Source organism: Cervus elaphus, chromosome 1, assembly GCF_910594005.1.
Source record: "Cervus elaphus chromosome 1, mCerEla1.1, whole genome shotgun sequence".
NCBI classification, from domain to species: domain Eukaryota; kingdom Metazoa; phylum Chordata; class Mammalia; order Artiodactyla; family Cervidae; genus Cervus; species Cervus elaphus.
Window position 1 is genome coordinate 92352196 of NC_057815.1, and position 288358 is coordinate 92640553.

The following is a 288358-nucleotide window of genomic DNA, read 5'->3' on the forward strand; positions in this document are numbered from 1 at the left end:
GTAAAATGTGCACTACATAGGATGTGGAAAAAATCATGCAACCTTTTTTATTAACATGCAATACAATTTCTATAAACTGGTTATGGACTCTAAATTTTGTTCTATGTGCCTCCAAATTAAGTAGTGAGTATAAATATGTTCAACAATTATTTATAGATTATAATATATATACTAGGCACTTTCAATTGCTGCAAAGAGATTAATGAAAAAAAATAGTAAAAAAAAAATACCTTGAGCACAAAAGACCAATTTTGTACATAAATTAAGTAAATGTTAGGAGACTGTGTTAGGTGGATATAGACAAAGAAATGACTGTCCAGGTTTCTGAATGTTTTCTCATCTTTTGGAATAAAATTACAACATACTGTGTGTCTGTGAGTTTTTTATTTTCTTTTGTTTTTGCCTTCATACTTTTCCCCAATATGTTTCATCTGTGTATTTGAAGTTATCAATCACATTTATTTTCTCAAATACCCTTATTCTTTACACTGAGATCCCACATTTTTTATCATCAATTCCTCTTATTCCTTATAAGAATCTATTCACCTATTAACTGAAAATATGTTGCAATTCAGCAATTCATAGGTCCAACTGCAGCCTGATTTTGTCTCAATCCATATATTTTGTTGAAATCAGAGGACATTTAAATCAAGATAAACTTTGGGATCCCTCAGTAGCTCCCAGATTGGTACTTCTTGTTCTCTCAAGTAGTAATTCTTTCTTTATAACTGGTAGTTTGATTGAAGGGGTAGTAAAATAATTTTGTCTTTTTGAATAAAAATATTTATCCATGTTTAAAAGTAATGTTCTACTTTTTTTGCATTCTTGAGTAAGGGAAGTACTGATGAATTAATTGTGTTGGCTCTCTTTCCTTGGGTTGATGCTTCCAATTTTTATCAACACTGTTTATGCAGTAAGTTTTAGTTGACTTTCAGTATTTAACTGCACAATTCACTATTCTGCTTGTGGGAAGCAAAGGGAACCAATCTCATTGTTGGCACTTTGCCATATTTCTAAGGCCTGATACATGGCAGGGATACAGCTATCTTGCTTTTTATAAATGACTTCTACATTTTCCCGTGTGCTACCTTTAACTCTACTTAATAATTCTGCAACTTTACTGAGGCTATTAGTCTACAATATATGCTTTGTTCAGTATCTTGCAATAAAATTATTTGTTTATCCTATGAAGTTTAATAAAAAACCTTCACTTGAATACAATTTTTAAACAACATGACACAAAACAACCAATATCTCCTTTAATACATGTATATATATATATATATATATATATATATATATATATATATATATGGATAAAAAAGATGGTATATCCAGAAAATGGATGATAGTCTTTTAAAAATGGTAATGATAACCCTGTATGTGAGACAGCAAAAGAGACACAGATGTATAGAACAGTCTTTTGGACTCTGTGGGAGAGGGCGAGGGTGGGATGATTTGGGAGAATGGCATTGAAACATGCATATTATCATATGTGAAATAGATCGCCAGTCCAGGTTTGATGCATGAGACAGGGTGCTTGGGGCTGATGCACTGGGATGACCCAGAAGGATGGGATGAGGAGGGAGGTGGGAGGGGGGTTCAGGATGGGGAACACATGTACACCTGTGGCAGATTCATGTCAGTGTATGGCAAAACCAATACAATATTGTAATCAGCCTCCAATTAAAATAAATAAATAAATAAAAACATGTGCTGACGTTATTGGGAGTACAGAGGCAAAAACAAACAAATAAATAATGCTGACCTGAACCTTATAAAAATGCACTCAAAATGAAAAAAAAAAAAAAAAAACTTCAGTGTAAAATGCTAAAGCATAAAACATTCAGATAAAGCAATAAGAGAAAATCTATAACCAAGACCAAGGGCTAGTGAAAAGTTTGTATGACATCAAAACAATATAGATAATCCAATCAAAATGATCGGAAGACCTAGTCATTTCTCAAAATAAGGCAAACAGATGGTCAAGAGACATATGAAAATATGTTCAGTGTTGCTGATTATTAGAAAAATGCAAATCAAAACTTCAATGAGATATTACCTCACATCAGCCAGAATGGCTATCTTCAAAATATCCACAAAGAGTAAATGTTGGAAAGGGTGTGAAGAGAAAGGAACCCTCCTAAAATATTGGTGGGAATATAAATTGGTACAGAAACTATGGAGGACAGTATGGAGGTTACATGAAAGATAAAAATAGAGCTACCATATGACCCTGGAATCCCACTCCTGGGCATATACATGGAGAAAAATATGATTCAAAATATATACACAACCAAATGTCATTGCAGCACTGTTTACAGTAGTCAAGACATAGAAGCAACATAAATGTCCAAAAACAGAGGAATGAATAGATATACACATATATACAATGGAATATTACTCAGTCATTAAAAGATCAAATAAAGCCATTTGCAGGAACATGAATGGACCTAGAGATTTTTCAGTTCAGTTCAGTCACTCAGTCGTGTCCAGCTCTTTGTGACCCCATGGATTGCAGCACGCCAGTCTTCCCTGTCCATCACCAACACCTGGAGCTTACTCAAACTTAGTCCATCGAGTCAATGATGCCATCCAACCATCTCTTTTTCTGCTGTCTCCTTCTCCTCCTGCCTTCACTCTTTCCCAGCATCACAGTCTTCTCCAGTGAGTCAGTACTTCGTATCAGGTGGCCAAAGTATTGGAGTTTTAGCTTCAGCATCAGTCCTTCCAATGAATATTCAAGATTGATTTCCTTTAGGATTGGCTGGTTTGATCTCCTTGCAGTCCAAAGGACTCTCAAGAGTCTTCTCCAATACCACAGTTCAAAAGCATCAATTCTTTGGTGCTCAGCTTTCTTTATAGTCCAACTGTCACATCCATATTTGACTACTGGAAAAACCATAGCTTTGACTAGACGGACCTTTGTTGGCAAAGTAATGTGTCTGATTTTTAATATGCTGTCTAGGTTGGTCATAACTTTCCTTCCAAAGAGCAAGCGTCTTTTAATTTCATGGCTGCAATCACTATCTGCAGTGATTTTGGAGCCCCACAAAATAAAGTCAGTCACTGTGCCCCCATCTTTTTGCCAATAAAACTACTAGAGTAAGTAGAAAAATACATTGAAATTTTATATGTGAATATTAACATAAATATGAGCAATATGTTAAAGGAATGTAAAGACAAGATAGGAAATGTTAACAGATAATTGTTTTCAGTTGTAAACTAGCCCCCATACATGGAGGGCAAATAGAGACAGCAGAAAGAGTCTGACCACTCCAGATGGAAGGTGGCAGGTTTAATAAACAAGGGAACTTAACAAATGAGCTTGTCTTGGGAGACCAATTTTTTTGTAAATCGCCACCCCTGCCTGCCTGCTAGAATCTTGAAATTTTGTGGAGAGACCTTAACTGGATTCAGTCATATATTCAGTCCAGATTATTCAACAGCACCTTCCTCTCTCAGTGTTGTGTCCCTAAACAATGCTTGGTATAGGAATGCTGGGCAGAACATATATTCCAAGGATGAGGAGGCAGTGAGGAACATCCACTGTCTGGGTCCAGCTCACCATCAATGCACAATTATATCCTCTGGAATAACTCCTCAAACAAGCTGGAACCTATTGGAATTTCTACTTTTGTATACATAAAGATAAGTTAAAGTAGAAAGGTAGAAAATGCTAAATTGCTGTGGGGCAATGGTCCAACTAACAAACTTTAATGCTACATAATTTTTAGAATTCTAATTTAAGGCTTCAGTGACTGTAAAAATACTTATTTTTATATGAACTCTAATTTCAACTGGAGATTTTTTTCAAAACAATTGAGAAATTCCAGTCATTCCCCGCCCCCCCGGGAGGGGGGGTATTTACCTAATCTGACATATATTACTGGGTCAATGTATCCAGATAGGGAATCTCTGATGAGAAAATGAAAACCTGTAAAGAATATGTTGACCAACACTAATATGAAAAATAGGAAATTAAAAGAAATTCAAAATTGTGTCAAGTTCTTTCCATGAAGCATTTTTGATACTGTAAATGGTTTACAGACATAGACTAAACCTGTGAAAGACAAAGTTAAGTGTATTTTAGTTGTATCTGTGCATTAGAAATAAAAGAATTCCATCAATATGCATCAATTATAAAACTTATATGAAAAGTATAAGGAGTCAGTCAAGAATAGCTAAATCCTTCTGAAAAAGAAGACCAAGGGACATGTCCCAGTTCACGCACATACTAAGACACAGTGGCTAGAGTGTTTGATAAACTGCAATATTGGCACAGGAATAGATCAATAGAACACTGGAGCAACATTGAATGGGAATTGTTTTCCAGATACATATGAATCCCTAAATTAGGAAGAATTGATACATAACAAAAAATAGCTGCTCTTTTTGATAAATGGTGCTTATATATTTGTGTATTTGTATATAAAAGCAAAGGAAAATATAACCTTTTTAGATGATAATATATCTCATTAGACTCAGGTTAGAAAATACGAACTGTAAAGAAAAATATATATCTAATTTTATCCTATGCTGAAATTCTACACGTTTTTGTTGTCAAAATGGGCTTCCCTCATAGCTCAGTTGGTAAAGAATCCTCTTGCAATGCAAGAGACCCTGGTTCCACTCCTTGGTCAGAAAGATCCCCCGGAGAAGGGAAAGCCTACCCACTGCAGTATTCTGGCCTGGAGAATTCCATGGACTGTATAATCCATGGAACCGCAAAGAGTCGGACATGACTGAGCGATTGTGCAACTTTCACTTGTCAGAAGAAGAAATAAAGATAAGACAAACCTTGATGGGAGAATATATTTCTGATACATGCAACTAACAAGAAGTTGGAATCCGGTCACATCACTCTGTGTCAAATAGATTTGGGAAAAGGAGAAACAGTGACAGTGAAAGGTTGTTGCTGAACGATAAGACGCCGGGATTCTTGGCCTCCGGAGGAAACGAATTCAATCCGGGGCCAGAGACGAGGCTGGATCGCTCAGAGCTTTTGTGTAATAAAGTTTTATTAAAGTATAAAGGAGAGAGAGAAAGCTTCTGACATAGGCATCAGAAGGGGGAAAAAGAGTACCCCCTTCCTAGTCTTCAGCTGTATGTTATAGAGTCACTCACCGTCTGTTAATGAAAAGAAAGGAATGTCATAAAATTTAGAATGGCACCAGATAATTCATCCCTGGCCATAAAACGATTGACTTGAATCTTGTAGAAGGGCAGAATACCAGCAAATAGTTTCATTTACATAGATTAGGGGAACAATACCTGAGTAAGTAGGTTGGGCCATTTGGCAGAACAAACTTGAAGATAGAGTCCGGGGTACATTAACATAGCTTAAGGCAACATTTCCATAAGAAAAAGAAATGTATTGGTTAACTCAAGGTTTGAGAGTAGTTAGCTTCAGGTGAAACCAGATGTCATGGCAACCCAGCATTTTAAGAGAAACCTCCTTTTAAATTTGTATAGAGAAGAAAAAATATGGCTGGTTTGTTTCTTCCTGCCGCTTAAGAGAGATAAAAATGTCTGGCACTTGCAGCCTCTTTCCTCCATTTGGAGACCCCTGGCCTTCCTGCATGTTATCCTCTCAACCCTCTCAATTTTTCTTGGGCTCCAAAATCACTGCGGTATGGGACTGCAGCCACCAAATTAAAAAATACTTGACCCTTGAAAGAAAATCTGTGACAAACCTCGGCAGCATATGAAAAAGCAGAGACATTAATTTGTTGACAAAGATCAAGTTATAGTTTTTCCAGTAATCATGTAGAGATGTGAGAGTTGGACCATAAAGAAGGCTGGGCGCTGAATAATTGATCCTCTTGAATTGTGGTGCTGGAGAAGACTCTTGAGAGTTCCTTGGATAGCAAGGAGATCACACCAGTTAATCCTAAAGGAAATCAGTCCAGATGTGAAATGTTGCGGTCCTTTAAGGGACCAGAACCTGGTGGTCTGGAGTCGACGATAAGAAAGTGAAAGAAGGAAAGAGGCTAGTATTCCCTGGGTTACGCAGAAAACCAATAAAGCCCTAGGACAGGGCTTGTACCGCTCATGTAGGCACAGGGTGCCCTCCCGAAGAGGTCTTGAAAGCCTGGGCAGGAAAATGAGCTCGACAGGCTTCCACACTCCAGAGAATCAGCCAGAAACACACACACACACACACACAGAGACGGAGACAGAGAGAGAGAGAGAAGGACACGGGGACCCAAGTCTCTAGTGGAACAGGGATGCTTTATTGAACTCTGTGTGAGTATATATACCATATTACAAGGTAGCTTCTTCAGATAAAGATCAAAAGACCAGACTTTACAAGTTATCAAGGAAACAAGGAGTAATAGAGGCCTTAAAGCCAAAAGACAATCTATATCAAAAGAGGGTCAGAAATAATCACTTCCTCCATATGGAAAAGCAAATGAAGGGAATCCTATGTGTGCATTCCATCTCTTGATCTCAGTCCTGGGATGCCTGCCGCTGAGCTCATTCCTGACAGGAACTGATGAGGAAGAGAGGACTCAGGAGAGACAGGAAACAGCACCCAGGAATCCTACTTGTTAAACATTCCCTGACAGTGAAGAGCTGACTCATTTTAAAAGACCCTGATATTGGAAGGACGGCATGCCCCCTGGCAAAATGTATGTGCAAAGACAACTACTTTTACAATATTTTGTTATTATTTTTCATAGGAAAGGTAAAAATTGCTTTTCCTGCTTTAAATCCTGTCATCCTTGCTAGCATATTGACTATGTCTTCATTGTGAAGTATGAACTAGTGAATGTAAGCTTGTTTAACTATTTTAAACATTCCTCATTTGTTTTAAAAAATCCCAATCTGTATATTTCTGATATCAGTAGTTAATAACGACTCTAAAAATACAGAAAACTGTCCATAGTATATCTAATTTTTATATTCAAAATTTATTGCAATATTATTCACAGGACCTTTGGTAATAGATAATCATTTCTAAAATGATGGTGAGTTTTGAAGTTATATAATCAAGTAAACCATCATTACAGAATAGAAACTCTTATCCAGCAGTAACACCCATCATGTGATTTAAAGATTGCTAGAGTTTTTTCTTTCTTTCTTTCTTTTTTAATCTTAAAAGAATATGAAATAGATTCTGAAAATCAGAGATGAATGGGAAGGGTGCTGAAAGGGTGCTGAATTATACCTACTCTCAAATTCCAAATATGTATCTATCTTTATACTAGGGTTTTTTTAGGAAGAGAACACTACTGCAAATTGAAAATTACAATGGTGTCATTTTCCAACAACCCATCTTTTTTGTTGAGGTCATGGATGTCCAAGAACAGGAAGAAAAGTAAGAAAATCACTATTAGTTAGAAAATCTCATTTGGAATCAAATTATCCTTTTTAGCTAATATAGGGATTTACCAATATTTAAAATTTTAATACAAGCTTTAAAAGGAAAATAAAATGCCATGTATAAAATTATTTTAATTTTCTGAATCAATACATTTAAGTATTTTATAAAAATATTTAATTCCTTATATCTCCAAAATATACACATATTCACAAACTTTGTTTTCCAAATTTCAGAAAAGATGCATGTAATTCTATGAATTGATAAAATAAATTTATCAAAATCATTTTATTAAAAGCCATTAGTGCAGATATTAATAACCTTAGTATAGGCTTTTTAAAAATTCATTTATGCATAAAATCACTCTTAATTTCTAGTCTCATTTTCTTATATGAAAAGGACTATATAGAATGAAATAATTTGTCCTATACTTAGAAACTCTAGAATTCATTGTATTCACGTGGATGTTGGTGAAGGAAGAATTGATTGACTGCTATAGGCGAAATAACATGAAATTAGCATGACAAATGTTTTATTTCTACGACCCTTCTCACAGCACCCTTTACCTCTTTGTTTCTCAGACTGTAAATCAGCGGGTTTAACATGGGAATCACTAGTGTATAGAACACGGAAACCACCTTCTCTTGTTCTACAGAATACTGGGAACTTGGCTGAATGTAATTAAAACTCAAGGTGCCATAGAATATGGTCACAGCGGTCAGGTGAGAGGCACAGGTGGAGAAGGCTTTCTGTCTGCCTGCTGCTGAGCGGATCCTCAGGATAGCAACAGCAATGAAGGCGTAGGAAATGATCACAATCAGGAAGGTGGCCATGGCGATGACTCCAGAGAAGGTGAGGAGCAAGTGCTCGTTCATGGAGGTATCAGAACACGACAGCTTCAGCAGTGGGGGAACATCACAGGAGAATTGACTGAGGACATTGGACCTGCAGAAAGACAGTCTCCCAAAGCTAATGGTGTGTGTCAGTGAGTTAATCAGTCCACCAATGAGTGATCCAGTGACCAGTCCTACACACTTCCTCTTAGACATGGCTACAGTGTAAAGCAAAGGGTTGACAATGGCCACATAACGGTCATAAGCCATCACAGACAGCAGGAAGCCTTCTGTGGTGATGAACACCCCAAAAAGCAAATGCTGCCCTATGCAGGCAGAGAAGGAGATGGTTTGCCTCACAGCTAGGAAGCTGATCAGCATTTTTGGTGCAATAACAGAAGAATAGCAGGCAGCCACAAATGAAAGGCAGCTGAGGAAAAAGTACATGGGTGTGTGCAGCTGGGGGGTGATTTGGATTAAGAAGATCATGCCCAGATTCCCCACCAAAGTAATAGCATAAATCACCAGAAACAATACAAAAAGAACAACTTTCCGTTCAGCATTGTCTGTCAGTCCCAAAAGAATAAATTCAGTAACAACCGTAAAATTCTTTGCAGCCATTTGTTAATTCCTTATCTTGAAATCTGTAAGTAAAAATGATGTGGGGATTAGAATGTACACAGGAGTATCTGGTGTTTAATATATTAAAGACTCAGAGAAATCTATATAGGCTTCTGTCCTTGGAAAAATAAATTATTTGGCCAAACCAAGCTTGATTAGACTGTTTTATTTATTTATTTTTTCGTTTAGTGCTAGTTATAATTCTACTCCATAAGCAAGTATAAGAAAATTCATTTTGGCTCTCAAAAATCTAATTCTGTCTCCAATTATGAGAAAGTGATACTGGCTTGAGAGATACTGATGGAAAATATAAAGAATTCACAAAATTAAACTTAATCCTTCTTTAAAACTCTTCATTTTTAAAAAAGGAGTAAATTATAAGAAGATCTTTAGTCATCTGTACTATTAGCTCCAGTGTTAGTCTATAAAAGCACCATGATATCGCCAGATAAAAGCAAAGCTGTGAGACGGAGTCCTGACCTCCAAAGATGCCATGATGCTCTTGAAGGTGCATACATCTCTGGCCTCTTATGAGGCTTCATTATAAGCATCACAGAGAGAGACCCTCAGTGAAATCACAGGAGTGAGACTCAGAGCATAGAAAATGAGGTCTTGTCTAAACAGAGCAGTTAAAAGATGTGATATATTACATGGGGCTTTTTAGCTATATCTGTTGTTATATAAATTTCTAATATAATAATTATAAAAACTAATATAATTATAAACTCACAAATAAACATATATATATGTATATATATACACACACATATACATAGAAAAGATAAAATGTAAAATGTGGAATAACACAATCATTTATTGTTCTGGAAGTTTTTGTAGCCTTTATATAATTCTATATATAAAATTGAAGTGAAGTGAAGTGAAGTGAACTTGCTCAGTTGTGTCTGACTCTGTGACCCCATGGACTGTAGCCTACCATGTTCTTCCGTCCATGGGATTCTCCAGGCAGGAGTACTGGAGTGGGTTGCCATTTTCTTCTCAAGAGGAACTTCCCGACCCAGGGATCAAACCTGGGTCTCCCACATTGTAGGCAGATGTATGTATTTATATATGTGTATGCTGTGCTGTGCTTAGTCTTTCATTTGTGCCCGACTCTGTGAGCTCAGGGAATGTATCCTGCCAGGCTCCTCTGTCCTTGGAATTCTCCAGGCAAGGATACTGAAGCGGGTAGGCCTTTTCTTCTTGTGGTGATGAACACCCCAAAAAACAAATGCTGCACTATGCATTGGATCCAGGGATTGGATCCGGGTCTCCTGCATTGCAGGCAGATTCTTCACAGTCTGAGGCACCAGGGACCACTGTGGTTTTCTAAATCCAGTTTCTATTCTTTAGGTAGTTTGGTTACTTAGGCTTTTTAGTCTATTGTACCAGGCTTCTAACCTACCTGAGGGTTCTATCATTTCTGACACTTTTCAACCCCATGGACTATAGCCCACCAGATTCCTCTGTCCATGGAAATTTCCAGACTAGAATACTGGAGGGAGTTGTCATTTCCTCCTCCAAGGACTCTTCTGGATTCAGGGATGGAACCTGTGTTTCTTTTGCCTTCTACATTGACAGGCAGATTCTTTACCATCATACCACCTAGGAAGATCCACTATGCTTATATAAGAATCAATATATCCATAAGAGGATAGGGCTCTCCATATATTTTTAGATACAAAGAAATAAACACAATGATAAAATTTGACTTATCTATGTCAATTCTATTAATTTATTTTAATAAATATTTCAACTGCCACAAAAGCAAAATAGTTGGCATCAGCCCAACTTATGATTAAAATATGTTGCTATCATTTATTGATTTATTGACTTTGGGAAAGTCATTTATCTTCTTTCATACTAGTATAATCACACCTACATCACATAATTACTGAAAATAATAGATACTATGGGAAAAATGCTAGGTTTTGCTTTGAGTTAATAATAAGTGCACACATTATAAGATAGATAAATAGGAAGGTGGGGATATAAGTAAGTAGATAAGCAATATATTGATAGAGAATCACAATGTGAACAAATTTAATGGGCATGCAGATGAGTATAAATCACGAAAAAAGGTACAACACAACAGTAAATCTATTAACATTTCCCAAATTTGAAATCTTTAGTTCATTCTGTTTAAAAATACAATGAAATGGAAATGGATGTTTTAATATTTTCTTTCATAAATTTGTAGCCTAGAAGTTTTCACAATTGCTAATATGTTACTCAGAAACTATCAAACATTTGCCAAAATGCACGAGTTTTTCAAACTGTAATGTTAAATCTAGACATTTCAAAACAAACTGTGGCATTAGTTCATCACATCTGAGCTATCTAATTCAGTAGTTAGTAACTTTATGTGAATGTTTAAATAGAAATTAAACATAATAAAAATAGGTAAAATTCTACGGTCTGATTTAGTCTCAAGTGCTCAATAGTCATACATGACTGTATAGCCACTATACTGAACAGTGCTAATTAGAGAACTTTTCAGTCACTTCAGAAAGACTTGTACTGATTAGAGCTCTCATCTAACTCTCTAACTCATCTTTCTAAAGTATGAATTAAATAGCATTGTCTCAAGGAAAGATACTTTACAGATAGTTTTCAGTGTAAGCATAATTAAAAAGGATTTCCAAGTGAAATTTAGAAATTAAATTATATTACTCATCAGGCAGGCCTATCCCTGTAAAACATAAGACAATATTGTGAATAAAACTAGATGATACAGGTGGAGTGGATAGAGTGAGGTTGGTTTAAATGACCTCTAATATTTTTAACACTCATGATTTTATCAGATTTAAAATGATCTTTCTAAGTGATCTATTAAAATATGGGAAAAAAATTAAAAACCAAAGAAGGAAGTTAATTATTGTAAAATAAATTTAACTTACCAAAAGAAAATATTTTAAAATTTCAGCTTTAGAAACTTCATGTTGTTTTCCATGTTTTCTTTTTTTTTTAACAGTATTAAAAACAATAACTGAATATATATAGAAGATATCTCCAAGTAAAACAACTGAAGGCAAATCATTATTAATACACAATAAATGGAATAACAAAGTAACACATTTTCAACGTTTTTTATTTTTGCTCTAAAAGAACAAATTTGAATAGCAGGTACAACTAAATACATATACACGGGCACTTTTTACATCAGCTTCTAATGAGTTCCACTACAGCTTAAATGTTACAAAGCTAACAAATGAAACCTTGGGGAACACAGTTCTTGAGGGAGTTTACATTTTCCCCTGATTAACTGAAGTTCCTAAAGTGTGTAATTAACTAAAACACTATAAAAAATTTTTAAACCCATTAAGCTTGGGGGATTCTTGAATTCAGTAAAATTTAAAAAGAAAAATAATTGAAAAAAATTTGCTCCACAGAACAGAGATTTACTAAATGACAAATGGTCAGGTGTCACTAGGCTTGTTATGCAGATATGCAAGATAAGGAAACCAAAAACTCAGTTAATTTTAAAGATTCTTTAAAAGCATCATACACAGAGAGAGAATAAAAAAGTGAATTTCTGGTGGTTAGATTGCTGATCTCTATTTTCAGTTTAACTTAGAAAATGAGTTCAAAAAAATCCTTCTAGAACTCTGGTGAAAATTCAAGGCTTACATTCATCAAACTAATATTTACTGAAGAACAACATATTCTAGGCATCATTTAGAGATAAACAGGTTATCATAAATGGTTCAATCTTCATTTTTAGAAAGACTGGAGAATAAATATACTCCCGAAGACACTTAGATTATCTAGAAATCTATAATTAAAATAGAATGTTGAGTTTAAAATTGATAATTTAAATTAAAAAATGGATAATCACCATGGGGAACAATGAGAGAATGCTCAATTTAGACAAGTAGGAAAATTGGTCACATGCATTTTCCAAGGGCTTTTGTCAATCTCTGTAATCAGAATCTTGGAATTTAATAACTCTGCTGCTAAAAATAACTGGAAAATTAGAGACAGACATGTAACAAATGTTTTCAGATATTTGATAATTGGTGGCCCATGACAGAAAGATCATGATTACTGGCCCCTGATATGGAATGATGGTGGGGCACAGGAAGAACATGATAGTCATGTAGAGATGAAGACACTGAGTCAGATCAGGAAGGGCTACAGTGCCTGGAATATGCAGGGCTAAGCACTCGAGTGGAGACACCTAAGCAAAGTGATTTCATATCAGCATGAAGTTGGCTTGAGACATTTCCGATGGTTTCTAAATTGCAGCTAATGAGATTGTATAAAGCCAAATCAAGAACGGGCATCCCTCATAGATCAGTTGGTAAAGAATCTGCCTACAATGCAGGAGACCTGGGTTCGATTCCTGAGTTGGGAAGATCCCCTGAAGGAAACAGCAATCCACTCCAGTTTTCTTGCCTGGAGAATCCTATGGACAGAGGAGCCTGGTGGGCTACAGTCCATGGGGTCACAAGAGTCAGACACAATTTAGTGACTAAAGAGAAAGTCAAGAACAGCTACTAGGAAAGGAGGAACTGCCAGGAATTTGTACCTTGAAAACTAGCAGTTCCATAGGGTTGGGTCAAATTTGTCAAATCTTATTGAAGAATGTCATTGAACATCTAGAGCTTTCAATAAAGACACCTGAAGAGAGAACTTGCCCCAGAGGAAATAATCCACTGTACTCCATCTAACAGAACTCTCAAAAGGATTAAGCAGATTAGTAAGCAAATAAAACTGCCTGGTAAAACAAAACTCAAGAATTTGCTGAAAGAGAGGAAAAAAAAAAAAAAAAAAAAAACCTATGGATTCAACTGAAAAATTTTCTCAATGTCCAGCATCCAAAGAAACATTTGCATGTTGAAGAAGCAGAAAAAATATTATCCATAACCATGAGAAAAATAAATCATCGTTTCTGGATCCAGGAATAACAGAGATGATAGAATAGGTAGTGAAAGTGTTAGTCACTCAGTTGTGTCTAACCCTTTGTGACCCCAAGGACTGCAGCCCGCCAGGCTCCTTTGTCCTTGGAATTTTCCAGGTAAGAATACTAGAGTAGGTTGCCATGTCCTTCTCCGGGGTATCTTTCCAACCCAGGGATTGAACCTGCGTCTCCTGCTTTGCAGGCAGATTCTTTACCATCTGAGCCACCAGGAAAGCCACAGAATAGGTAGACAGGAACTTTAAAAGCAGTGATAAATATTTCTAAGAATCCAAAGGCAAATATGAATATGAAAATTGGAACTAAGAATTATAATAGAAAACCAAATTGAGTTACTAGGATTCAGTAGACTAAGTATGAACATTTTGCTGTGTATTTGTTTAAAGTAGATTAGACACTGAAGAAATAACAGTGAATAAGACACAAAACAATAGAACTGTTTGCACTTAAGTACCAAGAGATTAAATAGAAATGACTAAAAATTTAGACATTTAACAAGACTAAGAAAAATACTTATATACAGAGAAAAAAAGAATAATAAACACAGACTTTGTGAAAATGCACACAAAGAAAATGGACAAACATACTTAAAAACACTGGAAACATAGCAAACAATAATTTTATGCCAGACATAAGCATAATTTAGAAACTTAAAGAAATATACATTTTCTTTATCTGCTTCTGGTAATGACCAGGTAAGTTTTGATAAGCCATCACATCACAGTTAAAAATTTTGAGAAAAAAAGAAATAGCCAACTTTGAAAGTACTGAAGGCAGAAAATTAAGCAGATTCTGAAATGCATTAGACATTCATTAATGGAACAAGTGATTTTCTCATTTTACAAATTCTATTTTGAGAAGGGCTTGATCTTGAAACAAATGAATACCTTGTAAATAGCCCACAGTCTTTCTGAGCTGAACAACAAAAAAGGCAGAAGTGAGACAAACATAGTCAAAGGGGGACAAAAAAGAGAGAGAGAGAAATGAATTCTAGGAAGTTCTAGGAAGGAGAAAGCCAGGGAAGGTGAGATTACTATCCTGTGTACACAAGTTGTCAAGTTCACTGATCTTGAACCATGAAAGTGTGATGCAGACTCCATATGCTAGACAGAGATAAAAATATGAAGCTGTATTTGTATTACAACGCATGAGACAGAGTTTGAGTCAAAGCATGTTAGTTTTCTGCTAAAAAGAAAAAACAAGTAAAATCAACTCTCTTGATTTTATTTGTGAGGTGGAGGTGAGGGAGGTGGGAGGGGGTTCTGGATGGGGACCCATGTACACTCATGACTAATTCATGTCAATGTATGCAAAACCACCACACTATTGTAAAGTAATTAGCTTCCAATTAAAATAAATTAATTTTAAAAAAGAAAAAAATAAATTCACTTAAGAAAAATACAACAATATTCAGACATAGCATGATATTACAATATCCAAGATAAAATCCAAAATTTCTTGACATGCAAATGTACAGGAAAATTCGAACAAGCCTTGAAAGGGCAATAGAAGTGGATTCTTTCTTCTTTTTCTCCCTTCTCAGTCTTCAGAGAGTTCTGCATACTTTGAGTTGTGGCTTTAACTTTTCAGTCTCCCTTTTCCACTTCATCCCCAAGTCTCCTTTATATTCAAGTGGCTTCCCTGGTGACTCAGTGGTAAAGAATCTCTGAAACGCAGAAGACACAGGAAATGCGGGTTTGATCCTTGGGTTGGGAAGATCCCCTGGAGGAGGGCATGGCAGTCCACTCCAGTATTCTTGCCTGGGGAATCCCATGGACTAAGGAGCCTGGCCACTACAATCCATGGGATCACAGAGTCTGACAGGACTGAAGCCCCTGATCACACAGGAGCAAACATGAGAAAGGGTTTTCTGCCCTCCCTAGAGGCAGGACAATTCTTCTTTGTACCATCAGGATCTTGGGTCAAATGACTAAAACAGTCAAATGTATAGAGGAAAATCTGAATAAATAGTTTTATCTAGCACAGACATAAAATCTCAAAAACATATTTATCAAAAAGAAAAACAACCAAATTAAAATGAACCAAAACATAGGTGTCTTAAAAGAAGATATACGAAAGACCGACAGGTTATACAGAAAAGTGTTTATTATTGTTAGTCATCAAGCAAAAAAAAATCACAATGAAATAATTTTTCACCAATTTCTATTTCAAAATTTTAAAAATTCTAATCAAATATTGGCACAGATATGCAGAAAATGGAACTCTCATGGATATTTGTTGGTAATTTAAAAGACTACAATAAGTTTTTGGAAGGTTTCAAATTTCTTATAAACTTAAACATGCATTTATCTTGTGATCCAGTAATTTCACTCAGATCTGACCATGAGAAATCATCTCATCTGTCCAAAAACTAGTTGAATGGAAATGTTTATACTAGACTTTTTATAATAGCCCAAAACACAAATATCCATCAGTAGTTAAAGAATGGTGGCGCATGTATGTATTAGAATACAATGTAGCTATAAAAATCACAATGTAGATAAATTTCAAAATCCCTGTACTAAGTGAAAGATACCAGAATGACAGTACATATTGCCTTATTTTACTTACATGAAATTCAGAAACAGGGATAATAAGTTTATGGAAAGAAACCAGAGCAGCAGTTGCTGGAGGTGGAAGGATTCTGTTTGAGGTGTTAAGGGGTGAGGAAAATTTTCCTATGATGGAAATGGTCTAGGTAGGGTGTATAAAGCATCAGAGAAATTTCTTTGGTGTTGAAAGTGTTCTATCTATTGATTTAGGTATTAAGAAGAAATAAAACATTTTCCAGCACTTATCCATTTGTACAATTTAGATCCATCTTTAACTGTATATGAATTTCCCTCAATTATTGTATATATAAAAATCATAGAGGAAGAGGGCATGGATACAATTTATGAGAGGGAATATAATATTTTATATTAGATTTTATTCTTGATGAGGTTGTACTGAACATTATCCAAGCATGGTTGAATCTCAGCTCAGGCCACACTACAGTTGAGACGATCATCACAGTAAGATACTGCATCTCAGTGACTGTTATGGTTGGTCATATGGAAGGACAAGACAAGGATATATCATCCATTTAAAGATGAGGGTTTAATTTCAAAGCATCTGGTTATCAATTATATGGCTTTGGTCAAATTATCTGGTTCTCCTAAACTTGATGTCCTCTGAATATGGAAACAATACCTATCTCACATAAATTAAATGATATGTTTTTAACCCAGTGTTCACTACATATTTTTACTTGACAAACACACTTAAAGAAAAAAAAAGTATGTGATGATGATAATGTCATTTAAAACATATCATGGGTTTTGTAATCGTTCCAGTTTTACTGGAATAAAGCTGATTGAAGAATTTTCATTGCTACTTCAATCCCTGCCTCTGTGTGAGGGGATATGTACTTTTACAGAGCTCTCCATGAGCTGTACAGATCATTTATGCTGTTTGGTTTCTTTCCTTGCACTTTTTTTTTTTTTTTTTTTTCCAATTGGGAATATGTAGAACATCCTGAATAATTAGCAGTCACCACAGGCAATTTTTAATAAATGCTCAGATGATTTAGGTGTAATCATCTGAATAAATGATACTACTTCCTCTGGGATCATCACAGAGGAAGAGAAAAGGCATATATTCTCCTTATCCAAACAAAAAGTAATTTTGGAGAAGAAAATCCAATTCTTCATTAAAGGTGAGTGGATAGAAGTTGTCAATTTTGATTATCACCTGGGTGTTGGTCATTTCCTAAATTTTCTGGCCTCTGACCATGGACTCTTATGACTATTAATGGTCACTGAGAGCTAATTCCTTACTTGAGAAAAACATTATCATCTCTCTTTTTATCTGGAGTAGTATGAAATTTTTAGAGTATTAGATCTTGACTAGAAGTAATATATTCACTTGATTTCTAAAATGTGAAAGTACATTTGGATATTTCATGGGATGAAAAAGTTAGAAATATCTGAAAAAATCATCACTGGTCTCATCTATTAGAATCTATTAACATTAAGATTCATCTAGATAAAATATAGGATGCCCAGTTATATCTGAATATTATATAAAATAATTTTTAGTAGATGTCTTTTGTACTGTTTGGTAATTATTATTCATATAAACATATCCAATGTAATATTTTACAATAATACATTAAATTATGTATTATATATTATAATATTTTTAAAACATTTGCAATATTTTAAATGAAAACAATTTTAATAATGTATAATAATGATATAAGTCTTTATGGCATTTCCCTGGTGGCTCATATGATAAAGAATATGCCTACAATGCAGGAGGGTTTGATCTCGGAATTAGGAAGATCCTCTGGAGAAGGGAATGGCTACCCACTCCAGTATTCTTGCCTGGAGAATTCCACAGACAAAGGAGCCTGGCAGCCTATAGACCTTGGGCTCACAAAAAGTCGGTCACAACTAAGTGACTAAGAGTTTCAAGTCCTTATATATAAAGATAAACCATATGTATGAACTTTTACGTTTTTTAGTTGTCTGCTTTTTTCCCCTACTGGTTGCTTACTACTTGATTTGTGTTTTTTTGTTTGCTTGCTTGTATTCAGGAAAGGTTTTACAAACTGAATAAGTAGACTGGCAAATAAATAGAATGATTTAAGAGTTACCGAGAAAGCCCCGTCCCTCAGATAATTCCTAACTGCTATCATCATGTCTGAAGATTGAAAAGTCAGTCATTCTTTTGCATAATTTTTGCATTTTGTACGCCTCAATTCCTTAAATGGAAGTGCATAAAATGCTACACCAAAATGACTTTAGATATTCTTTCCTGAAATAGAAGAATGGACAGGATATCAATACCTCTTTAAGATTCTAGCAGCTGCTAGTTCTAGTAGAACTAGAAGTGAGGTTGTTGGATCATATGGGGAACTTTTAATCAGCAGGTATAAAATTACAGCTTTGCAAGATGAATAAGATAAAGATACGCTGTACACCATTGTGTACATAGTTAATAATACTGTACTGTACACTTCAAAGTATTTTAATGGGGTAAATTCTCATACTAGAATGAGCAGGGTAAAAGAATCAAGACATCTTCAGTGGGAGGTAATCACTGACACTGAAAATGGAGATTAACTCAGTAAACACTAAAATAATTCTTAGCAAACACTGAAGACTTCAAAGGGTGCTGGAATTTTGGATTGCCTTAACTCAGTTATGACCAACCTAGGCAGCATATTAAAAATCAGAGACATTAAAAAACAAAACAAAAAAAAACAAAACAAAAAAAAATAAAATAAAAATCAGAGACATTACTTTGCCAACAAAAGTCCGTGTAGTCAAGGCTATGGTTTTTTCAGTGGTCATGTATGGATGTGAGAGTTGGACTATAAAGAAAGCTGAGTGCCGAAGAATTGACGATTTGAACTGTGGTGTTGGAGAAGACTCTCGAGAGTTCCTTGGACTGCAAGGAGATCCAGCCAGTCCATCCTGAAGGAGATCGGTCCTGGGTGTTCACTGGAAGGACTGATGCTGAAGCTGAACCTCCAATCCTTTGGCCACCTCATGCAAAAAGCTGTCTCATTGGAAAAGACCCTGATGCTGGGAAAGATTGAGGGCGTGAGGAGAAGGGGATGATGGAGGATGAGATGGTTGGATGGCATCACTGACTCAATGGACATGGGTTTGGGTCGACTCCGAGAGCTGGTGATGGACAGGGCGGCCTGGCAAGCTTCGGTCCTGGGGTCGCAAAGAGTCGGACACGACTGAGTGACTGAACTGAACTGAACTCAGTGTGTTTCCCATTCTGTAGGAAAACCTTGAGAATAGAGTCTGAAACATTGGGGTCTTATTTATAAAATGGGAAGGGGCCTGAAAGCAGAATGGGATTCAATGGGGAATCTGCAGACAACATCAGCTAGGAGAAAGGGGTAGAAATGGCTCTGCAATCTCCAGTATTGCATCCCTAGTCTTTGAATCAAACTGGCTAAATCAATACTAAAAATTAGAAAGTGCCACTGAGTGGCTTCTTACTCCAGCTAACCTTCCGATTGGCTTTGTAAGGGAGCAATATTTGACCCCCAGCCCCCCAAAATGTCTCTTTGGCATGGATTATTTCCAGCTGAAATCAATCAAGATCCAGAAGACTCCAGAAGAAATTTTGATCTTCCCCCCGATTGTCTAAAAAATACTAGATGAAGGGCTTGTTGATATGTGCAGAGAAAGTCAGCTACATGTAGTCAGAGAAATGCAGGCAGTGCCTAGAGATCCAAGTCCACTCTGTACCACTGTCTCTACTGGACCCAGCAGATATCAGTTTATCAAGCATTTGTTTTTCCATCTCTATGTGAATTCCCTCCTGCTCCTTTGAAGTCCCAAACCACTACCTTCAACATCCTCTTTTGTCTTTAGCTGAAGACAGTATTTAAGGTAAAGACTTTGGCCATTTTGATGAGCTACTCAGTTTTCCTGAGTTGCTTCTATATATACACGTTATACAACTTTTATTTGATTTCTTCCTGCAAATCTGTCTCATGGCAATTTAATTCTCAGAGTCACCAACCAGCCTAAAGAACTTAGGAAGATGGTAGAAGATAATTCCTTCCTCTCCGACAGCTCTGATGAAATAAAAATGCAGTGTAAAGCAAGTCAGAGAATTGTGTGCATAATTGTTGTTTCTCTTCCTTTGGCATCCTCTCTCCCCTCTACTGTGCACTGTGTATCTCTATTATGCCTCAACCAAACTTCCCATCAGCAGAAATATCTACTCAATAACAAAGAGACACATTCTCCTAGTACCAGCAAGATAAATCCTTAGGAAATGACCTTCCTTCTTGTAAGGGGCTCACCATGATGCCCCCTTGTCCACCGCTATCTATACATGTAGATCTGGTTTGTTTACACTGTCAATAATACATCAATCAATGAACAGCTCTTAGTCTCAGAAAATTATTTGACTACACTTTGATCTTTAAAAGATAGAACAATTCCAGAACTTTCTGAGAGGTTATTTCAGGGTTATAATCCTTTCAGTTCAGTTCAGTTCAGTTCAATTGCTCAGTCATGTCTGACTCTTTGCAACCCCATGAATTGCAGCACACCAGGCCACCCTGTCCAACACCAACTCCCGGAGTCTACACAAACCCATGTCAATCGAGTCGATAATGCCATCCAGCCATCTCATCCTCTGTTGTCCCCTTCTCTTCCTGCCCCCAATCCTTCCCAGCATCAGGGTCTTTTCCAATGAGTCAACTCTTCGCATGAGGTGGCCAAAGTATTGGAGTTTCAGCTTCAACATCAGTCCTACCAATGAACACCCAGGACTGATCTCCTGTAAGATGGACTGGTTGGATCTTCTTGCAGTCCAAGGGACTCTCAAGAGTCTTCTCCAACACCACAGCTCAAAAGCATCAATTCTTCGGTGCTCAGCTTTCTTCACCATCCAACTCTCACATCCTTACATGACCACTGGAAAAACCATAGCCTTGACTACACGGACCTTTGTTGGCAAAGTACTGTCTCTGCTTCTAAATATGCTGTCTTTTTTGGTCATAACTTTCCTTCCAAGGAGTAAGCGTCTTTTAATTTCATGGATGCAATCACCATCTGCAGTGATTTTGGAGCTCCCAAAATAAAATCAGCCACTGTTTCCCCTGTTGCCCCATCTATTTGCCATGAAGTGATGGGACCAGATGCCATGATCTTAGTTTTCTGAATGCTGAGCTTTAAGCTAACTTTTTCACTTTCCTCCTTCACTTTCATCAAGAGACTTTTTAGTTCTTCTTCACTTTCTGCCATTTTGGTGGTGTCATCTGCATATCTGAGGTTATTAATATTTCTCCCAGCAATATTGATTCAAGGTTGTGCTTCTTCCAGCCCAGCGTTTCTCATGATGTACTCTGCATATAAATTAAAAGAGCAGGGTGACAATATACAGCCTTGACGTACTCCTCTTCTTATTTGGAACCAGTCTTTTGTTCCATGTCCACTTCTAACTATTGCTTCTTGACCTGCATACAGGTTTCTTAAGAGACAAGTCAGATGGTCTGGTATTCCTATCTCTTTAAGAATCTTCCACAGTTTATTGTGATCCACACAATCAAAGGCTTTGGCATAGTCAATAAAGCAGAAATAGGTGTTTTTCTGGAACTCTTTTGCTTTTTCAATGTCCCAGTGGATGTTGGCAATTTGATCTCTGGTTCCTCTGCCTTTTCTAAAACCAACTTGAACATCTCGAAGTTCTCGGTTCTTGTATTGCTGTAGCCTGGCTTGGAGAATTTTGAGCATTTCTTTACTAGTGTGTGAGATGAGCGCAATTGTGCGGTAGTTTGAGCATTCTTTGGGATTGCCTTTCTTAGGGACTGGAATGAAAACTGACCTTTTCCAGTCCTGTGGCCACTGCTGAGTTTTCCAAATTTGCTGGCATATTGAGTGCAGCACTTTCACAGCATCAGCTTTCAGGATTTGAATTAGCTCAACTGGAATTCCACATAATCCTTAGTCTGGTTCACATAAGATTTTCTATTCTTAGATCAACTGATTAATTTTTTCATTTACAGAATCCAGAAGTTTCACCTGATAGAAGTTTCTGCCTTTGCCCATTTGGATGTCTCAGACTAAAGTTGAGCATTCTATTACATTATAATAATTTTATCCTATATTTTATCTGATTGAGATTTTTGAACTTGAATTACTCCTCCAATTGAAAGTCATGCTTACAGTGTTCCAGATTTTGCTTAAGAAGAAACTGAGAGAAAGGGAATCCAGATGGATTAAGCTAAGAGAAGTTCTAATTGTTTTTATTGATTGGTGATTTAGTCACTAAGTATCTGACTCTTTGCAATCCCATGGACTATAGCCTACGAGGCTCCTCTGTCCATGGGATTTTCCAGGCTAGAATACTGGAGTGGGTTGCCATTTCCTTCTCCAGAGCATCTTCCCCACCCAGGGATCGAACCTGGGTCTTCTGCATTGCAGGCAGATTCTTTGCTAATTGAACCAACAGGGAAGCCCATGTAAATTTTACGAAATGCAGAAGGCAGCACTTAACACAAACATTTTAAAAATTATGGTGTTATGCTTTGTATTGTACAATTGTACAATATATACTACATTGTGCAATTTGAGAAGTCCAAAAGAATTCTCAGATGAAAGTGGAACTGTACTAAATAAAAATGTGATATCCTTGTATAGATGAAATAAAGTCTATATTTCTATGTTAATACCTAAATGATAATTTTTTTTAATAAACAGATATTTTCCATGTATCACTGATTCTATTTAATCTGTAGTAACAGTACATGTGATTTCCCATGATTTCCTCTTTTTGGAAAGTAGAAGATTCTGTCATTTATTTTAGTTTCAAAATAAGATATGGAAATTACTTTTCTATCTCTTATCATGAAATAAAATATCTACTCTCTCTAAAAGTATTATACTTAATTAAATGACATCATGGGGAAACTAACCTATTTCTTTCCAGAAAAGCTAACTGGATTAAATGGACCAACAGAATCGATCATCACTGACTGAATTCATTCTGATGGGGGTCACAAAGCAGGCTGAACTTCAGGCTCCCCTTTTTGGGGTCTTCCTCATCATCTACACAATCACAGTGGTGGGAAATCTGGGCATGATCATCTTACCTCAAGTGGATTCCCGGCTACACACACCTATGTACTTTTTTATCAAACACTTGGCTTTCATTGATCTTGGTAATTCTACTGTCATTTGTCCCAAGATGCTGGTGAACTTTGTTGTGGATCAAAATACTATTTCCTATTATGCATGTGCCACACAATTGGCTTTCTTCCTTATGTTCATCATCAGTGAATTTTTTATCTTGTCGGCCATGGCCTATGATCGCTACTTGGCTATCTGCAACCCTCTGCTGTACAATGTTATCATGTCCCAGAGACTTTGTTATATGCTGGTAGGCATTCCATATCTCTACAGTACCTTTCAGGCACTCATGTTTACTATTAAGATTTTTACACTGACTTTTTGCGGCTCTAATATCATCAGTCATTTCTACTGTGATGACATTCCCTTGTTACTTATGCTCTGCTCAAATGCACAAGAAATAGAATTGTTGATCGTACTATTTTCAGCATTTAATTTGATCTCTTCCCTCTTGGTCATCCTAATGTCCTACATACTGACCCTGATAGCAGTATTTCAAATGTGTTCTGCAGAGAGCAGGAAAAAAGCTTTCTCCACATGCGGTTCTCATCTGATGGTGGTGGTTGTGTTCTATGGGTCTCTACTATTTGTGTATATGCAGCCCAACTCCACTCACTCCTTTGGTACAGATAAAACGGCCTCTGTGTTTTATACTTAGTGATTCCCATGCTTCACCCCTTGATCTACAGCTTAAGGAACAAAGAAGTGAAAAATGCCTTCCGAAGGGTCTTAAAGAATAAGTGCAAACTTAGTATCTAATATCCAATAATCCAATAAGAATTATTATTTTAACAAACTATGATTGAGGTATATGTCACTTGATGACATTTCTAAAAAAAAATATAATACCATTCTTCTTGGCTCCAGAGCAAAGGTTCATTAAAATGCACAGAGAAATAGATTGTTTTCCTTGTCCAGTTAATTTTCATACTTTAAATCTCAGTGGAATCTCACTGTTCCCCACATTCCTTGCTGTTGATTCAATGTCTCCTTTAATGATTCCACAGAACCCCGAATAGATCCCAAAGGAAGCTCTCATCAAACTCTACTTAGTAAACGATGTGTTTGTTTCTGCCAAGCTTTTTGTTTGTTTTCTACGAAGGTGTCCTTTCAATCATTTTGCACTGTATTTCCTGAATATAAACAACTGTGTGTAGACAGAGTGAGTCTCTTACATACAGCAGACATTTGGATCATAATTTTTTTAAAAAATCATTCTACTCATCTCAACCTTTGGGGAATTTAATCTATTTTCATTTAAAGTAATTACATTACAAGATTTTCTTGAGTTTGTGACTGAAACTAATTTGGGCATGCCTTACAGTGAAAGACCACAAGTCTGTTAAAATAATGATCACGGAATTGTGAGGTAAACAATCCCAGAGATCACACAGAACAAGAAGACATCAGTGTTCCAAACAGCCAGAGAGTGAAATCCTTGTTCCATATCTGGGCATCCAGTTGAGATCTCAGAGGTATTATGAAAATTACTTTGGACTCAGTTAGAAAACAAGACTCAAAAGGAGCTAGTTGATTCTTGTTTAAAACATTTAACATTCTTTTAGGAAGACAACAGAAAATTGCAGCACTCATTATTCTGTATTTCTTCACAGTATTTAGAATCTAGTCACAAATACTAGACAAATGTGAAAGGCAGGAACGTGTGACCCCCAACCAGATCCTGAAATGTCAGTGAAGATATAATTAACAGGCAAGGACTTTAAAACATATTATAAATATGTTACAAATACTGACTCATTTAATAAAAACACTAAACTTAGGAACAAAATATTTATTGAATGAACACAATAGCATATTGTGTACTGAAAAAGAAATGATAGCTATACTTAAACACATCACAATAATGGTACTCAAAGAGAAAAGCTAAAATTCTGAATAAACACCACGGAAATAGTTTCAGTGATCTGTAGAACAATAGCAACCTAAATACTGTATATTTAAGTGTAGGAAAGTGGAAAGAAAAGATTATATATGATTGGAAAACCAATGAGAGAAATATTGGCCAGAATTTTTTCCAAACTTTATAAAAGATAATCCTAAGATATAAAGAGCTAAAATAATTCTAAGCAGGATAAACAGAAAGGAAATTACACCAAGGCATGCCATGTCAAGTTTCTGAAAACTGAAGATAAAAGCATTAATGACATAGAAATGAGAGATATAAATGAAGATGAACACATAAATAAAAGAGTTATCACTGATCTTTTTGCAGAAACAATATGTCATAAAACATTGTTTTGTGTCAACCTACAATTATATATCCATCAAAAAATTCTTGATTAATGAATGCTATGTTATCAAATATTGCATAATCTTTTTCTTCAAAGTCATTTTTCACTTACTCATATACTGTGTGCATATGCAACATACCTAATATGTGCATTAAATTGTGTAACTGAGATGCTGACAAAAGTATATTTATGTTTTCCAATGTTTAGTGATACTGCATAGTTTGTTCAATTAGACCAGGGAATGAAATACTTTTGCCTTTTCCTAATGAGACATTTGGAGAATAACTAACAGATATCCAAGGCACTCTCCCTAAGGTAATTATGTTCAATGTTTTCTTTTTTTTTTAATCTTTGAATGAGATCAAAATTTTAACAAAATGAGTCTCAAAGGGATAGAAAAACACTTAAAAACATTCTGCAATAGACAATGAGGATTAAAACAGAAAGTCAATGCAAATTCTCCAGTAGGGTAAGTAGAAAACACTGGCCTGCAAATTTCTCAGGGCATACAGATTAAACCCAGTTCATCACCAAAGATCTTGAAGGCATTATGCTCTGCAAAACTGTTTCTTCCCTTTCAGTATACTTTTCTGATCAACAAGATTAATGATGTATGGGACAGACCTTTTGTATGGACTCTGATGCAATGCATTTAGACTATCTTAGTTTTCCAAATGAACTTAAAGTTCTACCATCTATTTTAACAAGGATCTTTTTCTATCCTTGCTTACCGGGTGCCTCCCCTTCTCCATTTTTCATTGCCTGTGTACTCAGGATGACCATGATAGAACAGAAGAATGCCATGTTTGTGAGAATATCTCCTGAAGAAAGTTAATTTTATTTGAATCCTAATTCTGCCAGTTATTGTCTGGGTGATCTTGCTTAAGTTATTTTATTCTTGACATGTAAATGGATTATGCTCATATAGTTGACCCTTGAACAACATGTTTTGGACTATATGGGTCCACTTCTATGCAGATTTTTTTTTTTTTTTAAATTTTCTCAGCATCTACACCACTATGTTTACCAGTGATGGTTGGCCAAATCTATAGATAGAGAACCTCCAGTGGATAAGGAAGGTGGTCTGTGGGACTGTAGCATCTGTAGATTTTGCTATCTTCAGTGGATGCTGGAACCAGTTCCCCACAAGTACCAGGAATGACTGTGCTATTTATTTTCTAGAGTTGTTGTATGGATCGTGTGACTTAATACATGCAAAGTCCCTGGCAAATTATCAGTTCCCTATCAGTGCTTGGTATTCATTTGCATTCTTCTTTCCAGTGGATCTATTTACATGGATCTCCATAAATAACAAGATTCATAAATAATCAGAATGATCAAGCCCTTTTTTTTCAGAAGAGGGATGTGTGATTGGAAGACCTTTAAAGATGATTCAATTGTCAGAAACAATCAATAAGGCAAATGAGGATTAAGATATTAACAGCAAAATTTGAAAATTAAAACATTATAGCATTGGATTTTATATTGGATAAACAAACTGAGGTTATAGTAAGTGAAAAACATTGAAATTTATGTTTAATTGTCAGGTTTTCTACTCACCACATAATTCATCAGTCTACCAACAGAGAGTCTTATTATTATGCCTTGCAACTTTGAACAGATAAGACTATTGTCAATAATATAAGGTTTATGTTTGAGTGTAGATGTTTGTTTTAAAAGTTATCTGAACATTTTAAAAAAGTTCAAATATAATAGATCTTTTGATAAATTTTAAAAGACCATGTAAAAACAAGTAGGTCATAGAGACTATCAAAGCAATCATTTCAAAATTGCCGGGCCAGCCGGAAGATTTCAGCGAGCAACACGACGCGTTCCTTTAGGCTAAGAAAAAAGGAGACAGAACAGATGGGGTCGAGAGGATCGCTGCAGTCAACGATGATTCTTTATTTCTCAGGGTTACATATATACTAAACCAAGAAGAGAGGCATCCCAAAGAAAATTCTTCCCCATGTACATCATCTTTAAGATAACAATCACCAGAGCTCTCTCCTGGCGCCAAAGGCATCCTACTTATCTTAAGGGCAGTCGTGCAAAGCCATCTATCTGCACCTTGTGTGCATTCAAGGCTCACTAATGGTCTGTTAGGAGTTAACTTGGATAGTAAATTTCAGAGGGGTGGCGGGACAGAGAGCTATGTCTGCGAACAGACCCTCGACAATCAATCAAGGCAGCTCCCAGAGTCAGCTCTTTCAAGCCGCTCCCCGCAGCTCCCCCTCTTTTATTTAATAAAATGGCACGCCTGATTCTTTTGGCGTAAATAATTACTGTGTAGGACAGCCTTGATGTCCCACAGCTCTTTGACAAATTTCTTTATGATACAAGGAGTAATGCACACAAAAAGCGCTAATACCAGAAGCATGGCCACGACCCCTGAAAAAAGATGCCAAAGTGAGGTTATCGAAGGAAAATTGGAAAACAAAGTGTTAACAAACTCTTCAGCATTTTCTGCCAAATCCATACTAGTCCGAGGAGCATTTTCTATATCAAGAATTTCCTGATGAAGTTGTAATAGATCTAAGGAAATGTTTTCATTACGCCAAATACCATCTAAATGTGATTTCACTCTGTCCCAAGGAGTTTCAGTATCATTATAAATTTTTGGTGTAACACAAATCCAACGATAGTTAGCATGACATCTAATTTTTGTTCTTAGCTTTAACCCTTGCACTTCTTCTCCCAAAAATCTTACTGCATCATAAAGCGCATTTAGTCTATCCTCTAATTTTCTATCTATATCTTCTTGAATCCCTAAAGCTTTGGAAGTGTTTTTTGCCAAATCATCTACAATGCTAGCAGTATGCACAGATTGAGCTAAAGATACAGAAGCAGTAACAGCAGAAGCAATTAAAGTTATAAGCGTTACTACTCCTAGAATTATTAATCCTATCCCCCTTCGTGGCCTAGCAAGGGCTGTGCGCACTCTTTCCCATAGTTCAAGCCCAGACTCTTCATACCAGGGCTCAGTAAGATTTACAGGCAACATAACAAAGGGTGGTTGTTTAACTATTAAGACTCCAGAATTATTTCTTATTCCTCGAATGCAATTGGTTAGGGTACAATTAAAACAATGAATATAATATTGACTATTATTCTTAGTAAGATTTACAGAACCAGCAATAATCATAAATGGATAAGGCACACAAGCCCGAGGATATCTCCAGGTTGCATTCCAAAAAAGTCCACCTTTAACCTTTTCTCCAGTCTGCATGAAGGATCCGCTTGTTTCAAAAGCGGCCAGCAACTTCCAGACCTCAGTTTGATAAACAAGGGTGCCGCCAAGATTCCAAATTCTCGCTGCAAACTGTCTGTTACTTTCCTTTCCGGGGTTTCTCTCTGAGTCTGGCGACCAGTCCCACAGTGAGTGCGTGTCATTAGTAATAGAATATACAGTAGCAGTCTCATCTCTACAAAGTTTCCATGGCACCGCTATATGTGTCCCTTTATGCCCCAGGCCACAGAATGGGATATCCTGGGGTCCCGTCCCGCTGCGTCTCTGTGCATGCCCTGTGAGCTTGGTCACACCAGGAATATCCACACTCCAGCCAGTGCTGTAATCAGAATATCCAACATCTGTAACAGTGAGACAACCTGAAACATTATGATTTCGGAAAAAACACATTGGTAATTGTGAAGAGGATCCCGTATAAGAAATACTGGCATTCTGTGGAAAAATATGCTTATCAGAAAACCCCCCCAAAAGTATTGTGTCATTCACATACACAGGAACAGAACTCATTTCCCATCCAACGGGCTGTAAAAGAGGGGGATCAGGAACATACGCCCAGAAGATACTGGCTTCCATGGAACTTATCTGGTTTAAAAGAAGTAATAATGAAATTAATATACTAGTAGGAGAGGCAGGGGAAGGGTTGGAAGCATTCTCACACGCCATCTGTAACAGTGCCTGTATCTGCTGAGTTGTCGGCAGCAGGACCGTCTCCTGGATTGTGAGCTGTCTCATTCGCTCCTCCAGTGCTCTCCTCTGCCGTGCGTACCAACCTTTCTGGGAGCCAGCGCGGCGCTTCGGCATTCTGCGGGAAAACACAAACATGACCTCTCCCCCATATTAGAACTGGATCCGGCCCATGCCATCTGCCTTCTAGCGGGTCTTTCCACCTGACTAATGGCCGTGCCTTTTTATTATCATAGTGCCAAAAACGTTGAGCTGCTGATTTTCCATTTTTATCAAGGCTCAGAAAATTTAAAACAAACAAAGCATGACTAAGAAGATTGTTAGGCGTAATAGCATACAAACTCCCCCTTTTTAATTTTTTCAGTTGGTGCTGAAGGGTTTGATGTGCCCGCTCAACAATTCCTTGGCCCTGTGGATTATATGGGATTCCAGTCTTGTGTACGATGCGCAGCTGGGCACAAAAGGTTTGAAAATTGTGGCCAACATATCCAGGGCCATTGTCTGTTTTGATGCATTTAGGTAGGCCCATAGCAGAAAAACTCCGTAAGCAATGCTGCTGCAACAAACTTCTGGCACAAGGTGGGGCTATTGGCCATACCCTGTGGCAAAACTTTCTAATGATACCTGCGCATTGGTTGGGAAAAATTAACAGATGGAACACTAAAAGCAAATCGAGGGCAATCTTGAGGTGCTAAAGGAATAGTATAAAAGCAGTCTTTTAAATCTAAGATTATTATGTGGGCATTTCTAGGAATAGCCATGGGAGAAGGCAATCCTGGTTGTAATGCTCCCATGACTTCCATAGTTTCATTAACCTTTCGCAGATCCTGCAAAAGCCTCCATTTCCCAGATTTTTTCTTAATAACAAAAATGGGCTAATTCCAAGGTGAATTAGACTGTTCAATATGTCCCAATTCTAACTGTTCCTGCACCAGTTGTTGGGCAGCGTCAATTTTCTCTTTGGAAAGGGGCCACTGATCAACCCACACAGGCTCCTCAGACTTCCAAGTAATAGGATCTGCGTGAATTACAGGAGGATCAGAGGTCCCTTCTAAAAATACCCAAGTCCACTTCTTTTTGGTAACCTTTTTGTCTGAACAGGCGCAACAGTTCCCTGATTATTTCTTCCAAGTCCCGAGGTGGGAAGAAGCCCTTGATCTAAAAGCTGATTGCTAACCTGATCACTGGGGCTGTATAAATATACTCCCATATGAGTCATAACATCTCGTCCCCACAAATTTACAGGGAGGTTTGGGAGGACATAAGGTCTAATGTCTCCTTCGTGACCCTCATGGTCAGTCCAATGTAACAGCTCTGTACTTTGTTCAGGGTTATTAGTTTGACCAATTCCTTGCAATGTTGATATAGCTATCTGTTTAGGCCATTCTCGGGGCCAGTGTCTCTCAGCAATAACAGAAACATCAGCTCCTGTGTCCAGAATGCCTGTAAAGAACTTTCCATTTATTCTTAATGTGAACTCAGGACGATTATTAGTTATTGCCTGGACCCAGTAGGCGTCAGAGGATCCAAAGGCACCTTCCCCTCTCCTGGAAGCCAATGCTTTTCCTGTTTGCACTGCAGGGACCAATATCAATTGAGCTATACGCTGTCCACTAGCTATGGTGGTAATGCATTGTGGGGAATGGGCCATAATTTTGATTTCTCCTGTATAATCAGCATCAATTACTCCAGGAGCTATGAGCAGTCCTTTTATGGTGGAGCTACTACGTCCGAGCAAAAGTCCAACGGTTCCATCAGGCAAAGGGCCGTATACCCCAGTGGGCAGAGCCTGCATTCCCATTTCGGGAGTCAGTACTGTGTAGGAGGAGGAACAGAGGTCCAAGCCTGCGCTCCCTGAGGTGGCTCTGAACAAGTCTGTAACTCGCCTTCTACCATCTGATTTCCCTGCATTGCCCCATAACATTGTTTCGGGGCCAGGGGCTGGCCCCTCACCCAGTTTCCCGACTGCGAGGGAAGTGGGTTGCCCTGGACATCAATTTTAGATTTACAATCTTTTGCCCAATGTCTTCCTTTTTTACACCTAGGGCATAAATTAGGAGTTTTAATATTCCCTGAATTGGCTCGTTGGGGGCAAAAGGCAGCACGATGTCCAGGCTGGCCACAAACAAAACAGCCAGCATTTCCCCTACTAGGTAATCCTCGTTTATTTTTCATTTGCTGTTGATATAATACTTCTTTTATACTTTTACCTTGTAAAGCTGCAGCCAGGGTAATACCCTGCATATAGGAAGGTCCGATATCAGCACATATACGAATGTAATCTGATAGACCTCCCTTTTTTCTGTACGGTCTAAGTGCAGCCTGACAGGCAGAATTTGCATTTTCATAGGCTAATTGTTTAGTAAGCACTATTCCAGCCTGCTCATCAGCTATAATCTTACCTACTGCTTCAAGAAGACGAGCCACAAAATCTTGATATGGTTCATCAGGCCCCTGACGAATTTTTGAAAGATCCTCAGTCTTATTACTAGAGCAAGGGAGCTTTTTCCAAGCCTGCTGAGCAGCATTAGAAATTTGAGCATATGCTCCAGGCAAATAGTTCAATTGAGCATTGGTATTCTGGTAGGCCCCTTCCCCTACCAACATTTCATATGTAGTATTGATCCCTTGTCGCTGGTTTAGTTCAGCTATATGGCCACATTGTTCTGTAAATTCTGATTTCCATAATAAATAGTCCCCTCCTGATAAGCAAGCTCTTGCAATTTGTTTCCAATCACTAGGTGGCAAATTTTGACCTCCTAGACTCTCTATCATGGTCTGGGTAAAAGGAGCCGTAGGTCCATATTGACCACAGGCAATTTTTAATTCCTTTAGTTGTTTGAAAGGTAAAGCTTCATAATACCTTTGGTTTTCATGCTCGAATACCGGGAAAGTAGCGGAGAATCCCTGAACAGTTTCTCCAGCTCTTTGGGCCTGTTGCATAGCCTTTTGCAAGGGGGACAAACTGTGTGATTCACGAGTTATATTCAACAAATTTTCAGGTTTGGAAATAGGTGGAGGATCTAATCCAGTAATAGTTGAGGGTGCATAAGCAGGAGGCGCAGTAGAGATTGCACCAGCGCCTTCATCCCTACCTTCCCTTTTTATTTCTTCCTTTATTGTTATTAATAATTTCTGCATGAGTGCCTCCAGACCCTTTGTCGGAGGGGCAGCTGCTGCCTGCACATTCGAATTGTCAGTTACAAGTAATTCCCAATGATCATCCTTATGGTAAGCAGCTGCCTGTTCCTCTAAACTTTCCTCATCCTCTGGAGTCAGCGTTCCCTCATTTTCCTTCAAAGGTTTTGCAGATTCTAATTCAAAGTTTGTGGGTCCTTTCCCTTTAGGAGTAGCATAAACTTTAGGAGTAGCATAAATTGGTTCTTCGGGTGGGAGCATGTGTTTTAATTTACTCCCTTCCTCATGTTCAAAATCAAGGCAGTCTCTTATTAAAGACCATAATGAAAATGTTTCCACAGGAACCTTATTAGGTCCGTGGAGAGTATAATATGTTTGAATCTGTTTCCCTATCTTTTTCCATATCTCTAAACTCATAGTCCCTTCCTGTGGAAACCAGGGACATACTTCCTCAACAAAACTAAGAAAAGTCTGCAATTTCATTTTAGTAACCTGCATTCCCCGATCCTTCAACATTATCTGTAACATATGCACAAACATATGACGACTATTATCTTGTCCCATGGTTTATACTCTCGACAATATTCCTTCCTGCCCCTCAATATACAAATACACACACTCTTACTTACCTTAATAGTTTCAACGGGCAGCGGCCGCAAGGAACTTTCGTCGAGCTCCACGCTGTTGGGCGCCACTTGCCGGGCCAGCCGGAAGATTTCAGCGAGCAACACGACGCGTTCCTTTAGGCTAAGAAAAAAGGAGACAGAACAGATGGGGTCGAGAGGATCGCTGCAGTCAACGATGATTCTTTATTTCTCAGGGTTACATATATACTAAACCAAGAAGAGAGGCATCCCAAAGAAAATTCTTCCCCATGTACATCATCTTTAAGATAACAATCACCAGAGCTCTCTCCTGGCGCCAAAGGCATCCTACTTATCTTAAGGGCAGTCGTGCAAAGCCATCTATCTGCACCTTGTGTGCATTCAAGGCTCACTAATGGTCTGTTAGGAGTTAACTTGGATAGTAAATTTCAGAGGGGTGGCGGGACAGAGAGCTATGTCTGCGAACAGACCCTCGACAATCAATCAAGGCAGCTCCCAGAGTCAGCTCTTTCAAGCCGCTCCCCGCACAAAATGTCTTGTCTCTTTAAAGCAAAATTTCCCAAAGTTTCAATGAATGTGTTTTGTGTTGATCTCAGCCTGTTGACAGTGATTCTATCAACCAGGACTGCCTGTGGGCACTCAAGTGGGCCCTATTATTTGTGTTGAGCTGCACAGACATTTCCCTGGTCAGAGCTAGTGCTGTGGCTGGACCAGCACTTGTGACTCTTTTATGATTGCAAGATGCATCTCAGTATCAGGTAACTTTGAAAATCAAGTCTTGTTACTCACATTCTGGAGGGTACATGACACACCCAAGGCCACACAGAGAGGTTGAGGGGAGGAAGAGATAAAGAATGAGCGTAAGGGAGGACAGCATGGTTCTGCCTTTATTGTGATCAAGGGCGGGGAGCTTACAGTAAATTATTCTTGGTTAATTTAAAACATAAGAGCAGGAATTATTAAATTCAGAAAGGGAGAAGTAGGGTCAATCAAGCTTGCAGTTACTTATATCATTCAGGGCTTTCTCAAAGGGGAATTTCATGGATAGGACAGCCCAGCTACTTATATAATTGTTTAGGTAGAAATATGTTTATTTGAGACGTGTATCTTTGAAATCTATTGTCTCAGCAATGAAAAGGTTAATATCAGAACTTACATAACAATTTAAAAAGCTGATCATTATGCACTTACATTACAATGTGAATATAGGTAGGTGTGGTCTTGACCTGATGGGAAGATGAATCTGTATTTATAATTTTAGACAAAGAAAATGACTCACATATCATGTATTAAATTCTCCTAGATGATAGCATTGCAAATACAAAGTATTGATTTTATACCCAGGTAGCCAAGATGGACCCCATGGAGAAACACAATCACACTGCCAAGCACAAGGTGACTGAATTTGTTCTCACGGGGATCACAGACAGTCCTGAGCTTCAGGCGCCTCTCTTTGGAATCTTCCTGGTCATCTACTTGGTCACAGTGACAGGCAATCTGGGCATGATTATCCTGACCCATTTGGACTCCAAGCTACACACTCCTATGTACTTTTTCCTTAGACATTTGTCAATTACTGATCTTGGTTACGCCACTGTTATTGGCCCAAAAATGATGGTCAACTTTGTGGTGCACAAAAATACGATATCCTACAATTGGTGTGCTACCCAACTGGCGTTCTTTGAGATTTTTATTATCACTGAACTCTTCATTCTATCAGCAATGGCCTATGACCGCTATGTAGCCATCTGCAAACCTCTTCTCTACGTGGTCATCATGGCGCAGAAAGTGCGTTGGGGGCTGGTGCTGCCTCCCTACCTCTACAGCATCTTCGTGGCACTACTTCTCACCATTAAGTTATTTAAATTGTCCTTCTGTGGCTCTAATGTCATCAGTTATTTTTACTGTGACTCTGTCCCTCTGATATCTCTGCTCTGCTCTGACACACATGAGTTAGAACTGATCATCTTGATCTTTTCAGGCTGCAATTTGCTCTGTTCCCTCTTGATTGTTCTTGTGTCCTACATGTTCATTCTTGTGGCCATTCTCAGAATGAACTCAATTAAGGGGAGGTACAAAGCCCTCTCTACCTGCAGCTCCCATCTGACGGTGGTGGTCATGTTCTATGGAACGTTACTGTTCATGTACCTGCAGCCCGAGTCTGGCCATACTTTTGCTGTTGATAAGATGGCCTCTGTGTTTTACACTCTGGTGATCCCCATGCTCCATCCGCTGATCTATGGCCTAAGGAACAAAGAAGTGAAAGATGCTCTGAGGAGAACTTTTACTAATCGATGCAAAATTCCCAACTAATATCTTAATACAAGTTGAAAATGGAGGCCCAAAATCATTGTATAATGCTCTGTCAGTCCAATGAAAGCATCAAAAATAAAAATGTTTACCATATTGTTTCATCTTTTCCAGGATAAAATGCTTCCTTTCATATATCCCGTACTCTTCTCCACTTCACTTGAATAAACATGGTAGTCAGATGATTAAGTCTCAAGTGATTTTCAAGATCATATTGGAATCTATGTTATCTAGAAATAAGGAAAATCATACCAAATTTTTGGTCAAATTCAGACTTGAAGAGGTTAAAAAAGTATTTATTAGTAAAAATGGAGTACAATGGACCAAAAATTAGTGATATATATGTTCAAGCAGGCATTGTACTAAAGGTAAAGAATACTAAACTGTGAATAATGTGCAGATTAGACAAGAGGAAAGAAAGTGAATAAGCTTATGATTATAACAGAACGAGTTATTTCAAGAACATATGCAATATAGAAAATAAAGTGTGCCTCTCAGAATTAAATCAGTCAGATTGAGTTAATATTTTCTATCTCAAGGATACAGTGTGGATTTTGGAAGATATTTAAATTAAAAACTATGAGAAGACTACTGGCTAACTCTGAGTCTCCCCCGACAGAGTCACACACTATAGTTAGTTTTGGTTTATGTTGGCCTCCTGATAAAAGTTTATTTAGGATTAGCAGAGTCAAGAAAACTGAGTTATTTGGTCATATTCTTGTTGTTGCTGTTTCTCAGTCACTAAGTTGTGTCTGACTCTTTGACACTCCAGGGGCTGCAACACACCATACCTCCCTATCCCTCACCATCTGCCAGAGTTTGCCCAAGTTCATGTCCATTGAGTCAGTAATGCTATCCTACCCTCACATCCTCTGCTACCCTCTCCTCTTTTTGCCCTCAATCGTTCCCAGCATCAGGGTCTTTTCCATTGAGTCTGCTCTTCACATCAGGTGGCCAAAGTATTGGAGCTTCAGCCTCAGCATCAGCCCTTCCACTGAATATTCAGGGTTGATTTCCTTTAGGATGGACTGGTTTGATCTCCTTGCAGACCAAGGGACACGCAAAAGTCTTTTCCAGTATCGCAATCTGAAAGAATCAATTCTTTGGCGCTCAGCTTTCTTTATGGTCCAACTCTCACATCCATACATGACTACTGGAAAAACCACAGCTTGACTATATGAACCTTTGTCAGTAAAGTGCCATCTTTGCTTTTTAACACACTATCTAGGTTTGTCATAGCTTTTCTTCCAAGGAGCAAACATCTTTTAATTTCATGGCTGAAGTCACTGTCTGCAGTGATTTTGGAGCCCAAGAAGAGAAAATCTGTCACTGTTTCTACTTATTCTTCTAGTTGCCATGAAATGATGGGACTGGATGCCATGATCTTTGCTTTTGGAATGTTGAGTTTTAAACCAGCTTTTTCACTCTCCTTTTTCACCCTCATCAAGAGACTTTTTAGTTCTTTGCTTTCTGCCATTAGAGTGGTATCATCCGCTTATTATCTGAGGTTGTTGATATGTCTCCCAGCAATCTTGATTCCAGCTTGTAACATCCAGCTTGGCATTTCACGTGATGTGCTCTGCATATAAGGTAAATAAAGAGGATGGTAATATGCAGCCTTGTTGTACTTCTTCCCCAACATTGATCCAATCAGTTGTTCCATGTAAGGTTCTAACTGTTGCTTGTTAAATTCCATACAGGTTTCTAAGGAGACTGGTCAGGTGGTCTGGCACTATCATCTCTTTAAAAATTTTCCACATTTTGTTGTGATCCACATAGGCAAAGGCTTTCAGTTAATCAATGAAGCAGAAATAGATGTGTTTTTTTTTTTTTTTCCTGGAATTTCCCTTGGCAATTTGATCTTTTGTTTCTCTGCCTTTTCTAAACCCAGCTTATAATCTGAATGTTCTTGATTCAAGTACTGCTGAAGCCTAGCTTGAAGGATTGTGTGTATACAGTCATTTACTAAAGTGACATAAATATTTTGAAAATTCATAGCAATGATAACCTATGTTAGAGATGACTGATACACTCTCAGTTAACTGACCTTTCATCATGTATATTTTGCTTTCTTCATCAGCTTGTATACATAGATCCAGTATTTTGCATGAACTGTGCTAACAAAATGCTTCATCTTTTGTACTTACTCAGGGCTTCTCTGGTAGCTCATGATAGAGAATCTGCCTGCAATGTGGGAGAACTGGGTTCAATCCCTGGGTGGGGAAAATCCCCTGGAGAAGGGAATGGCTATCCACTCCAGTATTCCTGCCTGGAGATTTCCATGGACAGAGGAGTCTGGTGGGCTACAGTCCATGGGTTTGCAAAGAGTCAGACATGACTGAGCGACTAACACACAACAAATGAACAGATTCCTTACACATTAGAGCTACCCTAGTTGTTTGAGCAGACAATTTTTAAAAGGTTATAAACACTACCCCAGTTATTTTGATTCATTCTAGCATTCAAAGTGAGAATTTGGGGGAATTAAATCAAAATGTGAACCAGAGTCTCTTATCTTAGACCCATGTATTTTATTTGTTTGTCCTTTCTTTAATGTACTGTTATTTACTTTATTAAGAAAGTGTTACCACAAGAGGAAAAAAAAAAAAAAAGATCCCTGTGAGATGATGGATATGTTAACTAGGTGATTATGATAATATTTCACCTTTATACATGTATATCAGAATATCATTTTTGCACACTGGAAATATATACAAATTTTATTAATTTTAACATTATAAAGATAGAAAAAAATTAACTTTTTAAAATAAATCCATGAAATAAAATATTAAAAAAATTAAATTAAAAAGCACATGATTGCATCCTCTAAGAACATTAATTTTACTTGCTACAGTACCTTTGGACCCTGTCTGCAAGTATATTTATTGTCATGAATAAATTTTATTTTCTAGAGCAACACTCTATATTGTACTGTAGACATTTTTGGTCACATATTTTCCCCAAATTATATCATTTCCTTTACTTTTCATAATCCATAAGTGAAACTAAATAATATTAAAAGCATCTTTAGTTTCATCCACATAGGAAAGCCTTAAAAAAACCTTGATACATCATATTCCCAACAATTTACTTTCCTTGTAATTTTAGAATGCATCACATTATCCTTCTTAGTTAATAAAGTTTCTTTTAAATTTACTTTCCTTTTAATTTGAGAATGCATCACATTATCCTTCTTAGTTAATAAAAGTTTCTTTTAAAATTTTTATTTAAAATTAATATAGTAATGCATGGCAATTAATAAAGTGATACATGGTACAATACTATTATGATGATATTAAGTTAATACCTTGAATTGAGTTCAGCAGGACAGATTTCAAGAAGCAAGATTTCTACAGCAAGACCCTTAGAATAATTATGTTTGTCAGATTGTGACACTTTATCACAGCATGCAGCTGTGGAGTATACATTGATCTCTTTTTGTTTGGATATTCTTCAACTGATGGACCTAGTTTGCAGATTTTTATTTCTTTGCCACTATAAAAAGTGCTGTAATAAATAGCTTTGTACTTATAACATGATACACTGTTGCTTTTTGTTTATAAAATAGATGCATAAGGGTTCTTCCACATTCTAACTGTGTCATTGGTAAATTACCCATTTGTATAATAATTTAAAATAAAAAATAAAATAAAATAAAAAGTACTAATAAAAAGTACTATGCTTTGTGACAGAATGTGGACCAATTCCCTGTAAAGAGACATTGAGGAACATTTGAGGATGGTGGAAATTGTCTTTTGGGAGCAGTAGTAGCAAGTCATCATTTTTCAAGGTCAGACATACATACTTCACATTTTTTTATATTCTATCGTGCCTAAAATATACCCTATTAATGTCTTTAAAATGCAATATGACCTTTTCAAAACTATTTTTACTTTTTTTAGACACTTTTCTAGAATTTTTGTATAATCCATATAGACAAAGATTTAAAGGATATATAAAAGTATATTAAATATTTATCTATAACTCATTGCATAAACTTTCAAACTGTATACATAGTTTGCAGTATTTCTCTATACTGATAATACTCTCATGACAATATTAACTTAATACCTTGAATTGACTTTATCAGAACAGACTTCAAGAAGCAAGGTTTCTACAGCAAGACCCACAGAGTAATTATGTTTTTCAGATTGAGACACTGTCATTATTGGGCCAGGCAGAACCTCTTTTCTTTATTTATTTTTTCTTCCAAGTTGTTCTGGGCAGAACTGTGTCCCACTAAAATGTGTATGTTGAAGGCTCAATCCACAGTATCTCAGAATCTAAGTGTATTCAGAGATAGGCTTTTTAAAGAAGTAGTTAGTTAAAACAAGTTATTAAAGTGAGCCCTAATCCAATATCATAGTTGTCCTTATAAGAAGAGGCTAAAACGCATAGAGAGACATCAGACACTTCGATGTACCCAAACCGAGTGACAATCACATGAAGCTACAGCAAGAAGGGGACCATCTATATGCAAGCCAAGGAGAGAGGCCCCAGAAGAAATCAGATCTGCTAACCTCCTACTCGTAGACTTTATTTATTAATTTTATTTTAAGATTTTTTGATATGTGTGCTTATTTGCTCAGTTGTGTCTGACTCTTTGTGACCCTTTGGACTGTAGCCCTCCAGGCTCCTCTGTTCGTGGGATGTTTTAGGCGAGAATTCTGGAATGGATTGCCCGTTTTCCTCCTCCAGGAATATTCTGACCCAGAGATTGAACTCGTACTTCCTGTATTGGCAAGAGATTCGTTGCCTACTGAGCCATCAGGGAAGCCATTTTTTATATGAACTGCTTTTAAAGTCTTCATTGAATCCATTACAACATTGCTTCCATTTTATGTTTTGCTTTTTTTGGCCCATAGGCATGTGGGATCTTAACTCCTTGACCATGGATAAAACCCACACCTCCTGTGTGTGAAGTCTTAACCAGTGGACCTCTAGGGAAGTCCCTTGATCATGGGCTTTTAGACTCCAGAACTGAGAACACATATTTCTTTTATTTAAAGAAACCTGTTTTTGGTATTTTTGTTATAGCTGCTTAAGCAAATGAATACATTTTTCATCTTTATTTATTTACCCCATGAGGTGGGCTTCCCAGTGGCTCAACTGTAAAGAGTCTGCCTTTAATACAGGAGACACAAGTTTGATCCCTGGATCAGGAAGTTCCCCTGGAGAAGGAAAGGGAAACCCACTCCAGTATTCTTTCTTGGGAAATCCCATGGACAGAGGATCCTGGCAGGTTACAGTCTATAGGGTCACAAAAGATTTGGACATGACTTAGTAACTAGACAACAATAAAACCTTACTAGATAACCATCCCAATGTATTTAGTGTGAATCTTTTCTTGTGTTCTTACAAAATATACATGACTGTTCCGTGTGCATGTATCTATACTTTATATAAATCACATTTTGTCATTTACGCCAACTTCCAGCTTTAAATTTAAGGCCTAAAGGGGAAAATAATATGACACACACACACAAAAGAAGTGTTGTTGCAAAGAGAACTTAAGCCCCAAAGCTGATAACTTCTCCTGGGCATTTTTCTTTCTACATGATTCTCTTAGTTTTTAAATGCATGAAAATATATGGCTAAAGTATTTAGTGTTTAAAACAATTGTGTGATAGGAAATTTATAGACTAAATAAAGGCTTTAGTTTCAAATATTGTATTTGATCCTTGCCTAGAATTTATCGTCTACATTTTTTCACTGGAAATACAATTATAAAGAAAGGATTAAAATAATATTTTTAGTATAGAATATTTTTTGGAGGAGATAGCCTCACTTTTAATATCCAATTTATCCTATTCTTGAAATAATGACTGTGCTAAATTGCATTCTTTGTAGTAAAAGTAAGAAGCAAACAGAAATAGTGTCATATGAAAACAAAATGTGTAGATGGAGTTTGTTTTTATTTCATTGTTAGTCCATTGATTTCTAGCTCTTTGGTCTGCATTTTTGCGGTAATGAGTCGCTGAATACAACGAAGTTACTTTGATAGGTACACGTTAATCAGACGTCATGGAGTTGAACTCATATCAATAATATAGGTCATACTGCCACCAAGAAAAAAAAAAGAAGAAGACTTAAGAATGTCTGGTTGAACTCCTCGGGGGAGATCTTATGAAAGAGCAAATCCCAAATGGCATCTTCCCAAAGGATGCAAAAGACAAATTGTGGATATCAGAATCACCTGTGTTTTAGTTAGGTTCTCGAAGGTTCATAGAGCGCCACCAACTCTCACCGACACAGTCACGTAGACATTCTCACTGAGAGGCTGAAACAGATGCGCCTTAGAGGTGGGTAGAAAATATTTATCTTATTTTGGTATAATGGCCTTCAAAAGATTGAAATCTACACCTTAAAGTGCATGACTTCACTTTCATTTTGGAAGGCATCAGACATTACGTATGGTCAAATAATACAATACTAAGTAAAGCTTATTTCTAAGATTTATAACATTTTTGGAGAAAATAGGTTATTAAAAATGATCTAGCTGTTTATATTTCAAACTTATAACTGGTAACATTAGATATTGTATACTTATACCACCATTGAAAAATGGATTTTTGCTCACTGAGATTATATCATAGTTTTGTTTCTGCAATATTAAGTAAAATGAAAAATTCATCTTTCACACACATACACAAAAAAACGTGAAGGAAAACTGAGTACAGAATCACCCAAACTTTAAATGATGATTCTTTTTTGAGAATACAGTGATATACCACCAATTTTCTCAAGAAAATTTCCATTAACTCTGGCAATATATTCAATACAGTAGAGGTGAATATATATATATATATATATATATATATATATTCCAATGCTATAATAATATATATTTAGATAAATCATCTATGTACAATAAAATTAATCTGACACCATTTTACTCAAGAAGTTTTCAGAAAGAAGACTTCAGTTTGAAGAGACAGTGCATAAACAGGATCAAAACATTAAGAACTTCAGACCCCTAAATTTCTGGTTTGATAGGACAAGGCTTTCTGTAACATTCTCAAGGAGAAAACGAAACCCAGGAAGAAAGAGAATGTTCATTTACTGGGATGCCTTTAGTTCAAGTAACCAAAAATAAAATATCTGAAATAAATTTACTTAAAAAAAAAAGCCTTATAATTTTATAAGATAAATTTCTAAGTACATGGAGAAAATTACTACATATATATGTATATGTGTGTGTGTGTGTATATATATATATATATATATATATATATATATATATATATATATATATATATATAATTACTCCTCCTTAGTCATAAACATTGTTGCTAATTTAAAGATAATTTCCCTCTCTTTTAGCCTTCCTATTACTAATTAGTGCTCATAAGAAGACTGAAAATGCCTAGAGTATGATCAGGAATGACATTTTTCAATACCACAAGTTCAAGTTTTATAGCCTTATTTGAGGTAGCATTCATTTGCAGTTTCTGGTAGCATGGGGTAACTACTGCAAATGATGAGCAATCTTTTTTTCAGATAATAAGGTACCTCTCACCAATCTATGTATTTGAAGAATCAATATGAATATGGATACAAAAGGCCAGAGATCCTAATAAAATCCAAATTTCCTACTTTGGCACATTATCTTCTGCCAGAAATACTGTAACACTGCTTAACTTATTCTTAAAATTTTACTCCTCCCTTCCAATTTCTACCCCTTCCAACCATACAATTTCTATCCTTTCCAATTATATAATTCATTACCTTTATAGCAGCAAGAATAATCTTTTTTTTTTTAATTTAAATCTGACCTTATTATTCACCTACATTAAAACCTATCAGTTTTACAATTTACTAGAAAAAAATTCTAATATTATTGTGAATTAAATTATCTGATTTTATGGATTTTATTTTCAGATTTTCAATGTATCCTGATATAAGGTAGTAAGATAAGAAAAATAATATGAACCTGATTGTGGAATGTATTGAAAATGAAGCTAAAGATACTTCAATTATTCTAAAAAGCAAAGCTTAGAATGCATGAATTAATAAATCAAAAGGTTGTGATCCTGCCATTTGCCTACCAGCTAATCTGAGAATCATGGCACAGTGACCATTAAGGATAACAGTCAATGACTGTGTTAATGACCCAGGGAAGTCTAGACTTAAGAAAGAAAAAGGGGGTGCTTAGGATGGCAAAGTATTACAGAAATTGCCAAATACTTCAATGTGGAACCTTGAATAAGAAAATTAGAGGATGAATAGAATGTTTGTGATCTAAAATAGTTGTTTTTTGAAATGTAATTTTACAATTTAAGATAAAGTATATAGCTAGTGAAGCATTAGACTTCAGCAGAAATACAGGAGCTGATATAACTTGGAAGTTTTTGTTTGGGTTGATAGTTCATATGTTTGCCAAGGGAGACAATGGAAAGACTGACAATTGCAGACAAAACATTAAAAATTGTAAACATGGAGAAAACAAGACAAAAAAAAAAAAAGGCATGGTGGGGACAGGGGGAACACAGAAGCAATATTTTGTAGCTCAGTGTCTGAGGGCAAAAAAAAGCTAGAATATCAAAATAGTGGGTTGTCCTCAGTGTAAAAGGATGGAGGTTGATTAAGGAACATATTAGAAATTTTTCTTAGAACCTTTAACAAATAATTTTGAAATAAATGAAAAAATATAGTATACCTATCAAGGTTGATATTTTCTTAAGTACCTGTAAGACTAATCACATCAAATGTGTCCCAGACTTAAATATTAATACACCTGAATGTTTTATAAATGTCTCATAAGTACCTAAAACTTAATATGTTCAAAATATCACTTTGATCACTTCATTTTAAATCATATCTTTTAATATTTGAAAAATGTCATGGGCAATGACCTAACTGTGAAAAGATCACAAAAGTCTTTCCTGTTCCTTCAGTTCAGTTCAGTTCAGTCACTAAGTCATATCCGACTCTTTGTGACCCCATGGACTGCAGCTTGTCAGGCCTCCCTGTCCATCACCAACTCCCGGAGTTTACTCAAACTCATGTCCATTGAGTCAGTGATACCATCCAATGATCTCATCCTCTGCTGTCCCCTACTCCTCCTGCCTTCAATCTTTCCCAGCATCAGGGTCTTTTCCAATGAGTCAATTCTTCCCATCAGGTGGCCAAAATATTGGCGCTTCAGTTTCAGCACTAGTCCTTCCAATTCAGGACTGATTTCCTTTAGGATGGACTGGTTGGATCTCCTTACAGTCCAAGGAACTCACAAGAGTCTTCTCCAACACCACAGTTCAAAAACATCAATTCTTTGGCACTCAGCTTTCTTTATAGTCCAACTCTCACATCCATACATGACTACTGGAAAAACCGTAGCCTTGACTTTTGTTGGACCTTTGTTGGCAAAGTAATGTCCCTGCTTTTTAATATGCTGTCTAGGTCAGTCATAACTTTCCTTCCAAGGAGTAACCATTGTTCAGTTTCATGGCTGCTGTCACCATCTGCAGTGATTTTGTAACTCAAAAAAATAAAGTCAACCACTGTTTCCACTGTTTCCCCATCTATTTGCCATGAAGTGATGGGACCAGATGCCATGATCTTCTCTGAATGTTGAGCTTTAAGCCAACTTTTTCACTCTTCTCCTTCACTTTCATCAAGAGGCTTTTTAGTTCTTCTTCACTTTCTGCCATTAGGGTGTTGTCATCTGCATATCTGAGGCCATTGATATTTCTCCTGGCAATCTTGGTTCCAGCTTTATCCAGCTCAGCGTTTCTCATGATGTACTCTGCACATAAGTTAAATAAGCAGGGTGACAATATACAGCCTTGACGTACTCCTTTTCCTATTTGGAATCAGTCTGTTGTTCCATGTCCGGTTCTAACTGTTGCTTTCTGACCTGCATACAGATTTCTCAAGAGGCAGGTCAGGTGGTCTGGTATTCGGATTTCTTGAAGAATTTTCCACAGTTTATTGTGATTCACACAGTAAAAGGCTTTGGCACAGGCAATAAAGCAGAAGTAAATATTTTTCTGGAACTCTCTTGTTTTTTCGATGAGCCAGGGGATTTAAGCAATTTGATCTCTGGTTTCTGTCTTTACTAAAACTGGCTTGAACATCTGGAAGCTCACAGTTCAGGTACTGTTGAACTTTTCAGCTGCAGCACTGGAGCAGCAGTTGCATAGCATGGAGCAGCTGTGAGGACATACCCCACATCCAAGGTCAGAGAAACTCCAGCAAGATGGTAGAAGGGGCAAATTCACGTTTAGAATTGAACCCCATTACCTCCAGAGACACTCAGAGGGCTCAAACAAACCTTGTGTGCACAAGGACCCAGAGACCCCACAGAGACTGACAGAACTGTGTTTGAGTATCTCCTGCGGAGGTCCAGGTCAGCAGTGGTCTGCCGTGGGGGCAGGGGCTCTGGGTGCAGCAGACTTGGGTATGGCACAAGCCCTCTTGGAAGAGGTCACCAGTAACCCTATCAGAAAGCTGCCAGAACTTACACAGGGCTGGGAAAAGGATTCTTGGAGGCACAAACAGAACCTTGTGCACAAGGACCCAGGAGAAAGGAGCAGTGACCCCACAAGAGACTGACCCAGACTTGCCCGTGAGTGTCCAGGAGTCTCCAGCAGAGGCGTGGGCCGGCGGTGGCCGGCTGCAGGGTTGGGGACACTGAGCGTAGCAGTGTGTGCATGGGGCCTTTTGAAGGAGGTCGCCATTATCTTCTTTACCTCCACCACAGTTTGGCTCCGGATAAATAGCAGTGAGGGAACACAGCTCTACCCACCAACAGAAAATTGGATTAAAGATTTGCTGAGCACGGCCCCGCCCATCAGAACAAGACCCAGTTTACCCCTCAGTCATTCTCTCCCATCAGGAAGCTTCCATAAGCTTCTTATCCTTCCCATCAGAGGGCAGACAGGCTCAAAACCACAATCACAGAAAACTAACCAATCTAATAACACACATAACAGCCTTGCCTAACTCAATGAAAATATGAGCCATGCCCTGTAGGGCCACCCAAGACGGATGGGTCATGGTGGAGAGTTCTGACAAAATGTGGTCCACTGGAGAAGGGAATGGCAGACTGCTTCAGAATTCTTGCCTTGAGAACCCCATGAACAGTATGAAAAGGCAAAAATATGGGACATTGAAAGATGAACTCCCCAAGTTGGTAGGTGCCCAATATACTACTGGGGATCAGTGGAGAGATAACTCTAGAAAGAGTGAAAAGATGGAGCCAAAGCAAAAACAATATCCAATTGTGGATGTGACAGGTGGTGGAAGAAAAGCCTGATGATGTAAAGAGTAATACTGCATAGGAACCTGGAATGCTACGTCCATGAATCAAGGCAAATTGGAAGTGGTCAAACAGGGAATGGCAAGAGTGAACATTGACATTTTAGGAATCAGTGAACTAAAATGGTCTGGAATGGGGGAATTTAACTCAGATGACCATTATATCTTCTACTGTGGGCAAGAATCCCTAGGAGAAATGGAGTAGCCATCATAGTCAACAAAAGAGTCCGAAATGCAGTACCTGGATGCAATCTCAAAAACGACAGAATGATCTCTGTTCATTTCTAAGGCAAACCACTCAATATCAAGGAGTCCAAATCTATGCGTTCTATGAAGACCTACAAGAGCTTTTATAACTAACATGAAAAAAAGATGTTCTTTTCATTATAGGGGACTGGAATGCAAAAGTGGGAAGTCAAGAAACACCTGGAGTAACAGGCAGATTTGGCCTTGGAGTACAGAATGAAGCAGGGCAAAGGCTAATAATGTTTTTCCAAGAGAATGCACTGGTCATAGCAAACATCCTCTTCCAACAACCCAAGAGAAGACTCTACACATGGACATCACCAGATGGTCAACAACAAAATCAGGCTGATTATATTCTTTTCAGCCAAAGATGGAGAAGCTCTATAGAGTCAGCAAAAGCAAGACCGGGAGCTGACTGTGGCTTAGATCGTTAACTCCTTACTGCCAAATTCAGACTTAAATTGAAGAAAGCAGGGAATACCACTAGACTGTTCATGTATGACTTAAATCAAATCCCTTTCCTGTTCCTAATGTAACACAAATTATGTCACAGATATTATCCTTTTTCTTCTTTCAATTGTTCAGTTTGCCTCTTCTCTCTATTTCCAAGTTTTCTACTTTGGTTCCCTTGTTACCCACCTACCCAACATCCTATCAGTGTTTTACAATTTACTTAGAAAAAAATCCAAATATTTATTGTGACTTACATTATCTGACTTTACTAATACTCACTATTAATCAGTCATTCTGGCCTTAAAGGAAACACTAGCCTCTATTAAGTTCCCATGAAACAAACAAACAAAAACAAAAGAAGATTTTCTATCTCAGGACAGCATCTTTAGGAAATACACTCTTTCTTATAATCCTGAATGTATTTCTTAAAGATTTCTGGAATCCTGCGATATTCTTCCTGTGATTTATTCAGTACTTGATTGCTTCTTGTTTTTTAGGTTTTAGTTGAAATTTCACCCTCAGAATGGAATTCTCTTAACAACATCTAAGAAGTAATTCTCCCAGGTTATCTTGATACATCATTTTTGTGTAATTTACTTATGGTATTTACAGCAATCTACAGTTATCTTGTTTAAGTGTTTTATTCTAGCCCTTTGTTTCTTTCTCATTATTGGAATAGTAGGTCCAGAGGTAAGGGGCAAAAAAAGTAACTGAAACTTTAATATCTCGTGGAGCAAGTAGGAAACAGATAAGATTATATTATTGCTGTTCAGTCGCTAAGTTGTGTCCAGCTCTTTGTGACCCCATGAACCGCAGCATGCCAGGCTTCCCTCTCCTTCACCATCTCCCAGAATTTGCTTAAACTCATGTCCATTGAGTCGGTGATGCCCTCCAACTATCTCATCCTCTGTCACTCCCTCCTCCTCCTTCCCTCAGTCTTTCCCAGCATCGGGTTCTTTACCAATGAGTCAGCTCTTTGCATCAGGTGGCCAAAGTATTGGAGTTTCAGCATCAGCCCTTCCAATGAATATTCAGAGTTGATTTCTTTTAAGATCAACTGGTTTGATCTCCTTGCTGTCCAAGGGACTCTTACAAGTCTTCTCCAGCACCACAGTTTGAAAGTGTCAATTCTTGGACGCTCAGCCTTCTCATATGACTCAAAGTAGTTAAGAGGAAGAATGATTTGGAGTCAGAAATAACTAATATCAAATACTCAAAACTGTTTGGTGTTATTACCACCTTATTTCTTCAATTGTTTTTATATCACTGCTTCATTTTTTATTTCATTGCAGAATTTTTTTTTTTTTTAATCTTCTTTAGGAGAAGAGTTATCAATAACTCTGGTCTTTTACTGGTCAGGCATTTATGATACATATCTTTTAAAAATCACTTTACTGAGTTATGCTTGAGATAGAAGAGCTGTATGTGGTTAATGTATAAAATTTGATGAATTTGAAGATAAGTATATATTAGTGATGCAGTTACCAAAAATCTATGCCATAAACATATCCACCATTCCCAAAAGTATCATCCTGCCCATTTTATTATTATGATTATTTTATACATATGCAAAAAGATAATTAACTTTTTGTTAAAGGGTAGATCTTATATTAAATGATGAAATAGTGTTGATTCTCTGGATCTAAATTTTACCTTTTCATATAAGAGACTGTGATAGAATACTTAAGGCCACAGACCATTACTGAGATCAATTAAAAGTGAGAAGGGACTATAATTGGCTTAGTTAGTAACAGGGAGCCATCCTTCAAGCAGATATTTCTAGGAAAATATTGTATTATAATTCCATGCTGACTCTTTGGCAACTATAGGCAATGTAATTTTCAGAGAAGCCTAATGAAAATAAAATGTTTAGCATTATTACAGCAATGAAAATTATCAAAAGTGTAAAAATGACAGAATTCGCAATCTCAGTCTACACTGAATAAATGTTAGTACAAGGATGGAATAAAGAAAAGAGGGCAGAATAGTGATTGGATAAATGGTACAGTGGTGAAGAATCCACCTGCCAATGCAGGAGACATTGGTTTGATTCATGGATCAGAAAGATCCTCTGGAGGAGGAAATAGCAACCCACTCTAGTATTCTTGCCTGGAAAACTGCAGGGAGAGAGGAGCCTGACAATTTACAGTACATGGGGTCACAAAAAAAGAGTTGGACAGGATTTAGCAACTAAATAATATTTTAAAATGACTAGATCAGGCATTATTCAGAAGAAGCAAATATTTTCAAATTAGAGATCACAAGGAATGTTCAGTTCAGTTCAGTTCAGTTGCTCAGTCGTGTCCGACTCTTTGCGACCCCATGAACCACAGCATGCCAGGCCTCCCTGTCCATCACCAACTCCTGGAGTTTACTCAAACTCATGTCCACTGAGTCGGTGATGCCATCCAGCCATCTCATCCTCTGTCGTCCCCTTCTCCTCCTGCCCCCAATCTCTCCCAGCATCATGGACTTTTCCAATGAGTCAACTCGTCACATGAGGTGGCCAAAGTACTGGAGTTTCAGCTTCAGCATCAGTCCTTCCAAGGAATACCCAGGACTGATCTCCTTTAGGATGGACTGGTTGGATCTCCTTGCAGTCCAAGGGACTCTCAAGAGTCTTCTCTAACACCACAGTTCAAAAGCATCAATTTTTCGGCGCTCAGATTTCTTTATAGTCCAACTCTCACATCCATACATGACCACTGGAAAAACCATAGCCTTGACTAAATGGACCTTTGTTGGCAATGTAATGTCTCTGCTTTTTAATATGCTATCTAGGTTGGTCATAACTTTCCTTCCAGGGAATAAGCGTCTTTTAATGTCATGGCTGCAGTCACCATCTGCAGTGATTTTGGAGCCCCCCAAAATAAAGTCTGACACTGTTTCCACTGTTTCCCCATCTGTTTACCATGAAGGGATGGGGCCAGATGCCATGATGTAGTTTTCTGAATGTTGAGCTTTAAGCCAACTTTTTCACTCTCCTCTTCCACTTTCATCAAGAGGCTCTTTAGTTCCTCTTCACTTTCTGCCATAAGGGTGGTGTCCTCTGCGTACCTGAGGTGATCGATACGTCTCCCAGCCATCTTGATTCCAGCTTGCGCTTCCTCCAGAACACCGGAAGCACACAAGTACTCAGGAGTTTCTCACACTCAGTGCAGAAGATATCAATATGATGCCATCATATGAATCATGGATTTAAATATTTTCAAGCTAATAAGATACCCATAACTTAATAAAATTCATTGGATTGGATCTTTGGAATATTCATAATGTTGGATCAGCTATTCAATTTGCCACACTCAAATATTCTCTTTAATGGATGATTTCAAATTTGATTTAATAGACCTAGAAACATGAGTTCAATAAATTCTTTGAGGAAATCTCATCCAAGGGGTGCTTTTGCCATCTATTGACAGTCCTAGAAAATAATTCCTTTATTTCTAACCAAGTCTCTTTTTCTTCCATATAGATGACTTTCCAAACAGTTACATGACTCATGGAAATTTCACCCGAGTCACTGAGTTTATTCTCACAGGAGTCTCAGAACGTCCAGACCTCCAGATCCCACTCTTCTTTGTCTTCCTGGTCATCTATGGACTGACTGTGACAGGCAACCTAAGCATCATCACCCTCACCAGTGTGGACTCTCGACTTCAGACCCCCATGTATTTCTTCCTCAGGCACTTGGCCATCATCAATCTTGGCAATTCAACTGTCATTGCTCCTAAAATGCTGATTAACTTTTTAGTAAAAAAGCATACCACCTCCTTCTATGAATGTGCTGCCCAACTAGGAGGGTTCTTGTTTTTCATTGTAGCTGAAATTTTCATGTTAGCAGTGATGGCCTATGACTGCTATGTGGCCATTTGTAACCCCCTGCTCTACATGGCGGTGGTATCTCGACAGGTCTGCTTTCTGCTAGTTTCCCTCACATACCTCTATGGCTTTTCCACAGCTATTGTAGTTTCATGTTGTGTATTTTCTATGTCTTATTGTTCTTGCAATGTAATCAATCATTTTTACTGTGACACTGTCCCTCTCTTAGCCCTGTCCTGCTCTGATACTTCATTACCAGAAACAGTAGTGTTCGTATCTGCATCTACAAACTTGACGTTTTCCATAACTGTAGTTGTAGCATCTTATTTCAACATCATTTTGTCCATTCTAAGGATACGTTCATCAGAAGGAAGGAAAAGAGCCTTCTCCACATGCGCTTCACATATGACCGCTGTGTCAGTCTTCTATGGAACTCTGCTTTTCATGTATTTGCAGCCTCGAAATAACCACTCACTGGATATTGACAAAATGGCCTCCGTGTTTTATACACTGGTGATTCCCATGCTGAACCCCGTGATCTACAGCCTGAGGAACAAGGACGTGAAGGCTGCCTTGAGGAAATTTCTGACCAATTAGTAATGTAGTGTTAGAACTCTATAGGTCACTGAAGAGATGGTTAAGATAGGCTGCCACTTTGTGGAATATAGTCTGAACAACATTAGAAGCTAAAGGAATGGATGATTTTACCATTTTGCAATTTCTGTTTTGAGAAAAGGTTCTAGTCCACACCTTTCAAACAGAACTCTTGAATTCAAGCCCTTTTTTCTAATCTAAAAAGTGGAAAATTTGAGACAACAGCCACAGAAATTTTGGGGATGGACTGGAAAAAGAGCTAGTGAAAGTCAGATTCATATTATTTGTACAAAATCTGTGCAATTCACTGGTCTCGAGGCACATAGGTGTGGAGATTTCAGTATCCCAGGAAAGATTGTGTGTGTGTGTGTGTGTGTGTGTGTGCTCAGTCATGTCTGACACTTTGAGACCCCATGGACTGTAACCTGCCAGGCTCCTCTGTCCAGTGAATTTTCCAGGCAAGAATATTTAAATGGGTTGCTATTTCTTCCTCCAGGAGATCTTCCTGACCCAGGGATAAAACACACGTCTCTTGTGTCTCCTGCAGGTGGACTCTTTACCACTGAACCACCCGGGAATCCCAGAGAAGGCTAAATGTACAAAGAAATATTTATGTAACCACTCATGAGACAGAGTTTGTAGTTTGACACACCTTGTAAATTTTTTCTAAAATTAAAAAAAAAAAAAAAAAAAAAGAACAAATAAAATCAACTCTCTTAAGATTATAACAATATTTAGAAGTCTTCACAGTACGATGTTCCCATGTCTAACATAGACTCCAAGACCTCTGAACATCAATGTTTTCAAGAAAATGAGTGTAATCCTCGAAGTGACAACAGAGAGTGATTCCGTGTTCTCCTGCTCGCTTCTCAGTCTTCAGTGTCAGTCTGTGCTCCTTAGGTTGGGATTTTTTCAGCTTTATGTCCTCTCCTACCCACTTCGTCTTCTTCATCCCAATCTGTTTTGTACACATGGAACTGTTTGGTGGGAGAGACTGTTCTGCCCTCTTTAGTGGTAGCAAAACTCTTCTTTGTAAAACTGCAAGTCATGGGTCAAAGTGCTAAACAGAAAAATAGAAAAAAAATAAAACTTCTCAAATTAAATTTGAAAAAGTAATTTTATCTATCACACTTATAAAAATTCTAAAAATCAACGAAAAGAAAAATCTCAATTAAAATGAACAAAATTTAGACATTTAAGATGGAGATATATGAATGAACAACAAGTATATAGAAAAGTATTCAGTATTATTAATCATCAAGTAAATGAAATACAAACTCACAATACTATTTTTTCTCCCGGTTTCAATTTATAAATCTTTTTTTTTTTTTTATTTTGACTTCAAATATTGGCAAGTATGTGAGGATAGTATGGATTCTCATACATGGTTTTAAGTAATGAAAATGCAACAGTTAGTTTAGAAATCTGCAGTTTGTTATAAAGTTAAATATATAGTTATCTATGTTCCAGTAATTTCCCTCATAGATCTATTACTAGGGAAATAAATACATCTATACACATGCATGCTAAGTCACTTTAGTTGTACCCAAGTCTTTGCGACACTATGGACTCCTCTCTTCATTGAATTCTCCAGGGAAGAATACTGGAGCGGGTTGCATGCCCTCTTCCAGAGGATCTTTCCAACCCAGGGATGGAAACTGCATCTTATCTCTTATGTTTCCTTCATTGGCAGGCAAGTTCTTTATCCCCTGGGAAGCCCCACATATATGCACATACACAGTTATACAGGAGTGTTAACACTAGACTTATTACAATAAGCCAAAATTCAAATACCCATCAACAAGAGGATGGTTAAAGGTGGGATATACGCACATAGTCAATTATTGAACCTAGGTCTCCCGCATTGCAGGCGGATTCTCTACCCTCTGAGCCACCAGGGAAGCCCCTTGTATAAATGCAGCACAGATAAATTTCAATATTGCTTCCCTGATGGCTCAGAGGTTAAAGCGTCTGCCTGCAATGCGGGAGACCTGGGTTTGATCCCTGGGTCGGGAAGATCCCCTGGAGAAGGAAATGGCAACCCACTCCAGTAATCTTGGCTGAAGAATCCCATGGACAGAGGAGCCTGGCAGGCTACAGTCCATGGGGTCGCAAAGAGTCAGACATGACCGAGCGACTTCAGTTTCAGTTTATGCTGAGTGAAAGACTGCTTATTTGAGACTGTTTATTGTGTGATTCCACTTATATGAAATTCAGAAACAGGGAAGATAAGCTTATAGCTGCAGTAAGTGGAAGTTGGAGGATGTTGTTCAGCATTATAATGGGGATAGCCTAGGGTGTAGGGATATTTTGGGGGCATTTAAAATATCAGGGATCATTTTTGGTGTTGATAATGTTCTATATCTTGATTTAGGTATTAGGAACAAATGACACAATGGCACATTTACTAAAGCATACCCGTTTGTACATTTTAGATCCATCTTTAACTATATATGAATTCCCCTCAATTCTACATGAGGAAGTAATAGAGGAAGAGAGCATGGGTAAATGTTATGAGAGGGAATATATTATCTTCTGTTATATTTTAATGTCTATGAAGTTGTGCTGAACATTATGCAAGAATGATGAGATAGCTCAGAAAACACTACCAGTTAGATTACTATTATTGTAACACATTGCACTGCAAGAATTATGTGTTTGTCATATTAAAAGCCAATGTATGTATATCACTCAAAGATGAGGTTTTAATTTCAAATCTTCTAGTCACCAATTAAATGTTTTTGATCAAATGATAGAGTTTGTCTTAGATTTGTGTCCTCTGAATGTGGGGATAGTAATATCTGTACCATATAGGTCAAATAATATATGTTTAATCCAGGGCCTACTACTTATTTTACTGCAAAAAAATAAAATAAAATAAAAAACAGCTCTATGCAGTGATGATGATTCATTTACACTTTTATCATGACTTTTCAAACTGTTCCAGTTTTGCTGAAATAGAACTCATACAGTAATGCTTTTAATGTTATTTAAATCACTGACTCTGTGAGTAAGTACTTTATGGCATGTAGGTCTCCATGGAACTCTACAGATCATTTATGCTGCTTTCTTCTTTTCCTTAAATTATCCCTTACAATTTTTCCACTAGAGAATATGCAAAATATCCTGGAGAATTAGCAGGCACCACAGGCAATTTCTTTTTTAAATCTCTCAGATGATTTAAATTCCTTACTACTTCCTCAGGGACATTACAAAGAAAGAGGAAGGCATATATTCTCCCTACCCAAAGAAATATCAGGAGAACATAAGAGCAGAAAACCCAGTTCTTCATAAAGGTGAGCATATAAAAAATATTGATTTTGATAACAACTCGGGTGTTGGTAATTTCCCTTGATTCTTAGATTCTGACTAAGGACACTTTGAAGGTCACTGACTGCTTATTCTTTACACCACAAAAATTTCATTATTTCCTTTGCTAAATGGTTTCCCTGGAATAAGATGATAGTTTGAAAGGCATTAATCATATGACTTGACTATATGTCATATATTGTTTGATTTGTGAAAGCCAAAGTGGTATTTGGATATTACAAGTGAAGAAGAAGTTACAGGTACCTGAAAATAATCATCACCAATTTAATCTAAGAGAATCCATTTATGTTAGGATTTCCAGATAAAATACAGGAAATTTAAATTTAAATTTCATATCAATAGCAAATACTTTTTAGTATTTGTTTAATATAATATTTATTTTTTTATAAATATACCCAATGTAATATTTGAAAAATAATAATTTAAACTATGTATTATTCATGAAAAATTATTATTACATAAAATAATTTTATTTATATTAAAATTGACTCTGAAGAGAAGTGAAGTGAAAGTTGTTCAGTCATGTCCAACTCTTTGTGACCCCATGGACTATACAGTCCATGGAGTTCTTCAGGACAGAATATTGTGGGTATAACAGAGCGGGTAGCTGTTCCCTTCTCCAGGGATCTTCCCAACCCAGGGATTGAACCCAAGTCTCCCACACTGCAGGGGAATTCTCTACCACTGAACCACCAGGGAAGCCCCAAAATAATTTTAATATATGGATATGCATATTCTTCAGTATGAAAATAACTCCCATGCATAAACTTCAATAATTTTTACTTGTTTGTTTTTCTTGCTGGTTTCTTAGCACTTGTTTGTTTGTTTTTCAGGAAAGATTTTACAAACTTAGTGATTATACTGGTCAAAAAGTATAATGATTTGTTAAGAGTTATGAGAAAGTCATGAACCCCACAGAACTCCTCACGGCTATCACCAAGACTGAAGGGTGAAAAATCAGTCTTCCCACTGCATACTTTTTGTATTCTGTCTACTCTAAATATTAGTCCTCAATGGAAGGATATAAAATGTTGCACTAGGATATTAAAAAATGACTAGAGATACTTTTTTCCCAAATAATAAGAATAGGAAGGGTATCCCTATCTATTTAAGATACTGAAGCAGTTTTTTTGGATAAATAACCAGAAGCTGTAAGTTGAATCACATGGGGAATTGCTAATCAACAAATATAGTTTCATTTACATAAGATTGAATGAGACATAGAGATCCACTCTACAATATAGTAACTCTAATTAACAATACTGTACAGTTGACCCATTAATCATTTAATGGGGCAGGTCACATGCAATATATTCTTAAAGCAGAAAATTAAAATCAAAATTAAAAAAGAATGGGCAAGGTAAAAGAACCTGGAATTTCAGAAAGAGATAATTACTGACACTGAAAATGAATATACCATCAGTAAGCGTTAGAATAATCCTAGCACAGCTGAAGACTTCAGAGTTGTAAGACTGATACTAGTAATCTGAATCCCTTTGCTTAATCCAATGTGTCTCTCTTTGTACAATGAAACCCATGACAACAGACGAGGCAACACCTGGTCCTTATCTGTGCGTGAGGAAGGAGCCTGAAAGCGGAGTGGGACTCAGTAGAGAAACAGCCATTTCCTTCTCCAGGGGATCTTCCAGGGATCGAAACTGGGTCTCCTGCATTGCACGCAGATTCTTTACCACCTGGGCCACCACAGAAGAAACAGCAGAAAATACTGTCTAGGAAAGAGGAATAGAACTGGCTCAGCAACCTTCACTATTGCCTTTCTTTCTCAACACCACTCCTTGGATTGGACTAGATTCCTGGTTTGATAAATCAGAACCTCTGCAGAGAAAATAACAGCTAAGAATAAAAGGTTTACATTCTAGGTTGTGTGCTCTTAGTTCAACTGGTACTTTTGAATGTCAGTAGGGAAACAGAAAGATTGAGATGAAAATTTAGAGTTCAAAAAGCCTGGTCCAATGTGATATGAATAGAAAAAATGATATGTATCTGATTGTGGAATGCATTGAAAACAAGGCTAAAGCTTTTATCAATTATTCTAAAAATATCTCAGATTACATGTTACCTAAAAGTTTTAATGACTGCTATCTGCCTATCAGCTAATATGAATCACAATGTGGAGACCAGAAGGATACAATAGTCTATGACAGTGTTAATACAGGCTTGATCTCAGGAGGTAGGTGAGGGGATGCTTAGGATGGCAAATATCATGAAAATTGGCAAAAAAAAAAAAAAAAATACAATGTGGAACTCTGACAGAGAAAATTAGAGGATGGATACAATGTGCTTTACAGTGGCTGCTTTTTAACATTTCATTTTTTCCATCTAGGAAAACTATATGGGCGTCCCTCAAAGCTCATTCGGTAGAGAATCTGCCTGCAATGCAGGAGACCTGGGTTCAATTCCTCGGTCGGGAAGATTCCCTGGAGAAGGAAATGGCAATCCACTCTAGTGTTCTTGCCTGGAAAATCCCATGGACAGAGGAGTCTGGGGGGCTACAGTCCACGGGGTCATAAGAGTCAGATACAACTTAGTGACTAAACCACCACATAAGCTGGAGTATACTAGATTTCAGCATAAGTAGAGGAGCTGATGCAGTTTGGAAACATGATTTCAGGAAACCCCACCCCAGGAATTGCCCTTGTCATCTAATGACAATCCAAGAAAATAATTACTTGGAAGTTTGTAACCACATTTTCTTTTCTTCCCCAAATAGATTAATTTCCAAACAGTTATATGGCTCATGGAAATTTCACCCAAGTCACTGAGTTTATTCTCACAGGAGTCTCAGAACGTCCAGACCTCCAGATCCCACTCTTCTTTGTCTTCCTGGTCATCTATGGACTGACTGTGACAGGCAACCTAAGCATCATCACCCTCACCAGTGTGGACTCTCGACTTCAGACCCCCATGTATTTCTTCCTCAGGCACTTGGCCATCATCAATCTTGGCAATTCAACTGTCATTGCTCCTAAAATGCTGATCAACTTCTTAGGAAAGAAACACACCACCTCCTACTATGAATGTGCCATTCAGCTAGGAGGGTTCTTGTTTTTCATTGTAGCTGAGGTGCTCATGTTAGCAGTGATGGCCTATGACCGCTACGTGGCTATTTGTAAGCCCCTGCTCTACATGGCAGTGGTATCTCGACAGGTCTGCTTTCTGCTAGTTTCCCTCACATACCTCTATGGCTTTTCCACATCGATTGTGACTTCCTTTTCTGTATTCTCAATGGCTTACTGCTCTCTCAATGTGATCAATCACTTTTACTGTGACACTGTCCCTCTCTTAGCCCTGTCCTGCTCTGATACGTCCTTCCCGGAAACAGCAGTGTTCGTATCTGCATCTACAAACTTGACGTTTTCCATAACTGTAGTTGTAGCATCTTATTTCAACATCATTCTGTCCATTCTAAAGATACACTCATCAGAAGGAAGGAAAAGAGCCTTCTCCACATGCGCTTCACATATGACCGCTGTGTCAGTCTTCTATGGAACTCTGCTTTTCATGTATTTACAGCCTCGAAATAACCATTCATTAGAAACTGATAAAATGGCTTCAGTGTTTTATACGCTGGTGATTCCCATGCTGAACCCCATGATCTACAGCCTGAGGAACAAGGACGTGAAGGCTGCCTTGAAGAGATTTCTGACAAATTCGTGCTGTTGATGTCTTTTTGAACTCTACAGATCAATGAAGAGATGCTTAAGATAAGCTGCTATTCCCCTTCCATGGCTGATTCATGACAATGTATGATAAAAACCACTACAATATTGTAAAGTAATTAGCCTCCAACTAATAAAAATAAATGGAAAAAAAAAAAAAAGATAGGCTGCCATTGTGTGGAGGAGATTCTTACAGCATTAGAAGCCAAAAGAATGGGTTATTTTCTCATTTTGCAATTTCTCTTTTGAGGAAGTTCCTAGTTTGCACCATTCCAATAGAAATCTTGAATACAACCCAGGTTTTCTGATCTAAAGAGTAAAAATGTTTGAGTCAATAGTCACAGAATTTGGGGGCTAAATTGAAGGGGAAAAAAGAGCCAATGAAAGTCAGATCCTTATTCTTTGTATGAATTTTCCAGTTCACTTATCCTGATGCATGTGGCTGTGGGAGACAATTCTAGTACCCCAGACAAGGCTAAAATATGAACTAGTATTTATGAAATCACCCATGAGGTAGAGTCTGTAGTTTAACACAAACCTTGTTAATTCTGAAAAAGAAAAAGAACAAATAAAATCAACTCACTTAAGAAGATGACAATATTCAGATATCTTCAGAGCAGAGTGTCACCATGTCCAAAATAGACTCCAGATTTCCTAACACACCAGTATATTCAATGCAACAAAATGAGAGTAATGCTTGAAGTGATAGGGCTTCCCTGGTGGCTCAGATGGTAAAGAATCTGCCTGCAATGTGAGAGATCTGAGTTTGATTCCTGGGCTGGGAAGATCCCCTGGAGGAGGGCAGAGCAATCGACTCCAGTATTCTTGGGGCTTCCCTCGTGTCTCAGAGGGTAAAGCGTCTGCCTGCATTGAGGGAGACCTGAATTCGATCTCTGGGTTGGGAAGATCCCCTGGAGAAGGAAATGGCAACCCACTCCAGTCCTCTTGCCTGGAGAATCCCATGGACTGAGGAGCCTGTTGGGCATTAGTCCACGGGGTCGCAAAGAGTCGGACACGACTGAGCTTCTTCACTTTCTTTTCTTTCTTTCTTTTGAAGTGATAACAGAGAGAGATTTTCAGTTTTCCTTCTTCCTTTCCTGTCTTCAGAATGTTCCTCTACTTGCCTCAGCTTGCAGTTTTATCAGTTTTATGGCTTCTGCTACCCACTTCATCTCCTGTCTCCTGTATCCCAAACTGCTTTGATTGGAACTTTTTGGCGGGAGAGGGTTTTCTGCCCTTCCTACTGGTCGCACAACTCTGCTTTGTATCACTGTAGCAACTTGAGACAGAACTTAACAGAAACATCAGAAGCAAGAGAGTCTAGGGGGAAAAAAAAATCTGAAAAAGTAGTTTTATCTAGCAAACTTTTAGTATTCAAACAATCAATAAAAAGAAGAAAACAATTAAAATGGGCAAATTTTAGAACTGTAAGATGTGGGTATATGAATAGCAAAGTGCATAGAAAAGTGTCCACTTTCACTAGCCACCAAGTAAATGAAAATTCAACTCACAATGAGATTATTTTATCCCAATTCCATTTATAAGTTATTTTTAAAATGTTTGCATCAAATATTGCCAAGGAGATGGGGCAAATCGAATCCACACATGGCTTTTGGTGATGTAAAATGTTACCGTAAGTTCAGAAAGTTAGGTTCTTATAAAGTTAAAAATGCAGCTGCTTATGTTACAGTAATTGCCTCTTAGATCTATAACTAGTAAAAATAATACATATATACACACATATGCTTTTATAAGGGTGTTTATACAAGATATTTTATAATAAACCAAAACTCAAATATCTATTGGTAGGAGAACTAGTAAGATGGGATATATGTATGCAGAGGACTGTTATGCATCCATATAAACTCAGCACAGCTGAATTTCAAAACAATTGAGCTGAGTGCAAGATGGAGCTAAGAATATTTATTGTGTGGTTTCACTTATGTGAAATTCAGAAACAGGGAAAATGAGAGTAGGGATAGAAACCAGAGCAGCATTTGCTCTAGGTGAGAGCGAGCTGTTTGGGAAGTTAAGGTCTGAGGGAAATTGCCTTTATGATGGGAGGAGCCAAGAAGCGGGGGTTACAAAGTACCAGGGAAATGTCTGTGGTGTTGAAATGTATTAGGTATTAGGAACAAATGGCACATTTTCCAAACTTACCCATCTGTACAATTTAACACCATCTTTTACTGTATGCAAATTTTCCTCAATTCTAAAGCAAAAGGAATTCATAGAAGAAGAGAACATAGGTTAAATGTTATGAGAGGGAATGTATTTCCTTATATTAGATTTTATCTTCTATGAGGCTATGTGAACATTATGCAAAAGTGGTAAATTTCAGCTCAGGAAACACTATGGTTTAGACAACTATTATTGCAACACATTGCATTACAATAATTGTTATGTGTTTGTCATATGAAAAGAAAATGCCTGTGTATCACTCATTTAAAGACAAGGCTTTAATTTCAAATCTTCTAGTCATCAATTACACACCTTTGGTCAAATCACATGGTTTATCTGAGTGCAGCGTCCTCTGAACCTGGGAATAGTGATATTCACCTCATATAGGTTAAATGGTATATTTTTAATGCAGCACCCATGACATATTTTTACTGGAATAATAAATAGGAAAAATATATGCAATGGTAGTGATTAATTTTCAATTTTATCATGACTATTGAAACTTCCAATTTTGCAGCAATAAAGCACTTTAGTCTTTTTCATTGTCGTTCTGACCATTGACTCTGTGTCAGTAATTGAGTATTTTTATGTCATGCGGGTCTCCATGGAACTGTAAAGATCATTATGCTGTTTCCTTCCTTTCTTTACATTATTCCTTACAACTTTTCACTAAAGAATAGGCAGGATATCCTGGAGGATAGGCAGGCACCCAAGCAATCTTTTTTAAATCTCTCAGAAGATTTAAGCAAAATCATTTGAATAAGTCGCATGCTATTGATACTTCCTCAGGAAACATCACAAAGAGAGAGGAAAAGCATAAATTCTCTCTACTCAAAGAAAAGTCAGAGAAATATAAGAAGAGAAAATCCAGTTCTTCATTAACGTGAGTAGACAGAAATTGTTGATTTTGATTATCACCTTGACATTGGTAATTTCCTTTGTTTCTTAGATTCTGACTATGAACACTTTTATGGACACTGACAGATATTCTTTAACCACAAAAATTCCATTATTATTATTTTTTGTTGTTGTTAACTTGTTTCCCTGGAATACTGTGGTAGTGTCAGGGCATTACCTATGAACTGACTAGATGTCATATATCTATTTTATTTATGAAAACTGAAAGTTAGATTTGGATATTATAAGTGCAGAGGGAGTTAGATATATCTGAAAAAATCATGAGAAATCTAGTCTATTAAAATCCAGTAAGGTTAGAATGTCCAGATAAAACATAAGATGTTCAGTTGCATTTAAATTTCAGATCAATGACAAATACTTTTTAGTGCCTGTCTCATAAAATATTTGAATTTTCTATAAATATATCCAATGCAATATTTGAAAAAATACTTTAAGATATGTATTACCCATGAAGCATTTTATAAACTGAAAATAATCTTAATATAAGGATATGTATATTCTTCTATATGAGAATCAATTCCCACACATGAACTTGGAGAATTTTTAGTTGTTTGTTTTCCCTAACGGTTGCTTGCTACTTGGTTTTTTGTTGTTCTTGTTTTTGTTTTCAGGTAAGACTTTACTAACTGATTGAGTAAACTAGTAAATGCATAGAATACTTTTTTAAGAGTTAAGGAGAAAGCCATGGACCTCAAGTAGTTCCTAACTCTTATCACCAGGTTTGAAGATTGAAATATCAGTTACATCTTTGCATACTTTTTGTATCCTGTGTGTTCTAATGGTTGGCCCTAAATAGAAGCATATAAATGTTGCATCAGAATGGTCAAAAATGACCAAAGATATCCTTCGTAAAATAAGAAGAATGGGCAGAGTATCACTATCTCTTTAAGATCCTTATAGCAATTCTTTTTTATAAGTACCCAGAAGTTGTAATTTGGACCATATGAAGAACTGCTAATCAACAGATATCAAATTTCAGTAATGGAAGATGAATAAGTTCTAGAGAGGAGCAGCATTGTGCCTATAATTAAGAATGCTAGTCTATTCAGCCATAAATCTTTTAATGGAACAGATCTCATGTTATATATTCTTAAGGAGAAAATTAAAATTAAAAATGAATGGGTAGGGTAAAATAATCTGGAAATTTAAAAGAAAATAATAAAAGACACTGAAAATGAAGATACACTCAATAAATGTTAGACTAATCCTTAGCAGAACTGAAGACTTCAAAATGGTGATTGGTAGCAGATGTTTGAATTCCTTTGCCTAATTCAGCGTGTCTCACATTCTACAAGAAAACCCATGAAAGCAGATCAGGCAACACTTGGTTCTTCTCTGTGAAAGAGGAAAGGGCCTGAAAGCTGAATGGGACACAGTAGAGAAACAGCAGACAATGTCATCTAGGAAAAAGCAATAGAACTGGCTCCACAAAGTGCAGTATTGCCTTCCATCCTTAAACCCATTTTTGAATCAGACTAGTTTCTTGGTTTAACAGGACAGAAACTCTGTAGTATCTTAATAAGAAAATAGAACCTAGGAAGAAATGTTTATTTTTTAGGTTGTTGTTAGTTCAACTGGTAATTTTGAATATCAGCAGGGACACAGACGGCAAGAGGAAGAAAAAAAAAATGTTGGGCTGAGTGTATGCTGAGTGAGGTGATGTTAAAGTAGAAAGGTGATGCAGACCTGAATGTGGAATGCATTGAATATGAGGCTAAATCTTTTTTTTTTTTTTCAATTATTCTAAAAAATATATCACAGATTACAAATTTGACTACTAAAAAAATATTAGAGACTGTTATTTGTCTATCAGCCAAAGACATGGAGATCAAAATGATATAGTCATCAATGACAGTGTTAATGAAAGCTTGACCTAAGGAAGTAGGAGTGTGTAGAATGGCAAAGTATTATTGAAACTGGCAAATAATAAAATGTGGAATTTTGAAAGAGAAATTTAGAGGATGGATATAATATTAGTGATTTAAAGTGGTTCATTTATTTTTTTTTTTTTTTTTTTTTTGTCATTTAAAAAGTGTATGTAGCCAGCAACACATTAAATTTCAGCAGAAATAGAGGAGCTGGTATAATTTAGAAACATGATTCTTGGAAATCTCACCCTAGGCATTGCCCATGCCATCTACTGGCACTCCTAGGAAATACAATTTTTAAAAACTGTAACAATTTCTCCTTTCTTGCTCAAACAGATGACTCTCCAAACTTTACCATGGCTCATGGAAATTTCACCTGAGTCACTGAGTTTATTCTCACAGGAGTCTCAGAACGTCCAGACCTCCAGATCCCACTCTTCTTTGTCTTCCTGGTCATCTATGGACTGACCGTGACAGGCAACCTAAACATCATCACCCTCACCAGTGTGGACCCTCGACTTCAGACCCCCATGTATTTCTTCCTCAGGCACTTGGCCATCGTCAATCTTGGCAATTCAACTGTCATTGCTCCTAAAATGCTGATCAACTTCTTAGTAAAGAAACACACCACCTCTTTCTATGAGTGTGCCACCCAACTAGGCATGTTCTTGGTTTTCATCATAGCTGAAATTTTCATTTTAGCAGTGATGGCCTATGACCGCTATCTGGCCATTTGTAACCCCTTGCTCTACATGGTGGTGGTGTCTCGGAGGATCTGCTTTCTGCTAGTTTTCCTAACATACCTCTATAGCTTTTCCACAGCTATTGTGGCTTCATTTTCTGTATTCTCTATGACTTATTGCTCTTCCAACATAATCAATCATTTTTACTGTGATATCGTCCCTCTGGTAGCATTGTCTTGCTCTGATACTTCCTTTCCAGAAACAGTAGTATTTGTATCTGCATCTACAAATTTGGTGTTTTCCATAATGACCGTTGTAGCACCTTATTTCAACATTGTTCTGTCCATTCTAAGGATACACTCATCAGAAGGAAGAAAAAGAGCCTTCTCCACATGTGCTTCACATATGATGGCAGTGTCAGTCTTCTATGGAACTCTACTTTTTATGTATTTGCAGCCTCAGACTTACCATTCTATGAGTGCTGATAAAATGGCTTCAGTGTTCTATACACTGGTGATTCCCATGCTGAACCCCATGATCTACAGCCTGAGGAACAAGGACGTGAAGGCTGCCTTAAAGAGATTTCTGACAAATTCATGCTGTTCTTTTAAGCTGATGTAATTTTTAACTCTAAGGTAAATGAGGAGATGGTTAAGAAAGGCACATTGTGTGGAGGAGATTCTGAACAGCATTAGAAGCTAACGGAATGGGTGTTTTTCCCATTTTATTTATTTTGAGGCAAGGCTCTAGTCTGCATCATTCAAATAGAAATATTAAAAATAACCTGGTTTTTTCTGATCTAAAGAACAAAAAGTCAGAATTTGAGACAATAGTCTCAGAAATGTTGGCAATGAATTGCATAAAGGAAACAATCTATGAAAATGAGATCCTTATTCTTTGTAAAAGCTGTCCAGTTCACTTATCCTGAGCCAAGTTCATTTATTCTACTGAGCCATGTTGGTTACTGGAAGATTTCAGTTGTCCCAGACCAAAAAAAAAAAAAAGAACTAATATTTATGAAATCACCCATGAGACAGACTGTAGTTTGCCAAAAACCTTGTTAATTTCCTGCTCTAGTTAAAAAAGAACAAATAAATCAACCCTCTTAAGAAGAAGATAACAATATTCACATGTCTTCACAGCACAATGTAACCATGCTCGAGACAGATTCTAAGTTCCCGACAAACCAATATAGTCAATACAAGAAAATTAGAGTAATCCTTGAAGTGACAGCAGAGAGTCGCTCCCAGTTCTCCTGCTCCATTCTCAGCCTTCAGACCTTCAGAGTGTTAGTCTGTACCTTGGTTTGGGACTTTGTCAACTTCATGTCCTCTTCTACCCACTTCATCTCCCGGGTTCCAATCTGTTTTGTGCTTGTGAACTTTTTCTGGCAGGAGATAGCTTTTTGTTCTCCCTGCTGCTAAGCCACTTTAGTCATGTCCGACTCTGTGCGACTCTATAGACAGGCAGCCCACCAGGCTCCCCCGTCCCTGGGATTCTCCAGGCAAGAACACTGGAGTGGGTTGCCATTTCCTTCTCCAATGCATGAAAGTGAAAAGTGAAAGTGAAGTCACTCAGTCATGTCCAACTCTTCACGACCCCATGGACTACAGCCTACCAGGCCCCTCCGTCCATGGGATTTTCCAGGCAAGAGTACTGGAGTGGGTTGCCATTGCTTTCTGCTTTGCTCTCCCTAGTGATAGCAAAAATCTCTTTGGTAATACAATAAGATATTGGGTCACAGAACGAAACAGAAATATCAAAATATAAAACATCAGGGAGAAAATATGCAAAAATTGTTTTATCTAGCATGTGGAAATATTCAAAAAATCAAGTAAAAATTAAATGTCGACAGGTAAAATTTAGACAACATAAGATGTAGATTTGAACACAGACTGGCTCCAAATAGGGAAAGGAGTACTGCAAAGCTTTATATTGGCACCCTGCTTATTTAACTTACATGCAGAGCACATCGTGAGAAATGCTGGGCTGGATGAAGCACAAGCTGGAATCAAGATCGCTGGGAGAAATATCAATAATATCAGATATGCAGATGGCACCACCCTTATGGCAGAAAGTGAAGAGGAACTAAAGAACCTCTTGATGAAAGTGAAAAAGGAGAGTGAAAAAGTTGGCTTAAAGCTCAACATTCAGAAAACTAAGATCATGGCATCCGGTCCCATCACTGCATGGCAAATAGATGGGGAAACAGTGGAAACAGTGGCTGACTTTATTTTTCTGGGCTCCAAAATCACTGCAGATAGTGACTGCAGCCATGAAATTAAAATATGCTTGCTCCTTGGATTGAACCCAGATCTCCCACATTGCAGGCAGATTCTTTACTGTCTGAGCCACCAGGGAATAGGATTATCTTATCCCAATGTCCATTTATATATGTGTGTGTATTAATTTTTACATCAAATATTAGCAAGAACATGGTGAAAATGAAATTCCCATTCACGGCTTTTGCTAATGTAAAATACTACAGTAAGTTTGATTATCTTGAAGTTTCTTGTAAAGTTAATTATACAGTGACCTACATCCCAGTTATTCTAAGATCCTTAACTAAGAGAAAGTAATGTATATATACTCACATATTCATTTACATAGGACTGTTTATACTAGACATCTTAATAAGCACATCACAAACACAATATCCATCAATATTTGAAGAGCTGTGGTACACACATGCAGTGGGATGTCATATAGTTATAAAATCACGCATGGATAAATTTCAAAATCACTATGCTGAGTGAAAGATACCAGACTGAGATTATTTATTGTGTGATTCCACTTACATGGAATTCGAAAACAGGATAATAAGTTTAGGGATAGAAAACAGAGTAGTATTGCTAGAGTTGGGAGAATGTTTGTGGAGTTAAATGAGGGAAATTTCCATCATTCCAGGAGGGGTGAAGGGTGTGAAAGGTTGTGGCTGAAAGATAAGACGATGGATTCTTGGCCTCCGGAGGAGAGAAGACGAATTCAATCCGGGGCCAGAGACGAGGCTGGATCACTCAGAGCTTTTGTGTAATAAAGTTTTATTAAAGTATAAAGGAGATAGAGGAAGCTTCTGACATAGGCATCAGAAGGGGGCAAAAGAGTACCCCCTCCTAGTCTTCAGCTCTGTGGTATAGAGTCACTCACAGTCTGTTAGGAAAAGAAAGGAATGTCTTAAAGCTCAGAATGGCACCAGATAATCCATCCCTGGCCATAAAACGATTGACCTGAATCTTGTAGAAGGGCAGAATACCAGCAAATAGTTTTATTTACATAGATTAGGGGAACAATACCTGAGTAAGTAGGTTGGGCCATTTGGCGGAACCAACTTGAAGATAGAGTCTGGGGTACATTAACACAGCTTAAGACAACATTTCCATAAGAAAAAGAAATGTATTGGTTAACTCAAGGTTTGAGAGTAGTTAGCTTCAGGTGAAACCAGATGTCACGGCAACCCAGCATTTTAAGAGAAACCTCCTTTTAAATTTGTATAGAGAAGAAAAAATATCGCTGGTTTGTTTCTTCCTGCCGCTTAAGAGAGATAAAAATGTCTGGCACTTGCAGCCTCTTTCCTCCATTTGGAGACCCCTGGCCTTCCTGCCTGTTACCCTCTCAGGTGGAGGGGTTATAAAGCATTGGAGAAGTTTCTGTGGTGCTGGAAATATTCTATATCTTGATTTAGGTATTAGGAATGAAGAAGGAATTCATAGGGCCTGGACTCCATCTCAGGCCTGCTGATCATGCGAGGCCGCCTCTCCAATGGACTCTGAACTCTGTGCTTAGCGCCTGTGGGAATGACAATGGAAGGATAAGACCCCCTCTGGGCAGGGGAATCTTGAAGATCACATCCAGGTTACTCATTGCCTAAGAGAAAACAGACACTAATCACCCCTGCCTCTGGACAGTATCTATCAGAATGTAACCACAGGCTTATTGATTATTAACTGTTTGAACACATAACCGAGGGAATGATGGGGTTATTGTGATTGTATTTACCCTTCTTTTGTAAGCCTCAAGGGATTTGGGCTGGTGGGTTTGGACACGTACACATGGGGTATAAAAGATTTTCACAAATGCTGGTCGGGGCCCTTGGCTAAGAGGAGACTCTGCCTTGGGCCCGCCGGTGTAATAAACTGCACTCCACTATCTGCATTGCCCTTCTGAGTGAGTTTGTTTCCCGGAAAGCATGGCCATAACAGGAACAAATGACACATTTTCCAAAACTTACCCATCTATGCAATTTAGATCCATCTTTAACTGTTTATGATTTTTCCTTAATTCTAATACATAAGGATGAGGGTATAGGTAAAATGTTATGAGAGAGCATGTACTGTCTTATATTAAATTTTACCTTCCATGAGGTTGTACTGAACATTATCCAAGAGTGTTGGTGTCTCAGCTCAGGAAGCACTATAGTTTAAACACACACTGCATTTCAATAACTGTTATGGATTTTTCATATTAAAGGTCAGGGTATGTATACCACTCACTTAAAGATAAGGCTTTAATTTCATCATGGCTTTGGTCAAATTACATAGTTTATCTGAGCTTGGTTTTCCTCTGTATATTGTTATAGCCCATATTTATCTCATGTATGTTAAATGATATATTTTCACCTCAGTGCCAACTACATATTTTTTTACTGGAATTATAAATTCAAAAAATGTCATGCAATGATGATGATGATTCATTTTCAATTATATAATGACTTTTGGAACTGTTACAGTTTTGCTGAGTTAAAGCCCAAATACAGTAACATTTTCACTGTTACTATAATCATTGAGTCTGTGTAAATGAATGAACACGTAAAAATGGCTGTAGGTCTCCATGGAACTGTACAGATCATTTTTGTTGTTTTCTTCCTTTCCTTAAACTGCCCTTACACTTTTTCACTAGGGAATATGCAGAATATCTTGGATAATTAGCAGAAACTACAGACAATTTTTTAATCTCTCAGATGATTTAAACAAAAATATCTCAATAAATACCATGCTACTTCCTCAAGGAACATTAGAAAGAGAAAAGAAAAGCATAAATTCTCCTAACTCTGAGAAAAGTCAGAGAAACTTGAGAGCAGAAAATGCAATTATTCTTTAAATGTGAGTAGATAAACATTGCTGTTGATTTTGATTATCACCTAATGTTGGTAATTCACCTTAATTCTTAGATTCTGACTAAAGACAATTTTATGGTCACTGACAGATCATTCTTTATGTCATAGGAATTTCATTATTTCCTTTTTTAACTGGTTTCCCTGAAATAGTATGGTATTTAAGGCATTAAAATCCCATGAATTGACTACATGTCCTATATCTATCTGACTTGTGAAAGTTGAAAGCTGCATTTGGATATTGCAAGTGCAGAGGGAGTACACAGATCATCACCAATCTAACTATTAGAATCCAGTAAGGTAAGAATTTGCAGATAAAATACAGGATATTCAGCTACATTTAAATTTCAGGTCAATAACAAATACTTTTTAGTATTTAGCCTCATGCAGCATTTGGCTTTTTTATTAATGTACCCAATTCAATATTTTAAAATATGTGTCACCCATGAACTATTTTATAAATTGAAAATAATTTAATTTAAAGATATGCATGTTATATATAAGAATCAACTCCCATGCATAAATTTGAAGATTTTTATTCGTTTGTTTTCTCTACCAGGTGCTAACAACATAGGCCATTTTCTTCTTTTTCTATTTTTTTTTTAGAAAAGATTTTACAAATTGAGCAAGTAGCCTGGTAAATATAGGATGATTTTTTAAGAGTTTTGGAGAATGACTTTAACCTCAAATAATTTCTAACTACCATCAGCAATTCTGAAGATTCAAAACGCCGTCATCCCTTTGCATCCATTTTGTATCTTGTCTGCTTTCATGCACACATACATGCTCAGTTGTGTCCGACTCTTTGGGACCCCATGAACTGTAGCCCCCATGGGATTTTCCGGGCCAGAAGGCTGGAGTGGGTTGTTATTTCCTCCTCCAGGGTATCTTTCTGACCCTGCAGGAATAGAACCTGCATCTATAAGCAGACATATCTTTTCCTAAAAATAAAATAAAATAAAATAAAACTTGGCAGGGTATCACCACCTCTTTAATATCCTGATTGAAATTATTTTCAATAAATGCCCAGAAGTTGGAAGTTGGACCATACAGGGAGTTGCTAGTCCACAGGTATATAAAGTTTCAGTTAAGGAAGGTGAATAAAATCTAGAGATCTACTCTATAGCATTTAACTATAATTTACAATACTGTACTGTTTGTTCATTAATTATTTAATGGGGTAGATCTCATATTACATATTTTATCACATGAAATCAAAATTTAAAAAATAGACAAGGTCCATGGAATTTTCCACACAAAAATACTGGAGTGGGTTGCCATTTCCTACTCCAGGGGATCTCCCCAATCCAGAGATCAAATACAAGTTTCCCTCATTGGTAGGCAAATTCTTTACCGCTCTGCCACCTGGGAAGTCCAAATCAACTATACTTCAATAAAAACATTTTTTTCTTCAGAAAAATAAGAGGCATGAGAGACACAGAAAGAAGATCCTGTAGTGCAGTGTTACAGGACAAAAGAAAAGCTAGAATCTCAAAAGAGAGGGTTGTCCTCAGTGGAAAAGGATGCAGGAAGATTGAGAAACCTATTGGGAAGTTATGCTACAATTAAAGTAAAAAAACTTGAAGCAGATGAAAAAATCTTGAAATAGATGAAAAAATATCATATGATCATTAGGGCTCATTTCCTAAATTGGGAAGTTATGCTACAATTAAAGTAAAAAAACTTGAAGCAGATGAAAAAATCTTGAAATAGATGAAAAAATATCATATGATCATTAGGGCTCATTTCCTAAATATCTACAAGTCTAATTAATATTTAAATGTCTCATAAACACCTAAAGTTTAATAAGTTCATGATATCACTTTCATCACTCCATCTTAAATCATAACCCCAAATATTTGAAAAACCATATTTGATCCAGTCACAAAAAAATTGCAAAAGTATTCTTTGTCCCTAATCTCAGTGTCATTCCCTCATCTCTTTCTCACAGAGCACACACAATGAATTACGTTGCTAATACTTTCTTGTTTCTGCTCTCAGCTGTTAATGTACCATCTTCTATTTCCATTTCTCTACTTTGGCGCATTATCTTCCACCAGGAATCCTATAGCAACTGCTTACTCACTTTTAAATTTTTACTCATGATTTCTAACTCCTTTCAATTATGTAATTATTTTCATAACAGCAAGAGTTATCTTTTTAAAGTTTAAAACCGGCCAAGTTCCCTAACTACCTTCAAACTTATCAATGCCTTAGAATTCACTTAAAATAAAATCCAACTATTTACTGTGACCTATATTATATGATTCTACTGTCCCCTTTTCCTCATTATTATTTAGTCGCACTGGCTCCATTAAGTTTTGCTATAAAAACAGACAGGAAAAAAAAAATAGTTATTTTCTACCCCAAAACAACATCTTCAAGAAATTGGAATCCTGGAATGTTCTTCCAGTGATTCATTCAAAAGTTGGTTCCTCCTCATCGTTTAGTTTTAGTTCAAATGTCATGTTTCAAAAAGGTCTTCTCTTGACATCTTGTGTGAAATAATTCTCTCAGGTTATCCTAATGTATATTTTGTTACTTCTTCTTATTAAAATGAATATATTCTACAGTTTTCTTGTTTATATATTTTGTTACCAGCCCTTTCTCTCTTCCTTATTATTGGAATAGAATGTCCATGAGGTAAGGGACAAGTAATTCAACTGAAGCTTAGCTATTTTCTGACAAAAGTAGAAAATCAACAAATACATGGTAATTAAATAAGAAAATGATTCAAGGAACCAAAGAGAATGTTTGGTGTCAGAAATAAACTAGTATAAAATATTCAACAATATTAGAAATAATCTTGGTCTTATATCTCTGATTCTTTTTCATTGTCACAACTTTTTTTTTTCTTACTGTAGAGTTTTTGTTTTAATTTTGTTAAGAAGAGAAAATGTCAACAGTCTGGTCTTTTTAAAGTCACATATTAAAAAAAATAAAGTCACATATTTATGATATATAGATTTAAAAAACACTATTGAATTATGATTGACATGCAAAAAACTATACATGTTTAATGTATGCAACTTGATGAGACTGGAGATATGTGTGTATCAGTGAAATCATCACCACAATCTATGCCATAAACATATTCACCATCTACAAAAGTTTCCTCCTGCTACTTTATTAATTATTAGTAATATATTGCATATGTATATAGACATACATATATATGTTAATTGTTGCTAAAAGGTAAATCTTATGTTAATTGATCATGTAGCTTTGACCCTCTACAAATTCTCTCCAAGTCCTCAGATCAGAGACTATGAACAGACTTCTTTGTGTCAGGTGCCCCCAGCTAGATATCAATTGTTATTGAGAAAAAGCTCAACTTAGTGAGGTCAAATATCACCTTTCAAATATCTCTAGCAAAACATTCAGTTGTATTATAGTCTCATGTAGATCCTTTAGAAAATATATGTAATGAAATTACCATAGAAATTCTATAAAAGAATGTTTATTATTATTGCACTGAAGAAAAAATATCAAAAATCTGATAAAATATCAGTAAAGTGATGAACTAAAATTGAGTTCAGAAGTATTACATAATTCAAAAAATAACATTATGAAATTGTATAAATAAAAAATAATGGTTAAAAATAAAAGCACATTGAAATAATATGAGGAATTGCGTCAACTTGTGGGCAAGAAGGAAAAGAGCTAGATAGGGAGGAAAACATTTTCAAGGAGAAAAAAATTTTTAAAGCTGACAAGAGAATAGTTGATGTAAAGAATGGATCTGAGAACACGTCTCCATTTTTTTTTTTTTGTAATAAAGTGAAAAATGAGCAAAGAGGTTAACAGAAATAGTCAAAATTGCAAGTTCAATATACACCAAATAGAAGCTATAGAAAGACAATGTAAATGAAAAGGGGTAGAGTACTGGCTAAATTATCTATTCTTAAGAAAAAGCAAGAAATCTCAGATTAAGAAATTAAGAATAGATGACAAATTATTTGTGTGCTTAGTCGCTCAGTCATGTCTGACTCTGTGACCCCCACCAGGACTGTCGCCCACCAGGGTCTTCTGTCCATGGAATTTTCCTGGCAAGAATCTTGGAACAGGTTGCCATTTCCTATTCCCAGGGATCTTCCCAACCCAGGGATAGAACCTCTGTCTCTTGCGTATCCTGCATTGGCAGGCAGATTCTTTACCATTAAGCCACCTGGGAAATCTTGAATTATTAGGGAACTTGCAATTCATCATATCTTCCTCACACTCTGTTCAAGAGGCATCAGATTGGCATCTCTGTTCTAATTTTTAAGCTACTAAAACAGTCATAATTTAATAAGATTACAAGAAAATAAATTCTCAAAATATACATTACACTGCATCATCTGTTTAATTTGCCATACCCGTTTCTTCTCTTCAGTAAATGATTGCAAAATTGGTTTACTAGACCTAGAACTTTGAGTTTAATAACTGAAATGAATAGGAAATCTCATCAAAGGATTGCTTTTGTCATCTAATAACAGTCCTGGAAAACAGTTTCATAAAGTTTGTGATTACTTCTTTTTTTCTTCAAACAGATGACTATCCAAACTCTTACATGGCTCATGGAAATTTCACCCGAGTCACTGAGTTTATTCTCACAGGAGTCTCAGAATGTCCAGACCTCCAGATCCCACTCTTCTTTGTCTTCCTGGTCATCTATGGACTGACCGTGACAGGCAACCTAAGCATCATCACCCTCACCAGTGTGGACTCTCGACTTCAGACCCCCATGTATTTCTTCCTCAGGCACTTGGCCATCATCAATCTTGGCAATTCAACTGTCATTGCTCCTAAAATGCTGATCAACTTCTTAGGAAAGAAACACACCACCTCCTACTATGAATGTGCCATTCAGCTAGGAGGGTTCTTGTTTTTCATTGTAGCTGAGTGCTCATGTTAGCTGTGATGGCCTATGACCGCTATGTGGCCATTTGTAACCCCCTGCTGTACATGGCGGTGGTGTCTCGGAGGATCTGCCTTCTGCTGGTTTCCCTCACATACCTCTATAGCTTTTGCACATCAATCGTGACTTCATCTTCTGTATTCTCTATGACTTATTGTTCTTCCAATGTAATCAATCATTTTTACTGTGATACCGTCCCTCTGTTAGCATTGTCTTGCTCTGATACTTCAGTTCCAGAAGCAGTAATATTTATATCTGCATCTACAAATTTGATGTTTTCCATAATTACCGTTGTAGCATCTTATTTCAACATTGTTCTATCCATTCTAAAGATACACTCATCAGAAGGAAGGAAAAAAGCCTTCTCCACATGTGCTTCACATATGACAGCAGTCTCAGTCTTCTATGGAACTCTACTTTTTATGTATTTGCAGCCTCAGACTAACCATTCTATGGGTGCTGATAAAATGGCTTCAGTGTTCTATACACTGGTGATTCCCATGCTGAACACCATGATCTACAGCCTGAGGAACAATGATGTGAAAGCTGCACTGAAGATGTTTATTAGAAATACATGCTGTTCTTTAAATCATTCTAGCTTTAAAACTCTATAGATAAACAAAGATAGGCTGCCATTGGTTGTAGAAAGCTGAGATTAGATGAGTGATTTGTAGGTTCTCAACTAATCCTGTAAATTAAATAGGATTCTCTTTCTAGGAAATGGTGATTTAAAAAATAAACGGAGATTCCTGGAATTCTGAGATAAATATAGAAATGAAGCATATTCACTAACTTTGCTAAGTGCTCAGTTATCTAGATCAAAAGAAATGTTTCCAGGAGTCAGGAGAGATATGTTAAGAAATAATTAAACTTGAACAGAGCAATATCTATAAATGAAAGAAGCAAGTTGATCTTTCTTATTGTTTGGTTTCCTTTTCTTTTTACCCTGGGTATATATGGGCATAGTAGATAAATACATCTTGAAGAATTGCAATTAGAGATGGCTAAATTAATTTTTACACTTTTTAATAAAGTTATACCAATTATCTTTAAAATAAAACTCCCTTCTCTGTCTTAATATTGTTTGATTGAAAGATATATGGTAGAAATGAATTTATATTATGAATGCTAAACAAAATATGATTGATACTTTTATTCAAATTAATATACTTTGTTTTGAATTTATTATAAGCATGCAATTTTGATATTAACATGAAAGCATAGTCAGTTTTTGAATATGCTCTCATTTTATTCATGAACTTAATGGATTCCATTAAGATTTTTCATCTCGTTACTCAAAGTAATACATGGACTTTATTGTGAGACAATGGACATTCAATGAACAATCTTTTTCAGAGTTCTTTATACCACTACAAAAACAGTCTGTTTTCCAAACAAATTCTGTTATGTTTTCTGATAGTTTTTGATCAGCGAGCTTACACTAAAATCTGTTCTCTGACTCTGAATGGATAGAGGTGTGACCAGAGTCTATCTCAGACGTATAAAATCAGAATCACCAGCTAAAGATCACTAAACCCATATTTTAAGAAAAGTTGAATGAGGTTGGGATTATGAAAATATTCATATATAAGATTGTAAATATTCACATTTAAATGAAGACTTTCAAATATAATCCACCATTTATTTTTAAAGCAATATACAATGGGTTTTATGTCCAAATATCAAAGGTTTATGTTTTGGAAGGACTGAAAACCAATTGAGAGGAAGTGAAATCAGGAAAATAAGGGACATTTGGATATGCTTGCTTTTTCATGAAGTGTTATTGATTTACAATTTTATATAGGTTTTAGGAGTTCAGTTAAGTTCAGTCACTTAGTCATGTCGGACTCTACCACCCCATGGACTGCAACATGTTGTTCCCTGTCCATTACCAACTCCCAGAGTTTACTGAAACTCCTGTCCATTGAGTCGGTGATGCCATTCGACAACCTCATCCTCTGTCGTCCCCTTCTCTTTCCACCTTCAATCTTTCTCAGCATCAGGGTCTTTTCCAATGAGTCAACTCTTCACATGAGGTGGTCAAAGTATTGGAGTTTCAGCTTCAGCATCAGTCCTTCCAATGAATATTCAGGACCTATTTCTTTTAGGATCTCCTTGCTGTTCAAGGGACTCTCAAGAGTCTTCTCCAACACCACAGTTCAAAAGCACCAATTCTTCAGTGCTCAGCTTTCTTTATGGTACAACTCTCACATCCATAGATGACTACTGGAAAAATCATAGCTTTGACTAGATGGACCTTTGTTGGTAAAGAATGTCTCTGTTTTTGGTATGCTCTCTAGTTGGCTCATAGCCTTTCTTCCAAGGAGCAAATGTCTTTTAATTTTATGGCTGCAGTCACCATCTGTGGTGATTTTGGAGCCCAGAAAATTAGTCTCTCATTGTTTCCATTGTTTCTCCATCTATTTGTCATGAAGTGATGGGACTGGATGCCATGATCTTTGTTTTCTGAAAGTTAAATTTTAAGCTAACTTTTTCATTCTCCTCTTTCACTTTCATCAAGAGGCTCTTTAGTTCTTCACTTTCTGCCATAGGTGTGGTGTCATCTGCATATCTGAGGGTACTGATATTTCTCCCAGCAATCTTGACTCCAGCTTGTGCTTCATCCAGCCTGGAGGTTCACTCCATTCCGATTAGGAACCAGTCTGTTGTTCCATGTCCATTTCTTCTTGACCTGCACACAGATTTCTCAGGAGGCAGGTAAGGTGGTCTGGTTTTCCCATCTCTTGAAGAATTTTACACAGTTTGTTGGGATCCACACAGTCAAAGTTTTGGCATAGTCAATAAAGCAGAAGTAGATAGTTTTCTGGAACTCTCTTGCTTTTTTGATGATTCAACAGATGTTGGCAATTTCATCTCTGGTACCCCTGCCTTTTCTGAATCCAGCTTTAACATCTTGAAGTTCATGGTTCATGTACTGTTGAAGCCTGGCTTGGAGAACTTTGAGCATTGCTTTGCTAGCATGTGAAATGAGTGCAACTGTGCAGTTGTTTAAACATTCTTTGGCATTGTCTTATGAACCTTCTTTGGAATTGTAATGAAAACTGACCTTTTCCAGTCCTGTGGCCACTGCTGAGTTTTCCAAATTTCCTGGCATGTTAAGTTCAGCACTTTCACAGCATCATCATTTAGGATTTGAAATAGCTCAACTGGAATTCCATCACCTCCACTAGCTTTGTTCATAGTGATGCTTCCTAAGGCCCACTTGACTTCACCTTCCAGGATATCTGCTCTAGGTGGGTGATCACACCATCATGATTATCTGGGTCATGAAGATCTTTTTTGTACAGTTCTTCTGGATATTCTTGCCATCTCTTCTTAATATCTTCTGCTTCTGTTAGGTCCCTACCATTTCTTTTATTGAGGCCGTCTTTGCATGAAATAGTCCCTTGGTATCTCTAATTTTCTTGAAGAGATCTCTAGTCTTTCCCATTCTATTGTTTTCCTCTATTTCTTTGCACTGATCACTGAGGAACCCTTTATCTCTCCTTGGTATCCTTTGGAAGTCTGGATTCAAATGGGTATATCTTTTAGTTTTACCTGTAGTTGTACACTACATATTTGGAAAAATAAAGCTAGTGAATATAACAAAATAGAAACCGATTCACAGGTATAAAGATCAGACTAGTGATTACCTATGGAGAGAGGGAAGGCAAAAGGGGCAAGATAGGGGTAGAAAGAGGCAGAACCGACTGTATTTAATATAACTGTAAAATTGGAGAACAAAGAGGACGCACAGACAATTAGTGTTTTCAGGTATCTTATGATTGACAGCACAGGACTGTGATGTGAGTAAAGGGGTACAGTTAACAGTCCTTCACATGGGATGACGGTGGGCACATGGAGACCACAATAGTCAGGTAACGATGAAGACACCAGGTCAGACCAGGCAGGGCCGAAGTGCCTGGAATATGTGGAGCTGGGAACTGGAGTGGAGACAGGTAAGCAGACACAGTGAGTGCACAGCAGCCTGAATGCTGCTTGAGAGGTCCAGTGACTTCTAAACCGTGCTATTAAGGTGAGGTTCCATAAGGCCAGGCGAAGAACAGCCTCCAGGGAATGAGAAATGGCTGGGGGTCTGGATGATGAACACTCCCACTTCACACAGGATTGAAACACATCACAGTTCTGTCAAACTCTGATGAGAAAATTCACTGAATGTCTAGGGCTCTGTCCAACTGAAACCTGAGCTATGTAGGTGGGGGGAAGGTTGAAGTACCCCCAGACAAAACTATGTCAATGAACATTTATATAACCATCCCTGAGGCAGAGTTTGCACTTTGACACAAATTTTGTTAATTTCCTGCAAAAATAAGCAACTAAAAGAACAAACAAAATCTGCCCTTTTAAGAAGAATATAGCAATATTTAGTTAGATATTGTCACAGGATCATATCACAATTTCCAGGTTAGACTCCAAAGTTCTCTAATACAGCACAGTCCTTGCAGTGATAACAGAGAGTGGTTCCAAGTTTTCCCTCTCCCTTCTCAGTCTTGAGTGTTATTCTATGTACCTTGAGAAAGGACTTTATCAGGTTTATGGCCTCTCCTACCCACTTCGTCTCCTGCATCCCAATCTGTTCTGTACATGAGAAGTTGTCAGAGGGGAGAGAGTTTTCTGCCTTCCCTACTGGTACACAATTCTGCTTTGTTTGTATCACTGCAGGATCTTGAGCCAAAGAACTAAACAGAGACATCAAAATAATAAAACCTCTGAGTGTTTATTGGCCATCTGGATGTCTTCTTTGGACAAATATCTGTTTAAATCTTCTTCTCATTTTCTTGATTAGGTTGTTTGCTTTCCTGATATTGAACTATACTAGCTGCTTATATATTTTGGAGATGAACCCTTTGTCAGCTGTTTCACTTGCAACTATTTTCTCCCATTCTGAAGTTGTCTTTTAATCTTTTTTACTGTTTTCCTTGCTGTGCAAAACTTTTAAAATTTAATTAGGTTCCATTTGTCTGTTTTTGTTTTTATTTCCATTCCTCTAGGAGGTGGGCCAAAGAGGACCTTGCTGTGACTTATGTCAGAGTGTTCTGTATAAATTTCCTTCCAGAATTTTGTAGTTTCTGGTCTTTTACATTTAGGTTTTTAAATTCACTTTGAGTTCATCTTTGTATATTGTGTTAGGAACTCTTCTAATTTCATTCTTTTACACTTAACTGTCCAGTTTTCTCAGTACCACAAATTGAAGAAACTATCTTTTCCCCATTGTATATTATTGCCTCCTTTGTCAAAGATAAAGTGTCCATAGGCATGCAGGTTTATCTCTGGACTTTCTATATTATCCCATTGGTCTACATTTCTGATTTTGTCCTGAACCCAAAAATGGGCAGAAGACTTAAAAAGACATTTCTCCAAAGACATATAGATCGCTAATAAACACATGAAAAAATGGTTAGCATTGCTAATTGCTAGAGAAATGCAAATCAAAACCACAATGAGGTATCACCTCACACAGGTCAGAATGGCCATCAAAAAAATCTACAAACAATAAATGCTGGAGAGGATGTGGGAGAAAAGGGAAACCTTTTGCACCGTTGAGAAGCCACTATGGAGAACAGTACAGAGACTCCTTAAAAAACTAGTCATAAAACCACCACACGACCCAGTGAGCCCACTACTGGGCATACACCCCGGGGAAACCATAATTGGAAAAGTCACATGTACCCCAATGTTTGTAGCAGCAATATGTGCAAAAGCTAGGACATTGAAGCAACTTAGATGTCCATTGACAGATGAATGGATAAAGAAAATGTGGTACAAATATACAATGGAATATTACTCAGACACACACACACAAAATGAATTTGAGTCAATTCTAGGAAGGTGGGTGAAATTAAAATCTGTTAAATAGAGCAAAGTAAGTCATAAAGAGAAAAAAACAAATATTGTGTATTAACACACACACACACACACACACACACACATACATAAAATCTTAAAAAATGGTATTGATGAGCCTATTTGTGGAAAAGGAGTGGAAACTCAGACATAGAGAATGACTTGTGGATACAGTGGAGGAACGAGAGAACAGGATGAATGGAGAAAGTAGCGCTGACATAAATGCACCACCATATGTACAACAGATAGCTGGTGAGAAGTTGCTATATAACACCGGGACCCAGACGGGCACTCTGTCATGACCTAGAGGGGTGAGTAGGGAGAGGGGAGGGAGACTTAAGTGGGGTGTGATAAATGTATAATTATGGCTGATTTGCATTGTTATATTGCAGAAAACAACACAACTCTGTAAAACAATTTTCCCTCAAAATGGGATAAATTAAGAAATAAGAAAACTTCTAGAAAAAAATCTCCAAAAGCAGTTTCATCTAACACACTTATAAAAAGTGAAAAAAATCAATAAAAGATTGATTGAAATGGACAAAATTTAGACACTTAAAATGTATATATATATATGAATGACCAGCAAGTACACTGACAAGTGTCCAATATCATTGGTCACCAAATAAATGAAAACTAAACTCACAATGAGATTATTTCATCCCAATTTCCACTTATAAATTACACTTTTAAAACTCTTATCCAATGATGATGATTTGTTTACCATTTTATCATGACTTCTGGAACAGTTGCAGTTTTACTGTGAGAAAGCATATCCATCTTTTTCATTGTTATTGTAGTAATTGTCTTGAAGTAAGTACCTTTATGTCATGTAGGTCTCCATGGAACTGTACTGATAATTTATACTGTTTTCTTCCTTTCCTTAAATTGCTCCTTACAATTTTTTCACTAGAGAATATGCAGGATATCCTAGGTAATTTGAAGCCATTAAAGGCAATTAAAAAAAAAAAAAAAACTCTCATATAATTTGGGCAGAATCATCTGAATAAATTCATGCTACTTCCTCAAGGAATATCACAAGGAGAGAGGGGAAGTATAAATTGCCCCTACCCAAAGACAAGTCAGAGTAATTTGGGAGCAGAAAATTGAATTCTTCATTAAAGGTGAGCAAATAGGAATTGTAGATATTGATTAACACCACAGTGTTTATAATTTCCTTTAATTCTTGGTTCCAACTATGGACTCTCTTACAGTCACTGACAGTTTATTCTTTACATCACAAAAATTTCATTATGTCTTTTGTTAACTGGTTTCCCTGGAAGATGATGGTAGTTTTAGGACATTAAAGCCTATGAATTGATTAGAGGTCATGTATTCATTTGATTTGTGAAAATTGAAAGTGGTATTTGGATATTGCAAGTTCAGAAAGGGTTAGGAATGCCTGAAAATCATCAACAAATTAATCTATTAGAATTAGTAAAGTTAAGGTTTCCAGATAAAATATAGGATGCTCAGTTGAATTTAAATTTCAAATAAATAATAAATATTTTTTAATATCTGGCTCATGTAATATTTTTTTTTCTATAAATATGGCCAACACAGGTCTTTCCTTGTGGGTCAGTGGTAAAGAGTCCCCCTGCCAATGCAGGAGACTTATATTTGATACCTTGTCCAGAAAGATACCCTGGAGAAGGAAATGGCAACCCAATCCAGTATTCTTGCCTGGAAAACCCTATGGATGGAGGAGCCTGGTGGTCTATAGTCCCATGAGCTCTCCTCTAATGGTTAGTTCTAAGTGAAAGCATATAAAATGTTTCATCAGGATATTAGAAAATGACCAGAGATATCATTTCCCAAATTAGCAGAATGGGCAGGGTTTCACTTTCTCATAAACATGCTGATAATAATTCCTTTTGATAAATATCCAGAAGTTGTAAGCTGGACCATAAAGAGAGTTGCTAATCGACAAGTATAAAGTTTCAGTTACATGAGATGAATAAGATCTAGAGATCTGCTGTACCTGTGCCTGTAATTAACAATACTGTATGTTCAGCCATAAATCTCTTAATGGGGAAGATTTCAAGTTATGTATTCTAACCACGTTTTAAAAGATTTAAATTTAAAAGAAGAATGGGCAAGGTACAAGAAGATGGAAATTTAGAAGGGTGTAATAACTGACACTGAAAATGAAGAGACCTTTAATAAACACAAGAATGATTCTCAGCAGAACTGAAGACTTCAAAGTGGTAAAACTGATGCTACAAATCTGAATTCCATTGCTTAATCCAATTTTGTCTATCTTTCTATAAGAAAACCCATGATAGCAGGCCATGTTACCCCTGGTTCTACTAATCTGTGCATGAAAAAGGAGGCTGAAAGCAGAGTGGGACTCAGTAGAGAAACAGCAGACAGCACCATCTGAAAAAAAGGAATAGATCTGGCTCAGCAATCTCCAGCATTGTCTGTCCTTCTCAGCTCTACTCCATGGATCAGAATAGATTCCTGGTTTGATAAGTCAGAACCTCTGTAGTGTTTTAAAGGGAAAATAAAATCTGAGGTGAAAAAATGTTTATTTTCTAGATTGCTTATTTTAGTTCAACTGGTACTTTTGAATATCAATAGGGAAACAGAGGGACTAGGGTTGAGAGTATGTCTGGTGAAATGATATGACTAGACAAGTGATACAGACCTGAGTGTGGGATGCACTGAATATGAGAACAAGGTTTTTTTCAATTATTTCAGAAGATATCTCAGATAATATATTTGATTGATAAAAAATGACTCTTATTTGCTTATCAACAAATCTGAGAAAATGGTAATATGAAGATGAGAAGTCCATGACAGTGTTAATGACAGCTTGACCTAAGGAAGGAGGGGTTGCTTAGGATGCCAAAGTATTATGGAAATTGGCAAACGATACAATAAAGAGCTTTAAAGGAAAAACTTAGAGGAAGAAGATAATGTGTGTGATTTAATTGGTTGCTTTTCAACATTTAGTTTTGCAATTTAAGAAGAGTATATAACCAGCCTTTTTGTTCTCAGTTGCTCAGTCATGTCCGACTTTTTGATGCCCCATGGACTGTAGCCCACCAGGTTCCTCTGTCCATGGGACTCTCCAGGTAAGAACACTGGAGTAGGTAGCCATTCCCTCCCCTAGGGGAATCTTCCTGACCCAGGGATTGAACCCATGTCTCCTGCATTGGCAGATAGACCCTTTACTACTGCACCCCCTGGGAAGTTATAAACCATCAGCATGCTTGATTTCAGCAGAATTAAGGGAACTAATGAGTTTCCCTGGTGGCTCAAATGGTAAAGAATCTGTCTGCAACACAGGAGACCTGAGTTTGATCCCTGGGTTGGGAAGATCCCCTGGAGAAGGGAATGGCTACCCACTCCAGTATTCTGACCTGGAGAATTCCATGGACTGTAAAGTCCATGGGGTCACAAAGAGTCAGACACAACTGAGTGACTTTCACTTTCTCAAGGGAACTGATATATTTTCAAAGTATGATTTTAGGAAATCTTACCCCAGGAATTACCCTTGCCATATAACAACAGTCTTAGAAAATACAATTTTTAAATTGTAATTTAATTTTAAAAACTGACCACTTCTCCTTTCTTTCCCAGATGACTTTCCAAACTCTTACATGGCTCATGGAAATGTCACCTGAGTCACTGAGTTTACTCTCACAGGAGTCTCAGAACGTCCAGACCTCCAGATCCCACTCTTCTTTGTCTTCCTGGTCATCTATGGACTGACCGTGACAGGCAACCTAAGCATCATCACCCTCACCAGTGTGGACCCTCGACTTCAGACCCCCATGTATTTCTTCCTCAGGCACTTGGCCATCATCAATCTTGGCAATTCAACTGTCATTGCTCCTAAAATGCTGATCAACTTCTTAGTAAAGAAACACACCACCTCCTACTATGAATGTGCCATTCAGCTAGGAGGGTTCTTGGTTTTCATTGTAGCTGAGGTGCTCATGTTAGCTGTGATGGCCTATGACCGCTACGTGGCCATTTGTAACCCCCTGCTCTACATGGCGGTGGTGTCTCGGCGGATCTGCCTTCTGCTGGCTTCCCTCACATACCTCTATAGCTTTTCCACAGCTGTTGTGGCCTCATCTTCTGTATTCTCTGTGACTTACTGCTCTTGCAATATCATCAATCATTTTTATTGTGATATTGCCCCTCTGCTAGCATTGTCCTGCTCTGATACTTCCTTTCCAGAAACATTTGTGTTCATATCTGCAGCTACAAATCTGGTGTTTTCCATAATTGTAGTTCTTGTATCTTATTTCAACATTGTTTTGTCCATTCTTAAAATACGTTCATCAGAAGGAAGGAAAAAGGCCTTTTCCACGTGTGTGTCACATATGATGGCGGTGTCTGTCTTCTATGGGAAGATGATATTCATGTATGCGCAGCCTCAAACTAACCATTCTATGGATACTGATAAAGTGGCCTCTGTGTTTTATACTCTGGTGATTCCCATGCTGAACCCCATGACCTACAGCCTGAGGAACAAGGATGTGAAGGCTGCCTTAAAGAGATTTCTGACAAATCCGTGCCTGTCTTTTAAATTGATGTAATATTAGAAATCTATAAATAAATAGAGAGTTAAGATAGAATGCCACTGTGTCGGAAAAAGCAACAGTTATATGATTGATTAATAGGTATGCAGGCTACTCTGTGAATTAAAAGGTGCTAGAATTTGGGATGTACTGATTTAAAAAATCATCTGAAGTTCTTGGATGTATGAATTTAATACAGAAACAAAGCATTATTCACTTCTTTTCTCAAGGGTTATGCAGGCATCTACATTGAAATAAATATTGCCAGGAGTCAGGAGAGATATGAGTTTGCAAGTTTTAAGTAAGTTAAAACAGAAGAAGGAAAATAATGGCTGAGAGAAGTAAGTGGATTTTTCTTATTCTTTGGCTTCCTTTTACTTTCTGTGCATATTTGCATGTAGCGGATCACTGCCTCTGGAATTGCAGATGGCCTAAATCCTTTTCATCACTAAGTAGCAAAATTAAACTGACAAATTTGTTTAAAACAATACCTAGCTCTTTTTTAGTGTCATTTGAAGGAAAAGCTGCACACTCCTGATAACACTTGCATTTTGAATGCTAACCAAAATGCAGATGAAATTATTTTTACAGTAATGAATATAGCTCATACAACTTTTTAATGAAGGACACAAGGCCCCATCACTGATTACTTCCACTCTGAATACTGCTGCATGATAATCTTAGTGGCATCTATAGGAGTTTTCTCTTCTACCTTCTAGTGGGGGTAGCTAGTGGAGTTTTCTCTTCTCCTTACTCTAAGCATCAGTCTTCTGTAGTATGTGTAATAAATGTACTGTGTTTTGATATTAGTAAGCACTCAATGAACCATGGTTTTTGAAAGTTCTTTACATCATTAAGGGGAAATTTTAATTGCTTTTGTATTTTTTTTATTTCTGATAGTTTTTGAGTGTACATCAAAATGTATGATACAACTTGCACATATGCAATGACCAGACTATATCTCAGATTTATCAGATGAGAATGGAGTTAAGCAGTGTGATGATAAACTAATGGGATGTTATTTATATAGTGCATGTAACCACGCTGGTCTTTCTAGCAAAGAAGAGCAGTAGGCATTCTTTGAAACTAATTTACTGAAAATGTCTGTATTTCTAGACTAGCCATGTACCTGATAAACAAACAGTATCCTTGAAAATACTTAGTTTCATTTGGATCCTCAAATAGTGAATATTAAAATGCTCAGTGTTTGATGATAAAATATATCGTCTATTTTATTTATTTATTTATTTTTAAATTTCTTGATGTACAAACTAACAGTGCTATGGGTATAATTTCATTTGGAAGGAAATCTCTGAATATATTTCTTTAATTTCAGAAGTTTCTTCCTAAAGCCATTTGGTAAATATTTCCCAATTGTGTCTCTTTTATACCTGTCTTCTGTGGACCAGAATAAATTGGTTTTGTCAGATACTTTCATTTCTCATTTGCCTTTAAAAGGATGTCACACACACAAAAAGGAAATTGCACAGTGAATTTATTATATCAGTAAATGTGTGATACTACTATTAATACGATCACTGTAAACAGAAAAGTGTGATCTTATAAGAAACTGTCTTTTGCTAAAGAAAATGAAACAGAGTAGCTCCTAACAGGGCAATCAAAACTGACATTTGGGGATTTCCCTGGCAGACCCAGCTTCACCCTCAGTCAGCCTCTCCCATCATGAAGCTTCCATAAGCCTCTAAACCTTCTCCATCAAAGGGCAGACAGACTGAAAACCACAATCATAGAAAACTAACAAATCTGATCACATGGACCACAGCCTGGTCTAAATCAATGAAACTATGAGCTATGCCGTGTGGGGCCACCCAAGATGGATGGGTCATTGTGGAGAGTTCTGACAAAATGTGGTCCACTGGAAAGGGAATGGTGAACCACTTCATTAATCTTGCCTTGAGAAACCCATGAACAGTATGAAAAGGCAAAAAGATAGCACACTGAAAGATGAACTCCCCAGGTAGGTAGGTGCCCAATATGCTACTGGAGATCAGTGGAGAAATAACTCCAGAAAGAATGAAGGGATGGAGCCAAAGCAAAAACAACACCCAGTTGTGGATGTGACTGGTGATGGAAGCAAGGTCTGATGCTGTAAAGAGCAATAATTCATAGGAACCTGGAATGCTAGGTCCATGAATCAAGGCAAATTGAAAGTGATCGAACAAGAGATGGCAGAGTGAACATCAACATTTTAGGAATCAGTGAAGTAAAATGGACTGGAAAGGGTGAATTTTTCTCAAATGTCCATTATATCTACTACTGTGGGCAAGATTCACTTAGAAGAAATGGAGTAGCCATCATAGTCAACAAGAGTCTGAAATGCAGTACTTGGATGTTATCTCAAAAATGACAGAATGATCTCTGTTCACTTCCAAGTCAAATCATTCAATATCACAGCAATCCAAGTCTATGCCCCGACCAATAATTCTGAAGAAGCTGAAGTTAAATGGTTCTATGAAGACCTATAAGACCTTTCAGAACAAACATCCAAAAAAGATATTATTTTCATTATAGGGGATTGGAATGCAAAAGTAAGAAGTCAAGAAACACCTGGAGTAACAGCAAATTTGGCCTTGGAGTACAGAATGAAGCAGGGCAAATGCTAATAGAGTTTTGCCAAAAGAATGCACTGGTAATAGCAAAGACCCTATTCCAACAACAAAAGAGGCGACTCTACACATGGATATCACCAGATGGCCAACACTGAAATCAGATTGATTATATTCTTTGCAACTAAAGATGGAAAAGCTCTATACAGTCAGCAAAAACAAGACTGAGAGCTGACTGTGGCTCAGATCATGAACTCTTTATTGCCAAATTCAGACTTAAACTGAAGAAAATAGGGAAAACCAATAGACTATTTAGGTATGACCTAAATCAAATCTCTTACAATTATACAGTAGAAGTGAGATATAGATTTAAGGGACTAGATCTAATAGAGTGCCTGATGATCTATGAATGGAGGTTCGTGACATGGCACAGTAGACAGGGATCAAGACCATCCCCCCTCCCCCGCAAAAGAAAAGCAAAAAAGTAAAATGGCTGTCTGAGGAGGCCTTACAAATATCTGTGAAAAAAAAGAGAAGAAAAAGCAAACGAGAAAAGGGAAGATATACCCATTTAAATGCAGAGTTCCAAAGAATAGCAAGGAGAGATGAGAAAACCTTCCTCAGTGATCAGTACAAAGACACAGGAAAACAATAGAATGGGAAAGACTAGAGATCTCTTCAAGAAAACTAGAGATACCAAGGGAACATTTCATGCAAACATGGACTCAATAAAGGACAGAAATGGTATGAACCTAACAGAAGTAGAAGATATTAAGAAGAGCTGGCAAGAATACACAGAAGAACTGTACAAAAAAGATCTTCATGACCCAGATAATCACGATGGTGTTGTCACTCACCTAGAGCCAGACATCCTGGAATGTGAATCAAGTGGGCCTTAGAAAGCATCACTACGAACAAAGCTAGTGGAGGTGATGGAATTCCAGTTGAGCTATTTCAAATTCTAAATGATGATGCTGTGAAAGTGCTGCCCTCAATGTGCCAGCAAATTTGGAAAACTCAGCAATGGCCACAGGACTGAAAAAGGTCAGTTTTCATTCCAATCCCAAAGAAAGGCAATGCCAAATAATGTTCAAACTACTACACAATTGCTCTCATCTCACACACTAGTAAAGTAATGCTAAAAATTCTCCAAGCCAGGCTTCAGCAATACTTGGACCGTGAACTACCAGATGTTCAAACTGGTTTTAGAAAAGGCAGAGGAACCAGAGATCAAATTGCCAACATCCACTGGATCACTGAAAAAGCAAGAGAGTTCCAGAAAGACATCTATTTCTGCTTTATTGACTATGCCAAAGCCTTTGACTGTGTGGATCACAATAAACTATGGAAAATTCTGAAGGAGATGGGAATACCAGATCACCTGACCTGCTTCTTGAGAAATCTGTATGCGGGTCAGGTAGCAACAGTTAGAACTGGACATGGAATAGCAGAATGGTTCCAAATAGGAAAAGGAGTACATCAAGGCTGTATATTGTCACCCTTCTTACTTAAGTTATATGCAGAGCACATCATGAGAAACACTGGGCTCCAGGAAGCACAAGCTGGAATCAAGATTGCCAGAAGAAATATCAGTAACCTCATATATGCAGATGACACCACCCTTATGGCAGAAAGTGAAGAAGAACTAAGGAGCCTCTTGATGAAAGTGAAAGAGGACATTGGATATGTTGGCTTAAAGCTCAGCATTCAGAAAACTAAGATCATGGCATCCAGTCCCATCACTTCATGGAAAATAGATGGGGAAACAGTGTTAACAGTGACAGACTTCATTTTGGGGGGCTCCAAAATCACTGCAGATGGTGACTGCAGCCATGAAATTAAAAGATACTTACTCCTTGGAAGGAAAATTATGACCAATCTAGATAGCATATTAAATAGCGGAGATATTATTTTGCCAACAAAGTCCAGGTAGTCAAGGCTATGGTTTTTCCAGTAGTCGGGTATGGATGTGAGAGTTGAACTATAAAGAAAGCTGAGCACCAAAGAAGTGATGCTTTTGAACTGTGGTGTTGGAGAAGACTCTTGCGAGAACCTTGGACTGCGAGGAGATTCAACCGATCCATCCTAAAGAAGATCAGTCCTGGGTGTTCATTGGAAGGACTGATGCTGAAGCTGAAACTCCAATACTTTGGCCACCTGATGCAGAGCTGGCCTATTTGAAAAGACCCTGATGCTGGGAAAGATTGGAGAGGGGAGAAGAAGGAGACGACAGAGGATGAGATGGTTGGATGGCATCACCGATTCAATGGACATGAGTTTTGGTAAATCCTGGGAGTTAGTGATGGACAGGGAGGCCTCACGTCCATGGGGTCACAAAGAGTCAGACATGACTGAGCAAGTGAAGTGAGCTGAACTGGTTGTCCAGTGGTTGAGACACTACACTTCCAATGCAGGGGGTGCAAGTTTAATCCCTGGTCCAAGAATTAAGATCCCTTGTCACACAGCACAGGCTAAAAAAAAAAAAAAAAGTACTGATATTGTTTCAGGTCAAACAGTGTGATTTGAGAGCCAAAAGCAGAAACAATGATAAAGATGTCAGGTACCAAAATGAATCTTGTAAGACAAAAGATCAAAACAGAACGAGGAAGCGAACACAGGTGGAGTGTAAGAAGACATTATGGTATAGTATGTTCTATATTATATGCATTCACAACCTACAGGGGAAATATTGTGTATATTCAGAGCCTAAACATTCTTAGGAGAAGGAAATGGCAACCTACTCCAGTATTCTTGTCTGGAGAATCCCAAGGGCAGAGGAGCCTGGTGGACCACAGCCCATGGTTTCCCAAAGAGTCGGACACGACTGAGCAAGTAACACACACAAACATTTTTAAGGACTGTATATAATTACAAAGATGTAATGCAAGAGCAACATATTACAAGGGCATGCAGTATGGTGCAAGAAGACTGTGTGGTATTTCTGAGCGGTGAATTGAGCATATTAACCACTTGTCGTTTAGTAGCTAAGTCATTCCCAACTCTGCGACCCCATGGACGGCAGCATGCCAGGTTTCCTGTCCTTCACAATCTCCCAGACTTTGCTCAAACTCATGTCCATTGAGTTGGTGATGCTTATCCAACCATCTCATCCTCTGTCACCCCATTCTTCTACTGCCTTCAGTCTTTCTCAGGGTCAGAGTCTTTATTATAATAATCATAGCTGTAAGCAAAAAGTCAGAAACCAACATATCCTGACTTAAAAATCTTCCCTACAGCCCGATAGCTTCTGATATTCACTGGAGACTGACACTGTTCACCATGACTTATTTGTGACAATACAGATAAACCACAAAGACCTTTAGCATACAAGAATAAGATTACCATCCATGAAAAAGCAAAGTTGAACCAAGTCCTGGACAAAGAACAAGTGTCATCACAATCCCTAAAATAGGAAGACATAAGAAAAGATAATTAAACATTTTATGTCATCTATTATGACCATAATTTTGAGACAAAAAATCCATTTCTGTTTGTGAATTAATTTATGTGAAAATAATGAAAAGAAATAACAAAAATGGGAATATTAATTTGGGGTTGCTATAGTTTTGTGAAGTACGCTATTACTGACAGTGTGTTAAGCAATCTATAGACATGTCCGACTATTGCGACCCCACGGACTGTAGCCCCCCAGGTTCCCCCGTCCATGGGAGTTCTCCAGGCAAGAATCCTGGAGTGGGTTGCCATTTCCTTCTCCATCTATAGACATTATTTACTGCTAAATAGTTACACTAAATCCATTTTTTTTTTAACTCAAAACGAACAGCACTTAATTTGAAAAATATTTTCAGTAAGATGACTATGACTTTGAGAAGAGTATTCGCCAAAAACTTCCAGCTAATAAATGATAAAAGTTGGGATTCAAAACAGAAATTTGATCAAAAGCTCACACTCCCAAGAGCTAAACAAAATTGCATAGCATCAAATCATGTTTAGTTCATATTTTCATTACACAAAATTCAACTAAATTTAAATGTTTATAGTGCATACATAATTGATCATACAGGTTGTATAATGACTGAATAAATTGGGACTTAGCCACAAGATAAAAAAAAAATCCCCTACATTGAATTTGATGATGTTTTAACAGCTTAATTAAAGTAGGCATATACAACATAAAGTGCACCTATTGTGAGGAAATAAATAGTAAGTGAATTAGTAGTTTATTTTAGTAAATTTATAGTAGTTGTGCAACCATATCATTATCCAAGCCATTCCAGGCCATTTCAAAGTTCCAAGTTTATACAGTATATGTTTATAAAGAGTTGAGCATATACAATCATGTTCTAGTTCTAAATATTTATTTTGCCACCTAATAAAGTTCCTTTGTGCCCATTTCCAGATAATTTTCATGTTCATCCATACCCCCAGGCAGCTTGTGATCTATATTCTATCTCATATATTTTCCATTTTAGGAATTTTCATTTAAATGAAATCATACAATGTACAGACTTCTGTGTCTGACTTCTTACACTAATAAAAGATTTTATGTTTTGTTCATGTTGTAGCACCTATTAGAAATAATATTATTTTGTTTCTGAATCACATTTGCTTGTATGAATATGACATATTTGTTTGTTCATTTATTGATTGACAGACATTTGGATTATTTTATTTGTTGCTTGTTATGAATATTGTTGCTATGTATATTTGTGTAACAGTCTCATGTTCATATTTTTATTTTTGTTGGATTGCTTCTTTGGAGCAGAATTGCTAGGGTGATTGGAGAGTCTCTGTTACCTTTTATAAAAATACCAGAAAGTTTTCCAAAGTTTTTATTCTTACAGAAATTAAAAAAAAAAAAAAAAAGAAATATAAGAGCTCAGCTTCTTTGTACCTTAACACTTGCTATTGACCCCAAGCTGGGGTTTTAATTTGCTTTTCCTTAATGGCTGATGATTTTGAGCTTGATCTCACTATTAAATCTGCAGCTGAGCCGCTAGTCTATTGATTTTACCAACCAGTACTGTGACCTCACATTATCTACAATTTTAGTGTTTCTAAGAAAAGTCACTGAGATCACATTTGCTTTGAAATTCATCTCTAGAAATAGATTTTTTCAAACTCCACATCAAATCAAATCAGCCGCAGCAAAACTAGCAGCAAAACTGTATCTAGCAAAACTGTATCTAGCAGCAAAACTGTAGATCCTCATGATGCTTCCAAAGTGACATTTCTAAATAGCCAATAGATTTGATTTATTCAAGCTATAATTTTATTTATTGTAGCCATATTTATAATTGATAGTGAAAACGACCAAGTATCCTTTAATAGGTGAATGGATAAACAAATTGTAATACATCCATACAGTGGAATACTATTCATAAATAAAGGGGATTGAGATATCAAGGTACAAGCAGAGATGGGACATTTGTTTAATTGTAGACCCACTTGTAAATTTAAGTATTGAAATAAAAGAGGCATTGTATATTCTTAGAATATTTAATATTTCCAATATACAGTTTCTGCCTACATAATTCCTATCCTGATCATCACCTATAGAATATAATAAAGCTGCTGTTTTTAAGTATTTACTGCCTTGATTGGAAGGACTGGTGCTGAAGCTGAAGCTCCAACACTTTGGCCACCTGGTGTGAACAGCCAGCTCATTGGAAAAGTCCTGGATGCTGGGAAGATTGAAGGCAAGAGGAGAAGGGGACGACAGAGGATGAGATGGTTGGATGGCATCACCAACTCAATGGGCATGAGTTTGAGCAAGCTCCAGGAGATGGTGAAGGACAGGGAAGCCTGACATGCTGCAGTTCATGGAGTCACAAAGAGTTGGGTATGACTGAGTGAGTGAACAACACCTTAGATATTTCAGTGAAATTTTTAGCTGTAGATATGCACTTCTTCAAAAATAGGGACTTTTGTTAATAAATCTTCAGTTAGCCTTCGCATGCCAGTAGAGCAAGACTGTAATTTTTCTGATGATCTCACTTACATTATGCTCTGAGGTAAACTCCTTTGGGACAGAGATACTGACAAAAGCATGCAGTCATCTGTTACCCAAACCATTAGGAAGAGAAACTGGTGTGGCCTCCACTCAGATAGGTTTAGAAGAATGCATTTGAAAATGTCGAGCTACGACTCATAGATGTGTAATAGTTCACATCTCAAGATAACAATCTTAAAAATTAAAGAGCATGATATTAACACACTAGGCTATAATAAAATAATTTGAAATACATTTTGTAACCTAAAGATAATGCTTTATCTGTATTTATATTAGTTTTGGTGAAAGTATCAAAAACATCTAGTTTTCAGGTGAACAGTTAAAGAACTAGAAGGAAGTGAAGAGATAACTTAGTTTAGTGCCTTTTAAAATATATATTGTGGTTGTGAGTTGTTCACTCACTAAGTGGTGAATGACTCTTTGTGACCCCACGACTGCAGCATGTCAGGCCCCCCTATCCTTCACTATCTCCTGGAGTTTGCTCAAACTATGTCCACTGAGTTGGTGATGCTATCTAAACATCTCATCTACTCCTGCCTTCAATCTTTCCCAGCATCAGGGTTTTTTCCAAGTCAGCTCTTCACATCAGGCTGCCAAAATATCAGAGCTTTAGCTTCAGCATCAGTCCTTCTAGTGAATATTCAGGGTTGATTTCCTTTAAAATTGACTGGTTCAACATTTATACATGAATAAATTAAACTTCAAAATGTTTAAGTGAGTTTCCCAAGCTCATGTAGCTAATTAAAGACAGAACCAAGTCTAGAAGGTAAGGTTGAATAAGCATGATGTATGTATATGTCTAGAATTAGTAGAAATTATGCATGTACTTAACTAGTTGCTGAGCGCCTAAGCTTAACTAGAAGCTGAACGCAGAAGAATTTGAACTGTGGTGTTGGAGAAGACTCTTGTTGTCCCTTATACTATAAGGAGATCCAACCAGTTCATCCTAAAGGAAATCGGTCCTGAATGTTCATTGGAAGGACTGATGTTGAAGCTGAAACTCCAATACTTTGTCTACCTGATGCAAAGAACTGACTCATTTGAAAAGACCCTGAGGCTGGGAAAGATTGAAAGGCAGAAGGGGATGACAGAGGATGAGTTGGTTGGATGGTATCACCAACTCAATGGACATGAGTCTGAGTAAACTCTGGGTGTTGGTGATGGACAGGGAGGCCTTGCGTGTTGCAGTCCATTGGGTCGCAAAGAGTCAGACACGACTGAGCGACTGAACTGAACTGAATATTAGTTGCTTTTTTACATATTCTCTGCTTGAAACTTCCCTTGTCTTAAATCCTTCCATGTTAATTTTGACATGCATATCCAGGGAAATCATCCCTTAACCTTCCCCTCCTCAAATCTTCTAGGTTTCAGGCCTCCTCTCATATATGTTTCTGGTGTACCACACTGAGCTCCATTAGGTTATTACACAGTAGCTCACTATTCTGAATAGGCTTGATTGTTCTCTTCCTGTCTTTACACCCTGATGTCTGAACTCTGACTTTTATTTGATGTCACCTCAAAACACAGAAATATATTTAATAATATGGAGTCAGTAAATATGTTTTAATGCATTCAAATTGCAAATTAATGACTTATGTTGCTCTTATATATGTGTATATATTTATTATTAAAAAATAAAAATTACAGTTTAGACTCTATGAGGAGATTTGTAAAAAGCAGGCATGTGATTGACCATATTGCCATCTATGTCAAAACTATGTTTTCTACGTTGGGAGGATTTTATCAGATAAATGTCATCATTATGTGCTTAGAGATATCCTCCAAAATGAAGAATCTAGCTTAAGAATAAGGGGAAGAAAAAAAAAAAAAGAATAAGGGGAAGAAATGGTTAAATACAATTAGCATGATATGAATCTTTAATTAATCCAGATAAGATTTAATTTCCTGTTACCCTGGTGGCTCAGTGGTAAAAGAATTGGCCTGCCAATGCAGGAGACCTGAGTTTGATTGATCCCTTGGTCAGGAAGTTCCTCTGGAGGAGGAAATGGCCCTCCACACCAGTATCCGTGCCTGGGAAATCCCATGAACAGAGGAATCTGGCAGGCTACAGTCCATGGGGTCGCAAAGCGTCAGACACAACTACTAACAATTTATCTAACATTTAGAACAGACTTCACTGAAAAATAATTTTATTTTATTTTATTTTATTTGAAAAATAATTTTAAAAAAATAACAAAAACAAAAGCACAGAGAACAAGGTTGTCAAACATAAAGTATCAAAACTCTATCAATGAAAATGTTATAGAAACGTTTTGGTTTTATAAATGCAAGAGAAAATATAAATAGAGTATGTCTGAATGGATTTTACAACACAAATATGAAATATATTAACTAAACTTGGGAAGCAACTTCAAAGAAGAGGTGATAATTAAACAGTTTTCCCTTTATATAGTTTTCCTGTGGGGAGGTGTACTAGGAATGGCAAAGACAATGGAAAAGAAGCATGGCAAGTCATGTTTTTATTGAAAAGAGGCCAGGGGGCATCCCTTATTGGTTGGGAGAGTTGAATGGAATCAGAACAATAAGACTATTCTGGGACAAGATTATGAAACGTCACATATGTTTTAAAATATAATTCACACCTTATTTTTGATAGACAGCAACATGATATCTATGTATAAATGTCACAAAGTTTTGTGTTTTGGAAGTGGGGAAAGACGAGTGAGAGGAAGAGACCAGAAGAATAAAGAAAATGTGAATAAGGCTTTTTTTTTTTTTTTTTCCTTCTGGTCTAGTCTACTGTCTTTTCTTTCAGAATCTAAGTAGTATTTGGAAATTAATAATTCTCAACATATATTCTTGAATGAGGGAATGAGTGAACTGAAATAGGCTCCTAAAGAAGCAGCAGTTAGACATAATCAAGACAAATGTTAAGGGTAGGATGTGCACAGTCTTGGCTATAGATCAGGGTGGGAGGTGTAGCCTAGACCTGTTTATCGATAAGTTGCTTATCTGTGTTTGTGAAAATGGTGATGGTGGGGGATAGGCTAGATTATAGTTTTCGATATTGTGCTTGTAACAGCCTCATATAATGAACTCAGTTTTTAGACTCTTGGCCTGTATAATTTGGACAAAATAAAATAGAACAGATTACAGTACAACACAAAGGACCATGGAAGGCAAGCAATGCCAGGCAATGAGTATTATTCTAGATGTAGTTATTAGCTCTACATCATCATGTAAAGGGTATTTATTTCTGTGATTTGTAGTCAAAAAGTTTAAGTCTGAAAGCTAGTAGTCTAGAGAAGTGGCTTGGTCTGGGCAGTTCTATGAACAAAAACATTATTTTGTCTCTTTTCCTTTCCTTTTTTTATTTACTAAAAAATTACATTTGTTTTTTAAAATGCAAATTATTTTCATTTCTTTTGATCATGTAAATTCCTGCTTTAGAGATAAAAATGTGCAATATTATAGCAAAAATATCTGGAAATAATTTGCTTCTTACAATAGATCTAATAAGATATGCTATTGATAACATAATAATAAGGTGTAGACTCAAGTCAGAAACACACAGATTTGAAGCACAACTAATCATAGTCAGACCGGCCTGCTGATTTTGTTTGGGAAGCTTGTTTTGATCTACTCTTCTTCATATGCAGAGTGAGCATAATGATATGATTTTAGGTTTAAAGTTTTGGTAAAACAAATGAAGTAAATAAACTCTTCATTGTAGCTTCCATACTTACCTATTTTCAGTATTGGCATTATTAACCTAACTACAAAGATAGTCTGTAATTGATAGTGACCTTTTAGTGATAAATTATTAAAGGAAAACATAATGCAGAACTATGTTTCTGCCAGCCTTGGAATAACATGGAGTTCTGTCTGCACAGGTACAATGACAGATACATCAAAGACAAGTACCACTGCAGAATATTTCCTTTATGCTATTAATGCTAACAGTTTCTCAATAAAAAAAATAATAGCTATGGACTTCCAGTGGTTAAGACTCTGCCTCTCAATGCAGGGAGTATGGGAAACCCAGATGGCACTAGTGGTAAGGAATCTACCTGCCAATGAAGGAGACTCAAGAGAAGCGGGTTCTGTCCCTGGGTTGGGAAGATCCCCTGGAGGAGGAAATAGCAATCCCCTCCAGTATTCTCGCTGGGAGAATCACATGGATAGAGGAGACTGGCAGGCTACAGATAGTCCACTGGATCACAAAGATTCAGACATGACTGAGAGTCTGAGCAATAACTGGATACAATGAAATAGAACAGATTAATCAGGTAAGATACCACTTGACTCGAGGCCAAATAAATAAATAAATAAATAAAGCAGAAGCAATACTGTAGTGAATTCACCAAAGACTTTAAAGAATGGCTGAACATTTTAAAAAGTCAGATTAAAGTTGCAGATAGCTTAATGTTCAGGAACTTTCAACAGAAACCAGGCTGTTCCACAGCTCCCATTTCTGTATAAACAATGAATCCAGAAGAAGAGAGCTATGCCTTTCCCACATTTATCTGCTTCTACTCTCCATCCCATGCAAAGAGTTGACTCATTGGAAAAGACCCTGAAGCTGGGAGGGACTGGGGGCAGGAGGAGAAGGGGATGACAGAGGATGAGATGGCTGGATGGCATCACCGACTTGATGGACACGAGTTTGAGTAAACTCCTGGAGTTGGTGATGGACAGGGAGGCCTGGCATGCTGCAATTCATAGGGTCGCAAAGAGTCGGACAGGACTGAGTGACTGAACTGAACTGAACTGAGCTTTCTATCCCATTCCCAGAATCCCTGTATGGCAACTACATGTTAGCATTACATCTCCTTCAGTTCAGTTCAGTTCAGTTCAGTTCAGTCGCTCAGTCGTGTCCGACTCTTTGCGACCCCATGAATCGCAGCATGCCAGGCCTCCCTGTCCATCACAAACTCTCGGAGTTCACTCAAACTCGTGTCCATTGAGTCAGTGATGCCATCCAGCCATCTCATCCTCTATCGTCCCCTTCTCCTCCTGCCCCCAATACCTCCCAGCATCAGGGTCTTTTCCAATGAGTCAACTCTTCTCATGAGGTAGCCAAAGATCTGGAGTTTCAGCTTCAGCATCAGTCCTTCCAAGGAACACCCAGGACTGATCTCCTTTAGGATGGACTGGATCTCTTTGCAGTCCAAGGGACTCTCAAGAGTCTTCTCCAACACCACAGTTCAAAAGCATCAATTCTTCGGTGCTCAGCTTTCTTCACAGTCCAACTCTCACATCCATATATGACCACTGGAAAAACCATAGCCTTGACCAGACGGACCTTTGTTGGCAAAGTAATGTCTCTGCTTTTTAATATGCTATCTAGGTTGGTCATACTTTCCTTCCAAGGAGTAAATGTCTTCTAATTTCATGGCTGCAGTCATTATCCACAGTGATTTTGGAGCCCAAAAAAATAAAGTCTGACAATGCTTCCACTGTTTCCCCATCTATTTTCCATGAGGTGATGGGACCAGATGCCATGACCTTAGTTTTCTGAATGCTAATCTTTAAGCCAGCTTTTTCACTCTCCTCTTTCACTTTCATCAAGAGGCTTTTTAGTTCCTCTTCACTCTCTGCCATAAAGGTGGTGTCATCTGCATATAGGAGGTTATTGATATTTCTCCCGGCAATTTTGATTCCAGCTTGTGCTTCCTCCAGCCCAGCGTTTCTCATGATGTACTCTGCATATAAGTTAAATAAGCAGGGTGACAGTATACAGCCTTGATGTACTCCTTTTCCTATTTGGAGCCAGTCTGTTGTTCCATATCCAGTTCTAACTGTTGCTTCCTGACCTGCATACAGATTTCTCAAGAGGCAGGTCAGGTGGTTTTGTATTCCCATCTTTTTCAGAATTTTCCATCGATAGTGATCCACACAGTCAACGGCTTTGGCGTAGTCCATAAAACAGAAATAGATGTTTTTCTGGAACTCTCTTGCTTTTTTGATGATCCAGTGGATATTGACAATTTGAAATCTGGTTCCTCTGCCTTTTCTAAAACCAGCTTGAACATCTGGAAGTTCTCGGTTCACGTATTGCTAAAGCCTGTCTTGGAGAATTTTGAGCATTATATCTCCTTACAAGATATCAAAGCATAAAAATACCACTTATAAATGGCAACTTGAATTTAACTCTTTTTTTCCTACTTCCTCATGCAGATGTCTGAAAGAGATATGGCACAGATCAACTGCACTCAGGTAAAGGAGTTTATTCTCGTGGGCCTCACGGATCAAGAGGAGTTGAAGATGCCCCTCTTTGTCCTGTTCTTATCCATCTACCTCTTCACAGTAGCAGGCAACCTGGGTCTGATCCTAGTCATCAGAACAGATTCAAGACTCCACACGCCAATGTACTTCTTCCTTAGTAACCTGGCCTTTGTTGATTTCTGTTATGCTTCTGTCGTTACACCCAAAATGCTTGGAAATTTCTTGTACAAGCCAAATGTTATTTCTTTCAACTCAGGTGCTGCCCAGCTAGGCTGTTTCCTCACCTTCATGGTATCCGAGTGCTTACTGCTGACTTCCATGGCCTACGATCGATACGTAGCCACTTGTAGCCCTCTCCTCTATGTGGCCTCAATGTCCCGAGGCGTCTGTACTCAGCTCGTAGCCGTCCCCTACAGCTACGGCTTTCTAATGGCGCTGTTTCATACCATCTTCACTTTTCGTCTCGCCTATTGCCACTCGAATACCATCAACCATTTCTACTGCGATGACGTGCCTCTGCTCAGACTCGCTCACTCAGATACACGTTCCAAACAGCGATGGATTTTGGCCTGTGCTGGTGTTACTTTCATCTCCTCTGTTCTGATTGTCTTCATCTCCTACATGTTTATTATTTCTACCATCCTGAGAATGCGCTCAGCTGAGGGAAGACGCAAAGCCTTCTCCACACGTAGCTCCCACATGTTTGCGGTCACCATATTCTATGGGACCCTCATCTTTATGTACTTACAACCAAGTTCTCAGCATTCTCTTGACACAGATAAGATGGCCTCTGTCTTCTATACAGTGATCATTCCCATGTTGAACCCTTTAATTTACAGCCTCAGAAATAAGGATGTAAAAAATGCCCTGAAAAAAGTCATCACCAATAGAAACCAGGCTGTGTGTTCACAACATCTAAAACATGATTTGAATAAATAAAAGTGGACTTTCTCTCATGGTACATTTTTTTTTTAGTTAACTATGAAAAACTAGTCAAATGACGACATTATTTGGTGTTTAATAAAGATTTCTTCAAACTAAAATAAATTCATTCTCTGAATTCTTTGTAATCAAATGACTTAAAATCATAATTTATATGTAGAAAGTATCATAGAAACTTACATGCCATTTCTCAAATTTTATATATGCATATATATATATTTACACATAAAAGTATATGTATTTATATATTTATAAAAATTCATTTCATCTGATATCAGCATAACTAGATATAGGCCAAAGATAGACAAAACTGAGTTCCCTTTAATACTCAGTTTACAATTATAAGAATGCTTTAATAATGTATCTTAGAATGCTTTTGCAATATATTCCAAATTAAACACTAATTAGAGACAACTGTATTTCAGTGATTTCAATCTGAATTGATTTTTTCCCCAGGGGCTATTTGACAATGCCTGGAAATATTATTGATTTTCACCATGACAAGGTGGTGTAAACGAGTAGCCTTGCTATGTAGACAGCCAAGGGTGTGGATGTGTTAGTCACTCAGTCGAGTCTGACTCTTTGTGACCCCATGGACCATAACCTCCCAGGCTTCTCCATCCATGGAATTCTCCAGGCAAGAATATTGAAGTGGATTGCCATCTCCTTCTCCAAGGGCGTGGATGCTGGTACTAGAGTGGACATGAAAAATCCGTCACAAGCAGAGCAATTACACTAAGTTTCAGTGCTTCAGTTATGCTAAGGTTCAATGCTGAGAAAGTCTGCCCTCAACAATTGTTTCCTAAGAACTGTAGACTTCATCCTGGTCAGACTGGTGAATGGTGTTACTAAAGCCTCCTACGTGCTTGGCCACTCAGTCGTGTCTGACTCCCTGTGGCCCCATGGACTGTAGCCCACCAGGTTCCTCTGTCTGTGGAATTTTCCAGGCAAGAATACTGGAGTGGGTTACCATTTCCTTCTCTTGTGTCTCCTGCCTTAGCAGGCAGAATCTTTACCACTAGTCACCTGAAAAGTCTCATATAGACTTGCTGATTTTCCTTTTTTTTTTTTCATCAACTATTAAGTGCCATTAAACCCCCAATTGAATTATGCTTTTCTGTTCACATCTGTCACTTTCTATTCCATAAATCTTGAGCTGACTGTGTCACTTGTTCATGAATTTATAATTGCTAAGTTTACTGTGTTTTCCTGTTATTATTATTAAAAATCCATCTTTGTTTACTGTAGTCCTATTTTTCTATGACTTTAACATAAAATTTCAGCTCTCTTATAGCTACTATTTGCATGGAATCATTTTCTATCATTTTACTTTAAAAATATATATTTATGATTTTATTTTTGCTGCACTGGTCTTCATTGCTGTGAGCTGGTTCTCTCTGGCTGTGGTGAGTGGTGCTCCTCTCTAGCTACAGTATCCAGGCTTCTCACTGTGTGACTTCCCTTGTTACAGAGTTCTGGTTCCTAGGTGCAGTATCAGTAGCTATAATGCACAGACATAGTTGCCTTGAGGCATATGGAATCTTCCTGGAACAGAGACTGAACCCATGTCTCCTGCATTCGCAGTGGCAAAAACTGAGTGAAAATTGTGTTTCTTTTAGACAGCCAATAGTTGGATTTTGCCGTTTTTAAGTAACTAAATATATGTGCCTTTTGATTGGTGTAATTAGTACCTTTCTCCTTAATGACATCTGGAGGGGTTGTTAGAACACATATTGCTGGATCAGCGTTTATAAGTCAGTAGGTCTGATACAGAGCAAGAAAAAAAAATTGCATTTTCAACAGTTACTTATAGTTTCCAAGTGTTGAATGAGGTCACTGGGAGGATGTGACCTTTGGTTGACTCTTGATCTGGACCTGGACAATCGGAGGGTCCTCACTATCAATCCCTCCCTCCATGCCTTTGACTTTTCTGCCTGTCGCTTCCATGGCAGGAGCCATTGTCAAGGATGCAGCCTGGAGAGCCTGAGGTGTTGAAACCACATGGATGGTCTGCATGAGTGAACCCGTGAGTCTTCTATATGAACTTTTAAGAGTCCAGGGGGTCTTTGTAGAGATTTACTCATTTTATAGCCACCCAAACTAAGACTTAGGTATATTCCCTTGCTATTTAAAATCACCACTGACCAATATGGGATGATCTGCTTCTTTCGTTTCACCCCACCCTCCATGTATGCTTGTCTAGTTTCAGATTTCACCCGGGGAAACTCTCATGTTTGCAAACCAATACCAAGTTATCTTGATGTTGCTTGTCCAGAGCTCCACTCGGATAGCCATTGCCTCAAACGATCTCTTTACCATATCTGTATTCAGCTGTTGGCTTTTCTCTCTTAAGAGTAAGTGCCTACATATCTTTATTGGAGAACTGCAACAGGTTTCTTGAAGCTGTTATACCTCCTTTCCAGATAAGACAGAAGCAACTGGAAATTTACATCCCATGGGGAATAGCCCTTAGCCAGTGATTGATATGGGCACAGGAGTATACACGTGGCCCTTGGACATTGCAAGTTTCAACTGCACAGGTCTACCTACATGAGAATAATTTTCCGTTAGTAAAAATATCACAGTACTATAAGTCTCTGATTGTTTTAATCCAATGATGAGGGGAGGAATCATTGATACAGAAGGCCAATGCTAAGTTATACACAGATTAATCCATACATTTATAAGTTACAGGTTGTTCAGGGTCAGCTGTATATATTCAAGCTCCTTTGCCCACTCAGATCAACTTGAGCTATCTCTCTCCAGAATTCTTCCCTAGAATCTAACCAAAATTCTTATCATGGGGACTTTGATACTATATCCTTGCTTGGCTTACTTTCTTACCAGGTGCCACTTCCCATTCAATCCAATAGCTATTCTTGGGAAAAATTCTTAACAAATCACGTTTACACCAGTCATTGATTCAGTGTCTCATTTTGGGGAAACCCAAATTAAGATGGTATTATAAATTTTTGCAATATATTATTTGTGTAATTCTCCAGAAAGAAAAGTCCTCTTGATAGTCATATATGTTGAAACATTAAAATTGTTTGACATTCATTAACTTTTTCAGCCCACTTAATATGAAGTACTTCTAGCACCTCTTCTTATCACAAAAAGGGCTCAGAAGTTTAAAAACAAAGCTTTGAAAAAGCAAAAGTCTAAAGAATTATTTAGGCTATGTTGTCAAATCTAGTTTGCTCTTAGCCATGAAATTCGGGGTCCTTTTTCTTCTGGTGCCTTCCTTGCCAGCTCAGATGGTAAAGAATTTGCAATACAGGAGACACAGGTTTGATCCCTGGGTCAGGAAGATCCCCTGGAGAAGGGGATGGCAACCCACTTTAGTGTTCTTGTCTGGAGAATCCCAAGGATATGGGAACTTGGCAGGCTATAGTCAATGGGGTCTCAAAGACAGACTGAGACGTCATGACTCTCTGTTGACTGAGTAACTTCATTTTCTTTCTTTTCCTCTGGAAAAAGAAAGCTAACTGAATGGATATGGATATCAAGAGGCATGCATTTGACTCCTGATAGAACCACTAACTTTATTTCCTATTTAAGATGTGAACTTTCTCATTGGTAAATGATTGGGTTGTGTTAGATACATGATTTTTTTGTTTTTCTGTAGAATTATTTTGGTTAGAGCTTTTTTATGTTATTAATAATAATATCAATGTGTGCATGGGTGCTAAGTCGTGTCTGACTCTTTGCGACCCTGTGGACTGGAGCCAACCAGGTTCCTCTGTCCTTGGGATTCTCCAGGCAAGAATACTGGAGTGGGTTGCCATGCCCTCCTCCAGGGGATCTTCCCCACCCTGAGATCAAACCAGCATCTCTGCATCTTCTGCATTGGCAGGTGGGTTCTTTACCACTAGCGCCACCTGGGAAGCCCCAGTAAACAATAATAACTAAAATTAGTCTGGTGGAGTGGGGTGATAGAACCAAAGCTCTGACCAATTGTTCCTCTTAATACATTTTCCAGAGATCTTCCTTCAGGTCACTCAGAAACAACTTGAGTCATTGCCACAAGACCAAGTTGCTTTCACAGCACTATCTGAAAACTGTGAGCCTAAATATAATCTATGGTCCCATGCTGCTTGCTAGCTCTTTGATTTTCAATCTTTTTATAAGCATCATAGGAATTCTATTTTGACAAGGGAAATCTCTCTAACCAGTGCTGTTTCTGACCTGTTCCTAAATCTCCTCCAATCCTCACAATATTAATGTTGAGTTGTTTTTCCAATTATAAACTTTCTTAAATGTAGTATCATTCATAAGGGTGTAAATTCTACCAGGACTCCCACCAGCCTGAAAATTGCAAAACATAAATTTGAAAAAGAAACTTTTTTTTTTTTTTGCTTGTTTGTTGGCTTTTGGCCACATGGCTTGTGAGATTTTAGTTCCCTGAACAAGGATGGAACCCAGGTGCTCAGCAGTGAGCGGCCAGAGCCCTAGCCACTGGACCACCAGGGAATATCAGAAAAACCTCATCTCTTGAAACTTTGAGATCTAGGTGACTAGCACTGCTTGGAAAACAGTTGTGATTTTCAAATTGTTAAGTATAATTTGCTTTAGTAATGATGTTAAGGAAAACATGAAATTGTGAAAATTGCTGTGGGTCTGATTTAAAATGTGTTATTGAAATGAGGTTAACTTTATTGATGTGTTTTGGGGATTCAAGGTTTCAATGAGCACCATCTGTCATAATTTTTGTCGTGGTCTATTCCACAAAGAAGTTTCTAAATAACTGTAGTGACACATTTGCTTTATTTACAGAGGCTCAATTCCCAAGTTCTCACAGATCAGTCTCTTGTGACAACTCAGAAAAGAATGTGAGATAAATGAGTCCCAATGGTACTTTCTCATGGAGATGGTATGAAATCTTTTTTCAGGTTCTAATGGGCTTTCAAATGAAGATCTGGGGAGAAAAAAAAAAAAAATCAAAAATCTCCCAAACTTTCTCTATACAAGTGAAAATCCCATTGATGAGGACTGTTTTCCAGGGAACAGTTGCTAAGAGCACTGTCTAATTGCATGTTTATCTGTAAAACTCTTGCCTCAATGGCATGCTTTACTCATTTGCAAGCTTATTTGTCAAGTTTCTTTCCAGCAGTGAGAAATCTTGTTTTACTACTTAAAAGCCATTTAATTACTGTTCAATTCCAACATGCATGTACAGCACTTTCAGAATTAACTTGAACCACCATGAGAAACAGATTTATAAACCATAATGCAAAGTTTATATCCAGTTCCTTTTGTTTGTAATTTTACAGTGTCTAATCAAAGAATCATTTTCCAAAGTTACTCATAACAATAAATCCCCCATCTTGACTGTGATTAAGGCATACATTTATAATGCAGCTAAATATATTTGTGTGCATTTCTTCCTGGCATTGGCTGACAATCTCATTAACTTTTTATTAATTTGCATATCATTTAGTTTTTGCAATATACAGTTCTATGAATTTATGGTAATTGCATAGAATCAAGTAACAACTCCCTAGGTAACATGCAAAACAGTTCCTTCACCTTAAAAATTCCCTAATGCATCTCCTAGTCATATACTCTCCCCTTCCCAAAACTTTGATCAACTGAGCTGAACTGTTTCTCCTAAAGTTTATGAAATGGAAAGATAAATCTTTCCCTCAGAAGAGTCTTTGATGATATATATATATATATATATATATATACACACACACATATAGATATATACATAACTAATATTGAAATAGCACTATAAAAACCCAATACTAACAAGCTGTGGTTAATAACTCCTCTTTATTGTCATTTGAAGTCAATCTAATATATTTGCATGCAGAGATTTATACAGATTTCTACTTAGTTAATTTTCCAACATCCCTATACCAAGATAAAGTCAAGTACAGTAAAACATAAATGAAACCAGAACATTTTTTCAACTGTATTAAGTATGTTTGTCACTTAAATAAAATTAAGTATGGCATAGTTACAGAATACTTATGCAATTTACTAAGCATAATTCATGATAATTCATATAATCCTGATTGATGCTGACAAATCGTGATCATGTCAAGCTGTAAAATGCAAGGATTTGCTGCTTTTCCTGTTCACTGAACTACATATGTTAATGCAGTGTGTACAAACAATGTTAGACACTAACACTGCCACTCCCCAGCAGCCATTTTATTAAAGTCCATAGTTATCACTGGAAATTTATTTCATAGAAAACTACATGGTAAAATTTATATACAAAATCACTATACAAAGCAGACTAATCCCTCCCTGTGTCCTCACAAACCATATGCAGGATAATCTGGTTATCCAACATTAATCCAGAATCCTTAGGGATGTAAATTTTCCTTGCTTTGGAGATCACCTTTTGCATCAAATGTCTTACTGATCCTCTCATTTATGTCCTTTAGGTTCACTATGCATAACAGAAGTTTTGTTTTTCACCTCCTATCTATTTGAAACCTCTGGAAGATATAATTAAATTATCTGGTGCATCCTCAGTTAAATGCTGGACATCATAAATTACTGAGAAGGCAACAGAAATTGCACTATATTGGAAAAATAAATATAATTCCATAATTCCTTTCTCTTTCATCACCCCATCCCACCAACCCAACAAAAACTTTTTCAATGTAGAGAATTATTGTTCCCATAAACATGCTGTCTTTGTCCATTCAAGCTACCATAACAAAATACTATAAAAATGAGTGTTTGTTTTTTTTTTAACAATAGAACGTTATTTTCTCATAATTTTGGAGGCTGGTAAATCCAAGACCAAGGTCCTCACCAATTTAGTTCTTTGTAGGAACTCTCTTCCTGGATTGTATGTGGTTGCTGTCTAACTGTGCTCACGTGGCCTCTTCTGTGTGTATGAAAGAGTGTGATGTTTGTGTGTGTTTATGTGTAAGGAGAGAGAAAGCAGGCTAGAGTCTCTCCTTATAAGGCCACTAATTCTATCATGAAAACACCGTTCTCATTATCATGCAACCCTGCCTCCCTAAGGACCATCTGCAAACACCATCACCCTGGGTTTGGGGCCTCAATCTATGAACTCAGCTTATAGCAGACACACTGTTTCCAAATAAATGTTAAAACCATTTTCCATCTGTACACTTTGTTATTGACACAGAAGAGCTAAGAAAGCTCTCTGGGAGAGTGCTCTTAGACTAGGTCACCAAGGAAATCAAGTAATGATGGACAGAGACAACCTAAAGAGGAAATGAACACTTCATGAACATTTCAAAGAATAGGACAATGATGTTCAGAAATAGATTCTTGAGGGAGTTCTCCAAATTCTTTGAAAGAGATGTAGTTAGAAAGTTCACAAGGTAATTTTTATCTTTCTTCCAAGGATAGATTTAAATCCTTTTGTTGAACAAAAACAACAATGTAACAATTAAAACAACAAATAAGAGCAATTTAAAAGCTAGAAAATCTTAGGGCAATAATATCATAGGTGGAACTGTAGGCCTGAAGTTCTTCAAAACAGGATAATAATGCTAATTGATCTCCAGCCTGCCTTGGGATTCATTTCAGGAGTTGGCTCTAAGCTTTCCGATTATTTTACTTGCATCATACTCTAAGTAAGAAAGATCCCTTGGGATACATCAGTGACAAAACCTTGCAGTTTGCTGATGCCCAGACCTATGTGGAGAAGAAATAGGAACACGATCTACCCAGGTATAGTTTAGAAGAGTATATTTAAAAATTGGCATAAAAATGAACAGTTTTAAAATGAGTTAGAATAGAATCAATTTTAGAATAAAATATTTTGGATGGTATTTTGGAAATAAGGGAAAATAATGTTTCCTCTAATCTCATTTCAGTTATGCAGACATGTGGTCTTATATAAAATGTATTTTTAGTAGTTTGGAATGAAAAAAATATTTAAAATCTTTGAGATAGAATCTATTCAAACATTTAGATGTTAGGCACTTAACTGATTAGATTGTAAACTATGTCAAAACTCTCCTTTCCATTTTAGCAAATCTAGTCATTTTACCCAGAATGAGAGATGAGGACTTTAAAATTAAATCATCATTGTGACCCTTAATATATTTGATACAAATACAAATATAAATTATGAATGGGATCATAAATTGAAATAGTATGACAAAAATTAATATTTAATTCATTATCACCAAGCATGTAGAAGGGGCTACATTAAGAAATGAATAAAAAATTCATGGCTCACACCCAAAGAATTTACAATCTATCAAAAGAAGAAATATGGAAACAGAAATTTGAAATGATATGAAAATAAATTATGTATAAAATGTTTCCAGAACACAAAAATGAAAACTGGTAAGTAGCAGAGGAACTGAAATTTAAAGAGATCTCTTTTTAGGAAAGGTTGAGTTTTGATAGGCTTTGAAGAATAAATAGGAGTTTTTCTTCCAACCCTTTAATACCATTCACCTTGTAGAGATAAGCATAGGATAAAACACATAGAAAGTAGGGAATAATGGAAATTCATATTGCAACTGAGGATTGCAAAATAATTATTCTAATTATTGTGTGGTGACTGCAGCATAAGAGATGTGAGTGGAATCTGAATATAAAATATCATGAGTTGGATCATAAAAGATCATATATAATATACTTTCAAATGTATTGTCAACTATATACATGTGCTACATTTAAGATAAGGTAAAATGTCATACTGAAGCACTTCTAGCTGCTAAACAGTGAAGTCTTAGCTGCTGTCTTGGAACTACTAAAGCAAACTTCCAATCAAAAACTTGCTTAATTAATTCAAAGTGGAATTCATCTATCTGTGGGTCCACTAAGTAGGCTTTTAGACACTCCGATGACTTGCTTCATGTATTGATCAATACTGTTAAAAATCATCTTCTTCCCATAGAAAGTTGTAGAAACATCCATACATGTGCACTTAAAAATTATTTTTGACTTTGATAAAATAGGTACCACTTGAAATTAGGAATATGAGGAACAAACTGAATTTTTGACTTGCTAAAACTAATGTATTTTGAGGGTGACAGAGCATTCAAATAAAGACCTCCCAATTTCATTCAGGGTTCTTTCTGCTGTGCCCTTCTTGGCATAAATCTCAGTGAAATGGCATTTTTCAACATTTATCTGTTATTAGAAAATCAACTGTTCATTACTGAGACTCTATTGTATTTTTTTTCTCATAGGTATAATAGAATAACTGAAATCAAATAGAAATTTTACATTTACTTTTTAATTTTTATTGGAATATAATGTTTATTAATTTATGATATTGTAATTTCTGGTAAACAGCAAAGTGACTCAGTTATACATGTACATATATTCAGTCTTCTGTAGATTCTTTCCATAGAGGCCATTCTGGAGTACTGGGTAGACTACCCTGCATTATGAGGCAGGTCCCTGTAGTCATCTAGCAGTGGGTGGGCTCCTGCCTCAGTAAAACACGTTTGAAACCCGCTGTGCTCCAGACAGCCTGGCCGAGCTTACCTCAGTTGCTTTACCTCTCAACGTCCCTTCCTTGTCTATACGATGGGAATGTAAGAAGCAAATAGGACTTCCCTCATGGTCCAGTGGTTAAGAATCCCCCTGCCAATGCAGAGGACATGGGTTTGATACCTGGTCCAGGAAGATCCCACATGCCCTGGGACAACGGAGCCCATGTGTCACAACTGCGGAGCCTGTGTCTGCAACAAGAAAAGCCGCCAGACGGGAGGCCCGGGCGCCGCAGAGGGGGGCCCTGCTCACCGCTCACCAGGCAGACGGGAGGCCCGGGCGCCGCAGAGGGGGGCCCTGCTCACCGCTTGCCGGCCAGACGGGGGGCCCGGGCCCCGCAGAGGGGGGCCCTGCTCACTGCGAGCTGAGAAAGCCTGAGTGCACCGAGGAAGACCAGGGCAGCCAAAATTTAAAAATATTATATATATATATATATATATATATATATATATTATATTTTTTAAAAATAACAAACAATCCATGAGATAACTGAAGTTTTTCATGAATTTTCCCATTTTCAGCATTTGCATTATTAACACATTTGTGAAGATTATGTAGCAATCCATGGTGGCCTCCCTGCAATAAGTCATGAGTATAGAATAGATGGCTAGAGCATGCTGTTCATTGCTCTATCAACACTGCAATGATGTGGGGTTTGTATCATATGCAAGTCTGTCAGAGTGATGTCACTGCAGGGGCTTCATTTTCCTTTATATTATTAATGTTAGGATATCTTTGATAAAAGCAATAGCTTTAATGTTTTTAAAAAATAATGTTAAATTTTAAACAACATAAGAGCTTTGAGCAAAGAGTCAGTGTGGACTAAATTCTATCTTCATCTGTTAATTTCATAAAATGCACTTGATTTGGGGGAGATAAACATGTCTCTCCTATAAAACATCTTCATTTACTGTTTGTTTTTTTATTTTTTATTTATTTATTTTTTCATTTACTCTTTGTCCCATTGCCAGACTCAAGGATGCTAGCACTTTTACTGTTAGCATTTTCATGTTGATAATAACAATTGTTTTAAAGGGTATTCAGACTTGAATTTAATTAAGTTGGATTTCATTATCCTCTCTTCACCCAGACATACTGAAGACACATGATCCAGATAAATTGCACCCAGGTGACAGAATTTATTCTCGTGGGCCTCACAGACCGTCAGGAGTTGAAGATGCCCCTCTTTGTCCTGTTCTTATCCATCTACCTCTTCACAGTAGCAGGCAACCTGGGTCTGATCCTAGTCATCAGAACAGACTCGAGACTCAACACACCAATGTACTTCTTCCTTAGTAACTTGGCTTTTGTTGATTTCTGTTATTCTTCTGTCATTACACCCAAAATGCTGGGGAATTTCTTGTACAAACAGAATGTTATCTCTTTCAATGGATGTGCTGCCCAGCTGGGCTGTTTCCTGGCCTTCATGACTGCCGAGTGTTTGCTCTGGCTTCCATGGCCTATGACCGGTGTGTGGCCGTCTGTAACCCTCTCCTCTATACGGTCGTAATGTCCCCTGGCATCTGCGTTCAGCTTGTGGCTGCCCCCTACGGCTACAGCTTCCGGGTTGCCCTATTTCACACCGTCCTCACCTTTCGCCTTTCCTACTGCCATTCCAATGTCATCAATCATTTCTATTGTGATGACATGCCTCTTCTCAGGCTCACTTGCTCAGACACCCACTCCAAGCAGCTATGGATTTTTGCCTGCGCTGGTCTCATGTTCATTTCTTCCCTCCTGGTTGTCTCTGTCTCCTACATGTACATTATTTCTGCCATCCTGAAGATGCGCTCTGCTGAAGGCAGACGCAAGGCTTTTTCCACCTGTGGCTCCCACATGCTGGCAGTCACCATATTCTATGGGACCCTCATCTTTATGTACTTACAGCCAAGTTCTAATCATTCCCTTGACACAGATAAGATGGCCTCTGTCTTCTATACAGTGATCATTCCCATGTTGAACCCTTTAATCTACAGCCTTAGGAATAAGGAGGTGAAAGATGCCCTGAAAAAAGTCATCATGAGTAGAAACCAGGCTTTTACATTCATGAAATTAAGAAAATGACTTGAATAAATAAAAACAGAATTTTCCTCACAGTCTGATATTTTTCTCTTAAGCTACCAAAATGTCTATTCATAATACTGGATTTCTACATGTCTGTTCATTGTGTAATAAAATTTTCTAAAGGCTTTCACTTAGAATGAGATTTCAGATATAAAAGTGTCCATTAGAAATTTTTGCCAATTCTCTCATTTTCAAATGAAATTATATTAAAAAAAATAATTATTTGTTCCATAGGAATTTATACCAATCTTTTTTATTTCTCAAATGAATAATTGCATAACAAACTGTTATCAGGATATATAACTAGTTATAGCACAAAGGTTTCCCCTTTCCATCACTTTAAAATCCCTGGTTCAGGATTCTCCAGTTCCATTAATCATATACCATATAAAGAGCAAAGATGCACATTGTACTTCTTTCTCTGATTTGCTAGTTTCTTAGAAAAATATAACATTATAAAACTGTTCCATAAATCAAGTATACTTCAATAAAAATAATTTTAAATTAATGAATAAATTAATAAAACTGGTCCATATTTATACATTTGAGAAATTGTCTTTATTTATTTTTTTCAAATTGTCTTTGTTGAGAAGAATAATACTACATCCTAAGTTTACCTGAGTCATTGATTTAACATGGCCTGGCATCTGCTCTGATCTCTGAAGACTAATTTTTAAGTGAACTCCTTTTTTTAAAGCTATGAGATCTTGTTATATTTTTTCAAGGTATCAAAAAAGGTGTAACTCAAGAATGGAATCCCAGGGGTATCATATATTCTAAATTAATATACACAAAATAATTGAAACATTATAGATCATTTTCCAGTAGCAAGGATCCTATGCAGTTATACCGGGCAGATCTTAGGTAAGTTGGTCATTAATGGGTAAGGTATAGTTTATAATATGATGAGTACATTAGGCAATGCAGCTTAGTTCTGAAAAGAACACATTCCTTGTAGTCAAAGGATGGACTTGAACTGTGTGTGGGCTTCCTGTAGCTTATTTGTCAATTAAATAAGGACAGCATTACAAAATTTGGAGTCTTCTAAATATTGAATACACAAAAGAGTAATAATAAATCATAAGCATTTGCACATCATCTCTCTTGCTAAAGAACCTGAATTCTAGTCCCAACTATACTATACTTGAGAGGCCAATTTATGGCCTCTCAATGTACAAAACAGAAAACTGTGATATAGATAGATAGATACATATAGATATACAGGTATGCATATATAATTTCAGATAAGTGTAATGATAATTTAACAGTTTGCAATTACACAGAAAATGGTTTTGAGTTTGTAATTTGCATATCATTTTAATATATGTTAATGAATGTGTGTGTGTGTGTGTGTGTGCGCGCGCTCATTTGCTCAGTTGTCTGACTCTTTGTAAGCCAGTGGACAGTAGACCACCAGACTGCTCTGTCCATGGACTTGTCCCGGCAAGAGTACTGGAATGGGTTGTCATTTCCTATTCCAGTGGATCTTCCTGACCAGACAATCAAATCTGTTTCTCCTGCATCTCCTGAGTTGGCAGACAGATTCTTTATCACTAGCACCACCTGTGAAGACCATATGTGTGAGTGTGTGTGTGTGTGTGTGTGTGTGTGTGTGCCATTTGAATGTTTAATGAAACATAACCAGAGAAAGTAAATACAGTATATATTTTGGTGAATCATAGAGATACAGGGTTGACTTAATCTACAGTTCTCAAAAGTTTCTTTTTTTGTCTTTTCTTTAGACTCATTTACCCACTATTTGAACATTTCAGTGGTTCCTGCAGCAAATTATGAGTCTCTATTCTATATACTCAAAGCCTGTCATTAACGTCTTTGAATTCATACTGTCCTGTCTTGGCAAGATGGAGCTTTTACCATAACACAGCTATTCAATTAAAGAGCATAATCCTTGGTGTCTGAAAGCCCGAATCTGAATGCTAGGCCTGAACTTTGAGGAATCAAAACATCTCAGACACTTGTGTATGCCTCCATCTTTTCAACAGTGTGAAGATGAAACTAATAACAAACACTAAATCTATTGTCATGAGATCAAGACTATAGATGAATTTCTTTTCTAAATGTCATTCTACCAAAAATAATGTGAAACTATGAATTTATTTGACTGAAATTTAAATCACATGAATATATAAGAAGAATATAGCAGTTTAATATTGCTAAGCTCAGTATTAAATTAAGCTTTATGTTTAGATGTTTTGTTTATCATATGAAGTAGAATTCTGAAAACTATGTTTTCACTTTTCTTTGAAGTTTCACATTTTTGTGAAAATTATGTTATAATTTTCATTACATAGCATTGTAATAGAAGACATTGTCACAATCATAAAAAAATCCAATATTATCTTCTCACTAAACATTTTTAGATACACTTTCATACATGATAATGTTGTTTCAGTCCTGTCTGACTCTTTGCGACCCCATGGACTGTAGCCCACTAGGCTCCTCTGCCCAAGGAATCCTCCAGGCAAGAAGACTGGAGTGAGTTCCATTCCCTTCTCCTGTGGATCTTCCTGACACAGGGATGGAGCCAATCTCCAACATTGCTGGAAGATTCTTTACCATCTGAGCCACCAAGGGAAAGTTAATATTAATACAGAAGATACATTTATTTTCTAATTTTATTATTTTGTAAATTATAACTTCTGATAATGCTGAATATGCATTGGAAAGACTGATGCTGAAGCTTAAGCTCCAATATTTTGGCCAACTGATGTGAAGAGCTGATTCACTGGAAAAGACCCTGATGCTGGTAAAGATTGAAGGCAGTAAGACAAGAGAACAACAGAAGATGAGATGGTTGGATGGCATCGACTCAATGGACGTGAGTCTGAGCAAACTCCAGGAGATAATGAAGGACAAGGAAGCCTGGGGTGCTCTAGTCTATAGGGTTGCAAAGGGTTGGACATGGTTAGTGACTGAACTACAACAGCAATATTGAAAGATACGAGGCTGAAATAAGTTCAGTTGCAAATAGTGGATTAAATTTTCTTTTGTAAATCTCTCTCTTTTTTTCCTAGTGGAATTTTGACTTGAGTGCTTCAATTCATAAATCTTACATGATAAAAAACCCTATCATCTTCAGATTGCTAAAACAGCTTTCAATTATTAGTATAGCATAAAATATACTCATGCACACACACATACACAACACACACAGAGTTAGAAGAATCTGAAAAGAACTGTTGATTCTAAAACTCTAACATGGACACTGATATCAACACTGACAGAAAATCTCACTTAAAAAGACTGAAACAGTAACTTGAATTTTAACAAAGGAAGCATGTCCTTCTGCACAGGGTAAGGTCTATAGATCCAATAATATAGTTAATTTACTGATTTTTACTGAAGTTATTTGGTCTTTGAAGAATGTCCTTGCTTTGAGTAACTTATACCTATGACTATAAGAAAACAATTACACTGAATATATAAACTACCTTGGAGAATATAGTTATTTTAACAAGACTAATGAGCAGAATATATCTTTCCATTTATTTTGTCTTTAATTTTACTCACAAATGTCATTGATTTCTGAGAAAAGTCTTTGGATAGATTTATTCCCAGATATTTTGTTCTTTTTATTCAATTGTTAATGATACTGTTTTCTTAATTCTTCTGATGGTTCATTATCACCATATAGAAATATAACAGATTTTTATTTATTAAATTTGTGTCCAACAACTTTATTCATTGATGAGTTCTAACAGTTTTTTGGTGACCTCTTGGGATGTTTGGTATAGAATATCATATCATCTGCAAACAGTGGCAGTTTTACTTCTTCCTTTTAAAAGGAAGGTGTTTTGTTGAAGGTTTTTGCATCTACGTCCATCATGGATGTTAACCTATAATTATCTCTTTTAGTAGTGTCTTTACCTGGTTTTGGTATCAAGGCAATACCTGCCTTGTAAAATGAGATTGCAGGGAAATGCAAATCAAAACCACAATGAGATATTACCTCACATCTGTCAGAATGACTATTACCAAAATGTAACAAATAACAAATGCTGCCAATAAAATAGAGAGAAGGAAACCTTTGTGCACTGCTGATAGGAATGTAAATTGATACAGCAACTACTGAAAAGAGTAGGAGACACCTCAAAAAATTAATGGTAGATATATGATCAGAACTCCATTTCTGGGTATCTTCCTAAGGGAAACAAACAGTAATTTGAAAAGATATATTCACCTTTATGTTCACTGCAGAATTATTTACAATAACCAGTTTATGAAAGCATCATAAATATCCACCAAAGAAAAAGGAATTTTACTCAGCCATAAAAAAAAAAAAAAGAAATCCTGTCATTTGTGATAACATGGATAAACCTAGGGGGTATTATGCTAAGTGAAATGTCCGATAGAAAGAGACAAATACCATACAATTCAACTGACATGTGAAATCTAAAAATCAAATTAACATAATAAAACAGAGAATAAGTAGTTTCTTGAGGAAAGTAGAGTGGGGAGATGTGTGAACGAGGTGAGAGACCTTAAGAAGGGCAAACTTCCCGTTACAAAATAAATGAGTCACTGTATGAAATGCAGCCAGCATGGGGAATAAAATCAATTACATTGCAAGACATGTGCATAGTAACAGACAGTAACTGGACAAATCACGGTGACTGTTTTGTAACGTATAAGGGTATTCAGTCACTGCCGGGGTCCAGCCTCGGCAGGATCCAGGGGGTACCCTCAGGATGAACAGCGTTGGAGAGAGAGACGTGACACTTGAGACCAGCCTTGATAGGGCCAAGTCTGCGAGGGAGAGAGAGAGACAGAGAGAGAGAGAGACGGAGAGACGGAGAGACAGACAGAGAGAGACCAGACTGGGGGTGTGCAGCAGAGTCTGGCAAATCTTTATTTTTTTTACCGTAGCTTTTATATTCTAAGTTCGTACATTTTTAAGGGGAAGATAGTTTAATATTACATCGGCTTATCCTTCACGAAACCAGGGTGTTTTCTGCATACTTCTTTGTGAGAGTCTTGTACATTATCTTCTGGCCTCGGGGCCTACTGACATTTTATGACCTAGGTGAATGCAAAGCTGTTTTCCGTAATGTATTCTTTAATGAGCACAAAGGTCAGTCCTTTTGCAGAAGTTATCAGTTCAATTTATCTAAAAGGTTTACCACACAAAGACTCTGCAGCTCTGGTGAGGCAGCCCCTGTTTAGCATTTCTGGTTAAAATGAACAATTCTAAACTCTTATTTTTCTAAATCTTTAACTATAACCACTTTTAGAATAATATTTTTGTGTTCTCTAATAGGGCTTCCTCACCCCCGAAGGGCTCTGAGCCTATTAGGGCCTTTATGTGATCAGGTTCTTTATGCTGTTTATGATTAAGGTGTTGTGAGCAGTCATGTGCCTTAGTACGCATTTGCCAAGCAGGCTAGAATGCCAGCAAAGGGGTCTAAGTTGAAACACTCCTTTCATCCTGGATAATCTTATAGGATACCACCGTCCAGGGGACATACTGATTAAAGTTCTAAGTTGATTCTGTTTGGAGAGAGATCGGGGAAGGCCTTCTGTCTATGTCACAGAAATTAGGGAGTAGTCTAATACAGCAAGCATCAGAAAGACAGAGATCATCTTTAAGGTGAGTGCCGGGGCAGCTTTTTGAAATCCATGAAGTCCTGATCTGCCTTGCTTGTCGGGTCTTCTCCTCACGACCTTGTCATGGGTGGGATCTCGCGTGCTGGCTCCCGGCAAGTCACCATGTTGTGCAGATGGAACCAACCTAATGTTGCAAGTCAGTTATTTTGTTATTATTGTCCAGTCACCCAGTTGTGTCCGACTCTTTGAGATCCCCTTGACTGCAGCATCCCAGGGCTCCCTGTCCCTCACCATCTCCCAAGTTCAAGTCCATTGCATCAGTGATGCCATCCAGTCATCTCATCCTCTGATGCCCTCTTCTCCTTCTTCCTTCATCCTTCAATCTTCACCCAAATCAGTGACTTTTCCAATGAGTCAACTATTTGCATCAGTTCAGTTCAGTTCAGTTGCTGTCGTGTCTGACTCTTTGTGACCCCATGGACTGCAGCACGCCAGGCCTCCCTGTCTATCACCAACTCCGGGAGTTTACCCAAACTCATGTCCATTGAGTTGGTAATGCCATCCAACTATCTGATCCTCTGTCACCCCCTTCTCCTCCTGCCTTCAATCTTTCCCAGAATCAGGGTCTTTTCCAATGAGTCAGTTCTTTGCATCAGGTGGCTAAATTATTGAAGCTTCAGCTTCAGTATCAATCCCTCCAGTGAATATTCAGGACTGATTTCCTTTAGGATGGATTGGTTTTATCTCCTTGCAGTCCAACAGACTCTCAAGAGTCTTCTCCAACACCACAGTTTCAAAGCATCAATCCTTCAGCGCTCAGCTTTCTTTATGGTCCAGCTCTCACATCAGATGACCAAAACACTGGAGCTTCAGCTTCAGCATCACTCCTTTTAATGAGTATTCTATAATTCAACTTAAAAAAAAAAAAAAGAAAGAAAAAGTAGGTACTGGGGTAAAAGCAAATGAAGGTGATCTCTGAGAATGGAGATTATAGGCGACGGTTAATTTTTACTTTAGGTTTTTCTGTGTTTCTATTTGTGTGCAATGAAAAATATTGTTTGTATAATTAGAGAGAAGACAATAAATATTATAAAAATAAAGAGGTATCATGTCTTTGACAATCAAAGAGGTCAAAGAAAAAAATGTGTTAAAATCGTTAACATTTAAGGAATATGGGCGAAGGTTGTACCAGAATTCTTTGCAATGTATTAGCACCTTTCCTTGAAACTCTGAATTTATGTTAAAATAAAAAGTTAAATAAGTAATCTAGCATTTGCTATTTAATTTTAATTTAATGCTTTAATTGAACAATATTTTTAACACATTTCTTATTTTGATGTTTTGATTCATAATCCTTTGTAACTTTTGAAGGCTATAACTTCTCACCAGTAATACCTAAAAGTAATATATGTTTCCTTAAGAAAATAAACAAAACAATTCATCCATCTTCCCTAAAGTTTATTTTAACACAATTGCCTTTTCTTTATAAGGGCTTAATACTAAGATTATAGTTTTCATTTGTCACAATCTGTTACAAAGCAATATACTATATTTTTTAAGAAAACTTTAAATGGCAATTTTGTATACTATTTTTAAATGGCTGTATATTTGTTAATAACTTTATGATCAGCCTTAAAATTACAGCCACAGTAATGAACATATCAAAGCTTCTTCTCAAGTATTCAACTTTTTTAAGTTAGGAGGATAAATACAGCTCTGTTAGACTCGATTTCATTGCTTCATGTTGGGAGGTAAGTACTTTGCAGGCATGACAGAGGAAAACCAACCTCTGTGTCCACTGTATCACTTTTATTGTGCCTGAAGTGCCTCCAGGCCCAAGCAGAGAAGCCTTAAATCAGGGCCAGCACCTGTCAGATTCCGGTTCACTTCCACAGATTCCACTGGGCCTGCATCACTATGTACTGCGTGCTATGTACTCCTAAGACGGGTCTTCTCAAGTATGTTTCAAGATATTATAGACCCATGGTGATGATCTATGAAAGGTAATTCAAAGCTGAAATGCATTTTAAAAATGGTTTATGATACAGTCTCTTGCTTCAAGGCACGATTCCCATTAGTGTAAAAGGAACTGACATGTTTACATTCTTTATTTATTGAGGTAACATTGGTTTACAATATTATAAAAGTTTCAAGTGTACACCATTATATTTCAACGCCTGCATACACACAGTACCAGAAAAGGGCGATTACATATATACGCCTGCCTGTGTGCCCACTTGTTTTGGTCGTGTCTCTTTCTGACCCGGTGGACTCTAGCCCACCAGGCTCCTCCGTCCATGGGATTCTCCAGGCAGGAATACTGAAGTGGGTTGCCATTTCCTCCTGCAGGGGATCTTACCAACCCAAGGATCAAACCCACGACTCCTGCATCTCTTGCATTGCAGGCATATTCTTTACCACTGGATAGGCACCCCTCTCCAGTATTCTTACCTGGAAAACTCCATGGACAGAGGAGCCTGGTGGGTTACATTTCATGGGGTTGCAAAGAACCAGACACAACAGAGCAAGCATATACACAATCACAAGGTTCCAAAAAGCAAGGGTGAGGCCAGTCTTCATATAAACCTCAGACATGCTCTTCGGGAGCCAATCCAAGCCCCCCAAATTTTCCCCAATTTGTAGCATATTTGAGAAAGGCAGACGCCTTTTCACCTGAAATTTTTTTCAGTGGCCTTCCCTGTTGCCTCACGACATTAATCCAGTGCATCAGGATATGTTAGATTTCAGGGACTTCACCTTAGCCCAGTTGGAGAATGTCTAAGGCAAATTTATCAGCAACCACTGCTTGCTTCCACTGTGTGGGGCCACAAATCCCTCTGTATGCAACTTTCCATGTGGCAGGCTAAGCAGCGAGGCCATTGGCAACAGCCCAGGAACCAAAAATACAGTAATATATAGCAAGCTTTTTTTTTTTCCCCCCAAAGGGATTCAGAATGTTCCATTTAAAACAAGCTCCTGACTAAGGCTCCCTGGACACCAGCGTCTCCTTGAGGATGGGTGGGCCCTTGGGTGGCCACCCTCCCTAACCCCACAGACAGGGCGGCTTCAGGAGGCTGGCCATGCTCCGGGATGGTTGTTGGTTGTGGGCTCTGAGATTGCCATTCCTCAATCTGGGTGTCATCCCTTCCTCCCATGGGAGACCACTAGTGGACCAGCGTGTGCTGGGCATGGCCTGGGAGATTTCGGATGACAAGCTGACGGACTCTGTGCTGAGACATGGTTAGACTGTTGTCCAGGCTCACCTCCCAGACTCCTGGCACAGGCTCCTGAGGGGCTTGTTGGTCAGGACACTGTCTCTACTGGCCGCGCGTGCTCACCAGAAAGGCTGGTGCAACCCTGAGGGCACATCCTCTTGGGTGCCTTTGTCCAAACCTCAGCCAACTCCCAACTCATAGAATTTTGTTTCTCACTCTTCCTTGACTCTATCCCTTTATTTTATTACACAGATAATCTTATCACAGAAAGATTCTTTCTTCTTTGGGACAGAAAAGGATGTATTCAAATACATGATTATAAAATTCATCTCTGATATCACAGGATGGGGAGCCAGATGAAAAAAAAAAGAGGTGTGGAGAGCAGTATCTCACTCTGTCTTTTCCTGTTTGACCAGTTACAGCTTTCCAGCTTCACCACTTTGTGTCCTTTTAGTCCATAACTGGAGTAAGGAACCCACTGCTCCTTCCTTTGCAGAAGATTCAAACCCCGCAAGTCTTTTCCTGCATGTGGGAATCCTCACTCAGTCCCACTCACTCATCACAATAAAAAACCTCAAGCCCCATAACCATTACTGGCTCCTCCTAGCCGTATTTTCGGATCAGACTGGGAATTCACCCTTCTCTTCCTAGAAAGCCCAATTATGTGAACAAAACTCTTATTATCTTTTTTTCTTAGGCATGTGGTATCATCTGGCTGGACATCTAAGGAAAGTTGTGAATGGAGTGGTCCATATATTTCTGTGAAATGTCAACTGAGCTATGATTTGTATGTTTTTGTCTTCTAGATACTGAAGAGAAATAAATGAATATTATTTTAATCTTTGCAGCTGAACTGAAATGTCAATCATACTATTGATTTGAACATTAATCTCAGAAGGAAGGAATAAAAGTTACTTATTGGGAAAGTCAATTTTATCCAATGGTTTCCAAAAACTGTTACTAAATACAAGGCCCATAGATGTAACATTTATTTTAAATAAATTTATAATTTTAATATAAAGCCAATGTGACAGACTTCAAAACAAATAATCAAAGCAGACATAGCAACTAATCAAATTGTTTTCCCAAAAGAGATCATTAAAATTTTCCTTTTCTCTAGATTCTTTAACTAAACATAGTTGAAAAAGTGATCTACCATTTCATGGGAAACAGTTTTTCCCCCAGTTACTAAACATTAAATAATTATGTTCTTGTGTGTATAATTATATTGTCTTTCAATGTTTGTTAAAAAGAATTCAGTACAAAAAGAAATTTCCCTAAGGGACTATATACACAAAATACAAAGTTGTCTCATAAATACCCAGGTAATTTAAAATGTTACTGGCCTCACAAAGATTCCTTTCAGGTACACCGAACTATTTAGGGGCTTGTTGATGAATTGAATGATGATATATTGAATATTGAAAAGCATCAGGTAGTAGAAAAATGTGCTCAATCACTTTTCCTGGGAAAGAATTTGGACTTACAAAAATATAACTTTTATCCACTTAATCATTAAAGGATAATTATTGACCATCTTCTGTATACTAGGTACAGTGGAAGTAATGATTAGATTGAACATAAAATAGAAATATTATTGCTTGCCAAAAGGACTTGAAGCTTACGTGTGTTATAGACATATTGATAATTGTCTTCAATATAGTGTGGTAAGTATCATGAAGGAATCAGTGGCTGCAAGAATGTATATATGAGGAGGACTTAAACTGCCTTGAAATCCTCTAAGAAGAAGTGATTGAATAGAGTAGAGAAAATTAAGTAGAAGGAAAATCAGACAAATAAAATGAATGATGGCAGAGGGAAAGTGTTCTAGGAAGAGAATAAAGGAAGTATAAAATTCTGTCTCATATTTAAATATATACTGCAATTTGGAATACCTCTGACATAAAAACTAGATAAAAAATGCTTCAGGAGGCACCTGATCTGAGATGCAGAAATGAAGTTTTCAAGGGTTGTGTTAGCTGTGAGAAAGAACTTGAAATTTATCCAAACGGTGATGGGGAGACACTGAAGGATTTAATCAGGAGAAAATAAGAATAAAGTTTCAGTAAAATTTCATATAAGCTGAAAATTGAGGAACAGAGAAAAATAAGACTGATAGGAGGCAAGACTAAAAGTTAGGCTTCATTTGCCAAAACAAATAAATAAACAAACAAAGCATCACTGTGCTTGGACCAATAAAGCAGTATATATGACTAAATTTGAAAATTGTGTAAGGGATAAAATTGTTAGTAGTGCTGTTTAGTCACTCAGTCATGACTGACTCGTTGCATAGCCCACCTGTAGCACACCCGGCTCCTCTGTCCATGGGATTTCCCAGGCAAGGAGAGTGGAGTGGGCTGCCATTTCCTTCTCCAGGGGATCTTCCCAACACAGGCATTGAACCCGCATCTACTGGGTCTCCTGCTTTGCCAGGCAGATTCTTTATCAGTAGTAAGGGGGCAAATTGAACACTGGCATGAGGATCAGGAAAGCATAGTACAAGAATTGCTCTCTGACTTGGAGAGCAAATTGATAATGGCAATGTTCATTGAGACTCTTTATGATCCCATGGACTAGAACCAGTAGACTCCTCTGTCCATGGAATTCTCCAGACAGGAATACTGTAGTGGGTTGCCATTTCCTCCTCCAGGGGATCTTCCCTACCCAGGGATCGACCCCACATCTCTTATGTCTCCTGCATTGGCAGGCAGATTCTTTACCACTAACGCCATCTGGGAAGCCTGTTCATTGCACTAGAAAATATATATTCCAAGCCTTGAGTTTTGGGTCCCATGTGCAAAAATATCAAGTTCTTTTCTGTGTGCAATACTTTTGGTGAATATCTAAATGGTAATTTCTGAGAGATATTTAGATGTATAAAGGTGGAGCAGAAAAAAAGATAGTTGGAAAAATAATTTATTAATATACTTGTTCATAATCAACATATAGATGTCTATTGAGCACATAAGATTGGATAATTGATCAAGAAGGTATCAAAATGAGAGGAAGAAGCTTTGGAGAGAACATGAAGAACATGTCATCTAAGGTATAGTAATAGGAACAGACTCCAAGGTTGAGAATCAAATGGGCAAACAAACTCAAAAGACTGTTTTGTTTTATAGCCCAAACTTGTATTCAATAGAGTTCAGTGCTACAGTGCTGCCACAAAATACAGGTTTTATTGGATTTGAGAATAGGAAATTTGATAATAAACATACTCAGGGAATTTTTTTGTTTTTTAATGGGAAAGAGAGGTGGATTACAGCTTGATATGTTATAAATGGAGCTTCCAGGGTGACACTAGTGGTAAAATAGTCTGCCTGTCGATGCAGGAGACATAAGAGATGCAGGTTACATATCTGAGTTGTGAAGATCCCTTGGAGTAGGAAAAAGCAATCCACTCCAGTATCTTTGCCTGGAAAATTCCATGGACAGACGAACCTGGAGGACTACAATCCGCTGGGTCACAAAGAGCCACTCTAATGGCAGAAAGAGAAGAGGAACTAAACAGCTTCTTGAGAAGGGTGAAAGAGGAGAGTGAAGAAGCTGGCTTAACACTCAACATTCAAAAAACCAAGATCATGGCATCTGGTCCCAATGCTTCATGGCAAATAGAAGAGGAAAAAGTGGAAACTGATTCTTGGGCTCCAAAATCACTGTGGATGGTGACTGCAGCCTTGAAATTAAAAGATGCTTGCTTCTTGGAAGAAAAGCTATGACAGATCTAGGCAGCATATTAAAAAGCCGAGACATCACTTTGTTGACAAAGGTCCACATAGTCAAAGCTATCATTTTTCCAGTAGTCGTGTATAAATGTGAGACTAGGACCATAAAGAAGGCTGAGTGCCAAAGTATTTATGCTTTCAAATTGTTGTGCTGGAGAAGACTCTTGAGAGTCCCTTAGACTGCAAGGAGATCAAACCAGTCAATCCTAAAGGAAATCAACCCTGAATATTCACTGGAAGGACTTATGCTGAAGTTGAAGCTGCAACACTTTGGCCACCTGATGTGAAGAGCAGCCTCATTGATAAAGACCCTGATGCTGGGAAAGATTGAGGACAGGAGGAGAAGAGGGTGAGATAGAATGAGATGTTTGGATGGCATCAATGACTCAAAGACATGAATTTGAGCAAACTCTGAAAGATAGTGAAGGACAGGGATGCCTGGCATGTTGCAGTCCATGGGGTCACACAACTTAGTGACTGAAAATAGTTATAGATATATTTGAGAAATTGGGGACAGATACCTGTTCCAATAGGTTTGGTTGAAAATAGGTGAAAATAGGTGAGGGGAACAGAAAGAGAAAGGAGTAACCAAGATAAGTTTTCAAGGGGATGTCAATCCAAATTTAACATGGGAGGAGCTTTTTGTTTATTTTGTCATGTTTTTTTATGTCTTGAAAATCTATAAGGTGTATATGAAGTAACCTGAGACAATACAGTGATAAAGGAAAATCATATTAACTTGTCCTCTGCCCTGTTAAGAAAGGATGGGAACAAATTCAATTGTACCAGTTTTTGAGCATTGAGAATCCACCTTGGGTCTGTATAAATCTTCTGTGAAATGAGGTTCTTCTAAATGTTGTCCAAATGCTATTCACTTGGAACCATTTGATACTTCAAGATAGAGCTTAAAAACATATATCTTAATTATTTAAAAACATTTTACAATCTGGAAAAATGTTCACTGGTGTGTATTTTCCCAAAAGATAGCCAGAAAATTTCACAATGCCATTTTCCTAAATATCAATATTATGTATGTATTGAAAAATAGAATATGAAGATAAACAAAATGAAGAAAATTTTAATATTATACCAAACTGGTTCCCAAAAGATACATACTGTTAGTGTTTTGATTTTTAACTTACACTTTCCATGTTTGATTTTGCTAATTTTTAATATTTTTATGAAATGATAAAATGACAGTTCTGTGAAAGAAATTTACAACTTAAGAAATTATGTTAATGTATTTGCTATCAAAGTCACTTTGATATATCCTGAATGCTTTTTTTTCTTTAAAGAAAAGTACAACACAGGCTTTGCTATTGTGTTTTTTTTATTATAAAATTTTAATTGAAATTCTCCCTTTCTTCTTTTGCAGCTTCTTAGTGGAATTTCCACCTGGACCAAATGTTTTTTACAGTAAATTCACAAGTAAATCTACACATAATTCAGAGTCCTTATCAAGATTCTACTTTAACTGAATTTAGCATAACATTCTGGAGAGAGAGGGATACCTTCTCACACTTCCTTACGAAGTCAAGATTATTCAGAGTGTGTGCTCTGGTGGAATTTACTGTAGAATCGTTCATTTCATGGCAGAAAGCAATCATTCAGTGGTCACTGAGTTCATCCTCTTGGGCCTCACAGATAACCCAGAGCTTCAGTTCATTCTCTTCTGTGTTTTATTGTTGATCTACTTGATTACTGCCTTGGGTAATCTTGGTTTGATTGTGTTGATACAAGTGAGTCCTCAACTTCACACACCCATGTATTTTTTCCTCTGTCATCTGGCTTTTGTGGACTTTTATGGTTCCTCCACCATCACACCAAACACCCTTGTGAACACTTTTCGTAAAATTAAAAGCATGTCACTTTATGCATGTGCCACTCAAGTGTGTGGCTTTATCACACTTTCAGTTTGGGAATTATTAATGCTGTCTGTCATGGCTTATGATCGGTATGTGGCCATATGCCACCCTTTACTCTATGCAGTTCTCATGCCTAGGAAACTCTGCATCCAAATGGTCACTAGCTCTTATATTTATGGAGTCCTGGTGGGATTCATACAAGCAGTGGCCACATTTCAAATGACTTTCTGTGGCCCTAATGTGATCAACCAGTTCTACTGCGACGATGTTCCCTTGATCGCTCTGGCCTGCTCTGACACGCGAGTCAAAGAGCTGATGTTATTAGCCATTGCAGGCTTCAACGTCTTCTGTTCCCTTATCATTGTCCTCATATCCTATGTGTTCATCGTCTTTGCCATCGTAAGGATGCATTCTGCTGTAGGGAGACAGAAAGCCTTTTCTACCTGCGCCTCTCACCTGTTTTCTATTACTGTGTACTATGGGACCGTCACTTTTATGTACCTGCAACCCAAGTCAAGCCACTCACTAGATAAAGACAAATTTGCCTCAATTTTCTATACTGTGGTGATTCCTATGCTAAATCCATTGATCTACAGCTTGAGGAATCGGGAGGTAAAAAATGCTTTGAGAAAAATTATTGAAAAGATGTCTTTGAATAAAAAATAAGAATTGTGTTGTTCCTAAAGATATGCTGGGTGTAGATTACAGTTCAGTTCAGTCACTCAGTCGTGTCCAACTCTTTGTGACCCCATGAACTGCAGCATGCCAGGCCTCCTCGTCCATCACCAACTCCCGGAGTCCACCCCAACTCATGTCCATTGAGTCGGTGATGCCATCCAACCATCTCATCCTCTGTTGTCCCCTTCTCCTCCTGCACCCAATCCCTCCCAGCATCAGGGTCTTTTCAAATGTGTCAGCTCTTCGCATGAGGTGGTCGGAGTATTGGAGTTTCAGCTTCAGCATCAGTCCTTTCAATGAACACCCAGGACTGATCTCCTTTAGGATGGACTGTTTGGATCTCCTCGCAGTCCAAGGGACTCTCAAGAATTTTCTGCAACACCACAGTTCAAAAGCATCAGTTCTTCTGTACTCAGCTTTCTTTATAGTCCAACTCTCACATCCATACATGACCACTGGAAAAACCATAGCCTTGACTAGACAGACCTTTGTTGGCAAAGTGTCTCTGCTTTTTAATATGCTATCTAGGTTGGTCATAACTTTCCTGCCAAGGAGTAAGAGTCTTTTAATTTCATGGCTGCAATCACCATCTGTAATGATTTTGTAGCCCAAATAAATAAAGTCAGCCACTGTTTCTACTGTTCCCCATCTATTTGCCATGAAGTGATGGGATCAGATGCCATGATCTTAGTTTTCTGAATGTTGAGCTTTAAGCCAACTTTTTCACTCTCATCTTTCACTTTCATCAAGAGGCTCTTTAGTTCTTCACTTTCTGCCATCAGAGTATAGATTTAGGACATTTTAAATCAAGGCTTGTACAATGATTCAGTATCAATGGGCAGGGGAGCCTTTGTCCTTTGTAATTCAGTTTTCTGATGTCTTATTTCCTCCTTGAAAACATATATTTCCCTATTTTGACTTACACATAGTAGATATTTCATAAATATTTTAATGGTCAAATTAAAAAAAAAAAGAAACTATCCATTCTCTTTGAACATAAAATGCTTTGTCAATAGAGATGAAAAATAAAGCACTTTAAAACCATAATTTTGTCTCATTTTTCTCTAATATTGAAGATTTTAGGCTATCTTGAGAGACATGAGCTATACAAATAATATAAACACCATGTAAATTTTTTCCTCCATGTTGAACCAAAGTTAAATATAACATGTTGCTTGGTGAAAGTGTTTTGGTTTTAAAATGTCCATAAAATGAACTTATTATTATCTTTACAGTGTTACATTTATATGGTAGGGCATTTTTTGAAAGGCTTTATTATTTACAGAAGTTTTATGTTTACAACCAAATTGAGAGGGAGATGCAGATCTTTGTCTTATACCCCTTCCTGTCACAGATGTATAACTTCCCAGTTATCAACACCACTCACCAAAATGTGCACTTGTTACAATAGATGAATCTTCATTGATATATCTTAATAACACAATGTCCATAATTTGCCTTAGGTTTTACTTTATGTATTGTGCATTCTAGGATTCTGGTCAAATGTGTAATGATTTAATCCATCATTGTACTACTGCACAGAGTATTTTCATTGCCCTAAGGATCCTCTCTGCTCTGCCTATTCATCTTGTCTCCACTGCCCTCACCCATGGCAAACATGGATTTTTCTGATCATCTCCGATGTTTTGCCTTTTCCAGAATGTCGTAGAGTTGTAATTATATAGTACATAGTCTTTTCTGGTTGTCTTTTTTTACTTAGTAACATGCATTTAAGGTTCCTCTGTGTCTTTTCATAGCTAATAGCTCATTTCTTTTAAGTTTTGAATAACATTACTTTGTCTGAATGTACCACAGTTTATTTATCCATTCACCTACTGAAGGACATCTTGGTTGCTTCAAAATTTTAACAATTATGAATAAATTAGCCATAAATATCTTTATGCATATTTTTATGTAGATTCATGTTTTCAAATCCTTTGAATAAATTGCTGATTTGTATGGTTAAAAAAAAAAATGTGTTTATTTTTGTATGAAATAGCCAAACTCTGCTGGTTGAACATTTTAACATGATCATTTAAGCAATGCCCCTTCTATATTCAGCCTGTACTTTAGCTCCACTGATTACTTTTGGGTGCAGTGACATAAATTTCATGTTGCATAATTACTGGGAAATTAATTGCCTGATCTTTGTTAATTTATATTAACAGCTTATGCAGTTTCTCACTGGCAGTGGCATTATCACTGGACACAGAAGTTCTAAATATGCCATATGAATTCCTGTGTTTCATATATATTTTTCCTGGCTCCATTGTGCATGGGTACCCCTAATTTCTTAAGTAAATCCGAGTTGATTACTTTAATTGGCAAACTAAGTCCTTCTTGTCTCCCAGTCTGTTGGTGTGAAATAGTCACAGATTCCAACTTCTTAAAACATTAACTGAGCTGCTAGTGCAAATATTTGCCATCTGGGATCCTCATCCTGCATTCCAGAGAGCCTAATATTATAGGAATAGGAGACATAAAATCAGAAAATTGGTCACAGGATGTAATGATGAGAAGGATCAATTCTACTATCATGTCTTTATTTCCAGACTCATGATCCCATGCTCTTAGGGACACTATAACTTATGTTCTCATTGGTTCATTACCTACAGTGTATCATGGAGGATGGTGCACCAATGCAGCCAAATCATTTTCTGAGCTGGTGACTTGCCTGTGTTGTCAGGTTGCCATTCATAAGTCCAATCAAGCCAACCGAGTCTTGACAAGAGATAAACGGTTAAGACCATTCATTATATGCCATGGCCATGTCAAACTTTCATTGCTTTAGAGTGAGTGTATTTCTTCTGAAGGAATATCGTATGGATTATTATTTCAAGAACAAAATGCCCTGTAAACTATTGAAAGATGACACATCCTAGGATAATGGGTCTTGGGAAGAAAAATTCCTTTTCAATCTATTGATTTCAGTGAGGACAAACTGCTGTCCCATCCAACATTGAAGGGATCTGATATAACTGTTGTATCGTGTGCTTCTGATTTTTATGAAAAATCAGAGGCACACCCTCTCAAAAGAGGGGTTCCACACTCAGGACTTGGCATAGGTCTCTGCCTCTAACAGATTGGGCACTCAACATTGGCAGCAGTAGGATGGAGCCATGTTTTTGGTAACTCATGGTCTTCATTCCTGACATTGTGACTATGCTGTCCAGGGTGTCCCTGGGGCTGTGAGGGAGAAGGGAAGGTGGCGAGTATGCCTGTGATGGGTTTTCCAATCCTCATCATTGCAGACCTCTTCTGCAGTAGTTATTCCTTGCTGTTTAGTCACTAAGCCATGTTCTATTCTTTGTGGCCCCACAGACTCTAGCCCACCAGGCCCCTCTGTCCATGGTATTTCTCAGGCAAGAATATTGGAGGGGGTTGCCATTTCCTTTTCTAGGGGGTCTTCCTGATCCAAGGATCAAACTCCTGTCTCCTGCTTAGCAAGCAGATTCTTTACCACTGAGACACCTGGGGAGCCCAGTGACTCCTTGGTAGTTAAAAAAAAAAAAAAAAAAAAAAATCAGCATGCTTTGTGCCTCTTTCACAAGTTTATCTAAAGTCTTCAAAGTGTCATGCTCTTGGACACTTGATATCCTCAGCCCCATAAACAAGTGTCCAGCACTATTTGTCCCTGTCTACGGGTCAGAAAGTGGCCATGATCTTCAGGCCAGTCTCCCCATTTGAAATAGAAGACCATGTTCTACCCACTGAGATAAATGGCTTTCACCGCTATCAATCAGGACCACCTCTATTTCCTACATGGTGTAAAAGCCCTTCTTTGCACTTGGCTCAAATCTTATTTGTGCGTGTATGCTCAGTTATGTCAGACTCTGTGACTCCGTGGGCTGTAGCCGGCCAGTCTCCTCTGTCATGGAATTTTCCAGTGGGATGTCATTTCCTAATCCAAGAAATCTTCCCGACCTAGGAACTGAACCCCCATCTCTTGCAACTCCTGCATTGGCAGGCAGATTCACTAACACTCTTGCCACTCCAGTCTTATTTGGAACCTCTTTCTTTGAATGCTCTTAAGCTCCAAATTCCAGTTGAACTATTTCAAATCCTGAAAGACGATGCTGTGAAAGTGCTGCACTCAATGTACCAGCAAATTTGGAAAACTCAGCAGTGGCCACAGGACTGGAAAAGGTCAGTTTTCATTCCAATCCCAAAGAAAGGCAATCCCAAAGAATGCTCAAACTACCACACAATTGCACTCATCTCACACACTAGTAAAGTAATGCTCAAAATTTTCCAAGGCAGGCTTCAGCAATACATAGACTGTGAACTTCCAGATGCTCAAGCTGGTTTTAGAAAAGGCAGAGGAACCAGAGATCAAATTGCCAACATCCGCTGGATCATCAAAAAAGCAAGAGAGTTCCAGAAAAACATCCATTTCTGCTTGATTGACTATGCCAAAGCCTTCGACTGTGTGGATCACAATAAACTATGGAAAATTCTGAAGGAGATGGGAATACCAGACCACCTGACCTGCCTCTTGAGAAACCTGTATGCAGGTCAGGAAGCAACAGTTAGAACTGGACATGGAACAACAGACTGGTTCCAAATAGGAAAAGGAGTACCTCAAGGCTGTATATTGTCACCATGCTTATTTAACTTATATGCAGAGTACATCATGAGAAACACTGGGCTGGAGGAAGCACAAGCTGGAATCAAGATTGCCAGGAGAAATATCAATAACCTCAGATATGCAGATGACACCACCCTTATGGCAGAGAGTGAAGAGGAACTAAAAAGCCTCTTGATGAAAGTGAAAGAGGAGAGTGAAAAAGTTGGCTTAAAGCTCAGCATTCAGAAAGCTAAGATCATGGCATCAGGTCCCATCACTTCATGGCAAATAGATAGGGAAAGAGTGGAGGCAGTGTCAGACTTTATTTTCTGGGCTCCAAAATCACTGCAGATCGTGATTGCAGCCATGAAATTAAAAGATGCTTACTCCTTGGAAGGAAAGTTATGACCAATCTAGACAGTATATTAAAAAGCAGAGACATTACTTTGCCAACATAGGTCCGTCTAGTCAAGGCTATGATTTTTCCAGTGGTCATATATGGATGTGAGAGTTGGACTGTGAAGAAAACTGAGTGCCGAAGAATTGATGCTTTTGAACTGTGGTGTTGACGAAGACTCTTGAGAGAGTCCCTTGGACTGCAAGGAGATCCAACCAGTCCACCCTAAAGGAGATCAGTCCTGGGTGTTCTTTGAAAGCACTGATGCTGAAGCTGAAACTCCAATACTTTGGCCAACTCATGAGAAGAGTTGACTGATTGGAAAAGACCCTGATGATGAGAGTGATTGGAGGCAGGAGGAGAAGGGGACAACAGAGGATGAGATGGTTGTATGGCATCACCAACTCGATGGACATGAGTTTGAGTAAACTCTGGGAGTTGGTGACGGACATGGAGGCCAGGTGTGCTACACTTCATGGGGTCACAAAGAGTCAGACATGACTGAGTGAACTGAACTGAAGCTCCGGATATTATTTGGGACCTCCTAGTTTGGAACCCTTAGCTTATTAAACTGTAGCATGGACTGTGTCGGAGTCTGTGCGGCAGAGACAGGCATATAAAATCTGCATCCCTTGTTCATATAATTTGTTACTAACATCTCAACCTAATTTAACCAGGTTGTAAGCAAATGACTTCCATTTGATGGATTATTATTGGGTTGGACCGAAATTTGAGTTGGTGGATCCTGTAATATCCAGCACAGAATAAGCAGCAGATGCTAAATGTTTACTTGCTGTCTCATCATCTGGCACTGTTTCTACTAGGGTGCACTAGAACGCAGAAAACCATTTTATTTCTTCATCAGAAGGTCTGACTTTTCTCCAAGGTCTGTGCAGTAATGCTGATTTCAGTTTTCCAGAGACTCAAACATCATTCTTTTCCAACACAGAGATTTCCAATATCTTTGGATTACTTGCAGAAGCTACTTTCTGAGATTAAATCAAATCTGGCAGTCTTTTGAAATAGCCAGCATGTAGTTCAGAGCTATGGTCCCTGTGACCTGCTTTATTCAATAGAATGCTTAAAAGTGTACAACTTCTAAGGCTAGAACCTTTTTCCAGAGAAATTTTAAATGTTTGAACTCAACCACCGTGTTTTCATTGGAAGCCCAAGCCAGACACTCATCACATGGACCACATCCAACTGTCTGCTTCATCAAATATAATATCAGCCACCTGACTGAGGTCTTCATGGACCATACAGCCAGCCTACTGCCCAGCTGACACCACAATGTGGAGAGAGATTGTCCTTAGCCCACAGGATTATGAGAGATAATAAATCATTTTTGCTTCAGGACTCTAAAACTTGGGGGTTTTCTTCAAAAAAGCAATTAGATGAAGCAATAGTGATCACAGAATGGATTGCAAAAAAACTTTGAAGTGAAATTAACTCTAATAAGAAATCTGGAAGATAGACTTTATGATTTTGACAGGAAGAAAATGTTTAAAATATTTTCCTAAAATAATTGAGGAATGTATTTTAAACACTCATAGCCTTGTTCATGCTGTTAGATCTCCTTTCAACTTTCTTGAATTTCTACCAAGCCTCTAAGAAAAACCACAGAGTTAAATCATTACAGATTGGTTAGAAATAAAATGCAAACAAATATGATGACTTCTGTACAATTTATGTTTAAGGTTCTTTGTCATTTATGCTTTTATTCTACTAGAGAAAATGGTGTTATAAAAATCATAACAACTTCCTAGGATAAAATATCCACATTTAATAATAATTGTTCTTTCTTTCTTTGTAATAAGCATTGTCTATGAATTTTCTATCTGTATGTCTTTCTATTTATCACTCTATACATGTGTGGAATGAGGAGAATTTGATAGAGAGTTTGAAGCAAAGAAGTGCTCATTTCTCTCTGATTTGCATGCCTTTAAGTGCTTTCCATTAGACTTCAGGAAAAAATAAAGTTAATTTTAAATTATTTTCTTCTTTGAACAGAATGTTCAAACAAACTCATGGCTTAATTATTATTTCCTTACAACCCAACAGACAATTGAGTGGGTTGGAGATGTAGGTCTGGATCTTTGGTGCAGTATAAACTATTACTCGTTAGCCTTGCAAAGTCCAACAGCAAAGTTAACTCATTGCTTTAATGTGCACTGACTTCTTATAAAATTAAAAATTTAATAAGGCTCATGTGCATGTGTGCGTGCTAAGTCACTTCAACTGTGTCTGACTCTTTGCAACCTTGTGGACTATGCCCACCAGGCTCCTCTGTCCAAGGGATTTTCCAGGCTAGAATACTGAAGTGGGTTACCATGTCTTCCTACAGGGTATCTTCCCAACCTAGGGTTTGAACACCTGTCTTTTATGTTTCCTGCATTGCCAGGAGAGTTCTTTACCACTAGTGCCCCTGCAAACCCCAATAAAGCTCATACTAAAGTATAAAAAGTAAATAAAAGCAGTTAAACATTTCTGAGTTATTTTCCCACATGTTAAAATAATCTTTGCTGGTAATTATCAATGTTTTATTTTACTTAGATTCGGCATAATGATCAGAAATTTCAAGTCATCAGTCCCTGTCTGTTAAGCAAACTGAATCCCAAAAGATTAACCATAATGATTGTGTATGCTTGTGAGACATCATTGCATTGTTTTGTTCAGAAATTGCTTAAAATTATGCAACACAGGGGACACATTCCGGAGGGACCAACAAATAATAGAAAATACACTCACTACAGTTAAGTGATGTTAAGTTTTGTTGACATTCACAGAGTTTGCCACAAGGTATATTGGACCCCTTTTTGGTTTCATTGTGAGTTGCTCAAAGGCAGCAGGCAGTGAGGAAAAATCACGGTAATTGAAGAAGTAGAAAAAGGTTTAGGGTAACACAAAACTTGTATTTATTTGTTCCATTATTCTACTAGTATATTTGGAGTTTCTAAACAGTGCTAGCTCCTACAAGGTTGGGGGAGATGGAAAAATAACCATCTGTTTTTTCAAAAATTTGAAATTTAGATTATTTTACAAAGTAATTAATTGATGAATGAATTGTTAGACATAACCCTTGAGAAGTAATGAAACACCTCTAGCAAGAAGTGAAATCTCACCTGAGATCTGACGGATACACAGAAAGGTAGAGCCAACTAGATTGTAAAGACAGAAGGAAGAGTTTCTGCTTCAACTATGTACAAAATTCGTGGTCACATCTGAGAAACTGATAGTATCATGATGACTGAAGCCTGGGAATTACGTGAAAAATGTCACAGAAGTGAGACCAGTGTGAAAAGAAGGGGTTCCTTATCAAAGGTGAAGTTAGCCAACCTTTTGTACTCTATCCTATGTCAATAGGAAACAGTAAGCTATGATTTGCATGTTAGAAAGTACACTCTAGTCACAATGAACAGAGAAAGGATGGATAAGATAAATGTTTGGACAATAATACGGTAAGTTGTGATAGAGGCCTAAATTACAAGTAAACAGGTTTGAAAAAAAAATACATTAAATAATTAGTCTGTTCAGTATCTAATTTTTATCAGTGGAGTTTAGAAAGATATATGAAATATATTTCCTTGGCTTTGTGCCTGAATAACTGGCTGGAAGATGACACCACTCACTGAGTTAGAAAATGCATTCTTCAAAGCAGATGAAAAATATAGGATGGATTTTGAATTGCTGAATTCTCTTTTGAGCATGCCATATTTAGGTACTTTGGGAATACCTAAATGAAGTTGTCTGGGAATCTCTTGAATATAAACCTGGAGATCAGAGGCAAAATCTGGCCTAGAAATTTAGACTTTTGTGACACAAAAGTGACAACTATCCCCAGAACATTTGATTAGAGCTCCACAAGAGTGTGCAAAAAATGACACAAGATGGCTTAGGAACGAAAGGTAAAGTATTGCTTTAATTAAAACACAAACACAGGGAGTGGAGCCACCAAAAAGAGCAAAAGTGGACATAAAGATGGGATTCTTATGATTTGCAAGCCAAACCAAACCAAAACAAAACAATGGTTTTCATGAAAATAATGTCAATGATATTTGGGGCTACAGAGACAACATAAAAGAAATCTCCATTGCCTAAGGGAAGAAGGAGATTGTTGGTGAACTTGGAAATAGTAACTGTATTACAATTATGGTGAGAACAATTTCAGAATACAAGTTGATATATAAATGCTAAAGATGAAGCAAATGACTTTCCAGGATGTTTAGTACTGAAAGAATGAAGAGGAGAGGGGTTGATGGATAGAGGACAAGGAAAAGAAGTCACAGGTCATTAGTAATGATTTCAGCATGTATCTTGTTTTTAAACTGATGGAGAAGATCAAATAAATTAGTAGAGGATGAACATATGAGATGAACAAAACAGCTTGGGAACCAAAATATAAGTTTATATGTTAGAAAGAGAAATGTGTATGCTGCGAATAGTCATTGTGGCAATTGATCACAGAGTCTAAGCTGTTTAGGGTGAGCATTGAATAAAGAAGCCGACAGCAGGTAAGGGATACTTAGGGTTAAAGTGATGGAGTGGATGCATACAAAGTTGTAGTGTCATAACTGATGTGAAAGGAAAGTTCAGAAAGTTGTGGTCATAAGATAAGTTTTTGATTTTGGATAGCTACTATTATCAATTGTCACATAAAATAAGCTTCAAAATGGAATCACGGGAGTGGGATGCTCAAGTGGAATAGCAGTGGGGTCGCTGATTCCAAGATCAAGGATCTAAGAGGCCAAGGTATGACATAAGTGGTGTTCATGACGTTGATGGCAAATTTGTGGAAGATAAGCACGATGGCATCAATACCAGAGCCTTCAGTGAATAAGAGGGAGTGATCTGGATGCATATGTGATGACAGTGAATATGGGGATAAGCCTCTAAGCATCAGGGAGGTGTACCTGAATGCAAGACATAGCAAAAACCAAGAAAGAGTGTTCCAGCATGAACAATGCCTTATTTCACCTGCCAGATTTAACATATGTGGATAGTTTCAAATGGAACAGCCTTTGGAAACCTGGAGAGAAATACATTTTCAAGGATGATCCAAGTTTCAGTTTAAAGAGAGGAAACTAAAGTGACTGAAGATATTGGTGAGTGTGGTAACATCAGAGCAAGAGTTACACAGACGCCAACACATCAGAGAAATATAAGTACCAGAAAAATTGAGAGCCAGGAAAGGTAATGATCTGAGAGCACAAGTCAATGGGGCAATGGACAAAGACCTCACCTTAAAATATTGCAAAAAGAATAACCTACAGTCATTGGTATGATGGGATTGCAGAGTCACTTCTTTTGAGAATAAGCCTAAATCTGAATACTATTAATACTAATGAAATGAAAAACCATGTGTGTGTGCTCAGTCGTGTCTGACTCATGGACTTTAGCCAGCCAGGCCCCTCTGTCCATGGGGTGTTCCAGGTAAGATACTGGAGTGGGTTGCCATTTCCTCCTCCAGGGGATCTTCTGACCCACGGATCCAACCCTTGTCTCCCACATCTCCTGCATTGGCAGGAGGATTCTCTGCTACTGCGCTGCCGCGTGGGAAGCCCATTTTAAGAGCTAAAATTTACTCACTTAGCACATACAGCATGAAAGGCACTATTTCAAGCACTTAAGGTGGACAGACTTAGATATCGCCTTTCCAAAATGTTCTGATTAATGGGGAAATTCTTGCCTCTATGAAAAGAGTTCATTTCTATAAACTATGAATTGAGGTCAGGGAGTCCAGAACCAGTTCACGAGCTATTTTGCTTCACCCCACACTAATCATGAAACAGGAAGAGGGTTTAAGCTCTCACTCTCAGTTTCCATATCTGAAAATGAAGACGACAGCTTATCACCAGTTGATAGGGTTGATGGAAAGATGATCTGAGATGAAGTAGTAGAAAAATTTAAAAAATCAAACTGTTTCTTTTAACAAGCCAGAAACCGGTTTTTAGTTCTACAAAATTATCTTGATTTTTTTCTTCTCCTGTTCTGCATTTAGATGTTAGGAGCCACTTGATAAATATGTCTTCTGAATTATTTTAATGTATTTTTAATCATCCCATGCATATTTCTGAAAAAGCAAGACTATCTATGTTTCTAAGGGTTTTTCTCCCTTTAATTCCCAAATATTACATAGTAATTGAAAGAAAACTATAAGTCATAGTAAGAGAACAAAATAAAATAAAAATTGTCCTGAACAGTTGATATAGAGATGGTCAGAATTTAAAATTACTTTTCATACTACCCCTTCTGAAATTATTTTTTTAATGTATTGTTTCCTGTTAATTAACAATTTTCAAAGAATCAGCATATTTGTTTAAAGTATTTCAATAATTAAAAAAATATTTGTGCTCAAATAGCTCTGTCTTTATTTTCTTTTATTGAAATTATTCAATTATGTTAGATTTTAAATAAAATGCCATCTTTCTATCTTTCCAAACCCCACAGAATTTCATACTTTGGAAATTCTGCAGAGAACAAATCACTTCATTCTGAAACCAGAATTTGCATGGAGAGTCACCTTTGAATGTGTCCAACATAAGATCAGGGTGGATCAGAATCAGTTCCCAACATCTGCTTGATTATCTCTAATCAAGAGACACGAATACTCAGACTGTGTGCTCTAGGGGGTTTTATTGTTAGAAAAAAAGATAAATCTCTACTATGGAAAAAGGCAATTATTCTGCAGTGTCTGAGTTTATCCTCTTGGGACTCACAGATAATCCAGAACTTCAAGCCACTCTCTTTGGTGTATTCCTAGTAATCTATTTAGCTAGTGTCCTGGGTAATCTTGGTTTGATTGTGTTAATTCAAGTCAGCCCGCAGCTTCACACACCCATGTATTTTTTTCTCAGCCATCTGGCCTTTATTGATTTTTCTTTTACTTCATCTGTCACCCCAAACACCTTGGTGAATTTTCTGTGTGAAGCTAAAAGTATAACATTTTATGCATGTGCCATTCAGCTGTGCTGTTTCATCACATTTGTAGTTTGTGAACAGTATTTGCTTTCAATCATGGCCTATGATAGGTATGTTGCCATTTGCAACCCTTTACTCTACGCCATCCTCATGCCTAAAAAACTCTGCAATTGGATCATTGCTAGCACATATGCTTATGGATTCATTGTGGGTCTTGCACAGACAGTCGCAACATTCCTCTTGTCTTTCTGTGGCTCCAATAGGGTCAACCACTTCTATTGTGATGATGTTCCCTTGGTCGCACTGGCTTGCTCTGACACTCAAGTCAAAGAGCTGATGCTCTTAATCATTGCTGGGTTCAACACCCTTTGCTCTCTACTGATCGTGATCATTTCTTACATCTTCATCCTCTTTGCCATTCTGAGGATCCGTTCTGCTGAAGGAAGGCAAAAAGCCTTTTCTACCTGTGTTTCCCATCTCACCTCCATCACCATATTTTATGCAACAATCATCTTTATGTACCTGCTGCCCAATTCAAGTCATTCTCTGAACACAGATAAATTTGCTTCGGTGTTCTATGTGGTGGTGATTCCCATGTTAAACCCATTGATCTATAGTTTGAGGAATCAGGAAGTAAAGAATGCACTGAAGAGAATTATAGAAAAGTTGCATTTGGCTATCAAATAACTGAAAAATCAAGGACAGGGAGGAATCAGAGGACTTGGAGTTGTGGCTTATCTAGAGTCAAAATGCTGATAAATGATAGAGCCAAATTCCTCACTTCCAGTGTTCATATTTACTCAATATGTCTTATCTACTCTGTCATTCTTTGTGATTTACACGTGAAAGGCATTTTGTAAATTTTGAGATGTTAAATTGTAAAAGGAGAAAGAGACAGACAAACAAGGAAAGACAGAGAGAGAAACAGAGATAGAGATATCTTAACCTGTTTGAAAAGACATCTTTATAATTAAAGAAATGGAACATAGGGCATAGTGACTTTGTCTGAATTCTGTGTCATATGGGTCATACTAAGATAGACCAACATTTGGTATCTTATATTTCAAGTTTGCTGCATAGATAATCTGGAAAATAAGGCAAAGTTTATTTATTTATTTTTTTCCATTTATTTTTATTAGTTGGAGGCTAATTACTTTACAATATTGTAGTGGTTTTTGCCATACATTGACATGAATCAGCCATGGATTTACATGGGTTCCCCATCCCAATCCCCGCTCCCACCTCCTTCCCCACCCCATCCCTCTGGGTCTTCCCAGTGCACCAGCCCTGAGCACTTGTCTCATGCATCCAACCTGGGCTGGTGATCTGTTTCACCCTTGATAGTATACTTGTTTCAGTGCTATTCTCTCAGAACATCCCACCCTCGCCTTCTCCCACCGAGTCCAAAAGTCTGTTCTATACATATGTGTCTCTTTTTCTGTTTTGCATATAGAGTTATTGTTACCATCTTTTTAAATTCCATATATATGTGTTAGTATGCTGTACTGGTCTTTATCTTTCTGGCTTACTTCACTCTGTATAATGGACTCCAGTTTCACCCATCTCATTAGAACTGATTCAAATGAATTATTTTTAATGGCTGAGTAATATTCCATAGTGTATATGTACCACAGCTTCTTTATCCATTCGTCTGCTGATGAGCATCTAGGTTGCTTAAGGCAAAGTTTAATAGCAAGACTTTTCCCCCCAACACTCTGAATAGTCTTCCTAACACTCCTCTCCTTGCATTCAGCTCAAAGAGTAGCACCAGCAGAGCCACCTTGCCATTGAGCCCTTGGTGACACCGATCCTGACACTGTGTCACTTTAGTTCACTGGAGCTCTTTCCTGCCATATAACTCCTTGCTTGTTCTGCATCAGTTGCGATTAGGAACACAGACTCTTCCTTCACACAGTTTGGCTAACAATTTTAGTTTTTCCAAGTAATAGCTGTTATCTTGGGTAAATTATTATATTTCACATCTCTTTTTCTTGTTTTCTTCATCTACAATAGTAATAGTTCCTTTGTCCTGGACTGATTGTGAAGATTAAATAAGATTATGACTATAAAAGGCTTACATAGTTAGTAGTACATGCCAAGCACTTCATGAGCACTGACTATTACACCTAATTAGTAACAAAATTTTCAGCATTGTTATTGCATGCATAGCCCTTTTAGAAAGAGTTGGCAACGTGATTTGCTTTATTTTAAAATAAAAAAATGAAAATATAAAAGCTAACTAGTTATTGTATTGTCATCATTAAAACAATTTCATTCCTTTTCATTTTTGTTTCAAATTGATATAAATGACTTTTTTAAACTGCGCATATTTGAAATGCTCAACTTGATGAGTTTTGAAACATCACCGCCGTGAAAACGCTGAGCGAGATTGTCCCTTCCCCCGAGGCTCCTCCTGCACTGGCCCTGGGCAGCCGCCAGTCTGGATCCTCTCACTGTGGGCTGCTTTGCGATTCTTCCACGCATGCTGCATGCGAAGTTGCTTCAGTTATGTCTAACTGCTTATTTCCTACAGTTTTATATAAATGGAATCAACAATACGAACTCTTTAAGACAAAGACATTTCATATCTCAGAAGTGCAAACAGCTTCATGTTGAACATTTGGCATGATTATTCTCTGAAAGTGCGTTGCCCACACCGCTGGGATGCCGCGCAGCGCCCACACCACTGAGCTTTCTAAGGCCATTCCACCTCCCATGCATGCATGCTGCCAATTCAGTCATGTCTGTGTGATCCCGTGGACTGTAGCCCGCCAGGCTCCTCTGTCCATGGGGTTCTCCAGGCAAGAATACTGGAGTGGGCTGCCATGCCCTCCTCCAGGGGATCTTCCTGATCCAGGGATGGAAGAGGGGCCCAGGCTTCTCCTGCATTGGCAAGCAGGTTGTTTACCGCCAGCTCAAACTGGGAAGCCCATCCTACCTCCCACTGCCCCTAAATCTCATCACAAATGCTTTAATTAATTGTGTTGGGGTATAGTTGCTTTGTAATATTGCATTAGTTTCCTGCCATACAGCAAAGTGAATTAGTTACACATACACATATACCCCCTCTTTTTCAGATTCACTTCCCATTTGGGGACCACAGAGCACTGAGGAGGGGTCCCTGTGCCCTACAGCAGGTTCTCCTCAGTTATCTGTTTTATACACAGGAGTGTGTATAAGTCAGTCCCAACCTCCCAATGCACTCATGTATCTTTCTTCCCTTGGCAATCATGTTTCTTTCCTATTTCTGTAATTCTATTTCTATTTTGCAAACAAGTTCATCTGTACCATTTTCGTAGATTCCACATAAGGGATATGATACATCTGTCTTTCTCTTTCTGACTCACTTCACTCACTTTGACAGTCTCCAGGTCCATCCCTGTTGCTGTTAATAGCATTGCTTCATTCTTTTTTATGGCTGAGTAATATTCCATTGTGCATATGTACCACATCTTCTTTATCCCTTCCTCTGCTGATGGACATTTAAGTTGCTTCCATGTGCAGGCTATTGCAAATTGTGCTGCAATGCACATTGGGGTGCATGTATTCTTAGAAATTACGGTTTTCTTCAGATATTTGCCCAGGTGGGCTTCCCCAGTAACTCAGCTGGTAAAGTTTAAAGACCTGGTTTCAATCCCTGGGTGGGGAAGATCACTGGAAGGAGGGCACGGCAACCCACCCCAGTGTGCTTGCCTGGAGAATCCCCACGGACAGAGGAGCCGGGTGGGTCACAGTCCACAGGTTTGCAAAGAATCGGACGTGAATGAACAACATGGCAGCTGCAGTTTTATTTACTTTAAGGAACTTCCATGCTGTTCCCCACAGAACTTATACCAACTCACATCCCCAGCGGCAGCATAGGAGGCCTCTTCTCCATACCTTCTCTAGCATGCATTGCGTGTAGATATTTTGAAGATGGATAGACATTTCTCCAAAGAAGACATATAGATAGTAAAAAAAAACAAAAACAAACCAAAAAAACCCCAAAATATGCTCAATATCACTAATTGTTAGTGAAATGCAAATCAAAACTACAGTTGGGTAGCAATGACAACCCACTCAAGTATGCTTGCCTGGAGAATTCCACGGACAGAAGAGTCTGGCAGGCTACAGTCCGCGGGGTCTTAAAGAGTTGGACACGACTGAGCGACCATCACTCACTCACTCACTTACCTAATTGGCCATTTTAAACTTATTTTTGAATTGCCATTTTAAACTCAGTTTTTCTTTGTTTTGTGAGCATATTTGAAACTGAATTTTTTTGGTTCTTCCATTCCTGCTATTAAAATAAGTATATATTTTCTTGAAACAAAATTTAAGCTATTTTTGTTGCATTTAGTAAGGATTGCATTAATAAAATATTAATTTATTTAGTTCCAAACTTTTCATAGTTAAAACAGAGATAAAACCAGCTGAAACTTCTGTGTGTCTGGTGCTGGATAAAACTCTTTAAATGAATGGTATCAGCTAATTTTTATAACACTCTACTGAGACTGCTATTTAAAAAATACAAAAGTCGAAAACAGTTTATGCAGTTCTTTAAATAGCATGTGGCTAATAACTAGAGAAAAAAATGAATTTAATTTTGTTAAAACAGATTTTTAGTGACTATTTTAAACATTTTTAACTATGGTGTCAGAGAAGACTCTCAAGAGTCCCTTGGGCTGCAGAGCAATCAAACCAGTCAATCCAAAAGGAAAATATCAGTCCTGAATATTCACTGGAAGGACTGATGCTGAAGCTGAAGCTCCAATACTTTGTCCACCTGATGCAAAGAGACGACTCCTTGAAAAGACCCTGGTGCCGGGAAAGTTTGAGGGCAGGAGGAGAGGCGGATGAGAGAGAATGAGATGGCTGGATGGCATCACCGACTTGATGGCCATGAGTTTGCGTAAGCGCCAGGAGTTGGTGATGGACAGGGAAGCCTGGCGTGCTGCAGTCTATGGGGTCACAAAGAGTTGGACAGGACTGAGTGACTGAACTGCTTTTGAACATTGATCCAAATTCATTTAAAAACTAAATTTAAATTATTTGCTTAATTAGAAAAATAATTTGAAAGATAGGTGAGCCTGAATCTGGCATAATGAATGAATCTTCCATGGGGTTCACACACTCTGGAAAAGAAAATGGAGGGAAAAGTGACCACACTTGGGGCAAAAGCTCTTTTCCTTTATCATTTCTTTGCCTTCCAGTGATGTTAATTTCAGAAGTTTCTGAGAATATTCCATCATCTCCCAAAAGCTAGATTCTTAATAGTTTCTAAAAGGTCTAACCATATTTCACTTCTACACTTTGGTGTTATTTGGTCCCTTTGCTATTACATAACTGCTTTGGCTTAGAATATAAAGAAAAGATTTTAACAGCTCTGAGGTACAAGTTTTTCATGTAAGTTGAGATATTCAGGAGAAATGAACTCTAATGGTCCTCAGCCTGTATATTACTTATATAATAAAATATCAACATCCTATGCTTAATTTAATTATCTAAAAACCAAATTAAGTGACAAGAAGAAGGTCTGAGGGAAAAAATCAGTCTATAAATATATAATCACTAATGGTTTTTCTTCATAGATAACACTGTAATGTTACTATGAAGCAGTCAAACTATATTAAAATGTGGGCTTCTCTGAACTAATATGTAAATAAAAATATAATTGAGGGAATATGAGGTACTTACAGGTAAGCAACACAAAATTAAACTCATCAGAATATTTACATTCTAAACATTCTTGAAAATCTAGTACTTTTACAACAACTTAGTTTGTTAAATTAATAAATCATACTTAAAAAAATTTAACTTCATATGTTTTCTACTTATCATTTTCAAAAGGGTAAGATGGGTTAAACCTCACTTTCTTTATTTTGTAAATCCTGATTTTCACATTGCTAAACTTAAATGCATGTGACTTATTTCTTAGCATTGGTAAGAGGATTAAATGAGTTGATAAAATTCAAAATTAGGCTAAGCAATAGCAAGCGCTCAATAAATGTCAGGTATTTTTCTTCTTTTTCTTTGTTGCTAGTAAATAAATTGTATTAGTGAGTGATGGTCTTTGTTTAAATATATCACATAAAAATAAGTTGTAAAGAAAGTGTGCTGTCCTTTTTAAAATAATTCAATTGTCACTCAAAAAACTGAAGAGAATTGAGAGGAGCTTGATTTCTGTACCAAAGGGTCTGTTTTCTTCCTCAGGTTAGGGTAATTTTCTGCCTTTTAAAAATATATATATACAAATATATTATTTTTGAAATTATTTCCATTATAGGTTACTACAAGATATTGAGTATAGTTCCCTGCTACACAGTAAACCTTTGTTGCATGTCTATTTTTTAATTAGAAATTTAACATTCTATTCAGAGTAAGTCAAACAAGTAGAATCAAATGTCATACATTTTTTAGTTAGGCAAAAATTCATAATTTTTCTAAAATACAACATATATATATTATTTATATAAGGGTATACAAAAGCTTTTCTATTACATTTGATAAAGGTTTAAGAAAGAACATCAAAAAAAAAAAAAAAAAAGAAGAAGAGATGGAGAAATTGGAAAACATAAACTAAATGAAATGGGAGCACTGATTATGAAATAGAAAAAGTGAAACAAACTAGGTAAAAGTAAGAGATCACCATATAGTCCAGTTGTTTTAAAACATGATTGTTCATTAGAAACATATCTGGAGCTATGGAAAGAAAAATACCTCTATACCATTATTTCTTCAAATACATTTTCTGCCCCATCTCTCTCTCTTCTCTTTCAAGGACCCCTTTAATGTGAATCTTATTATACTTGATATTGACATGAACATTGATTCCCTCTCATGTATATATATACATATCTTTTTAAATGTCAGTTATTATATTCAGTTGTGTTGGTTCTTTCTTATATTTTCTGTCTCTGTTGATGTTTCTCACTGAATCTCTCCATTCATTTTCTGAGTTTGGTGAGCCTCCTTTGATCATTTCTTTGAACTCTTTATCAGGTAAACACTTATCTAAAGACCACTTCATTAGGGTTTGTTCTGGGGTTTTATTTTGCTCTTTTGTTTGGAACTCACTCCTTTGTCTCCTCACTATGTCTGACTTTTGATTTCTGTTTCTACTAATCAGGCAAAACCTCTCTCCCCTTGTCCTGAAGGAGCATCTCTGTGTGGACGCATCTCTTTGTCTGCCGCTTGTAACTGGTGACTCTGGCTGGTTGACTCCAGCCAGAGTGAGTGAGGCCTGCGATGGACCTGGGAGTGCTGCTCCTAGGACTACATAAGAATGTGGGTTTTGATATTTTAGCTGAGGGGATGATGTTTCACAGTACAGTTTTAAAGGTCGCACAGAGTGTATGTGTCTGTTTAGGAAGAAGCTGAATAACATAACTGTTGATTACATGTGAATTTCTTCTTGAATGTCCCTGAGAAAAGTCAGGATTACTTTAAGAAATGACTGCTAATAGTAAGGGATTAAAATTCTGTAGACATGAAAACTCCAATTAGTGTTTCACATTGCTATTGTAAATAATCATTGGATGCAAAAAGGTAAAGTGAAACTCCAAAAGAGCAGAGTTCCTCAACTGAGGCATTAAGATTCTTTAGGTTTGAACTTCTTTACCTGTGAAAGAGAAACTTCCTATGTTGTTTCCATGTGTTTTGTATGTGATATGTGAGAATATGTGTGAATATCCATCATATAAACATGTACTCACAGGCATAGTGCAGTGAATAGAAGCACCATGTTCTCTGTCAAACCTGATTCAAAAATCTGAGCATTCATTCAACTCACAAGGTTCCAAACACACCTCATGGCAACATACATGGGTTCCTTACTAATTAAGTGCAGAAGAGGAAACAATTCCCTTGTACAATACACCTCAAGGCTTCCCTATTGGCTCAGGGGTGAAGAATTCAGCTGCCAATGCAGGAGACTCAGGTTTGATCTCTGATTGGGACGATCCCCTGGAGAAGGAAATGGCAACCCACTCCAGTATTCTAACCTGGAAAATGCTATGGACAGAGGAGCCTGGTGGGATAGAGTGCATAGGGTCACAAAAAAGTCAGACGTGACTTAGCAACTCAACAACAACAGCATTACAAACCTCAGACTGTATTTTATATAATGACTGTGACTACCAAAATCACCTTCCAAAATGGTAAAATGATAATATTAGATCAGTAATTTAATTAATTTTTATGAACTGTCAAAATAATAAAAAAAAAAAAGCTTAGAATCACTAATTTTAAATTTCATGTCAAAAATAAATAAATAAATAAATAAATAAATTTCATGTCATGATCCTATAAGGGTGATTGAATAGATTCCACTGTAGCCTAAGATTATTTCTATTTGAATTTATATAACAATTTATTCATTTTTAAAATATAATTTCTTATAAACCATGTTTTCCAATTATATTTAAAAATCTGATAATGACACATTTAAATATAGACAACCTATAATTAGGTTTCCCTGCTGGTTCAGTGGTAAGGGATCTGCCTGTTAATGCCGGGGACCTAAGTTCAATCCCTGGGTCAGGAAGAACCCCGGGAGAAAGAAGTAGCAACCCACTCCAGTATGCTTGCTTGGGAAATCCCATGGACAGAGGAAACTGGTAGGACCCCTACAGTCCATGGGGTCACAAAGAATCTGACGAAACTTAGCAAACTAAATAACAATAACACAATGATCTATAATTAGGGCTTCCCAGCTGACTCTAGTGGTAAAGATTCTGCCTGCAGTGCTGGAGACACAGAAGAGGCAAATTCAAGCCCTGCGTTGGAAAGATCCCCTGGAGTAGGAAGTGGCAGCCCACTCCAGAATTCGTCCCTGGAGAATTCAATGGACTTCAAAGCCTGGTAGGGAACAGTTCAAAGTGTTGCAAAGAACTGGACATGACTGAGACTAAGAGTGCAATTTATAGTACCCTTTACTCCTCACTTCCAACTTGTTAAGAAATAAACTTTAAATAGACTTGAATTTGAACTTAGAATAATCTTATTATTAGTTATGTGACCTTAGACAATTTATAAATTATTGAGACCTAGAAGTGAAACCTTACACTCCAGTAGATTTGACACATAGGATTAAGTGGAACTAGGTGATTAAAATCCTGGAAGGTAGTAGAAATCTAACTAACCTTTGTCTTTCTTATTTAAGACTGATAAACTTTTGAGAACTTAACTGATTGATTTTTAGTTACACATAAAAGCATTTATATAACGACACATAGAACTTATGGGCTTCCCAGGTGGCGCTAGTGGTAAAGAATCTGCCTGCAGGAGACATATGAGATGCAGGTTTGATTTTTGGGTCGGGAAGATCCCCTGGAGGGCATGGCAATCCACTCCAGTATTCTTGCCCAATAAATCCCATGAACAGAGGAGCCTGACAGGCTGTAGTCCATGGAGTCACAGAGAGTTGAACATGACTGAAGTGATGTAGCAGGCATAGCACTTACTACAACAGAATACTGTTCTAAGACTTTCATAAACATTAACCTGTTTAACCTTCAAGACCAGTCAACCATCCAGTTCCCATTATTTTGTAAAGTTGGAAAGAGAGTCATGCAGAGTTCGGGTCAATTGTCCCAAGTTTCACAGCTAATGAAGATAGAATTCAAACTCAGGCAGTCTTGGTTCTAGAGTCCTGAGTTCTAAGAAAAAGATGCTGCTACCTTTGTCTGGGATGCATGCATTTGTGTTTGGGAGTGTATTTGTGTTTGTATTTGAAGGTGATCTCAAGGTCTTCAAACGCTACTATGTCCTGAGCAGGACTCAGAATCAAACTGACTTTCCAGAATTGGCCTGGGTCCTTGTAGTACTTATCAGGGTCTGGTGAAGTAGCGATCACATTTTCAGTTTACTGGTAAAGAAATTACAAGCAATGTCAAAAAGGGAAAGACTGACTTATTTTTCTTCTTGCATTTAATGCAATATTATTATTATTTCCTTAATTTTAGTATCTTTAAAGTTTCACAACCTTTTCCCAAGACTTTCTTGGAGGCATCTTTCACCTCTTTGTTTCTTAGACTATAGATGAGTGGGTTCAACATGGGGATCACCACTGTGTAAAACACAGAGGCCATTTTGTCTGTGTCCAGGGAGTGGTTTGACTTGGGCTGTAGGTACATGAAGATCAGCGTGCCATAAAAAATAGCAACAGCCACCATGTGGGAGCCACAGGTGGAAATGGCCTTGCGTCGCCCCTGGGTAGAGCGGATCCTTACGATGGCGGTGATGATGAAGAGGTAGGAGGTGAGGACAATGGAAGACGAACAGATCACATCAAAACCAGCAAAGGCGAAGATCAGAATTTCCTTCATGCGTGTGTCTGAGCATGACAGGGCCAAGAGAGGGAGGTCATCACAGTAGAAATGGTTAATAACATTGGGGCCACAGTAAGTCAGACGGAAGGTGATGATGGTGTGGAACAGGGCAACCAGAAAGCTGTACACATATGGAACTGCCACTAATCGAATGCAGACTCTCTTTGACATCAGTGTGGAATAATGCAGGGGACTGCAGATGGCTACGTAGCGATCGTAGGCCATGGAAGCTAAGAGGAAACACTCCGTGATCATGAAGGTGAGAAAACAGCCCAGTTGCGTTGCACAAGCATAGAAACCAATAGCATTGTGCTCCACAACAAAGTTCAGCATCATCTTTGGAGTGATAGCAGAGGAGTAGCAAAGATCAACAAAGGCCAGGTGACTGAGAAAACAGTACATGGGCGTGTGGAGTCGAGCGTCAAATCTGATCAAGGTTATCAAGCCCAGGTTGCCCAGCACCGTGACCAGATAGATGACCAGAAACACCACGAAGCAGGGGACCCGAAGCTCTGGCCGCTCTGTAATTCCCTTGAGAATGAGTTCAGTGACAAAAGTGAGATTAACTTTAGCCATTTAATCTGATGGACTTTTCAGAATTTGTTGTGAGTTGAAGAATAAAAATGACACCTTCTACGGCCTCTGCCAGTGTTGGGGAAGGTGATTGTTAGCATCTTCTATCCGTGAGTCACACCATCTTGTGGGCAAAAGGTAGCTGAAGCTCTCCAATGACATGCCATTCTTGCTCCAGGGAAAGGAATCTCTTACTCTCTGAGTAGTCTTCTTGAGCCTTACTTAGCTTTACAAAGCAGTGGTGCTTTGCTTTATGATGTAGAAAATATGGGAAGATGCTGATGAAAAATTAAATAGGATCTGAAAGAAAGCACTTGAGACAACTAATAGTAATATTCCAGTGTTTTTGGTGCCACCAAGGTTTTGGTGCCACCAAGGTTTTCCATGTATATGTTACAGGGAAAACTTACTCCATGTTGGATATATTTCTTTTCTTTAACCTTTGTTTCCTGTTGCATTTGTTCACTGAAAGAATACTGTTCATACATATTGGTCTACTTCGGAAAACCCTGCCCGTCTGCCTAAATGTTAAACCAAAGTGCATTTCTTCAGGACCCTGTTCACCTGTGGATGGCTACAGGAGGGAAGGAATTAACACATCCTCTGCCCAAGGCTTGCCATTCCAGGAGATGATTGCTTTTTTAATTTACTTCTTCGCCTTCCCCTCATCTTTGTTCTATAAAAGAACCTGTCATCTGGACCCTAATTAGGTGATTATTTTGAGACATCTGTCTGCTATCTTCTTTATCTGCTGGCTTTCTGAATAAAGTCAACATTCCTTGCCTCAACACCTAAACTCACAGTTAATTGGCTTGCCTTGCAGTAAGCAGAGTGAGCTTGGATTAGGTAACGCATGTGGCAGTTAAAAATACATAATAGATAAATGAAAGTACACTTATATTTCCCTGTTTTTCAATTTTGTGTAAGTCCCCAAACCTTTAAAATATAAAAATGATCTAGCATGATTTACTTACTTTTATAAAATAAGTACTTGATGCTATGTAAGTTAAAAGGCAATTAATCAGATCTATGGGAAAATATCATTTTATTTGCACAGGAATTAAAAAGACTTAGCATTATTTTCCAATTCAAAAATTTACCTCATTTTGTAGTTTATTTCTGAGAGATAACATTAATTAAGTAGTCTGTTAGATAATTTATTCTATACTATATGTAGATAAACACCTTTTCCCATAAACATGTGTCAGTGTATTTCAGGGGCTTACAATATCCAAAGTACTTACCTTGAGTTGTAAACGAAGTTTTGTGGAAGTATATATAGTAGTTCTTGATGAATACTTCAGAATAATTACTTGTATTTTGGACAGCTCTGGAAAAATAAGACTAGTTTGTCTAAGTCCAATGTTAGCCTATTTGGATTTTATTTTTGATCCTGTCTTTATTCACACATAGTGGGACCATGAAATATTAACAAAAAAAGGAGCCTTGGGACATTGCTGTGTATAATTCCTTCATATTTCAAATTTTATTTATTAATACTATTATTATTTATCCGTTGAAGTTGAGGACTGTCCGTACAGATACTGTACATAGTGCAGAACGTGAATTCACTTGTGGTGTGGGCTTCCCTGACAGCTCAGTTGGTAAAGAATCTACCTGCAATGCAGGAGAACCCAGTTCAATTCCTGGGTGGGGATAATCCACTGGAGGAGGGATAAGCTACCCAGTCCAGTATTCTTGTGGTTCAGCTGGTAATGAACCTGCCTGCAATGCGGGGAACCTGGGTTCAATCCCTGGGTTGGGAAGATCCCCTTGAGGAGGGAAAGGCTCCCCACTCCAGGGTTCTGGCCTGGAGAATTCCATGGACTGTAAAGTCCATGGGGTCCCAAAGAGTTGGACACAACTGAGCGACTTTCACTTTCACTTTTCATAGTTTCTTGCTAACATATTCTGATGAAATTTCTATCCCATCATATCTGAGTAGCAATGGAGAAAACCCAGGCTTAGAGCTGTGGTCACAGAGTAGGGACTTCCCTGGTGGCTCAGCAGTAAAGAATATGCCTGCCAGTGCAGGAGATGCAGGTTCAGTCCCTATGTTGGGAAGATCCCCTAGAAGAGGAAATAGAAACCCACTCCTGTATTCTTGCCTGGGAAATCCCATGGACAGAGGGGCTTGGTGGGCTACAGTCCATGGGGTTGCAAAGGGTTGGAAATGACTTAGCAACTAAAGAGCAACAGCAACACAGAGAGTAGATGGTACAGTGTGGGTGTAACTGGGTTTGTTTGACTGCAGAGCCCATATTCCTAATCCATCAAGCTATGCGACCCACAATACTGGCAGATAAGTCCATTTTGCTCTGGTATGAACCTAATGATTAGAGAAGTCAAACATGAAAACTGTAGTTGAGCCAAATTTCAGATCAAACTTCTAAAAAGTTTTCTAAAAGTATTTGAAGTACACATAGATACCCTATAGAAAGGAATGAAATACAGAGTATGAAAGTAAGAAATGCAGTTAAGGTGTTAGAGGCATTATGATTCCATTTAATACTGCAGCTCATAAAGCAGAAAGGTTTCTAGTGGAAAGCTAAGTTCCAGGTGGACAGTTGACTATTCACTCTACAAACTTCTTGTGACTCACCTGCTTAGCCATGATTCTGGCTCCAAATGTACTCATTCCAAAGTTGTCTGGGTGATTTAATAGCTCTTAGATCCCTCTGAGTCTAAATTTGAACCTCTAGAGATATCTGAAAGATGTAATATCTCCTTCTCTGTTTCTCTCAAAGTATGATGAGCTGAACAAAGTATACTTGGGATTTGAAGAAAATATAATTATCTATATTCCTGAAGGAACTATACTTCAAGTTTACTTATTAGACAATTTCCACAGAAGCAAAAGTAGGCTGTATTAAAAACAGCAATGTAAAAAGGCCATACACTTTCATTCATTTAAATAAGAACTCAAGTTTTGTGAAAGGATAAGACCAGCATTTAAATTCTGAGTAAATTATGGGAATGTGGGTAATGTCCGTATTCTTTTTAGGTCTCAACTTCCTCAATTGTAAACTCAAGTAAAACATGTTTTATGTTTTAATGAATATTGAATGTATTAATGTATGTAAAGACTCAGTAAACTCTATGATAGTGAATACTCAAAAGATATTTGCTTTAAAAAGGGAAGTAAATCAGAACATTAAAAAAAATAAAATAAACATACTTACTCCAAAAAACTACCTGAAAAACAGAACCATTTCAACACAGTGTCAGACTCTATCTTGGTGAATCTGCACAGGAAAGTAAACGTTATCATTAATGGTGAAATCCAGATTTTTTTTTTTTCACAAATTTCAAAGTAGAAAATCAACTTTAAACCAATTTCAAAATATGTTTGTGCATGAAAACGGCACTCCCAGCAGTAGACCAACTTCCTGAAAAAGTTATCCGCTGCTTCCGGTCTCTCCTGACCGTTGTCCTTTCCGCCCAGTTTTTCCCACAGTGCTGACACCCGTCCGCTCTAGCTTGTGTGATTATTATATGATGGATACACACAATAAGCTTTTGTCAAGTCTTAGTTAGATCCCTCTGAAATCTGCAAATGCTGTACATTGTCTCACTTCTTGTCATTTATGATACCATGATTGCCTTGATTTGTTTCTTTTTTATGTCATTTTTAGTTCATTCCTTTCGGTCTTCATCGCAGTGTGTGGGTTTCCGGCTCCAGCGGCCGGGCTCGTTATGGAGCTGGGGCTCTAGGAACACGGCTTCGGAAGTCGGAGCTTGTGGCGCGCAGGCGTTTCTCTGCAACATGTGGGATCTTTCCAGACCAGGGGTAGAGCCTGTGTCCCCTGCATCGGCAGGCACATACTTAACCACTGGGCCTCCAAGGAAGCCCCTGTTTCTTTCTTTCTTTTTCTACTTTTTTTTTTTTTACTTGTGCTAAGGACACTTAACATAAGATCTGCCCACTTTAATTTTTAAGTACACAATAAGATATTAACTATAGACAAAGTGTTGTACAGGAGACCTCTAGAGCTATTCATCTTCTATAACTGATACTTTTCTTTCCTAAACAACTCTTATTGACCCCTCCTCCCAGGTCCTGGCAACCACTGTTCTACCATTTCTTTGAAGGACTATTTTAGATACATTATATAAGTGAATAGTGAGCAATTTATCCTACTCTGATTGGCTTATTTTACTTAAAATATCCTCCAGGCTCATTTATGTTGTCACATATTTCTTTTTAAGGCTGATATTGCTACCTATGTATATGCCACATTTTCTTTTTTTTTAATTTTTTTTTTTATTAAAGGATACTGACACTAATTTCTTCTGCAGAGCAAAGTGATTCATATCTCTGTGTGTGTGTGTGTGTGTGTGTGTGTGTGTGTGTGTGTGTATATATATATATATATATATAATGCTCGGAAGGGTACAGTTCATGGGGTCGCAATGAGGTGGACATGATTGAGTGACTGGGCATGCATTATGTATATTGCATATATATGCATATATATATATTCTTCACGTTCATTTCTATTATGGTTTATCACAGAGTATTGAATATAGTTCCCTGTGCTATACAGTGGGGCCTTGTTGTTTATCCATCCTATATGTCCTTACAATTAAAATATATGCAATGGAATACTACTACTGAGCTGTAAAGAAAACATGAAATAATGTCATTTGCAGCAGCATGAATGGACCTACAGATGAACTGAGCCACTGAACGACAAGAGGTATGGATGGAACATATCTGACAATGAACAGACATGTTAAAGCTGACAGTTTTTATGGAGGAAATTATTGTATCTAATCTTGCAATTTTGTATAGGTTTGAACATTTCCACAGTAAAAAACCTGATTATATGATAATTAGTTTTTTTTAGTAAAAAGATAAAAATCATTGACAGTCTGTAAGTAGCTGTTTCAGCTTGTGGTTTGAAATTCTGATAGATCTTTATTAAAACTATTATCATACAGGTCAGCAAATCTTCATACATGAAAAAAAATATAAATATATATAAACCTTCAAACTGTCCTTTACAGTTGTTACCTCTGAGCGTGATAGAAAAAATGGAATTCAAAATGAAAAAAATACATATTATAGATGATGTGTGTGTACTTCAAAAAGAAGAGAATTTAGAGATGTACCTTCATAGCTTATTGCTCTCTGGTGTATGTTGGTATAATGAGGGGTTCTATAGTGGGATTCTAACTTGAAGAAAGAAAAATGATTTCTGTGGTTGAGATATTTAAGACAATTTAATGATATACATAGGTATATATGTATGTATGTATTTGTCTATCAAGCATCTATCTGTTATCCTACTACTGCAGATGACACGAGTATCCAAGAATTTTGTTAGGCATTCTGAAAGGGACACAGTAATAGTACATCCTTGAGAATTTTAGATTGCATTAACTTTGAAATATATAGCCATTCTGCAGTTTGACCTTGATTCCTGATACTAGCTAATGATTTAATCAGCTGTGACTTGAGACAGATTATTTAAATTATCTGAGCTTCTCTTATCTAAAATATGGGAATATTTTTCCTGCATCGTCATGTTTTGTAAGGAATAACAATATAACATGTGTAGACCTTTTTAGTGCCTTGCTTGGCACGTAATTAGGACCCAATAAATCTTAGTCACAGTTATCATCATTACTATCATTCTACTTGCAATTATTACAGCAGCATCAATTTGCAGTTTGCAAATTCATTTACTGTCCATTAAAGGTTTACTCATCAAAAGTGCCTGGTGTTATAAGTAGTATATTTATTTCTTAATTGGGACTCAGAGTTTGTGACTTTCCCAAGTGTGTGTGGGGAGGTGATTGATGAGCCTGAGTCAAACCTACATCCTGCTCCAAAACCTCTAAGCTTCCCAGTGCGGCCTGCAGTTTGATCTCCCAAAGGAAGATGCTCCAAGGCTGAGGACAGAGTCATCCCTGAGGAGTCAGATGATTACTTCAACACACTCAAACTGCACCCCATATTCATTAATCCTGAGCTGAAACTTTGTTTGTTGAAATTGGTTTCTGTTAATACATCCCCAAGAAAAAGCTGGGAAACATCATTTTAATAAGTCTCCTTGAAATTGATTAAAAGGTAAATTATCAATTACAGTAGGGAATTCTGTTTGCAGGGAAGAGTTTTGTAATAAGACCCAGAGAGACAGTTTCATCACTGACACTTAAGCACACTCTGACTTCAGTTTCTCTTTACTTAATGATCAGTAATTATTCAATTAAAATGACAAGTAAAGAATGGTAGCTACAAAAAAATACATATTTTTCTCAGTTTTCCCACATATTCTCAATTTTTGCAACCTGACTAGAAATGGAAATATTAACCTAATTTCTCTCATATATTATGGGTAAGCAATAGGCACTTGGGAACTTGTAAATTTTGTGGAAAGATACTTCATATTCACTAATGCCAAATAATTTGGTAATAGAATCACTGATTATTTTTTTTTCAAATTCAATGCTGCTACAATTTTTTTTTCATAATTCAGATTTTTAACATATAAGGGAAGGTCCTGCTAGAATGCATTAAAGGATACCAGTGGGTTTAATACTTCCCTGAATTAAAAAAAAAAAATCCTGAAGAGTCAGCTAGGTAAAAGCTAACTCAGATGGGGATAGGATTGAAATAGCAAATGTAAAATATATGCACTACCAATGTGAGATGCCATATACTATGTGTGCATAGTTTGGATTAGGTGATAGTGTGCGAGCTGCAATAATTAGACAAAGTTTTGGTTTCTTCATAACTCTAGAATAGAAATTATGAACCAATATATGATTAAAATGCTCATATTTATGGTTTGATCATTTTCTAGAAATTAGACAGGGCACAAAGATCTTATCACGATGAAAACAAGATATGAAGGTGTCTAATGAAGTCCAGTCAGCGCCAGTGCCCAGCATCCAGCCATGCCCAGCTCTTCGTTACTGCATGAATTGTAACCTGCCAAGCTCCTCTGTCCATGGACCTTTCCAAGTAAGAATACCGGAGCAGGTTATCATTTCCTAATCCAGGGAATCTTCCCAGCTCAGGGATTGAACCTGCATCTTGTGTCTCTGGCACTGGCAGGCAGATTCTTTATCATTACTTGGGAAGCTGTCAAACCAACTTACTCTGTGAAAACAAGTAAAACACTTGCTTCAAGGAATAAGTCAAATTTGCAGCTTAAAAGTATCAGATAAATAATTGTGTATGTGTGTATGTTTAATACCAGGGTCCCCTACATTGCAGGCAGATTCTTTACCATCTGAGCTACCAGGGAAGCCCAAATAAAAGCTAAAAGAATACAAATGAAGGTATATGTAGAGAATTATTCATGAATAGCCGTATCCTCCTTCGTAGTTAAATAAGAAAGATTGAAACTAGGTATACTAGAAATTAAGTACCAAAAACTGGGTAAAAAAAATAAAAAGCCTTATGTAACTTGATTTAGGAATTAAAAAAAACAACAACAAAAAAGAAAACATAACTAAATGGAGTCATTTTTTAGCCACTTTATCTGTAGTTCCTGACACAACTGGGGACTTAATAAATTATTGTTGAGCAATAAATGAATTTCTGAAAAAGTTTTGGCAGTTTGAGTCCCAATAATACCAATCTCATTATTTTCAAAGTATGTTTCCTCTTTTATGTTTGTTTAATTATTAGTAAAACTTAAATTTTACTAATGATTAACATACAATTTACTAAAGATTTAATGCTTTCCTGGTGGCTCAGTGATGAAGAATCTGCCTGCCAATAAAGGAGACATGAGTTCAATCCCCAGGTCAGGAAAACCTTCTGGGGAAGGAAATGGCAACCCACTCCAGATTCTTATCTGGAAAATCTCATGAACACAGGAGCCTAGTGGGTTACAGTCCTTGGGGTTGCAAAAGAGTTGGAAATGACAAAGCAACTAAACCACAGTAATGGCATAAAAGCAATAGGTATCAAAGAAAAAATATCATTTCTAAAGAATGAGCTTGTCAAGTGAAAACTATATATATAGTTATTAATACAAGCGCAGAAAAAATGTAAACTCTTAGTTCTGTTGGGAATCTTTATTGAGCCTCCAGTCTGTGTCAACAAATACATACAAAGAGACTGATAAGAGACCAAAACTTCTTCCCACATGATAAATAACAGAGAGGACAAAGAAACCAACTAAAAGTTTGGTATAATGATAAATGATATTGGGAAAAAATGTAAGTTAAAGAAGAGAAGTAGTGTACTAGTAATTAATGCTGATGTGACATTTATGATAATATAGACATGATTCTAGATCTTTTACACAATTTATATCCTTTATATTTACATAATTTACACACAAATTTAATCCTCAAAGCCACACCAGAAGCAGTTACTTTATTTTTGTTTCAAAGATGTTGAAAACAAAACACAGGGTGTTATGTGAATAAGTATTGTCATGGCACACCAACAAAGCCAGAATTTGGGCCTAGAGAATCTAACTTTAGTGTTCTCACATTTCACACTGTGAACGTGTCCAGGGGGTGAAAGATTGAGGTGTCAAAGAAAGGTATCCTAGGCAGAGGGAACAAATGCAACCATGGGGTCTCCCAGGTGAGTCGATGGTAAAGAGTAAGTCTGCCAGTGCAGGAGATATAAGAGATGTGGGTTTGATCCCTGGGTTGGGAAGATCCCCCTGAGGGAGGGCATGACCACCCACTCCAGTATCCTAGCCTGGATTATCCAATGGACAGAGGAGCCTAGAACACACACACACACACAGGCTGGCATGCCCCCCAAAATATATATATATAGATAGATAGATAGAAAGAATGGAATGGGGGGAGGGGGAAGAATTAAGATAAATGTAGTCAGAAAGCCATAAACAGCCTAATTATTCCCAGTTCTGTGGACCCCTGTAAAAGTTTTGAAGTGATGTCGATGAACTTAGAGCCTGCGATACAGAGTGAAGTAAGTCAGAAAAAGAAAAATAAATATCATATATTACTGCATACATATGGAATCTAGAAAACTGGTGCTGAGGAACCTGTCTGCAGGGCAGGAACAGAGACTCAGACATAGAGAAGGGTCTGTGGAAACAGGAGGAGAAGGAGTTGTCGATCAGCCCCTAAGCGTGTCCGACTCTTTTCCAGACACATGGACTGCAGCATGCCAGGCTTCCCTCTCTTTCACCATCTCTAGGCATTTGCTCAAACTCATGTCCACTGAGTCAGTAATGCCATCCAACCATCTCATCCTCTGTCACCCCTTTCTCTTCCTGCTCTCAATTTTTCCCAACATCAGGGTCTTTTCCAATGAGTCAGTTCTTCATATCTTGTTAAGTAGACTTTATATAGAATAATGGGAATAAAAGGCTGATTGGATTGATTTCATGAGAGGTGGGAGGACATGCACAGAGGCAGCATACAAACACAAACAACTTTGCAAAGGACAATGATGCAAAAAAGATAATTTTGTAGTAAAGTAAGTACAAGGCTAATTCTTTTTTCCAGTAGTCATGTAAAGACGAGGGGTTTGGACTATAAAGAAAACTGATGGCCAAATAATTTGTTCTTTCAAATTGTAATGCTGGGGAAGATTCTTGAGAGTCTTTGAACTGCAAGGAGATCAAACCAGTTAATCCTAAAGGAAATTAACCCTTAATATTCATTGGAAGAACTGATGCTGAATCTGAAGTTCCAGTACTTTGGCCACCTGATGTGAAGAGCCAATTCATTGGAAGAAACCATGATGCTGATAAAGTTTGAGGGCAGGAGGAGGAGGCGACAGAAGATGAGATGGCTGGATGGCATCACTGATGAGTTTGAGCAAATTCTTGGAGATAGCAGAGGACAGGGAAGACTGGCATGCTACTGTCCACGGGGTCAAAAAGTTGAACACAACTTAGTGACTGAACAACAACAGCAAAAAGTTTTAAAGTAGACTTACCGTCTTACTCAACATTTATATTTTTCAGTTTAATCTTAAAAAATTTGATCATTCTAAACTAATCTTAAGTAATTTCTTATATTCAAATTTGTATACTCAGAGAATTTATTATATTATGTGTTATTATTTCTGTTATCATTAATAATAATATAATTATTATAATAAATTAATAAATTTATAAATCTATATTATATATTATAAGTATATATTATAAATATGTAATACAATATTAATAAATATTTATTATTAAATAAATATTTAACATTATTTATATGCTATTTATAAATATTTATTATAAACTTATAAATGAATATATGAATATTGATATTTTTATGAATATAAATTAATTATAAATATAATTATATACAAGTATATATAGTTATAATTGTATATAGATATAATTATATAATATATTATACTATGTATTTTTTATATTATATATTATAATATATTATATACTGTTATATATTATATTGTAATTAACTATATTATAATAATATAATAATTATATATCATAATTAAATAATAATAATATATGATATATAGTGATATAATCTTATATTAATAATATTTCAAATGCAACAATTTATATTTATATAATATAATATATTATATCATAATTATATCATTAAATATTATGTATTACATTATATATTATTATATATCATATATAATATAATATATTTGTAATACATTATATTTTATATTTATAATTTAAATTTAAATAATATAATATGAAATTTTATAGCTATGAATATATAAGCATACATTGTAATAATATATGAATATATTATATTGTATAATATATAAATATATATATTATATAAACATATAAACAATATATAGTATATAATTATATATTTTATAATGTATATAATATATAAGAATATATGATATATATTATAAAATATTTTTATATATTTATGTATTTATATATTTTATATATTATATATATTTTTATATTAAATATTTTATATAAAATTCCAAAATATTTTATATAAAATGTTTTATATAAAATATATTTTATAATATAATTATGATATTTAATATATTAACATATAATAGTATTATATGTTATGTATTATACTATATACTATATACTATATATATACTATATATAGACTATATATTATATATATACTATATAAATTTATAAACTCTATATATCATATAGTATATATATTATATATATTTTTAATATATTGACAGATAATGATATATTATGTATCATTATATGTTATATATTATAGTATATATTTATACTATATATACTATATAGTATATATATATATTTATACTATATATATTATATAATATAATGCATTATATATATTGTAATATGTAACATATAATGATGCATTAACATATCATTATCTGTCAATATATTAAATATCATAATTATATTATAAAATATATTATACTATATATTTGTAATATATAATATAATTATAAAATATTATAATATAATGTAAATATAATGGTTTATATTTATAATTAAATATATAATAATATGCATACAACAATTATATAATAATTAAATATATAATAATATAATATATTGTTGTATATTAATATATAATAAATTAATATGTATTATTATTTTATTTTTATTATTGTTATATACTATTTATTTGTTAGACTCAAATTTGTTATACTCAAAGAGAATTTATTATAGAACTATTATCTTCTAGTTTGTTGTTGTTTAGTCACTATGTCATGTCCGACTCTTTTGGTCACAAGTCATGTCCATGGACTGTAATCAGCTAGCAACGTCTGTCCATGGAATTTTCCAGGCAAGAATACTGGAGTGGGTTGCCATTGCCTTCTCCAGTGGATCTTCCTGCCATTTCCTTCTCCGTGGGATCTATCCCAGGGATAGAATTCGTGTCTCCTGTATTGGCAGGTGGATTCTTTACTACTGAGCCACCAGGGAAGCATTTTACTAATTAGAAAAAAATAACAAAATATTAAAATTGGATATATTACAGTCTACTAGAAACATATTTTGGAAAGACTCTTACATGGTATATAAAATCCTGCTATTGTAGTAATAGTAGTGTTAGTCACTGGTGTCCAACACTTTGCAACCCTATGAACTATAGTCTGTCAGGTTACTCTGCCCATGGGATTCTCCGAGCAAGAATACTGGAATCGGGTGCTATTCTCTTCTCCATGGGATCTTCCCGACCCGGGGATTGAACTCAGGTCTTCTGCACTACAGGCAGATTCTTTACCATCTGAGCCACCAGGGAAGCCCAGAATCCTGATGTATCGTCAGACTTTTATATTTGTGGATCCTGAATCTGGCAATTCATCCTGGAAACATGATGAATCCACTGATGCAGAACTTCTGAATTGGAGGGACAACTGTGCTGTGCTATGCCGTTTTGTATGAGGGACTTGATCACCCCTGCATTTGGTGGGGAGAGAGGAGAGGTGTCCTGCAACCATTCCCCCCCGGGTATTGATGAACGACTGACTCGCTGCACAAAAAAAAGGGGGGGTCATTAAAAGTAGTAAATCATCATATACTCTATGAGCATATTTTAATAAAGTACATACATCATGAAGGAAAAATAAGTTGTATTCAAACTTAAAGAGTAGTTACATGTAGTGGATGATTTATATAGTTTATTTTTCATGTTTTTCTGTATATCAAATATTATGATGCGTACATATACATTTGACCCATGAGCAATGTAGGATTAGGGACATGAACCCTACTGGTTGGAGAATTTGCCTTAACTTTGCAGGAGGTATGCAGTTCTTCATCTGAAGAGTCAAACAACTTTGGATAGAGTTGGACTGTAGTAGTACTTATTGAAAAGAAAATGGCATATGAGTGGGTCCATGCAGTTCAAACCCATGTTGTTCAGGTGTCAAATGTACTTTATTTATGTTCTGAAAAGAACATTTTCTTTTCATAAAGTAATGCATATATAAAAATGCCCTATACCTATCAAGTTTTCTAAAACTCTGAGCTCATGGATTTTATTGAGTTATTTTAGTAAATGAGGTGATATTTTTAAAGTCTTGTTAATTATAAATTGGTAAGAAAGAGATGGATTATTTAATTAATAATTTTAGGGAAATTAATTTGCTGTGTGGAAAAACAATAGCTTAGATTCTTGCCTCAAGTCACAAAACAAATTAATGCTGTGTAATTTTAAAAGTTGAATGTTAATGTCATATGATGTAGACAAAGGGTATTTATTGTTCTTAGGTCTACACATAGCAAAGAATAAAGAAAACAGCTTAGGATTTATAACATCTAGGTGAAAAACCCAGTTAGTAGATGTAAAGCAGATAGTTTGAATCAGAATCCCTTCAACTAGGACGATCACAGGGAATGGAAGAAACAGATGTAAACAAATGATGACGATGCATCAGAAATAGTTGGGATATTTAAATAGTTTACCACTTGGTGTGTGTGTGTGTGTGTGTGTGTGTGTGTGTGTGTGTGTGTGTTTTGTTTGAAGCAACTGAACTGGACATGCGCAATCAAGGATAACCACTTGAGCATTCTTGCCTTGAGAACCCCATAAACTGTATGAAGGGGCAAACAAATAGGACACTGCAAGATGAACTCCCCAGGTTGGTAGGTGCTCAATATGCTACTGGAGATTGGTGGCAAAATATCTCCAGAAAGAATGAAGAGATGGAGCCAAAGCAAAAACAACACTCAGTTGTGGATGTGACTGGTGATGGAATCACCAGTTGCTCTGTAAAGAGCAATATTGCATAGGAACCTGGAATGTTAGGTCCATGAATCAAGGTAAATTGGAAGCAGTCAAACAGGAGATGGCAAGAGTGAACATTGACATTTTAGGAATCAGTGAATTAAAATGGACTGGAATGGGTGAATTTAATTCAGATGACCTTATATCTACTACTGTGGGCAAGAATCCCTTAGATGAAATAGAGTAGCTACCATACTTCACCAGAGTATTTGATGCACTCTCAAAAAATAACAGAATGATCTCTATTTGTTTCCAAGGAAAACCATTCAATATCACAATCAAAGAAAACTAAGTCTATGCCTCGACCAGTAATGCTGAAGAAGCTGAAGTTGAACGGTTTTATGAAGACTGACAAGACCTTCTAGAACTAACACCCAAAAAAGAGGTCCTTTTCATTATAGGGGGCTGGAATGTAAAAGTAGGAAGTTAAGATATACCTGGAGTAACAGGCAAATTTGGCCTTGGAGTACAAAATGAAGCAGGGCAAAGGCTAACAGTATTGCCAAGAGAATGCACTGGTCATAGCAAACATCCTCTTCCAACCACACAAGAGAAGACTCTACACTTGGATATCACCAGATGGTCAATGCTGAAATCAGATTGATTATATTGTTTGTAGCCGAAGATGGAGAAACTCTATACAGTCAGCAAAAACAAGACTGGGAGCTGACTGTGGCTTAGATCATAAACTCCTTATTGCCAAATTCAAACTTAAATTGAAGGAAGTAGGGCAAACCACCAGGCCATTCAGGTATAACCTAAATCAAATCCCTTACAATTATACAGTAGAAGTGACAAATAGTTTCATGGGATTATATCTGATAGAGTGCCTAAAGAACTGTGGGTGGAGGTTCATGACATTGTACAGTAGGCAGTGAACAAGACCATCCTCAAGAAAAGGAAATGCAAAAATGCAAAATGGTTATCTGGGGACACCTTACAAATAGCTGAGAAAAGAAGAGAAGCTAAAGGCAAAGGAGAAAAGGAAAGACATATCACTTTGAATGCACATTTCCAAAGAATAGCAAGGAGAGATAAGAAAGACTTCCTCAGTGATATGTGCAAATAAACACAGGAAAGCAAAAGAATGGGAAAGCCTAGCGATCTCTTCAAGAAAATTAGAGATACCAAGGGAACGTTTCATGCAAAGATGGACTCAATAAAGGGCAGAAAACATATGGACCTAACAGAAGAAGAAGATTTTAAGAAGAGGTGACAAGAATACACAAAAGAACCATACAAAATAGCTCTTCAAGACCCAGATAATCATGATGGCATGATCACTCACCTAGAGCCAGACATCCTGGAGTGTGAAGCCAAGTGGACCTTAAGAAGCATTACTACTGACAAAGCTAGTGGATGTGATGGAATTCCAATTGAGGTATATCAAATCCTCAAAGATGATGCTGTGAAAGTGCTGCACTCAATATGCCAGCAAATTTGGAAAACTCAGCAGTGGCCACAGGGCGGGAAGGTCAATTTTCATTCCAATCCCTAAGAAAGGCAATATCAAAGAATGCTCAAACTACCACACAATTGCACTCAACTCACACGCTAGTAAAGTAATGCTCAAAATTATCCAAGCCAGGCTTGAACTGTTCGTGAACTGTGAACTTCCAGATGTTCAAACTGGATTTAGAAAAGGCAGAGGAAATACAGATCAAATTTCCAACATCCACTGGATCATAGAAAAAGCAAGAAAGTTCCAGAAATACATCTACTTCTGCTTTACTGACTAAGCCAATGCCTTTGACTGTGTGGATCATGACAAATTGTGGAGAATTCTTTTTTTTTTTTTTTTTTTTTTTTATTAGTTGGAGGCTAATTACTTCACAACATTTCAGTGGGTTTTGTCATACATTGATATGAATCAGCCATAGATTTACACTTATTCCCCATCCCGATCCCCCCTCCCACCTCCCTCTCCACCCGATTCCTCTGGGTCTTCCCAGTGCACCAGGCCGGAGCACTTGTCTCATGCATCCCACCTGGGCTGGTGATCTGTTTCACCATAGATAGTATACATGCTGTTCTTTTGAAACATCCCACCCTCACCTTCTCCCACAGAGTTCAAAAGACTGTTCTGTATTTCTGTGTCTCTTTTTCTGTTTTGCATATAGGGTTATCGTTACCATCTTTCTAAATTCCATATATATGTGTTAGTATGCTGTAATGTTCTTTATCTTTCTGGCTTACTTCACTCTGTATAAGGGGCTCCAGTTTCATCCATCTCATTAGGACTGGTTCAAATGTATTCCTTTTGACGGCTGAGTAAAATTCCATGGTGTATATGTACCACAGCTTCCTTATCCATTCATCTGCTGATGGGCATCTAGGTTGCTTCCATGTCCTGGCTATTATAAACAGTGCTGCGATGAACATTGGGGTGCATGTGTCTCTTTCAGATCTGGTTTCCTCAGTGTGTATGCCCAGAAGTGGTATTGCTGGGTCATATGGCAGTTCTATTTCCAGTTTTTTAAGGAATCTCCACACTGTTTTCCATAGTGGCTGTACTAGTTTGCATTCCCACCAACAGTGTAAGAGGGTTCCCTTTTCTCCACACCCTCTCCAGCATTTATTGCTTGTAGACTTTTGGATAGCAGCCATCCTGACTGGTGTGTAATAGTACCTCATTGTGGTTTTGATTTGCATTTCTCTAATAATGAGTGATGTTGAGCACCTTTTCATGTGTTTGTTAGCCATCTGTATGTCTTCTTTGGAGAAACGTCTGTTTAGTTCTTTGGCCCACTTTTTGATTGGGTCATTTATTTTTCTGGAATTGAGCTGCAGGAGTTGCTTGTATATTTTTGAGATTAATCCTTTGTCTGTTTCTTCATTTGCTATTATTTTCTCCCAATCTGACGGCTGTCTTTTCACCTTACTTATAGTTTCTTTTGTAGTGCAAAAGCTTTTAAGTTTCATTAGATCCCATTTGTTTAGTTTTGCTTTTATTTCCAATATTCTGGGAGGTGGGTCATAGAGGATCTTGCTGTGATTTATGTCGGAGAGTGTTTTGCCTCTGTTCTCCTCTAGGAGTTTTATAGTTTCTGGTCTTACATTTAGATCTTTAATCCATTTTGAGTTTATTTTTGTGTATGGTGTTAGAAAGTGTTCTAGTTTCATTCTTTTGCAAGTGGTTGACCAGTTTTCCCAGCACCACTTGTTAAAGAGGTTGTCTTTTTTCCATTGTATATCCTTGCCTCCTTTGTCAAAGATAAGGTGTCCATAGGTTCGTGGATTTATCTCTGGGCTTTCTATTCTGTTCCATTGGTCTATATTTCTGTCTTTGTGCCAGTACCACACTGTCTTGATGACTGTGGCTTTGTAGTAGAGTCTGAAGTCAGGCAGGTTGATTCCTCCAGTTCCATTCTTCTTTCTCAAGATTACTTTGGCTATTCGAGGTTTTTTGTATTTCCATACAAATTGTGAAATTCTTTGGTCTAGTTCTGTGAAAAATACCGTTGGTAGCTTGATAGGGATTGCATTGAATCTATAGATTGCTTTGGGTAGAATAGCCATTTTGACAATATTGATTCTTCCAATCCATGAACACGGTATGTTTCTCCATCTGTTTGTGTCCTCTTTGATTTCTTTCATCAGTGTTTTATAGTTTTCTATGTATAGGTCTTTTGTTTCTTTAGGTAGATATACTCCTAAGTATTTTATTCTTTTTGTTGCAATGGTGAATGGTATTGTTTCCTTAATTTCTCTTTCTGTTTTTTCATTGTTAGTATATAGGAATGCAAGGGATTTCTGTGTGTTAATTTTATATCCTGCAACTTTACTATATTCATTGATTAGTTCTAGTAATTTTCTCGTAGAGTCTTTAGGGTTTTCTATGTAGAGGATCATGTCATCTGCAAACAGTGAGAGTTTCACTTCTTCTTTTCCTATCTGGATTCCTTTTACTTCTTTTTCTGCTCTGATTGCTGTGGCCAAAACTTCCAACACTATGTTGAACAGTAGTGGTGAGAGTGGGCACCCTTGTCTTGTTCCTGATTTCAGGGGAAATGCTTTCAATTTTTCACCATTGAGGGTGATGCTTGCTGTGGGTTTGTCATATATAGCTTTTATTATGTTCAGGTATGTTCCTTCTATTCCTGCTTTTTGGAGAGTTTTAATCATAAATGAGTGTTGAATTTTGTCAAAGGCTTTCTCTGCATCTATTGAGATAATCATATGATTTTTATCTTTCAATTTGTTAATGTGGTGTATTACATTGATTGATTTGCGGATATTGAAGAATCCTTGCATTCCTGGGATAAAGCCCACTTGATCGTGGTGTATGATTTTTTTAATATGTTGTTGGATTCTGTTTGCTAGAATTTTGTTAAGGATTTTTGCATCTATGTTCATCAGTGATATTGGCCTGTAGTTTTCTTTTTTTGTGGCATCTTTGTCAGGTTTTGGAATTAGGGTGATGGTGGCCTCATAGAATGAGTTTGGAAGTTTACCTTCTTCTGCAATTTTCTGGAAGAGTTTGAGTAAGGTAGGTGTTAGCTCTTCTCTAAATTTTTGGTAGAATTCAGCTGTGAAGCCATCTGGTCCTGGGCTTTTGTTTGCTGGAAGATTTTTGATTACAGTTTCGATTTCCTTGCCTGTGATGGGTCTGTTAAGATCTTCTATTTCTTCCTGGTTCAGTTTTGGAAAGTTATACTTTTCTAAGAATTTGTCCATTTCATCCAAGTTGTCCATTTTATTGGCATAGAGCTGCTGGTAGTAGTCTCTTATGATCCTTTGTATTTCAGTGTTGTCTGTTGTGATCTCTCCATTTTCATTTCTAATTTTGTTAATTTGGTTCTTCTCTCTTTGCTTCTTAATGAGTCTTGCTAATGGTTTGTCAATTTTGTTTATTTTTTCAAAAAACCAGCTTTTAGCTTTGTTAATTTTTGCTATGGTCTCTTTAGTTTCTATTGCATTTATTTCTGCCTTAATTTTTAAGATTTCTTTCCTTCTGCTAACTCTGGGGTTCTTCATTTCTTCCTTCTCTAATTGCTTTAGGTGTAGAGTTAGGTTATTTATTTGGCTTTTTTCTTGTTTCTTGATGTAAGCCTGTAATGCTATGAACCTTCCCCTTAGCACTGCTTTTACAGTGTCCCATAGGTTTTGGGTTGTTGTGTTTTCATTTTCATTCATTTCTATACATATTTTGATTTCTTTTTTGATTTCTTCTATGATTTGTTGGTTATTCAGAAGCGTGTTCTTTAGCCTCCAGGTGTTTGAATTTTTAACAATTTTTTTCCTGTAATTGAGATCCAATCTTACTGCACTGTGGTCAGAAAAGATGACTGGAATGATTTCAATTTTTTTGAATTTTCCAAGACTAGATTTATGGCCCAGGATGTGATCTATTCTGGAGAAGGTTCCGTGTGCACTTGAGAAAAAGGTGAAGTTGCTTGTTTTGGGGTGAAATGTCCTATAGATATCAATTAGGTCTAGCTGGTCCATTGTGTCATTTAAAGTTTGTGTTTCCTTGTTAATTTTCTGTTTAGTTGATCTATCCATAGTTGTGAGTGGGGTATTAAAGTCTCCCGCTATTATTGTGTTACTATTAATTTCCTCTTTCATACTCGTTAGTGTTTGCCGTACATATTGCGGTGCTCCTATGTTGGGTGCATATATATTTATAATTGTTATATCTTCTTCTTGGATTGATCCTTTGATCATTATGTAGTGTCCTTCTTTGTCTCTTTTCACAGCTTTTATTTGAAAGTCTATTTTATCTGATATGAGTATTGCGACTCCTGTTTTCTTTTGGTCTCCATTTGCATGAAATATTTTTTTCCAGCCCTTCACTTTTAGTCTGTATGTGTCTCTTGTTTTGAGGTGGGTCTCTTGTAGACAGCATATATGGGGGTCTTGTTTTTGTATCCATTCAGCCAATCTTTGTCTTTTGGTTGGGGCATTCAACCCATTTACATTTAAGGTAATTATTGATAGGTGTGGTCCCGTTGCCATTTACTTTGTTGTTTTGGGTTCACGTTTATACAACCTTTCTGCATTTCCTGTCTAGAGAAGATCCTTTAGCATTTGTTGAAGAGCTGGTTTGGTGGTGCTGAATTCTCTCAGCTTTTGCTTATCTGTAAAGCTTTTGAGTTCTCCTTCATATCTGAATGAGATCCTTGCTGGATACAGTAATCTAGGTTGTAGGTTATTCTCTTTCATTACTTTCAGGACGTCCTGCCATTCCCTTCTGGCCTGGAGGGTTTCTATTGATAGGTCAGCTGTTATCCTTATGGGAATCCCTTTGTGTGTTATTTGTTGTTTTTCCCTTGCTGCTTTTAATATTTGTTCTTTGTGTTTGATCTTTGTTAGTTTGATTATTATGTGTCTTGGGGTGTTTCGCCTTGGGTTTATCCTGTTTGGGACTCTCTGGGTTTCTTGGACTTGAGTGGCTATTTCCTTCCCCATTTTAGGGAAGTTTTCAGCTATTATCTCCTCGAGTATTTTCTCATGGCCTTTCTTTTTGTCTTCTTCTTCTGGAACTCCTATGATTCGAATGTTGGGGCGTTTCACAGTGTCCCAGAGGTCCCTGAGGTTGTCCTCATTTCTTTTGATCCTTTTTTCTTTTTTCCTCTCTGCTTCATTTATTTCCACCATTTTATCTTCTACCTCACTTATCCTATCTTCTGCCTCCGTTATTCTACTCTTGGTTCCCTCCAAAGTGTTTTTGATCTCATTCATTGCATTGTTCATTTTTAATTGGCTCTTTTTTATTTCTTCTAGGTCTTTATTAAACAATTCTTGTATCTTTTCAATCTTTGTCTCCAGGCTATTTATCTGTAACTCCATTTTGTTTTCAAGATTTTGGATCATTTTTATTATCATTATTCTAAATTCTTTTTCAGGTAGATTCCCTATCTCCTCCTCTTTTGTTTGACTTGGTGGGCATTTTTCATGTTCCTTTACCTGTTGGGTATTTCTTTGCCTTTTCATCTTGTTTAGATTGCTGTGTCTGGAGTGGACTTTCTGTATTCTGGAGGTCTGTGGTTCCTTTTTATTGTGGAGGATTTACCCAGTGGGTGGGGTTAGACGATTGGCTTGTCAAGGTTTCCCGGTTAGGGAAGCTTGCGTCAGTGTTCTGGTGCGTGGAACTTGATTTCTTCTTTTTGGAGAGCAATGGAGTGCCCAGTAATGAGTTTTGAGATGGGTCTATGTGTTAGGTGTCACCTTGGGCAGTCTGTATATTGACATTCGGGGCTATGTTCCTGTGTTGCTGGAGAATTTGCGTGGTATGTCTTGCTCTAAAACTTACTGGCTCTTGGGTGGTGGTTGGTTTCAGTGTAGGTATGGAGGCTTTTGGACAGTCACTTATTGCTTAAAGTTCCATGTAGTCAGGAGTTTTCTGGTGTTCTCAGGTTTTGGGCTTAAGTTTCCTGCCTCTGGATTTCAGTTTTATTCTTCCTGTAGTCTCAGGACTTCTCCAACTATACAGCACTGATAATAAAACTTCTAGGTTAATGGTGAAAAGATTCTCCCCTGTTAGGGACACCCAGAGAGGTTCACAGAGTTACATGAACAGGAGAAAAGGGAGGAGGGAGATAGAGATGAGCAGGAGGAGAAAAAGGGGGACTCAAGAGGAGAGAGACAGATCTACGCAGCTGTCTGTTCCCAGAGTGTTCTCCGTATCTCAGACACCTACAAGGATTCACAGAATTGGATTGGGAAGAGAAGGGGAAAGGAGGACATAGAGGTGTTCTGAGGTAGAAAACAGAGAGTCAAGATTGGGAGAGAATAATCTTCGGTTTAAAGATAGGGCTTCTCTTTTTTTTTTTTTTTTGGTAAGGTTATAGTGTAGTGAAAATGAAAATGAAGAGTAGTAGAGGAGTACTAGAGGACTTTAAAAGAAATAAGAGAAAAAGAAAAATAGAAAATAAAAGAGAAAACGGAAAGAAAAAAAAGAAGAAAAAAGAAGAAAAAGAAAAAAAAGAAAAAAAAAACAAAAAACAAAAAAAAAAAAAGAAAGAAAGAAAGAAAAAAAAAAAAATTTTTTTTTTCCCCTAATTAAAAAAATCGTAAAAATCTATGTAAATGAAAGTTAAGGAGTAATGGGGGAGTAATAGGGAATTTTAAAGGAAAATAAAAGAGAAAAAATAAAAAAGAAAAAATATAAAAAGAAAAAAAAAATTTTTTTTTTTTCCTTACTTAGAAAAAAAAAGTAAAAATATATCTAGGAGTTTCTCTGGAGCTGCTGCGGTCAGTGTGGGTTCGGCTCAGTTTCAGATAGCTCCTCGTTCCAGCTTACACTTCTCGATATCTACAGGGCCCTTCCAGTGAAGTCGGTGTTTTCTAGAGGGATTTTAATCTGTTGCACCAGTCCCTTCTGAAGCGGTTCCCTTTGTTTATTTGGCTTCTGTTTGCCGGTCTCTTCAGACCCTCATTTCCGCCCTGACACAGGCGGGCGGAGGTGGACTCTTATTCAGTCAGCTAGGTCCGTTGCGCTGCTGCGAGGGGCTGACGCTGCGGGGAGGGGCTGGCGCTGCGGGGCGGGGCTGACGCTGCGGGGAGGGGCTGGCCCTGCGGAGGCGGGCTGGCGCTGCCGGGAGGGGCTGACGCTGCTTTCTCCGTCTGCCGCTGCTCAGGCTCCCGGCTGTTCTATATGGAGCGCGCCCCGCGCTGCGCTAGGTTCCAGCCCTCGGGTGTTACACAAAAGCGCGGAAGGAAAAGCTGCGCCTGCTCTCTGTGCCTTCCCCGTCAGAGCGGTCCAGGCAGCGAGGGGCTTGATGGGCGCACTATCCCCAGGTGTGGCGCACTCACTCCCTTCCGCGGACCCAGTCTCAGTTTCTGCTGGCGCCAGTCGGGAGCGCGCGCCTTCCGCCCTCTGCATCCCCAGCCCCAGTCCCCGCCCGCGCCGGTCGGGTGCCTGCGCCCTGTGTCTCACCGCGACCTTCCCCTCCCCCCTGCCTCCTGCCTCCGGCGGGGCTGGGCGGGTCCGCAGCCTGCGACCTCTTCTTGGGACTTTCTCCGTCCCTTTGTTCCGCGAACGGCCGGCAGTGTGTTCCGGCCGGTCAACTTTCTCCCCCCTTGGTCTCCCACAGTTCAAGTTGGCACCTCACAGAAGCTCCCTCCGATTGTCCTCAGGGCACCCAGGCCCGGACCCTAGCCCAAGCAAGGCCGCCTAAGACTCCCTTCCCGGGACGGGTCTCCGTCCTTAGCTCTTTTGTCTCACTTTTTATCCTTTATATTTTGTCCTACCTCCTTTCGAAGACAATGGTCTGCTTTTCTGGGCGCCTGATGACCTCAGCTAGCGATCAGAAGTTGTTTTGTGAGGTTTGCTCTGCATTCAGTTATTCTTTTGATGAATTTGTAGGAGAGAAAGTGGTCTCCCCGTCCTACTCCTCCGCCATCTTGGCTCCGTGGAGAATTCTTAAAGAGATGGGAGTACCAGACTACCTGACCTGAATCCTGAGAAATCTGTGTGCAGGTCCAGAAGCATCAGTTAGAGCTGGGCATGGAACAACACACTGGTTCCAAATCAGGAAAAGAGTACTTCAAGGCTGCATAATGACATCCTGCTTATTTAACTTATATGCAGAGTACTTCATGAGAAATGCCAGGCTGGATGAAACACAAGCTGGGATCAAGATTGTAGGGAGTAATATCAATAACCTCAGGTATGCAGATTTTACCACCCTTAAGGCAGAAAGTGAAGAAGAGCTAAACAGCCTCTTGATGAAAGTGAAAGAGAAGAGTGAAAATGATGGCTGGCATCCGGTCCAATCACTTCATGCAAATAGATGGGGAAACAATGGAGACAGTGAGAGACTTTTTTGGGGGGTCTCCAAAATCACTGCAGATGGTGATTTCAGCCATGAAATTAAAAGGCTCTTGCTCCTTGGAAGAGAAGCTATCATCAACCTAGACAGCCTATTAAAAAGCAGAGACACTACTTTGCCAACAAAGGTCCGTCTAGTCAAGGCTATGGTTTTTCCAGTAGTCACGTATGGATGTGAGAGTTGGACTATAAAGAAAGCTGAGTGCTGAAGAACTGATGCTTTTGAACTGTGGTGTTGGAGAAGACTCTTGAGAGTTCCTTGGACAGCAAGTGGATCCTAAAGTAAATCAATCCTGAATATTCATTGGAAGGACTGATGTTGAAGCTGAAATGCCAATACGTTGGCCACCTGATGCTAAGAAGACCTCACTCACTAGAAAAAGACCCTGAGGCTGGCAAAAATTGAAGGCGGGAGGAGAAGGGGCCGGCAGAGTATCAGATGGTTGGATGGCATTACTGACTTGATGGACATGAGTTTGAGCAAGCTCTGGCAGTTGGTGATGGACAGGGAAGCCTGGCATGCTGCAGTCCGTGGGGGCTGCAAAGAGTTGAACATGAGTGAGTGGCTGAACTGAACTGAATCAAGGATTAGTCGTTTCATGATGACATCATTCTATTTTAAAATAAGACCTATTGTTACCTTTGTCTTTATAGGCTTTTTTTTTTTTTTTCTAATTGAAGTTTTTTAATCACAGTTGAACCCTGGAGGGTCAGTGAAACTGGTGCAGTCATCTCTGGGGAATATTAGGAATTAATTCCCCAAGGAATAGAGACTGTACTTTATAAAGGCCTACTCTACAAATTCAGGTACCCTGGGTATTTCAACTTTCAGGGGAAGATTTCTTCTACAACCTGATGGGTTAAGAGGCACTGTCGGTCATTTTCATAACCCTCCTTTTCCAAGCCTCTACACTTTTCGCCATTTAAAGGAAAGTAGATGACCCTGTCTAACTCTGCTCCAACTGGATGAAGCTGACATGTATACACAATAGTGAAATACCTTTCTTAGCCCACCCCAAATGAAGTATCCTCTTTGACTTCTGCCCAAGACTTGGGTTTCCTTTAGGAGAAAACACTATTGATGAAATTGTGGAAGCCAATTCCTAAGGAAGAAGAGCATTTCTATGTGTGAGTGTTGCCTTTCTCTTAGGGGAAACTTTTGATGGTTTAAAAAAAATGTAAAAAAGAGACATTTGTGGCTGAAAGTAATTCACAAAATAGGGAGGTGTTTTTGTTTTTTTTTTTTTCTTTCCCTTTTTCAGAATTGATGAGGCTGTGTGGGTTTTGCATTTTTGCCTTTTATTACAAAGAAGAAATATAAGAAAATAAGCCTGATTTCAATGTATACTCAAAGAAAAGGAACTCAGTATCAAAATTTCTGCTAATTACCTCTAAAATATCCAAAGTGATAGTTATCATGGAAGACCAAAGTGAGACTAGAGTTATTATATTACCATCATGGAAACAGGCAAATGATGTTCAGACCAGTATTTTATATTTTCCACTCTTTTGCCAGAATGGTGAGCTATAGTGCCGGTAGCTCTGTTAAGCTGTCTACTTAGGAAGGTAAGTTAGTTGAAACACACCTTTCAGAAGCTGGGTTTTGCCTCCAGCAAGAGGAAAACAGATGGATGGGGGAAAACAGTTTTCACGTCACATTTTATGTATGTCTTATGTGTAAGTGTGTGTGTGTTTGTATATACACATATGTATGTGTATATATGTGGTGGTAATTTAGTCACTAAACTGTGTCTGACTCTTGCAATTCCATGGACTCTAGCCCGTGAGGCTCCTCTGTCCATGGGATTCTCCAAGCAAGAATACTGGAGTGGGTTGGCATTTTCTCCTCCAGGGGATCTTCCCAACACAGAAATCAAACCTGGGTCTCCTGCATTGCAGGCAGATAATTTACCATAGATGTATGTATGTATGTATGTGTGGGCTTCTCCAGTGGCTCAGCGGTAAAGAATCTGCCTGCAATGTGGAAGCCAAAGGAGATGCAGGTTCGATTCCTGGGTTGGGAAGATTCCCTGGAGGAGGGCACAGCAACCCACTGAAGTATTCTTGCCTGGAAACTCCTGTGAACAGCGGACCCTTGCAGACTGCAACCCATAGTGCCACATAGAGTCGGACACAACTGGAGTGACCTAACACACACACACATATGTATACATAGGTGCATGTGTATTTTTTTTTCTTTTTTCTGGAAAACACAGTAGTTACAAGTCATCACATTAAGCTGAGTCAGTAGAAAGAGGAGAAAAAACTAAAAGGACACATTTTCTAACTACTCACAGTAACTTGTTAAAAAACAGCGACAACAAAAAGTGAAGATTCCCTTTGGCTAAAATATTTAGGGGAAAATAAAGGGTTACTCTTTCTATTTTGCACACTTCATTTTAATTTGATATGGTGAGGGTTTTGTTTCCTTTTTTTTTTTAAACTTTACTCCTGAAACTGAAATTAGCTAGTTATCTTTCTTAGCCTCAGAAGTGGAAAGAGGCATAGAACTCTCAAAAACCATATTATGCAAGTTGAACATCATGATATGAGTACCATTTCCATATAATTGTTATTTCTCTTGTCAAGAGATGGCTACCTTTTAAAAGTAAGAGTGTTTGCTATTGTTACACTAAAAATTTACCAGATAATTTAGAAAGCATTACTGATTATAAGTGTTGATCACAATAAATGTAAAACTATTTGTTGTTCACTCAATCAGTCGTGTCTGGCTCTTTGTGATCCCATAGGCTGCAGCATGCCAGCCTTCCCAGTCCTTCTTCATCCCCTGGAGTTTGCTCAGACTCATGTTCATTGAATAAATGATTATAAATAATTCTACTTTTACATATGTGTATTCTAACTACAAGTGTGCTTTTTCACTTTTAGAAAGTAGTATTTGAAAATGAATAAATTACATATGAATCCAAAATTTGCCTAATTCACAAATAGAAATATTTCTATCCATTGAATATCCTGTTTAGCTTTGTATTATATTTAGCATAATGTACATTTGTTAAAATAAATGTCTATTAAAACAGATAAAATGTTACATATTAAAGTTTTACTCCACTGATAAGTAAATATGGGAGGAGGATATTTAAAAATATCTCTGTTCTATTATTAAATATAGCTTAAATAATCTAAACCTAAAATATTATATATCTTTATAAACATTATTTTTATTAAACCTCAATTTTTGGCTTCAGAAAATTATAAATGTCAAATAGGAGAGTTTGAGATGGGATATATTTATTTGTTCTGCTATTCTACTTCAAGTTAAAACAGGCATGTTTTGGGATCTGATGACAATTTCTTACTCCTGATAACTTATCTGTCTTTAACTTGTCTCTTTTCAGCAGTTCAGAGACTAGAACAAATGATTGAAGAGAATATTACCAGGGTGATGGAATTCATTCTTTTGGGTTTTTCAGTCCAGAGAGAGACTGAGATCCTTCTCTTTCTTCTCATTTTAGTGGTATATGCTCTAACTCTGGTGGGAAACATTGGCATGATTTCCTTAATCCGGTTGGATCCTCACCTTCACACACCCATGTACTTTTCTCTCAGTAATCTGGCCTTTGTAGACTTTTGTTACTCCTCGTCGATAGCCCCAAAGTTCCTGGAGACCCTCCTGACCAAGCACAGGTCCATATCCTTCTATGCATGTGTGGCACAGCTGGGGTTTTTCTTGAACTTCTTGATTTTGGAGATGTTCCTTCTTGCAGTAATGGCTTATGACCGCTATGTGGCCATCTGCAATCCTCTTCTCTACATGGTGATCATGTCCCAAAAGGTGTGCGTGCAACTGGTAGCAGGCCCTTACTTATACAGCTTTTCTGTTGCTTTCCTCCACACCATTGTTACTTTTCGATTGATCTACTGCGGCCCCAATGTTATTAATCACTTCTACTGTGATGATGTCCCTTTGATGGCCCTTGCCTGCTCAGACACCAGCCTCAAAGAGATCTTGATTTTTATCTTTGCTGGGTTCAACATGATCAGCTCTTTGACCACGGTCCTTATTTCTTACCTATACATTGTGGCTGCCATCCTGAGAATCCAATCTGCAGAAGGGAGGCGCAAAGCGTTCTCAACCTGTGGTTCTCATCTGACTGCTGTCACTATATTCTATGGGACTCTGATCTTCATGTATCTGCAGCCCAAATCCAACCATTCCCTTGACACAGACAAAATGGCCTCTGTCTTCTACACAATAGTCATTCCTATGTTGAATCCCATGATCTACAGCCTGAGGAACCAAGAGGTAAAAAATGCCTTGAGGAAAGCCTTTGAAAAATGTTATTTCCTGTCTCTAATAAACATTAGAATGTAACTTGCAACACTGACTGTCTTGGAACTATGCCACATGTAGATATGTTGTTTTTATTATCTTTGATAAGTTAATTTTATTTTTACCATTTTTATATGAGCAAAATGACTTTGCACATGTGTTCTATTTTTCACATAATTTATAAGTAAGATGAAAGGTTTAAAAGATTATAATGCACATTTTTAACAAATTGCTACTATTTGCATATGTGCCACTTGACAGTTTTGACCTGGAGAGTTTCTATTTAACTGATAATAAGATTTAGCCACTGCTTTCAAAAATGTTTCTATTTTATACATTGTGGAGACAGAAAAGGGAGGTGGTAAAGTAAATTTCCCGTCCATGCCCACATCATTCTTTGCAGTAGCTATTCCTCAACTGTATCCTGTCTGCTAAAAATCATTCCTCTCTGCTTCTGACTCCCACTAGATTCACTGTTGATCACTCTCTGTAATTCCATGGTTCTCATGTTGTTCAAAAAGATATCATTTTTCGCCATGCAGATCTGGGAATCAGGGTCAGCTTTTGGAAAGTCATACTCTCTTTTTCTGTATCAAAACAAAAATGAAGACATAACCCTATATTCCCTCAGGAAAGTTTAAGATCCTTTTATATGTTAGGGATTTGAAGAAATTACCAAGGGTTGAGGGGACAGGAAGCAGTAGTTTAAAACCAAGTTATAAATGTGGTTGCTGTCAGATGTCAGGAGTATAGTTTTATGTTGGGATGGTTGAAAAATGATGCAATCTAAGACCCACTTAAACCATCAACTGGAATGTGTATGTATTTTTTAAATTCAGATTCAAATGTTTGGTGTCTACCATGTGGGTGATACTGTGAGCTATTCTTGTAGGGCAAAATCAAAAACACTCCTGAATATGCTGAACAGTCTGCTATTTTGGAAAATACTGGCAAAAAAAAAAAATTATTGTTTAAGTTATTCAGAAACATTTTAGCTTATTTTATCAAAGTTATCTTAGTACACATTTCATTGTTAAATTAGATGTCAGATTTATGTGAAGACATCAAAATTGCTATGTTAAATTATTTATATTAAACTTTATTTTAAATATGCCTCTATTTTAATATATGCCATTACTAAAGCAGCAACAAGGTGTTCTAAGTGGCTGTACATTGTACAAATTCTGAAGAGAAGCAATGAGTTACAATCCTGATTTTCAAGTTCTTAATTCAACTTCTTTTGAGTCAGGGAGCACAGTTGCAGAAAAATCAATCTTGGAAATCATGACTGTCAATTGCCAAAGATAAAACTCAAGAAAAGAGAACATCTTTGTCATCGCTAACTTTTTAAATAATTCCCAAAGTCTAATTTAAATAGTTAAAAGCACAGCAGTGAGTTTATGTAGCAAACTGCAGAGTAAGGGCTGAACCTGAGATTGGCAGTGTGAGAAGGGCTTAAAGGTTAGTGAAGCTTTCAAAAGGAAGCTGGTGCCCCTTCTGGGTAGCATACTGGATTCAGGGGAGGTTGCTGCAAAACCACATGTTTACCAAAGACAGTTCAGATACATTTGCAGAGCTTCCAGAGCAGAAAGGATGATAGCCTGGGAGACTAAAAAAGACTAAAGTAAAACCAAAGTTCTAACACTGAGACAATACGGTGAAGAAACATATTAGTTTCATCAGTCTGCGTTAACAAATACCACACACTCGTTGACTTAGAACGACAAACATTATATTCTCGCATTTCTGGAGCCTACAAGTCTAAGTCAGGGTACTGGCGGAGCCATGCTCTCTGTGAAGCTCTAGAGGAGGTTCCGTCCTTGTTTGTTCCAGCCGCTGGTGTTCCCAGGCATTCCTCGGCTTGTAAACATCACTCCAGTCTCTGCTGTCTTCACACGGTCTTCTTCCTCTACATCTGTGTCCACATTTCTTCATTCTTGTAAGGACGTCACCCACACTGGATTAACGGTCCACCTTACTTCAGTATGACTTCATATTAACAATTGCATCTTCAACGACCCTATAACTCAATGACCCTATAACCAAATTCTGAGGTTCTTCAGGTTAGGAACTTAACATATCTTTTGGGGGAACAATTTCACTCATAATAAGTGCATGTAAGTGTGTGCATGCTTAGTTGTGTTCGATTTTGTGTGACCCTATGGACTGTAACCCACCAGGCACCTCTGTCCATGGGATTTTCCAGGCAAGAACACTGGAGTGGGTTGCCATTTCCTTTTCCAGGGGATGTTCCCCCAGGGATTGAAACCATGACTCTTGCATTGCAGATGATTCTTTGCTGCTGAGCCATTGGGGAAGCCCCACTAATAAGAACAGTGAAAGATGTGCTGGCTCAAATGTCTGGTGAAAACACATCTTATCTATACCTGTAAGTACAGTGCAGGAAAAAAAAAAAAAAAAATAGCTGAGGTTCCCTAACCTTAAGAAAGAGACCTGTAAGTACCTAAAATAGCTAGTTAAATGGCCTAGATGATGGGTCAAAAAGGATCCAAAACCAGTTAATGTGAAAACTGGAGTCTTAAAGGTCGTAACAAGCCCAAGGATTCATCAAGTAGTTAGGACAAAGGGATATATAACCTAATATCTGAGATAGATCAGAAGTTTGAGTTTTTCTCCTTCTGGTTAAGACAGAAGACAAGATGCCCTTCTCTCAATACCAGAATAGTTTCTGAAGAGACTTGATCATTCTCAGGTAAAAGTCATCCTAGTGAGTGGTAAGATGCAGAGGTGAAGTGCCAAGGATGTGTTTATGGAAAGTATTATAAGAACAAATATAGCACTATAGCTAAGTGAACTCCCAAGATGCAGTGACTTAATAATTTATTCCTTTCTCAGGCAGCAGTATGAGTTAAGGGGTTTGGGAAAGGCAATTAGACCCTCAACAGGTGGTTTTCATCTTTGTCTAAAAAAGTGATCATTTCAGTGGCAACATTTTCAAGTGGGAAGGAAGAGAAAAAAGTCCGTATCTAATGGCTTTAACACAGAGAAGATGATCTTTAGGTTTTAGGCATCACTTTCTACTGATGGCTTGTTGCCAAGACTGGACAACATTATGTATCTCACTGACAAGGGACAAAGGGAACGGTGGTTAACAGCTGGATGGCAAATGTTTTACTTATAAAATAAAATATAAAGTAGTGGACACTGAGGAATATGTCTGCCATAAGGATCACAGAAAATGTGATCTTAAAGGGTCAAGTTATAATGATCTCTGTCAATACGATTGTTTCTTGAGCAGCCTATCATTTCATACTTGACACCAACTTATTAGAAGCAAACTTGGGTGATTTGCAAACATAAAAAAACAAACAAACAAACAAAAAAACTTTGTTAATGTAGTTTCCAATACTAATCAAACAGTACTCTTTCTTCCTGCTCAGAACCTAAAGTTATGAAAAAGAACTCTCCTCCCACCATTTGCCTTTTCTCAGAACCAATCTGAGGGAATGTGGCCTGTGGGCAATTAGTAAATTAGCCTGAGTAACAATACTTTCTGTGCTAAAATGAATCCATCTTTCCAGTGATATTACCACAAGTAAATGCTACTTCTCAGAGTCTTTCTACACATGTTCAGTTGTGCACCCCTTTTAATTGGATTAGCCCTTAAACAAGAATAAACTCATTCATGAGAAATTACTTCTGTTTCTGATTTGCTTTTATGCTGGTATTATTAGTAAGAGTCAACAAGGACAAAAAATGTATTCTACTTATAATAAGAATGAAGGTAGATTAAGTGGACACCAATCAACATAAATTGAATTGTAAACTTGTAATCAGAACCCAATGGATACCAGTTTGAGCTGTGCTGATCATATTTTAACACATGCTTAGTGCAATGGCATTCGGTTTTACAGAGATTCTTATCTGGTTGACCCACTCTAGTTATTAAAAGCTTGACTTAAGCAGCTAAACACAGAATTAAGAGTGTAATGTTAGTGACAAGAATTCGGAATCAAACAATAGCTTTATCATAGCAATCAAAGGTTTAACAGGACATTCTTCTGATCAAAGGTCAGATTTTAAATGACAAAAATCCATATTGCTTCATCTTTTTAAACTATGAGAAGGACAGGATAGGCTTTAGTCATAAATATTTCACCTATTTAAATTAATAAAGAGAAAAATAACTAGCCAAAATCCAAACCAAAGAGTAGAACTACGGTGAGTCAACAGATTGCTTGAAACACAAATAGTGTTAATTATAGAGCAATACATACTGAGAATTAACCTTCTGATTGATTCACGACACTAGTTGAAGTTTCTGAATACATTTTTGTTTTCAAAAGTCCATGCATGTATGAATGTTATTGAAAGCTTTTTTTGGTAAATGAGGATCCATCAACTTTTATATTCATAGAAAAGTGATGAAGTCTTATTTTTTTCTCATGAAATTATATATTACTTATAAAACAAGTGAAAGGCAATTATATATAGAAAATATCCTAAGAAATCATATTCAGCTCTTACAAAGATACCTCCAAATTAACATGTGCTTATCCAAATGTATTTATCAGTTATCTGCTAACTACACTTAGCACAAATTTACATTCACTGTGACTAACAGTAATAGGTCAGTGTTAGTATGTTTGCACATGTAGATAAAGGAGGCTTAGTCCTGAGAGTCCATTCATGGGGTAAACCATCGCTGTGTTAGACTGGACCTCTTAGCATATTTAAGTGTTGCCTGTACACAGTCTATTTTAAACAGGAAATTTATATGCCTGGATATTTGTAACAGGAAGTGGCATACACGGAATTATGTACTGCGGGTTCACTGCCTCGAGTTTGTCTCGAGGATTGCTTTGTTGACCGCCTCTTTCACGTCTTTGTTCCTCAAACTGTGGATCATGGAATTCAGCATGGGCGTCACTGTGGTGTAAAACACAGCCACCATCTGCCCCTGCTCCACAGACTCTTCAGCGGGCCTCCTGAGACGGATGAAGATGAGAGTCCGTAAATCCTGGTAACATCTGTCAGGTGGGACCCACAGGTGGAGAATGCCTTCCTCCTGCCATCGGCAGAGCGCATGCGCAGCACGGCCGCTATGATGAGGTTATAGGTAATGAGAACCGCCGAGAGGGAATATGTGAAATCAATCCCAGCAATAACAAATTGGTGTATTCTTTAATGTGGACCCCTCCTCAGGATAAGAGAAGGGTGAGCACAATAGAAGTGGTTGATTTCATGTTTCCACAGACGTACAGGCCATATGTCCACAGAGTGCAGATCAGGCTAACAGAATCCATAGATGCAGGGCACAGAGATGAGACCAGCACAGACAGTCCTGGACGTTTTACTGCCGCAAAGCAGAGGGTTGCAGATGGCCATGTAGCGATTAAAGGCCATCACAGCCAAGGTATATACTCCCACGTGGACAAGGGCTCTGAAGAAGTAACACTGCACCAGACACCCCACGTAGGAAGTGGTTTTTGTCTCTGATAGTAAGTTTTCCAGCATCTTCGGAGTGACATTGAAACAGAACCACACATCCACAAAAGACAAATGACTCAGGAAAAAGTACATGGGGCTCTGAAGCTGGGGGCTGATGCTGATCAAAATAATCATAGCAATGTTCCCTATCAGAGTGATCATGTAAACTACTAGAAACACCACAAAAAAGAGAAATGAAGCTCCTGATGACGGGCCAGCCCCAGAAGAATAAGTTCTGTCACATCTGTGAAATTTGGCATTGCCTTCACTTAGACCCAGTCTGCATTGCCTATGGAAAGATTAAAAGAAATGAATGGATTTATTTTATTCTTGAAAATTTTGAGTCCTGTTTATCAATATTCTAGTTCAAATAATATAAAAATCAATGTAGACTTTGCACAAAATCTAACATAAGACTATATAATCACATTTATTTCCTTTAACAGGCCTTATAGGTAATTATTGCAATATTTATTAGTTTCTTAACTCTAAAGCAGACAATTACATTCATATACTACTAGTATTAGACAATTATTTTTGCTAAACTATTACAGTGATGTTAACCTCACAGAGTTCTAATAAAAGTAACGCTAGACTGAGAGTCATCAGAGAATGATGATCTACAATCATGAAAATACAGGGTACAGGTGAACCCAGACCAGAACTGAAATATCAGTGCCTATGTTATGTGCCCAAATTATTTTCTCTATGGTGTATTGAATTCCCATATGAATAATTTCAGGGGTAGGAAAATAGTTCACAGTGATTAATCAACTTCCAAATTGTGAGTTGCTATTAGTTGGAGAGAGTTTATACACTTTTTAAAATAGTTCCTCTTTTAAGTTTTTGTATTTTCATTCTCTTTTTCCTCAATATTTTACATAGCTGGCTACTTGCCCATAACTGAAAAGTCATATCCTCAAAGAGATCTTTGGCCATTCTATGTGCATCCTGCCTCTTCTTATTTCTGTGTTTATCAGCATGCTCCGTTTTTGTCTCACTCCATTCCCTAAATTGTCTCATTTGTATATTTTTCATTCACTCCTTTTCAGTCAGTTCAGTTCAGTTGCTCATTCATGTCTGACTCTTTGTGACCCCATGAACTGCAGCACGCCAGGCCTCCCTGTCCATCACCAACTCCTAGAGACAACTGAAACTCATATCCACCGAGTCGGTGATGCCATCCAACCATATCATCCTCTGTCTTCCCCTTCTCTTCCTGCTCTCAATATTTCCCAGAATCAGGATCTTTTCCAGTGAGTTAGCTCTTTGCATAAAGTGGCCAAAGTATTGGAGTTTCAGCTTCAGCATCAGTCCTTCCAATGAACACCCAGGACTGATCTCCTTTAGGATGGACTGGTTGGATGTCCTTGCAGTCCAAGGGACTCTCAACAGTCTTCTCTAACACCACAGTTCAAAAGCATCAATTCTTCGGCACTCAGCTTTCTTTATGGTCCAACTCTCACATCCATACATGACTACTGGAAAAACCATGGCCTTGACTAGACAGACCTTGTGCCTCCCTTCTGCTAAATGTGTCTGTAGAATGGCAATGGGGATGAATGGATAAGATATGATTACTATAGCCAGAGAATAGGTGAGATTAATGTAGGCATGAATAATCATTTTATATTCAAACTGTTGTATATAACAAAGGTTATGTGTATATATGTGCATATATACATATATATAGTGTATATAACAAAGGTTCCAGCACAGGCCATTTTGATGAGAGGTGGGTCTGCACAGTAAAAGTGGTTGATCTCAATCTTCTCACAGAAGTACAAGCCTTAGGTCCATAGTGTTGCTGCCAGACTAGTCAGAAAACCATGTACATAAGGGAAAGTAATCTGTCAGATACAGACAATCCTTGACATTTTTCTTCCATGGAGCAAAGGTTTACTAGTGGCTATATATCTGTCAAAGGCCATCACGGAAAGAATGAAATTTTCTACATGGACAAGAGCAATGGAGAAGAAACACTGTACCAAACAATCAGCATAGGAAAGTGTTTTTGTATCGGATAACAGGTTTTCCAGCATCTTAGGGGTGACATTGGAAGAAAACCACATATCAACAAAAAGCAAATGACTGAGAAAAAAGTACATGGGGCTGCAGAGTTGGGGACCAACCTTAATTAATAGGATCATGTGGATACTACCCACATGGTGATCATGTAGACCAGCAGGAAAATGATGAGGAGAACTTGCCATTCCTGATGACTGCTTAGTCCCAAAAGAATAAACTCTGTCACATCTGTGAAACTGAGCATTTTCTCTGTTCTTGGTCAATATTACATACAAACTTCTGGAATAATAAAAAGGAAACAAATTTTAAATACAAGTATTGATTGTTTATTAATTTATACTTTTTATTTATGGACTCTTTATCTTGATTACTAATAATTATCTATGAGTATTCCTTGGAAGAAAAGCTATGACCAACCTAGACAGCATATTAAAAAGCAGATATTAGTTTGCCAACAAAGGTCTGTCTTGTCAAAGCTATGGTTTTTCTAGTAGTCATGTGTGGGTGTGAGAGTTGGGCCATAAGAAAGCTGAGTGCAGAAGAAATGATGCTTTTGAACTGTGGTGTTGGAGAAGACTCTTGAGAGTCTCTTGGAATGCAAGGGGATCCAACCAGTCCATCCTAAAGGAGATGTGTCCTGAATATCCATTGCAAAGACTGATGCTGAAGCTGAAACTCCAATACTTTGGCCATCTGATGTGAAGAATTGACTCATTGGAAAAGACCCTGATGCTGGGAAAGATTGAAGGCAGGAGGAGAAGGGGATGACAGAGGATGAGATGGTTGGGTGTCATCACTGACTTGATGGACTTGAGTTTGAGCAAGCTTCAGGAGTTGGTGATGAACCAGTAAGCCTGCCATGCTGTAGTCCATGGTGTCGAGATTCGGCCACGACTGAGCAGCTGAACTGGACTGATCTATGGCTGTACTTTGACACTCCTTTCAGAAAATCATTTCTGAGCATTTGCTATTTAACAAACTCTCTGAAGGTTACCTAAATGGAGAAATACACAGACCCCGTTGCTGTTGTCATGGTTTTTACAAAAAGTGATTGAGCAAAGCTTGTACTAAAAATCATTTAAATTTTAAATGGATAAATTGGATAAATGGCCATTTATCCAAGACTGAAAGAGAAAATAGTGAAAATGTTTGTCTCTCAGTTTTATGCCACTTTTTGTGACCCCATGGACTGTAGCCCACAGGCTCCTCTGCCCATGGGATTCTCCAGGCAAGAATCCTGGAGTGGGTAACTGTTCCCTTCTCCCAAGAATCTTCCCAATCCAGATTCAAACCTGGGTCTTCTGCATTTCAGGCAAATTCTTTACCATCTGAGCCACCAGGAAGTCCAAAAATACTTCTTAAATATCCCTTTTTTCCAATACTGGTATATTTTATAGTCACCTATTTTTAAGATATTTATGGACAGTTAATATTCTTTTTAATATAACTCAGAATATCATATTACCTCTTTTTATTATAATCATATTCTCCATGGTTAGAGATGGGAGCCATTTAATCAAATAATCTATCATCCCTAAATGTTGGATCAAAAATTATTTTTAATCTAATCTCATACTCATTTAAAGAGGGACAACCTGATCACAGTAGGCTTCAAAATAAAGTGGTAAACCACCCAAACACATTCATATATTATATATATTTCCTGGATAAAGACTTTTCCATACCTAACAAGCAATTTAAATCTACTGTGTATGTTTCACTGTTATATTCTGCAAAGTAAACAAAGAAGAGCAATGTAAACAAGGAGATTAATATCACTATTTATAGTGGTAATGACGTAGCTAAATATTGTAAGTATACATGTAACCTAGAGATGACAAAATATATATTGGGATGTGCATAGATTGTAATAATGAGCTTTCCTGGAGGCTCATGCAGTGAAGAATCTGCCTGCAATGTAGGAGACCAGGGTTCCATCCCTGGGTTGGAAAGATCCCCTGGAGAAGGGAATGGCTACCCACTACAATATTCTTGCTTGAAGAATTCCATGGACAGAGGAGCCTAGCAGGCTGCAGTCCATGGGTTCTGTATAATAATATATGATACCATTTTGTAGGGGCGACTTGAGCATGTGGATTTCAGTGTCCTGGGGGAGTGGTGGGAAGGGCCATCCTGGAACCAATCTCCCTTGAGATACTTAGGGATGATTATATTTGTCCCCAGTATGTTGCAGGATCATTTTGAAATGCCTGTGGACATCCTCAGTCCATGGAAACAGCATCAAGAAAAGTAGTTTACAGATCTAACTGTAAATTGCCCAAACAATGCTATTTTATTAAAACAAAACAAACAAACAAACAGAGTACGTTGCACAGTCCAAACTTGCCCTACTCACCACCTGCCTATGCACTAAGTCACTTCAGTAGTGTCTAAATCTTTGTGAATTTAGGGACAGTGGCCATGCCCTCCTCCAGGGGATCTTTCTAACCCAAAGACTGAACCCGGGTTTCTTATGGCCCCTGCGTTGGCAGGCAGGTTCTTTAGCACTAGTGCCATATGGGAAGCCCTACTTGCCACACGACAGGCAATAAATTGGAGACAGACCAGGTGCTAACGCAAGGAATAACGGCTTTATTTGGACAACTGGCAGAGCAAGAAGATGGCAGACTAATAACCGAAAGTAACCATATTATCAGGGTCTGGATGCCAGTTACTTCTGAAGAGTAGTTTGTGCAAACTCAGGGAGATAATGAAGGACAGGGAAGCCTGGTGTGATGCTATCCATGGGGTGGCAAAGAATTGGACATGAATTAGTGACTGAACAATAGCAACAAAGGGGGAGGAGGTAAGGAAGTAAAGTAAAAAGATTAATCTTCCAAATATCTCCTGGAATAGCCAGTCTCAGGGAGGGCATACATTAATTTCTTATTTTTGGCTCAGCTGGACAGGGTCAGAATGCTTCCCTGCACAAAGGCACTTTGATTTGACATTCAGGCAGGGGGAGCAGGTTTCCCTGAGGCAGCCCATTATGTGGTATTTGTGCTGGCTGGTTTCACAGGCATATCCACCTCTTTGCAATCCCATGGACTGAAGGCTACCAGGCTCCTCTGTCTAAGGCATTCTTCAGGCATGGATACTGGAGTGGGTTGCCATTTGCTTCCCCAGGGGCTCTTCCCAACTCAGGGATTGAACCTGGGTCTCCTGCATGTCCTGCATTTGTAGGTGGGTTCTTTACAGTTTGAGCCACCAAGGAAGCCCATTATGTATCAGTTCAGTTCAGTTCAGTTCCGTCGCTCAGTCGTGTCCGACTCTTTGCGACCCCATGAATCGCAGCTCGCCAGGCCCCCCTGTCCATCACCAACTCCCGGAGTCCACTCAAATCTATGCCCATTGAGTTGGTGATGCCATCCAGCCATCTCATCCTTTGTCATCCCCTTCTCCTCCTGCCCCCAATCCCTCCCAGCAACAGGGTCTTTTCCAGTGAGTCAACTCTTCACATGAGGTGGCCAGAGTATTGGAGTTTCAGCTTCAGCATCAGCCCTTCCAAGGAACACCCAGGACTGATCTCATTTAGGATGGACTGGTTGGATCTCCTTGCAGTTCAAGGGACTCTCAAGAGTCTTCTCCAACACCATAGTTCAAAAGCATCAGTTCTTCGGCGCTCAGCTTTCTTCACAGTCCAACTCTCACATCCATACATGACCAGTGGGAAAACCATAGCCATGACCAGACGGACCTTTGTTGGCTAAGTAATGTCTCTGCTTTTTAATATGCTATCTAGGTTGGTCATAGCTTTCCTTCCAAGGAGTAAGCGTCTTTTAATTTCATGGCTGCAATCACCATCTGCAGTGATTTTGGAGCCCCAGAAAATGAAATCTGACACTGATTCCACTGTCTCCCCATCTATTTCCCATGAGGTGATGGGACCAGATGCCATGATCTTAGTTTTCTGAATGTTAAGCTTTAAGCCAGCTTTTTCACTCTCCTCTTTCACTTTCATCAAGAGGCTTGTTAATTCCTCTTCACTTTCTGCCATAAGGGTGGTGTCATCTGCATATCTGAGGTTATTGATATTTCTCCTGGCAATCTTGATTCCAGCTTGTGCTTCTTCCAGCCCAGTATTTCTCATGATGTACTCTGCATATAAGTTAAATAAGCAGGGTGACAACATACAGCCTTGAACTACTCCTTTCCTGATTTGGAACCAGTGTGTTGTTCCATGTCCAGTTCTAACTGTTGCTTCCTGACCTGCATATAGGTTTCTCAAGAGGCAGGTCAGGTGGTCTGGTATTCCCATCTCTTTCAGAATTTTCCACAGTTTATTGTGTATAGACAGTGTCTTTTTAGTGAACAAAAGCCATAGGTAGCAAAGGTTAAGGTAAAATAAACAAATCCAAAAGGTAGTCAGATTTTTTCTTCCCTGTAACATGTTAAGTTTTGAAAAAGATGATTCTATAATAAGAAAAAAGGTGTATTTTTAAAGTTTGCCACCTTAGTATTCAAAGAGAAATTATTGAAAAAAATAAGTTTTAGATACCATCATAAATGATAGAGAAAATACAAAGAAGAAGATGAGATTCCTGAGAAACATTACCCACATGTCAGCAGAGCATGCTGACATTGATTCAACAGAATGAGCCTCTGACTGCTTGTGATTTTCACCCTTCCACACTTTTCAAAATTAATGGTAGAGGAATTTTTATTTAGAAAGACTTATCTAATTCTGTGGGACCAAGATTAACCCAGGGGGAAAAAAAAGATATGGTAAAATGGCAGTGTTAATACTTTGCAAAAGCTTGTTGTTATTGAGTCGCTAAGTCATGTCTCATTCTTTGAGACCCCACAAACTGCAGCACGCTGAGCTTCACTGTCCTTCACCATCTCCTGGAGTTTGTTCAAACTCATGTCCATTGAGTCAGTGATGCCATCCAACCATCTCACCCTCTGTTGCCCCTTGTCCTCTTACCCTCAATCTTTTCCACTATCGGGGTCTTTTCAAATGAGTTGGCGCTTTGGATCAGGTGAACTAAGTATTGGAGTTTCAGCTTCAGCATTAGTCCTTCCAGTGAACACCCAGGACTGATCTCCTTTAGGATTGGCTGGTTTGATCTCCTTGCAGTCCGAGGGACTCTCAAAAGTCTTCTCCAGCACCACAGTTCAAAAGCATCAATTCTTTGACCCTCAACCTTCTTTATGGTCCGACTGTCATGTCCATACATGACTACTGGAAAAAATATAGCTTTGACTATACAGACCTTTTCTGACCAAGTGATGTCTCTGCTTTTTAATATGCTGTTATGTTTGTCAGAGATTTTCTTCCAAGGAGCATGCATCTTTTAAATGTGTGGCTGCAGTCACCATCCACAGTGATTTTGAAGCCCAAGAAAATTAAATCTGTCACTTCTTCCACTTTTTCCCCATCTACTTGCCATGAAGTGATGGGCCTGGATGTATTTTGAATGTTGAATTTTAAACCAGCTTTTTCACTCTCCTCTTTCACCCTCATTAAAAAGCTCTTTACTTCCTCTTCACCTTCTGCCATCATAATAGCTTTTTCTGCATATCTGAGGTTGTTCATATTTCTCTTTGCAACTTTGATCCCAGCTTGTGATTCATCCAATCTGGCATTTCTCATGATGTATTCTGCATGTAAGTTTAATAAGCAGAGTGACAATATACAGCCTTGACCTACTCCTTTCCCAGTTTTGAACAAGTCCATTGTTCCATGTCCATTTCTAACTGTTGCTTCTTGTCCTGCATACAGGTTTGTCAGGAGGCAGGTAAGTATCTGCAAAAGCTAAATATATGAAAACCTGAGTGGTGCTTAGCCAGGAAGTAGATAGCAATTACGAACTTACAGGAGAGGTGAAGTGGTCAGGTCCGATCATACAGGGTATGATGTCTCAAAAAATTGAACGTTTTGGGGATATTAGAAGCACTTGTAGGACTTTCCTCACCATTTCCAGGCCAAAATATATACATACACTTCCCATATTGTATCCCTATGCATTTTAAATTCAGTTACCAATAGCTGCATTCTTTTCCCCTCAAGATCAGGAAAGAGAAAATCCTAAGTATTGCAGTTATAGAATTCTGGTTTTATTGTCAGACTTTATTGAGCTCTGGCTTCATGACTTATTTTGTGAACTTGGACAAATTTTATTATTATTTTCTTTTGCTTTTCATTTATTTATCTTAATATGATATTACAATAGTTACAGTATTAAATTCATGGTATGTTTGTATTAAAATAGCTTTACACATTATTACATAATAAACATACTAAGCACAATTATTATTAAATACATTCCTGGAAAGTTTTGCTTCCATTAATAGTTTGCAATAATCAAATCTCTAAATAAAATCTCATTCTCTTTCTCTATCTCTCTCTGTTACTCCTGCTCATACATACCTATACATGGGTAACATATATGGAGTTAATATTAATTAATAAAGAATAAAAGACAATAAAATCTAAGATGCAACCTCTATCTTCCATTTCCAGATAGATGGATTTGTATATCAGCCTCAGAATGAAGTATTCCCAGTATAGATGCACATTTGAAAAATAAGTGCTGTGTAAGAGATGGTATTAAGCAAAAGAGAAACTGGAAATCCACTGGAGAAGTCTACCTTAAACATTTGCCTTAGAAAAAAAGAAGCAATTAAGAGTCTTCACCGAAAAATGACCCTGGGGAAAGTACATCTCAAGAGGAAGAGTTCACAGCTAGGTTTTTTGGGGGTTTTTTTTGTAACATATTTGCACAATACTCTATCCCCCCAGAGTCAAGTAACTTTGAGGGTGTCTTGGGATCAAAGAACATAATTTTATTTGGGTTTGTATCACACTAAGCTCGGTGATGAAGTCATTGTTTCCGCATAAGCCAACACCCTGCTTTGTGCTTCTAGGTCTCTGTGAGATGGCTTTTTCAATGAAATATGAAGTAGATATCATCCCCTGTTACCAAAAATATGACATATATAAGCATGAAAAATATATCTTCTCCAACTCACTCATTTTGTAAACAAGGAGAAGTAGAAATTGAATAATAGGAACAGCAAGGTGTTTGTTAAAGTTCCCATATGCCAGGGACTATGCTAGCTAAATTTTCACAACTACTTCCTGAGTTAATTATTATTATTCTTGTTTTACAGACATAAATTTAGAGCCTTAGATAGATTAAGTCACTTGCTCAAAGTCTGATTCATTGCGGCAGGGGCTATATTCCTGATTCTTGAGTTTATACAGTTAATCATTTCATTCTATTGCCAACAAGTAAACATGAATAGGGCATACCAAAAATCTCAATTCCTGACCCCAGAGAATCTCATCTCCACTATATTTGTGTGTGCTTAGTCATTCAGTTGTATCTAACTCTTTGTGACCCTGTGGACTGTAGCTCACCAGGCGCCAATGTCCATGGGATCTCCAGGCAAGAATGCTGAAGCCGGTTGCCATTCCCTCCTCCAGGGGATCTTCCTGACCTAGGGACTGAACCCAGATCTCTTGCACTGCAGGCAGATTCTTTACCATTTGAGCCCCCAGGGAAGCCTCTTCCATTGTATGACCGGTGTACACTTCATGCTCTATTCTGGTTTTATGTGAGCTTCCCAGGGGGCGCTAGTGGTGAAACAAACAAACAAACCCAAAACCTGCCTGCCAATGCAGGACACTTAAGAGATGCTGGGGAGTTAGATCTTTGGGTCAGGAAGACTCCCCGGAGGAGGAGGGAATGGCTATCCAGGCCCGTATTCTTGCCTAGAGAATCCCACGGACAGAGAAGTCAGGCAGGCTGCAGTCCAGGTCCATAGGGTCTCAAAGATTCAGACACAACTGAAGTGACTCAGCATGCACGCATATGGGTTTATGTACTTGGGAAACAAAAATATGTCCTTTGTGGGAATTCCCTGGTGGTCCAGTGGTTAAGAATAGGTGCTTTCACTGTCGTGGACCCAAGTTCCTGGGTGGAGAACTAAAATCATACAAGCTTAGCAGCATGCTCCCCACACAGAGAAAATGTCCTTTGCACAACCACAAAGTTGTTAGTAATATTAGTGGTATATACATTTGATCATTTTAACTCATTTGCCTGGCAATTTATGCCCATCCATCAAACTTGTGACCTTTCCTCCCCAGATCTGTATATTCACACTGCTTCCCCTTCAGTTCCTATAACAAGAGCTTATTTCTGCTTATGAAGAATTATGAAGGAAATTGCTGATTTTCTTCCAAAGCTATTCTTGTTTCTCTGTTGCAAGAAAGCTTTTATTAGAGAGCGTTGGACATGTCCCTGCCCCAGGACCCATGACACACAGGGCACATGGTAGAAGTGCAAGAAATATTCATTCAATAAAGAAAATGAGTGATTATCAGATTTTCAATAGGTGACTGACACAGGGAAGAGAGGCATATATCTAAGTAACACTTAGATACATCTCAGGTTAAGGCTGAGAAGCCCTAGTGTTATAATTAAACCATACTTTGGTAATTGGTATAAACATATTAGGTGTGTATAAGTTAGTGCTCTGAGTAGATCTTGAGAGAAAAACTTCTAACTTGAGAAAACCCACGTGCTCCCCAGGAATAGGAATCAACTCCTCACAGAAGTCTTGGATCTAGTATCTTTCAGAGAAATCTACCTCTGACCCAGGATTCTTTTCAACTGCCAATTGATTTTATCACCTTAATGTTTTCCTAAGTTTAATTTTTAAGGCCATGCTCTACAGGACACTAAATAGCCTCATGTGATGCCCTTGGGTTTTATGGTACAAATATGGTTCTCAGTATAAGTAGCCATAAGGATCACTCATTTATCACAGAGAAATCTAGGCAGGACCACTCACAGAGCAAGAGACTGAGTTTCATGATTCTATTCTTCAGGCCTCAAAGATGTAGATAAATCAGAACCAACTTTTTAAATTGGTATAAAAATGACCTTCTCTTTCACCACCATTTCCTTGGGGCTACCTATGCAAAACTTATAACTTCCTCACCTGCATTTCCACGCTGAAAGTGAAAGCGTTAGTTACTCAGTCGTGTCCAACTCTGCAACCTCACGGACTATAACCCATCAGGCTCCTAGTTCCATGGAATTCTCCAGGTAAGAATATTGGCATGGGTTGCCATGCCCTTCTCCAGGCGTTCTTCCTGACCTTCCAAGTCTCCTGTATCACAGGCAGATTTTTTACTGTATGAGCCACATAGGATATTTAGCTCATATTGCTTATACAGTCCTTATTACATTGTATCACATATAGTTTCAATTGCCTGATTCATAATGTGAAATTAGAACAATCTGAAAAAAGGCACAGTGTTCTATTATTGCACTCTTCACAATTATTTAATGCAAAGCGTTTGTTAGGTCCTGTGAAGGATGCAGGAAGGTGTGTAACACATCGTATCCTGTTCAAGTGGGACTAGTGGTAAAGAGTCCTGCAGGAGACACAAGAGACAAGTGTTCAATCCCTGCTTTGGGAAGATCCCCTGGAGAAGGAAGTAGTAAGCCCACTCCAGTGATTTTGTCTGGGAAAATCCATGCACAGAGGAGCCTGGTGGGTTACAGTCCATGGGGCTGCAAAGAGCTGGACATGACTGAGCACACACACACACATATACACACTTCACACCTATTGGAACACATAGAGACACAGTGAGCACATAATAGACACACCAAAAGCATCCCTACCTATCCTCGCCTGGTTTCCCTCGTGGCTCAGCTGGCAAAGAATCCACCTGCAATGTGGGAGACCTGGGTTTGATCCCTGGGTTGGGAAGGTCCCTTGTAGAAGGGAGAGGCTACCCACCCCAGCATTCTGGCCTGGAGAATTCCATGGACTGTATAGTCCATGAGTCGCATAGTTAGACACGACTGAATTTCACTCCCACTTTCACTTTCTCCCAGAAACTTTGGAGCTTTTTCAACCTAAGAATATTTGAAATAAATTCTTGGCTTAGTATTTTTAAGACAAAATAGCCAATAGAGTTTCATGAACCCATGAGAGCTGAGCTCATGATTGCAATTTCAGTGCCCAAGTATGCTGGATTCCTCAATTCCTTCTCACTAACTGAAGAAAATGCATCTGGTAAACTCACTTGCAGTAGGTCATTACAATGTAATCTGCACTCCCTCAAGGAAATGTAGATTTCAGAAGAAGGAACTGTGGTATTTGTGTGTGTGTGTGTGTGTGTTAGTGAGGGTGAGATCAAGGAAGAGGGAAGGGTGACCAAGAAAGATAAGTACACTTTATGCTGAAGATGCTTAACTATAATAATGTCGGTAAACATAGAAACAATGTAACAAGAGCATCCAGTTTTACAAAGCATTTTACAAAACTATTCCAATGAGAGCTATCCTTAATTTAAAAGCTTTAAAATGACATTTAAAAATTGATTAGTAATCAGCAACTAATTTGGAATACCAAGAGTTTTCCAATAAATGGTGAAATGGTCTTAGAGACAAAAGAAATTACTCTTAGCTCACCCAAATAGTAACATTAAGTAAGAGCTTAAATTCTTTAGGGAGGTTAAGTTTTGCATTACAGACACAATGATATTATTATAATTTAATCAAAATCTTCAATTTGTTTACATGCAAATGGCTTTGAAATGTTGCCCATGATGTATGTGTGAATGAATGGAAACGAGTTTACATGTGCTTCTGCTTTCCCCTGAGGAAAATAAAGACTCACGTTGGACAAAGAGGAATTCCCTGGTGTCTCATTGTGAAGAATGCCAGTGCAGGAAACATGGGTTGATCCCTGATCCAGGAAGGTCCCAGCAGCCTCGGAGCAGTTAAGCCCAAATGCTACAACTATTGAGCCTGTGCTCTAGAGCCTGGGGGCCACAACTCTTGAACCCGAAACCACTGAAGTCCACACACCCTAGAATCTGTGCTGGGCTATAAGAGAAGCCACCACAATGAAAAGCCCATGAACCGCAACTAGAGGTCAGCCTTCGCAAACAGAAATTCCCTCCACTGTCCACAGCTAGAGCAAAGCCTCATAGCAATGAAGATCCAGCACATTCAACAATAAATATATAAATATAATAAAAATAATACTGGACAAAGAAATATTTGTTCTCTATACATCATTCTCATTTTATATCTACATCTCTGTAGATAAATTATGCATTTTGTGATGATTTAAATGCATGATTTAAATGTGTGAGTGACATTTCAGTGGCTATATGTTTCTGTGTCAAGATATCAGATTATTTGTTTGTTTATTTGTTTGCTTATATCAGAAGACATAGAAACATTACAGATGTCCAAGTTGTAAACCTGTTGCCTCATCATTGTACTAGATGAAATGAGCTATAAGAGAGAAGCCAAACTATGTTTACACTATTAAGTCAGGATGTGTCATTGCTAACAGAAAATATACCACCCAAATATTCCTTCTTTCAAGTAAAAAGAAATTAATATTTAATATCATACTTAGGTCAAAAATGTGCACAATAATCTACATGAATATTAATTTAATTTGTGAGGAGAAATCCGTAGCTTTGTACTTGCAAAATGACACATTCACTAACTCCACCTGCTTCTCAGTTAGAATGACGGAACTCTGGCGGGGTACATAACACGTGCGCAGTCTGGTTCCTGTTGACCTTGGAGTTGAAACATAGCAGCTATTAGAATCAGTAGAAGAGAGACACTTATGCTGTTGAGTCTCTTCAATACAAGAATACTGGAAAAGAATTACATATCATAGTCTTTTTATTTTCAAAACAAAGGTCTCTGAACAGATCCACCTTTCACATTGAAAAAGGCATTAAATATCAGGCTTAAGTTTCTCAACTACCCAGTGATGTTATTATAATTTGAACAAAATTCCCAGTTTGTTTCTGTGCAAAGAGCTTTGAAATGTTGCCCATGATGCACGTGCGAGTGAGCGGAATGAGCGCACATGTGCTTCTCCTTTCCCCTCAGGAAAATAAAAGCCATTAGCAAGACCACCATCGTTATGACCTTACATTAGAGAACTGAATGAAATATGTTATTTCTTCTACCTCAGATTATAATCTAAATAAACAAATAGATAAGTATTTCCTAAATTCATCACTACATTTTTTAATAAGAAAAACAAAATCTTTTTATTCTAACAAAGGATGTAAACAATGTCAACACATATACCTGTGAACTTGGGCTGAAATAATCTTCTCTATTAATGTAGATAATTAATGTAGAAATTAATCTCTATTAATTTTAGCTAAGCTTGACTACTTGTATCAATAAGAGAGAAAATTCACTTTTTCCCTCTGAATTTTAATTTTTTCTTTCTTTTCATAAGGGGTAAAGTTCTTACTTTTGTGAATTCTCTAAAGCTTTGTACTATACTAAGAAATAATCTTTTGACAAACAAATATGGATGAAATGCAGAGAACAAAAGTAACACAACTTTACTTTATTAAAAATGTTTTGCTGATCACTTTGTTCAAGGCCTCTTTCACATCCTTGTTCCTCAGACTGTAGATCATGGGGTTCAACATGGGGATCACCGTGGTGTAAAACACGGCCACCACCTTCCCCTGCTCCACAGACTCCTCTGTGGGACATCTGAGATACATGAAAATGAGGGTTCCGTAGAATATGACGACGGTCAGATGGGACCCACAGGTGGAAAAGGCCTTGCGCCTCCCTTCCGCCGAGTTCATCTGGAGAATGGCAATGAGGATGAAGAGATAGGATGCGATAGCTATAGTTAGGGAATATGAGAAATTAATGCCGGCGAGTATGATCGTTGTATATTCTTTTACAAAGTTTCCAGCACAGGCCATTTTGATGAGAGGTGAGTCTGCACAGTAGAAGTGGTTGATCTCAATCTTCCCACAGAAGCACAAACCATAGGTCCATAATGTTGCTGCCAGACTAGTCAGAAAACCATACACGTAAGGGAAGGAAATCAGTCAGATGCAGACAATCCTTGACATTTTGCTGCCATAGAGCAAAGGGCTTCCAGTGGCCATGCATCTGTCAAAGGCCATCGCAACAAGAATAAATATCTCTACATGGACAAGAGCAATGAAGAAGAAACACTGTACCAAACAGCCAGCGTAAGAAATCATTTTTGTCTTGGATAACAGGTTTTCCAGCATTTTAGGAGTGACATTGGAGGAAAACCACACATCAACAAATGACAAATGACTCAGAAAAAAGTACATGGGGCTGCTGAGTTGTGGACTGACCTTAATTAACAGGATCATGCCGATATTACCCACCACGGTGACCACATAGACCAGCAGGAAAATGACAAAGAAGAGAATTTGCCATTCCCGACGACTGGTTAGTCCCAAAAGAATAAACTCTTTCACATCCGTGAAGTTGAGCATTTTCTCTGCTCTAAGTCAATATTCGATAGAAACTTCTCTGATAACTAAGAGGAAATAAATTTAAAATCAAATGTTGATCATTATCAATGTATATTTTATTCATGCTCCCTTTTATTTTTTTTAACTAAATATCTATGACTTCATTTTGACACTCTTTTTCAGCAATTTGTTTCTGAGTATCTGCTGTTTAATAAGCTCCCTGAAGGTATTTATATTTACATTGATAAATATAATATACTAACCCACTTACATAAGAGTTGTACAAAATGTGATTGAAACATGCTATTCCTAAAAATTATAATTGTCCAAATGTGTGTGTGTGTGTATTCAGTTGTGTCCAACTCTATGACTCCAGGGACTATAGCCCACCAGACTCTTCTATCCATGGGATTTTCCAACCAAAAATACTGGAGTAGCTTGCCATTTCCTCCTCAAGGGGATCTTCACAACCCAGGGCTGAACTGGAGTCTCCTGCATCAGCAGGTGGATTCTTTACCACTTAGCCACCAGGGAAGCCCAAGACTATTTCTTAAATATCCCTTGCTTCCAACTGGCATTTTGGTAAATATTCATTTTAAGATATTTATAGAGGGTTAGATTTCTCTTTTTAATGTAACTCAAAAATAATACTTTTCCTCCTTTTTAATATAAGCATGTTCTCTAGGATTATGGGCTTCCCTGGTGGCTCAGACGGTAAAGTGTCTGCCTGAAATGTGGGAGACCTGGGTTCAATCCCTGGGTCAGGAAGAACCCCTGGAGAAGGAAATGGCAACCCACTCTAGTACTCTTGCCTGGAAAATTCCATGGATGAAGGAGCCTGGTGGGCTACAGTCCATGGGGTTGCAAAGAGTCGGACATGACTGAGCGACTTCACTTTCACTTCCAAGATTATTAGGGCAAAATCATTTAATCCAATAAATTGTCAGCCCTAAATATCAGATAAAATTTATTTTTAATCTAACCTCATACTTGGACTCATTTAAAGAAGAACAAAATGTTCACAGTAATCTTTGAAATACAGGGTTAAATCACTTACACACTTTCATATATTGTGTGTATTCCCTGGATAAGGACTCTGACAAACCTAGCATGTAATTATAATCTACTAGATACCCTCCACTGTTATGTTCTGCAGATTCAAATATAAGACCAGGAGATCAGTGTCACTAGTGAGAGTAGCAGTAATGTAATTAAACCTTGTAAAATCATGATGTATTCCTACAGTGTTATACTAGGGGGAGAAAGCAGGGAATGATTGACTCTTCTTTGGAGATCCAGTGGAGTCTAGGAAAGCTTCTTGGATAGTTACAAATGTATTTTCAAATAAAGATTGTATCATATGAACCTTTCCAGTAAAGTACTTCACAAAATCTTTCCCTGAGAAAATACTAGTGCCTTGCATTCTGTTAATAAGTATAATGGAGGAAAATCCATAAATGTTAATTCATCAAATAATGAGAAATCTTTGTGTCTTATCCAAATTCTTCCAGTTATGCAACTTACCTCATAAACTATGCAAAACTGTTTGGGAAAGAATTCTAATACATTTAGTCTAGCTAGCATTTACTTAGCTTTAAATGAGAGAAAGGAGAGAGCGATAGAGATGACTTTAAGTATATGAAAGAATGTGCATAGGTTTTATGCAATCATTACACCATTGTATACAAGGGACTTGAGCTTCTGCAGATTTGGGGATCCTGGGGGGATGGGGTGGAGGGTGGTGTTCTAGAAACAATCCTTCTGAGATACGAAGAAGAGCCATGTTTGTCCTAAATGTGCCACAGTATCATTTTGAGCTGTTTGTGAACCTGCTCAATCCAAGGGAACCAGAACAAGAAAAATGGAACACAGAACTACTTGTAAACCACCCAGACAATGCAACTTAATAAAAAGTTTTAAAAATAGTATGTTAGCTTTTGAAAAAGATGAATGTCCTAAACAAAAAAAAAAATGGATTTTTAAAGATTGGGAAATTAATGAAAGATACGTTTTAGACATCATCATAAATGATAGAGAAAATATAAAGTTGAAGGAGAGATTCTGAACATGGAAACAGATTACAAATATGTTAATAGAGCATATTGATACTGAGTCAACAGAATATGCCAGTATTGTCCACTTATTTTTAAAATATTAGCAGAAGAGGAATTTTTATCTGGAAAGTCAGATCTCACTGCACCTAACTGTACCAAGGACGATCCAAAGAGATGGTATGAAAGACCAGTGTTGTTAGTACTTTACAAAGGCAAAATACATGAAAACCTGTGTGGTGGTTTAACAGGCAATTGAGAGCTCTGATAAACTCATGGGGAAAATGGAATAGTCAGGTCTGATCTTAGGAATTATGGAAACTGGAAAAAAAAGAAGGATTTGGAGACAAATGGTTTTACTAACCATCTTCTTCAGGCAAAAAGATATACACAAGCTCCCCATATTGTATCACTCTGCCTTTCAAATCAAGTTACCAGTAATTGTAGATTATTCCCGCCACCCCCAGGGTCAGAAAAGAGGAAACATTAAGTATTCCAGTTAGAGAATTCTGTTTCTATTGTAAAAGTGTTTTTGAATTCTGACTCCATGACTTATTTTATGAACTTAGGCAGGCTTTCTTCTTAGCTTGTTTTGTTTTTCATTTCTGTATGTCTTAATATGATGTAATAAGTATTAATTAACAGTATTAGCTTCATTGTTTGAGAGTATGAAAAGACACATTCAACTCTCTTGCAACCCATGGACGGTAGCCCACCAGATTCCTCTGTCCTTGGGATTCTCCAGGCAAGAATACTGGAATGAGTTGCCATTTTCTCCTCCAGTAATAAATAAGAAGGTGCAATTGTTACTGAATGCACTTGTGGAAACTGTAGCTTCATTAATAGCTTTTAATAAACAAATATTCAAATCTCAATATAAAAATTTGTCTCTCTCTGACAAATACACACCTCCATATGTGGATAATATAAATGGAATAATTAATGTTAATTAATGAAGAATACAAGAAAATGAAATATATGATGAAAGCTTCATCTTCCAGCTCCAGATATATGTGTTTGTATACCAACCTCTAAATAGAGCAAATATTCCCAGGAAGGAAGCAGAATGGGAAAGAGAATGTTGTGTAAGAGATGAGATGATGCCAGGCAGAAAAGACACTGGAAATCCACAAGAGAAGTTTCCCTTAAATGAATGCCTTATTAAAAAAAAAAAAAAACAATTAAGAATCTTCTTATAGAAATAACCCTGAGGAAAGTATATCTCTAGAGGAAAAGTTGATCGCTGAGTTTTTGTTTTGTAATGGATTTGCAAAATTTATTTCCCCCCCAGTTCAAGTTATTTTGAAAGTATCCTGGGATCTAATAACATATTTTGCTTTGCATATCAAACCAGGAAAAGTATTTCCAGAATCTGCGGGCCTTTCATGACCTTTACTCCTATATTCTAGTAACCATCTCTCTCGCCTAAATCACAGACTCTGAATTACACTCCATTCTAAACTGAAAACCAAAGTGGGTCTTTAAAAGCAAGTCATTTCAAATTGTTTCTTAACTTGGAAACTTTTCAGAGCTTCTCGTTTTTCTCAGGGTAAACGTCTTCCAGTGGCTCACAAGATCTTGGCCTCTAGTCCCTTATCTGCCTATGATCTCATATTCCATTTATTTTCTCACTGCCCTAGGCTGCAGCCACACTGGCTTCCATTTGTTCTTAAAACTTTCCTTGAATGCTTGCATCTGCCTTTTCCTTAGTTACTCCATCTGTCTAAAACACTGCTCCGTAAGCACCTCCATGGCTCATCTCTAAACCACTTTCATGAGATTTTTGTTCAATTATCATTTTCTCAATGAAATCAACCTTCATTCTCATATCTGAGCCAGAGGTACCCCTTTGCTCCTTTATCTTCCAAGATGATTTTTTTCCAGATTTTTCCATAACATCACTAGTATACTCTACAATTTATTTACATATTTTCCTGATGGTTTATGCTTGTTTCACACAACTGGAATATGAGTCTCATGAGATCAAGGATTTCTTTTGCTGTTTTGTTCATTGATAGCAAATAACTAAAACAGAGCCTCAAACATAACAGGCACTCAGCTAATATTCGTTGGACAAATAAGTGAATTAATTAATTCAACTGTAGGTTAAAATGCTGAGAAGTAGGCCAAAATAATTATAAACAAGTTTATGTATATTATTATTGGCATTTTCATATGATTAAGGATAGAGAGATTATTAATTTACTAATGGGATGTCTTATGAAAATTAGCGTTGGTATCTCGCTTCAGACTGCATGCAAAAACTAAATTGCAAACTATATAAATTAATTATAAATATTTTAAATATGTGTGTAATGCAATAACTTTTGTGTGAATGATTATACAGTTTTTCATAGTAGTTAAAATTGCACTAGTTGCATAATAACCTCTGAAATTGTCTGGCTTTCAAATTGATTAAGTTTTATGATCTAGGGCAAGAATACAGCTAAATAGAGAAATTAGTTCTGCTGTTGGTAATTTAGGCAGTTTAGAGTTACACACATAAATAGGAGAAAAATAGCATACAATATTATATGTTATTAATGTTGATTATTTTATGCGAAAACTAGTTTTACCTTGAGGTAAATTCCAAAACAATATTCCTAGAAAGTATTGATCAAGTTGAATACTCTGAAACATACACATGCACACATATGTACAAACAAACACTTGGCCCATTTTTTTGATTGGGTCATTTATTTTTCTGGAATTGAGTTGCAGGAGCTGCTTCTATATTTTTTAGATTAATTATTTGTAAGTTGCTTCATTTGCTATTATTTTCTCCCATCCTGATAGCCAAAGCAATCTTGCGAAAGAAGAATGGAACTGGAAGAATCAACCTGCCTGACTTCAGGCTATACTACAAAGCTACAGTCATCAAGACAGTTGGTACTGGCACAAAGACAGACATAGAGATCAATGGAACAAAATAGAAAGCCCAGAGATAAATCTATGCACCTATGGACACCTTATCTTTGACAAAGGAGGCAAAAATATATAATGGAGAAAATATTATCTCTTTAACAAGTGGTGCTGGGAAAACTGGTTAACCAATTGTAAAAGAATGAAACTAGAACACTTTCTAACACCATACACAAAAATAAACTCAAAATGGATTAAAGATCTAAATGTAAGACCAGAAATTATAAAACTCCTGGGGAAAATATAGGCAAAACATTCTCTGACATAAATCACAGCAGAATTCTCTATGACCCACCTCCCAGAGTAATGGAAATAAAAGCAAAAATAAACAAATGTGACCTAATTAAACTTGAAAACAGGTTTTCTTAACTACAAAACCAAGCAGACTTGCTTAGCAACAAATTGTTCTTCATAATCATAGGATATGCCCCCAAATAATAAAAAAACGATGGCATGAGACCACATCCTACCCAGGGAGCTTGGTAAGTTAATGACTCCTAGTACATGCTCTCTGCACACACACTAAAAAATAACAATTCATGGAAAAGTTGCATTTCAAAATGAAATGCCCTCATTGTACTGAGACCTAACATACATTCTCCTTAGTGTCATGACTGTCCCAGCTTGACCAAGTAGGGACAAGAAAATATCCCTGCCCAAACTGGAAGAGGAACTGAAGTTGTAAACATAATATCTACTTAAGAATGAGTAAGAAAGTGGCCTTTTCCCCATCTCCACTTTTCTTTCCATTGTAAAACGGTAGCCCACTAAGTTCTCAGGACACAGAGCCATATCATCTGCCTGTTTTTAATTCTCACATGTCTTATTCTAATAAATCACACCTTATCCATCATTTTGCCTCTAATTGAATTTGTTCTGTGCTGAGGCATATAGGACTGGAGCTCCTCAGAGCCCCTTGAAATACCATCAAAAGGTCTCACACCACTGTCTAGTGTTTTTCTTCCTTATGGTCAGTCTCAATATTTTTCTTCAGTCATTGGGAAGTCCACACCATGACACTGATAACTATCCATGGATGGTCATACCTTTCCTATATATTAGCTGAATTTCCTCCACACCATTCACATGGCTTTGTGTCACAGTTTATAGCCACCTCACTTTGTGTTATGGGATGTATCATGTCTCTTTAAAACCCATATATTGAAGTCTTGATCCCCAGTACCTCAGCATAGGAGTGAATTTGGAGATAGAGTCTTCAAAGAGGAAATTAAAGTGTCATGAGTTCATATGAGTGGGTCCCAACTCAAGATGACAGGAGATCAGGTCATGGAAATGCTCAGAGGAAAAACTGAATACTGAGCCAGGGGAATGACAGCCATCTACAAGCCAGACAGAAGCTTCAGAAATAACTATCCTTGCTGACACTTTGACCTTGAATTTTCAGCCTCCAAACTGGAAGGAAATCAATCTCGCTTGTCTCAGCATCTAGTCTGTCATGCTTTGTTAATGGCAGCACTAGCAAATTAATATACCCTGTGTTCTGTAGACAGACAGAATGTTTTGATATTGGGATGAAGCTTTCCTTCTTAGGATACTAGCTTTATTTTTAATTGTTTTTAAGTAACTTTCATAACAAAGTTTAATACACACATAGAAAATGTACACAAAACATAGCTGGACAGGTTAGTGGCTTTTTTACAAAATAAATATACCTGTAAGATCAAATATCTGAATCAAAGAGACTAACCCTACATGAGACATGCTCCTCACCTCTTTTTGCACTCACTATCCTTCAAGTTAACTATATTCTCACTTTTAATGCTATTATTAATGTGTCTGTTTCTGAATTTCACATAACTGGAATCAAAGAATACATTGGCTTCTATGCAAAATATTTTGTGGAACACTATGTTGATATCTGGACATTACGCAGGTGATTGTTTTACTTTGTTTGGATGGTTTAATAAAAAAAATACCATAAAAAAGTGTCTTGTAAACAAATGAAATTTATTCCTCATTGACTGGAAGCAGGATGTCTAAGTTCAAGTTGGGTTCTGATGAGAGCCTGCTTCCTGGATCATAGGTGGCAGTCTTTTTGCAGTGTCCTCACATGATAGAAGGCAAGGTGGTTCTCCTAGATTTACTAGAGGAGCACAGATCCATTTCATGAGGCTAAAGGCAAGCCCTCGTGACTTCTGTTGTTTCATAGTTTCACCAGTATTTAATCTTATAAGGTGTGTTATTACAATTTTTTCTATGCTGGGTTATATGTATAGATACAACTAACTTAATAATTTTCATTTCCCTAATCACTCCTGAAGTTGAACACATGTGACATGTTACTTCATTCTTTGAAAATTTTTGTTCAGAACCTACCTGTTCATAACCTGTTATTCATTTTTTCATGCAGTTGTGGATTAATTGAGGAATTGTCTAATGCACTGTAATGAATTAGAGTCAAGTAACACGTTTCCCAGTTCTACCACTCACTCCCTTTGTAATCAGGCAAGTCACTTAATGGCACTGTTTCAGGTTTCCTGAAGTAAAAAACTGAGACAATAACATCACCTGTCTCAGCTGTTCCAATGACTATTGACAGCACACCTATAAATATCTGGAAAAAATGTAAAATACCTGTTGATTATTATTTGGTAAATAGTTAACACTATATATTTTTTATTTATTAATCTTCTAATTACTTGCAAAATAGACTCTATGTTTGGTGGTTTACTAATAACATTGGTATTTTAACAACTGCACTAAACTTAATTAACCTTGAAGTTACCCAATGTGTTTTTTTTTTGCCTTAAAATTGCTGATTAAAAATCCTTTTAGCTATCATTTCTTCCTCCCTCTTTATAATTTGTTTAGCAATAAGTCAATTCTATCTTTTGAACCCACAAGTTACATACTTTTGCTCTATATAGTCTGATTTTATGCATGTTTAGTCACAAGTTAGTTCTCATTCACGGAAGCTTATTTTCCTTGTACTCTTCTAGATAGTTTCTTTGCAAGTTCTAGTCGTTCCTTTTAATCTTTATAGGCCTGTAGTTTCAATATTAACCTTTATTTCTTTTAACTGTTAAGTGGTTTTTTTTTAATTTTTTATTTTTTTTTTTATAATTTGCATCATGTAACTCTAATATGTGATGTTGAGAGTATTCACCTGTATTTTCTTGCAAATTTGCATGAACAGGGACTTTATCTGTGGAAGGTCTTTTAAGTTTGATAGTTGACTTCATGAGAAATAGATGGGGAAACAGTGGAAGCAGTGTCAGACTTTTTTTTTTTTTGGTTTCAAAATCACTGGAGATGGTAACTGCAGCCATGAAATTAAAAGACACTTAATCCTTGGAAGGAAAGTTATGACCAACCTAGATAGCATATTAAAAAGCAGAGACATTACTTTGCCATCAAAGGTCCGTCTAGTCAAGGCTATGGTTTCTCCACTGGTCATGTATGGATGTGAGAGTTGGACTGTGAAGAAAGCTGAGCGCCAAAAAATTGATGCTTTTGAACTGTGGTGTTGGAGATGATTCTTGAGAGTCCCTTGGACTGCAAGGAGATCCAACCAGTCCATCCTAAAGGAGATCAGTCCTGGGTGTTCATTGGACGGACTGATGCTGAAGCTGAAACTGCAATACTTTGGCCACCTGATGCGAAGAGTTGACTCACTGGAAAAGACCCTGATGCTGGGAGGGATTGGGGGCAGGAGGAGAAGGGGACGACAGAGGATGAGATGGCTGGATGGCATCACCGACTCAGTGGACATGAGTTTGAATAAATTCCGGGAGTTGGTGATGGACAGGGAGGCCTGGCGTGCTGCGATTCATGGGGTTGCAAAGAGTCGGACACGACTGAGCGACTGAACTGAACTGATTGATAGTTGATCGTTCTGTCCTGCATTTGTGTTTGTTTGTTTCAGTCCCATGAAGCTTCTTCTAAACTAGGATCCCTTTAAATTCACTTTTTGGCTTGTAATTTGACAGCTCATGAAACCATTGTAAACTTAGACCTGCAAATCGACAAAAGAACAAAGTTGACAGGAAAGTAAAAAGGGATGAGACTTATGGGCTTAGGGAAGTTCATCCCAAGATATATCACAGGATATATTGATTATTTTGAATCAAGGTTACTGGCAAAATAGGTAATGAAAAAATATATGTTAAAAAAAAGTCTGAACCTCCTTTTCTCCTAAAAAATAGGAAAGAAATATCCCATGTGAAAATATCCTCCTTACACCATGAGGAGAGAAAGTGTCCTTATCAACAGGGGTAGAGAATTCAAGAGTAAGAAAGCTGCATTTAAAAACTATTATTTTTGATTAGTTCATTACCCTGAGCAAAAGTCCCTTTGTTTTGTTAAATTTCCACAAATAATTAGGTCTCTGTCTAAAACTGATATAGAAACAGTTTGCTTTGGTTACTTTGGGCATCTCATTTCTTTGAGACCTCAGTGCGTATGAATTAATTTTTTCCCTCTAACTTGTGTCAGTTTACTTATGTGACCAGAAAAAAAGAAAAAATCAAGGGAAATGGGGGGAAATTTTCCCCTCTCTGACAGTTCAAGTGCTGGCTTTCAGTGCTAAGGAAGGCATACTTAATAAAGTTGAGTTGAAATAAGTTTTTTACAATGCACTAATTACATTTTAAAGCAATTTTTCAATATTGTGGTGGTTTTTGCCATACATTGACATGAATCAGCCATGGATTTACATGTGTTCCCCATCCCGATCCCCCCTCCCGCCTCCCTCCCCATCCCATCCCTCTGGGTCTTCCCAGTGCACCAGCCCCGAGCACTTGTCTCATGCATCCAACCTGGGCTGGTGGTCTGTTTCACCCTTGATAGTATACTTGTTTCAGTGCTATTCTCTCAGAACATTCCACCCTCGCCTTCTCCCACAGAGTCCAAAAGTCTGTTCTGTACATCTGTGTCTCTTTTTCTGTTTTGCATATAGGGTTATCATTACCATCTTTCTAAATTCCATATATATGCGTTAGTATACTGTATTGGTCTTTATCTTTCTGGCTTACTTCATTCTGTACAATGGGCTCCAGTTTCATCCATCTCATTTGAACTGATTCAAATGAACTCTTTTTAATGGCTGAGTAATATTCCATTGTGTATATGTACCATAAATTCCTTATCCATTCATCTGCTGATGGGCATCTAGGTTGCTTCCATGTCCTGGCTATTATAAACAGTGCTGTGATGAACATTGGGGTTTTCTAAATATACATTCAACTATAGTGTTCTGAGAAGCATCTTGTCATCTACAGACAATTGATGTAAAGAAATAAAAAATTTTAAAACATACTTTGTGTAAATTTTCATGAGTCAAGAGAGGTGACTGGAAGTTTAGTACTGATTTATTTTTCAAAATAGGTAAGGTGAATTTTAAGGTTAAATAAAACCAATTAATAGAAAGAGATCAGACTTATGGTTGCCAGAGGTGAGAGGTGGAGAGAGGGGAAGTTGGATGAAGGTAGTCAAAAGGAACAGACTTTCAGTTATAACATAAATATTAACAATTACTAAGGGTGCAATGTACAACATGATAAATATAATCAACATTGCTGTATGTTATATGTCAAAGTTATTAAGAGTAAATCCTAAGAGTTCTCATCACAAGAAAACAATTTTTTTTCTATTTAATTTTTTCTTTTTAAATATGTTTACATCTTCTGTTTAATCCATCTGTATGAGATGATGGATTTTCACTAAACTTATTGTGATAATTTCATGAAATATGTAAATCAAATTATGCTGTTCACCTTAAACTTATACAGTTCTGTATGTCAATTATATCTCAATAAAAGTGGAAGAAAAAAAAATAAAGCAATTTTTCCCCAATAAGAGACAGTCTAAAGCTATGTGACTCATTTCTTCCAAAAAAGGAAGTGTTAATGGTTTTATTCTCCAAGGAGTAAACTGGATTTTCCACTGATATTTATCCTTCTCTATACAGGTCTTTGGCAGAAAGAAATGGCAACCCACTCCAGTATCCTTGCCTGGAAAATTCAATGGGCAGAGGAGCCTGGCAGGTTGCTGTCTTTGGGGTTGCAGAGCCAGACACAACTTAGCAACTAACCACAAAAAGGTCTTTACATTTGGATCGGGGTAAGCAAAGCTTTGTTGAAGGATTCAAAATCCCTGTCCAATGACATGGGTTCTCAGATTTCTTTTTAGTCCAACTTTCTCGGTGGAAATGTCCCCCAAGAAAAAGATATACATTTGGACAAATTATTACTGGACTAAGAAAAGTCATTGGATATAGAAAATAAAAATAATAAAATTAGCACTCTGTTTACTTAGAAAGCAGTTTCCTGCTGAACAGTTCTTTCATCAAAGCCTCTTTCACATCCTTGTTCCTCAGACTGTAGATCAAGGGGTTCAACATGGGGATCACTGTGGTGTAGCACACAGCCACCATTCTCCCCTGCTGCACAGACTCCTCTGAAGGGGGTCTAAGATACATGAAGAAAAGAGCTGTGTAGAAGATGGTGACAGCTGTCAGATGGGAGCCACAGGTAGAGAAAGCTTTGCGCCTGCCTTCTGTGGAACGAATCCTCAGGAGAGCAGGAAAAATATAAAGGTAAGAAATCAGCATGATGAGAAGAGAAAAGGAAAGGTTACATCCAGCCACAACAAACATGGACAGTTCTTTGTTGTAGGTATCAGAACAAGCCAGCTTAATCAGCGGTGGGTCAGCACAGTAGAAGTAATTAATTTCATTAGGGCACAGAAGGCTAGGTTGTAGGTCCACATGGTCTCCATCAGCCCAGTGAGCACTCCATATGCATAAGGTACCGTGATGAGGGATGCGCACACACTCTTGGACATTCTGCTGCTATAAAGCAGGGAATTGCAGATGGCCATGTACCGATCAAAGGCCATGACAGCCAGGATATAGATCTCCACATGGACCAAGGCAATAAACAAATAACACTGCACCAGACAAGCAGAATAAGTAATGGTTTTCTTCTCTGATAAGAAAATTGCTAGCATGTTGGGGGTCACATTGGACGAGAAGCACAGATCTACAAAGGATAAATGGCTCAGGAAAAAGTACATGGGGGTGTGGAGCCGGGCATTAATCTGGATGAGGACAATCATGCCCAAATTCCCTGCCACTGTGGCTATGTAAATGGCCAAAAAGAGCACAAAGAAGAGAATCTGCAATTCCAGGCAATTGGTCAGTCCAAGGAGAATGAACTCAGTCACTGAAGTGATGTTTCTTCTCATAATTTGCTCCATGAGATGAGAGATCTGTGTATTTATATTGGATAACAGGAAAATGAAAAATAAACATTACTATGTCACTCATGACTTTCTTATTAATTTCTTTTCCTTCTTAGCAATTTTTTTTTCACTCTGTTTCAACTGGTGTTCAGTCTAAGTAAACATAATCTCAGCCTGGGACTGGAATCTAGTGGTATTCAAGGCAGCTCTTTCTTTTTTGACATAGCCCTCTACTTTTTATTTCCTTATTTTTCATTTCCTATCTAATTAGGATTTATTCACTGTTTTCTTTCTCCAATTTCTCCTTGTCTTTCTTGGACCTGGCCTTTTATTTGCAAAACATACTTCGTGTGCATACTTGATCCCAGATCTCACCCTCAGGTTTACTCATTCTTATCTCCAATTATATAAAGATATGAGAGTTTAAAAGGAAAAACAAAAGATGGGGTATCAAAGGAAATATTTTCCCAAATGACCTTATACATTTTAGATAAGTTTACCTAACCAGTTCCTTACTGGAGAATCCAAAATAATTAAACTGAACAAGTTTGATGCTTTCCAACCTTTTCAGACTCAATAGCGTAGGGACTTTCTAGGTGAGGAACTGGAACTTTAGTCCTCACTTTTTCAAAAATATACCCATAATTGCATTTCGGCTGTTGGCCAGCTTTTAGATTCTCCTACTAGTAGATCCCTGCTAGGATTCTTTTGCAGAGAATTTCCCACTGCATGGAGTCGGCAGTGACGGAAATCCCGTCCTCCTGGTCTCTCACTTCTGCACTGTGACATCTGAGGGCCAAGAGTCCTGATTCATAGAGGAATAGGCTGAAATCAGATGCTTGCTCCTATATATCTTACTGAGTAAATTAGTGGCGCAAGGCGCACAAAATGTTTTTGCATTTCATTGACTGCAGTGAACATTAATGATCAGATTGATTCAGCAAAAGAAGACTGACTCTATGAAGTCTGAGCTGTCTAGCCTCCAGACTGCCTGGGTTGCTCTCTAAGCCTGGTATTGTGGCAGCACATTGACTTGGAATACGACGTGCCTTTCCAGAACAGTTTGCTTGTGCTTAAGATACCTACAGGTGACTTCCGTTGTTGCAAGAAATAAAATAACAAAAGCTCATATTAATAATAACAGCTAAAAGATGAGTGTTTGCTTTTCTATGTAGAGTTCATCTATATTCACTAAGAACACGATACAGAAAGCGAATCTTTGAATCTATATATGCACAACCTAAAAGTTGAGATTTATGTTTTATTGGGCAGAAATATTTAGGATTCCAAACCCAGGAGACAGCCTCCCAAGTTACCCTGAGAAAATTGCTCAGAGGAGGATAGTGTGTGATCTAGTGTTGATAGAATGTTTTGCAATGAAGGGCAGGTAGTAGGAATAAGAGCTTACAGTTAAGAAAAGTTTCAGAATTTATCACTTTTCCTCGTATGGGGATGTGCAAGAATCCGGGCTCACTGAAACCATTCCTTTGACATCCTTCTCAGCTATTTGGGGCCAGTATCCTGCGTTTTCAAACCCTGAGTGTCCTCAGGGATCACCATCTGTGGCGGCGGCAGTCTGACGGCTGCTAGCGTTATAGTGTCAGTCACTCGGTCACGTCCAGCTCTTTGCGACCCCATGGACTGTAGCCCGCCAGGCTCCTCTGTCCAAGGAATTCTCCAGGCAAGAATACTGGAGGGGGTTTCCATGCCCTTCTCCAGGGATCTTCCCTTCCCAGGGATCAAACCCAGGTCTCCCACATTTCAGGCAGATTCTTTCCAGTTTGATCTACCCGGCAAGCCCTCTGACAGCTGCTAGATGTCAGATAGTCTTTCTTTCCTTCCTGGCTTCCTCAGGGCTCATGGGCTTACCTTTGTAGGACTGCAAACCACCAGTGACAGTGACATCCTTGGTTTGCTGATAGGGCACGTGGTATTTTATTTCTCAAAATCAAAGTATATTTGGATCTACTTCCATTTAATCATAGGAGCCCATGTTTTAAATCCATATCTAATGAGGAACTGGATGCTGTAGGGTGGGGTTGAGGATTAAACAAATGAATATTTATAAAGCACTGAGATCAAGGTATCTTATAGGCCAAGTTCTGATCTAAATAATACCTCATTTAACTCTCAAACCAACCATTACTATTCTGTCCATCAGAAAAACATCCAATATTATAGTTCTCAGGTTTAGCACAGAAGGAAATAATGTACGTGCCATAGAAATGACTGGTAAAAACACTGGCTGTGGAGTCAACTTGATGAATTCCCATCCTGGCTTTAGCAATTTTGATCCAAGCACTCAGGACGCTGTTTCTTAATATTTCTAGGCTTCATCTTTTTTTTTTTTTTTTCCCTCAAAATGGATTAGTTATATGGGTAGGGTTATTTTGAGGATTATACAATATAAAGTATGCAATATGGAAAATAATGTTCTCCGTACATGTCTGTGTATGTGTGCATACTCAGTCATTTCTGACACATTGTACCTCCACGGACTGGCTAGTCCTCAATAAATGGTAGCTATTAGTCATTAAATAAAGAATCGTAGAAAATGGCATTCAATATATTTCAATTTCCTTATCATCCACCTAAATAACTTAATGCACTTTATAAGTAACAGTACCTAAAATAGTAAATATCCACACTTTTCTGGTCATTGGCATTTCCTTTTTCCATCTTGTCTTTTATGAATCATTAAGTCTAGTTTTCTAGTTTTGGCAATGCACATGATTGTCCATATAAGAAAGTAGAGTTTTGATGGTTATAAATAAACGTATAATACAGAAGTTTACATAGCTATGGAGGAAGAGCCATCTTTAGAAAGAATATCAATGTCATGGCTCTTCTGCTCAATAATGCAGGCTGAACTTATATTATTTGTAGATTGATAACATATCCCTAAGAGATTACACATATAAGCGAGCATTAAGTAATTACTTTGTTAGATAATGTTTTTCCCTAAATGAGTTCTCTGGAGAAATAACAACTGGGGGCAATGCATATTTACCATGGGACCCAACTACCTTCTAGTGTTTTCTTTTGTTTTTTTAGATTCAGTGTCAATATTTTTCTTCATTCATTGGGAAGTCCACATCATAATATTGATGTCTGCCATCAATACTCATGCCATATTCCGTTACCTGTAATATTTGCTTAATCCAATTTAGCACAATTTTTTCCACACAGTTATCATAACTTTGTGCCACAACCTATTACCATCTCACTTTGGGTTATGGGTTGAATAGTTTATTTAATATCTATCGAAATCTTGACTCCCAGTACTTCTGAATGTGATTGAATTTGTAGATATAGTTTTCAAAGAGGAAATTAAGTCGTGATGGGTTCAGATGAGTGCATCCTAACCCAAGATGACTGGTATCTTTTTTAAGAAAGGAGATTAGGACACAAAAATACACACAGGAAAGACTGTGACAGACACAGGAGATGGTGGGCATCTATAAGCCAGACAGAAGCTTCAGAATGAAACCGACCCCACTAACACTTCAATCTTGAATTACCATTCTCCAGACTGGAAGGAAATCAGTTTCTTTTGTTTAAACCACCCAGTCCGAGGTACTTAGTTAGAGCAGCCCTCGCAAATTACGTTCTTCCTTCTGTAGACAAAGAGACTGCTTTCATATTCAAAGGAAGCTTTACTTCTTTGAAGAGTAGTAGCATGTTTAATATATTTCAAACCCTTATAGTACACATTCAAAATGTGCACAAAATATAAGTTTACAGCTTATTGAATTTTTACAAAGCAAAAATGCCTTTATGACCAAACCTCTAAACCAAGTAGAAGACCAACACTACGTCAGACAAACTTCTCATCTCCTGTGTCAGTATCCCTCAAGTTAGATGAATCTTTATTTTTAGCACTCTATATAGTTTGTGTCTTTTTCTGAATTTTACATAAGTGGAATCAAACAGAACATATTCTTTCATGTATAGCCTTTTGGTGAAAATTCTGTTGATATCTGAACATTATGTTGATTATTGTTTTAGCTTGTTTGGACTGTTATAGTAATTATAACATAAGCAAATGATTTATAAACACCTGACATTTATTTATCACTGTTCTGAAAGCTGGAAGTCTAAGATTGGATTGGGTTCTGATGAAAGCATTCTTTCTGGCTCGTAGATGGCTATCTCTTGTTGTGCATCATATAGGTCTTTTTGTTGTACATTACATGGGGCAAGGGAGTGCCCTGGGCTCTTTTATGAGGCCACTAATCCAGTTCATAGGCTTCCCTAGCGGCTCAGAAAATAAAGAAACTTCCTGCAATGCAGGAGACCTGAGCTTGATCCTTGGATAGTGAATGTCCCCTGGATGAGGAAATGACAACCCACTCCAGTATTCTTGCCTGGAGAACCACATGGACAGAGGAGCCTGGCGGGTTACAGTCCATGGGGTCACAGAGTCAGACATGACTAACCATGTGCAGGCACTAATTCAGTTCATTAGGGCAAAGCCAAGCCTCAGTGACCTAATCACTTCCCTAAAGCTCCCGCATCTAAATAGCAATGGTTCTTGTATTACTGCTGTAAGTGTAGAGATCAAATTGACAACATTCATTGAATCATGGAGAAAGAAAAGATGTTCCAAAAAAACATCTACTTCTGCTTCACTGACTACACTAAAACCTTTGATTGTGAGGATCACAACAAACTGCAGCAAATCTTAAAGAAATGGGAGTACCAGACCACCTTACCTGTTTTCTGAGAAACCTGTATGTCTGTCAAGAAGCAACAGTTAAAACTGGAAATGGAATAACAGACTGGTTCAAAATTGGGAAATGAGTGTGTCAAGGTTGTATATTGTCAGCCTGTTTATTTAACTTATATGCAGAATACATCGTAAGAAATGCTGACCTGGATGAATCACAAGCTGGAATCAAGATTGCTAGGAGACATATTAATAACCTCAAATATGCAGATGATGTGTCTCTTATGGCAGAAAGTGAAGAGGAGCTAAAGAGTGTCTTGATTAGGGTGAAAGAAGACGTGAAAAAGCTAGCTTAAAACTCAATATTCAAAACACTAAGATTATGACATCGGTCCCATTGTTCATGCATGCTCAGTCACTTCAGTCATGTCCTACTCCTTGTGACCACATGGACTGTAGCATGCCAGGCTTCTCTGTCTATGGCGATTCTCCTGGCAAGAATACTGGAGTGGGTTGCCATGCCCTCCTCCAAGAGATCTTCTAGACCTGGGGATTGAACCAGCATCTTTTATATCTTTTATGTCTCCTGCATTGGCAGGCAGGTACTTTACCACTAGTTCTACATGGGAAGTCCCATCACTTCATGGCAAATAGAAGGGGAAAAAGTGGAAGGAGTGATATTTTATTTTCTTGGGCTTCAAAATCACCATGGATGGTGACCACAGTCATGAAATTAAAAGAGACTTGCTCCTTGGAAGGAAAGCTATGACAAATCTAGCTAGCATATTAAAAAACAGAGACATCACTTTTCCGACAGAGATCTGTATAGTTAAAGCGACATTGTTGTTGTTGTTGTTTCTTTTTGTTTGTTTTGTTTTTGTAGTAGTAATGTATGGATGTGAGAATTGGACCATAAAGAAGGCTGAGCACCAAAGAACTGATGCTTTCAAACTGTGGTGCTGAGTCTTTTGAACTGCAAGGCCATCAAACCAGTCAATCCTAGGAGAAATCAACCCTGAAAATTCACTGAAAGGACTGTTGCTAAAGCTGAAGCTCCAGTAATTTGACCACCCATCTCCTACTCAACGGACATGAATTTGAGCAAACTCCAGGAGATAGTGAAGGACAGGGAAGCCTGGCATGGTGCAGTCCATGGGGTCACAAAGAATCAGACACTACTGAGTGACTGAACAACAGCACCATAGTATCCATTACATGACTGTACCTAGATTTATGTATTCTGCCTATTTTTGAGAAATGTCTTGAGTGCTTCCTGATATGGCTATTACAAAATAAATTCTTGCTCCTGTCTCTGTATGAATATATCCATGCACTTCTATTTGTTAGAATTTTGGATAAGATTGCTGGTTTACAGATTAGGTATATATTGTGCTTAAACTGATACTGTCAAATAGTTTCACAAACTGGTTATATGAATTACATACCCATTAACTGTATATAAGTAGTTTTGTTTCATGGTCTCACCAATATTAACATTACAAGGTGTTTTAAAAAATTTTTGTATGCTAGGTTTGTGTGTAGCTCAGTCAGTAAAGAATCGGTCTGCAGTACAGGAGACCCGGGTTCAATCCCTGGGTTGGTAAGATCCCCTGGAGAAGGAAATGGCAACCCACTCCAGTATCCTTGCCTGTAAAATCTCATGGGCAGAGGAGACTGGTGGGCTGCAGTCCATGGGGTCACAAAGAGTCAGGCACGACTGAGCAACTAACACTTACTTACTTACAAATATGTTATAGTTTTAATTTGTCTTTCCCTAAACAAGATATCCCATGTCAAAGGTAAGAGAAACTCAAGTAAGGCAGTAGGTGTTGTGAGAGGGCATCAGAGGGCAGACACACTAAAACCATAATCACAGAAAACTAGCCAACTTTATCACAGGACCACAGTCTTGTCTAACTCAATGAAACTAAGCCATGCCGTGTGGGGCCACCCAAGACAGTCGGGTCATGGTGGAGAGGTCTGACAGAATGTGGTCCACTGGAGAAGGGAATGGCAAACCACTTCAGTATTCTTGCCTTAAGAATCCCATGAACCGTATAAGAAGGCAAAATGATAGGATTCTGAAAGAGAGACTCCCCAGGTCGGTAGGTGCCCAATATGCTACTGGAGATCAGTGGAGAAATAACTCCAGAAAGAATGAAAGGATGGAACCAAAGCAAGAACAATGCCCAGTTGTGGATGAGACTGGTGATAGAAGCAAAGTCTGATGCTGTAAAGAGCAATATTGCATAGAAACCTGGAAAGTTAGGTCCATGAATCAGGCAAATTGGAAGTGGTCAACCAGGAGATGGCAAGAGTGAATGTCGACATGCTAGGAATCAGCGAACTAAAATGGACTGGAATGGGTGAATTTAACTCAGATGACCATTATATCTACTACTGTGGGCAGGAATCCCTTAGAAGAAATGGAGTAGCCATCATTGTCAACAAAAGAGTCCTAAATGCAGTACTTGGATGTAATCTCAAAAACGACAGAATGATCTCTGTTCAATTCCAAGGCAAACAATTTATTATCATGGTAATCCAAGCCTATGCCCCAACCAGTAATGCTGAAGAAGCTGAGGTTGAACGGTTCTATGAAGACCTACAAGACCTTTTAGAACTAACACCCAAAAAAGATGTCCTTTTCATTATAGGGGGACTGGAATGCAAAAGTAGGAAGTCAAGAAACACCTGGAGTAACAGGTAAATTTGGCCTTGGAGTATGGAATGAAGCAGGGCAAAGGCTAATAGAGTTTTGCCAAGAGAATGTACTGGTCATAGCAAACCCCCTCTTCCAGCAACACAAGAGAAGACTCTACCCATGGACATCACCAGATGGTCAACGCCGAAATCAGATTGATTATATTCTTTTCAGCCAAAGATGGAGAAGCTCTATACAGTCAGCCAAAACAAGACCGGGAGCTGACTGTGGCTCAGATCATGAACTCCTTATTGCCATATTCAGACTTAAACTGAAGAGAGTAGGGTTAACCACTAGACCATTCAGGTATGACCTAAATCAAATCCCTTATGACTATACAGTAGAAGTGAGAAATAAATTTAAGGGACCAGATCTGACAGACAGAGTGCCTGATGAACTATGGACAGAGGTTCATGACATTGTATAGGAGACAGGCAGCAAGACCATCCCCATGGAAAAGAAATGCAAAAAGGCACAATGGTTGTCTGAGGAGGCCTTACAAATAGCTGTAAAAAGAAGAGAAGAGAAAAACAAAGGAGAAAAGGAAAGATATTCCCATTTGAATGCAGAGTTCCAAAGAATAGCAAGGAGAGATAAGAAAGCCTTCCTCAGCGATCAATGCAAAGAAATAAAGGAAAACAACAGAATGGGAAAGACTAGAGGCCTCTTCAAGAAAATTAGAGATAACAAGGGAACATTTCATGCAAAAATGGGCTCTATAAAAGACAGAAATGGTCTGAACCTAACAGAAGCAGAAGATATTAAGAAGAGGTGGTAAGAATACACAGAAGAACTGTGCAAAAAAGATATTCATGACCCAGATAATCACAATGGTGTGATCACTCACCTAGAGCCAGACATCTTGGAATGTGAAGTCAAGTGGGCCTTAGAAAGCATCACTACGAACAAAGCTAGTGGATATGATGGAATTCCAGTTGAGCTATTTCAAATCCTGAAAGATGATGCTGTGAAAGTGCTGCACTCAATATGTCAGCAAATTTGGAAAACTCAGCAGTGGCCACAAGACTAGAAAAAAAGGTCCATTTTCATTCCAATCCCAAAGAAAGGCAATCCCAAAGAATGCTCAAACTACTGCACAATTGCACTCATCTCACACACTAGTAAAGTAATGCTCAAAATTCTCCTAGCCAGGCTTCAACAATACGTGAACAGAGAACTTCCAGATGTTCAAGCTGGTTTTAGAAAAGGCAGAGGAACCAGAGATCAAATTGACAATATCCTCTGAATCATCGAAGAAGCAACAGAGTTCCAGAAAAACATCCATTTCTGCTTTATTGACTATGCCAAAGCCTTCGACTATGTGGATCACAATAAACTGTGGAAAATTCTGAAGGAGATGGGAATACCAGACCACCTGACCTGCCTCTTGAGAAACCTGTATGCAGGTCAGGAAGCAACAGTTAGAACTGGATATGGAACAACACACTGGTTCCAAATAGGAAAAGGAGTACATCAAGGCTGTATATTGTCACCCTGCTTATTTAACTTACATGCAGAGTACATCATGAGAAACGCTGGGCTGGAAGAAGCACAAGCTGGAATCAAGATTGCCAGGAGAAATATCAATAACCTCAGATATGCAGATGACACCACCCTTATGGCAGAGAGTGAAGAGGAACTAAAAAGCCTCTTGATGAAAGTGAAAGAGGAGAGTGAAAAAGCTCAACATTCAGAAAACTTAGATCATGGCATCTGGTCCCATCACCTCATGGGAAATAGATGGGGAGACAGTGGAAACAGTGTCAGACTTTATTTTTTTTGGGTTCCAAAATCACTGCAGATGGTGATCGCAGCCATGAAATTAAAAGACGCTTACTCCTTGGAAGGAAAGTTATGACCAACCTAGACAGTATATTAAAAAGCAGAGACATTACTTTGCCAACAGAGGTCTGTCTGGTCAATGCTATCGTTTTTCCAGTGGTCATGTATGGATGTGAGAGTTGGACTGTGAAGAAAGCTGAGCACTGAAAAATTGATGCTTTTGAACTGTGGTGTTGGAAAAGACTCTTGAGAATCCCTTGGACTGCAAGGGGATCCAAACAGTCCATCCTGAAGGAGATAAGTCCTGGGTGTTCATTGGAAGGACTGATGCTGAAGCTGAAACTCAATACTTTGGCAACCTCATGAAAAGCCTTGACTCACTGGAAAAGACCCTGTTGCTTGGAGGGATTGGGGGCAGGTGGAGAAGGGGGCGACAGAGGATGAGATGGCTGTATGGCATCCCTGACTCGATGGGCATGAGTTTGAGTAAACTTCAGAAGTTTGTGATGGACACGGAAGCCTGGTGTGCTGCAATTCATGGGGTCGCAAAGAGTTGGACATGACTGAGCAACTGAACTGAACTGAACTGAACAAATCACCATTGAATTTGAGGATACGTGCCATGTTACTTGTGGAAGAACTGATTCTTTTGAACTGTGGTATTGGAGAAGACTCTTGAGGGTACCTTGGACTGCAAGGAGACACAGCCAGTCCTTCATAAAGGAAATCAGTCCTGAGTAGTCATTGGAAGACCTGATGCTGAAGATGAAACTCCAATACTTTGGCCACCTGATGCAAAGAACAGACTCATTTTAAAAGACCCGATGCTGGAAAAGATTGAAGCCAGGTGGAGAAGAGGACAACAGAGGATGAAATGGTTGGATGACATCACCAACTTGATGGATGTGAGTTTGAGTAAGCTCCGGGAGTTGTTGATGGACAGGGAAGCCTGGCGTGCTGCAGTCCATGAGGTCGCAAAAAGTCAGACACAACTGAGCAACTAAACTGAAATGAACTGACATGTTACTTGGTTTCTTGAATATATCTTTGGTGAGAACCTGTTCATGATTTGCTTTTTTTCATTCACTTCCATGAATTACTTGGGTAATATTCTAACATTCTATAATGAACTAGACTTAAATCACATTAATATTTCCAGCTCTGCCACTTAATACCTGTAACCTGTGGCAAGTCATTTAATAGATGGTTGTTTCAGGTTTTCCCAAGTACAAATCTGAGACAATAACATCACCTGTCTCAGTTGTTCCAATGATCATTGACATAATATCTATAAATATCCGGGGAAAATATCTGTAAAATATATGTTGATGATTCTTTGGCATATAAGCAGCACTATACAGGGATTGTCTATTAATATACCTTCTGATGTTTTTGCAAACTATACTATGTTTGGTCTTTCACTAGTATCGTTTGTTATTCTAACACCCACACTAAGCTTAATAAACTCTGAAGACATGCAATGTTTGTTCTGCTTTAAAAATGCAAAATAAAGACCGTTTCGTTATCATCTCTTCCTCTGTCTTTATAATTTGTTATTATTTTCAGTAAACAATTCTTTCTTTGAGCTAGCCACATTTATACTGTTGTTCCATATGGTCTGTATTTATGTATATTTAGTCACAAGTTTGGAGAAGGAAATGGCAGCCCACTCCAGTGCTCTTGCCAGGAGAATCCTGTGGACAGAAGGCCTGGGTGGGCTGCCGTCTACAGGGTCGCACAGAGTCGGACACGACTGAAGGGACTTAGCAGCACCAGCAGCAGTCACAAGCAGTCACAAGTTTGTTCTCATTCATGGATTTTGTTTTCCTTGTGCTAAATGTTAATCTCTCAGTCATATCTGACTCTTTGTGACCCTATGGACTGTAGCTCACCAGGATCTTCTGTCCATGGAATTCTCCAGCAAGGATATGGGAGTGGGTTACCATTTCCTTCTCCAGGGGATCTTCCCAACCCAGGGATTGAACCTGGGTCTCTTGCATTGTAAGCAGATTCTTTGCCTTCTGAGTCACCAGGAAAACCCTTGTTTACCCTGTACTCAGTTGTAGTTAAGAAGTTTCTTCACAAGTTCTAGTTGTCCATTTTAATCTTTATAGTCCCATGGCTTTAATGTTAACCTTTATTTCTTTCAAATATTAAATGTATTTTTTAATAACTTGTATAATGTAAATTCAATATCTGAAGTTGAGTAACCTTCCTTTTTTTTTTTTCCTTTTTCTATTTTTCTGGAAATTCGCATGAACAAGGACTTTATCTATGGAAGTTCCTTCATATTTGAATGGTTGATAATTCTTTTCTCTGTCTGATATTTATGTTTTTTCAGTCCCACAAAGCTTATTCTAAACTAGGAACACCTTAAATTCATTTCAAATGAATTTGACAGTTCATGAAGGCATTTTAAATCTAAACCCAAAATGAAAAATGAATTGACATTTTTTTTGGGGGGGGGGGGTTTCCATAATAGATTATCTTTAGTTTGTCCATTAGTCAAAGCCTAAGTAAATTACTTTGATTTTGTTGTTGCTGTTGTTATTGTTGACTCTATATCTCTGTAGAGGTTATAGTCCTACAGCAATCTTAATTTCCTCAATTTAATGTCTATTCTAGCTTCTTGCTTTGTGTGAACCTTATAACTGGCCTCTTATATTCCATCAGATGATTATATTTAAAGTCTAGGTTACCTTAAGGCAACCCGTTGGCCTCAACATGTATAAAACACAAGTCTACATTCTTGGAAGTGGTAGTGCTCGATTTGACTATCTCTCATCACTATGAGATTTGAATTGCAGTATCTTTGCCTCTAAACAGGAAAAATAATTTCATTTCCATGGGGTTTCCATTGAAAATAAGTATTTTCTACTCTTAATATTTTGTGAAACAAAGTGAGATAAGGTAAAGGACTGTGTGGTTTGCTTCCCTCATAGCTCAGTAGGTAAAGAATCTGCCTGCAATGCAGGAGACCTGGGTTCAATTCCTGGGTTCGATTCCTGGGTCAGGAAGATCCCCTGGAGAAGGAAATGGCAATCCACTCCAGTATTCTTGCCTGGAAAATCCCATGGACAGAAGAGCCTGGTGGGCTACAGTCTATGGGGTCACAAGAGTTGGACATGACTTAGCGACTAAACCACCACCACCACCATTCAAATGTGAAGTATTATTATTATTGTTATATATAATAAATTATGCTATTATATTATATTATTATAGATATGATTTTTGCAACATGGGTTGATCTAATAGTTTTAGACATGTGTATTATCAAGAAAACTGAATGCCAAAGAATTGATGCTTTTGAACTGTGGTGTTGGGGAAGACTCCTGAGAGTCCCTTGGACTGCAAGAAGATCCAACCAGTCCATCCTAAAGGAGATCAGTCCTGAAAAGTCATTGGAAGGACATGCAGAAACTGAAACTCCAATACTTTGGCCACCTGATGCAAAGAGCTGATTCATCTGAAAAAACCCTGATGCTGGGAAAGATTGAATGCGGGAGGAGAAGGGGGCAACAGAGGATGAGATGATTGGATGGCGTCACCGACTTGATACACATGAGTCTGAGCAATCTCTGGGAATTGATGATGGACAGGGAAGCCTGGCGTGCTGCAGACCATGGGGTCGCAAAAAGTCAGACACGACTGAGTGACTAAACTGGACTGACTATCAAGTCACATTTTATCTCTGTGTGTGTGTGAGTTAATTCCTCAGCCGTGTCCCACTTCTTTGCGATCACATGGACTGTAGCTCACCAGGGTCCTCTGTCCATGAAATTCTCCAGGCAAAAATACTGGAGTGGATTGGCATTTCCTTATCGGGGGTTTCTGTAGGAGAAATTAGAATTTGATGCCTCAAGTCCAAGGGAGCTATGCATATCTACGTATATTTCTTTACATAGACTTTTAGGTAACACTCGCCCAATTAATCTTGTTCCCCCCTCCCCCCAAAAGTCCCAAGGCAGAGATGGGGGGGAGCCAGATATAGATCATGGGAGAAAAGTGTGATTTTCTGAAGACCATGTCTCTTGTGTGTTTCAGGCTAAAGGGAGTGCTGATGGGAGCAGGGTATAGTGCTGAGCTGATGGATAAGTGTAAAGGATTGAGACATACTATTGACTGAATGAGTTCATGAAGGTTCAGAAAAGGTCACAGCAAGATAAACTGCAATGGCTTATTGATTATTTTGAATTAAATTTACTTGAGAAACACCTATTGAAAAATAATTAAAAACACATTCTAGCCCTCCACTTTTCCTCAAAGGTGGAAAATGAATCTCACCTGTGAGGGTAACTTCTGAATACCAAGAAGATAGAAATCATCCTTATCACCAGAGTTAGAGAATTCAAGTTAAAAAAACTGTAAACCAGCTGTGACTTTCATTAGATCACAACCCCAAGCAGGAGTCCCTTTGTTTTGTAAAATATTCACAAATAATTGTCTTTGTCTGGAACTGATAAATAAACAATTTGCTTTTGTCACTTTGGGTGAGATCTCTGCACATATGAGTTTTTTTTTTTTTTTCTCTCTCCTCTTTATGTATCTGTGTAAACTTAATCATAGTCAAAAGAACTCAGGCAAGGTTAGGAGGGCATTTTCCCCTTTTTGAAAGTTCAAGTGTTCATTTCCAGTGGTAAGGAAGGCATGCTTATTTAGTAAAGTTGAGCAGAAATAAATTTTGAAAGTTATCACCTACATTTTATAGTAAATCACCATTAAGAGACAGTCTAAAACAATGACCAATTCCTTCCCAAAAGAAAATACTATTCTAGGATTAATATTTTTATTCTCCAAGATATAAACTAACTTTTTCACTGACATTGATTCCTCAATGTATGAGTTCTTACTTTTGGGTCTGGGCAAGCAAAGGTTTCTTGGAGAATTCAAGATTCTTGTCTATTGACATGGATACTCAAATATATTTTAGCAAGATTTTCTCCATGGAAATTTCCCCCATCTCTTCAAGAAGTGGATATATATTTGGACAAATTACTGAACTAAGCAGTAGGAAGAAGTCATTGTCTATAGAAAATAAAAAGTCTTAAGAACATTAGCACTGAATTCATTTATTAATAGAAAGCAGTTTCCTGCTGAGCAGTTCTTTCATCAAAGCTTCTTTCACATCCTTGTTCCTCAGACTGTGGATCACGGGGTTCATCATGGGGATCACGGTGGTGTAACACACAGCCACCATTCTCCCCTGCTGCACGGACTCCTCTGAAGGGGGTCTAAGATGCATGAAGAAAAGAGTTGTGTAGAAGATGGAGACAGCTGTCAGATGGGAGCCACAGGTGGAGAAAGCTTTGCGCCTGCCTTCTGTGGAACGAATCCTCAACGTGGCAGGAAAAATGTAGATGTAAGAAATGAGGATGATGAGGAGAGAACAAGTGAAGTTAAAACCAGCCACAACAAACATGGACAATTCTTTGTTATAGGTGTTGGAACAAGCCAGCTTAATCAGCGGTGGGTCAGCACAGTAGAAGTGATTAATTTCATTGCGACCACAGAAGGCTAGGTTGTAGGTCCACATGGTCTCCATCAGCCCAGTGAGCGCTCCATATACATAAGGCACCGTGATGAGGGATGTGCACACACTCTTAGACATTTTGCTGCCATAAAGCAGGGGATTGCAAATGGCCATGTTCTGATCAAAGGCCATGACAGCCAGGGTGTAGATCTCTACATGGACCAAGGCAATAAAAAAGTAACACTGAACCGTACAAGCTGTATAAGAAATGGTTTTCCTCTCTGATAAGAAAATTCCCAACATCTTTGGAGTCACATTGGAAGAGAAACACAGATCTACAAAGGATAAATGGCTCAGGAAAAAGTACATGGGAGTGTGGAGGCGGGCATTGACCCTGATGAGGACAATCATGCCAAGATTTCCTGCCACTGTGACCATATAAATGGTGAAAAACAGAGCAAAGAAGAAAATCTGCAATTCCTGGGTACTAGTTAGTCCAAGGAGAACGAACTCAGTCTCTGGGGTGAAGTTTCTTCTCATAATTTCATCCATGAGATATTGACCTTTGCATTTATATTGGATTACAATAAAGTGGAAAAATTAATATTACTATGTCACTAATGACTTTCCCACCAATTTATTTTCCTTCTCTTTTTTATTACACCATTTCAACTCTTGCTCATTCTCACTAAACACAATCTCAGTCTGGCACTGAAATCTTGTGGTATTCAAAGAATCTCTTCCATTTTTGACATGGCCCTCCATTATGTTTTATTTCCCTATTTTTCACTTCCCTACTAATTGTGCTTCTCTCACTTGTTTCTTTATCCACTTTCTCCTTCTCTTTTTCTGCCCTAGTCTTTCTGCTTGAAAAATATGTTTTATGTGCATAACCATCTTCAAATATCACAGTCAAGTTTGTTTATCTTTACATCTAATTATATAAACAGGTGAGAAAGAGTTTAAAAAGAGAAAAGAGTATGGTATCAAAGGACAATATTTTCCCAAAAGACCTAATTCTTTTTGGATAATTTTCACATAATCAATTGCTTACTGGAGAATACAAAATAATTGAGTTGGGCAAGTTTTATGCTTTCCAACTTTTTCAGACTCGATAGAATGAGAACTTTCTAGGTGAATAGCTGGAATTTTCCTTCACTTTGTTAAAAAATACATACGTAATTATATTCTGACAGTTGGCCAGCTTTTAAATTCTCCAGCCATTAGCATCCCATTAGGATATTTTATAGAGAGTTTCCCACTGCTTGGAGTTGGCAGTGATGAAAATTCTCTCTTCCTGGTCTCAGTTCTGGTTTCACTGTGAAATCTGAGGGCCAAGATTCTTGGTTCAAAGAAGAATATGCAGAAATCAAATGCTGGCCCGCATATATCTTACATGAGTCAGTTAGTTACTTAAGGTGGTCACTTGAATGAAAACTATTTTTGCATTAAATTGATTGCAGTGTGACTTAAAGGTCAGACTGAACCTGCAAAGGAAGACTGACTCTATGAAGCCTGAGCTGACTGATCTCCAGACTCCTTGGGTTTTTCCTTTATGCCTGGTATTCTGGCTACATATTAATCTGCAAGGCCATGTGTTTCCAAAACAGTTTATTTTTTGCTTGAGGAAGCTAGAGCTGACTTCTGTTTTGGCAAGAAATAGAAGAAAAAAAAAAAAAAAAACTCATACTAACAATAACTAAAATATTAGTGTGTGCTTCTCTATGTAGACTTCATCTATATACACTAAAAGTCTGCACTTTTCTGGTCATTGGCATTTATTTTTTTTCCATCTAGTTATTTATAAATCATAAGTCTAATGTTGATATCATACATGATTGAACAAATAAGTAGGCTTTTGATGGTTATAAATACACATAGAATAAAGAAATCTATCTACCAATGGGGGAAGAACTGTCTTCAGAAAGAATATCAATGGCTCTTCTGAGCAATGAAAAGGCAGAATTTATATTATTTGTAGGTTGACACTGTTTTCCTAAGAGATTGCACAAACAAGTGAGGGTGAAATAATTACTTTTTAAGATAATTATTCTCAATACATGAGTTCTCTGGAGAAATAACAACCGGGCCCAATGCAGATTTACCATGGGACCCAACCTTCAGTCTCAGTATTTTTCTTCTTACATTGGGAAATCCACACTATGGTATTGATGTCTGCCGTGGATGCTCATACTACATTATATTTGCCATACTATTAGCTTAATGCAATTTCTTCCACACCATTATCATAACTCTGTGTCATAATGTGTTACCACCTTACTCAGTCTTATGGGTTGAATTGTGTTCCTTTATAATCCACATATCAAAATCTCTACTGTCAGTACTTCAGAATACGTCTGAGTTTGGAGATAGCGCCTTTAAAGAAGAAACTAAAGTGTCATGAGTTCATATGAGTGGGTCCCAACCCAAGATGACTGCTGTCTTTATTACTTTTTGAAAAAAAAAAATGGAGATTAGTACATAGAAACTCACAGAGGATAGAGCAGACACAGGGGAACGACAGGCATTGGCAAGAGGCAAGAAGCCAGACAGAGGCTTCAGAATGAAACCAACCCTACTGACACTTTGATCTTGAATCTATAGCCTCCAAACTAGGAGAAAATCCATCTCTCTGGTTTGAGCCTCCCAGCGTGTGGTATGGCAGTCCTAGCAAATCGATATGCTCTGTGTTCTACAAACAGAATGCTTTGATATTGGAATGAAGCTTTTCTTCTTTGAAGACTAGGATCATTTTTTATATATATTTAATCTTTATAGTGAATTTTAATACACACATGCAAAATGTACACAGCACAAACATGTACAGTCAAATGAATTGTTAAAGTCTAACAGTAAGCAAACTTATAAGACCTGCTTCGAAAGCAAGGAGAAGATGAACACTACTTCAGACCACATCTCACCTCCTTCCTCAAGTTAGCTGCATCGTCACTTTTAATGGGCTTCCCTGGTCGCTCAGATGGTGAAGAACCTGTCTGCAATGTGGGAGACCTGGGTTCAGTCCCTGGGTCAGGAAGATCCCCTGGAGAAGGAACTGACAACCCACTCCAGCATTCTTGCCTGGAGAATCCCATGGGCAGAGAAGCCTGGCAGACCATGGGGTGGCAGAGTCGGACACGACTGAGCGACTACATGATGTGATGATGATGTGATCATTTGTGTCACTGTAGAGCCCTTGTGTCGGTTTCTGAATTTCACATGACTGGAATCAAACAGTATATATTCTTCCATGTATTGTCTTCTAGTGAACTCTAGACACCTTATTATTGTGTGGATTATTGTCTTAGTTTGCTTGGACTGTTATGAGAAAAATACCATAAATAATAGCTTTTTAAATTTTTTTCCCCCTGAGAGATTAGTGGAACTCAGCTTTTGTTCAGTGGTTTGGAAGACAAAGGTGATTCATAGCAATACATCTTAGGATCTTGACAAGAAGGAACTTGTCAACACAACACTAAATCTGTAAATAAATAGGGAGCTAAAGTGACAGCAAAGATAAACAGGGGATAAATGACCTACTGGGCTTCCCTGGTGGCTCAGCAGTAAAAACTCTACCTGCAATGCCGGAGCTGAAGGAGACTCAGGTTCAACCCCTGGGTTGGGAAGATATCACAGAGGAAGGCACAGTAACCACTTCAGTATTCTTGCCTGGAGAATTCATGGACAGACGACCCTGGCTGGCTATAGTCCATAGGGTAGCAAAGAGTCGGACACAATTGCAGAGACTTAGCACACATGCAAATTACCAATTCATATAATATATATTTTGTAAAGTGTATCCCCAGATGAAAGCAAAGAACTACACATCTTAGTGAGGAATAAAAGTAGTCTGGGGTGGGAGAAGGTGAGGGTGGGATGTTTCAAGAGAACAGCATTGAAACATGTATATTATCTATGGTGAAACAGATCACCAGCCCAGGTTGGATGCATGAGACAAGTGCTCGGGGCTGGTGCACTGGGAAGACCCAGAGGGATCGGGTAGAGAGGGAGGTGGGAGGGGGGATCGGGATGGGGAATACACGTAAATCCATGGCTGATTCATGTCAATGTATGACAAAAACCACTACAATATTGTAAAGTAATTAGCCTCCAACTAATAAAAATAACTGAAAAAAAAAAAAAAAAGTACTCTGGGAAGGGGACTATCATTTGCCAGATTAACATTGGTGGCTACTCCTGTAGTCACTCTCTACCTTGGCTAAAAGAATTCATTGTTATTCACAGAATTCTTATCTCAGAAACATAACAAACAATGGCAGTCTTAAACCCTTCTTGTCACTATTCAAGTTTGAAAGTATTTAAGGTTCCGATCTATAACAGATTTCAGTTCAGTTCAGTTCAGGCGCTCAGTTGTGTCCGACTCTTTGCGACCCCATGGACTGCAGCACGCTAGGCCTCCCTGTACATCACCAACTCCCAGAGTTTCCTCAAACCCATGTTGTTTGAGTTGGTGGTTCTATCCAACCATCTCATCCTCTGTCGTCCCCTTCTCCTCCTGCCCTCAATCTTTCCCAGTATCAGGGTCTTTTCAAATGAGTCAGCTCTTCACATGAGGTGGCCTAAGTATTGGAGTTTCAGCTTCAACATCAGTCTTTCCAATGAACACCCAAAACTGATATCCTTTAAGATGGACTGGTTGGATCTCCTTGCACTCCAAGGGACTCTCAAGAGTCTTCTCCAACACCACAGTTCAAAAGCATCAATTTTGTGCTCAGCTTTCTTTATAGTCCAACTCTCACACCCATATATGACCACTGGAAAAACCATAGCCTTGACTAGATGGACCTCTGTTGGCAAAGTAATGTCTCTGCTTTTAATGCACTGTCTAGGTTGGTCATAACTTTCCTTCCAAGGAGCAACAAATTTAGTCCTACATATATTAGCAACACATTCTCATCCCACCTCATGTGATCCTGTGTACTATTTCTTAGTTTTCTATCCATTATCAATGTCCCAGGCATGATCAAGCTATTCTCCTTCCATCAATTGCTTGTTATTGCCTCTTTCTTTAGAAAATGCCTTTGCAACCATCCACTAGCTTTTTGAAATTCTACTCAGTTTCCAAAGTCTAGCTCTTTCCTAAAATTCTTAGAATTAATTTTTCTATCTCTTCATAAAACAATTTTTTTAAAAAAAATTCATTAACTGTTTCCTTTATCCTAGAAATTCTTATGGCAAATAAATATGAAGTTTTTCATAAATAAACATGGAGGTGGGTGTATATTTAATTATTTTTAAAACCTACAGTTTCTACCTTTGGACAAACCTTAATAATTTTGTGTTGAGTAAGTTAACACATGATCGTGAATATATTTTTATCAGATATTTTATCAGATAATTTCTAAAAATATCTGTGGGAGAAGGCGAGGGTGGGATGTTCTGAGAGAATAGCATTGAAACAAGTATACTATCAAGGGTGAAACAGATCGCCAGCCCAGGTTGGATGCATGAGACAAATGCTCAGGGCTGGTGCACTGGGATGACCCAGAAGGATGGGATGGGGAGGGAGGTGGGAGGGGGGAGTGGAATGGGGAACACATGTAAATCCATGGCTGATTCATGTCAATGTATGGCAAAAACCACTACAATATTGTAAAGTAATTAGCCTCCAAATAATAAAAATAAATGAAAAAAAAAAATCTCTATCAGTTGAACTGTGAAATAAGAGGAAACTTTCCCTCAAAATAGTCCTGCCTAGGTAAACAAGCTTCCATTAAGGTACTCAAATAGAGGAATTTTTCTAGGAAAAATCTATTTTTTGCAATAGATTACTCAACCCAAGATCATCAAAAGAAACAATAATTTTGACTATGATGCAATTTCCAAATCAATGACTACTTTTACATGCATTCTGATTTTTGAAACTCAATAATGAGTATCATATTTCTTTAATACTCAGGAAAATTTATTCAACAATTAAATTTCCATTGAACATCTACTTGTAGAATGTGAGATAGAGGAGTCTTAAAGTAAGGAATCAAGGCTTCAGAGCAAAGATTTTAAATAAATCACTGATATAAATAGTACTCTTGACTCTGGACTGAATATTCTTAAACATTTTATAATATTTTATTGTATTATTCAAGTAAAACAAACTAAAATCACGTTAACAATATCCCATAGTAAAAAGATAATTAAATATGAGCCATTCAAATTTTTCAGGTAGTGATTCTTCATGCTTATGAATAAAGAAAAATATGCAGTAATTAAACTTTGGTATTCTTTATAATCTTTGTATTTATTTGGCAGTTCAAATGAAGAATCACAAACATATAGGAGAGACAATAGTTCAATTTTACTATTCATTCTTCCCAGGAAGTACCATATTCATAAGAGCATTAAAAAGCAGGGATATTTTTCTGATTTTCAAATATTAAAAAGATGGAAAATTCATTTGAAAAAATGCAATTTTTTGAGATTACCATATATTTTTATCCATATTTTGGAGTTCCAATATCATCTATGATAAATAACAATTTCACTTCATCTTAGTAGTTACAAAGTGGCAAGACACCATAATGTTGCTCCATGTCACCAGCTCTGCAGAAAACAACTGTAATGCCGTATACAAATCTATGCAAAATCACATATATAGGCAAAGGTAGCCACGTAAGTATGCATTTTGGACTTAACTAATGACAAATACGTGAAACTACATGAAAAGTAGGTAATCATATGGATGTAATGGTCACAGAGAGCAGCAAGAACAAAACCTTGAGTTACCAGGGGTGTAATCACATTATACTCTTCAAATAAGTTGGACAAGGAAATGACCTTTTTAAACAAAATGTTAACCAGAAAGTGCGAGATTGGCAGATTGGCAAAGTGACAGGCTGTTGAGGGTGTTAATCTCAAAGTGAGGTCTAAGTTTTCAACAAGAAAGAGAATACAGGAAAATAGGAATAAGATGAAGAAGCAAAGTTGCAAAATTGAACAACTGATCAATTTCAGGAGGTTAAAATCCTTCTTTCTTGTCTGATTTATTCTGAACATTTCCAGATGAAATTTTCTAAGAAAATAAAAACAGATTTATTACACATGAATAAATTATACACACTTATGATACCATCAATATGTTAACATGATGTCTAATTCTTTTCACATCATAAGATTTTAATTGTAGTTCCCACTTTGTAAGAGTTCTCTATACTTCTATCTATATTCTATCTATCACATACCTATGTTTTAGGAAACCCTGACTATGTACCAGGCTAAGTAATGGAGAAATAATTGCTTTCAAACATTATATCTGACCTTACGGCACTTACTTAAAAAGGATTTCTAGGTGGCTCAGATAGTAAGAAGTCTGCCTGCAATGCAGGAGACCCAGGTTTGATCCCTGGGTTGGGAAGATCCCTTGGAGAAGGAAATGGCAACCCACTCTATTATTCTTGCCTGGAATATCCCATGAACAGAGGAGCCTGGCAGCTTACAGTCCATGGGGTTGCAAAGAGTCGGACGCAACTGAAGGAGTTCACTTTTTACTTTTTTAAAAACAGTTTATAGTGTCACAGGAAACATAAGTTTTATTTAAATAACTAAAATTGTAAGGGTATTATATCTAAACAGTAATAAATGCAATAATGGAAAAATAAAGAAAGCTATTAGAAGAAAGGGTTTCAAACAAGTGAGCAATTTTCTATTTAATAATAAAAAATGAGTTAATTTTATTGAGGGAGTGCAAATTATGTAACAAACCCTGTACTAAATATTTTAGGTATTACTCCATTTCCTCTACACAGCTTCCCTCTGACAAAGCACTGTATTAACCTCACAGATGGGAAAACTGGGGCAGGGAGAGTTTGAGGAACCCACTCAGTGAATCTGATTCCAGAGTTCATGCTTTTAATTGTTAATTTAGTTGACAAATGATGGAGTCAGGATCTGATTATCAATCTTACTTTATTAAATATGTTGAATTTGTTAAAGATAATAAAATAGAATGTCTTCTCATAGTGGACTATATGATTCAGTGTCCAGCAACTGTTAAATACCTGATCAATAACATTATTGGAAGACCGAAAATGATAGCTTTATTCATTGCGTGGTTTTTGTCTTCAACAAACTATAGTGAAAAAAGGATGGTTTAGTTGATTAAAAAAAAAAAGCAATAAACTTGGAAGTCAAACATATTTGAAATAGTCTTCTAAGTTACGCGATTTTATGTGAGTAATCTGTCATCTCTGTACGCTCATCTTTAAAACAGGGACTATAATACTGAAATAATATATTGGTGATAACATTAAGTGAAACAACAGATATTAAGTTGGCCAGAAAGATTCGTTCAGGTTTTCTGCCACATCTGATGGAAGAACTCGAACGAACATTTTGGCCAAGCCAATATTGAAACAGTGCCTGATCTTTGAAAAGTATGATTATTTCTTTCTCTCTCCTCCATGTGTACATGTGTGAGTGTGAAAGTCTAAATATTCTTCAGATATCCACTACTCCAAAGAAAATATGTATGAATAAAAATATTCGACTTATAGCATTATTGTTCCCTGGAATATTCAACTATTTGTTTAAATGCACCAGGACTGGTTTTCACTAAAGAAAACTATCAGTTACAGCTACTGATCTTTCTGATAGGTGGGAAGGAAAATATAGCTATGTTACCATAGTTATTGCTCCTTAGGAAAGTGAATCAGATATGCAGATAATACCACTCTAGTGGCAGAAAGTGAAGAGGAACTAAAGAGCCTCTTGATGAGGGTGAAAGAGAAGAGTGAAAAAGCTGGCTTGATCTGAGAGAATAGCATTTAAACATGTATATTACCATATGTGAAATAGATCGCCAGTCCAGGTCCGATGCATGAGACAGGGTGCTCAGGGCTGGTGCACTGGGATGACCCAGAGGGATGGGATGGGGAGGGAGGTGCGAGGGGGGTTCAGGATGGGAAACACATGTACACCCATGGAGGATTCATGTCAATGTATGGCAAAAGCCACCACAATATTGTGAAGTACTTAGCCTCCAATTAAAATTAAAAAAAAAAATAAAAGCTGGCTTGAATCTCAACATTCAGAGAACTAAAATCACAGCATACAGTCCTCTCTCTTATGGCAAATAGAATCTGAAAATAAGTGACAGACTTTATATTTTTGGGATCCAAAATCACTGTAGATGGTGACTGCATCCATGAAATTAAAAGATACTTGCTCCTTGGAAGGAAAGCTATGGCCAATCTAAACAGTATATTAAAAAGCAAAGACATCACTTTTCTGATGAAGGTTCATGTAGTCAAAGCTATGGCTTTTCCACTAGTCGTGTATGGATGTGAGAGTTGGATCATAGAGAAGGCTGCATGTCAAAGAATTGATGCTTTTGAATTGTGGTGCTGGAGGAGATTCTTGAGAGCTCCTTGAATAGCAAGGAGATCAAACCAGTGCACCCTAAAGGAAATCAGTCCTGAATATTCATTGGAAGGACTGATGCTGAAGCTGAAGCTCCAAAAATTTGGCCACCTGATGCAAAGAGCAGACTCTTTGGAAAAGACCCTGATGCTGGGAAAAACTGAAGGCAGCAGAAGGGGCCGATAGAGGATGAGATGGTCGGATGGCTTGAGTTTGAGCAAGCTCTGGAAGATGGTAAAGGACAGGGAAGCCTGGCGTGCTGCAGTCCATGGTGTAGCAGAAGGAGAAGAGGGTGGCAGAGGATGAGATGATTAGATAGCACAACAACAATTCATGAAAGTAGTGGGTGAAATCCTCTTATGTCTTAAACTTGTGTGAATAAGGGCATAAATAAGAGCACCATATTGCTAGTGTTATAAACATCAATGGTAATGTGGGTCACCTGAATTTCTGAACAGTACTGTTGGCTTAAAAATGTTTCCTCAGAGTCACTCGGTCCTTTCAAAAACTTTCTTATGTATGTAAAAATGGAGACATATATTTTGTTCACTTTCAAAATGGGCATTTTTTAATGTTGCAATCATTACTGAGTCTTTATTTAGTGTCAAGCCTGGCTAGATTGTAAAGGTAGAGACATGGATCCTTCAATCACAACACTTGAAATAATAAAAGGACTAGTTTTACACAACTGAAATTGTTTGCATGCTTAAAAACAATAGATCTCTAGATATTTAAGTAGAATTCTACAAGCTATAAATTGAAATTGAATGTTAAAAGTTAAAAGAATAGTTATTTATTTGCATGCATGTTTGAACAGAATTTATAGGCAATCTAACTTCAAATTAAAGTTATTTCAAAGCAATATCTAGTAATGAAAAGATTTAAATAATTGTACAGGATAGCATGGAACTAATGACTATAAAAACATTACTCTGCAAGAAATATTGAGCAAAAATAAGGTCTAAAGTGAAAAGGATGCTTTGAAATACAATTCAGAAAAAAAGGTGTCAGTTGAGGGGTAATAAAATTTGTGTCATCCTTTTCCTTTGAAAGTAACATCCGACACTGATTTTGTTCAGACCCTGCCTGGTGTGACATAATACTGAACTGGGACTTATGGGTACATTTTGACATGTGTACAAAAGATTAACAAGTTCCTGTTTTGTGCAATTATAAGACTCACTGCAATTTACTTAGAATAAATGGATTATTTCCTCTATAGCATCGTCCTTTCATTTTCTTTGTTTATTATTTCTTTATTATAACACTTAGCAAAATTTTTTTGACTTGTATCTTTATGGTTTCATAAAATTGTGCAACACTAGTGTTTCTTGCAGTTTCACTGGTACACGAAGCAGTTCTTGGCTCATTGTAGATACCCACTAAACATTCATCAACTTTGCCTGGGGTATGGAACTTCAACTAGTATTAATATTTGCATCTTTAACCTTAAAATACTATGGTAAGTCATCATAATTAATTGTCAACTTGGATATATAAGAATTGGTTGTGACAAAGGACAATCGTGGGTAAAGCTTGAACTATGGCATCGACAGAAAATATCTGCCACATCCTGAAAAAGTAGATTAGAGAGGGGAGGAAATAGACTAGAGAGGAGAGAAAGTGTGAAAATCGTAGGCGGCTGGAATGACGTTGATAAACTCTAGAGATGGTACAATTCCTCCAGAGGCAAACCATCAATCTTTGTATGAACCATTCTTTGTTTCAGGAGTTAATACATAAAAATAAATTGTTTGGAAATTTTTACTTCCCATTATGGCCTAAGGAGGAAAATGTCTTTTTGAAAATGACTGTCACAGGTGGAGAGAAATAAATGGATGTCAGTCATGGACAAGAGGGTGCCATCATGCATTGTCTCCCCAAGTTAACAGCAAGTCTTATCAGCAATTGTGATCACATTTTCTCAACCATGTGTTCAAAGCACCTGAATGGTAAGTACCACAAAATTATAAACTACTAAAACTTAGCTCACCATAGTCAACATGTGTTATTGGCGGTTTTTTTATACATGGCCATGCCATACATTGATTTGTGGATATAGACAAATATTCTGGAGATATAAAGACTTATTAATAATGGTAAATTTAAGAAGTGAGAATGGAAGATCAGAGTGGGGCAAAGAGAAGGGAATCTTTTACTTTATATTCTTTTAGATATTAAATGTTTTATTGAGAATGTATAACTTTTTAGTATAAAATTAATGTATATATATTCAGATATAAACGTAAAAGTGAAATACCTACAAACATAATGCCCAGCCTTTGACACGATTCCCTGGTGGCTCAGACTCTCAAGAGTCTGCCTGCAATGTGGGAGACCCGGGTTCAATCTCTGGGTCAGGAAGATCCCCTGAAGAAGGAAATGGCAACCCACTCCAGTATTCTTGCCTCAAAAATCCCATGGATGGAGAAGCCTGGTGGGCTACAATCCATGGGGTCACGAACAGTCAGACATGAATGAATGACTTCACTCACTTTACACACAATGCACTCATGTGTCACATGTGAAATTATAAGCTGAGTCTTTAACTAGTCTGTCATAGCTTATAGCTTTTAATCATGGATTTAAAATTGACATTTCAGGAATGCACTAAAACTTGGATCCAGTTCCCATAAATATAACTTTTATTTAATATGTAAAGAAAAAGACACTGCAATTTTAGTTCAAAAGTACCTTTCTTCTGATCAGTTTCTGAAAGGCTTGTTTCACATCCTTGTTCCTCAAACTATAAATGATGGGGTTCAACATAGGGCTTACAAAAGTGTAGAAAACAGCAATGATTTTGGACTGCTCCACTGACTGGTCTGTGGGAGGTGTAACATACATACAGAATAAGGTCCCATAAAACACAGTCACTGCCGCCAGATGGGACCCACAGGTGGAAAAAGCTTTGTGCCTGCCTTCAGCAGAGTGCATCCTCAGGATGGCAGTGAGAATGAAGATGTAGGAGATGAGGATTATGAGAAGAGAGTTGGAGAGGTTAAATCCGGCCACCACAAACATGGATGTCTCCTTAATGTAAGTGTCAGAGCAGGAGAGTCGAATGAGGGGTGGGTCAGCGCAATAGAAGTGATTAATGACATTGGAGCCACAGAAGGTCAAGCGGTATGTCCACATGGTTTCCATCAGGCCACTAAGGAACCCGTAGGTATATGAACCAGCAATCAGGCAAATGCATACCCCTTTGGACATCTTGCTGCTATAAATCAAAGGATTACAGGTGGCCATGTACCTGTCATAAGCCATCACAGCTAGCATGTAATATTCAGTAATCACCATGGCAATGAAAAAATAACACTGGATTAAACAAGCAGTGTAGGAAATGTTTTTTTTCTCTGATAAGAAGTTCACCAACATCTTGGGAGTCACGTTAGTGGAATAGCACAAATCCAAGCAGGACAAACTGGCAAGAAAAAAGTACATAGGGGTGTGGAGGCGTGAATCTATCCTGATCAATAGCAACATCCCAAGGTTCCCTCCCACGGTGATCAGATAGATCCCCAGGAACAGCACAAAGAGGATGGGCTGAAGATCTGGACTATTTGTTAATCCCAAGAGGACAAATTCATTCACCAAGGTGGAATTTCCTCTGCCCATTTTCTTAGGTGCCAGCATTGTTCACTTAGATAGATTAAAATAAGAAGTGAGTGAGAAGTCCATCATACATTTCTCCTCTCTCTTTCTTATATTCCCTTTCTCTCTTGTTCTTCTACCCTCAGTCATCCTCACACATAGCTATTATCAGACATAGTCTAAGACTGTAGGAGGTAAGACTTCGAATAAGGTCATAACCCCTAATAGCTGGGTGTACAATGTGCAGATGATTCCCAAACAGAATGGCTCCTGTGTCTCCACCTTATTTTGGAACTCGGGAATTATGACCCAAAGTTTATCTTAAAATGGCTTCAACCACCGTTACTTACAGATTGCTATAAAATTGTGGATTCATCATTGCTCCCAGGGATGGTTCTGGACAAAATGGTGAACATGTTTGGAAACACTTTTGCAGTCTTTAACAGTATGTGCATATTTATTTGTTTATTAGTCATGCCACATGCAGGATCTTAGTTACCTGACCAGGGGTCAGGGACCTGGCCTGTGCCCCCTGCAGTGGAAGCACAGAGTCTTAACCCCTGGACCACCATGGAAGCTTCCAGTATGTGCATACTTAGAAATTCAAACTTTGAGAATTGTATTCCCACTTACTGTACTGTTGTTGTTGTTTAGCTGCTAAGTCATGCTCAACTCTTCTGTGACCCCACGGGCTATAGCCTACCAGGCTTCTCTGTCCATAGCATTTCCCAGGCAAGAATACTGGAGTGGGCTGCCATTTCCTTCTTAAGAGGATATTTCTGTTCCAGGGATTGAAACTGTGACTCTTGCATTGGTCAGTGGATTCTTTACCACTGAGCATTAGAGAGTCCCGCACAATAGGAATTTGAAGAAAAATTACTGAGGCCTACTTTACTGATCTCTCATCTCTAACTCTTTGCTAACCCATGAACTACAGTCTGCCAGCCTCCTCTGTTCATGGAATTCTCCAGGCAAGCATACTAGTCTGAGTAGTCATTCTCCTCTCCGGGGGATCTTCCAAACCCAGGAATCAAACCTGAGTCTTCCACATTGCAGCCAGAGTCCTTACAGTCTCAGCCACCGGGGATGTCCCATTTTACTAGTATATCCCTTCAGTACAGGAGGATGTAGCATTCCTATGTGAACAGACCAAAGGCAAAGACTCCAGATTTGGAAATAACAAAGTCCTGTGTGAATTAGAGGGAGAGTTTTTCTTTCAGAAGAGTTTACATGAATAAAACAAGAGAGACTTGGATGGGGAAAAGAGAAGTGGCAAAAACTTAGATCATAGTTTTGTTTGCTTACCCATTTATTCATTCATTTTTCATTTACTCAAGATAGCACGTAAGGAGTTTATAGCACACAAAATTTGGTAACTTTGTGCTATTAGTGGAACAGAAATTTGACTCTAACCTTCCTAGTAGCATATAATTCAATCATTTCAATATAGGTCAATTTGTATAATAAATAGTTCAACTATCTTCTTTACAGACTTACAATGTCCAGAAGTTAAAAAGCAACAACAAAAAAAAACTAATCAACAGAGACAGAATCATTCTTAATGCAGAGTTTACATGATACTAATTATAATGAAAGGATTATACTTTCAGGAAAAGATTATGTTCAGACAAAATAGATGATAATGAAAGAACAAAATGAGGAATTCTTGTTCCAGACTTCTCATTACAGATTCAATATATTTTGATTGTGGATTCTCAATGTTGTCATACATTTTTAATAAGCTATATACTACATAAGATAAGAAGCAAAAACTGAAATTCCTGTGGGAGCCATTTAGATAATAAGGGTGAGTATGTGCCTGTGTGCCAACTCACTTTAGTCATATCTGACTCTTTGTGGGTCAGACCCCCTGGACTACAGCCCAGCAGGCTCCTCTGTCATGGAATATTCCAGTTCAGAATACCGGAGTGTGTTGCCACGCCCTCCTCCAGGGGATCTTCCTGACCCAAGGACGGAACCTGTGTCTGTTAAATTTCCTGCATTGGCAGGTGGGTTCTTTACCCCTTGTGCCACCTGGGAAGCCAGTCAGAGTGATTATAAGAATGAACTTAAGTGAACTAGGTGGTGGTTCCCAAGATAAATGGTCAGCAGCCGCTCAGGATGGTCTAATTTTAACTGGTCATTCCAAGTTGTGTGTTCTAAGATCGTGTGTGTGTGTGTGTGTGTGTGTGTGTGTGCATTAGTCTCTCAGTTGTGTCACTCTTTGCAACCTCAAGGGCTGTAGCCCACCATCCTCCTCTGCCATGGAATTCTCTGGGCAAGAATAGTGGAGTGTTGCCATTCCCTACTCCAGAGGGTATTTCTGACTCAGAGATTGAACCTGAGTCTCCCACATTGCAGACAGATTATTTATCATCTGAACCCTCTAAGATCTTAAGTGAAGTGAAGTGAAGTCGCTCAATCATGTCTGAATCTTTGCGACCCCATGGACTGTAGCCTACCATGCTCCTCTATCCATGGGATTTTCCAGGCAAGAGTACTGGAGTGGGTTGCCATTTCCTTCTCCAGAGGATCTTTCCAACCCAGGGATTGAACCCAGGTTTCCCGCATTGTAGGCAGATGCTTTACTGTCTGAACCACCAGGGAAGTCTTACGAGCTAAGATCTTAAGAGCTTCCAAATTTTAAAAGATATTAGAATTTATTGTTTTCTATATAAAACTTACAATATACAGTATTGGCAAATAATCTGAATTTTAAACCTATTCTTAAACAGAGCATAACAAAAGAAATCTGTGTGCTTGATCTATTGAAATGCAGATAACAATATATTGCTAGAGGTTGACTGAAGTACCCTCAGAAATTAGCTACTTTAATTCTGTGATACTTCCATGATGGCATATGAGTTAGTCATTATAATAAGGCAATCTTTGTACACAAACAGCAGTTAACCCTACATGTATGCGAGTCACTTTGCAAGGAAATAAAGGTGAATGGTTAACAGTGCTTGCCTCAAAAGATCTGTTTGTTGTCTTCACGGTAAAGGAGATAAATGAAGAGAAAAATAACATTAGAATTGATTAGTTCAATAATAAAGATTTGAATGGAGTAATTCATCATGTTCTAGAAACAGTATATGGATCAAAGAATAATGACATTTAACAAGACCTTGAAGGAAAACTAAGCATTTTCTACAAGGACAAGGGTAAAGGGTACTTTCAGATAGAGTGAAAATGCAGAGACAAAAGGCTTTCAAGAGAAATCAAATAAACCCATACCCATATTTTCAAGGATGAATTTTTTATAGTACAAAAGAAAACATTTTAAATAAAATGTTTTTATTTTATTGGCAAACAGTCAAATAAACTGAAAGTCCCCATAACAGGCTAAGAAGTGTGAGTACCCTGGAAAACTGCAAGGTAGCATATCTCAGAAATTTTCTGGAATGTATGTGTTACACCCAAATTATGGAGATGGATTAGATCCAACATTTTCTGTTAATTTGTCAAAGAAATAATTTGCAGGGTTTAAATCTATAGCTTTGGTCTTTGGGGGGAAAATACAATAATTAGAGATTCAGAATTTATGTGAATAACAGGAGTACTCTTTCCAGAGCACTTGGGTTTCTCTGGCTTATTGGTACATAATCCGCTCGCAATATAGGTAGACCCGGGTTCAGTCCCTGGGTGGGGAAGATCTCCTGGAGTATGAAATGGCAACCCACACCAGTATTCTTGCCTGGAAATCCCATGGACAACGCAATCAAGGGGGCACAAAGAGTCAGGCAGGACTGAGAGACTAATTCTTTCACTCACCAGAATGACGAGTCCATTTGGAAAATATTCATTTAGAATATACAAAGCGTCCATTTCAATGGCATAAAGATACTTATCTAATCTTTAAATCTCTACACTTACACCCTAAATACTAGCACCTGTTTGATCACTGCATTGCATTTAATAACTAACAAAGATAAAAATACAACAAAGGTTCCTATAGACAAAGCTATGGTTTCTCCAGTAATCATGCATGGATGTGAGTTGGACCATAAAGAAGGCTGAGCTTGGAAGAATTGACACTTTTGAACTATTGTGCTGGAAACTCTTGAGAGTCCCTTGGACAGCAAGGAGATCAAATTAGTCCATCCTAAAGGAAATCAGTCCTGAATATTCATTGGAAGGATGGATGCTGAAGTTGAAGCTCCAATAGTTTGGCCACCTGATGCAAAGAGCTGACTTAATGGAAAAGATCCATATACTGGGAAAAACTGAAGGCAAGAGGAGAAGGGGGCAACAGAGGATGAGACGGCTGAATGGCATCACTGACTCAATGGACATGAGTTTGAGCAAACTCGGAGCTAGTATGGACAGAGAAGACCGGCATGCTGCACTTCATGGTGTTGCAAAGAGTCGTACAAGAACTTAGCGACTGAACAACAAAAGACAAAAGCAGATATAATCGAAAATAAAAGAGAATTTAATATGACTACTTCCTGCTCTTTCCTTTAAATAGGTTCAATGACCACTCTCCACCATTTAAGGGGAAAAAAAGCTATATTTTGATAGTAGTACTTCCTCCATGCATATGTTTGCTTCAATTTTACAAAGCAATCATGCTTTTCTGTGTTATTTTACCTTTATAAAAATCCTGCAACTGAGATAAAGAAGATGTATTAATAATGAGGATAATGGGGCAGAGATAAACATGATTTGCTCTAACCTGAGTTTTTTATATTACTATTTTCAAAACTATTCAGCAGGGCTTCCCAGGTGCCTCAGTGGTAAAGAATCTGCCTGTCGACGCAGCGGAGATGGGTTTGATCCCTGGTAGGCGATCCCACATGCTGCGGGCGGCTAAGCCTGTGCACTACAGTGACTGTGAAGGCAAATATTTTAAGCACTTTCAAATATTTATGATTTTCACACATTTTAAATTGTCTGTGTTGAAATTAGTAATATTAAGCTCTTTTTAAAACCATATCTGCCTGAGTTTCTCCTCCTCTCTCTTTTTTCACCTCTATTTTGCCATCCATGACACACACTATTATCAAGAGTGCTCTAATTACATTTCTTTGTCTCACTCACACTTTAACAGCCTGTGGTAACTGGGAAACATAATTCTCAACATCTCAGTTAAAAATTCTTTGACAACTTAAACCTGCATCTTACAAATAAAAATAGCATTAAAGATTTTTGATAAATTCAGTCATTGCTTTAGAGCTAAAACCTTTTTCTGTTTTCCCCACTGAAAATATTTGAACTTTTAATAGAAATTCAATTCAAGATTAGTTCTGTTTCCATAAGCAAATGCTTATAGAGCTTGAGATATGTCAAAGAATTATGTCTAATGCCTATGAAAATGACCTTTGATAGCTTTCCATTTAATTTTTACTGCACCCAGTATTTCCTGTGGTTAGAAATATTGTTTATTTGATACTTATCAAAGTGGTAACTAAATTTATCCTCCACAACTCTTTCATTTTTTTAACTCCTTTTCTGATATGGAATACTAAGTAATTTGTATTAAATTATTGTATCAGCTATACCTCAATACGAAACAAAAAGTTTAAAGTTTGGAGAGAAATTATTGGAGACATTGCTGAACTAGTTTTAAAATAACCATGAATATTTTGCTCTCTGTTGGAGAAATATCACACACAAACACTAAGTAAATTTCAGTAAGGCAAGGAACTAGACATCCTTCTAAAAACGGTTTTCTCATGGGACATTGATATCCATATTTTTTTGTTTTAATGTGCAGTTTGAAATTCTGGGTCATTAGTGGTCAAGGTAGGTAGTAACCATATTTTGAAAGTCTAAGTTACTTTTCTTTTCTAAAGAGATATAACTGAAATAAAACTCCACATTAGGTTTCACTGGTTCAATAATGTGAAACTGTTTTCCCTTGGATTGGAACAAACCAGAATAAGCTAGGTAACAGAAAAAATATAGATTTGTTTATCCTAATGAATTTGATTCACAAGGATATTGATATCCATATGTGTTTATACTTTGCTACATACAGATGTAAGAAAAAAAGCTTTAGCTGCAATTTAAGAGGAATTATTGATCCAAAAACCAGAGGTGCCATTTATGGTAAATTGATAAACATAGTAAATATACGGTAGTATCTTGGAATTCCAAGAATCTCCTCTTCTCCCTCACCAAGAAAAGCAAACCACCACAACAAAAATATCAATCAGTGAAAGTACAAAGGTCACCTCTTCAAGTGACACTGTTACCTGGAAGACTACTGAAATGCTTATAGGAGTAAAGCTTGCCCCTTTCCGGGTCCTTTTAAAATAATGTAGCAGACTAATTTTGAACGGTTGTCACATTTGATAAAAATTTTAAGTGCCCATGGCTACAAGTTTGTGGTCTTTTACGATGAAATGAGTAGGAGAATAGGGTATACTGAAGCCAAGAAAAGGACAACAGAAAATGGAAGTAAGAGTTATTGAAATTCAGTTTCAGTCTAGAAACTATCTCAACTGGTCATAAAGACATAGATAAGTCTCTAAGAATAGATTGGCAAGTGATTTTTTTTTTTTTTTTTTTTTTAGTTTTACCACTTTATTGCTACCAACCCATCTCCCTCCACCCTCGTGCACACGTTCTTAGTCACGTAACCCCATGGACTGCAGCCCGCCAGGCTTCTCTTTCCATTGAATTTTCCAGGCAAGAATACTGGAGTGGGTTGCCATTTCCTTCTCCAAAGTGATGATATTTTAAGACAGTAAATGAAGAAGACAGATAAGTCATATAGTTGATGGACTCAGGCATCTCAAGACAGTAAATGAAGAAGACAGATAAATCATATAGTTTATGAACTCAGATGGGAAATATAAATTTCCCAAGGAGAGCCGCCCTTGTCTACTGTGCCATAATAAACTCCCCCTCTTCTCCCTCCTTTGTTTTTCCAGTCCAATATCTCATAAATGTAAGGACAAGGTACATTATCTGATTACAGTACACACAGTGGTTTTGTACTACCCAATGTTATATTAGTAAATCTCTCTTGAGTCTTCATTTAGAAAATAATCTTTTTATCTTGCCATTGATGACTTTCTCCCATGGACTTCAGAGTCCTCATCTATTCAATATCAGACTTTATCTAAATAATTTTAAATGAGTTATATTTTTTGCTAGAATGAGTGTAATTCCTGTTGAATCTGTCTCTCTTTTAAATTAATTCATCCAGTTTCTTTTTTTTGGGGGGGGTGAGTGGGATATTATTCAACAGATATTATTCTAAAAAGGTTTATATGATTGTCAAGTGCTCATTGTAATATGGTTACTCAATGCCTGTTAAATGACTGAATGAATAAAAATAATGCTATTTGTAAAATGATGAGTGTAAGCACAGATCAATCTAAATAAGAAATATATGCATAGTGACTCATTTTAATTAGCTAAGGAATTAAGATAGCTTTCAAAACTGCTTTTGTTGTCATCTGACTCCTACTGGATGAAGATCCAAAGCTGAAACAGTGAGAGAAAGTGTAGGTACAGAAGTCAGAATTTTCATTCCTACCTGACCCAAGGAAAGATTCTCTCAGAGATACTAGTAGCCCAAGTGATGAGTTTGCTAAGAATGATTTATACTCACCTTATAATTTGGAGCTTTTATACCTAAAGCATTTTTCAGCACACTCTGAAGAAATAATTGCAATGTTATTGCAAGAGAAATCTCCTGAGAAATCTTAATTTATATGGATTTATACTCATTAGAGTCTTGGCATTTTCACCATGATATTGCATCATTTTGTAGTTATTTTAAACTTATGGCTTTGGATTATCAAGAGATTTTTGCATTATGGATCACCACTTATTTTCAGTTGGGTCAATAGAACAATTAATAAAGATATAAAATGGTTACATAATTCACACAGTATGATGTTTCTGTGTTATCATTTCAGTCTGAATGGTGTTTTTTTAAGTGCTTTCCCCTAAACTACTACTGAGTGAATGCTTGTTAAAAAGACTTTCATATCCAGAATAAAGTGATTGAATTATAAGAGTGATTAAACTACAGGGAGAAAAATTCCTTGGACAAGATATCATAATGAGTTGTAATAAAGTCAGTGCAACGTGTGAGGCCCAGGTGTTGGAAAGTAATATTTTATGGAAACCTGGTGAGCATGTAATTTAACAGTGTTATTTATTAGACTACAAAAGAAAATATGCAGGATAAAGGTGAAGATAGCACAACTGCATTTTCTTCCAATTTACCAAGTATTCAATTATTATCTCATTCAAGACATTTAAGACAAAGATAAAAATGGTATAAACCATGTGCTTAAGTAGTTGTTAGTCTAACTGGAAAATTTGGAGACAGGTGAATCTTTCAATAGAACATATCCTCTGAAGGATATATTGAAATCAAAGCTCTTACTATTGGTTATATTATATAAATATATACATATATATATTTGAAGACATATACAATGGTATATTATTCAGTAAAAATAAAAGAGGGTAACTCCCATTTGCTACAGCATGAATTATCCTTGAGTATATTACATTAAGGGTAACAAGTCAAACAAAGAACAAAAAGAATTAAATACTCTGATCTTTTTGTGGAATCTATAACATTGGACTCACAGAAGTATAGAATGGAACTGATTATCAGGACCTGGAGGTTAGGGAAACAGGAAGAAGCTGGCCAAAGGAAAGAACTTCCAGCTATAAGACAAATTCTGGGAATCTAATATACAGCACAGTGACAACACTTAACTAGATGATGTATATGAGGAAGTGTAAAGAGCATGGATGTTAAAGGTTTTCACCACCAAACAATAACAACGAAAAATTGTACTTGTGTGAGATAATAGATATGACAACTAATATTATTATGATAATCATTTTGTAATACAATATATCAAAATATATACAATATCACATCTTAAACTTATACAATAGTTTATGTCAAATGCATACAATAAAGCTGGACAAACATAGTCCTAATAAATTTTCAAAGTTAAAATCATAAAATATATCATCTCTGACAACAGAGATAAATTAAAAACACATGATAAAGAAATATCTCTTTATATCCCAAATATATGTTCATTTACATGTTCATTTAACACTGTCATCTAAATAGTTCACAAGTTAACAAAGGCAAACACACACAAAAAGAATATATTGCAGACTCAGGGATAAAAATATAGCAAAGTGAATGACTTTCAGCTCAAGCAATACATATGTGAAATATATAAAGATTTTATATAAGAAAAGAAGCAAGACTCAAATCAATATTTCAAATTTTTGTTTAAAAATCTAGAAAAGAAAGTAAAAGCTAATCCCAAATAATCTAAATTTTTCAGATCAATGACACCAAAAAGCATTTTTTCTTCCCCTAGACCTGAGTATGTGTATTCACACTTGCAGAGCTGAGGGAGAAAGTAGGTCCCTACAGATCAGAGGCCTCAAATCAGATCCACAAACAGCTGTCTGGGAAAAGAATGATGATTATATTCTTCTCTCTTCTCATTCCAAACTGATCATCAAACAAGTGCATTCATAAGAACCAGAAAAACACCACCATGACCCATGGTTCACAGTTTTACTCAGTAAGTTAGGGGAAAAGTACAGAAGGTTGGTCTTCTTAAAGATTCTTAGCCCCTCCAAATAGATGGCAATAAAAAGAGAATAAATTCAAAGAACTGAGCTCAGAGCATGTGTATCCTGTTTACTATTGTAAGCAGTAAGAGCATACCAGTGCTCCAGGCAACACCTAGTAGGAATTTTCACTTAGAAGGGGGTTCCTCACAATGTAATGACTTAAAAGAACCTAAAATTTGATTCTAAAAGCAGTTTTGAAATAGGTGATCTGAGGTGCAGGATTCTATGCTTCATTTCTAACAATATCCAAGGAAATGTTACTACCGCCAACCCAGGTAAACATATTAAAGGGCAGCAGTCTAGACTAAGTACAGCTTATTTATTCTCAGTCTGAAGAACAATTGAAACACAGACACAAAGAATACAAAAATTGATCTTATAAATGTTAAAGATATTTGAGCCAAAGATTAAGAGTTACAGTTTAATGGAAATTGAGGCATGGCCATCTCAGTGACTATATTTCTTCTGAGGACTCTCTTCAATGCTTGTTTTACATCCTGTTCCTCAGGCTTTTGATCAATGGATTAAGTACTGAACTTACAAAAGCTTAGAAAACAGCTATTATCTTGGATTCTTCCACTGTCTTGTCTGTTGGTGGTCTTACATACATGCAAAAGAGTGTCCCATAAAATAGGTTTACAGCAGTCATCTGGGAACCACAGGTGGAGAATGCCTTGCGCCTTCCTTCTGCTGATTTGATCCTGAGGATTGCAGTGAGAATTAAGGCATAAGAAATCAGGATGATGATGAGGGAGCTGGCGAAGTTGAAGCCTGCAGATATCAACATGGCATGCTCTTTGACATAAGTATCAGAGCCAGAAAGCTTAATGAGTGGCGGGTCAGCACAGTAGAAATGGTTGATGATGTTGGATCTACAGAAGGTCAAGTGAAAGGTCAGGATGGCCTGGAAGATTCCATCTGAGAAACCGTAGACTTAATGGAATGTGGCCAAGCTTATGCAGACGCACCCAGCCATCTTCACACTGTAGTGCAGAGGGTTTCATATGGGCACGTAGTGGTCATAGGCCATTGCCGCCAGCATGTAAAACTCAGTGAGGAGAAGTGCTATGAAAAGGTAACATTGTACAAAGCAGCCAGCAAAGCTGATGGTCTTCTTCCCTGATAACATCACAGTGAGCATCCGTGGGGCTGCAGTAGAGGTGTAGCCTTCCATTTTAGGATCCTTCCATTTTAGGATCCACTTGCTATTTATATGCTAGTTCTTCAAGGGCAGAGTAAACTATACTTCATTACTGTTCTTTGATTTCTAAGGGCAAATTTATACACTACTTTAAAAAAGAAAAGAAAAAATAGCATCTGCATGAAATACCAAGCTACTTGCAATATTTTATTCATCTCTGAATCCCCACAGAAAGATTCACAATGTTATATCTTTCATAGGAAAAACAGGAGCTTATAAACTGCTTGACAAAACAATAGCTCCAAGAAGCTTGTTAATCAAGATAATCTACAGAACATCTGTGTCAGAAAGTCACATGGGACAGTGGGATCTCACACTTAACGTTTATCCAGATGATCCTAACACAGATGTTCCCAGAATCACACTTTAAAAATATAATTACAAACCAAAACACAAAGGCAAAATCACTAGAGTCCTATAAACACATGACAAATCAATGAACAAAGAATTGTTAGATGAAATGAATTCTCACATAGTATTTTGAGGATGGTCTACAACGATGACAGAGTGTTTTCATAAAGAAAAGAAGCATTTAAGTTATTAAACATGACTCCATCTATCTAGACATATGACAATTTGTAGCTTATTCTCGTCTTCACTTCTAAATAAGTGCTGAGTCCCCTCTTTTGTACTCCCCAGAGGCTTTTATGTTTTTATTTCTCTCACACTTCATTTTTTTCTAACTTGCCCAATTCTTGTCTCATTACCAAATGAGTCACTAAAACTTACTGTAGTTATGATTCAGAAACAGTTTAAAAAAAGCACTTTTGTACCTATAGTTCCCTTCCATTGTATATTAAGTACTTAATATACATTTATGGAATATGATAATAGTAGTTACTAATAATAGATAATTATTTTTACCTAGAAGGCACTTCATTTTCTTATTTTAAATGGGAATAATAATATCTGTTTAGTTTCACTCTAAAATCTTTATGGACATCACAAAGTAATCCAAAAAGTATTTATTGATAACTACTACATTGTGTATTTATGCACTGTAGATGGAGAAATGAACCAAAGCTTCAAAATCCCTGCCCTTCTGGCATTCACATTCTAGTGGACACAGAAAGATAATACCACAATAAATCAATAGTGTTTCAAATGACTCTGGCATGGAGGAAAAGAAAGAAAATGAAGGAAATGTTTAAATTTCAAACAGCAACATTAACAATGAACTCACATAAAAGTGACTTTTTAAATAACAAGCTGGAAGAGAAAGAAAAATCAATCAGACAATTCAAAGGAGAATATTCTAGGAAGGATAAGGACCAGAGGCAAAGATACCATGTGTGATATATTTGGAAACCTGTAAGCCTATGTGAACTGGGCATGGAAAAACACACAGGTTCCAAATCGGGAAAGGAGTATATCAAGGCTGAATATTGTCACCCTGCTTATTTAACTTTTATGACGAGTACATCATGAGAAATGCTAGGCTGGATGAAGCACAAGGTGGAATCACGATTGCCAGGAGAAATATCAATAACATCAGATATTCAGATGACACCATCCTTATGGAAGAAACTGAAGAAGAACTAAAAAGCCTCTTGAAAGTGAAAGAGTAGAGTGAAAAAGTTGCCTTTAAACTCATCATTCAGGAAACTAAGATCATGGCATCTGGTCCCATCACTTCATGGCTAATAGATGGGGAAAGAATGGAAACAGTGACAGATTTTATTTTGGGGGGCTCCAAAATCACCGCAGATGGTGACTGCGGCCATGAAATTAAAACATGCTTGCTCCTTGGAAGAAAAGTTATGACCAATCTAGACAGTATATTAAAAAGCAGAGACATTACTTTTCCAACAAAGGTCCATGTAGTCAAAGCTGTGGTTTTTCCAGTAGTCATGTATGGATGTGAGAGTTGGACTCTAAAGAAAGCTGAACACCAAAGAATTGATGCTTTTGATCTGTGGTGCTGGAGAAGACTCTTGAGAGTCCCTTGGACTGCAAGGAGATCCAACCAGTCCAATCTGAAGGAGATAAGTCCTGGGTGTTCATCGGAAGGACTGATGCTGATCCTCTGTCCATGCGATTCTCCAGGCAAGAATACTGGAGTGGGTTGCCATTTCCTTCTCCACCCAATGTTGTAGTCATTTTAAATACAGTAAAGTAACAGAAGCTAGTGACTGGACAAATTCTTTCAAGTCTCATAGGTGAATTACAGAAGAAGAGGACAAGTCAATGAGAAAAAGTGACTTATTAGTTGAAAATTTTCTCTAATTGGTCAGAGGATACAATTATATTACATACCTCTGACTAAATATGTACCCGATTTGACAAATGATTTCTCTTGAAACACTTTCCTTATTGCTCTTTTAACATCTTTGTTCTGAAGGCTGTAGATCAAAGGGTTTAGCATAGGACTCACAAAGACATAAAAAACAGCTGCAATTTTGGTCTGCTCTACAGATGCCACTGAAGGTGGCCTTAGATACATCCAGAACAGTGTCCCACAAAACATGGTGACAACTGTTAGTTGAGACCCACAGGTGGAGAGGGCCTTGTGCCTCCCTTCTGGAGAATACATTTGCAGGATGGCTGTAAAGATGAAAATGTTGGAGATTCGGATGATGGTGAGAGAAAATATGAAGTTGGAACCAGCCACCACAAACATGGCAGTTTCACTGACATAAGTATCTGAGCAGGCTAGGACTAAGAGTGGTGGGTCCGCACAGTAAAAGTGGTTGATTTTATTGGGTCCACAGTAGGAGAGATGGAGCATCAGGATGGTCTATGTAAGACCATTTGTAAAGCCATAAATATAAGAAGTAGCAACGAGAGAGGCAGACACCTCGGGACATTTTGCTGCCAAGGGTTTGCAGATGGCTATGTAACAGTCATAAGCCATTGCTGTGAGAATATATCTATCTGTGAGCCCCAAGGAAATGAAAAAGTCAAATTGTATAAAGCAATCAAGGAAGGAAGTGTTTTTTTTTCCTTAGATGAGAGATTGACCAGCATCTGAAGAGTAACAGTGGTATCATAACAGAGATCTACAAAGGAGAGGTGGCTGAGCAGGAAGTACATTGGCATATGAAGCTTTGAGTCAGCTCTGATTAACAAAATCATGCTCACATTGCCGAAGACTGTGATCAGGTAGATGACTAGGAAGACCACAAAAAGGACAGGCTGCAACTCAGTTCAATCTGTCAGTCCCAGGAGAATAAACTCAGTCACCTCTGTGTAGTTTTCCTTTAACATTGTGTTTGCTCAGCTTCCAAAGATTTCTAAAATAAAGGAAATGAAAATTAATTGGTCCTTGTTTCCCCCCCCTCCAACTCACATGGTGTTATCTGATGCCTACCTCTCTCAAACTTGTAAATACATGTTGTATAAAGGGCTAATTCATGTCAACGTATGGCAAAAACCACTATAATATTGTAAAATAACTAGCATCCAATTAAAATAAGTAAATTAATTTAAACAAATAACCTAGGAGACTTCTCTGGCAATCCAGTGGTCCTACAATGCAAGGGGTGAGGGTTTGATCCCCAAATAAGAAGCTAAGATACCACATGACTCATTGACAAAAAAACAAAATATAAAACAGAAGCCACATTATAAGAAATTTAGTAAATACTTTAAAAATTGTCCACATTGAAAAATTCTTAAAACACACACACACACACACACACAGAAATATCCTAGCATGCATTTGGTGTTTTCAATAGCTAACTTTAAATGTAGAGTTCCTTTACATAAAAGTAGTCATATCTTCAAATGCTTTTCCACAAGTCTTTTCCTATATGAAAATAATTTACCTCTTCTGCAATTCATTCTCATGAATTGGTCACTGACATTTCCTTTAAGCATTGCTTTTCTTTGAAGTTATGATCCTTTGTTTCAGTATAATGTTGGTGCAGTGTCTGAACAGTCAGTGAAGCTCATGCATTTTCTCAGCCGGATGGACTTAAGGATGCAGAACAGATGGACACTTCCATGACCCGTGTCTGTCTGCTGCCACTCTAACCTCAGGGTCCTTTTGGTTAATCCCTCCCATCACAACAGAAAGTGATGCCTGTTCACTTTATCTCCTCTTGCCTGCCTCAAGCGGCCCTCACATCACCAAAGCTTGTTTCACTTTTAAGACATCTCAGGATATCCTTAGCATTGTATATTATAGCCAATTATTGAGGGCATAAATTGGTTAATGGGACACAAAATTAAGTCAATTCTTTTTTCTATAAAAACAGATAAGCATACATTACACAAAAATGTGTGTATACTTTTATACAAACACACACATATATATCATTGATATTAAATATTAAAGGAGGGAGTAATGGGGAAAAATAATATATTAAAAGTTTCCTCTTAGGGGAAGAGACATTTATTTTAAAATGACTATCAGACACATCCCCAAACCATAACGATTTTGCTGAAACTATCCCTCATTTTAACTCTTGCAGAGGGTAAGAATAAACTCTATGATAGAAATTTGATTCAAGTTCTTTAAAACATGTAAATGGTCACACTGATAATAAAAATCATATTACCTATAAGACTGATGTTATGTGAAAAATCATAAGGTACACTTCTAAACTTTTGTGAATGATAAAGGAGACCATAAAGGCAATGTTGGAAAAATCTATACTTTTGTTCAATAGCAGGAAGTGACCAGGTACGTCATTGTTACTGCAACTCACTAAAAGCTACAGTGCTGGGATGGACACAGATCACGTTTAAAGCACTTTGTAAATGAAGAACCACCCCTGCTTTCTCACCCATTCACACTACTTCATTATCCTACTGAGATACTTGAATTTATTGATCAGGGTGGTAAAATGCAAGTGCAAGTGAAAGTCACTCAGTTGTGTCCAACTCTTTGTGACCCAATGAACTATACAGTCCACCCACTTCTGTGGGGGGAAACATATCATATCACTTGCACCAGGTGAAAGTTGGTGGCAATTAGAGGGGGCAATATAGGAGAAAGTGGACTTCACTGGTTGCCCAGATGGCTAAGAAATGCCTGCAATGCAGGAGACATGGGTTCAATCCCTGGTTCGGGAAGACTCTCCCGAGCAGGGAATGGCCACCCACCCCAGGACTCTTACCCTGAGAAGCCCGTGGACAGAGGAGCCTGGTGAGCTATGGTCCAGGCAAAGGTTGGACACGACTGAGTGACGAGCACACCCACTTTTTCCACTTTCATGGCAGCAAGGACTCAGTGACAGCAATGCCTCAGCCGATGACCTAGGCGCCACTAATGCTTTTTACCCACATTGCAGAGGAAGAGAAGAAAACTGACTGTTAAAGAAGAACTTTGCCTAAATTATAAAATAATAATGATTTTCATACAGCTTTCAATGAAGAGTGTTTCTCACATTGTACTTATTCTAAATATGTGCCGTTATTTTTTTATGCAAACTCAGATTTTTTTTATTGATTCACTTTGGAATTGTTTATAAAAGCATTTGCTAATTTATGAGAATAGATTTCAGGCCATAATTTTATTTTTATTGATTAAAGTATCTATTTCTAATTTCCCAAATATATTTTGACAATACCAAGTCCTACCTGTGAGAGGAGAGTGATTTCCCAGGGACAGCACTGATGTGAAGAACCTGAGAAGTGTACACCAGCATGTCACACACGGACCAGCTCCCTAAGTTTCAATTATTTTTCATAGAAAACCATTTAGGCTATAAACAAACACGAGTGTTTCACTTGTTTTAAAATCTTAAGTTCATTGCAGACATGACTTCATGCCACACTCCAATATCATCAGGGAATCAAACCTCCTGAAATGGTAAAGCAGTGGGACTCATTGTTTGTTTAACTTAAGCCTAAATGTCTTGATATTTTGAGCTGATTGGGGGATATATTAAGCTCTCCATATTGTGTAGCTATTAAGTTATACTAAATTAGATATGCATACTGGTCCAATGGTATCCTAATTCATAAAACTTTTGACAGAAATGCCAATTTTCCTTTAGATTTTTTAAAAAATATTTCTTTTGGTTTTGTTACCAATATGCATCCCACTTTAAAAGTGATATTTTGCTTTCATTTATTACTTTTTATCATGAACTGTTAACATCTCACAGACAGAAATAGAAAATAACTTAAAAAGCACTTGTCTAAGCATAACAAGTCATCTTTACGTTTTCTCATAATGACACTTTTGTCTCAGTTGCACATCTCTCCTTGTCTTGGCCCCCATTGCTCACCTTTGGCACCTCCTCCTGAGGCTGGGGAAGATTAGAGTGTTGGAAAGCTCTCAGAAGATGTGGGAGTTGAGTAGAACATGGTTCTGTTACATCAATCTAGTTGATTGTTCTGCTTTATTCAGATCTTCAATATCTCCAAACACGTTTTATTATTTCATATGTAGAACATGAGAGAGATGTTTGTGGATTTTTCACTTTCTTTCTGTAGTTATCTAAACATTGACTTTATATTATTAGATTATGTGAAGCAATAAACTAGTTTTTTTCCTTATATAATTTATAGTTTCTATCCCTTCTCTAATACATAAAATCTAAAAGCTGTTTCTGATATTCACAAATCTTCAGCAGTTCATTTTATTGTGTTTAAATTTTCAACATGCAAGATAGAAGAGTGCATGATATAGGAAAACCACTGGAAAATCAGGCAACTTTAATTAGTTGGACTACTTATATCCTGATTCTAAACCTTGTTCTTTATATTTTAAACAGTTATAATAATAAATATTTAGCAAAGAGAATATGGTGGAAATATAGATAATATAAACGGGCTGGTGATTCTTCTTTTGTCAGCCTAGCCCATCTAGACCTAATGCCTTTTTTCTCTACATTTTTTTTTTTGCCCACCTGAAATTTAATCCTTAGATTCCAACACTAGAGCTCCTTTGGTATCAAATTTCCAAGTTTGGCCAGTGGGAGAAACCAGGAGCATAACAGAAGTGAGAGCATAAGAGAAAAGTATCCAAATGTCTTTCTCATTTCCCCCCAGTTTCACAATGAAGTGCTAAGGTGGCTGCATTCTTCCAAGGAAAATTCCTGCTGAGGCGTGTGCTGAGAGGCAGCCTGGGATGTTCTTCCTGAACCTAGTTTCACTGGACTTCTGACAGTGGCCTTTGTGTTAGCTGCTTCAGGACTGGGATTTCTTTACCTTCTGAAGTTAGCCTCTAGGTGTTTCATCTACTTGGATTGATTTCTATAACACTGTCTGTGTTCTCTTTATTAAGTTAAATTCTTTCCATTAAATTCTCTTCTGTTAATGAGTATAATTTTGTTTTGCCTCCACAGAGTTTGACCGCCATTCACCATGCTGTCTACCTCTCTGCTCTACCCTTGACTAACACACTCTGCTTTCATTACTCACTTATGTTTCTAGTGTCGCTGCTAGAATTCAAACCTTTGTGAGCAGAGGTGTCATTTCCATAGCTAGCATGGTCCCTGGAGATAACAGTTATGAACCAATGTGTCCTAAATACTTCAAGGAGTGTGCAATGTGTATTTATTGAGGACTGTAAAACCTCTTAGTTTTCCCACTCTCAGGTAAATCTGCATTTCATTGAATGCATAATCTCAGCCCTCAAACTGAAAGGCTACAGAGAGAGGATTTGTGATAATGACAACCTTGTTTAAAGGTCACAGGAAAGAAAACACGATGGGAGTAATTAGTTATAGGCTTCCCTGATGGCTCAGAGGTTAAAGTGTCTGCCTGCAATGCAGGGGACCCAGGTTCGATTCCTGTGTTGGGAAGATCCCCTGGAGGAGGAAATGACAACCCACTCCAGTATTCTTGCTTGGAGAATCCCATGGAGGGAGGATCCTGGTAGGCTACAGTCCATGGGGTCGCAAAGAGTCGGAGATGACTGAGCAACTTCACTCACTCACTCACTCACTCAATAGGCATTGAGTAAATATGTGCCAGCCTTAGGCTTAATAGCTACACAAGCATTAGCTCAGATAAACTTACAAATGGTGTAGGTTCTTAGGATTAGTACCTTCATATTACAGATAGGAAACTGAAACAAGTAGAGGTTAATTAACTTTCCCTGGAACCTACAGTTAATACATTGTGAGGCCGGGATCAAATAGATTATTAGTCTTGGATATCGTATTGCTTAGAATAGAAATGCAGCATGTCCACATAATGCTGCACATTCTCTGGGTACAAAGGCATTCACTTATCAATTAATCTGTTCATTCATCCATCCACATAGTTGTCAAATGTTCAGAGAAAATCTTCTGTTTGCCACTGTGCAGTCAATGGAGAATGTAAGAAAAAGTCAAAGACGGTTTCTGTTTTTCAAGTGTTTCTGTTTCATGGTAGGAGGCATGAGGCTTAGAAACTGTACAGTCAGATTCTAAATGATTTAGATTGAATAAAAATTATGTTGGAAAATGAAAGGGAGTAGATCTTTTACTACTCAAAAAACTGTAATGCAAAGGTCATAGTGATAGTTTATTAACTCAAGTGATATTTATTCAGAATATCTCTATTCTAGGTTTTGTGATAAATTATGACTTTAAATCAGTGAGCAAAGCTATATAAGGACCTTCGACCTGGCCCGCATGACGCTGAGAATACTGGGGATAATATAATCATGAGTAACTCACAATGATAAAAATGCGGTTTTAAAATTTCTATGAATTAAAATTATATGATATTGTGAGAATATTTCCTAAGAGGATATGACTTTAAGAGATCAGCAAAGAGGTAATGAAAATGCAAAAGCATAAATGTAACTAAATCCCAACAAACACTGAAACTGAATATTAGAAAATGAAAAAGATAGTATCTTACCTACAGAGAAATAACAAATAATCTGGTAATACATCCATCTGAGTAGCCAAACAAAAAGAAGCCAGACTATAAGATATTTTAAATACTGAAAGCAAGTATCTGTCTTTCTACATTCATACCCAAATAAATTCTCCTTTGGGAATGGACAAGTGATATTCTCAGATAAGTGGATTGAGAGGGACTCTTACTGAAAGAACTGATTAAGGATATATATCACACAGGGGAAAACTAAACCGTAAATGAAGAGTGGGTGCCATATAATAGTCAGAGAAAAATTGATAAATGTCACAAAAGTTAAAGGAACATGAACATTGAATCACCATTTAATATAACTGTAATCATATACAATATAGATAATAAAGTTCATTAATAAATAATTTACTGTTAATGATTTATTCTATACCTGCAAATGACAGTTTATAAGTTAGAAGCAGGATGAATTCATAATTAAAATATTTTACATTCTTTTTATTATTTAATAGCAAAGTAGTTGTACTGATTAATGAAGACTAAGAGAAGTATGCATACACAATTTAAGGGAACTTATTAATATAACAGAAAATAGAATGTGTCATAGTCAAACGAGGATTAAAAAGAAAGGAAAGTAGCAAAATATGATTTAATTCACAGTAGGTAAAGAGGAGAAAAAGCACAAAGAAGTTTGTAAAAAGCACAAACTAAGTTGTCAGAAATATTCAAAAGTGTCAATATCCACAATAAAATAAGAAATAGTGATCAAAAGGACTCTTAAAATAAAAAAGTCAAAATAAACATACTGGACATAACCAACTAAAAACAAACAAAAAATAAACAGCCAAATATATGTGAATATCAGGCAAGTCAAACTTTTAGACTTTACACATCATAGAAGGGATAGAAAGTATAAATGATAAAAGGAATAATACCAGTTCAGTACTTGATAAGACCTAATAAGATAGTCTCAATAGTTTTAAAAACTACAAATCTACATCATCTTTCTAGATTTTCATGTATGAAAATTCAAACATCTGTGAGGACACTGAAGATCTGATGAAAGGAAATTCACTGGACAGACTTCATAGGACCCTGCTCTGCTCAGGTCCCATCTCTTCTAAGCATGCTTCAGTGTCATAGCCTTTCCCCAGACACGCCTCAGGAGGCGATGCCAAAGGTGAGCACTAGTGTCCATGCCATGCAGAGGTGAGGATCTGAGTTTCTGAAACAGTGAAATGGGGGACCTGCCGTTATAGCACAGGGAAGACGGTTCACTACTCTACAGTAATCTAAATGGGTGAGCAATGGGAAAAGTGTAGATCCATGCATAGGTAACTGAGTCACCTTGCTGTGCGCCGGAAACTAACACAACAGTGCTAATCAACTATGCTCCAGGAGAAAATAAAAATCTAAAAGATGAAAAACGTGGTGTTGTGTGATATATTAATTGCTAGTTCTCCTGACACTGGTAATCTTCACATTGCTTTATACTTAGGATGTGTACTGGAAATGGTTCATAACAAAACCAAAAAAACAAAACCTCAAAACTAGTTTATGATAGGGATATAAATAGATTAAAACACTTAAAATATATAATGAAAATATTCTGTAGGATATTTAGGATTTACATCAACAATCTTATGCGTGAGGATTCTATTGGACCAGTACTACTATCTAAAGACATAGCTTGGAGCAATAACCTGAGATTCCTAAAGATCTTCATTTCTATATAATTTGAATAAAAAATACAAAAGAAACAATCCAACAAGCAAGTTCACATGTTTGGTGACTATGGGTAATGTAGACAGAATGATTTGCCTTTTGCTAATTTTATAGAGCAATGACAATGCTGTTTGGTCTTGTGTCTTAATATATGTGTGGTGTTATTTTAATATACTGAGCCAAAACTAACAATTTGATAACATTCTTCCAAGTATCATAGGTGAATTATAAAAGGAAAAGAATAGTCAATAGCCAAAATGATTTGTTAATTTAAAGTGCTCACTGACTGATCAGAGAATATGGATATGTTACATACCTGTGACCAAAATGTCTACGCTATTTGGCAAATAACTCCTCTTGAATTGGTCTTACTGTTTTTTAAACATTTCCTCTGCCAGTGGATCTTCCCAACCCAGTTCTGAAACCTGTATTTTCTGAGTCGCCTGCACTGCAAGCAGATCCTTTACCACTAAGCCAAACGGAAGAGCCTCTTTAACATTTCTATAAATTGTAAATTACTATGCAGAACACCAGGTTTCCCTGGTGGCTCAGACACTAAAGAATCTGCCCGCAATTCAGGAGACCTGGGTTTGATCCCTGAGTTTGGAAGATCCCCTAGAGAGGGGCATGTCAACCCACTTGAGTATTCTTGCCTGGAGAATCCCCATGGACAGAAGAGACTGGCAGGCTACAGTCCATGGGATCACAAAGAGTTGGACACGACTGAGTGACTTTCAAATGGTGTATACCTGAAACTTAAAATTACAAATCAGTTATAAATCAGTTAAAAAAAAAAATCAACTCGATTGACCTAACAGAACCAAGTTCTGCTCAACTCTTGTCTCTTCTGAGTTTTCCAGCACTGTGAGCTTCCCCAACCTGTATGTCCCAGGGGGAGATGCCAAGGTGAGCAGTCAGGTCCATGGCATGGAGATTTGTGCAAATTTGAAACAAAGTGTCATTGTGTGAAAACTTAATGATGATTAGCTATGCTTTGAAAAGTGCTCTTTATACTATTCACTATTTTTGTCTGTGAGCTGTTAACAGTGCATACAAAAAAAAAAAAAAAAAAAGTGAAAGCCAATAATAAATTAATGCTGGAGGTATATTGGTTAAAAAAAAAATCAAAAGAAATATTAAAAAAAAATCTAAAGGAAATTTGGCATTTCTGTCAAACATTTAATCAATGAGGATTCCGTTAGACCAGTAGTAATATCTAAATATAGTTCTTAGAGTAATAATTTAAGATACCCAAAAATCTTCTTGGTCATACAATGTGAACAAAGGAAAGAACCAACCAACTAAACCAAAAACTTTCCTCCTTATATGATTGACAAGTTTTGGAAAATAATTTGGAAATTTTTAAACCCCTCAAATCCAACAAATTGGCATTGTCTTAGCATCATTGGTAATTCTGTCTTTTATAACTTTCTACCTTTATGAATATTGTGTACAGAATTATCTGTCCTTTACTAATATTACAAAAATAATAATGCTATCTGGTCTTGTCATTGGATTTCCATGTGGTATTCATTTTAAATACACTGAAATGACACAAGCTAATGATCTGACAGATTCTTCCACATTTCATAAGTGAATTGCAAAAGGCAAAAATAAGTCAATGACAAAAAGTGACTTATTAATTTAAAATTCTTTCTAATCGGTCAGGGAATACAAATATATTACATACCTCTGGCCAAATGTGTACTTAATTGACAAACAATTTCTCTTGAATCACTCTCCTTATTGCTCTCTTAACATCTTTGTTCCGAAGGCTGTAGATCAAAGGGTTTAGCATAGGACTCAGAAAGATATAAAACACAGCTGCAATTTTGGTCTGTTCTACAGATGCCACTGAAGGCGACCTCAGATACATCCAGAACAGTGTCCCATAAAACATAGTAACAACTGTCAGATGAGACCCACAGGTGGAGAAGGCCTTGTGCCTCCCTTCTGGAGAACACATTTGCAGAATGGATGTACATATGAAAATGTAGGAGATGAGGATGATGGTGAGAGAAAACATGAGGTTGGAACCAGCCACCACGAACATGGCAGTTTCATTGACATAAGTGTCTGAGCAGGCCAGGACTAGGAGAGGTGGGTCTGCACAGTAAAAGTGGTTGATTTCATTGGGTCCACAGAAGGAGAGGCGGAGCAACAGGATGGTCTGGGTAAGACCATTTGCAAAGCCATAAATATAAGATGCAGCAACGAGAGAGAGGCAGACACCTCGGGACATTTTGATGCCATATAACAAGGGTTTGCAGATGGCCATGTAACGGTCATAAGCCATTGCTGTGAGCATATAGCTATCTGTGAGCCCCAAGGAAATGAAAAAGTCAAACTGTATAAAGCAACCAAGGAAGGAAATGGTTTTTCTCTTGGATAAGAGATTGACCAGCACCTGAGGCATGACATTGGTGGCATAACAGAGATCTACAAAGGAGAGGTGGCTGAGGAAGAAGTACATTGGAGTCTGAAGCTTTGAGTCAGTTCTGATTAACAAAATCATGCTTACATTGCCGAAGACTGTGATCAGGTAGATGGCTAGGAAGACCACAAAAAGGACAGGCTGCAACTCAGCTCGATCTGTCAGTCCCAGGAGAATAAACTCAGTCACTTCTGTGTAGTTTTCCTTTAACATTGTGTTTGCTCAGCTTCCAATGATGTCTAAAGTAAATGAAATAAAAATGTATTTGTTTTTTATCATTTTCCATTAATAACATCATTTCATCAATGCCTACTCCTTTCAAACTTCTAAATACATGTGGCATAAAGAAGTTACATAGGGAACTTTCCAGGTGATCCAGTAGTTAAAACTTCATTTTGCAATGCAGGGAACAAAGATGTGATCCCCTTTTAGGGAGCTATGATCCCACATGCCTTATGGCCAAAAACACAAAACATAAAACAGAAGCAATATTATAAGAAATTCAGTAGTCTTTAAAAATGTTCCTCATCAAATTTGTCTTTAACTACCCAGAAATAACCTAGTAATCATGCACTAGATGTTTCAATATTTAAGTTAATATAGAACATATTTACATAATTTCAAATGCTTTTCTGCAAGTCTTTTAATAGTTGAGAAGCTTAGATCTTTTCTACAAATCATTATCATGAATTGGTCACTTACACACCCTTTAAATATTGCTTTTCTTTAGAACTATGATTCTTCGTTTTCAGAATAATTATGATGCAGTGTCTAAAGTGTCAATAATTGAAATTCATTGTTTTTCCCCCACGGGTGAATGATTTAGGGAAATGGAACAGATAGATCTTTATAGAACCAGTCTGTCTACCTGCCACTCTAACCTCAAGGTTATTTTCTAGACAGTCCTGTGATGCATGTTCATTTTATTCACACTTGCCTACCTCAGGTTGCCCTCACATGACCAAATCTTACTTCAGTAAGATATCCCAGGCTATCCTTAGCTCTGTATATTTCAGCCAATTATTTAGGACAATAATTGACTTGGCAGCAGCAGCAATTGGCTCATGGGACACAGAATTAAATTGGTGTTTTTGTATAAATACAGGTAAAAATACAGTACATAAACAATAGGTGATTATTTTTATATATCCATATTTATCAGTGGCATTAAATATTAAATGAGGGAATAATTGGGATAAAATTATGTATTAAAAATTTCCCCTTGAGGAAAAGACAATTTTTTAAAAAATGATTGACACACCCGTCCCCAAACTAAAAACTTTTTGTAACTTTACCTCATTCTAACTCTTTCAGAAAGTAAGAATAAACTGTATAACAGGGATTCAATTTGAGTTCTGTAAAGGTCACACTGATAATAATAATCATGTTATTTATAAAACTGAGACAGTATGTAAGAAATCATAAAGTGTATTTCTCAACTTTTGTACATGATAAAGAGACCATCTCCTTGGAAGAAAATCTATGGTGATCCTACACAGCATATTAAAAAGTAGAAACATTCTTTTTCTGACAAAGGTCTGTCTAGTCCAAGGTATGGGTTTTCCAGTAGTCAGGTATGGATGTAAGAGTTGGACCATAAAGAAAGCTGAGCACCTAAGAATTGATGTTTTTGAACTGTGGTGTTGGAGAAGACTCTTGAGAGTCCCTTGGACTGCAAGGAGATCCAACCAGTTCATCCTAAAAGAAATCAGTACTGAAAATTCATTGGAAGGACTGATGCTGAAGCTGAACCTCCAATATTTTGGCCATCTGATGAGAAGAACTGACTTGGCAAGGTAATCTTAGAGAGAAGTGGACAGAAATGGCTCTGGGCACTATAGAGCTTTGTATTCTTGACAGACACTCTCAACCTGAGGCTCTGTTTTGTGGCCTTTGATCTATTTCTTTGGCCATTGTGATACCACTCCATGGTATATTTATAAATATTTGTACTATGAGAAAAATAGAATTTTGCTTAGCTGGTAAAGAATATGCCTGCAACTCAGGAGATCCCATTTTGATTGCAGGGTCCAGAAGATCCCCTAGAGAGGGGATAGGCTACCCACTCCAGTATTCTTGGGCTTTCCTGGTGGCTCAGATGGTAAAGAATATGCCTGCAGTGCAGAATACCTGGATTTGACCCCTGTATTGGGAAAATCCCCTGGAGGAGGCCATGGCAACCCACTCCAGTATTCCTGCCTGGAGCATCCTCATGGACAGAGAAGTCTGGTGGGCTACCGTCCATGGGGTCACAAAGAGTCAAACACGAGTGAGTGACTAAGCATACAGCACAGCAAACTGTTCAATACCTAGTCCTACGGGTGAAAGAAGAGTGATTTCCCAGTGACAGCAGGGATATGAAGAAGCTGAGGAATTTATACCAGAATTGCCACAGAGGGATCTGCACCCTAGGGTTCAATTATTTCTCACAGAAAATCATCTAGACTTTAAGCCACTATGACTGATTTACTCTTTTTAAAATGTTAAGCCCACTGAGGACATGATTCTTGCCTCTCCCCAGTATCGTCAGAGAATCAAATCTTCTGAAATGGTATACTAAGGGGACTCATTTTTTTTTTTAATTATGCATAAATGTATTGCTTTTTTGAGACTTGACTTGGGGAAGTTATTAAGTTCTCATGCAGATAGAAGACTGAATGATATAGGAAAACCATCAGACAGTCAGATAATTTTGCTGCATTCGAACTACTTATTTACTGATTCTGAACCTTGCTCTTTATATTTAAAATTGTTATAATAATAAATACCTAACAAAGGGAACACCCTGGATATACAGATAATATAAATGAGCTAATGATGCTTCCTTTATCAGCCTAGACCATCTTTACAGTTTGTCTTATTTATTTATTTGAGGGGGGTGTCTACCTGGAGCTTAATCCTTAAATTCCATCAATAGGGCTCCTTGAGTGTCTAGTTTCCATCTGAGTTAGGTCAATGGGAGAAACCAGGAGCATAACAGAAATAAGAGGAAGAGAAAAGTATCCAAATTTCATTTTCTCCCAGTTTCACAATGAAGCGTTAAGTTGGCTGCATCTTTTCAAGGAAAATTCCTGCTAAGGTGTGTGTTGAAAAGGTGACCTGGCATGCTCTTCCTGGATCTCATGACACTAGAATCCTGACAGAGGCCTTTGTGTTGACTGCTTCAGGACTGGTATGAAAATTGCCTTATGAACTTAGCCTCCAGGTACTTCAAGTTCTTGGGCTGATTTACTTAACACTGCCAGTATTCTCCTTATTAAATTAAATTATCTCCATTAAATTCTCTTCAGTTAAAGCATCTGAGTAGGATTTTGTTTTTGTCTCACATCCCTGACTCAGACCAGAGTGTTCCCCAATATTACTCAATAAATGTTATGATTAAAGTGATATTTCTGGCTTCACCATTGCTGGATACTAAAAGGGCCATTGAATCATCATCTTTCTGGGTCATGGATCACTTGCAGACTACACACAGGAGTCAGAGATTAAAATTACTAGCATTGTGCTGTGCTTATTCACTCAACAGGCCTGACTCTTTGTGACTTCATGGACTGTCGCCTACCAGGCACCTCTGTCCATGGGGATTCTCCAGGCAAGAATGCTAGAGTGGGTTGCCACGGCCTCCTTCTGTGGATCTTTCCAATCCAGGGGTTGTACCCAGGTCTTTGCATTGCAGGCAGATTCTTTACTGTCTGAGTCACGAGGAAAGCCCAAGAACACTGGAGTAGGCAGCCTACTCCTTCTACAGGGGAACTTCCTGACCCAGGAATTGAACCAGGGTCTCCTGCATTGCAGGTGGATTCTGTACCAGCTAAAATACCAGCATTATTGCAGATAAAACTGGATATGAGACTGAGGCTTAGACATGCTTCTCTATCCCTTTCTTGAGAATTAGAGCCACTTGGGCAAGCAGAATACTGAGATAATTCTTGCTCCCTCCTCCCCTTTGACATAACCAAGCAGCATCTCTGATTGAGATGGACAAGGGTATCAACTACACAGAGCAGAAAAGGACATTTTTATTGATGATGAGGCACCTGTAGTGATCTTTTTCATCATGCCATATATTTTCATTCATCAAACCAGTGTAGTTAAGTGGAAATCTATAGAGAGGATCTGAAGTGTCCTTCAAAATCAACACTGCTTTTACACTTGCCTCTGGATATCTTTGCAATAAAGATACTGTGCACTACTGTACAGTAGAATACACAAAAGCACACCCATGTGTAGAAGATTTACACACAAAATGTACACCCATCATGAGAACTAACTCACATGCTTTGACATGTGAGCAACACATTCACATCTTTGAAAATTCAGAGCTTGAAGGTTCATATGTAAAGGACTTATTGCATATGAATACAGTTTTGCTGTTTGTGAGAATATGGATTCACTTGGAGGGCATTAAACTGCTAAAATAATGCAGAAAGAGAAAACACACAAATGTTGTATGATATGACATGTATGTGGAATATCAAAAATATAACACACTTGAGAAGTAACCAAAAAAGAAGCAAACTCACAAATATAGAAACCAAATTATGGCTACCAGTGGGAAGAGGGAAGTGGGGAAAGGCAATATAGGGTTAGGGGAAAGTCGAGTTATTATAAGAATATGTAAAATCATGTGTATGAAACTCTTGAATATTTTAAAGCATTGCAGAATTTTAAAAATCTTTCACTAAATAAGGATGGAGGTCCTAAGGTGGCAGAGGAATAGGATGGGGAGGCCACTTTCTCCCCCACAAATTCATCAAAAGATCATTTGAATGCTGAACAAATTCCACAGAACAATTTCTGAATGCTGGCAGAGGACACCAGGCACCCAGAAAGGTAGCCCAATCTCTTCGAAAGGAGATGTTTTATCATCGGTGCGACATGGATGGGGAAGTCTTGAGGCTACTGTAAGAATAAGACTGAAAACCAGAGGCAGGAGGCTTAAATCCAAAACTTGAGAACACCAGAAAACTCCTGACTCCAGGGAACATTAATTGACAAGGGCTCATCCAAAAGCCTCCATACCTACACTGAAACCAAGCCCCATCCAAGAGCCAACAAGTTTCAGAGCAAGACATACCAAGCTAATCCTCCAGCAACACAGGGACGTAACCCTGAGCATTAAAATACAGGCGGCCGTAAGTCACAACAAACACACAGACACCTCAAAACTCACTACTGTACACTTCATTGCACTCCAGAGAGAGGAGATCCAGCTCCACCCACCAGAACACTGACACAAGCTTCATTAACTAGGAAACCATGATGAGCCACTTGTCTAACCCCACCCACAGGGGGAAACCTCCACAATGAAGAAGAACCACAAACTTCCAGCATACAGAAAGGCCACCCCAAACACAGCAATCTAAACAAGATGAGAAGGCAGAGAAATATTCAGCAGGTAAAAGAACGTAATAAATGCCCACCAAACCAAATAAAAGAGGAGGAGATAGGGAGTCTATCTGAAAAAGAATTCAGAATAATGATAGTAAAAATGACCCCAAAATCTTGAAAGCAAATGGAGTTACAGATAAATAGTCTGGAGACAAGGATTGAGAAGATGCAAGAAATGTTTAACAAGCACCTAGAAGAAGTAAATGAATCAATAATGAATAATGCAATAACTGAGATCAAAAGCACTCTGGAGGGAACCAACAGTAGAATAACTGAGGCAGAAGATGAGATTAGTAGGTGGAAGATAGAATGGTGGAAATAAATGAAGCAGAGAGGGAAAAAGAAAAAAAAAAGATTAAAAGAAATGAGGACAACTTCAGAGACCTCTGGGACAGTGTCAAACACCCCAACATTCAAATCATAGGAGTCCCAGAAGAAGAAGACAAAAAGAAAGGCCATGAGAAAAAACTTGAGGAGATAATAGTTGAAAAGTTCCCTAAAATGGTGATGGAAATAGCCATTCAAGTCCAAGAAACCCAGAGAGTCCCAAACAGGATAAACCCAAGGAGAAACTTCCCAATGCATATATTAATCAAATTAATGGAGATCAAACACAAAGAACAAATATTATCTTTCAAAAGAAACTCTTCCGGCCAGAAAGGAATGGCAGAACGTACTTAAAGTGATGAAAGAGAAAAGTCTACAACCCAGATTACTGTACCCAGCAAGGATCTCATTCAAATATGAAGGAGAAATTGAAAGCTTTACAGACAAGAAAAAGTTGAGAGAATTCAGCACCACCAAACCAGCTCTTCAACTCATGCTAAAGGATCTTCTTTAGACAGGAAACACAGAAAGGGTGCATAAAATCGAACTCCAAACAGCAAAGTAAATGGCAACAGGATCATCCTTATCAATAATTACCTTAAATGTAAATGGTTTGAATGCCCCAACCAAAAGACAAAGACTGGCTGAATGGATACAAAAATAAGATCCCTGTATATACTGTCTACAAGAGACCCACCTCAAAACAAGGAACACATACAGACTGAAGGTGAAGGGCTGGAAAAAGTTATTTCATGCAAATGGAGACCAAAAGAAAGCAGGAGTAGCAATACACATATCAGATAAAATAGACTTTGATATAAAGGTTGTGAAAAGAGACAAAGAAGGACACTACATAATGATCAAATGGTCAATCCAAGAAGAAAACATAACAATTATAAATATATATGCACCCAACATAGGAGCACCACAATATGTAAGGCAAATGCTAACAAGTATGAAAGGGGAAATTAACAGTAACAATAATAGTGGGAGACTTTAATACCCCACTCACACCAATGGATAGATCAACTAAACAGAACATTAGCAAGGAAACAAACTTTAAATGATTTAATGGACCAGTTGGACCTAATTGATATTGATAGGACGTTTCACTGCCACCCCCCCCCAAAAAAAAAAAAAAAAAAAATGAATGTCACCTTTTTGACAAGGGCACAAGGAACCTTCTCCAGGATTGATCACATCCTGGGCCATAAATCTAGCCTTGGTACATTAAAAAAAAAAAAAGGAAATCACTTCAAGCCTCTTTTCTGATCACAATGTGGTAAGATTAGATGTCAACTATAGGGGAAAAAAAAACTATTAAAAATGCAAACATATAGAGGCTAAACAACACACTTCTGAATAACCAACAAATCACAGAAGAAATCAAACAAAAGAAATCAAAATATGCATAGAAATGAATGAAAATGAAAACATAACCCAAAACCTATGGGATTCAGTAAAAGCAGTGCTAAGGGGAAGGTTCATAGCAATACAAGCTTACCTCAAGAAACAAGAGTAAAATCAAGTAAAAAAACCTAACTCTACACCTAGAGCAGCTAAAAAAAGAAGAAATGAAGAACCCCAGGGTTAGTAGAAGGAAAGAAATCATAAAAATTAGGGCAGAAATAAATGAAAAAAAGAAACAAAGGAGACTATAGCAAAAATCCACAAAGCTAAAAGCTGGTTCTTTGAGAAGATAAATAAAATAGACAAACCATTAGCCAGACTCATCAAGAAAAGAAAGGGAGAAGAATAAAATCAACAAAATTAGAAATGAAAATGGAGACATCACAACAGACAATACAGAAATACAAAGGATCATAAGAGACTACTATCAGCAGCTATATGCCAATAAAATGGACAACTTGGAAGAAATGGACAAATTCTTAGAAAAGCATAACTTTCCAAAACTGACCAAGGAAGAAATAGAAAATCTTAACAGACCCATCACAAGCACAGAAATTGAAACTATAATCAGAAATCTTCCAACAAACAAAAGCCCAGGACCAGATGGCTTCACAGCTGAATTCTACCAAAAAAATTCTACCATTCTAGCATTTAGAGAAGAGCTAACACCTATCCTCCTCAAACTCTTCCAGAAAATTGCAGAGGAAGTGTTAGATTTCTTTATAACAAAAATAGGAGAGTTCCAAGGAGAGCAAGATTCCTCAATATGTTTCAATTCTAATTGTGTGTCTATAAGTTCTTTAGCAGCCTGTAATTTTTCTTCCATAAGGGGCCACTGCTCTGTCCAAATAGGCTAGTCATTCTTCCAAGTTATTTTAATAATTGCTTTATTTGTTAAATGAGCAGTGGCCCCTAGGAAAAATGTGGGATGTATATCTGAGTCTGCCATCGCATAAGTAAGTCCCTTCCTATTAGATTAAGGGGTGCATTTATCACATAAGGTCTTAATGTTTTACCATTAATTTTGATATTTATATTTGGTCAGGCATATTCAGATACCAATGATGTCCATAAGGATTGTTTTTTATTTGTACTGCAAAATCTGCCTGTTCATACATTATTAGAGGAGTTAATAGAAGTGTAAGGCAAAAGAAGTAATTGAGCAATTTTGTCCCGCTTTTTGAACTGCCACAGAATCTGAGATGACATCATAATTTGAATCTCTTCCCTGACCAGGAAATGACGCCTCTTAACAGACCTTAGAAAAGTTAATGCATCTATGAAACCTATGAGTGTATTATAACCAGGAATCCCGTCACCTACTACTATTCCTCAAAATTGGCACATTATTATTATTGATTTACAAGATTGCTTTTTTTAAATATACCTTTACACCCTTTAGACCAAGAGAGATTTGCTTTCTCTCTACCTTTTCCTAATCACATCGGACCTCATAAACGATATCAATGGACTGTGCTGCTTCAAGGAATGATGAATTCTCCCACCATGTGCCAATACTATGTGGCTAAAGCCCTTGAGCCTGTGAGAAAACAATTTCCTGACTTTCTTGTTATTCATTATATGAATGATATATTGTTTTCGGCTCCATCTGTTTTAGAAATGCAACACATGTTTGATATAACTCAACAATGCTTAAAAAACTCTGGGTTAATCATTGCCCCTGAAAAAATTCAAACCTCTACACCTTACCATTACTCAGGATTTATTGTTAATAGACAACGTATTATTCCTCAATTAACTCAGATTCATACTGATAAATTATCAACTTTAAATGATTTTCAAAAACTCTTAGGTGATATAAATTGGATTAGACCCTCATTACACATTGCTAATTATCAACTGACTAATCTACTTAATATTTTGAAAGGAGATCCTACTTTAGATAGCTCTCGTTCACTTTCTCAAGAGGCACAAGAGGAACTCTATTTAGTGCAAAATAAATTACAAAAACAGTTTCTTACTCATATCAGACTAAATTTACCTTTAAAATTATTTATACCCCCCTCTCTTCATTCTCCCATAGGACTTCTTGCCCAACAAGAACACCCAGTAGAATCGATTTATACCCATTTTAGAGGAATAAAGTCACTTACACCCTACCTTGATTTAATTGCTCTCATCATTATCAACGGAATAAATAGAACTAAAACTCTAATTGGCTCTGATCCTCATGAAATTGTAATACATATCAATAAATCTCAATTTGAGAATGCATTACAAACTTCCACCGATTTTCAAATAGACTTTCTGGAATATTTTGAAGAAATTTCATTTCATTATCCATCCAATAAGCTATGGAATTTCTTCAAAAGTACTGAATGCATCATTTCCCACATTGTCAGCTCACAGACTATACCACAAGTTGAAGTTTTCTATATAGATGTGACTAAAAACACCAAAGCCTCATTCTGGTCTCTCAAAGAATATAAAGTCTTTTACACTAAATTCCATTCTGCTCAGCAAAACGAATTATATGCTCTTATTCAACTTATTTGCCTACATCCTTACCCCATTAATATACTCTCTGACTCCTTATATTCAGTTTTTGTATTGAAAAATATAGAAATCTCTACAATAAACTCCAATCAGCCTATTATTCAACAAACTTTTTTAAAAATTACAATCCATTATTAGAAACTGCACTTCACCCATTTATATTACCCATATTCGGGCACATTCCTCCCTTCCTGGTCCTATGACTCATGGTAATGAACAGGCTGATAAACTTGTTTCTTTTGCTACTCGGAAGAACAACATGCTCTGTTACACAACAATTCTGGCTCCCTACACCAGCTATGGAAAATCCCATACCACTTGGCTAAAGAAATTATTAATAATTCCTCTACTTGTAGACCCCTGCATCTCCGACCCTTTGCACAAAGTATTAATCCTTGGGGATTGCAACCTAATGAACTATGGCAGATGGATGTAACTCACTGCCCTGAACTTTCTCCATCTTCCTTCCTACATGTCTGTATTGACACCAACTCTTCTTTTATATGGGCCACACCTCTTCATGCTGAAGCTACACAACACGTTATAACTCACCTATTAGCCTGCTTTGCTATAATGGGAACTCCTAGTTCTATTAAAACAGATAATGGCCCTGCCTACACTTCAAGATATTTCAAACAATTTCTACAATCCTTTTCTATTAAACATATTACAGGCATCCCTTATAATCCACAGGCACAATGCATAGTCGAACGAGCACATCACACACTAAAATTACAAATAAAAAAGTTAAAAAGGGGGAAATACACAAGAACACTGCTGTCTTCCTTATCTAAAGCAGACTTTACTAAATTCCAACATAAGATATTTTCTAAACCTGTAACTATTGTTAATACAGCTTTATTTGTTTTAATTTTTTTTAAACTTACCACAAGGGGATATCTTGACAAGAGCAGAAAAACATTTCAAGGAATTGAAGGACTCTTCTCTTCCTCATGGCAACCCACCCCAGTATTCTTGCCTGGAGAATCCCATGGACGGAGAAGCCTGGTAGGCTACAGTCCACGGGGTCGCAAAGAGTTGGACACGACTGAGCCTCTTCACTTTCTCTTCCTCTGCCTATCTGGTACCAAGACGGGTTAAATAAACAATGGAAATCTGGGAAGTTAATCTTAGAGGGAAAGGGGTATGCTTGTATTTCCCCAGATGGATCCAATGAACTCACATGGCTTCCTCCTCAGACGATCCGAGCCAAGGGGGCCCCCGGCCTTCAAGATAGAGAAGAGACAACAAAAACCCCAGGAGGAAGAAATTCCGTATGGGCTATGACAGCTCTGAAGATCTCCAGAAGACACTGCCCTCGGCGGCATCAACCTTATGATCTCCCCTCTTGGGGACAAATAAAAACCCTTACTAATCAAGCAGAAAATCTCATTTCTCAACAGGGAAGGCCTCGGAATCCTGAAAATATTTTCGTTGCCCTGCTTGCTCTGCTTGCTTGTGCCTCCCCTGCTGGAACTGAACTAATTAATCACACTTATTGGGCTTACATACCCAACCCCCCTTTACTTCAGGTTGTAGAATGGATAGAGAGAGGACCAATCGTATTAACCAGTGATTCCATATATATGCCGTCTCCCTGGAGCCTTCAAGGACCCTCACACCCTGAAGAAGAAGGGGAACTAATTAACTAATTAAAAGAGGACTTTTGGACTTTGCTTGGATTATTTACTGCCCTTTCTTTGTCACTGAACCATGTTTATACTACTGAAACTTTAGGGAAAGAGTTAGGGAAAGAACAAAAAACACTGTGCAAAGGGTTTACTAATGAGAACTTGAAATATACTCCTGTTCATTGGGACAAATGTCAGGCCAAATCAGGAAAATTAATGTTTATGGCTAATCAAACAACTGTCGATTGGGGACCCCATGGTGTGTGGTTATCTAACTGCTCAGATGATATTAACAGCACTGTGTGTGATTATGTTACTCAAGTAGTGTGGAATGTTACTAATATTACAAAGGAGCACTACCATGACAAAGGACTTCTTGGGTGGCCTGATGGGGGAATGGCCCCCCTTCGTCCTCGAATCATCTTCGATAAACAGATTGGTCCTGAACAATGGGTCATCTGGAAGCTTGCTGCAAGCACTGAAGAACTTGGGATTTGGACTGGACATTTCACAGGGACCAGTTGTAGTCATAGCAATTATTTCTTTCGCTCTAATCAATCATAATTTATACAAGCCTGTGTTCCACTTCCTTTTGTTGTAGCTATAGGAAATCTACAATTCAATAAGACTTTATGTTCTGTAACTTGCATAAATTGCAAATTATATACTTGTCTTAACTCCTCCATTTCCTTGAGAAATGACTCCCTTTTGATTCTTCGATCTTGATGTAATCTGTGGTTACCAATAAATCTCCAGTGGCCCTGAGAAGAAGGTCCCATGGCTGGACTTGCTTCCTGGACACTTACTAAATTGCTCCAGCGATCTAAATGATTCATTGGATGGCTGATTTTTGGCATTTTTGGATTAATACCTATTTGCACCACTGCTGCTGTCACTGGTGTTGCTTTACAAACCTCAATTCAAACACATAATTTTATCCAAAATTGGACTAAAGATGCCCATACTATGTGGGCCACTCAAGCTCAGATAGATGAAGATATTCAAGATGAAATACAGGAACTAAAAACAGCCATCAAACGGGTTGGAGATCAATTAACAGATGTACTAAAACAGGTGATTCTAAAATGTGATTGGAATTCTACTCAATTTTGTGTTACTCCTGTTCAATTCAATAATAGTGCCTACAACTGGGAACAAATCAAATATCATTTATAAAACATACATGATAATGCCTCTCTGGATGTATAATTATTACAAAAAGAAATCTTTGATACCTTTTCTAAAAATCTGCCCTCTTCCACTAATTTGGAAACTTTAGCTGAACAACTAGCTGATCAATTATCGGGGCTAGACCCACGCGGATGGTTTCAAAGCATTACTCACAGCAAAGGGTCTGGAATTGTAATTTTGGTGATTGTCTTGACAATTATATGTGTCATTTATCATTGCCTTCATGCAAAAATTGTTAAAACTAAACAAACTCAAATGGTCAGAACCCTTTTTAAAATATTATAAATAAATAAGGGGGATTGTCAGGGGATGTTTAACAGGAGGATTCCTACATGCTGTTTCTCATAAATCCTCTGTTCCTTATCAGCGGAACATCAAGCTTCTCCCAGGACTGAGGTCATTGTGTGAGACAGGCTTGGGTCTCCTTCAGTAAACATTCTCTTTATGACAAAACTGCTTAGTTTTGATCCTCTTTCTTGAGATATGGATTGCCTCCTGACCTTGTGACCATTATTAATCCCTTGTTCCCTTGGTAATGGTTACTGTACGTTTGGTTTTCTGAAATATTTTTCAAAATATGTATATTATCATATATGAAAGAGATCTCCAGTCCAGGTTCAATGCATGAGACAGGGTGCTCAGGGCTGGTGCACTGGGATGACCCTGAGGGATAGGATGGGGAGGGAGATGGGAGGTGAGTTCAGGATGGGGGACACATGTACACTCATGGCTGATTCATGTCAGTGTGTGGAAAACTCACTATGATATTATAAAGTAATTAGCCTCCAATGAAAATAAATAAATTAATTTAAAAAACAGGGAAAACATTATGTTTTATGTTTTTTTGGTATTTCTTTGTTTTTCTACAATTAATATGTTCAATTATTTTTGTAACTAAGTTAGTGTGATTTAATTGTTAATATTAACTGCATTATAAGTGGTGCTCACCAAAAATAGTATCTTTGAAATATAAACCTTATACTATCAAATTAAACTCAAAATTTATATATAGCACATGAATCCAATTTTGCTTTATCAATTATAATAATATATGTACATAAAATTATTGAGAAGAGGTATTTAAAAACACAAAGAGAATTCATTCATTGGTTTAGAACACATAACTCAAAAGTTATTTCTTCACATCTGTTTTTTATTTTCTAGTCATTTATAATGAATATGTGTGTTTTATAATCTGAAACATATATTCATAAAATACAGTCAAAATAAATCTTCCACATATCAAAATTGCCTGCTACATGGAATAACAAGACAGTTCTATTACCCACAAATTATCCTAAGGACATGTAAAAGAAATTCACATTAGCTGTTATTAGTTATTTTGCTCTCATTACAACTACCATGATCATTTATAGCAATAACCTGGTCACTTCATCACCCCCAACATCCCATCCAGTATTTGTTATATAATAAGGGATTTAGCTGAGTTTCTCAGGTGGCGCTAGTGCTAAAGAACCCACCAGCCAAAGCAGGAGAAGTAAGAGATGCGGCTTCGATCCCTGGGTTAGGAAGGCCCTCTGGAGGCGGCATGGCAACCCACTCCAGTATTCTTGCCTGGAGAACCCCGTGGACAGAGGAGCCAGGTGGGCTACAGTCCCTAAGGTCACAAAGAGTCAGACACGACTGAAGTAACTTATCATGCACACAAAAGAGGTTTAGCCACTTCAATATGAATTGGAAAGAGAGAAAATTTGGAATAAAATTGCCTTTGTGCTACTAAGTGGCTGAATGACTTTGGGCAGGTCATTTAGTCCCTCTGTGCCTAACAAGTAAAGCTTATAAGTGGAGATGATCATTTTCTCACTAGTTCATTTATTAGGATTTAATGCATAATGTCTCTTGAGAAACCTGTATGTAGGTCAGGAAAAAAGTTAGAACTGGACATGGAACAACAGACTGGTTCCAAATAGGAAAAGGAGTACCTCAAGGCTGTATATTGTCACCCTGCTTATTTAACTTATATGCATCATGAGAAATGCTGGGCTGGAGGAAGCACAAACTGAAATCAAGATTGCCAGGAGAAATATCAATAACCTCAGATATGCAAATGGCACCACCCTTATGGCAGAGAGTGAAGAAGAACTAAAGAGAGTCTTGATGAAAGTGAAAGAAGAGAGTGAAAAAGTTGACTTAAAGCTGAACATTCAGAAAACTTAGATCATGGCATCTGGTCCCATCACTTCATGGGAAATAGATGGGGAAACAGTGAAAACAGTGTCAGACTTTATTTTTTTGGGCTTCAAAATCACTGCAGATGGTGATTGCAGCCATGAAAATAAAATACACTGACTCCTTGGAAGGAAAGTTATGACCAACCTAGATAGCATATTTAAAAGCAGAGACATTACTTTGCCAACAAAGGTCCGTCTAGTCAAGGTTATGATTTTTCAAGTAGTCATGTATGGATGTGAGAGTTGGATGCTGAAGAAAGCTGAGCGCTGAAGAAGCGATGCTTTTAAACTGTGGTGTTAGAGAAGACTCTTGAGGGTTCCTTGGACTGCAAGAAGATCCAACCAGTCCTTCCTAAAGGAGATCAGTCCTGGGTGTTCATTGGAAGGACTGATGTTGAAGCTGAAACTCCAATACTTTGGCCACCTCTTGAGAAGAGTTGACTCACTGGAAAAGACCCTAATGCTGGGAAGGATTGGGGGCAGGAGAAGGGGATGACAGAGGATGAGATGACTGGATGGCATCACCGACTCAATGAACATGGGTTTGGGTAGACTCTGGGAGTTGGTGATGGACAGGGAGGCCTGGTGTGCTGCGATTCACGGGGTCACAAAGAGTCAGACTAGACTGAGTGACTAAACTGAACTCACTAAAAGTGAGAACTCATCTGTAGTTGTGTTACTTATGATTTTTTCACACATGTTGATGTATACTCTCACGAATTTCTGAGGTGAGTTTCACCCAAAGACTTACAGAGTACAAAAATTTAAATCACAAATAGATGTCAATAAGTAGAATATTAAAAAATTAGAGACTCCAAATAGGTCAACCATTGGATTAAGAATTGCAACGACTGAGTTTAAATTTGGGTCCTGAAAGCCACACTGATTTTCAAGACTATAAAATTTAGGCAAAATGTTAAATAGTTTGACATCAGAATATTCTGTTGGCTAACAGTGAAACACAGCTCTCTGCTTAATCAAAAGAAGAGATTGCTATCTGTCTTGTCCCAATGACTAAGTGATCCTGATCCTCAAATAATAATAATAATAATAATAAAAGAAACCTGGAATTCTATCACAGTTAGAGTTCTGTGTTACTCATTTCTAAGCTCAAAAACACAAGGCTGTTATGGATATTCAGACATATCAAAGGAACAGATATTTAGACTGCAATATTATGAAAGATTTCTCTTAATCATTTGCTGCATGGCTTGGATCACATCCTTGTTCCTCATACTGTAGATCAAAGGGTTCAACATCGGGCTCAAAAAACTATAAAAGACTGCAAATATTTTGGACTCCTTTACAGACTTCTCAGTTGGAGCCCTCAAGTACATGCAGAGGAGGGTTCCATAAAATAGAGTGACTATTGTCAGGTGGGAACCACAGGTAGAAAAGGCTTTGTACCTGCCTTGCACCGAACGGATCGCCAAGATAGATGCAACGATGAAAACATAAGAGAGGAGAATGATGAACAAAGAGCTTGAGAGAGTGAAACCAGCAACCGCAAACATCGCCATCTTTTTGACATAGGTGTCAGAGCAGGCCAACATTATCAGAGGAGGATCAGCACAGTAGAAATGGTTGATCTCAAGGGAGTCACAGAAGGACAAGCGAAAGGTCAGCAGTGCCTGAGAGAGACCATTGAGGAATCCACAGGTATAAGGGACTGTGACTAGAAAGATGCACACGTCCTTGGACATCCTGGTGCTGTAATGTAGAGGGCTGCAGATGGCTACATAGCGGTCCAAGGCCATTGAAGCAAGGAGATAAAACTCAGTGATCACCAGGGCAATGAAGAGAAGACACTGTGTGAAGCATCCAGCGTAGGAGATGGTCTTCTGGTCTGAGAGGAAATTGTGCAGCATATTTGGAGTAACATTGGAGGAATAGCAAAGGTCTACAAAGGAGAGGTGGCTGAGGAAGAAATACATGGGAGTCTGGAGGTGGGGATTGGTCCTGATGAGCACGATCATGCCCAGATTCCCTGCCAGTGTGATTAGGTAGGTCACCAGGAACACCCCAAACAGGGCCTTCTGTAGCACTGGGTCATCTGTGAGCCCCAGGAGAATGAATTCAGTCACTACAGTGTGGTTAGGGGAAGACATATTCTCATCCCTTAAAAACTGAAAGTGGTAAAGTGAAGAATTCTATCTGATCCTGATTCTGCATTTATTCCATTCTTTTGTCACTTAGGTTTGATCTATCTCTCTGTAAGTAGATTAGTCTTCTCAACCAATGCATCAGAACATCTATGTAAATATTTGCACCTTATCTCTTTGCAATATATTTTTCTATATATATGCTGGAAACACACACTGACAAACTCACACATTCCCTTTCCCTTTCTTGTTTGTAAATTGTGTATACACATACATGATTAAACCTGTTTTCTTGGAAAACTCCATATTCGGTATTTTTTTTTTTTTCAAATTCTGTGAAAAAGAAAGCCAAAAGAATGAAAATCAGATCTGGAAAGCAGCAGGTCCATGGCATCATTCAAATGGACAAATGAAGGATGCAGAGTTTCTGTGGTCCCTGCACCTCTGATACCCTACTGTTTTTGACACACATGAGAAGACATGTTCAGTCCAGCATTTTCTCTTGAAACCCATACTTGTCTGGCTTAAATTCATTCAGAAGACATTTAATGAGTAGATGCATCTCTTGACATATGGCTAAGAAGGTACAGAATGAAGAATTGTTCTTTCTGCTTTTTAAATCCACCCACTCATTATTTACGGAGGCTTTTTTTTGTTTGTTTGTTCTTGCTCCTGGGGTTAGAGGAGTGAGCAAATTACCTATCCTTGAGAACCGTATATTGTAAGAGAGGTAACAGATATCGAGCACATAGACAAATGTTTACAGCAGTATGTCACTTAGAAGAAAACACTATGGAGAAAATAAAGGTGGAGTGCTTTTAGATGGCCATTCAAAGAAAATCTGAGAAGGCAGAATTTGAACAGTAAATAAAGAATTCAAATATCTGAGGAGGAATTTGTTTCCATTATTTTTTAAAACTGGCACACCTCTGAATATATTTGTTTAGGAAAGCACATTAGGATAATATTTAAATGCAGACTTAGCTCACAGCTGGAATTATCATTTCTTTTCTTTTTTTTTTTTTTGTGAAATTAAGATATGACTGGAAACATTATGCAAGAATTTCACCTTAAGGCTTTTTAAATTTAGTTTTCACATACACATCAGAAGAGCCTGTATATAATACTTGATTTTTCAGAAATGCCATGAAACATTAACATTTGAACAGAAAAAAACAAGTATAAATGATGAAAATAGTTTTTTCAATATTGGTGAGAATATTAATCTTCACACAAAATAAAAAACATATTTTTAGTGAACAAATGTAGAAAATGACTTACCTGTAAAACTGACATCATATTTTCTAAAATGAGGTGGGAAGATTTATAATGTGTTTCTTAGGAATATTCCCTAGAGTATTTTTTTTTTTTTAATTCTTATAATCCAATTAAGATAGACTTTGTTCCCTCAAGGGAATAACCTTAATTTCATGCTTTGAGATCTTTAATTTTCCTTCAAGACCAAAATCTCTACATAACATCTTTGTTCCCTGCTTTATACTATGTGGCTGAGATCTTTGGCAAAAATAAAGAAGTTCACCATCACTTTTAATACTATGAAAAGACAAAAATGTGGTTGGATGAATTTTGCATTTTTCATGTATAAAAATGACTGAGAACCAAGATCATTCATAAAATTGATATATCACAAAATTGGTGATTTAGGAGGAGAGGTCAAATATGAGTAAAGAATATCTGAATATTGTTTGATACTGCATTTGTTAGAGAATAAAGGGATCTAGAGATGGTCTTAGTAGCCTCTATTTTCCAAGGCATTGATAACTCCAGCCAATACAATCAAAGGAATTAAAGTAGAGTCTCATTAAGACAAGAGAGGCACCTCTGATTGTTTTAGATTTCCAAATACTGGCTTACAGTCTGAGAAATCAGTCAGTGAAATAAATCTGTATATCATTATAAAAACATATATTGTCAGCAACTTAGCACATTGGGGGAGATTTGAGCATAATCATGTATTTTTCAGATTAGGGTAGAAAATATTTATTTATCCCAACATTTTCTGCTTTACCTTGATTCCTTGAACAAATTAAATAAAAATTTAGAGTGTAAAATCCTAAATATTCCCATGAAATAAAAGTTTCTTATATGATTGTAAAGCTAATTGTAGGATAGTAGAGCTCTTATTTCCTGACCCCTTAATGTAGAGATTCCTTATTTTGCATAAAGATACTTGAAGATTTGACCCTTCTTTAAGCTGAATGTCAGCCTTGGTTTCCCAAAGTACTTTTGTAAGTACATTCTGATAAGGGCTTCCCTGGTGGCTCAGACAAGAAAGAATTTGCCTGCCAAGCAGGAAACACTGGCTTAATCCCTGAGTTAGGAAGATCCCCTGGAGAAGGAAATGGCAACCCACTCCAATACTCTTGCTTGGAGAATCCCATGGACAGAGGAGCCTGGTGGGCTACAGTCCGTGGGCACAAGAGTTGGACACGACTCAGTGACTAAACCACCACCACTACTATATTCTGATATACTATAATATAGAATAGCATTGTCATAATCCTAATGTTTACAAACAGATTTTTCCAAGAAGAGGTAGGACTAACTCAACAGCAATTGAAAAAGGAGATAAAAAGTAGTGAATTAATTCTCGAAAGGCAAAGTAACAGTACTTTTCAGTATGGGGTCACTTGATCAGAAGTTCACACATAAGAGTAAATGCTTATTTTTTTTACATATATAACAACAAATAATACTGGAGGGCACAGAATTTACCTGTCTACCTTTGATACTAGCTAAAAGAAGAGTTTTAAGCATTTTATTTTCCTAGAAAGCCTTCAGGAGATGCTATTTAATTTATATTTGAAGACACAAATTCCTTAGTTAATATCACTCTGCTTCAATTGCAAAGACCAGTTGACATGTGTCTGCTAAAAGAACACATAATTGCTTTAGCTACACAAATATCAAACAGCCAGATAATTGAAACTATCCCACTGACACTGTTATTTGTGTTCTTGTGATTATTTAATTCACTATATTTTTGATTATGGCAGATTCAATAATATACTGGAAGTTCTAATCTATGAATAAAATTGTACTGATTGAAAGGGAAAAAAAAATAAAAGCATCCTATTCACAGATCGCTTAATAGTTTATATAGAATCTCCTTTTAAGATACACAGATAAAATGTTAACTAGATTTATTATGATGATCATTAAGTTGTACATCCCATTTTTTAATATGCTAAGAGCATATAGTGGAAGGTCACATGGTAAAGATCAATATACATAGATTATTTATATTATTATGTAAAAACAAACCATAACTAGAAAATAAATGTTTATGTATATCACTTATAATAACATCAAAAAAGTAAGCCACTTAAAAATGATTTTTTTTTTATAAAACTGCAAGAGTTACATACTGATAACCACAAAACACTGCATGCAGAGAGAAATTAAAGGAGACTTAAATAATGGAGAGATATATCTTCCTTGTGGATTGTAATATTCAGTAGTTTTAAGCCCAGTATTTTTAAGTTACCCAATTTGTCTAAAATTGATCAACAGTTTTAATTCCAGTTCAGCTGGCTTATTTTTAATAGACAAACTGATTACAAGTTATATAGAGATCGTTAAGAAAAAAAAAACTTAAATTAGCCAAAACAATTTTGAGACAGAAGAAAAATCATTAGATGATTTACACTATCTAATTTTAAGAGTTAGTAAGGAACAACAGCACTCAAAACAATAAAGTTAGCTACACTGAATAATGTATTTTCAATATGGGTGAAATAGCCTTATATTAGAAAGGGATGTTATCTAGGACTTCCATAGCTAAAGAGAAGTCAAAGTTTCAAAGGACAGGGTTTGCCTCACTTCATACCTTCAAAGGATTGACTGATTCTCTTGTTAGGGGCTAATGTAGCTGGAGGCTTCAATTGAAGCCAATGCTCATTTACCACTTTGAACATTCCAGGGCCCCTAAGAGTGTGCTAAATCTACTCTGCCTCCGCTCTATAAATAAAACAACAGTGTAGATGATAGCACATCTGTTTATAACATGCTGCAGCTTCAGTCGCGTCCAACTCTGTGCCACAATGGACTGTCGCCTGCCAGGCTTCCTCTGTCCATGGGATTCTCCAGGCGGGAATCCTGGAGTGGGTGGCCATGCCTGCTCCAGGGGAATCTTCCCGACCCAGGGATCGAACCCATGTCTCTTGTGTCTCCTGCATTGACAGGCGGGTTCTTTACCACTAGCGCCACCTGAGAAGCATGGTTCACTAAATATTTTAAGCTCACCGTTGAGATCTACTGCTCAGAAAAAATAAAATGAAGGAAAAAATATTTCTTTTTAAAGTATTATAAACTTATTGACAATGCGCCTGTTCACCCAAGAGTTCTAATGGAGATGTACAACAAGATATGTGCTGTTCGAGGGAGGAGCCAAGATGGCGGAGGAGTAGGACGGGGAGACCACTTTCTCTCCTACAAATTCATCAAAAGAATAACTGAACACAGAGCAAACTTCACAAAACAATTTCTGATCGCTAGCTGAGGTCATCAGGCGCCCAGAAAAGCAGCCCATTGTCTTCGAAAGGAGGTAGGACAAAATATAAAGGATTAAAAAGTGAGACAAAAGAGCTAAGGACGGAGATCCGTCCCGGGAAGGGAGTCTAAGGCGGCATTGCTTGGGCTAGGGTCCGGGCCTGAGTGCCCTGAGGACAATCAGAGGGAGCTTCTGTGAGCTGCCAACTTGAACTGTGGGAGAGCAAAAGAGAGAGACAAAATTAACCGGCCGCAACACACTACTGGCCGTTCGCAGAACAAAGGGACCGAGAAAGTCCAGAGAAGAGCTTGCAGGCTGCGGATGGGCCCAGCCCCGCCGGAGGCAGGAGGCAGGGGGGAGGGGAAGGTCTCGGCGAGACACAGGGCTCAGGCACCCGACCGGCGCGGGCGGGGACTGGGGCTGGGGACGCGGAGGGCAGAAGGCGCACGCACTCCACTGGCGCCTGCGGAAACTGAGACTGGGACCGCGGAGGGGAGTGGCCGCGCCGCACCCGGGGAAAGTGCGCCCGTCAAGCCCCTGGCTGCCTGGACCGCTCTGACGGGGAAGGCACAGAGAGCAGGCGCAGCTTTTTGTTCCGCGCTTTTGTGGAACACCCAAGGGCTGGAACTGCACGCAGCGCCGGGCGTGCTCCATATAGAACGGCCGGGAGCCTGAGCGGCGCAGACGGAGAAAGCAACGCAGGCCCCTCCCGGCAGCGCCAGCCCCTCCCCGCAGCGCCCGCCCCTCCCCGCAGCACCAGCCCCTCCCCGCAGAGCGACGGAACTAGCTACCTGAACAAGAGTCCACCTCCGCCCGCCTGTGTCAGGGCGGAAATGAGGCTCTGAAGAGACCGGCAAACAGAAGCCAAATAAACAAAGGGAACCGCTTCAGAAGGGACTGGTGCAACAGATTAAAATCCCTGTAGAAAACATCGACTACACCGGAAGGGGCCTGTAGATATCGAGAAGTGTAAGCTGGAACAAGGAGCTATCTGAAACTGAGCCGAACACACACTGACTGCAACAGCTCCAGAGAAATTCCTAGATATATTTTTACTTTTTTTTTTTAAGTAAGAAAAAAAAATTTTTTTTTAATTTTTTTTAATTTTTTCTTTTTTATTTTTTCTCTTTTATTTTCCTTTAAAATTCCCTATTACTCCCCCATTACTCCTTAACTTTCATTTTCATAGATTTTTACAATTTTTTTAATTAGAGAAAAAAATTTTTTTTGCTTTCTTTTTTTTTTCTTCTTTTTCTTTTTTCTTTCCTTCCTTTCTTTTTTTTTTCTTTCCTTTTTCTCTTCTATTTTCTACTTCTCTTTTTCTCATATTTCTTTTAAAGTCCTCTAATACTCCTCTACTACTTCTTAATTTTCATTTTCAATACACTATAAGCTTACAAAAAAAAAAAAGAAGAGAAGCCCTATTTTTAAACCAAACTTCATATATATTTCTAAAATTTTTTTGTGTGTGTTTTGGCTTTTGTTTTTAATATAGTATTTTTAAGAGTCTAACATCTACTCTAGATATTTAATTTTTGTTTTTCAGTATATGATATAAATTGTGAACATTTAAAAATCCAATATTCAGTTCCCATTTTTATTCAGGAGTGTGTTGATTATTCTCTCCCAAGCTTGACTCTCTGTTTTCTACCTCAGAACACCTCTATGTCCTCCTTTCCCCTTCTCTTCCCAATCCAATTCTGTGAATCTTTGTAGGTGACTGGGCTATGGAGAACACTCTGGGAACAGACAGCTGCGTAGATCTGTCTCTCTCCTCTTGAGTCCCCCTTTTTCTCCTCCTGCTCATCTCTATCTCCCTCCTCCCTCTCCTCTTCTTCTTGTAACTCTGTGAACCTCTCTGGGTGTCCCTAACAGGGGAGAATCTCTTCGCCATTAACCTAGAAGTTTTATTATCAGTGCTGTATAGTTGGAGAAGTCCTGAGACTACAGGAAGAATAAAACTGAAATCCAGAGGCAGGAGACTTAAGTCCCAAACCTGAGAACATCAGAAAACTCCTGACTACATGGAACTTTAAGTAATAAGTGACCGTCCAAAAGCCTCCATACCTACACTGAAACAAACCACCACCCAAGAGCCAATAAGTTTTAGAGCAAGACGTACCACGCAAATTCTCCAGCAACGCAGGAACATAGCGCTGAACGTCAACATACAGGCTGCCCAAGGTCACACCTAACACATAGACCCATCCCAAAACTCATTACTGGGCGCTCCATTGCTTTCCAAAGAGAAGAAATCAAGTTCCACGCACCAGAACACTGACGCAAGCTTCCCTAACCAGGAAACCTTGACAAGCCAATCGTCTAACCACATCCACTGGGTAAATCCTCCACAATAAAAAGGAACCACAGACCTCCAGAATACAGAAAGCCCACTCCAGACACAGCAATCTAAACAAGATGAAAAGGCAAAGAAATACCCAACAGGTAAAGGAACATAAAAAATGCCCACCAAGTCAAACAAAAGAGGAGGAGATAGGGAATCTACCTGAAAAAGAATTTAGAATAATGATAATAAAAATGATCCAAAATCTTGAAAACAAAATGGAGTTACAGATAAATAGCCTGGAGACAAAGATTGAAAAGATGCAAGAAATGTTTAATAAAGACCTAGAAGAAATAAAAAAGAGCCAATTAAAAATGAATAATGCAATGAATGAGATAAAAAACACTCTGGAGGTAACCAAGAGCAGAATAACGGAGACAGAAGATAGGATAAGTGAGATAGAAGATAAAATGGTGGAAATAAATGAAGCAGAGAGGAAAAAAGAAAAAAGGATCAAAAGAAATGAGGACAACCTCAGGGACCTCTGGGACAATGTGAAACGCCCCAACATTTGAATCATAGGAGTCCCAGAAGAAGAAGACAAAAAGAAAGGCCATGAGAAAATACTCGAGGAGATAATAGCTGAAAACTTCCCTAAAATGGGGAAGGAAATAGCCACCCAAGTCCAAGAAACCCAGAGAGTCCCAAACAGGATAAACCCAAGGCGAAACACCCCAAGACACATATTAATCAAATTAACAAAGATCAAACACAAAGAACAAATACTAAAAGCAGCAAGGGAGAAACAACAAATAACACACAAAGGGATTCCCATAAGGATAACAGCTGATCTATCAATAGAAACCCTCCAGGCCAGAAGGGAATGGCAGGACGTACTGAAAGTAATGAAAGAGAATAACCTACAACCTAGATTACTATATCCAGCAAGGATCTCATTCAGATATGAAGGAGAATTCAAAAGCTTTACAGACAAGCAAAAGCTGAGAGAATTCAGCACCACCAAACCAGCTCTTCAACAAATGCTAAAGGATCTTCTCTAGACAGGAAATGCAGAAAGGTTGTATAAACGTGAACCCAAAACAACAAAGTAAATGGCAACGGGACCACACCTATCAATAATTACCTTAAATGTAAATGGGTTGAATGCCCCAACCAAAAGACAAAGATTGGCTGAATGGATACAAAAACAAGACCCCTATATATGCTGTCTACAAGAGACCCACCTCAAAACAAGAGACACATACAGACTGAAAGTGAAGGGCTGGAAAAAAATATTTCACACAAGCGGAGACCAAAAGAAAGCAGGAGTCGCAATACTCATATCAGATAAAATAGACTTTCAAATAAGGGATGTGAAAAGAGACAAAGAAGGACACTACATAATGATCAAAGGATCAATCCAAGAAGAAGATATAACAATTATAAATATATATGCACCCAACATAGGAGCACCGCAATATGTATGGCAAACGCTAACGAGTATGAAAGAGGAAATTAATAGTAACACAATAATAGTGGGAGACTTTAATACCCCACTCACAACTAGGGATAGATCAACTAAACAGAAAATTAACAAGTAAACACAAACCTTAAATGACACAATGGACCAGCTAGACCTAATTGATATCTATAGGACATTTCACCCCAAAACAATCAACTTCACCTTTTTCTCAAGTGCACATGGAACCTTCTCCAGAATAGATCACATCCTGGGCCATAAACCTGGTCTTGGAAAATTCAAAAAAATTGAAATCATTCCAGTCATCTTTTCAGACCACAGTGCAGTAAGATTAGATCTCAATTACAGGAAAAAGATTGTTAAAAATTCCAACATATGGAGGCTAAATAATACGCTTCTGAATAACCAACAAATCACAGAATAAACCAAAAAAGAAATCAAAATATGTATAGAAATGAATGAAAATGAAAACACAACAACCCAAAACCTATGGGACACTGTAAAAGCAGTGCTAAGGGGAAGGTTCATAGCATTACAGGCTTACCTCAAGAAACAAGAAAAAAGCCAAATAAATAACCTAACTCTACACCTAAAGCAATTAGAGAAGGAAGAAATGAAGAACCCCAGGGTTAGCAGAAGGAAAGAAATCTTAAAAATCAGCGCAGAAATAAATGCAAAAGAAACTAAAGAGACCATAGCAAAAATTAACAAAGCTAAAAGCTGGTTTTTTGAAAAAATAAACAAAATTGACAAACCATTAGCAAGACTCATTAAGAAGCAAAGAGAGAAGAACCAAATTAACAAAATTAGAAATGAAAATGGAGAGATCACAACAGACAACACTGAAATACAAAGGATCATAAGAGACTACTACCAGCAGCTCTATGCCAATAAAATGGACAACTTGGATGAAATGGACAAATTCTTAGAAAAGTATAACTTTCCAAAACTGAACCAGGAAGAAATAGAAGATCTTAACAGACCCATCACAAGCAAGGAAATCGAAACTGTAATCAAAAATCTTCCAGCAAACAAAAGCCCAGGACCAGATGGGTTCACAGCTGAATTCTACCAAAAATTTAGAGAAGAGCTAACACCTATCTTACTCAAACTCTCCCAGAAAATTGCAGATGAAGGTAAACTTCCAAACTCATTCTATGAGGCCACCATCACCCTAATTCCAAAACCAGACAAAGATGCCAAAAAAAAAAAAAAAAAAGAAAACTACAGGCCAATATCACTGATGAACATAGATGCAAAAATCCTTAACAAAATTCTAGCAAACAGAATCCAACAACATATTAAAAAAATCATACACCATGACCAAGTGGGCTTTATCCCAGGAATGCAAGGATTCTTTAATATCCACAAATCAATCAATGTAATACACCACA

The 288358-nt window shown here is 37.6% G+C and overlaps 20 protein-coding genes, 1 long non-coding RNA gene and 8 pseudogenes across 21 annotated transcripts in view; 14 read left to right on the top strand and 15 right to left on the bottom strand.

The window, feature by feature from the left end:
- The window catches only part of LOC122699946 (olfactory receptor 8K3-like), a 942-nt gene extending 888 nt beyond the window's left edge, over nt 1-54 (top strand). The window contains exon 1 of the mRNA XM_043912426.1: nt 1-54. This exon is cut by the window's left edge and continues 888 nt beyond it. Coding sequence (XP_043768361.1) covers nt 1-54 — 54 coding nt within the window.
- Nucleotides 55-7842: 7788 nt separating this feature from the next.
- On the bottom strand, nt 7843-8790 carry LOC122700104 (olfactory receptor 1052-like). The gene has a single exon (XM_043912741.1). It carries the CDS (start codon nt 8779-8781, stop codon nt 7843-7845), a length of 939 nt encoding a protein of 312 aa, XP_043768676.1. The 5' UTR covers nt 8782-8790.
- A 14380-nt stretch (nt 8791-23170) lies between these two features.
- On the top strand, nt 23171-24010 carry LOC122700078 (olfactory receptor 8K5-like). The gene has a single exon (XM_043912673.1). It carries the CDS (start codon nt 23171-23173, stop codon nt 24008-24010), a length of 840 nt encoding a protein of 279 aa, XP_043768608.1.
- Nucleotides 24011-27843: 3833 nt separating this feature from the next.
- Nucleotides 27844-29655, bottom strand: LOC122702797 (endogenous retrovirus group K member 19 Env polyprotein-like). Its single transcript, XM_043916632.1, has one exon. It carries the CDS (start codon nt 29653-29655, stop codon nt 27844-27846), a length of 1812 nt encoding a protein of 603 aa, XP_043772567.1.
- A 1616-nt stretch (nt 29656-31271) lies between these two features.
- LOC122699793 (endogenous retrovirus group K member 10 Gag polyprotein-like) lies at nt 31272-33240 on the bottom strand. Its single transcript, XM_043912187.1, has one exon. The coding sequence runs from the start codon at nt 33238-33240 to the stop codon at nt 31348-31350; it is 1893 nt and encodes a 630-aa protein (XP_043768122.1). The 3' UTR covers nt 31272-31347.
- Nucleotides 31348-34086, bottom strand: LOC122702808 (endogenous retrovirus group K member 10 Gag polyprotein-like). Its single transcript, XM_043916641.1, has 3 exons — nt 34071-34086; nt 33306-33370; nt 31348-33195 (listed from the first exon to the last, which is right to left on the bottom strand). Exons 1-3 carry the CDS (start codon nt 34084-34086, stop codon nt 31348-31350), a joined length of 1929 nt encoding a protein of 642 aa, XP_043772576.1.
- A 548-nt stretch (nt 34087-34634) lies between these two features.
- Nucleotides 34635-35594, top strand: LOC122702816 (olfactory receptor 8K1-like). Its single transcript, XM_043916654.1, has one exon. The coding sequence runs from the start codon at nt 34635-34637 to the stop codon at nt 35592-35594; it is 960 nt and encodes a 319-aa protein (XP_043772589.1).
- A 15447-nt stretch (nt 35595-51041) lies between these two features.
- LOC122700061 (olfactory receptor 8J3-like) lies at nt 51042-51965 on the top strand. Its single transcript, XM_043912621.1, has one exon. The coding sequence runs from the start codon at nt 51042-51044 to the stop codon at nt 51963-51965; it is 924 nt and encodes a 307-aa protein (XP_043768556.1).
- Nucleotides 51966-58043: 6078 nt separating this feature from the next.
- On the top strand, nt 58044-58976 carry LOC122700029 (olfactory receptor 8J1-like). Its single transcript, XM_043912556.1, has one exon. It carries the CDS (start codon nt 58044-58046, stop codon nt 58974-58976), a length of 933 nt encoding a protein of 310 aa, XP_043768491.1.
- A 5319-nt stretch (nt 58977-64295) lies between these two features.
- LOC122699893 lies at nt 64296-65243 on the top strand (annotated as a pseudogene).
- A 9041-nt stretch (nt 65244-74284) lies between these two features.
- On the top strand, nt 74285-75246 carry LOC122702819 (annotated as a pseudogene).
- Nucleotides 75247-84105: 8859 nt separating this feature from the next.
- On the top strand, nt 84106-85053 carry LOC122699901 (annotated as a pseudogene).
- A 14679-nt stretch (nt 85054-99732) lies between these two features.
- On the top strand, nt 99733-100704 carry LOC122702824 (olfactory receptor 1044-like). Its single transcript, XM_043916681.1, has one exon. It carries the CDS (start codon nt 99733-99735, stop codon nt 100702-100704), a length of 972 nt encoding a protein of 323 aa, XP_043772616.1.
- Nucleotides 100705-111268: 10564 nt separating this feature from the next.
- On the top strand, nt 111269-112227 carry LOC122699846 (olfactory receptor 8U9-like). The gene is given in 2 exon segments (XM_043912261.1): nt 111269-111605; nt 111608-112227. Coding segments are annotated over 2 exon segments (957 nt in total).
- Nucleotides 112228-117811: 5584 nt separating this feature from the next.
- LOC122700124 lies at nt 117812-135904 on the top strand. The gene is made up of 3 exons (XR_006342726.1): nt 117812-117948; nt 129987-129994; nt 135895-135904. It is a non-coding gene; the product is annotated as an uncharacterized LOC122700124 (long non-coding RNA).
- Nucleotides 126322-127263, top strand: LOC122699970 (olfactory receptor 5AL1-like). The gene has a single exon (XM_043912475.1). The coding sequence runs from the start codon at nt 126322-126324 to the stop codon at nt 127261-127263; it is 942 nt and encodes a 313-aa protein (XP_043768410.1).
- Nucleotides 135905-138902: 2998 nt separating the features above from the next.
- Nucleotides 138903-139844, top strand: LOC122699957 (olfactory receptor 5AL1-like). The gene has a single exon (XM_043912452.1). It carries the CDS (start codon nt 138903-138905, stop codon nt 139842-139844), a length of 942 nt encoding a protein of 313 aa, XP_043768387.1.
- Nucleotides 139845-149074: 9230 nt separating this feature from the next.
- On the bottom strand, nt 149075-150043 carry LOC122699839 (olfactory receptor 1038-like). Its single transcript, XM_043912250.1, has one exon. The coding sequence runs from the start codon at nt 150041-150043 to the stop codon at nt 149084-149086; it is 960 nt and encodes a 319-aa protein (XP_043768185.1). The 3' UTR covers nt 149075-149083.
- Nucleotides 150044-176826: 26783 nt separating this feature from the next.
- Nucleotides 176827-177783, top strand: LOC122702831 (olfactory receptor 1038-like). Its single transcript, XM_043916695.1, has one exon. The coding sequence runs from the start codon at nt 176827-176829 to the stop codon at nt 177781-177783; it is 957 nt and encodes a 318-aa protein (XP_043772630.1).
- Nucleotides 177784-182533: 4750 nt separating this feature from the next.
- LOC122700054 lies at nt 182534-183452 on the bottom strand (annotated as a pseudogene).
- Nucleotides 183453-183797: 345 nt separating this feature from the next.
- Nucleotides 183798-185464, bottom strand: LOC122702833 (annotated as a pseudogene).
- Nucleotides 185465-197584: 12120 nt separating this feature from the next.
- On the bottom strand, nt 197585-198514 carry LOC122700037 (olfactory receptor 5M3-like). The gene is given in 1 exon segment (XM_043912569.1): nt 197585-198514. A coding segment is annotated over 1 exon segment (930 nt).
- An 11220-nt stretch (nt 198515-209734) lies between these two features.
- LOC122699990 lies at nt 209735-210672 on the bottom strand (annotated as a pseudogene).
- Nucleotides 210673-224892: 14220 nt separating this feature from the next.
- Nucleotides 224893-225837, bottom strand: LOC122702840 (olfactory receptor 5M8-like). Its single transcript, XM_043916721.1, has one exon. The coding sequence runs from the start codon at nt 225835-225837 to the stop codon at nt 224893-224895; it is 945 nt and encodes a 314-aa protein (XP_043772656.1).
- An 11511-nt stretch (nt 225838-237348) lies between these two features.
- On the bottom strand, nt 237349-238305 carry LOC122702847 (olfactory receptor 1030-like). The gene has a single exon (XM_043916734.1). It carries the CDS (start codon nt 238303-238305, stop codon nt 237349-237351), a length of 957 nt encoding a protein of 318 aa, XP_043772669.1.
- A 9950-nt stretch (nt 238306-248255) lies between these two features.
- LOC122702850 lies at nt 248256-249022 on the bottom strand (annotated as a pseudogene).
- Nucleotides 249023-251297: 2275 nt separating this feature from the next.
- On the bottom strand, nt 251298-252256 carry LOC122702854 (annotated as a pseudogene).
- Nucleotides 252257-261200: 8944 nt separating this feature from the next.
- Nucleotides 261201-262139, bottom strand: LOC122699975 (olfactory receptor 1030-like). Its single transcript, XM_043912488.1, has one exon. It carries the CDS (start codon nt 262137-262139, stop codon nt 261201-261203), a length of 939 nt encoding a protein of 312 aa, XP_043768423.1.
- Nucleotides 262140-277760: 15621 nt separating this feature from the next.
- Nucleotides 277761-278693, bottom strand: LOC122700014 (olfactory receptor 5M10-like). Its single transcript, XM_043912535.1, has one exon. It carries the CDS (start codon nt 278691-278693, stop codon nt 277761-277763), a length of 933 nt encoding a protein of 310 aa, XP_043768470.1.
- Nucleotides 278694-288358: the final 9665 nt, after the last annotated feature.

What these genes read in the sequence shown, in the direction of transcription:
- LOC122700104 (XM_043912741.1), bottom strand. Translation starts at nt 8,781, where the DNA reads ATGGCTGCAAAGAATTTTACGGTTGTTACTGAATTTATTCTTTTGGGA.
- LOC122700078 (XM_043912673.1), top strand. Translation starts at nt 23,171, where the DNA reads ATGGACCAACAGAATCGATCATCACTGACTGAATTCATTCTGATGGGG.
- LOC122702797 (XM_043916632.1), bottom strand. Translation starts at nt 29,655, where the DNA reads ATGCCGAAGCGCCGCGCTGGCTCCCAGAAAGGTTGGTACGCACGGCAG.
- LOC122699793 (XM_043912187.1), bottom strand. Translation starts at nt 33,240, where the DNA reads ATGGGACAAGATAATAGTCGTCATATGTTTGTGCATATGTTACAGATA.
- LOC122702808 (XM_043916641.1), bottom strand. An exon ending in TGCCCGTTGAAACTATTAAG is followed by an intron (nt 33,196 to 33,305) that starts GTAAGTAAGAGT and finishes CATATGTTACAG; the next exon opens with ATAATGTTGAAGGATCGGGG.
- LOC122702816 (XM_043916654.1), top strand. Translation starts at nt 34,635, where the DNA reads ATGGACCCCATGGAGAAACACAATCACACTGCCAAGCACAAGGTGACT.
- LOC122700061 (XM_043912621.1), top strand. Translation starts at nt 51,042, where the DNA reads ATGACTCATGGAAATTTCACCCGAGTCACTGAGTTTATTCTCACAGGA.
- LOC122700029 (XM_043912556.1), top strand. Translation starts at nt 58,044, where the DNA reads ATGGCTCATGGAAATTTCACCCAAGTCACTGAGTTTATTCTCACAGGA.
- LOC122702824 (XM_043916681.1), top strand. Translation starts at nt 99,733, where the DNA reads ATGGCACAGATCAACTGCACTCAGGTAAAGGAGTTTATTCTCGTGGGC.
- LOC122699970 (XM_043912475.1), top strand. Translation starts at nt 126,322, where the DNA reads ATGGCAGAAAGCAATCATTCAGTGGTCACTGAGTTCATCCTCTTGGGC.
- LOC122699957 (XM_043912452.1), top strand. Translation starts at nt 138,903, where the DNA reads ATGGAAAAAGGCAATTATTCTGCAGTGTCTGAGTTTATCCTCTTGGGA.
- LOC122699839 (XM_043912250.1), bottom strand. Translation starts at nt 150,043, where the DNA reads ATGGCTAAAGTTAATCTCACTTTTGTCACTGAACTCATTCTCAAGGGA.
- LOC122702831 (XM_043916695.1), top strand. Translation starts at nt 176,827, where the DNA reads ATGATTGAAGAGAATATTACCAGGGTGATGGAATTCATTCTTTTGGGT.
- LOC122702840 (XM_043916721.1), bottom strand. Translation starts at nt 225,837, where the DNA reads ATGAGAAGAAACTTCACCCCAGAGACTGAGTTCGTTCTCCTTGGACTA.
- LOC122702847 (XM_043916734.1), bottom strand. Translation starts at nt 238,305, where the DNA reads ATGCTGGCACCTAAGAAAATGGGCAGAGGAAATTCCACCTTGGTGAAT.
- LOC122699975 (XM_043912488.1), bottom strand. Translation starts at nt 262,139, where the DNA reads ATGTTAAAGGAAAACTACACAGAAGTGACTGAGTTTATTCTCCTGGGA.
- LOC122700014 (XM_043912535.1), bottom strand. Translation starts at nt 278,693, where the DNA reads ATGTCTTCCCCTAACCACACTGTAGTGACTGAATTCATTCTCCTGGGG.